We start from the raw sequence: 288358 nt of genomic DNA, 5'->3' as shown, positions 1-288358 counted from the left end.
TAAGATTAGGATCCAAAACCTTGTTTCTTTTTAGGAGGCCTACTTGGGGATTTCATCACCCCTTGGACGACCTTAACTCCAGCGCTCCGGCGGAGTATAAGAATCGGGAGGTGAATCGAAAGACACCTCTCTTGGGATCAAGATTTTGTCATTCGGGCTAAGCCTCAAGGAACTTTATACCCTTGAGAAGTGAAAGAGGAGAAGTGGGTTACCACTCCTCTCGGTTGTGTGACATCCTTTTGGTCTCATCTACGGATTTGGGCCTCACATACCTTGCGTATATCGAGGACTCCCTAGCTAAACCAATTGTCAGCCTTGCAGAAAACCATCTAGGATGTTAATGTGTTTGGAGTGACTGATCGAAACATTTGTAGAACATACACACTCCTTGGCACAAGTATCACATTCTGAGAACCACAAACTTCTATCTGGGTGTTCCTATCTATTTCTTGTTTTTATTTTACTTGTTGAATGAATGTTTGCCAAACTTGGTCAATCTTAGCTTAGGGCACACTTAGCGTAGTCACTGCCTATTTTGGAAGTTGAACAAGTTGAAGCAAAACAACTGAGATTTTTCCCAAAGCCAAGCAAATTCAAGAATTTATGTCGGAACAACCCAAACCCAAACAGAAGTTTCACAAGGTCAAACTCAAGCCATCTCTAGCATACCAAGAACTTTCAGCCAAGAGAAAAGAAATAACACCAAGCTCACGAATTGCCAAACTCCACAAAGCAGAGGACAAAGCTATCGACGAAGCACTTCAAGAGGCCTAGTTAGAGCGCACCATCAAATTTAGCCAACATCCAGGAGTTAATCCTGCTTATGCCTTACCAACTAGGCATGATTTCTATGATTAGACACCCTTGTTTCTCCCCATCTTCTTGGATAAGCTTCACTTTAGAGTCATATTTGTAGAAAATCCAGCCATCTTAGGTTATCCCCTTAAGCATTATTAGCTCATCCATCTCATTTAGAATCATACCATCTAGCTAGTAATCGAAAATCTGCACATCTAAGCTTTCAAAATTGTTGTCACCTTGCTAAAAGTTTGCCATTTCTAAAATCTTCCAAATCCACCAATCTCACCAAGGTTATCCCTTTGACAGAGCTTTGTCTAGGGTAATCTAGCTTTGTCACTTGTTATCCCTCATCACCTTGAGCTAAAGGTTGGGATTCGCAAGTGGTCAATCTCGTGTTCTTCCTAAAGGATCATCAGTCTATCCTTAAGTTGACACAATCACCACCAAGCTTGCACATAGGAAAGCAGACCTTTTGTGATTTGACAACATATCTTTGAAGTTAGAATCCCCAACCCGATCCTCCTTAGGTTTTGTCATATAGCTTTGCCTCAACCTAGGAAATCATTTGCATAGAAAAGCCTTCCCCCTTTTGCATCCATCAACATTATTGCATCTCATCCCTAGGAGCATTTTTCATGCCACCTGTCACTCGCTTAGCCAAGAAGAAAGAAACAATGGAGCCCTATCATTTAGATTGAACAGCCTCACCCCCCTTGAGCATTCAGCCATCCTTCAGCCCAGAGCAAGCTATGCCATCACCTACTGACATTGAAGCTTTCATGAACCAACCAGGAAATGCAGTATTGGTAAACGCCATTATAGACAAAAACAAAGAGACAATCATGGCTAATTTTCGAAGGGATAATGTAGGAACCTTTGACTTTGGAAGACCCCCTCCATTATCAGATCCATCTCACCCATTGTTTGGGCAGCTGCCACCACCCATAGGCTCTTATGATCCAAATTATTCTCAATATATTCCAAAAGAAGAGCCTCCAGCCAATCCATATGACCCAACAGACCCAAACATACCATCATCCACCCAAGTTGAAATCTCCATGTCGCAAGCCAACCCAGCCACCACCACTCCATCCTTGGTTCATACCTCTCCACTCCAAACCCCCTGTACTCAAAACACCTCACTGTTCACCCCCTTCACTATTGTTGCTGCTCCCCAACCCAGCGTTCCAAATCCACCCATCTCCCAAATCAGTGCTAGCATCTTTGGCCAACCTCAGCAATATACAACAGGGCTGCCACCCATGGGGCCAAGTAATCAACCTTTCATCGCCCCTAGCTTGTTCACCACAGCCCAAAGTACAATCCCATCATTTCCATTAAGTCTTGGGAGCTCAATACCACCAGCCACAAATCCACAAGCTACTACCTTCACTCCACAAAGCTATCAAAACCCACAAGCTACTGCCAATCTTCTACCAACCTCCCAAGTGACCCCAGCTCCCACCACCACTCTACCAAGCTTCCAAATCCAGCCACAAAGCTATCAAACCCCATCAGTTCCATTCCCAAGCTTTCAATTCCCACCACCTCCACCACCAACTAATCCATTACCTCCAATTACCAACTACTTTTCAATGCCACTTCTAGGAGGTAATCCACCACCCCAGCCAACCACCAATTATTTGCAGATACCATCCCAAATGGGGGCACAACCCACATATATTGGTCAAACCCCACAAGCCCTCTGATCCTTTCCCCAAGCCTCACAACCATCTTATACCTTACCTCCACAAAGCAATCCATTTATCCCACAGCCAGCTTATGTTCCTCAATCCCAACCTCAAATCCCATATCAACAACAAGCCTCGCAGCACATGCAGCAATATGCACCGCCTCCCCCTCAACAACCCGTCATCCACCATGCAGCTACCCAAACAATGTACAATCCCTATTAGCGAATCCCTCATAGCCATCCATATTCAGTGGCCCCATCCAGCACATACCTACCTCAAGGCACTCCTACATTGGGGGCACCCCAACCATCACCTATCAATTCAGAGTGGGAGCAAATGAAGACAGCTCTGAAAGCCATCCAAGAAGGGAATGATCCAAAGACATTCAAGTTTGAGAATGTGTGTCCTTACCCATTTGACAGAGCCATTACCACGACACCATTTCCCAAACACTTTGAGGTACCTAAATTTGACAAATTTAGAGGAAAAGGAGACCCTGTCACACATATCAAAGAATTTTACATGCATTGCCAAGACGTGGCATATAATGATGTCTTCCTCTTGCGCCTTTTTCCCAAAAGCTTGGCTGGACCAGCTCTTGAATGGTTTTATAGAATCCCCTATGGCACAATTAAAAACTTTGCTGAATTATCTGAGGCATTTGTAGCCCAATATGCTCATCTTGTTGAAACAGAGCTATCAATAGTTGATCTTGTCCACACCAAGCAAAAAGATGGAGAAAGCCTTGCCGAATACCTGCAAAGATGGCAAACCCTTACCACCCGCATATCCTGCACCTTGCCAGAACGCCATGTGGTGAAAATGTTTATTGATAATGCACATCCCAGCTTGGCCCACCACATGACCATGAACTGTTTGCAGACCTATAAGGATATCAAAGAGAAAGGAATGATCCTTGAGCAAGGACTCATCAAAGATGGTGTGGTAAAGATTTACAAAGAGACCAACCAAAATCAATCACATTCCAATGACAAGTCTAGGTATTGGAACAAAAAAAAGCATGTTGCAACAGATGGGGTTACTGACACCAGACATGTGAATATCGTTGGTCCTTCTCAAAACCAGTCTAACTGACCATATCAAACAAACAACCAACAAGCTATCAATTACCAACAACGAAATAACCAAAGCTATCAAAACCACAATACAAGACCCAACTTTCAAGGGTCTAACAATCAAGCTAATGCCATCAATGTAGCTACAGGGCAAAAGCCCAGATTCCAACTTGCACCTAGAAACTATACACCCCTTGGTGAGCCATTGGATGTTATTTTTGAGAAATTGGCTAAGGAAAACCTCATCAAATTTCCACCTACCTAGCAAATTGATCCAAGCCAATCCAAAGCTGCATGGTACAAGGACAATGAGTATTGCAAGTTCCATAGGGTAAACGGTCACACCACCCTCAGATGCATGAAACTAAAAGACTATGTGCAGGACCTCATTGATCGGAAGGAAATCACTGTTGGTGCCCAAACCTCTCCCAATGCAGGCTTACAAATTTATCAAAATGCTTTTCCTCCACACAACAACCAAAATGCTGGAAAAGCACCTATCCAAAACAACGCCAACAACCGCCAGCCAAACCAACAGCATGGGAAGAACAATGACCATACTTCATCCTATATAGACTATGGTATCCTTATAGGTTGTATATCTGAGAAAGAGCCTTCTGTCAATGTTATCAATATCCGAGGACTAGACAATGAGTGTGCAGTCACCACTCGAAGAGCGTGATTTAACATCGCAAGCCCACCAATTTCATCAGCACCATCAGCTCCATCAAAAAGCCGATACAATATCTTGGAACACCTTGGGAACATGCCAGCCCAAATATCCATTTTAGACCTTCTCTGCACTAGTCTTGTGTACAAAGACATCCTTGACAGTGCTCTCATAGAATCCCGTGTCCCTTTTGATATCAATGCTACTAATTTTTGTAATCTTGTTGGACACCTTTCATCCTCATGTGCCCTATCTTTCAAACCCACTGACATACCCGCAGTTGGGTCAAATCACACCCTTCCGCTTCGCATAGCCATCATGGTATCCAATTTTGCCGTGAAAAGAGTAATGATAGATAATGGATCAGCCTTGAACATTTGCACCCTAAAATTCATAAAACAGGCTGGGTATACTGAGGCAGATATGATCAGTGAGGTTATCACCATCAAAGCTTATGACAACTTGGAAAGGACCACAGAAGGGACTATTTTGCTACCAATCAAGGTTGGGCCAGTCATTCAAGAGACAGTTTGCCATGTTGTTGATCTAAACCTACCATTTAACATCCTCCTCGGTCGCCCATGGATTCATGCTATGAAGGCTATTCCATCCACCTACCATCAGTGCATCAAATTTCCGCATCAGGGCACTGAGGTAACCATCCATGCCGATCTAGAACCCTTTGCTTACTGCAATGCGGTTGAAGCTTCATTTACAAACCATTGCCCTAGAATAGACATCAGCACAGCCATCGCCAGCTCATCCCACACTTGTAATGATGCAGAAACCATCCTCGCCTCCACCCTATCTACTGTAAAGATGAACAACAAAGGTTGTGGAGAATATAGTCTATCAGATGCATTTGTTGTCGGAGCAATCCCACTTGATCCACATACCCATGGATGACTGACATATCACAAAGCTAGGGAGATTCCACCTCCTCAATACAAACAGTTTGGCCCAACCACCTTTGTGTCCTCAAAAACCCCTCTTCATGAAGAGCTCACTCCAGATATCAACAATTGGTTACATAAGGATGCACCTCCAAAAAATCAAGCATGCCTTGATCACTTCAGCCAAAAGTATCCCCAGCAACATAAGCTCATCACTGAAAAATGGAACTATCAAGGAGGTGGACTAGGACCAGAAGAAAGGGGCATGCAATGTCCCATTGAAGCACATAATTGGGAAACGAATTCAGGACTTGGCTTTGGCATACCCACAACTGGGGGCACCAACAAGAACGGTCACGCTTTTTTGAACATCCACCGCGACCTTGTCGAAATCGAAGACATTCCTGAGGAAGTTGAAAAGAGAGCCTACGACGATATCCCAGACCAAATCTTCCTAGAAGACTCTGTTGTTTGATAACTATCCATCCATCTCATTGACCTACCACTTGCTCATCCACAACTCATAGATTGGGACCAACCAAGTGTCATACATATTGATGAGTTTGCATCAGAGGAAGCGCTTCTAAGATTCATGGGAGCCGAAACTCCTCATAAGAAGACAAAGCCAGATTCTGCCTACATCTACAAGCTAGATCCCAAGGGGTATTTTGGAGAAAATCCCCAACCTAGTTTCGATACACCCAAAACTGGAACTAAGGTAAATCTGGGACTAGCTAAGGCAGTGAAGAGAACCCCTCAGCAAGAAAATTCAGAGCCACAAGCAGAACATGAGGATTTAGTATTGCCTCCTCAAGATAATCGACCAGAGGTGTCTTCTATTCTAATAGAGGATACTAGAGAAGTCAACATTGGTTCTTCAGAGATCCCTAGAATTGTTCACATTGCTGCATCCCTATCACAAGACCAAGCTGACCTCCTCTTTGAGGTTTTATGAGAGAACATTGGCCGATTTGCATGGTCATATCAGGACATGCCAGGACTTGATCCAAAGCTTGTAGTTCATCATCTTGCAGTCGATCCAAAGATCAAGCCCGTCAGACAAAAGCTTAGAAAAATGCACCCCAAGGTGGCATTACTAGTCAAAGCTGAACTAGAGAGAATGTTAGCTACTAAGGTTATCCGACCTATCAACTACTTAGAATGGATCTCCAACATGGTCCCTATCACTAAGCCTTCCGGTGACATCAGAATCTGCACTGATTTTAGAGATCTTAACAAAGCTTGTCCAAAGGATAATTTTCCCTTGCCCAACATAGATATGATTGTAGATCTTATAGTTGGACATGAAATTCTGTCCCTTATGGATGGATTTTTTGGGTATAATTAGATCAAGATTGCAGAAGAGGACCAGCATAAGACAGCATTCACTACCCCTTGGGGAACCTTTTGCTACACCATGATGCCTTTTGGCCTAAAGAATGCTAGGGCTACCTATCAAAGAGCTATGACAGCCATTTTCCATGATCTTATCCATAGTATTTTGGAGGATTATGTGGACGATATCCTAGTCAAATCTCACACCTTCATGGATCATCTTGCTGACCTGGAGAGAGTCTTTGATAGGTTGGCCCAATATCATCTCATGCTAAATCCCAAGAAGTATGTCTTTGGGGTCACATCTGGCAAGCTTCTAGGCTTCATAGTTTCTAAACGAGGTATAGAGATCGACCCCCAAAAGGTCAAGGCTATCTTAAACATGCCTCCTCCCCAGACACTGCGATAGCTTCGCTCTCTTCAGGGAAAACTTCAATCTGTCTGGCGCTTCATCTCCCAACTTGCAGATAAGTGTACACCGTTTTCACACTTGCTAAAGAAGAATGAGAACTTCAAGTGGGATCTTTTATGTCAGCGCAGTTTCGATCAACTCAAGCAGTATCTCACCAATCCCCCTATCTTGGTTCCACCAATTCCTGGTCGTCCCTTGATCTTGTATATATCAGCAACACCTACTGCTCTAGGGGCACTTCTAGCACAACATGATGATTATAGCAGAGAGATAGCCATCTACTATATTAGTAGAACCCTAGTTGGTTATGAACTCTATTACACTCCTATGGAAAAAGCTTGTTTGGCAGTTGTTTTCTCAACTCAAAAGCTTCGCCACTACATGCTAAGTCATACCATCCAACTAGTCTCCAAGATTGACCCTCTCAAGTATATGCTCTCCAGAACAGCACTTACAGGCCGTTTGGCCAAATGGGTTATGCTACTAAGTGAGTTTGACATCCAGTATGTGGACAGAAAGGCAATCAAAGGGCAAGCTATAGCAGATCACCTAGCTGATGCACCTCTAGTAGATGCATATCCTTTGCTCACAGAATTTCCAGATGAGCATATCTGCCTAATTGAAGAGCAGCCCCCATGGAAGCTTTATTTTGATGGCTCATACACCTCTCATGGATCAGGGGTAGGAATATTATTAGTTACACCTCAAGGAGATTACATTCCAAAAGCCTTCAAGCTACAATTCCCTAGCACCATCAATATAGCAGAATATGAAGCTCTTGTAGCAGGATTAAAGATAGCTGCAGAATGGAATATCACTGAGTTAGAAATCTTTGGCGATTCCCAACTCATCATCAAACAAGTCTTAAATGAATATCAAACCAAAGATGAAAAGCTATTACCCTACAAAGAGCTAGTTGATCAGCTGACCCAGCATTTTACAAAGCTTCAGTTTACACAAGTGCCTCAAATGCAGAACAAGGCAGCAGATGCCATGGCCACTATCGGCTCGCTCTTGGAAATTCCCCAAGAAGCTATGCAGTATGAGTTTTTAGTTGAGTAGCTCCTCACACCTGCCTATGCGAATGAGGATTCAAACCGTGTTTGTATCTTGGTTGGTCCCCAATCCCCTTGGTACCATGAAATTCATGCTTACCTTAACGATGGTATCATATCCCCTCACCTCACACGTACCCAATGCTAGAACCTCATCCGAAAATCATCCCGCTATGTTATCATAGCCAATACCCTATATCATCGGGGTTATCACGATACTCTCTCTCGATGTTTAGATGAAAATGAAGCTGTGATGGCATTAAAAGAAGTACATTCTGGACTTTGCGGTGCCCACACGAGTGGTATTGTCCTAGCACGACAAATCCTTAGAGCAGGCTACTATTGGCCTACCATTGAAGAAGACTCTTGTGACTTTGTCAGAAAGTGTCTCCCATGTCAGCAGCATGCAAATCTTGTGCACGCTCCAGCACAGGATCTACAGCCTATTGCACCACCTTGGCCTTTTGCTTGTTGGGGCCTTGATCTAGTTGGAACTATCACACCTCTCTCATCTGATGGACATAAATGGATAATAACAGCTACAGACTATTTCACTAAGTGGGTGGAAGTAGTCCCCCTAGTCTCAGCTACAGGAGTTCAAGTCTCCAAGTTCATCTTGTACCACATTGTTTGCCACTTCGGCATCCCATCCACCATCTTCACTGACCACGGAGGTAATTTTGAAAATCTCAACATGGAAGAATTATGCACTTCCCTCCGCATCCATCACCACTTTTCTAGCCCATATTTCCCACAAGGTAACGGCCAGGCAGAGGCAACTAATAAAACCCTCCTCAAAATCCTAAAGAAAGTTGTCAATGATTTCGGCCGTGATTGGCACCTTCAAATAAATCCGACTCTATGGGCCTATCGAACTTCCTTCCGTACATCCACAGGCACAACTCCATACTCCCTAGTCTATGGTGCCGAAGTGGTATTACCTATAGAAGTTAAACTTCCCTCACTATGCATATCTTTGCGAGGGCAAATCTCAGATGAATAATACAGAGTAGCTCGACTCACCCAGCTAGATCTCTTAGACGAGAAGAGACAACAAGCCTATGACCATCTCACAGTCTATCAAACTCGTCTCAAAAGGAATTTCAACAAGAAGGTGCTCCCACGACACTTTCAGCCAGGTGACATGGTCCTCAAAGAAAATATGAAAGTCCAAGCAGATTGAGAAAAGAAAGGCAAGTTTGAACCTACATGGCTTGGTCCCTATGTGGTTACGGCCTCCTTTAGCTCTGGAGCCTATCAATTATCTACACCAGAAGGAGAACTCTTGAATGATCCCACTAACATCATTCATCTCAAGAATTTCTATGCTTGAAGATCCTTGGTATACCCAGCTTTTGAAAAATACAAAAAATACAAAAAAAAAAATAGTAAAGAGAAATAAGCATCCAATGGTGAAAACTCGGCAATTCAAGCGCCTTGGATAGGTACCTTGGTGAAAACCTGGTAATTCAGGCACCTTGTGTGCTAAAGACTAATCCATTATCTATCACTATCCTATCCCTCATCCATCCACCCACCATCCCATAAAACACCTGCTTGTTCCCTTGGTGTTCCAATCAAATATCCAAAATCTGATGGAGCTTGTCAATACCTCCTGTACAGCTTGTAAATCTTGTACCAAAGCTTGTATTATACCTTTTAAATCTTGTACCATACCTTGTATATATTTGAATCTTGTCCAAAGCTTGTACCATATTCCAGCTTGTAAATAATCTTGTATCCTAGCCTATATCCTATCACATGCACACACAGAATCCCATTTTCCTTAAGCTTTTCACAAACCATCTACCTATCCACCTATCAACTATTATAGACATCCCATCCTTCACAAACATTTCCATCTCACAAAAAACCAAAACATGAACAAACTTGTACATTTGTAACATATCTTGGTCTATCAGCTTGTACATCCTCTTTAGCTTAGTATCATTGTATCTATCCGGCTTTTGTGTTAGTTCATCCTTGGTAAACATCTTGCACACATCGCACACCTTGGTTAGATATTCCAATGCATCCTTTAGCTAGATCTCCTGTCACCAAAGTGTTATCCTTCTTAGTTCAGCTTGTCAGACGCATCACTCATCCAGATCCATCAGCTTAGGTGCTCTTTGATAGATTTTTGTAGGATATAGCTTTCCTCATGTCTGATCTTGGTCCGTTAGTACCTCGTCCTACCCATCTCGTTGGCAAACAGTTCTCTTTTGGATTTTCACTTTCTTTTGATTTGAGATCTTCCCTTTTGGGTCTTGAAATATCTTTTCCAATCAATCTTCTTGTTCCCTCCTCAAGGTTGCCACGATCTTCCATATCATGGTATGCTGCGAATGGGGCAATTAGAGCATAAGGTCTTGATCAGGTCTTTTGCTTGTTTTCTTTTTCTGCTTGTGGGTTACCTAGTTTCGTTTCCACGCTACTTCCTCTGGGATTCATGTGTGATACTGGGGCAATCCTTATGTGTTTGTTTTGAGTCAGTTCGTCAGTCCTCTGGATGGTTGGTGAAAAGGCCTTGATGTTCTTGGTAACCTTGGCAATTAACCAACAGTCCTATAGCAAATCTAGTGCTCAACTACATGGTGGTACTTCTCTTTGAAGTATCCCCCCGCTCAAAAAGCTTCAATGGATTCCTTTTATAAGCGCTCCACTCCTCCATCTCCCCCCCCCCCCAATCTTGGAAAGTCTTAAGCTTGCTTTACTTTTGTGCCTCTAATTTCCCTTTATCATTCTCCCATAGTGAGAGTTTGAGCTAATTCAGCCCCTTCTCTTTGCCAACCTGTGTCTTAGCTCATCTCAATTTCTTGTACTTTTCAAGAAGTCGTCGAGCCTCATTTCTCTCCCCGTCGCCTTCTTGAGGGGGCATCATCTAAGTCTAGTCTCTCCTCTTCTTATTTGAGACTGGGGCAACCTTTTTGCTAAAATATCTTCCTCGTGTCATCTTCATTCAAACTTCTTTGAAATAGTGTTGTCTCAACACTATGTCAAAGAGGGGCAAAATGTAGACACCTAAATTTGATTACACTATTTTAGTAATCCTATTTAGTTATCTAAAAAGGCATTGTTAATTAAATTCTATTTAATTAATCCTTTGTCATCCCCTAGTTGATTAATTTAATTAATCATCTATAGTCCTAACTGATAAATCAAATAATCTATTATTTATCAATTAAATCCTATTCTTCTATCTAATTCCAAAAATCCCCATTTATTAAATAAATCTATTTGATAAATGAAATCCTCAAATTCAAAAACCCCTAACCTATCTCTAATCCTCCATTTAGCCTAATCCACCCCATCCACCCATACTAACCAAGCTTAGCCACTAACTCACCCACCCTCATTAATGCCATCCACTTGCACATCTCTAACATCCCTAAGCTAATCCTAAAACCAAGCCTAATCCACCCCCTAATGTTGTCACATTCCTTAAACAAGTTTAAGACTTTCCTAATCCAAACCAAAGTCTCCCCTCAAAAAACCCAACCACTAAGTCATGAGTGCTCTTACAAAACATAAAGACTCTTACAAGCCCACTCATGACTCTTACACCCATCTTCCACACTCTTCCCTCTTCCACACTCATTCCTCTTACATCCCTCTTACATACTCAACCCCACTCATCATGCCTTTAACCAACCCTTTACCCTACCCTCTCACACTCATCCTCCTTGTGACAAGTGTCACCTTCCCATTGGTGCTAAACAAGCACAATCCATGTGCTCTCCTTTGAGTGCATCCTAGCCCTCCTTAAGCCTTCATCCATCCTTGCATCTAAGCCCTCCATCCCTCTACCCCTTAGCCTATAAATTGAATCCCATCCCAAGCCATTTCATCAACAATCTTTGAGCTAAAGTTACCATGCTATTTTGAGAACCAAAGCCATCAATATTACCCTTATAATGCCAAATTGAGAGCTCACAAAGCTACCAATTTGCCATTACCCATCTCCATTGAAGCAACTTTTGAGCATCTTGAGCATACATCCACAGCAAAAGGACACATCTACAGAATCAAGAAAGCATGGAGTGCTTTTTCTTGTGAGGTTTGCACTTCTTGTTTTCTTCCTTTGTCTAAGCATATATGTGAATTTAGTTTTTGATTTGTGAATGTTTACTTTATTTGTTAATGTTCTTTGCATACTGATTCTGGTTCTACAATCGGTACTTGATGGTGATCCTATTTAGAGCTCGAGAATCTGTACACATCCTCCACTCTCCATCCTTCTTTTGTGTGAGTACTATAGGTACTGCACATGGACTCAAGCTCTCTCGAATCAAGCCCTTCCTCAACAGCTCTTGAACCTGTCTATTTAGCTCCTCTGTTTCAGTAGGAGTCATCCTGTGAGCAACCTTGTTAGGCAAACTAGCTCCTGGAATCAGATCTATCTGATGAATGATTTGCCTTATTGGTGGCAATCCATTTGGAACATTATCAGAGATAATATCTCTAAACTCCCCTAGTAGATTTGAAACTTCAAGTGGTATTTCACTACTAGCTTCTTTATCTTTCCTAGGAATCAAAGCATAGCACATATGTTGATGTTTCATGCCATCTAAACACTTCCTTTCATCAACAAGACAAATCCTAGCACTGCTACATACCTTTTCACCTTCCTTTTTCATGGGCTTTAATTTGTGGCAAACTCCATCCTTTGTCAAAGAGTATGTATTTGCATGTCCATCATGTATTGCATGTCTATCAAACTGCCATGGTCTACCCAACAATAGATGGCAAACGTCCATCGAAATAACATCACAGAGAACTTCATCATGGTAACTCCCAATTTTGAATTTCACTAAACATTGTTCACTTACCAGGACCTTATGATCATCTTTTACCCAAGAAATTCGATAGGGCTGGGGATGTTTCTCCCTCTTGAGGTTCAGCTTAGAGACCATCTCTTCTAATACCAAGTTATCAGTGCTACAACCATTGATGATCACGTCACAACATTTATCTTCACACTTGCATCTGGTATGGAACAAACTCCTCCGTTGTCCTGGTTCAATCTCACCACTTAGTAGGACTCTTTCATTTACCAAGGTCTCTCCTCTTTTTGCATCCTCTAAATGTGATGATTGTGCATCTTCATCCACATGAGCAACCCTAGCTTGGCCCTCAACTCTCCTATCTGTCCTTCCTTGTCGTTGAGGGCATTCAAAGGCACGATGACCTTCTTCATTGCAATGGAAAAAAATACCACGAAAGCCTCCTCTTCCTTGTCCATGTCCTCTACCTCTTCCTCTTTGATTTCCAAAGTCTTGATCATGGGAGTAGTTGAAACCCTCATTCCTCTGGTTCCTGCTAGTACCCACATCTTCATTTTTCTTTTGGGTTTCATTGCGGCCTCTAGATGATCTACCACTTCCCCTTCCTCCTTGACCGCGCCCTCTTTGTCTTCCTTCAAACCTTTTATTTAGCTTCTCTTCAACTCATAGGGAAAACTGGTATGCCTCTTCAACGCTAGTCATTCTTACCAGACTTAATTCCTCCTGGATGCTAGGACGCAACCCACTGATATAACGAGCAACCTTCTCCTTATTTGCTTCTGCATGTCCCGCTCTAATCAAGAGTCGGTAAAATTCCTCTGTATATTCTTGGACTGATCTTCCTACTTGCTTTAACCCATGCATCTTCTTAAACAAATCAAGCTCATAGTCCACAGGAATGAACTGCTTCTTCAATTTGTCCACCATGCGATCCCATCTTGTGATCTTCTCCTTTCCTCTTTTGTTTCTTTCCAATTGAGCCTCTTGCCACTAGATTTTGGCATGGCCTTTCAGTTTGGCCTTTGCAAACTTAACCCTATCTGGGTCCCTGATATCCTCATACTCAAAGTATTCTTCCAGTTCATTGATCCAATCGATCAACTCATCTGGTTTCAGATTTCCTGAAAATACACCCACTTCAATTGTGGGTCTTTTCCCAAACTTAGTAATGGCCCTAAAAAGCCTTTCCTCTACATGATTCAGAACTTCCTCGTCAAATTCCCCTTCTGGTTCCATAACTTCTTCTTCATTTTCATCCTCACTGTCGTCACCAGCGGCAACATTTTCTCCTCTATGGAGCTCCTCTTGCAATGCTTGTACCTGTCTTTGGAGGGCTCTAACCTCCTCAAGATTAATAGCTCTGGCCCTTCTGCCACGCTCTCTTCGTGGAGGCATCTTCTAACTCAAACCCATAACCACACAGTCCTGGTGCAAACTGCCTCACAGTCGGCACTCTGTCTACACACTCAGGAAAACCAGCTCTGATACCACTTGATGGGGACACAACCCAAGAAAAAAATGGACACAACAGAAAAGGAAAATTGTATTGACTAAGAAAATAAGCTAGTACAAACAGTATAGAGAAAACTAACTTCAAACATGCCCTAAGGGCTTACAATAGCATAAATTTGGAGATAATTTCTCCTTTCAGTACCTCCTCTCAAACTCCACTCGGAACTGCCTTTTACAATGCCAGAAATCTCCTTAAATAGACCTCGAAGGGTTAAGGACTAGGAGTACATTCTAGAAAGTTCTAGTAGGCATCCACCGACCAAATAGAAGGTTCTGAAAGCTGTGTTAGAAGTCGGTGCAAATCTAGAAGAATCTAGAAATGGTAACCAAACTTCCAGGAGGCATAACTTTTGAACCATAGCTCTAATTGACAAACCATTTACATTTCTAGAAAGCTCTCAAAGTGCTCTATAGCCCTATGGACAAGCTTCTCTCACCCCCCATTTTTTGGCCCTTTTTGAGGTCATTTAATGCCCCTAACCTAACTTTGAAGCATTCTTAAGAGGTCTCCAAAACCCAAAAAATTGCAATAACTTTCAAACCGTGGGGCCTTTTGACCTGATTCTTTTTTTGGAATGCTCTAAATCACAATTACATTCATCTGGCCAATTCACACCTTTTAGGTCACCAAAATGATGCCCAAATTGCATGCTCCTATTTTTTCAAGATTTTCTAGCACACTGATAGTTGAACTGTGAGAGTTGGAACCTTTATTTGACCCACATGGGTATCCAAAAATGTAAAGACATGAAATAGAAACTAAGTCTAAGTACATTTTTTTGGGTGACACAAGATTGCCCTTATACCTCTGGATGCTCCTACATCAATCATACTTCTTCAACATAATTTGTTCTCAACAATCTCCCTCTTTGTAATTTTTTGAATCTATTCTCAACAAAATTAAATTTCTAGACATCCTTTAAATTTTTTCAAGGAAAGTTTGGAGAAAAAATAAACTCCCCTAGATAAGATTTAATTTTCTAGAAGTCCTCTATATCTGTTCAAAAAGAGTTGAAGAAAAAGCTCACTCCCTCATTAATATAATAGGATTTAATATTTCTAGATATCCTCTAAATCTCAAAAAGAATTAGAAGAAAAAAAATTCCCTCATTGATAAGATATAAGTTTTTGATTATACACACAAACTCTCTCAATTTGTGAAGATCGAATGCATTGATAATGGTTGAACTAGGCAGTCTACCAAGAGCTCGAACATTATCATAGAGTGGGATTGAAATAGTTCCCCTCCAAACCACACACAACACCCACATTCTAATCATTGATTGGCATGACTTGGGCTCTCTACATATTCAACAAGAGACCATTGCAGCAATATCTAGAGTTGCACAAAACTAGGGATCCTTTCATATCATCAATCATGGAATCCCACACTCTCTAACTTCTCAAATGCAAGAAGTGGGAAAAGATCTTTTCAATATTTCCATGGAGGAAAAGGAATTGTATATAAATGAACAAGTTGGGAGCCCGATTGGCTATGGAAGCAAATTAGGATATACCCAAGATGCTAAATTGGACTGGGGAGATTATTAGAAAGGATTGAAATTGGGTTGATGTTCAAAGTATCCCAAGTGCCCTCACTGTTAACAAAGCTTATATTAATTATTATCATTTGTTAAGTTTGAATAAATTCAAATTTAAGACTTCTTAGATAAGAAGCTCACAACTTTCAACACAACTTATTATTATTGAAAGTGCAGTTTATAAGCAATTCATAAGCTATTGGCTTATGTTGAAGATATTGAATCATACCAATATACAAAGGTTATTTTGGTTGAAAGAATAGGTAATAAGCAATGTGATATATATCAAACCTTATGCAGCTCTATAACCTTCAATGACCATTGTTTTCAATTCACAATAATCTCACCAAGATAAGTTTATCAATATTGATCTGTTGTGACTTTAATGTTGCCGAGATTTTTATTTTTTATTTTTTTAAGGCAAAAGTGGCTAGCCACTATAATATTTATTAATCTGATTCAAAGAGGTCAACTGGGAAAGAATCAGTGAATAAAACCCAACATCATCCCTAATGTTTACATATATTTATATATTATGAGAAAGCAATTACAAAGGGTTATCACCCAACAGTATACCCCCGAAGATAACCAAATCTAAACTTCTACAAAATTTGGATACAATAGCTTTGGCATGAAGTACTTAGACACAAATAAGGTAACATAAAGCTACATCTAACATAGAGACATGTCTCTATGTGAGACATGTCATTTATGAACTTATCATTTGTTACCATTAAAAACTGTTAGATTACCCTTACTCAGTGATATCATTATCACAATCATGATTGATTATATATGCTGCAATACACCATAATATATTGATATTAATTATTGATGCACTTGAGCAATAATATGATTATTATTTATTTCAATGTAATCGTTCATGTATATGTATTTAATAATATGACTGAACTATTAAATACATATGCACAATTGGTGATTATTAATTCACTGATTATTAATCATATATATCATAGAGATTAATTACGATAAGGTAAAGGATAGAGATCAAATGTTCAAGGCCAACATGCAACTTATACATGTGATTACATCTATTAGAGTAATCCAACTAAAGCTGCAAATCTCTTAGAGATTTAATAATCCACCTCCTTCTTTAATACAATACTTCTAACCTTTGTTTTTTAAATCAATTGCATAAAATAAAAGTTCAAGAATCAATTGAACTAAACTTTTATTTTATGCAATTGATCGAAAGTTAGAAGTTCAATAATCTTGGTCAAAAGTTCAAAGTTCAACTAAAAGAAACTCTTTTCCCTTCAAAAAATTCTTGGAAAAAATCATTTTAAGAAATCTCATATAAGAAATTTAGACCTAAATCTTTATAAGTACAAAAATTAGTCATTTATTAATTAGTGGTCATAAATGAGTATTTTTTTTTATGTGAGGAAATTTCTATTATAAGAATTCATTCATATATATATGTTAGGAGAGGAAAATGATTTTCCACAACAAAACCATAAAGTTGAGTATGTGAGAATTTTTGTTTAGTTAACAAAAATGATTTAAAAATTAAATATGTGATTATTAATTGTCAAACATGAAAAGTAATCAAACTAAAGAATTTTAAAAAGAGCTAATATTTTGCAAACCCTAAGATCCAAGCATGATGTGAATATCATAGCCATTTTTTATGACTATAGACTTGAAATCAAAGACTACAATAAGATACAAGATTCATTATTTGTAGGCCCTAAAGCATTCCATCCTTCATGGAAAATAGAATTATTAAGGATACAATAGATTCTAATAGAATTAGTTTCTAGTAGGAACAAGAAAACATAGATGGGGAACACAATATTTGAAGAGTACTTAAAAGAAAATTCTAGCAATGTGATGTAAGTTGATCAGAAATCAAATTTGGTATTTTATCAATTAATAACATTTCCTAAGGAATGATTTTGGATGGTTTCCTTGTAAATTTGTAGCAAGTCTTTTAGTTTAATTAAATATTCACTAATCACACTTTACCTAAGCCTACTTAGGATATGCATTAAATAGTAATTTATCATTAAGACACCTATGAATTTGCACCTTAATTAAGCACATTTGGTATTGGAGAATTCCATTATAGGCACAATGATAGTTGTTATCCAATTCCACTTTATGTATAAGATTCACTTTTAGTCATAGGATAACTACAATGTCCATTTTCTTTACATTTCAAAGCTTGTATTATGGAATGGGCATGTTGTAATGCCAACAGTGGTCTGCTAGATTCACCAATCACCTTTCTCATAAAACTTTCAAATACTTTAATCTATCCATTTCATGTGTGCTTCACCAAGTGACTGTCCAAAGTTTTGATCTTTACAATGTCATCTATATTTCAATATATGCAATGGCATCTCCTTGGGACATTCTGACAAATAACTCAAATCCCTTTGAGTATGCTTCCATCCATTTATTTTTTATTTTTTTACATGGGTGTTTAAGAAAGAAAGGTGCTAATAATGAGCATAAATCTCTATAGTATCCACCTTCATTATGATTAATGGATGTCTCCATTTTCTTTTAACTTTGTCCATCCTAGAGAAGTAGCTCTTTGAAAAAAATCAATTAGATAGGCATGCCTCTTTTGTGAAGGGCTAACATTGACAAAGGTTGAGGACTACATACATCAGACCTCTTCTTGGAGCAAAGACTTAATCAGATCACATAGTTATAGATATAAATTGCATTTAGAATATAGTAGCCATTTGTGTTAGAAGAATAATTGGTGTATGCAATGATTAAGTCCATTAATTAATCTCTTATATGAATTATTGATTTATTTATTTGATTAACTTGACAATCCACCAAGGAGTTATAACTCATAATCACTCATTCGATGCAATACAACAATATTATCAAAAAATGGCCAGGAAACACAATAGGGATGTAGGAATATGGGCCCTATCCATTAGGTAGGCACTAATTGAGTTGGTTGTGTGTGGGTCACCATTGAGTTGGTTGCTTGTTCGACACTATTGGCCTTAATTGTCAATCATAGTCTCCTAACATCCTATGGTGTTTTCCCCTCAAGTTTCTAATATTGTTGAAGCTCTAGTATGTATGTTTACAAATAGAAATATTCATTATATTTTGTTCAATGATTTATTCTTCTCCTAAATTAAATAACTACTGTGTAATTGTGTCATCTCTCTTCACCTGCATCCTCTAGGATCTTAAGTCACCACACACCTTAAAATCTCATTCTCTAACCTTCTATAAGGTTTATTGGCCAACTGATAGGTCTAGCCCTTCCCAATATTCCAAATTCAAAAGTTGCACTAGGAGGCCTAAAAGGGGCTCATTCCTAGTAGCCCTATATTTTCCAAATTTACTCTAAACTTCACAAAATTCCACACAACCACCAAAAATATTTACAAAATCTATTAGTAGGTGTAAAACCATATCTAAATCTCTAATATTGTTTTAATATCACAAGTTTTCAGCTCTTTTCTACCGAGCCCTAGTTCCTAGGCCTTTTAGGCTTAAAAATGTTGTTTGGCCTTATAGGCTCATTCCCACAAAACCCATGAAGAAAATTCTTCCACAAAAATAATTCCTATGGTATTTCCATCCTTTCCACCAAAGCATTTTCCTTCACCAGTCCTGGAACACCTTTTGTGTTGTGATTCTTAGCAATTAACATTTTAAACTTGTAGTGACAGTCATTAAATTTAGTGTTGCATCTCCATTTGATGAAAACTCCTAATATCCTCACCCTAAATATAGTCTCAACCTTCCAATACAAATATCCACTAGGTAGCAATAATTTTGGGTTGCGAGAATGAAAGAAAACAAAAATTTACCTCTAAACCCTCAATCCAAACTTAGGGTAAATAGAAGGTATGAACAAATGTGAAACTTAAAATGGAATGTTTGTTATTTGAACCAACGTCATATTCCCTCTTCACAATATATATATTCAACTTTCTAAAACATGAAAATAATTACTTACTGACACAATACTCCAAGTTTAGGAATAATATTGTTAACTATGCACAGTGTTGCTATAAAAAACATTCCATTTTCCATTCCCAAATCCATACAAGTGTCATTAATGTTTTAAGGTGGGGGATAAAAAAATATTTAAATGATTCCCCTATCTTTTCAACTTTAGCTACCACAAATCTCATCAAATAAAGCTTTGACTATTGAGCTTCCATATTTTGTAAGAAAAGTTGCATGCCAACTTTTTTTGTTATTTTTTTGCAAATTTACATTTTTTTCCAAAAATATAACACAAGAACTTTACCAAGGTCATCTAACTATACCCAAAATATGAAAAAATATTATGCAACATAAAATTGATAATATTTGGTCAACTCTCATGTTTGACCACCCCTTGGTTTTACTAGAAACCTTATAAATCATGCAATCCAGATGTCAAAAATGCACAAAAAAAATATAAACTAACTTGTGTCAACTTGGACTCTTATTGACCTTCACACTCTTCTCCGTGATGTTTAACTACCTTAATCAGGACCTAGGGCTGCTGCACCATACTCCCCTCATCTGAGAAACTCAAGTCCCTTGAGTTTCTATCTACTAAAGGTTTGTGCCATGCTTGATGATGTCTTCTTTAGTCATTCATGTTGCTTCTACTTCAGGAAAACCCTGCCATTTCACCAAATACTCTTTGTATGTCTTGTTCCTAGTCTTTTTGACTATCTTGGTATCTAAAATGCATTCCAAATTTAGTGGTTTTTTCAGTAGAAGATCCTTTATCCAATCTACCTCAGTATCTGCCTTGATGTTATCACAAGAAACTATGCTTATGTTGTCCCCTTTGTATAATTTTGTATCAGCAACAGTGAAAATGAGTGATATGCCAATCCCTTGTGATGGATTATCAGATAAAGAGTAGTAAAGAAAAGTGTGATGTGTTGTCTTTATTTGAATCACATGTTTTCTAAACACACATCACTTTATACAAATAGCTATTTTCTGAGGAACAGAAGGTAAATCGCTCTTCTAGGAATTGTAACAAGGAAAGAACCCATAGGGTAATTAGACCTAACTTCACATTCTGAACCATGCCTTGATAATATATTAAATTTTGAAACATGTAGTGCATTACAAGGAGTTGGGGGTGTTGGAATTAAGTTATTATTTCCATTAGTGACAACACTAATCTATATCAGTATAGCTACCGAGCTCAGCACTCAGTTTCCTACACTCACCAAGCATTCTAGTGTAAACTGAGCTTAGAAGTGTTTAGCAGTTTGCACCAAACTTCACAGTTTACACTGAGCATCTTAGTATCTACTAAGTAGTCAGACTGTGTCATGGGAATCTAGTGTAAACCAAGTGATCAAAGTGTAATGTTTACTGAGTGATGAAAGTGTAATGTTTACTGAGTGATGAAAGTGCAGTGTCTACCAAGTGAAATCAAGGTAAATGAAGGATTCAATTCTTACCAAGTGACAATATATCTACTGAGTCACTAGTGGTTACCGAGTTCAAAACTACATCGAGTGATTAGTATGGATCGATTCTTCACTTCTACCAAGTGCATGATGATGCTGAGTAATGCAGTGGACATCGAGTATCAGAAGATCACCGAGTTAGTTCAATGAACCCGAGTTATTTACTATTGGGCCAACTTAGTAATGTTTTGTTCACTTGTGTTTAACCGACCTTGCAATTATAATTATTGGAATGATATATATGTAATGTATTATATCATTTACAATGTATGCATGAGAGTATCAAGAGAGACATGTAATGTTTTGAGAAATGAAAATGCGAATCAGCAATAAAGAAGAATACTCAGCAAGGTCAACAAGGAATAGTAAAAGATTCATCAATCACAAAAGGTGATTTGTACTTCAAGGATCTAATCAACAATCAAGTTGTAAGTCAAATCTATTGTTTCATCCTAATAGGTGAACCAGTTTCTAAATCCTTTAACAAGGTAGACTTAACAGTCATTTGTAAATCTCTTAACCAAGTGCATACTTCATTGTATGTTTGTAAAATCCTCTACTAAGGTGGACCTAGCAGTCCTTGTGCTCCTAATAGGGTAGACCATCACAAGTGGTCAATGTAAGCCTTAACAGGCCAACTTTATACTGCAGTATTGAAATTTTGTGTGTATCATCTCCACCCTAGTTTTACTTTCTATTTGGAAGGTTTATAGGTTACCAAATCACTGTGTACATGTGTTATGAATGTTTGATCTCTCATAGATGCAATAGATTAGATGAATGAATGGTGAATAGTATATATGGTTAAAGTGCTAAATTGTTTTAAAGTTTTCAAGTTACTGATTCACCCCTCCCCTCTGAGTAACCTATCATATCTTGAATATTTCCAACAATTGGTATTAGAGCTTTATGGTTCTCAGGATAAAGTTTGACAGCTTGAGCAAAGATCAAGGATAATGGAGATATTCAGACTTGACAAAGCTATTGAAAATGAAAAGCTAGATCTAGAAATGGCTATGGCTCAACTCAAAGAAGCAAAGGAGCATCTTTCTCAATCTGTGAAAAGAAGGAAGGAACTTGCAAGAAAAATGAATGACCATCAATATGTTGAAGAAAATATTGAATACCTTTTACCATCAAGAAGTTTAGATGAAGCTAATGAGGCAATCAAGGAACTACTAACAAAGAATGGCTCTCTACAGGAAGAAGTAAGAAAGCTTAAAAGAGAACAAGAAATCCAATCAATCAGGCTATGTGAAGTTTTGGAACAAAGAAACAAGGAAAATGAATACTTGGAGGCAAGAAATAATCAATCCAATCAGCATGAAAATTTTATAGATCAACTATCTAATGCAAATGAAGAAATTATGAATCTAAGATCTGAAAATGAAAGCCTAAGGAATGATTTAATCAATGAAATACAAATCAATGAAAGCTTACAAAGTGACTTAAGATCTGAAAGACAAATCAGTGAAAGTTTGTAAAATGACTTAATCATTGAAAAGCAAATCAATGAAATCTCAAGTAGACATGACTCAATTAATTCAACAAAGTGAGCAGAATCTTCATAGACAAAAAGGTAAAGTTGGTCTTGGTTATAAGGAAGAAGGTGAAACCTCCAAACAAGGTACCCAAAGGAATCAAAGACCTACTTGCAATCACTATGGTAAGTCAGGTCACACATCAAACAAATGTTGGAGCAATGGAAAAGCTAAATTCAATGGTAAATGCTACAATTGCAGTGAGTGTGGTCGTAAAGCTAATGAATGCAAGGAGAAACCAAAATTTAAAGGTAATTGTCACAAATGCAAGAAGCATGGTCACAAGGCATTCCAATGCAGATCCAAATCCTTCAATCTAGCTAAACAACTTGTTAAAGCAATATTTGGATGGGACTACAATACCTAGTGCAAATGTCATTATTGTGGAGACTATGGACATATTGGTATAAACTGTGCAAGACATCACCTAAGGAAGGACACTACTATAAGATGCTATACATGCACATAACTCTATCATATAGCTAAAAATTGCATGAATATAGGAAGAATCGAAGATGAAAAGAAAGCTAAAGTTGATAACATTTACAAGTAGATGAGTCAACAGTGGATTCCTAAATCTACTGAGCAGAATAGTTCAAATGATGGCAATGTCACTCAAGAAGTGGGTGACTCCACCATTTCTAGTTAGACCCATAAACAAGGATATGGAACTGCATCTTCAAGTGATACCTCAAGGAGTTCCAAATGAAAGAAAGCAAAATGATCAAATAAGTATTTCAGATACAAAGGGTCACAAGAAATCGGGTCATACCGAGCATAGTCAATCTCAGACTCAACTGAGCTAGGTCAGAGTAACTAAAAGTTTTGTTCAATCATCGAGTTGCAACCTTATACTAGGCAAGTGAATGAATGATAGCCTACCAAGCACTATGTCATCTCAACCACCTTCATACCCAGCATTTATGGAAAAATTTTCATCAAAAGGGCAGAATTTGATTTCATTCTTCATCATGATTTCAGTGCTAAGAGACTTCTAGGTGTACTCAAAAAAATTCCAAGAAATTCCAAGTGATTTTCTAGCGAATAATTTTTTCAAATTTTTCTTACACCTACCGAGAAGCGATGGCATCCAAGAGTAGCAGTAGCAACAAGGCAAAGAAGGGTTCGAAGATGCTGGTAAAGGATGTAGAATGGAAAGTGCCTAACTTCAAAATTGTTTCGGCCATTGTAGAGTCACTTGACCCTAATGGAGCTCAATCTCAAATTCCACCAAAGGTACTCCTCATAAATGACATTTGTACTCATTTCAAATGTACTAATCAAGAAATAGGAACACTAGAAATGGAGAATGCCGTAGGAGAACTATGTATTGATGGAACCCTAAAACCCAAGCATAAGAACTTAGAAGAAAAAGGCTTGACCCATATCCCTCATATGCCAAGAAACTTCAAAGTTAAGTGGATTAGGTATATTTTGAGCCATGTGCACAATGGTTAGTTATGGTTAGAGCAGCCTATCATGATAACAAAGAAGATGATTCACAAAATCACAAGCCTCCCTATGCTCAACAAAGTTAAGGTTACCAAAACCCTAGGTTGGGATGAGTTACAGAAGAAAATCCTAGCTGAGTGGGATGAAAGAGGATTGAATATTAGCAATGTATCTAACATAGAACTTAGGTTTGATATTCATATCAGTGCACATAAGATATATAGCTCCAGCAGACTAAATAGTGTGTCGTGTGAGGCTATGGACTTAGTATATAAGATAGTTAAGAAGAATTTGGAGTATGACTTGTCTGAGCTATTGTTAAAGCAGCCAAACAAAAACATGAATAGTATCAGATCATCAAAGAATAATCCCTATAAATTTGCCTCCCTGTTAACTTGTTTATTTTTCTATGTTCAAAAATTCTTTCCATTCAAAGGAACTATTGTGTGGAGAAAAGATATTCCTATTCTATATCAGATTAATGAGTTTATTGCTGACATGGGTGAAAACTTTGAAAAGGTTATGGATAATTATTTAAGATTTCAAGGAAAGAATGAATAACAGGTTTCGAATTGCACAAAAATTGGTTGAAGACTACAAAGATGATGTATGCATCATGGTTGACTGTGATAGAGTATACATTCAGGTAGTCAGACCCCGAGTTGCATGAGTAAAATCTCTTCCTTATGAGGTCAATATTGACAAAACTAGAGATATTATTGAAGCACTGGTGAATGAGCCTATAGATCCTAAGCTTCCTGCCTTTGGCACCTATGATGAAGCAAAGGCTAAAATTGAGCTTGAAATCAAGCTACCCCATGCTGTAGGCAAAGGCAAGAGGAAGATAGCAAAACTACAACTGGCCCTCTAATTCTCACTAAAGGTAAAGGAAAGGATGAAGAAGAAGAAGAAGAAGAAGAAGAAAGAGAAGAACATGAATCTGGAAAAGAAGAGGAACCACCTAAGAAGAAAGGAAAGGTGTTTATCACCAAACCTCAAAAGAAGCCAACTGCAGTATTATCAAGGAGAACTAGGAAATGCAAGAAGGAAACTATACTTGTCAAGCCTCCACTCACATTCAAGGAAAGGCTAAAATAGTTAAGGAGTGGAGTAGGTATCAACAATTTTAAAGCTCTCAAATATGAAACTCAGACTCCTGTAGAACAAAAGGAGATTGAAGACTTGGTAATGGAAAACTTAGGAACTTGGAAATTCTCTCCTGATCAATTTGCATCTCAAACTCCAGCAGTACTTCTTGAAAAAATAAAAGTCAGATGGGAGAGCATGGTACAAATTGTCAAAGATGTATTTGAGCAAAAACTGAAGGAATTAGTACCCAGTCTGACATATACAGAAGTAAAAAAGGCATTGAAAGATCATGAAAGAAGAATGAATAAGAGATTCAATACTTGTCTTATATTATTAAAAGACATTGAATCAGTTGTCAAAAATGCTATAGATATTTGCAGTGATGCATATCTTCTTAGGAAGCCATCAGATGATCCTGTTGAAATTAAGGATGATGGTAGTAGTGACAATGATGATTTTGGTAACACTCCACTATCATGGTTACACTAGGAGAGCCACATGCACTAATGGAAGAAAAAGAGGAAGAAGACAAGGAGGAAGAAGCACTTGAGGAAGAAAAAGATGAAGAAGATCTAGTAAAAATTGCAGTAGAAGTTATTGCATCCCTTCCTCACTCTCCACCAAAGACTGGTAAATCTACTATGGAGACAGCTTTGCAAGTGAAATTGTGAGCACAACAATAGTCACTTCAATTGCTCAATCTTCACTAGCCACATCCCAGCTCCAAGTATATGAAACAAAAGTGCCAAGCACTTTATCTACCGAGCTTCCTGTCACTTCTTTAGCTACCGAGTTAGCTACCTTAGCTCCTTCACCATCAGTTAGTCTAACAATAAGTTCTACAATTTTGTCTCCATCTATTCTAGTAAGTTCTACACTTTTTTTTTCATCAGCATTATCTGTATCCACTTCAACTCCAATCAATTCAGATACTACTATGGGTACTCTACCGAGTGTGACACCATTTTTGGGAAGTGTTTTAGTTTTTGATCTAATTAGCACTTCTATTGGCATTTAATCCTTAAGTCCAATCCCATTTTTCATTGCCAGCCCTTCTATCTCCACTATTGTGTATGTTCCAAAGGTCAAACCAGTAATCACAAAAGTCAAAAAAAAGCATCCATTAAAACTTCTAATCACTGGAAAGGAAATTGAAGAAGACATTGACTTAGACATAGAAATAGTGATACCAAAGATTGACTTTGACACTACTACCATTGAAGAGATGAGGTTAGCCAGTAAACTCATAGAGATGAAAGCTACGCAGAAGTAGTTAAGGTCTGAAAGGGATAAGGAGTACAAAATAATTGAGAATTCCAAAGATATAATTACGCAAGCTATAGGTGTTGAAGTAGATTCAACTCAACATATTTTTATTCAATTAGAAGAGGCAATACACTAATTTAATGAAGATCCTTCTGGACAAGAGAAATTAATTGAAAAGGCTAAAAGGAAATTTGATAACAAGGTGCTAGAGCATATTGCTCAACAGATAGCAATCAAATAAGTTGAATTATCCACACTTTTGGGTAATTTTGAAAATTCTTTTAATAATGAAGCATCACTTTTTGCCAAACTTTGTGATGTTTCTGGTTTTATTGAAGAAATAAAAGATAAGCTAAATAAGATTGGCATTAATATGCAATCAAGTGCATCCAAGTTAAAGTTGGACTCCTCCTCCACAATCTCTCATCACACCAAAATTAGATATCTGGAAGATGTATAGGTAGAACTATTGAGAGAGGAAGCAAGGATCCAATCTACACTAATAGAAATCCAAAACATGATCCTTCCTATCATGGATACAATGCAGAAACATACTGCTCATTGCAAAACATTGATCCAAGATCAGAACTTCTCAGAGGTTGATCACATGATTCAATTATCAACAGAAGTTCAAATTTCTCTCTCCACCTGTCAAATTTTGTAGTAGACTTGGGATAGTACTTTTTCCACCATCCTTAAGGTACATCAAGATTTTCTATCTCACTTTGGTCTAGCCATATAAACTATATATGTAGTCCTTTGGCATTATTGTCAAAATGGGGGAGAGATTCAACATAATAAATGGGGAGAGTTATCAGTATAAGTGAAAGGGGGAGTTAGCACTTGTACGTAAGTATATTTGTATATACATTATAAGTCATCAAGAAGATATATAGAAATGTATATGCAGCAATTCTACAAGGATCAATTTTGAAAAACGAAAATTCAGTGAGTCAGTTTATGTACATATGTTTTGGCTGATAAGTGTTTTGTCACTAATGCCAAAGGGGGAGATTGTTGGCATTAAGTTATTATTTCCATTAGTGACAACACTTATCTATATTAGTATAGTTATTGAGCTCAACGCTTAGTTTCCTACACTCACCAAGCATTCTAGTATTGATTGAACTTAGAAGTGTTTAGTAGTTTGCAACGAACTTCATAGTTTGTACCGAGCTTTATAGTTTACATCGAGCATCTTAGTATCTACCAAGAAATCAGACTATGTCATGGGGATCTAGTGTAAACTAAGTGATGAAAGTGTAATGTTTACCGAGTGATGAAAGCGTAATGTTTACCGAGTGATGAAAGTGTAGTGTCTACCAAGTAAAATCAAGGTAGACAAAGGATTCAGTTCTTACCGAGTGACACTATATCTACCAAGTCACCAGTGGTTACCGAGTTTAGAACTGCGTCAAGTGATTAATATGGATCAAGCCTTCACTTCTACCAAGTGCATGACAATGCTGAGTAATGCAGTGGACACCGAGTATCAGAAGGTCACCGAGTCAATTCAATGAACCCGAGTTATTTACTATTGGGCTGACTCAGTAATGTTTTGTTCACTTGTGTTTTAGCCAACCTTACAATTATAATTATTGGAATGATATATATGTAATGTATTATATCATTTACAATGTATGCATCAAAGTATCAAGAGAGACATGTAATATTTTGAGAAGTGAAAATGCAAATAAAAAATAGAACAAAATACTCAGCAAGGTCAACAAAGAATAGTAAAAGATTCATCAATCACAAAAGGTGACCTATACTTCAAGGATCTAATTAGCAATCAAGTTGTAAGTCAAATCTACTATTTCATCCTAACAGGTGAACCAATTTCTAAATCCTTTAACAAGGTATACTTAACAGTCTTTTGTAAATCTTTTAACTGAGTGCATACTTCATTGTATGTTTGTAAAATCCTCTAACAAGGTGGACCTAGTATTCCTTGTGCTCCTACCAGGGTAGATCATTAGAAGTGGTCAATGTAAGCCTTAACAGGCCAACTTTATACTATAGTATTGAAGTTTTTTTGGTATTATCCTGACCCCAATTTTACTTTCTATTTGGAAGGTTTCTAGGTTACCAAATCAATGTGTACATGTGTTATGAATGTTTGATATGTCATATATGTAGTAGATTAGATGAATGAATGGTGAATAGTATATATGGTTAAAGTGTTGAATTGTTTTAAAGTTTTGAAGTTACTAATTCACCTCTCCCCTCTGAGTAACCTATCATATCTTGAATATTTTAAACAATTGGTATTAGAGCTTTGTGGTTCTCAAGATAAAGTTTGACAGCTTGAGCAAATATCAATGACAATGGAGATACTCAAACTTGACAAAGCTATTGAAAATGTAAAGCTAGATTTGGAAATGGCTATGGCTCAACTCAAAGAAGAAAAGCAGCATCTTTCCCAATCCCTAAAAAGAAGGAAGGAACTTGCAAGACAAATGAATGACCATCAATATGTTGAAGAAAAGATTGAGACCTTTTACCATCAAGCAGTTGAGATGAAGCTTATTAGGCAATCAAGGAACTACTAGCAAAGAATGGCTCTCTGTAGGAAGAAGTAAGAAAGCTTAAAAGAGAACAAGAAATCCAATCAATCAAGCTATGTGAAGTTTTGGAACAAAAAAACAAGGCAAATGAAGACTTGGAGGCAAGAAATAATCAATCCAATCAGCATGAAGATTTTATAGATCAACTATCTAATGAAAATGAAGAAATTATGAATCTGAGATCTACAAATGAAAGCATGAGGAATGATTTAATCACTAAAAGACAAATCAATGAAATATTACAAAGTGACTTAAGATCTAAAAGAAAAATCAATGAAAGTTTGGAAAATGACTTAATCACTGAAAAGCAAGTCAATGAAAGGATAATGAAATCTCAAGCAAACATGACTCAATTAATTCAACAAAGTGAGCAGAATCTTCATAGACAAAAAGGTAAAGCTGGTCTTGGTTATAAGGAAGAAGGTGAAACCTCCAAAAAAGGTACCCAAAGGAATCAAATACCTACTTGCAATCACTGTGCTAAGTCAGGTCACACATCAAACAAATGTTGCAACAATGAAAAAGGTAAATTCAATGGTAAATGCTACAATTGTAGTGAGCATGGTCATAAAGCTAATGAATGCAAGGAAAAACCAAAATTTAAAGGTAATTATCACAAATGCAAGAAGCATGGTCACAAGGCATTCCAATGTAGATCCAAATCCTTTAGTCTAGCTGAACAACTTATTAAAGCAATATTTGGATGGGACTACAATACCTTGTGCAGATGTCATTATTGTGGAGAATATGGACATATTGGTATAAACTATGGAAGACATCACCTAAGGAAGAAGCACACTACTGTAAGGTGCTATACATGCACATAACTTAGTCATACAGCTAAAAATTACATGAATATAGGAAGAATTGAAGATGAAAAGAAAGCTACAGTTGATAACATTCGGAAGTAGATGAGGCAATGGTGGATTCCTAAATCTACCAAGGAGAACAGTTCAAATGATGGCAATATCACTCAAGAAGTGGGTGACTCCACCATTTCCAGTTAGACCCATAAACAAGGATATGGAACTGCATTTTCAAGTGAAATCTCAAGCAGTTCCAAATGAAAGAAAGCAAAATGATCAAATAAGTATTTCTGATACAAAGGGTCATAAGAAATCAGGTCATACCAAGCATAGTCAGTCTTAGACTCAACTGAACTAGGTTGGGAGTAACTAAAAGTTTTCTTCAATCACTGAGTTGCAAGCTTCTATCGAGCAAGTGAATAAATGATAGCCTATCAAGTACTATGTCATCTCAGCTACCTTCATATCGAGCATTTATGGAAAAAATTTCATCAAAAGGGCAAAATTTGATTTCATTCTTCATCATGATTTCCGAGCTAAGAGACTTCCAGGTGCACTAAAGAAAATTCCAAGCAATTCCAAGTGATTTTCTAGCGAAGAATTTTTTCAAATTTTTCTTACACCTACCAAGTAGGGATGGCATCAAGGAGTAGTAGCAGCAACAAGGAAAAGAAGGGTTCAGAGATGTTGGTAAAGGATGTAGAATGGAAAGCACCTAACTTCAAAATTGTTTCGGCCATTGCAGAGTCACTTGACCCTAATGGAGCTCAATCTTAAATTCCACCAAAGGTACTCCTCATAAAATACATTCATACTCATTTCAAATGCACTATTCAAGAAATAGGAACACTAGAAATGGAGAATGCCCTAGGAGAACTATGTACTGATGGAACCCTAAAACCTGAGCATAAGCACTTAGAAGAAAAAAGGCTTGATCCATATCCCGCATCTACCAAGAAACTTCCAAATTAAGTGGATTAGGTATATTTTGAGCTGTGTACACAATGGTCAATTATGGTTAGAGCAGCCTATCATGATAAAAAAGAAGATGATTCACAAAATCATGGGTCTCCCTATGCTCAACAAAGTTAAGGTTACCAAAACCCTAGGTCAAGATGAGTTATAGAAGAAAAATTGAGCCGAGTGGGATGGCAGAGGACTGAAGATTAGCAATGTATCTGACATAGAACTTAGGTTTGGTATTCATATCATTGCACATAAGATATATAGATCCAACAGACTAAATAGTGGTCATGTGAGGCTGTGGACTTAGCATATAAGATAGTTAAGAAGAATTTGGAGTATGACTTGTCTGAGCTATTGCTAAGGTAGCTAAACAAAAACATGGACAATATCAGATCATTAAAGAATAATCCCTATAAATTTGGCTCCTTGTTAACTTTTTATTTTTCTATGTTCAAAAATTCTTTGCATCCAAAGGAACTGTCGTGTGGAGAAAAGATATTCCTATTCTATATTAGATTAATTAGTTTATTGCTGACATGGGTGAAAACTTTGAAAAGGTTATGAATAATTATTTTGAAGATTTCAAGGAAAGAATAAATAACAGGTTCTGAATTCCACCAAAATTGGTTGAAGACTAAAAAGATGATGTATGCTTCATAGTTGACTATGATAGAGTATACATTCAGGCAGTCAGACCCTGAGTTGCATGGGTAAAATCTCTTCCTTATGAGGTCCATATTGACAAAACTAGAGATATTATTGAAGTACTGGTGAATGAGCCTGTAGATCCTAAGCTTCCTGCCTTTGGCACTTATGATGAAGCAAAATATTGTCAACTAGGTGACTTTGGTTCTAGAAAGGATAAAATGGTCTACTAAGGTTCCCATGGCCTTGGATATGTTTTTTGAGGTCCTTTAATGCATATTATATTCCCACTTGGCGTTTGGAACAAGTTTGGAAGTCTAACTCTAATTTGGGAAAAGGTTGCTAAAATGTTGTCATGTTGTCATGACAACATTTTCTTGCTGAGAGAAACTTTTTTGCAAGATTTTGAAAATTCATGTTTACAATGCTCTAACTATTTGGAATAGTTATGAAACCAATGGGGAAACCTTTAAAATCATGAGGAAAATCATTTCAATGAGTTGGAAAATTTGGAGAAAGTATTGTATGGACTACGCACGACATTTTGGTTGTCACTCTTGGTTGCTCGATAAACTTCTTGACCTTTGGGGTGTTCAAAAAAATTCTTTGAGAGAATGTTAATTTTTATTAAGTTTTTGAGTTGGAACTTGTCATCATCCTTTTACTTTAGTTACATCATGGTGATTAATTTTGGATTTTGAAGTGTCGATGTTGCTTTTTTCAACTCAAATGGAGTATTTAAATTATGCTTAAATTTTCATCTAAGTTGCCAATTTGGGTTCTAGTTTTGGTACATGGATTCAATAATTTTTTCCCCTTTGGTATAGGTTTGATTCCATTCATACATACACATATTGAAAATATGTAAAGACATGTAGAGGGAAAGGGTTGAATTTTGGGCATAGGCCTGGCCTATTACTTTAATGGTATAAGAGTTGGTTATCATGCTTTCTTATGTTTATTTTGAGTGGAAGAGAGCAGAGATATTTGCAAAAATAGAGAAAGTGGTAGTCCCTAGAAGTTCTAGAAGGGAAAACAATTTCCAAAGTACAAGTTCGTTTACCAGCCATAGAATAGAGAGAAGTGAATATGGGTGACAGACACAGGAGAAGATCCTACAGTGAACATTGTAAATATGATGGTTAGGGGACAACATAAACAAATCAATGCATGCTTGAAACAAATCAATGCATTGCATTGTTGGTGGATATGGTGGCTCATTGGGGTATAATAGAAATAGTAACAATAACACTAATAATGTTGACAATAATGGCCAAGGGGACCAATTCACTAAATAATAACACTACAAATCAGCATGCTAGAATAACTAATAGTAGACCTCTCATGCCTATATTTCTCCTAAAGTCCAACCACAAGCTGAAAATGAACCTACATAAAATGGTTTGCAAGATGACTTCATGCAAGACTAAAACAAAATAGTCAAGTGTAGTTCCAACCTAAGACATCTTTAAGAGATTATAAGGACCTCTAACTAATTTATAGAGTTGAAGATAATATGAAAGTAACTTGCAGAAAAAGGTTGGCAAATTGATCCTCTTCTACTATGATGTGTCTAGCAAGACAATGACAAGAACATGGGTCCTAAAAATATATACCTATTTCTGGTTTGTCCCTATGCTATAAGATGAGGCCATTTAAATATGTTTCTATTCACTTGGTTGTTATTTCTCATGATTGGTGGCACCACAAAATGATCATAATAGGACATGATTAGAGTAGCTCTTATGAAGAGTTTAATAAGAGGCTTATTGACAAATTTAACTCTAAACATCATTTTAAGAAGTTGGCTTAGTTTGAACAATGTTGTTCAGTGGACACCTACATTGCTTATTTTCAGAGTTATCAATATTGGCCACTAATATAACATAGAGGAGGTTGATGGTGTTATTTATGGATGTATAAAAGCTCTTAGTCCAAGAATAAACTTCAGTCCAAAAGATCTATATTACAAACTAAATCATGTAAAGAGAAAGGGTTGAATTTTAATGTGAACACCAATCCATCAAAACATATAATAGAAAGTTTATAATTTTTGGACAAGTATGAATAAACTAGGACTTTCATAGAACAATTCAACTCTTGATGACACCAAAATTTTCTTTCAAAACCATATATATAGATATAAATATTAAGTACAACATGTCCAATTTTTTTGCAGATATACACATTATTTACACCAAATTTTTCTTTTAAAACCATATGTTTTGATATAAATATTAAGTACACCATGTCCAATTTTTTTGCGGATATACACATTAGTTACACCAAATTTTTCTTTCAAAACCATATGTGCAGATATAAACATTAAGTACAACATGTCCAATTTTTTTGCAGATATACACATTAGTTACACCAAGTTTTTTTTTCATAACCATATGTGTAGATATAAACATTAAGTACAAAATGTCTAATTTTTTTGCAGATATACACATTAGTTACACCAAATTTCTCTTTCAAAACCATATGTGCAGATATAAACATTAAGTACAACATGTCCAATATTTTTGTAGACATACACATTAGTTACATCAACTTTTTCTTTCAAAACCATATGTGCAAATATAAACATTAAGTACAACATGTTCAATATTTTTGTAGATATATTTTCCTCTGAAGAATGACCATGCCTAAAAATATAAACCCAAAACAAAATAACATGACAATGGCTATATTGTGGTCTCAGTTCTGAAGAAAAGTTGATAAATGTAATTATCCTTGCAAAAAATGTAAGGGCTTAAAGAATCGAAGGATTCTAATCATAATAGCCCAGAGCCATTGTAGGTAACATGGTCAAGTTGAAGGGGGCCATGATTTTTGTCCATTGCTGAATGTGGATTTCCTACTAAAGGAACATGGAGGTGTGAATATTCAAGTTGAGGATAACACTCCCATGAAAGAAGATGATAATGTACTAGAGGACATGATTGAAGAAGATGGTATTGGCATAGATGATGAAGATTCTCATGATGATGGTACTAGCACAACTAATAATGATGATGAAGATGGTCTTGATATACCTTTACTTGAGAAGGCAAGCCAACCCCTATACGAAGGATCCCAAATAACTCTTCTCTCTACTATAGTGTTGTTGGTGAACTTGAAGGTTGTGAATGGTTTATCTAATGTAGAAATATCAAGTATGCTCAGGTATGCCATTTTTTTCATCTTCAATGTTAGCATACCATTAATATTTATTATATTAATAATGCATATTTATTGTTTTAGGTTGATAGGTGATTTTTTCTTACCACCATCCAAAATTTTGGTTCATTAGTACCGAGAAGTATCTACCATTATGAATTAGATTGGAATGAGGCATCAGACAATACATACATGTCCCAATAATCACATTCTATATCATAAACAACATGAATTTGCAATAGAATGCCCTAATTTTCATATTAGTAGATATCAGTCAGATCAAATAACAAAAAAAAGTGTCTCACAAGGTTCTTCGATACATTCTCATTATTCCACATCTTCAATGATTATTTAGGTACAATAGCTCGGCACAATTTATGGATTACCATGCACACAATAGAATTCAAGATGACATTATGTGAATGCTTGCATATAGTTTTGCATTTAAACTCATAGAAAAAATATGGTCACACTTTAAAGAATAGCCTTGTAATCTCAAGTTTTCATTAGCAGTGAACGGTGTCAATCCATTTGGAGATATGAGATATGTTTACTCAGTGTGGCTTGTTTTTGTTATTAACAATAACATTCCTCCTTGGATGTCTATAAAGAGGGAGCACATAATATTGTCAATGATTGTGCTAGGTATTTTTTCATTTAATAGTTATCTAAATTAATTTATAAATAGTGCATGAAAATGGTCATAATAATGTAATATTTTTGTTCATTCAATTACTGGGTAAGTATCAAGTTAAAAATATGAATGTGTATATTGAGCCCCTAATTGATGAGTTGTTGAAGTTATAGAATGGCATCACTATCTATAACATCTCTAGATCAATAGGACAAAGGCAATTTCAATTTTATGCAATGCTTGTATAGACAATACATAATGCCCATGTGGTAACTCATTTTTGCAATATGTTATATTGTTAAGGTCACATATTTTTAGTTTTTTATAGTGCTTACACATTATTTTTGTATTCTTAAGTTGTGCATGATAATTTTACATGATCTAATTGTACATGATCTTTTAGGTCTTCAAACAAAGGGACAATTCACATGTCTAGTTTGTGGTCTAAAGATGAAATCTCATCATTCAAGAAGTTTAGGAAAGCAAGTGTTCGATGAGTTTAGGCAATTTCTCCACAATAATCATAAGTATCAAATTATTAAAAAACATCTTTTTAATAGGAAAGAAGAGACAACATCAAGGCCATGAAAAATGAAACCTCACTTGTGGAAATTTGAATACAATTGACTAAATCATCGATGTAAAGTCTAGTTTGTGGTCCAAAGTTTGAAATTTATATTTTGATATTGTCTTATATTTAGTAATGATGTAATTGATAGCTTTGAAGATCATCAAGGCATCAATAACCAACTTTCTAGAGTAATGACAAGTTATCCTACTCAATTTAGTACATTACCGTACTACAAAGATCTCTCAATTATGCATTTGTTTGATGTTATGCATATTGGAAAGAATGTAACAGAAACACTATGGAAAATATTGGGTAGAAGGTATGATAGAGAAAAAATTGCCAAAATTTGTACTAACATTCATGAATCCAATTATGCATTGAAAAATTTTATTAAATCAAATAGCAATGGAGATCGCATAAATACAAGTGCCTTTCCTTGGTTATTAACAGAGCAACAAAGTGATGCATTAAAAGAAGTCATAAAAAAAAAAAAAAAAAAAATCCTACAAGATTTGCTACAAATATAAGTACTCTTGTATCAAAGAAAGGTGATTTTGGGCCAAGGTTGAAAATACATGATTGGCATACCTTCGTCAAGATAAGTCATGTTCTCTATTTACAATATATTTGTAAAATTGAATGTACTACCTATTGCATTATTTAATAATATATTGAAATGGTCATTTTTTATTGATTGCAATACATCCTACCTCTATCCCTCCCACACTAGTTTGAGAACAATATTAAACAAGTTATATATGATCTTAGAAAATACATGAAGTTAGCAGTATATTTTTCTTAAATTTGTATAATTTTATCTAAAATATAGTGTATAATTTTATCTGAAATGTTGTTTATATGTACTTGTGTGTTGAATCTCTTTTAGGTGGTTATCATCTAAAGAAATTGAAAAAAAAAAGATATAAAATATTGGAAGAGAAAAATTCCACATCTTATGTGTGAAATGCAAAAGTGTTTACCTTCAACCTTTTTCAATGCTCAAGAACACTACCTCATATATCAAGTTTAGGAGATTGAATTGTGTGGACCTATACAAACTCAATCAATGTGGATAGTTGAGAGGCACTTCAAATTTGTGAAGGGCTTGGTTTGACAAAGAGCATGTCATAAAGATTCTACAATAGAGGGATATATTGTATATCAGATCATGGTGTACATTAGTGAATATCTTCCAAAGTTTGCAGCAAATATCCATGTAGATCGCATTTGGGATTCCAACTCTATTAAAAAATTTGAAGGGGAGTACCTAATGGGGAAAGGTAAATTTTATAATTTTTTCTTTGTATGTAGTTAATTAATTCTTAGCCATCATCAATATAAGTTGTTTCTAACTGGTCTAATTTTTTTCTTTATAGTTTTTCATGAGTGGGATGCACTACATTTGTATATTATAAGAAATCATGATTGAATGATGGTATGGATTAAATAGTCTCAAGAAAATGGTTGCTCATCAACATGGGATAGTGTTGCATCATTAGTTAAAGAAGCTCATCATAATGGAGATCCTAATGTTATGTCAATGGTACTTAATCTAGCATATGACTTAATAGATAAAAAGGTATGCAAAAAATTACTAATCATGAGCCATAAGTTTAATATCAACTCACAGATCTAAGCAAAAATTTTTGACAAGTTTAAATAATTACAAGTCAAACACCACAAAGCTATGTACTACCATGGTAGTAAATTTCACATAAAATAGTTAGTCAAAATGAAGAAAACTTGTGATTTCAGAATAAGTGGAGTCTTTACAATCACTAATATTTTGTCTAGAACTAACATACATCCTCAATAATCTAAAAATTGATACTATGACAGTTTGGATGATATACTTGAGTGTGATTTTAATTCATTCAAATTAGTTCTATTTTTTGTCAAATGGTACATGCTACAGTTGAATCAAAATGATTTCAATAGGAGCGTTATTGAACATGATAATGGATTTACAATTATTAATACAAGGTCATTTGAGTTAGTTAGAGATGAGCCCTATGTTCTTCCAAGTCAATGCAAGCAAGTGTTTTACTTTGGCATTCCACACAAATCAGGTTGGTCATTTTTTGTTAGACATGATCCAAGAGGAAGGACGGTAAAGTATAATGTGATGGAAGAAGAAGATAATGAAGAATCACAAGATGAGGTAAATGATGATTATGAATGACTATCACCCAATGATGAAGAAGAATAAAAAGATGATGATTCTGGTCATGCTAACAATAATGGTGATGATGACGATGACGATCATGATCATGTTGATGAAGATGGTGATGATCATGGCAATGATGGTCATGATAATGGTAATCAAGATGATGATGATGGTGATGAAGATGGTGGTGGTGACAATGATGATCAAAGTGACAAGTTTGATGATGGTGATGATGATGATATGGATGAAGATTATGATCAATCACATGATCAATGAAATTTCTATCGAGGTATGATCAATGTCAACTATGATGGGGTCTTGATTTTTATTTATAGAAATTTGTTTAATTTTGATGAATGCATCATGTAATTTTTGTCTTTTATGTAATTTGTAGTTTGTAGAGCATTGTAAGTGGAAAAAATTTCATTCATTACAATATGGGTGAATTTGATAAGCGAGGTGATAAACTTTTTCTTTCAAAACCATATGTGAAAATATAAACATTAAGTACAACATGTTTGATATTTTTTAGATATACACATTAATTAGACAATTTTTTTGGCTAACTTAAAATAAATGATTTACATATGCAAGCTATTCAATGCCTTTGACCAAGATCTTGCACAATCACATAGATTGACAAGTATATGTCAATAGACCCTATAGATACAATCTTTTATTTGCATATCTTCTCTTTACCATCAACATCAACTTTTTTCCTAGTGTCTCTTTCATTTTATGGATTGCAGGTATCACCAAATATGTATTTGTCTTATCTATCTTCCTCGAGTGAGGAAAATATGGTAATAGAAGACAAAAGTGAGACATCTAGTAGGTCTAAAATAAGGAGATCAACTAGAGGTCAAAAGGCTAGAAAAAAATTAAAAAAATAAATGCAATTTTTTCTTACTGAGGGGAGTCATGTTCTTATGATAATGAGAGAGAAGGCGATAGGGAGATTCCCTTAAGGTACGCACATCTTCAAAAAGAATGGGTACTTAAGGAACTACCTCTAGTTAACAATAATTTTCTTGTTAATGAAAGGATATATCACATAGCTCCATCTTCATTACATGGTTTGGGCCTATTTTCCATGGATGGCATAAAGGTCTGTTACAATAAAGTTGTTGAATTGATCGAGTATATAGGACCTTGTTACAATTACAACAATTGGATGTGGATTGTGCAATATAAAAAAAGTATGTGTAGGTATGCATTATCACCAAATTATATACAATGCAAAGAAAATTATGAAAGTATAATGTTTGCTATGTATATTGATGGAAGCCAAAAAGCAATAGGGAATATTGTAGGATTTATAAATAGTTCTCAACCTATGTCTACTAATAAGTTGGTGAATTGTATATTCAAGGCACAAGAGGGAAATCATGTTTTTGTATGTGTGATAAAATCAATAAGTGCAAGGTAAGAGCTTCTGATAGATTACAATTTGAATCATGTAGATACAAAAAAAATCCCTATCATGGGACTAGTAAGTGTAACATTTAAACTAGTTGCCTCCAATTAATATTCTCCAATATACAATCTACTTTATTATTAGGATAAAAGCACAGATCTATGTCACTGTTTATGATACCAAAACCTGTTTTAGTCAAATCTCATTTCTCTCATACCCTTTTATAGATCTCAGATTTAATATCATCATTATATAAATTTTTGAGTGTTTTGATTAGTTATAATATGTTATAATCTCAAAATATTATAAGTCAATATTTCAATATTTTAGAAGATGCTCCCTCAAAAAAGGAAAAAAATAGTAAATCATATCAAAAAAATTTAAAAATTATATTTATCTCTAGAGGAGAGAATCCTCTTCGTGACTATATTTTATTTTTTTCAAGAAGGTATAGATTTGATAGGGAAGTTTTCATGGGAGGAAAAAATGTTGGATTCTAATAAGGTCAAACTTGACTACTTATAACAAAGAAAATATAAATAAAAAATAATTATTTCTTTTTTTGTTCACTAGCTATACATGTCATCTATAAAATATTTTCAAATCAGAACAAAAAAAGATGATTTACATATACTTGTTTGATGGGAACTACACCCTATATTTTTTACAGTTAAAAAAGAGACTTCAAAATAAAATAAAATGAATAAATTCTTACTCAAAAAATTTATAAAAATTATAGGCATAAAATTCATCCAATTCTACACATTTCATTAGTTTACATCATCTTCATATTTTAAACACAAATACCATTTTTTGTGTCATTAATGTTGAACTGTCACATTTTGATATCCTGTTCCTTAATGAAAGGTGACATAAGTTTGTGCTTTTACCCATTAATATTTTTTTTGGTAAGTCTATTAGTTTCATTTTGCTTCTGATTGCTAAGAATTACTAATCTTTTTCACATGGCAACATGGATAGACCACCACACACAGGTGGTGATGCACCATCATACTCACCTTCTTTAGTGAAGGTAAACCTTGATTATTGTAATCGTTCAAATTATATAGAAATGAATGTCGTATTATTATGTTCTTTTTTTTATGGCTTTGGAGTTATTTTGATGGAATTTTATTGATATTGAATTTTGCAAATATACACAATAGTTACACCAAATTTTTCTTTGAAAACCATATGATCAGATATAAACATTAAGTACAACATGTCAAATACTTTCATTTCACTATTGATTGCTAAGAATTACTAATCTTTTTCGTAGGGTGACATGGGTAGACCACCATGCACAGGTGGAGATGCACCATTTCACACATCTTCTTTAGCAGAGGTAAACCTTAATTATTGTAATTATTCAAATTATATAGAAACAAGTGTCATATCATTATGTTCTTTTCTTTATGGCTTTGGAGTTATTTTGATAGAATTTTACTAATATTGAATTTTACTGATATTGATTTTTGTAGATATACACATTAGTTACACCAAAAAAAATTTGAAAACCATATGTGTAGATATAAACATTAATTACAACATGTCAAATACGTTCATTTTACTACTGATTGCTAAGAATTTCTAATCTTTTTCACAGGGCGACATGGGTAGACCACCATGCACAGGTGGGGATGCACCATCTCACACACCTTCTTCAATGGAGTTAAACCTTAATTATTTTAATTGTTCAAATTATATAGAAACAAAAGTCATATTATTATGTTCTTTTCTTTATGGCTTTGGAGTTATTTTGATAGAATTTTACTGATATTGATGTCACAAATGATAGGAAAAAGATAAAATGACATCAAATCAAATGCAATCTGAAATATAGGCATCATTTCTACATGACATTGCCCTTAGTGCTAACCCTATTTTCATGGCCCAACTACTCAAACAAAGATACAGTGATGAAATTGCTAACATTATCATCGAGGGTGACACAAGCGAGGAGAAGGAGGCACTGAGAAAAGAATTGGGTCGTAGGGTCAATTCTTTGAAGGTAAGCAACAAATAATCTAAAGCAATAATAGAAGTTCAATAGATGTATATATTTTATAGTATCTTATGGATCATGATCTAAAATATTATGTGTTCTTCTGCATAAATATGTGATAGTTGTAACACTGCATGGTGAACATGGTGAGGTTTGTAGCACACAACCTTCATTTAAGTAACACTTTCTTTTTACAATATTACTTATAATTACAGTATTATTACACTATTGATTTTATTTAAGGCAATTACTAAGTGTTAAAATAAGACATCTAATGTTGAAAGTGAAACTAGTGCAACATTGTTTGTTTTCATCAACATTATAACACTTAACTTTTATTTTTGGATGCTTCTAGCTAGTATCCCATTTGATCTTTATCCATTGCAAATGTATTTGCTAACAATATTGTATTCTTCAACTCATGATGAATTGTGAACACCTCCTTTGGTTGGTAGTCCAATATTGTTGAGCATATTGTCAACAACAAGGAGCATGCAAACATCCTCGTCTATGCCCACTACAACTAGTAAAATCTTGTTTTTCTATATTTTGTAATGTGCTAATCATGCATCATTTTATTTTTTGGGTAGATTGTATACTCATGTACCTATTTTGTGCACTAATAGATAGACTTTAGTTGATAGAACAATACAGACCAATACTACTGAAGCTGATCCATTTCTTGGAGTAGTCAGTGTGACTAGTACTAGTTCATTTGCAAGGACATTGTTGCTAAACAAGAAACCTATGTTTTTGATGAAATTACAAAAGCTTCTAGGTGCTTTAAAATTGTTATTATTTAAAGTGTAATTTTATTTTGCTTATACATAACTCTTTTTGGACTGATAATCTCTTTATGTTTTTGAAGGAAATAATATTTTCTTAGATCATCTTTTTGATATGATATTGAGGCTATATGGACCGACCATACGTAAAAGGTACATAGTTTCATATGATTGCTACAATATTTTACTTTTCTTCTTTTTATTGTACTATATTAAAGTTATTGATCTAACAAATTTATTTTTTTAAAGGTGGAATGAATAGGGTTACAAATTTAAAAAATAAGTTGCCTGCATCTTTTGAGGACCTATTTGGAAAAAGCATTTTTGACATCGCCCTAATTCTGAAAAGAGCATCAAGACATGTAAAGACTGTGAGGGATCAATATAGAAGAGGTCTAAAGGAGAACCCAAAGTACAATCATCCTCCTATGATTCTACTGATGGAGTGGAATAAAATAATAGAAGATGAAAAGGAGAAAAGGCTACATGATAATAAAGGAAATGAACTAGCATAGGGAAAAAGAAGGTATGTCATGATAGTATTAAGTAGAAATAATCATGCACTAATTAGGGATCTTTTTAAGTATATAATATAACATGTTTCAAACTGTTCATAGACTATAGGACACATCAGTGACTACAAAAGCAAGATTAGAAAAGGTTGGCCAACACAAACTTGGCTCTGGTGGCTATATGAATCTTTAGTCTTGACTTGTAAGTAGTAGTAATGGAATTTCATATAAAAAAATTTATATAATATTAAAAACAATTTATTTAATCAAACCATACATGCAAAACTGATGATATTAAGAAAAATATATAGGGCACAAAATTCAATTTGGAGCTCACAGATGAAGATAAAAAATTGCCTTGAAGGAAGCCTATAAAGTCATGGCTACATGCCTATGCCATGAATCTAAAAGCCATACCCAAGAATCTGGTGCACCAAATGAGACACAAGTAAATTGGTCTTATGAAAAGTAAATCAAATTGAATAGATGAGAAAAAAAAATTTAGTGTTAGTTTTGAACATTAATTGACTACATAACAATGCACATAACATTTCACTATAGCCTTCATATCCTATCACAGAATCTGCTCGTGATGAAGGCCATGATGTGCATTATAATGGTGGAATTATTAATTTTCTATTGGAAATTAATTACACAATTATGAATACAATTTGACATCTTCAATTTCAATTTGACGTGTAACATTTTTTTGAATATTTTAGAGCATGTTGAACATCATGGTGAAGGAGTGGAGCATTTTTCAAGTGTTCAACATGTTGACGTGGCGGTGGATCAAAATGTTAATGTACATGATGTGGCATTGTATTGTATGAAAAACACATGTTATGATGTACTACTTAATTAAATACTTGTAACAGCTAAAGAAAGAAAAAGAGTATGCCAATTTAACCCATTTACTTGTTATTGCAACATAGCCCTCTTTAGTGTAGCAACCTCCTACTCCTCCAAACAGGAGGAGGCATCATAATTTGACATTACATGTGCCACAATAGGAGGAGAATGAGGAAGATATTGATGCTCCTATTAGCTTTTTTCTTAACAGAGCTAAGAAAAATAAAAAGAAGATATTGATGCTCCATTTGTCTAATATATTCATTCATATGCATCAATAAATTAATTATAAACTACTTAATATTGTCTACTTCTTGCCTCACCTCCTAATTCCATAAAATTTTATTTTTGTTTTCAAGCTTGATGTATAATTGATCATAATTCAAAAAGTTTTCAAGATATTGATTACTTTTCACATCAGATCTTATGTTGGTTAAAGTTTATTATACATTAATCCTTGTCTAACTTTTATGTTATCCTTAGCTTAAGAAGTTTCAAATGACAATTTTTGTTGTTGTGCTTTACATGATCGTCACTTCCCACCTATACACGTCATATTCCCCACTTTCTTGTACATGTCATATGAATGTTATGGACATAGCTTTACATAGATGTTTTTTTTGTCATTTTCTTGTAGTATAGTCAGTCCAACAAAAAAAATTTGTACAAAAAAGTCCCAAATAGAAGTAGCTAGGAAGAGTTGCATACATTCAAGTGAGTGTTGAAGAGGCTTGTGTGATTAATGCAAGATCAAGGCAAGATGTATGCATCCCAACTTTTCACATTAATAATCAAAATGAGAGAAAATAGGGGATTATAGAGAGGCTAAATATTCTACTTGGTTCTATATTTGACATAGAAGAAGTAGCCAATGAGCAGGCTTTGTATAGAGATAGTAAAACATTGTTGATAATTTTAGTTATTATTGTGTCATCTAATTATAGTGCCATCGCATATCTTCCAAGAAATATTGAAAATAGAGACAAGGGCACTCATTAGGATGTACTAACAACAAGTACCTTATCTCTAATGAAAACATTATTTATAATTTCTATCCAAGTGATCATTCCCACTTTCTATTTTAGGAGAGTGAAGATGTTGGTAGCCTTATGTATCATTTTCACTACATATAGCTACATTGGTTTTTCTGTCATGGAGTTGGGTCCAATCTCTCAAGGTACGATTGTTTCCATCATCATCATTGTCATTTATATGTTTTCCCTTGAAATTTTATTTTCTTTCCCTAAATTTAAAGTTAAGACTTTGACATAGATGTAAACTTAAAAGTTGATTGCTTAAGGATTTTTTTTAAAGATTAACTTTTGCCCATGCAAGTGATATGGGCTTTGGATATCTCTTATTTCCTTTACTGATGGACTGATAAACTAGGTGTATTGGTGTTCTTTCATGTGGATGCTCTCATTTTCTTACTGTGATCCCTCCTTTGTGTCCAACTATAATAGTCACTACAACTAATTCTAACTAGTCACCATAACATCAATTTGGTAAATCATTTTCCTTCCATCCTTTGGAACAATCTTAAGGCTTCTTCATAAACACTATTAAGATCACAAAACCTTTACAAAGTACTCCAATAATCAAATCCATATCCTTTTGGAATTACAATAGGAAAGGTAAACTTTTGAGGGGGAGTTGGGGGTGAATTAGCAATTGAAACTTTGACCCATAAAAATTTCACCACGCATCCATCTCATGCATTCAATAAGTAAATTGAAATAACATGTAAAGCATATGCATCTAAAACATGTAAGCAAGTAATCATTCACACATGTATGACACTATATATGATTACCTAGAGACCCTCTAATTGAGAAGGTAAAACTAGGGTGGGGATGACACCCACAAATCTTGGCTACTGCAATAATAAAGTGTATCTAATGAAGATTACAATGTTTTGATCATGAGACATGATCTACTCTATGAAAGGCCTTCCCTATTAAAGTCTCACAAATACTGTTAGGTCTCACCCTATTAAAGGATTTCAACACCCTGTTAGAAGTGTTCCTTCCTAAAGAACTTTAACTCACAATTAAGTAAGCACCCTGTTAAAGGATTTCAATAGAGCATGTTAGGACTACTCTATTAAGAGATTTGACTGATTCACCTGCTATAATTATTCAACAATGATCCTATGGTTTGCACTTGATTGCTTGATAACAGATCACCTCTAAACTGATGTCTTCTCAATCCTTCTTGATCAGATGTCTCTCTGTTGTATGCTCTTCCCTACCTCTATTCTCCTTTAATTGATTCTATAATGCAATTTCAGATCATAACTCCTTAGTCACCATGAATGCTCTATTTATGCATGCAAACTTCTCTGTACTCTCCTTCATTCACCTTCTTCTCACACTAGAGAGTTCAGGGTCTATCCTCCTTAAGAAGACATAGGTGACTTAGGGTTAGGTATGAATCAATAGCTGCGATTCATCCATTTTGCTTCTTAAACCTTCTCTTTTTTTTGATTGGCTACATGCAATTGCATTGGGAATCCAACATAAGATTCATCCTTATCTCCAAAATATTGTAATTCAATCTTTAGATGGCTCAAAAATTGTTTACATAGGTGTTTTTACCATTACAAAGAATTATAACAAAACTGTGTCACTCAACATCTGAAGTCTCTGATGCTTGACATATACTGAATTCTTCACTAAGACTTAGCATCTATATCACTTTACATGCAGTACTTACTCAGCTCTTGAATCACTCAGCATACACTTCCTGCTCAGCACTTGAGTGACTTGGCACATGAGTGGCTCAGCACTCATTGTGGACTCTACATGCTCTATTATACACATATTGTGCTCGCCATTTATTACTTGTTCGGCATGAACTAAGTAAATGACATAAGTGTGTAGACACTCATTAGTCAAAACTAGTCTAAGATCAATAATCTCCCCCTTTGACATGAGTGTCAAAAACACTTGGTCATGCATTAACATCCTTAATCCTATGAGCATAACATACCTTTTATATCTCTTATTTGACATATGTACAAAACTTCAACGTTGCAAAATTGTGTAACAACTTAGATACCTCAAAATTTGATAACTCCCCCTTAGCTTGTTTTGTCTTTTTCTCTATTCCTTTTCTTGCTCTCCTCCATTCTTCTCTATCTCTCCCAAAATCTATATCTCCCCCTTTTATACTCTCTCCCCCTTTTTGACAGTGATGTCAATGGGCTATACACTTATAGTGTGTTTTTCTAGAAAAGATTTATGGACATCTAGTATTATCTTGAGAGATCCATTCCAATTTTCACATGTTACATCCAAAGACTTGATTTGGATGGCCAACTCAGAAGTAAGGTGTACTAGGTCATCTACTTTTGAAAGATTTGGGACTTTCTTCATGAGTGTTTCAGCATAGCCTAACTCCTTGTGCAAAATTTCCATGTGTGGGGTGAGTATTGTATGGATGCTAATCAATTTTTCCCTTATATTGGCTTCATCTGTTGACAATGCAGCTAACTAGCTCTAGGTTTGTAGCAAAGTTCTGAAGTGCTTCTCACTTTGAGCTAGTGTCATAGGTAGTTTTGTACCTAATGCATTGATTTGACTTTCCAAACTCAAAATGTGACTTCTAGTTTCTTGGGCGAAGAGTATTGGATTACACAATTTAGTGTACAATGAGAAAATGTTCTCAAGTACCTTCTTCACATCCTCAACCTTAGTTTCCAATGCAACTTGTGTGAGTGCTATGTCACCTAATATTTTCTCATTTACTTTATGCTGAAATTTCTTTTCTAACCATTCTAACAATTTGCATTTTTGTCAAGGTCTCCATCACTAACCTTCTCCACTATATTTTTTAGTTGATCAATGAGTGGCTTGGTCTCATCTAGAGTTGGAAAACTAAATGCATCTAAAAAGATGTCTTTGATGTCCAACAATGCCTGCTTCTTCATGTGCTCCCTTTTGAGCAGTTCTTGATGCTTTTTTCTTGCTAGGGCTTGTTGCAATATACCCATATGCTCTATGGTCATTGTATCATAATCATATTTAGGTAACACAATTTCTTCATCAAGGCTCACATCTCCATATTGTATTACTTCTTTAGCCTTTTATGAACTTGGACTTGGCACTAAGATCTACAAAGGTGTTGCATCTATGCTTGGCTTCTAAAGAGTATGACTTCAAAGTGTGCCAAATATTGGTAAGGTAACTAGGGCTTTAATTACAACTTGCTCCTTCACCTTTGGTGTCAACTTGGTCTCTTTAGGCTTGTCCTTGTTTTTCACAATGCCTTGACTTGCACCTTGTACTCATGTTGGAGGTGCAGATAAGATTATCTAACTTGTTCTACTTTGTGTTTCTACAGTGGCTTGAGTTTCCACTCTGTCCTTCTCAATTGTATCAACCTTTTCATTTGTATCAACCTTTTCTAATGTAGCTTAAGATACTTTATCCAAAGGTTGTACATGAATGACTTGAGGGAAGATAGTAGGTGGTTCTTGTGGATTCACCTCTTCCCTTGGAGTATCAGTCACTATTTTATGTAGTTCATCTACACTCACCAAAATATGAATATCAAATAGTTTTTCCTGCAATGCAAACTAATCTAGTATCTTCTTGAGAACTTCCTCTATAAGGGGATTAATGTTTTGAGCTATGACATTAGAAACATCCTTAACTGTTACTATTTTAGTGTTCTCAATTGTTACATGTTGAGGACTAACATTTGACAATTGTGTATCTGGTACACCCTATTCTTCTTGTTTCTCTGCTTTAGCTATTTCCTTGTCATCTACTTGTATTTATATCCCTCCCTCAATGGTACCTTCATTTTTATCATCTTCCTCATCATATTTTAACTCAATAGGCTCTTGTTCACCTTCCTTCATTGTAGCAAGCCCATATGTTACTTTCCACATTTTTGTGGACTTCTTAACAACATCTTCAATATTGTTTTGTAAAATGTTGAAGGCTCTATATTTAGGTACAAACATAACTACATACTTCTTCATAACCTTAGCAATTTGTGCCTTACTCAGTTTAGGCATGACTTGGGCAAGTGAAGTCTCCCTTATTTGTCTCTCCAAGTTCAAACAATAGTGCCACTTCTAGTCAACTCTATCATATAAAATTTTGGACATAGAGTTAGCAATTTCTAGTGGGGCTTTCTTAAAATTTTCCATCATGGCATAAATATCTTCCTCTACTTGATTCTTTTCTACTTTGCCAAGATTATCAAAATCAACATGTGAAAATCCTAACAAATTTGCATTAGTCTTAACATTCTCACATAGATTTTCTAAGTTTGATAGAGGATTGTGACTCACCACTTTGAATTTGGTATTGTCATCTAATTCTATTTTCTCCTCGTCAAATATGGCTTGTGCAATGTATTTTCTCCTTGGCTTTTTTTGTATACCACCTTCCTGCTCAATTGGTTTGGCTTTTTACTTTTCTTTTTGAGTAATCATACATGCACTAGCCCTTGTAGAAAGTGGTGTAGGCTTGGTTGGACTTGATTTGATAGTTTTCTTAGCCCTTTTCATAAGTTGTGCCTTGGCCTTCCTCTTCTTTTGATCAGTAGGTGTAGGTGCTTCCTTGACTTCTTCTCCCTCGGCACCTCCAACAAATTTTGTCTCCTCCTCTTCCTAATCTTCTCCCATTCCTTGTGTTGAAGCTAGTGGTGTTTGGGTCTAAGAGTCCTCTTCATCTTCATCCTCTTCTTCCTCTTCCTCTTCCTACTTGGCACCTTCACCAAACTTGGCTTTCAACTTCTTTACCAATTTATCCTTCTTCTTAATAACAGAAGCAGTCTTTAATTAAATGGTAATCTTAGACTTAGCCAACTCATAGTTTCCAAATGCCTTGGAATTTTTGTTTACCTCTTCTACAAGTAATGTAGTAATAGCTACATAGGTTTCATCAACATTTATTTCATATCCTAAGGGTCTCAACCATCTTACCCTTGGAGTAGTAGCTTGAACAAATGTATAGTCAACATCCACTAGAAAACAGATATCATCATAATGCTTTTCTACTAGTGACATTAGAATTATCAATCTTTTCTTCATTAACTACTTAAAGTCTTCAAAATAACTTGTCATCACAAACTCAAAATTCTCACCTAATTTTTCAATGAACTCACTGATTTGCATTACCTGTTTGTTTTCCAACCAACTGTACCAAATGTAGGAAAAGTATTTTGAACATAAAAGTAAATGCATATTAAAATAGAACCAAATTTTCATCATGCACTCTTTATCTTTCTTATTTCTCCTAGGTTCTCAATCAATTGGTGCAATTATAGCTCTACAAGATCATATGTGTAATCCTTTTTAATAATTTTATAACCTGCATCCACTACAATACATGGCACACTGTTTAATCTGCTAGATTGGTAAAAATTGTGTGAAATAAACCTTACTACAAAGTCTATCAAAGGATTAGTAATGGTGTCAATACTCATTCTTCTTTTATTCCACATGGCTCCTATATTCTTTTCAATGACCTCTTTTGAATCACTTCTTAGGGTCTTAGGCTAATCTAGCGTTGGATACCCTGTAACCCTATGAATTATCCTCTTGGTTATTTTAATAGGTTTGTTATCTAGCCATAGTGAACCATCATGTATTCTCCTCAATAATATCCTAATCCATTCTATTTTTAACACATTCGAGAAAATCTAGGGCTCGTGTTAACCCTTTCTTTTCTATGATTTTGAATTCTTCCCTCAATACACCATTATCACATAGTTTGTCATATGCTTGCCTAATCTCCATATCACCAATGCTTCAAATTTTATAGTTATAGTGCATTTCGTAACATCTTGAACCTTTAGAACATTTGGTGGTAGCACGAATAATGCACTAGAGATGTCTTGTTTCTAAGAAATATCAGGTATGGCCTTGAATATATGTTTCTTAACTTCATTACTAACCAATTGAACATTCAAAACCTCCTTACCCTCTACATTTTTAAAACTAGATGCCATTATATGAAACTAGGGTTTACGAAAGTATAAAAAACATAGCTCGACACTTGGTAAATACCTTGTAAGATCTGATGAAACAATTTTGAATCACTACACAAATCTTCTACAATCACTTCTTATGGATTTCTTGATTACCTCTTTCTCTCATTGCTCTTTCTCAATTTTGAAATGATGAAAAATGAGTTGAAATTGATCAAATACCCTTTTGAAACCCTACGATCAATGTTGAGTTCTTACACAGCTGTAAGCTCAACATCAACCAATTTTAGACTCACTCAGATTCCATTAATATTTCATTCTCTTAGCAACCATTACGAGCTCAGCATCAACTAGCCAATTTGTTAGCTCAACATCCTCTAGCATTTTATTTGGCATACATAGGAAAATTTTCATGCTTAGAAACAACATGAAAAACTTAAAGATTTTTCTTGGATTCCTAATAAAATCTTACATATTTATTCATGCTAATGTCATCTTTTTAGTACTAAATCCTTTGTAACTACTGTATGATATAACCTTATGAATATCAGTCCCACATACCTCTTGATGCTTAGTTTGATGAGGAATGATCACCTAACTCATTGGGTGAAGTGATCTCTTCTCCATTTGATGTGTTACAATCATCTTTCTTCTTCCATGTCTTGTTCATTTCATTTCTGACATTTTCAACATTTGCCTTGCCTTTGCCTTTGTTAAATTCACAACTTGGTGCCTTTGACCTTGTTGGAAAATACCTACTAATGTGACCAGTCTTTGAACAGCTAAAACATAAGGTTTGACTCAACCACCTCTTGTAGTCACCTCTAAAGTGTGTCCTAATGCAATTCTTAGGAACATGTCTATATTATTGACAATAATGATAGCTATATCTTGTATTATAATCTAAGTTATAAGAGTTTCCATTGTTCCTTAACTTTGTTTTCTAGTTTGATGACCACATGGATTTGGATCTGCACTCAAAAGCTATATGTCCATGCTTTTGACAGTTATAGCAATATCCTTTAAATCTTTGTTTGTTCATGGTCTTTTTTTTTCATTCATGTGCCTGATGACCTTGTTTGTTGCACTTATGATAGTGAACCATGCTCTTGTGCTTGACATTCTAATTTGTAGTTCTGCACCTGCACACATTAGTAGTATGTCCTTTCTTACCACAATTATGACAAGTAGGTTTGGAGTTTTTACCTTTGTTGGTCCTTTCTTTAGAACTTTTGGATGACTCTCCTTCTTTAGTAGTTGTGTATCCCAGTCTAGATGTGTCATTATTGGATCTAGGGGATCTCAATAATTGCTCAAAGTATTTGATGGTTTCATTAGGTTTATTGAAACTTTTAGAAAATTCCTTTTCCCTTTTTAGGTCACTTTACAATTGCTCATTCTACAACTTCATTGTTATTATCTCAATGTCCTTGACATTCAACTCATAGTTGGCATTCATCATTTCAATCAATGTATCCAATTGCATGTTAGAAATCTTGGTTAGCTCTAATGATTTCTCTTCCAGTCTATTGCTCAAAGCTCTTTTGTCTTCTTCAATCATGGCTCTATCTTCCATAGCTTTGTTCTTTTGTTCAGTCACCTCACATAGTAGTATGGCTTGTGATTCTTTCTCTAACTTGAGATTTATGATTTCCTTTGCTCGGGCTCTATTATTTTCCATTAGATCTGCAACTGCTACATCAAATTCATTTGAGTCTCCATCAGCAAATAGCTTAGTAGTGTGTATCTCTTTGTATTGTGTGTCATTCTCCTCAATAGAAATTTCCTTCCTTCTCTTCAAATATTTCTTTAATTCTTCTCTTGGTTCATTTAGTTGATGTAGAATGAGTTGTATTTCAATTCCTTGATTCTCTATAATCTTTCCCAACTTGTAGACTTCTATTTCAAGATCTTTCCTCAAAGCTACAAAACTTCTTTTTCAGAGAACAAGGCTCTGATACCAATTATTGGAATTACAATAGGAAAAGTAAACTTCTAACAAGGGGGGGGGATGAATTAGTAGTTAAAACTTTGACCCATAAAACTTTCACCACACATCCATCTCTTCAGTTCAAAAAGTAAACTAAAATAACATGTAAAGCATATACATCTAAAACATGTAAGCAAGTAAACATTCACACATGTATGACACCAGATATGATTATCCAAAGACACTTCCATGCGAAGGTAAAATTGGGGTGGGGATGACACCCACAAATCTTCACTACTATAGTAATAAAGTGTATCCAATGAAGGTTAAAATGTTTTAATCATGAGACATGATCTACCCTGTAAAAGGCATGCCTTGTTAAAGGCTTACAAAGACTGTTAAGTCTAACCCTATTAAAGGATTTCAACACCCTATTGGAAGTGTGCCTTACTAAATAACTTTAACTCACAATTAAGTAAGCAACCTATTATAGAATTTCAATACAGCTTGTTAGGACTACTCTATTGAGAGATTTGACTAAATCACCTACTTGAATGATTCAGCAATGATCCTATGTTTAGTACTTGATTTCTTGATAATCGATTACCTCTAAATTGATGTCTTCTTGATCCTTCTTGACCAGATGTCTCTCTAATGTATGCTCTTCCCTTCCTCTATTCTTGTTTAATTAATTTTGTAATGCAATTTTAGATCATAACTCCTTAGTCACCATGAATTTTTTGTTTGTGCATGTAAAATTCTCTATACTCTCCTTCACTCACCTTCTTCTCACACTAGAGATTTTAGGGTTTGTCCTCCTTAAGAAGACATAGGTGACTTAGGGTTTGGTATGAATCAACAACTATGATTTATCCATTTTTCTAATTAAAGCTTTCCTTTTTTAGATTTCCTACATGTAATTACATTGGGAATGCAACATAAGATTCATCCTTATCTCCAAAATATCATAATTCAATCTTTAGATGGATCAAAAATGGTTTACATAGGTGTTTGTGCCATTACAAACAACTATAACAAAACTATGCCACTTGGCATCTGAAGTCTCTAATGCTTGACATATACTAAATTCTTCACTGAGACTCAACATCTGTATCACTTGACATGCAATACTTTCTCAGCTCCTAAATTATTCAGCATACACTATCTACTCAACACTTGAGTGACTTGGCATATGAGTGGCTCAACACTCACTATGGACTCGACATTCTCTATTCTACACATGTTGTGCTTGGTATGTATTACTTTTTTGGCATGAACTAAGTAAATGACTTAAGTATATAGACACTTGCTATTCAAAACCAATCTGGGATCAACACATCCTAACTAGTAAGTCATTATCTATCACAGTTTGAGATGATATTTCTAAACTTTTCAAATCAAATTTTAAGTGTATTTTAATAGAAACCAAAATATTTATTTAATACCTAAGGTAAGGTTACTTTGTATCTTTAATGTGAGTTTTGAATTTGATTGTCCTAATAATGATTTGACACTTTTTGGTGAATGATGAGAGTCCCATGACTAACTATGATAATTACATTTTTTTAAGTGAAAGGTTGAGGATTCATACCTCGGGGAATTTTTTACTAGTGTATACACTAAAATATTAGATATCTTTTATACATGTAGAAATGATTTCATTAAGTGTTTATCCTTTAATTAGACTAGTACAATTTTATGTGTTTTGATTATGTTATCACTTGAATCTTCAAAGTATATATATGGATTTCTTACATCAATGAACAAAGAATTTATATCTGGTTTACATACTTTAGGGCAATGATAGGTAGGTAGGTCTAAATGACTTACCAAGATTTTGATCTTTTCACATTGTTCACTGTCCCTGTATGAATTCTAGCTTCTACTTGTTCTTGTTGGTATCAAGGTTGTCTCATTTTTTCCATCTTCAAGTCTTTTGATATACAAATTAATTATGGGTGTAACTAAAATAGAATTTTTAGTCCTCACTTGGACTCTTCAAGTAGGTCAATGGGTCTGTATGACTCAATAGCTTAGTAGAACTCCATCAAAGAAAAATTAGAAGAGGAATCCATTGATAAATAGTACTAAACTATCTACAACATTAATTTTATTTTCTTACTAGTATAAAGACCGTGCAGGTTTTTACCATCTTCCAAATGACTAGTCATGTCAAAATCAAGCTATTTTTGTTGGAAATAAATAGTATGAAGCATTTTTAAAGGTTAATAGAAAAGCCACACGACTCAGTAAAGTTTGATATAGACTAGCAGCAAGTCATTCAACGTCACTAGGAAAACTATCTTTAGAAATGTGTTAAAGAAATTTGACATAAAGAACAACAAAATTAGATTTCTTAGAATTTAGAGAAGCCAAGATTATCTTACATCTAACTCTACATCTATTAGAAATACATGGATGTACAATGTGGTCATCTTGCATTTATGAAACTAAAATTGTATTATCCAAACTCACAAGGACTTTCTCATATATTAGCCTTTGAAATAGTGTCCATGGCCCTCAGAAGGTAGCACTAGCATTAGGTTAAAAAAATGGCATTCTCTAATGAGAATATATACTCTATTTTGTTGTGAATACTATCTTATATTGATTGTCTTCAAATTATCCACCAAGCATGGAAAACATCTTTGAGTCTAATTATTATTTGAAGTCTTTTGTTCATTGGTAGGAATGGGTAATGATCTTTCAATTATTCTGTGCTAAGGTCCCAAAAGCCAATAATGGTTGGTCACAATTCTTTTTCCTAACTCAATCTAGGTTAGTTACCTAGAGAGTGTTTGATTGAGAATATGATATCCACTTTTATAATACATTTAGATAGCTTTTCTTGCATGAAGGGTTCTATCATAGATTTCTAACCTAAGTGTGTATAATGGGTTAGATTCAAAATCCAATTTAAAAGTATATTGGATAATGTTCCATTTAAAAACCTAGAGCTACTCATATGATGCAAAACAATCCTAGACCTACAAACTATATTACATCAAACAAAATATTGAGTTTTTTTTTGTATGAAATTTTGTAATTTCTAATTGCTTTACAATTATTTTGGCTTGTCATAGTGGAATTTTACTAACACAATCATGGGGTGATCACTCAAACTATAAAACTAATTCATCTATGTAGTAACACATAAGCATAAATTTTCATCAGATTTTGACTAGGTCATCAACAAGCCATTCAAAGCATGTCCATATGTTTTATTTGTATTTCATGTTTCTTCTAGAAGTTTAATTGCCTATTCAACTCAAGGGCTTTATGAGACATGTTCCATAATTTAGAGCCTTATACCAAATGATACTCATTTGTGAAGTGTTACTGGTCCCATGGTAGTTCATGTTTGAAGCTACATTGATTTGGAGTAATATTAGTTATTCATGAAACCAACAAGAACATTCTTTGTCAACTTTAGATTGAAAAATGAGGGAAAATTTATTTGAGGATAGTTTGTGAAATCATTTGATTAAAGTACCTTCTCAACATTATATCCACACTAAAATTCCAAACAAAAAAAACAATTGTTTTTTACTCCTTTTTCTTACATTCAAAATGATAGTATGTAGATGACCTTATGAAAAATATAAATTAAGGCATTCCAAAGGATTAGGTATATCATCAAATCAAAAAAAGGTGCCTATCAATAGACAATTGAGAGTAATCTAGCTATTGGGTACTACTTTATATGTCTGATATAGAATTGATAATATGCACGCCATTATAGCAATAATAATATACTCTAAATATTGTGGTAGGTTGTCTAACATGAAAATATTATTATGTTATTAAATAGTACTAAATTTGTGATGCAAGGAGGAGGTGATGATCTTGTTTCTTATTACCAAACTCTCAAGCTACTAGGCTAGGCTTCTTCCAACCTTACCTAAGCATATCATATGCTATCCCTTAGGATTCTCTAAAATTAGAGACTAGGTGATTGGCCATTTTCCTTATACCACCTCACCTATTCCAAATGCCTCTATCTATACCTTCACCAAAACCCAAACTACTTCCAAAGGCTTAAATTCATCACCAATAATGAGATTTCAAACATGCATAAAGTTTTATACACCTTTGTGTTGGAAATATAAGAGGAGTAACTAAGAGGTGAGGGGTGAATTAGTTACCACTAGAATAAATCCCAAATCTCTTAGATGTTAGTACAAAATAAGCTATTGATAAAACTTAACTCTAATGATGCTTGGTAAACACGCAAAAAATTGTTGTAACTCGGTAAACACTGAAATAGCTCGGTAAATGCATAACATGAAAATATTTAAGATGTTATATGTGATTAATGTTACTTTAACTTAGTTTCAAACATATAAGAAAAATAGCATGAACACACTTGACACTAAGATTTAACGTGGAAAACCAATTTGGGAAAAACGACCAATTGCAACTAGTTACTGATATTCACTCTTCTAAAGTGAGCCTTATTGGGAGCCAACCCTATTAAAGGTTAAAAAACACACTATTGGGTATGACCCTCTTAGAGGATTTAATCACCCTATTAGTAGTGGCCTTGTTAGAGGTCTTAGGAAAATTCAATAGAAATGCCACCTTATTAGAGGATTTACAAATAGATGTTAAGCCAACTCTATTAAGAAACTTAGATCATTTCTACAATGGTTAGAGAGTAAAAATGAGATGACTTGATTGTCGATGCAATTGAATTGCTGATTATAGATCTCAATTTTGGCTTGTATACTAGATCCTTCTTGATTGAATGTATTTTTTCAACTTCACAAGGATATTCTGCTTATCCTTCTGATTCACTTCCTCTTGGCATCATTAAATCTTCAATTATCTTCAATGCATTTATTTTTCTAATTCTCAACTTGTCCTTGTATTTATATCTTTCATATTGTCAAGTTGACTAGAATATATCTTAGAATAATTAATATTCATTTCTTGAGTTGGCTAGAACCAACAAACAATTCAATTGAACTCAATAGGCCAAAACAAGAAAATCCATTGTTAGTGGACCTTGCTTAGTAGACACTAACCTAGAAACAATTTTCTTATGTTAACCAAGTGAAGTTGGTTAACACTGCATATTCACAAATTTCCTTTAGTAACCAAGTGAGCTTGGTTAACACTGGTTCCATCCAACATTTCTTTCATTAACCGAGTGAGCTCAGTTAATACTCAACTTTTGCAAACTTTCCTTTTACACCCGAGTGAACTCTATAGATATTGTCTTCTGAACTAGGTAAACTTTGGAATGCTTGATAGACATAGAAAACTGTCTTCAATGCCTGAGTGAGGTCAGCATACACTAATTGGAAATGATATGACATTTTGTGTAACGTCAAAGATAATACACAATTAATCAATTGTATTCAACAATCTCCCTCTTTGGAATTGATGGCAAGAAAACATGTTATAGTACAATGAAATTTTAAAGTAAGGAACATATCCTTAGTTTCATTAAGATTCTCATCCATGAGAACTCCCTCTATTAGTGTGAACTCTTTGTGCCTTCAATTTATCCCTTTGTCAAAAAAATTCTATTTGCTACAACTTTTCTGATAGAAAAACTCTACCTTGATATCAGACCAAGTTGATTCTCCCTTTTTGACATCTCTTTCTCTTTCTTTTTATAAAATTTCTATTAGATATGACAGAAAACTTCTCCCACTTTGATATCTCATGCCAAAGACAATAATCAGTGAATAACAATGTACCTCAAGTAATAATTCATTTACAATATGCCCTTGTCAATACTGCACCAATTGATTGATCTTCCACATGCTCTAGTTGATGCATCACTAAACTTTGTTTAGTGAGCTTCAGATAGGGTTATGACCCCTAGCTTACCTCTTAGATACATAAATGCATCCTTAGGTAATGGCTTGGTGAATATATCTGCAATTTTTTTTTTTGTATTTACATATTCTAATCTGACTTCTTTATCTTGTACCAATTCTCTCAAGAAATGATATTTTATAGCAATGTATTTTGTTTTGGTATGCATCACTAGATTCTTTGATATATTGATTGCACTAGTGTTATCACAATATATGACTACTAGATTCTTTATCTCTATCTTCATACCTGCCAATAGTTGTTTGAATCAAAAAATATTAGAATGATTGACTACTGCTACCACATATTATGCCTCTGTTGTGGACTAAGAAATACAATTTTGTTTCTTGCTTGTACAAGACAATTGTTTCTTGCTTGTACAAGACACTAGTCTTTTACCAAGAAAGAATGCTCCACCACTGGTTCTTTTTCTGTCATCAATACTTCCTTCCCAATTAGTATCAATGAATACTTTTAAGTCCAAATTGCCTCCTATTTTGTACCATAAACCATAGTCTTCAATACCTTTCAAATATCTCATGATTCTTTTAATTTCCATCATGTAATTTTCTTTGGAATTTGCTAAGAATCTTGCCACCATACTAATTGCTAATGCAATATCAGGCCTTGTATGCACTACATACTACAATTTTTCAATAATTGATCTATATGTGGTCTAATCTACCTCTTTCAAATCATCATTTTTGAAAAGCTTATGTCCAGTAGACATAGGGGTTCCAACTATTCTTGAGTCTTCCATTCCAAATTTCTTTAGTATCTCCTTGATATATTTATATTGAATAATGTAGACACCATCTTTCTTCTACTAGATCTATAATCCAACAAAGAATTTTATCTCTCCAAACATAGACATCTCAAATTCTTTACTCATTTCTTCTAAAAATTCCTTACACAAGTCATCATTTCCTGTGAATAAAGTGTCATCCATGAATATTTCTACCAACACAATCTTATCTGGTCCTTCTTTGATATACAAACTACTATTATCATTTTTTCTTTGAAAACCAATCTGTATCAAGTAGTTATGAAGTCTTTCATACCATGCTCTAAGAGCTTTCTTGAGACCATATAATTCTTTGTGTAATTTGTAGACCATATCTCTTTTTATAGGACCTACAAAACCTTTAGGTTGTTCTATGTAGACTTCCTCATCAAGAAATTCATTCAAGAATGTAGATTTTACATCCATTTGATTAACTTTAAATCCTCTATGTGTTGCATATGCTAGTAAAGTTCTAACACCTTCTAATCTTGCAACAGGAGCTAAAGTTTCTCCATAATCAATACCTTCTTCTTGAGAATAACCTTTACATACTAACTTTGCCTTGTTTCTAGAAACTTTTTCCATCTTCATTTAGGTTGTAACTAAATACCCACTTTGTGCCAATTACATTTTTATCCTTAGATCTAGGAAAAAGAGTCCAAGTTTTGTTCTTCTCTATATGTTCTATTTTTTCATTCATTGCTTCAATCCAACTTTCATTATCCAAAGAATCTTTAACATTTCTAGGTTCAAATTCGGCAAGTAAACATGTACCTTTCAATTTGTTTCTTGTCATTGTTCTATCTAATTTGTCTCCAATGATCTAGTCAGGTGCATGATGCCTTCTACCATATCTTGCTAGCACAAGTTCTTTAGATTTGGAATTTTTTTCACTCATTTCATCATGATTTTTAGCATTAATCTTGGGTCCCACTGATTGTGACTTGGGTTCATCAGACTTAGTTTTCTCTTTTAGTAGCTTAGTAGCTTCTGATTATGACTTGGGTTCTTTAGACTATGACTCAGGTTACATTGTCTACAACTTGGTAGCTATTAGAGATTTTGGGGACTTAGGAGGTAAAGCCTCCTTTCTTCCAGATAGATTTGGTAGGGTATCAAATTTGTAGTAAACAAATCTTCTATAATCCTCAGGCTCTTTGTTGTTTTCTTCTCCACTCCTTTCTGCAAACTCATCAATTCTCACATGTTCACTTTCTATGATTTTATGAGTAGACAAATTCAAACATTTGTCTGCTTTAATTTTGCAACAGTATCCTAAGAATATGTCTTCATCACCTTTGATATCAAATTTACCTTTCCTAGAATCCTTCAAGATATAACATTTTCTACCAAATACTTTTAAGTAACTTACATTAGGTTTGTAGCCATACCATAGTTCATAAGGAGTTTTATTTGAGTATTTCTTTAGTTGTACTATGTTCAAGGTATGTACTGGAATGTTGATTGCTTCCTTCCAATATTTTATTGCAACATTCTTTTATATCATCAATGTTCTTGCACAATCCATGATGGATCTGTTCCTTCTTTTAGCTATTTCATTCTGCTAAGGTGTACCAAGAGCTAATACTTGTCTTTTAATTCCTTTTTCAATGCAAAATTCATTGAATTCATTGGAGATGAACTCACCACCTCTATTTGATCTCAAACATTTCAACTTATTTCCAATTATTTTTTCTACTCTTGTCAAATACCACTTGAATTTTTGAAAAGCTTTAGATTTTTCTTTTATATACATTATAGCTATTATTCTAGCATAGTAATCAACAAAAAGAATGAACTTATCTCCACTATAACTCTCTCTCCCAATAGGTCCACATAAATATGTATGGACAAGTTCTATGAGTTCTTTAGAATGATAGTTCTTTCTTTTGAATCTAGTCTTTCCTATCTTGCCAATTTGACAATGTTTGCATAGACCCATATTAGGTTTCCTCAAGCTAGGAATACCTCTTACTCTTCTATTTTTGCTTATTTTAACTAGATTATCAAAGTTCACATGACATAATCTTATGTGTCATAACTAGCTTTCTTCTACTTGAGCAATAAAACATGAACTTTCACTAAGATCTAGATAGAATAGGCTACATTGTTTGCCAAATCCAACCAGATTTCCTTAAATTCATCCAATAGTTTAGCTTTCCCATTCATAAATTCTACCTTGATTAATCCAATTTTGTTCAACTGTGCGACACTCAGTAGATTATGCTTTAATCCTTCAACCCAATAAGCATCATGACATCTAAATTCATTGCTTAATGAGATACATCCTTTTCCTTTTATGCAATAAGGTTCATTGTTTCCAAATCTCACACTACCACCATCATAATATTCCATGTGCTCAAACTCTGTCTTCTTCCTAGTCATATGATTTGAGTGGCCACTATCAATAATCTATGTCTCATTTTTTCTAACATGAGAGATAAGTTCCATTTTATCTCCTTCATCATCAGATTCATCTTTTACAACAATCTATACCATTTCATCTTCAATGCTATCGAAATCTTTAGCCATAAAACAAGATTTCTTACCTTTGTCCTTGTAGTTTTTGAATTCCTTCTTGCCTTTGTACTTATTGTTTTTCTTTTCACCCTTGTTTTCTCTAATTGGGCACCTTGCAACAATGCGATGAACTTCTTCACAAGAAAAGTAGATTAGAGAAATCTTACCTTTGTACTTTCTTATGCCTTTGGAATATTTTCTTGAAAGTAGGGCTTCAATAACTTCAAGATCACTGTCAAAACTTTCTTCTTCTTCTTCACTTCCTAATTCATTAGCCTTTGATTTCTTACATCTTTTCTTGAGTGAAAGTTTGGCTTCAAATGCATACTCAATACCTTTAGAACTAGGGACATGGTTATTATAGTTATCCAACTCAAAAGCTATCAATCTTCCAACTAGAGCATCCAAAGTTATTTGGCTATTTGGATCACATCTCATCTCTTGAATAGTAGAAAATCTACTTGCATAGATAGGAAGAGTCATCAATGTCTCCTCTAGATGCTTTGATTGCGCTCACACTTGCTTTGATTCTCTCAACATATTTTGCAATATTTTCATCGTCTTTCATCTTCATTTGATCAAATTTCCCTCTGAGACTTTCAACTTTAGCTCTTCTTACATTAACATCTCCTCCATAGATATCTTTTAGTTTGATCCACATATCATAAATTGTAGTACAACTTTTGATTTCATCAAATTCAGCATAATTAAGAGCAGAAGCAATGTCAATCATCATGATGTTATGATTTTTCTTCTCAGCAATATCTTCAACTGATAATGTTCAAATAGGAGTCTTGTATTTATTATAAAGATACTTACACCCAAAATCACTAATAGTTGCCAGATGTAACCTCATAAGTCCTTGCCATGCTATAAAATTGTCTCGGTTCAACCTAGGAATCTCTCTTTTGTAAGACATCCTAATCTTTAGCTTAGGTCCTTGAAACCTTCTTTGCAAGAACCAAAAACTCTAATACCAATTGTTGGAAATATAAGAGGAGTAACTGAGAGGGGAGGCATGAATTAGTTACCACTAGAATAAATCCTAGATCCCTTGGATGGCAGTATAAAATAAGCTCTTGATAAAACTTAACTCCGTTGATGCTTAGTAAACAGACAAAAAAATGTTGTAACTCTGTAAACACTAAAATAGCTTGGTAAATGCATAACATAAAAAATTTTAAGATGTTATCTTTGATTAATGTTACTTTAACTTAGTTGCAAACATATAAGAAAAATAGCATGAACACACTTGACACCAAGATTTAACGTGGAAACCCAATTTGGGAAAAACCACCAATTGCAACTAGTTACTAATTTTCACTCTTCTAAAGTGAGCCATGTTAGGAGAAAACCCTATTAAAGGTTACAAAACACACTATTAGGTGTGACCCTGTTAGAAGATTTAATCACCCTGCTAGGAGTGGTCTTGTTAGAGGTCTTAGAACAATTCAATAGAAATGCCACTTTGTTAAAGGATTTACAAATATATGTTAAACTAACTCTGTTAAGAGATTTAGATCATTACTACAATGGTTAGAGAGTAACAATGAGATGACCTAATTATAGATCTCAATTTTGGCATGTATACTAGATCCTTCTTGATTGAATGTATCTTTTTAGCTCCACAAGGATATTATGTTTATCCTTTTGATTCGCTTTCTCTTGGCATCATTAAATCTTCAATTATCTTCCATGCATTCACTTTTCTAATTCTCAACTTGACCTTGTATTTATATCTTTCATATTGTCATGTTGGCTAGAATATATCTTAAAATAATTAATATTCATCTCCTCAATTGGCTAGAACCAACAGACAATTCAATTGAACTCAATATGCCAAAACAAGAAAATCCTTTGTTAGTCGACTCTATTCGGTAGACACTAACTCAAAAAAAAATTATTGTGTTAACCAAGTGAACTTAGTTAACACTACATATTCGTAAAGTTCCTTTGGTAACTGAGTGATCTCAGTTAATACTAGTTCCATCCAACATTTCTTTATTAACCAAGTGAGCTTGGTTAACACTCAACTTTTACAAACTTTCCTTTGACACCCGAGTGAACTCTGTAAATACTATCTTCTTAACTAGGAAGACTCTGGACTGCTTGGTAGATAGAAAACTTTCTTCAATGCCTAAGTGAGTTCAACATACATTGATTGGCAATGATATGACATTGTGTGTAACATCAAAGATAATACATAATTGATGAATTGTATTCAACACTTAGTGGGCTTCAAAACATCAATTCTCACAAACTCTTCCTATGTGGACTCTCGCTTACAAATCTACCTTGGGATTAGGGTAATAAATCTAACTCTACCAAAACTAAAGGTAGATTGAGATACTCATTACTGAAATTGAATTAATTTCAAAATTATAGATAACCCAAAGGCCCTATTATAGTTAATAGGCCTAAAAATCATACTCATGTTACAAAATCTTAAAACTCTCAAATAACACCCTCAATGTACTTGAATTCATCATTACATTATTAAGAATCTTCAAACTGTTGATTCTCGGGCTCCTTGTCTTTGAGTAGATGATTAAACTTTCAAACTCGTCCTTAGTGAGAGTTTCATTGTTGAGTGTAATTGTTGAATCCAAAATTCAATATCTAAGATATTTCATACTTAACAAAATGTTTCTTAACACCCCATGGATGCCTACCAACCTTCCAATACTATGCAGCTCTCATAAAACTTTTGTCATGGCTTCTTTAGAATGTTGATTCACTGTTTTTATTTACAACAACATTTAGTTGTTGATTTCGGGTTCATAACTTTATCGGGGATTGAGGTATGCTGTAGACTCCTGCTAGTACCATCTTAAAACACAAAAGCCTTTCACCATCTTCTCTACTTCCATGAAACAAACAAAAAAATGCACTCACTGTAACACCATATTCTGAAAATATACAGAATTTATTGTCCAAACAACAAGTAATGCATACTTGGTAATAATATAATGATAATAGACAAATTTTCAATCAACCACAGAAGTAATATGCTCTTCACCATGAATAGGAAGCTTTAAATCATCACAACCATGAATTCCAGAAGAAGATAAAAGGATTATAAATTAAATGCTAGTATAATAGCAATATTACACCAAAATGTTGATTTCTATTTTACAAACATATACAAAACACTTTGTTCTTCTTCTCCAAACATTCTCCCCCTATCTTCTAAATTAAGATGTAATGTTTTATAACCAAAAAAAGACCTTTCACCTCCTCTAATAGGTCATTCAAGTGGATGGTTGTTCACCTTCTAACACTTGCCATTTTGCACAAATTGTTGATTGCAATTTTTGTTGACAATTTTACATTTTTTTGCATATTTTGCATTTTATAATTTGTCATGCTTCTTAGACACCCTAAATAAGTTTAAAATATTATTAATACCTTTTAATACTAACCCTATTCATGCCCTTGCATTGAATTTTCCTACTTTTGACTCACTATGACCCATAATGCTTAAAACAAGAAATTGGTCAACATGACCTTAATTTGAACATGATATGAAATAACTAAATCCCTAAACTAACATGACATAAGAACCTACTAATCATGACCCAAAATTTCATGGAGATGGTCAGGGTTTCCTGCACCAAGTTTTCTCTGATATGAAAATATTTATATGCTTCAATGGTGATGCCCTCTTTGGTTGATCCTTATATGCTTGCACCAATGGTTTCCAAAGGCAATATGCTCTAATTTTGAGGACCACTATAATAAGGGGAGGTGTGCATGTTTCCCTAATACAGTGTTTGTTTGTTATTATTTATAGTGGTGGTGGTGGAAGTGACACTTACATTACTATCTTGTAGGCAGCACACTACCTTTTTTGGACCAGTTTTGGTCCAACAGTTGAAGTGGGTGTTCAATTTTAGGGATAGAGAACTTATGGATGTGGTGATGGAATTTATTGGAGGGGATTTTGTTGATGCCAAACATAGGTATAGGTCAAATATGGATTTAATTTCCATGGTTTTGGCATGGGTTCTAGAATTGGTCGAAAGTGTGGAGGTGATCAAGTGGGCTATGCAGTCAATTGTGGAGGTAGATATGATGGGGTAGATACAATTAGCATTCTGTCATAAATATTACAAGAGCTTCATATCCCAATAGGATATTAATTATTATTAGGACTCTCACACATCCTTGAACCATTGGTTTGGCTCATTCAATCACCCTCTGCAAGTTTTTCTTCTTTGTTATATGACTACTCCTAGTCAGGTTACCATTCAACTCGCCTAGAGCATAGTCTTAAAATTCACTGCTTAAACCAAATCACAATACATTGACTCCTCTACAAAACCTCTGAAGGCCATTATGAACCAAAAATGGAGATATCTAGTCATATTACCATTTCCAACATCTAACATATTACCATTTCCAACCTGTAACATATATGGATCTGATGGGTATAGTATATAATTTGGTGGTAAGAGAAATGAAATAGATAGCTAATAACTTTTACTCATTCTTTCAGCTAAATGAATTTTGACCCATTATAAATTTTGCAAGTACATGATCAAATGATAGTATTGATGACAAAGAACATTGATGCATATGGTAAAAAGAATTACAAATAGGAAACATAAACAACAACTTAAGGAGAATAATACCATGGTAAATAGAAACTTAAATTCCTACCTAAATGAAATTCTTGACATCTATAGAAAATTATAGAAAATTTCATGGCACAGGATGATAGTTGTTTGTTCGAATCATTGGGGTGGCTATTTTAGTAGCCATGTTTTCTGCTCCCTTGTCTATAATGGTGAGTAAATGATGATTCATTCTTTCATTATTTTTTAATGATTCCTTCATTTTCATATTTTCTCCTTGATATGGAAATATGTTCCATGCATGTGATTAAATGAGTGTATCATGTTGTATGTATGGTTGAATGATGCCATTACTATCCTAATGAACTGAAACATAGATATGGTGGTGTAATTTTCTATGTTGGCTTACTATTATATGTCTAATGTGGTTTTGGGAATACAATGTGAGATTGACACATGGGTTTTGTTCTACTCAGATTTCTCTATTTGTGTATTGCAATTAGTGTTTCCCTGAGCACATGCACCTATAGATTGTTCATGCACTTTTTTTGTGGGCTTATTTTAGATGGCTTATACTCTTCTATTGCTTGGCCTAATTGTAGAAATTTATCCCCCAGATATTGAACATTATTTAGCAAAGATATTTAGTATTTATCATATTCCTTATAGCATACATGGTTCACTTTAAATTTGATCATGAGGATTATATTATGGAAAACATAAATTTCCACTTGAGTACCCATATAAGCCTCTAGGCATCAAGTATCTTTCTTATTTTCTATGAAATGTGACATCCTTGTACATGAAAATTAGTTTTTGACGAATGCAATTTAATAATAGTTGATTTCTTTTTTCAAGTTTTTTGTATTCACAATCATTCACAATAAATTGATGCATTAATTACAATGTTTCTATTCACCTCCCTTGCAACATGATTACACCAAGTGGGCACCTTTGCAACTCAAAAGAGGATATGCATGTTTATGAGTGATTGTAAGTTTTTATAATGGTTTTCTACATGATCTGATTTTTTACAAACTTTTCTTACTTTTATGCTTTCTGGAATGTTACTAATTTATTTGGAAATTTTATTATTGTCTTTACTTGTGTATTTTACAATTCATCTAGAAAGTTGGAATCCCATGTGGTCTGTCTCAAGGTATATAGTAATTTTGATTCAATGTTATTAAATGATTGTGTTCACATGAATTTTGCATGTGTCTAATTTGTGGAATCAAGTATAGTTCATTTCTATGCCAATATTGTGATTAAATTATTAATCTTTATTGAGAACACATGGGTGCATCATTCTAACAAGACTTCTATTGATCAAATAAATAAGATTGACAAATGAGTGTCAACACACTTAATCTTCTTCACTATATATGTCAAGTACACAGTGGAAGCCAAGCGAGAATTTCTCTATGTGTCGAGCACAACTTATTATAGTAGGTGCTAAGCAAAGCAAGAATTCAACAGGTGCCGAGTAACGCAGAAACTATAGTAGTGCCAAGTAATCCAAAATAGATGGTGTCGAGCATCAGTATTAATTCATGTGTCGAGAAATGCAACATCAACATAAAAGTTTGTGCAATCGCAATCAAAGATGAAAAATGGTTATGCATGACTCATAGCAGGATAAGGAGATAAGATCAAATCCTCACATTCACCTATGCAATCCTCATGCAGCCAATCAAAAAATTAGAGATTGCATGTAGCCAATGGGTGAATTTCAAGGGTTTGAGCGAGAACATTTGAATCAAGGATGCATGATAGACCACTAATCTTTATAAGGGAGTCTTGACGCCATTGGAAAAAATAGAGAAAAAAAAAAGGAATCATAAGAAGAAGGAAAAGCAGAGCCTATTAAGGTCATTACAGAATATTGGTGTCAAAGATTTAGAGGAAAGGACAACATTTACACATCCAGTTGATCATAATAGAACAAGGAACATAATCAGCAGATCAAATCTAGTAGAGATAAGTTAATAGTAAGAGTAGAACAAGTACCTGAGATCAACATCAAAGATTGCATTAGATCAGGTGTATTATTCTAATACTCTCTCACAATTGTATTAGGAACTTAGAAATCCCATGGACTTGGGTAGGTTTAACAGCCTTATGTAAATCCTTTAACAGGGTGGCATTCTAAGTTGAATGTTCTTAAAGTCCTCTAACAAGGCACACTCCTAACAAGGTGTAGAAATCCTTTAACAGGGTCACATTTAAAAGTGTGTTGTAGCCTTTAATAGGGCAAACCATCAGAAGTGGTTGAAATCAATTGCTGCAATAATTTTGTGGGTATCATGCCCACTCCAATTTTACCTTATTATTCCTGGAGGGTTTCTAGGTCACCAAAATCTCAAGTGCTATGTGGTGATGCATGTTTGTTTCTCATGATTGTTTAATATTTATATGTATGCATGTTAATTTTAGTTATATGTTATCAAGGGTTTAAAAGTGGTTAAGGGACTAGTACTTCTGATTCACCTCCCTGCCCTCTTAGAATCATTCTTCACATTAAGACATTCCAACAACTTATTTCCTTCATAGTAAGTTTAAACTTGGTTTTTTAATTTGCATGGTATTTATGCTCCTACTTTGGAGTTCGTAGATATGTTCTTAAATGTTGTGAATCCATAATATTGTCCTGGGTGTATTGAGAAAATATAATCTTCTGAAAATTGATGTAAAATGTTGTTTATTATCCTGTGGTTGTATCTTGATGTAAAGCTCAAGGATTTTTTGCTTTTGATGTTTGAACTGAAATATTGATCAAGATTATTCTATCCTGATTGAAATATCATTTTACTTCCTCATAATAGGGAAAGTCTAGAAGTGATCTGCATATTGATTTCGAGGACAATAAATCCCCATGTGATGGGGAAGTATTGTGGGTTCTCTTTAGCCTATAGACTAGCAAGATCACACACTTAAACCACTGAAAGATCCCTTGCCAAATTCAGCCTCAAAATTAGAGACTCAAGGAACTTCGTTAAATGCACGGAAAATAATCTTTGTACATGTTTTTTCAATGTTTCAGTCTATTGATGATTGCTTGAAATGATTTATAGGTATGCAAAGTCTAGAGATATGAAGATGGCTTTAAAAATAGTTAAACAAATGAGGGGATGTGGTTGCATTCGTACTATACAAACATGTAATGTTCTCCTATATGGTTTAGTTCAAAAGAAGCAAGTTCCCAATAACCTTTTATTATTTGGGACACATTGGTGTTAGAGTGTAATATAGTCAACCCTCAATTCAAGGTTATATCAAACAAGTACTAGATATTTACATCATTGAGTATTGATATCTTCTCCTATAATGCAAGAGACAAATAATTCATGTTATATTTAGGATTGACACAACTTTCCTCTTTTGTTTCAAATAGGCAAGTAATTAAATTGCCTTTGATAGATCATTGAAATTCTATTTCAAAGCAAATGGATAATTCTCTCAAGATTATTGATGACATGTCATTGGCTAGGGTATCTCCAAATGAGTGTACATACACCACTATGATGCAAGGTTATGCATCTGTTGGTAAGATTGGTAGAGCTTTTGAGTATTTTACAAAGATGAAGAGTGAGGATTTGAAGCTTGATGAAATATCATGTGGAACCTTTCTTAAGGCATGCTACAAGGAAGGAAGGATGTAGAGTGTTCTAGTAGTCACAAAGGAAATGAATGTGGTTAGAATAAAGAAAAATGCCTATATTTACAACATTCTAATTGATGGGTACTTAATCTTTATTCCTTGTACTCCTTATTATTCTAAATTTTATTGTGTTAGGTTACTAGAAAGACAATGATATTTAGTTCACATTGTTCTAGATAGTACTTTATAAACTTCTTAGAATATGATTAGATTTTGTTATATATAATTTTGTGAGGAAGGTATTTTAATGTTAGCTGGGACTCATTCTTTTGAAGATTTTTTTCTTTGTGAAAAGCATTTAGACTATGGTAGTATGGAAAAATAAAAATTGTTGATAGTATCATTATTTTTTAAATATATTTTTTGGATTTCATTGGTAGCATTCACCTGCTATTAGTTGGGCATATCTGGTTTAGGAAAGTTTCATTTAGTCTTGTTCCAAGTTTTGTTGATGTGATTCCATATCAGTTGTTTTCATGCTTTTCCAGTAGGAAAGAGTTAAGGTTCTTTTAAGGCCATTCGCAGTGCCTTAGGAAAATAATTAGGAAGCATCTATGAATAGGAAGAAAATAATTTATTGTAAATCCTTTTAATGAACTTCTTAAATCTTAGCATGATAAATTATTACTATTGTAATGCACCTTTGTCAACAAGATGAGCTCTTATTGCAATAAAGTGAAAGCCTACAACCTATGAGCACAATAGTCTCACGAAGACACATGTCTTCCAAATACGTTAGCACAATGAAGACACCTAACCTATGGATGCAGTGATCCAATGAGAGTTTGAATTTTTGCAATTTTCACAACAATGATTCCATTTATGTTGAAACCTTGTTGTCATGGAAGATCTTTATGTGCATCCTTGTGGTGGTTGATTCTTTGAAGGGCCCCCCTAAGAATATCAAAGTTGATGCCCCTAATGGTTCATGGATTCAGACTCTACTCTTAATGATTTGTCTGTGGTTGCTGATGGTGCCAATAGCTCTACTATGTCTAACTAGGCTTGCATAATAGAAGCTCCACTACTTGCTTGCACAAACATCCCAAGTGTTAGATGCAAGCTTCGCTCTTAGCATCACTTTCCAGATCACCACAATGACACACTGGAAAAACAACCATTATCGAACTAAACTCCCAAATTTGTGCCAATGGAGTGAGAAAGAAAAGGATCTTTAGGGAGTCGTGCATAGCAAACAGGGTGTTGCTTCATTATGCTCTTATAGATCCAATGTCATTAATTTCATTTGGAATCTGGTATTGCATTCATCCTTTGCTCACACAAGAAATGGCTCTGTTCGATGGCCATGGGGAGATTTTGATAATAAAATCTCCCACATCACTCGTGATAAGTAGCCCAACTGCTAGATGATGGTTTTCCCTTTGGATCACTTTCCAAGCAACCACAATGACACATTGGAATGACAAGTATTGCCAAACCATTCTACAAATTGTGCCAATGAAGTTTCATAGAGATGACTTTGGGGAGCCCTCGCATAGCAATCAAAATGCTTCACGACCCTCAATTAGAAAGGATGCTAATGCCAATATTCAAAATCTAGAAATGTGTCTTTCTTGAGCACCACCACTAATTCTATCAGAGGGTCGCTGGGAGCTTTCATTATCAAATCTCCCATTAGCCATGATAGGTTCATAAAAAATTGCTAGAGCACCAAGCAACCACCTAATTCTAGATGAGGGCTCACCATTAGATCAACTTCAAAATCATTGAACAGATGCACTATAGAATGACAACCACTACCAAGCCTCTTCTAAAATTGTGTTGGTCAAGTGATCAAAGAAGATGATCAAAGAGAGAGTCAATGGTAGGCATTCGTTGGGGGATTCGTGCACATAGAAAAATTTTATAGTAGCTACATAGCATATTGATGGTAATCAATATCACTACAACCTGTTATATATATTTTTTTAAATAAATTAGTTTGTCAAAATTTTGACCAACTATTCAAGATTTTCCACCAATAATTGGTCAAAATTTTGACCAACCCTTTGGTCATGACCATGGCATCTTGGTTGTGGGATGGGCCAAAATTGGTCAATTTTGACCAATTCTTGAAAGTTTTCCACCAAGATTTGGTCAAAATTTTGACCAACCCTTTGGTCATGACCATGGCATCCTGGTCGTGGGATGGACCTGAATTGGTCAAAATTTTGACCAATTATTGGAAATTTTCCACAAAGATTTGGTCAAAATTTTGACAAACCCTTTGGTCATGACCATGGCATTGTGGTTATTAGATGGACTAGAATTGGTCAAAATTTCAACCAATTCTTGAAAATTTTCCACCAAGATTTGGTCAAAATTTTGACCAATAATGACAAATTAGGCTCAGAAGAAATATTAATTTTTTGGCCAAAGCGTTGATTAAAATTTTGACCAACTTAAGGTTTGGTTGAAATTTCAACAAGAAAAATTGCAACATACTTCTTAGTTGAACTTTCAACCAAGATGGGTCAAAATTTTGACCAAAATTTGTCAAAAATTGGGTCAAAATTTACTAGTGTGAGGAGTTAAGATAGGAAACTCAAGAAGCCATAGTGTAGATGATGAAGAATTTCAAACCCTTGGCCCTCAGAGAAAGAATCTTGAACCCTTGGCCCTCAGAGCACAATATAACCTCCAACAACATTAATTCCATGGCGAACTATAGGAATAGATACAATACAAATAGATAACACTAATATCACAATTGGTAAAACAGAGGATCCCTTTAAGGATTATGGAGAAAATGTTGACAATTTGGTAAGCTATGTGAGCTCGAAAGATAGGAAAGAAGGAGGAGAGAAGAAAGAATAAAAAGAAATGGAAAATAAAGAAGAAAGAATAAGGAAAAGAGGAAGAAGTCAGAATAAGAAAATAAACAACAAGTTAGAGGAAGAAAGAAACACAAATGAAGAGGCATCAAATACAATAGAAGAAGAGGAAAATAGGTTGGAAGAAGAGAAGAGGAAATTGGAAGAGGAGAAAAAGAGGAAGGAAGAAGAAGAAAATAAGAGGAAGGAAGAAGAGGAAACAAAGAAGATAAGGACAAGTGAACCTAGTTCCTCTAGGTCACCACTTGAGTCTACATTAGCAGTTTTATCAGGAAACAAATTAGATGATGATGATCAATTTGAATTGATCTCATCATTCAATAAATTGTTTGAGAAGAACAAAAAGGTAAAGAGTTTACAGAGGTCTTTGATAGAAATAATAGAGAAGTTATAGAGCGTAATACCTAAGAAGGTTACAAGATTGAACCCTAGGACAGAGCTAAAGCAGTGATCAAAGCTTTTGACACTGAATTCATGCATTTATCAGAAGTGGAAACGATTAAATATCAAACCTTAGATGATACAGAAATGTTCAAGAAAGCTCATGAAAAAATTAAGGGAGATTTGAATACTCTTAATGAAAAGATCAAGGAGTTGAGACAATATTTGACAGAAGGAAAGACTATGTATGGGAAGTGTTTCATAGCACACAGATTTGTCAGAGACATTTTAGATGAGCTGAGTATTAAGCTGAAAGAGTTAGAGGCACTTGTGATTGAAGTACAAAATCCCTTAGTTCATATTTTAGATTTGGAAAGAAGAATAAGCTAAATTATGAAAAAATAAAGCTTTTTGAGCTACAGAAGGAGATAATAGTTGAAGAGATTTTCATTGTTAAGGCGACACCTTAGCTTGAAAATTGATCTTGTAGAGAGATAATTAGAAGAATATCTATTAGTTAAGGCATCTTATGAGAAGCTTGCATATACACATCTAGAAGCAATAGAGATTGCTTCATATGATTTGTGCATAGTTCTCAACATTTCAGATGTAGTGAAGATAAATGGGATATGGAGTATGTTATTTTGAAGACAAACTTTGCTGATTGTATCTTGTGGATATCTACTTAGCATCTAGGAAGGAAATAAATTTTTGATATGTATATAGTTCTTTTTGACACCTTTATCATTGATGTCAAGGGAGGAGAGATAAGGAAAATTGTATGTATATATATAAGTAAGGGAGAGAAGTATAGAAATTGTAATAAGAATTAGAAGTATAAGAAAAGCGGGAGTTATAATGTAACTAGGAGATATAAGGAATAGATGGTATATGTAATGATCTAAGTTTTCAAGTTTTGACATTTTGTAAAGGCCACAAATTTTGTAAATTTTGACGTTTTGAGAAGTCTTTTTTTGGGACTTAGCTAGTTTTTCCATATGTTGCCATCAATGCCAAAGGGGGAGATTGTTGAAAATTTGGCTAGGTTAGACCTTTTGTCATTTATGGAAACATATCAGTCATATGAAGTGAATAAGGAATGAAGATGAAGTTATTGTAGCTAGACTTAGAAAATTTATTAAGTGTTATATAGTTTATCTGGGAGAACACATAGTATTTTGATTGGTGAACTTCATAAGAATATTATGGACATCCACAGAGTTAGGTATAGCTACTGGAGACAGTGATGATGATGTGTACAAGTTTGTAGGATAATATGGCTAGTACAAACTAAGTTATGATGAATCTACCAATTACAATAGTGTTTTGGCATAACAAAGCATAATAAGGAAATGTGAATTTTAGGTTAAGGAATTATTTTATTTATGAAATAATTAATTAGCTAATTAGGTACGATATCCTAGCTATTAACCTTAAGTGGGAGATAGTAAATTTTGTATTTTGATAAATTATATAAAGGCATGAAGGCCGACTAGGTACATATTTGTTGATTAGCAAGGTATAAAGGAAGATTGCTAAATGTAAAGTTATGTGTGTGGTGTAATGTGATATTGATGCAATGATTTGTGATGTTAATTTTGATATATGATCATAGGAATGAAAATTTTGTTAAATTTTTGTAGAGAAATAAAAGCCATATCATATATTAAAGATATCAGCAGCAGTATAGAGGTTTTTGTATCTATCTCTTTGTATTGAAGAACTTTATTGTATATTGCATGTTTGGGTAGTGGGCTCATCTTGCATACATTTTTAATTTGTAGTAACAAATCCCAATAGAGTTGAGGCTTCTAACAAGGACCGAGACACTATATGGATGGAATAGACTCCTAGTAGGGTCAATATCTTTAACTAGATGCTTTTGATTAGTGGATCATTTTGCGGGTACCATCCCCACCAAGGCTTTTCATTGGCTAGGGTTTCCCTAATTTACAATATATGATCTTATGAGTTACTTTATTTCATGGTTATGTTTACCTTCAACATAGTTATTTTACTTTCTATTGATCTCATATTGGTTTTGACAAGTGAGCATCAACACACTTAAGTCATTTACTTAGTTCATGCCGAACTAGTAATACATGTAGAGCAAAAAATGTAAATATTAGACCATGTCAACTTGCAATGAGTGTCGAGTCACTTAGGTGCTGAATAGATTAACCATGCCAAGTGATTCAAGAGCCAAGTAAATAATGGATGCCAAGTAATATAGGTTCCAAATCACAATATACAAAATAGTGCATGCCGAGCATCAGAGACTTAATATGCTGAGTGACACGATTTTGACAAATTTGTTTGTAATGGCACAAACAACTATGTAAACCATTTTTGAGCTAACTTAAGATTATATTTCAATTTGTTTGTAATGGCACAAAAAACTATGTAAACCATTTTTGAGCTGACTTAAGATCATATTTCAATTTTTTTGTAATGGCACAAACAACTATGTAAACTATTTTTGAGCTGACTTAAGATAAGGATGAATCTCTATTTGGATTCCCTATTCAATTACATGCAATCAATCAGAAAAAGGGAAGGTTTAAGCGACAAAATGGATGAATCTCAGTCATAGATTCATACCTAACGCTAAGCCACCAAAGTCTTCTTAAGGAGGAAAAAGCCCTAAACACTTTATGTTGATAGAAGAGAGTGAATGTAGAAGGAATTGAAGGAGCAAACAAGATAGTTTGTAGAGAATTCAAGGTGACTTAGAAGTGACAATGAATTGTAAAATTAGTTAGAGAAGAACAAAGGATAGAGAAGGATACAACATTGAGACATTTGATCGTGAAGGATCAATAAGATATTGTGTAGAGGTGAAATGTTATTAGGCAAGCAAGTGTCAATCGCAAGATCTATGCTAAGACATTTTAACATGTGATTTCAATTAAATCTCTTAATAGAGTATTCCTAACATGTTGTATGAAATCTTTTAACTAGATGCTTACTTAATTTTAAGTTGAAGTCCTCTAACAAGGCACACTTCTGACAGGGTGTTGAAATCCTCTAACAAGGTAAAATCTAACATTTTTAATAGGGAAAACCTTTCACAAGGTAGATCATGTTTCGTGGTCAAATTATTGTAACCTTCATTGGATACACTTTATTACTATAGTAGTGAAGATTTGTGGGTTTCATCCCCACCCCAGTTTTACCTTCTCACTTGGAGGGTTTTTGGGTAATCATATCTGGTGTTATGTGTGTGAATGCTTACATGGTTATGTGATGTAGATGCATATGCTTTACATGTTATTTTAGTTTTCTTATGCATGTAATGAATGAATGGTGAAAGTTTTAGGGGTCCAAGGTTAAAATACTAATTCACACTCCCCCACCCCCCTCAAAAGTTTACTCTTTCCCCTTGTAATTCCAACAATTGATATCAGAGCCAAGGTCTCTGAAAGAGAAGCTTTGCATCTTTGAGGGAAGATCTTGAAATGGAAGTCTACGAGTTGGGAAAAATTATTGAAAACCAAGAGATTGAAATACATGTCATACTATATCAATTGAATGAAGCAAGAGAGTAAAGAGATTGCTATTGCAGAGAATGGCGCGCTATACAAAGAGATAGACACTACCAAACTATTTGCAGATAGTGACTCCAATGAATTTGATGCAGTAGTTGCAAATCTAATGGAAAAGAATAGAATCCAAGCTAAGGAAATACAAAATCTCAAGATAGAGCAAGAATCACAAGCTATATTGCTATGTGAGGTGACTGAACAAAAGAAGAAAGCCATGGAAGACAAAGCCATGAAATAAGAAGACAAAATAATTCTAGCAAATAGATTGGAAGAGAAGTCAACAAAGCTAACTAAGATTTCCAACATGCAATTGGATACTCTAAGTCAAATGATGAATGCCAACTATGAATTGAATGTCAAGGACATTGAGATAATGATATTGAAGTTGCATAATGAACAATTGTAGAATGACCTAAAGAGAGAAAAGGAATTTGTTGAAAGTTTCAGCAAGCCAAATGAAGTCGTCAAATACTTTGAGCAATTATTGAGATCCCCTAGACCTAATAATGATACACTAGGATTGGGCTACACAAGTACTAAAGAAGGAGAATCATCCAAAGTTGTAGAAGAAAGGAACATCAAAGGTAAGAACTCCAAATCTACTTGTTATAATTGTGGTAAGAAAGGACATACTGCTAATGTATGCAAGAGAAAAAGTACAAATTAGAATGTCAAGCCTAAGAACATGACTCATTGTCATAAGTGCAACAATCAAGGTCATTAGGCACATGAATGCAGAACTCGGACCATGCATATACAAAGATTTGAAGGTTATTGCTACAACTATCAGAAGTATGGACATTGAGCTTTTGAATGTAGATCCAAATCCATGTGGTCATTAAAAAAGCCAAAAAAGGTAAAAAAACAATAGGAACTCCTACAATTAGGAGTATAATACAAGATTTAGTTGTCATTATTGCCAAGAATATAGACATCTTTTTGAGAATAGTATTAGGACACACTTTAGTGGCAATTACAAAAGATGGTTGAGTCAAACTACATATTTTAGCTATTTGAAGACTAGTCACATTAGTAAATACTGTCCAACTAGGTCAAAGGCACCAAGTTGTGAATTTGATAAAGGTAAAGGCAAGGCAGATGTTGAACACATCGGAGATGAGATGAACAAGACATGGAAAAAGAAAGGTGTTTGCAGTACATCAAATGGAGAAGGGATCAATTCGCCCAATGGGTCAAATGATCACACCTCATCAAATTAGGAACACAAGAGGTATATGGGACTGATATTTAAAGGTTATATCATACATCACTTCCAAAAGGATATAGTACAAAAAAGACAAAATTAGCATGAATAAAGATGCATGATGTTGTTAAAAATTCAAGACAAATCTTTAAGTTTTTCATGTTGTTACCGAGTATGAAACATTTCCTATGTATGCCAAGTGGAATGTTAGTTGATGCGAAGTTGCCAAATTATCTAGTTGATGTTGAGCTTGTAGTAGCTACTGAGTACTGGAAACATCAATGGATGCCGAATGAACTTGAAAATGGTTATTCCAAAGCTTACAATTGTGTAAGCACTTAGCATTAATTGCAAGGTTTTCAAAAGGCATATGATCAATTTGAACTCATTTTTCATCATTTTGAAATTGAGAAAAAGTGAGAAGAACTAGTAGCAACCTCAAATTTTTTAGAAGTGATTACAAAAGATTTGTTTAGTGATTCATCATCAGTTTGACATATTTTCAAAGGTATTTATTAGAAATCGAGCTACACAATTTCAATTTTCAAAACTCCTAGTTTGACAAGATGACATCTAGTTCAAAAAACATTGAAAGGAAAGAATTTTTAAATGTTTAGCTAGTCAGTAATGAAGTTAAGCAGCCTATATTTAAAGTCATTCCTGACATAGCCTATGAACAAGACCCTTCTAGTGCATTCTCAATGATCCCGCCAAATATGATAATGGTGCAAAATGTGAGGAAATGCTACAATTGCAAGATAGGAAGCATAGAACATGTGGAGATAAGAGGTGCATATAATAGATTGTGTGAAAATAGTGTCTTGAAAGAGGAATACAAAATTGTTGAGAAAGGGGTTTGACATGAGCCCTAGATTTTTTGAATGTATTTAACACTAAGTGGATAAGAATTGTGCTAAGACAAATTCATGATGGTTCGTTATGGTTAGAAGGAGGACCAGTCAAGATTACCAAGAGAATAATTCATAGGGTTACTGGCTACCCAACCCTAGATTGGTCAAAGATACTCAGGAGTAATTCCAAGGAAGTGATTGAAAAGAATACTGGAACAATCTAGAATAAGAGAGGTATGACTATAGATACCATCATTGATCCATTGCTTAACTTTGTTGTAGGGGTAATCTCACATAAATTCTATCAATCTAGTAGATTGAATAGTGTACCATGCATAGCTATAGATGTTGGTTACAAAATTGTCAAGAAAGATCATACATATGATCTAGTAGAACTTTAGCTACAACAACTTATGGAGAACCTTGGAACTATAAGAAAAACCAAGAGTGTGCAGTACAAGTTTGGTTCCATGCTGGTTTGTATATTCTTTTATATAAATAATACATTCCCCTCATTTGGTATAGTAGAATGGAAGACAAATAGATTAATTGTAGTGCATATTAATGAGTACATTGAGCAATTAGGAGAAAACTTTGAAACTATAATGACTAGTTACTTTGAAGATTTTAAGAATTCAATGAAGCAGAGACTCGGGATTCCAGTTTCCTTAGTGGAGAAACATTAAAATGACATATGTTTTCTTGTTGATGCAGACTACACATTTGTGCAAGCTGCCACACCAAGGGTAAGATGGTTGAGACCCTTAGGTTATGAGGTACATGTAGATGAAGCCTCAGCATCCATAACAACCCTACTTGTAGAGGAAGTAGATAAGACTGCTAAAGTCTTTAGAAACTATGAGATGGTAAAATCAAAAATTGCCATGGAACTAAAAACTGCCTCCATAATCAAGAAGAAGAATAAGCTAGTTAAGAAGCTAAAAGAAAAGCTTGGAGAAGGTGCAGAAGAGGAAGAACAAGCACAAGCACAAGAACCTCTAGCTTTGACTCAAGGCATGGGAGAAGATAAAGAAGAAGAGGAGACTATAGGTGCCAAGGGAGCACCTACCACAACTGAGTCAAAGAAGAGAAAGGCAAAGGCACAACTAGTGACAAAGGCAAAGAAAGTTGTAAAACCTAGCCAAGCCAAGCCTACTGCAGCTACCACCAAAGCTAGCACACATGCAACTACCCAAAAGGCCAAAGAAAAGACCAAGCAGACTAAGGAAGGATGCCAAGAGTAGAAAAGATAGAGAAGGAAGTATGTGGCATAGCCAAATTCTGATGAAGAAAAGACAGAATCATATGACAATAGTCAATTCAAGGTGGTAAGTCACAATCCTCTCTCTGATCTTGAGAACTTATGTGAAAATGTCAAGAGCAATGTAGATTTATCTAGTTTTAGACATATTGACTTTGATAAACTAGGATAAAAACCAAGTGGAAGAGGCATTGTATACCATGATGTCAAAGTTTAAGAACACTCGACTAGAATTTGCCAACTCAATACCAAAAGGTTTATCTAATATTGTTGTGCAAAAATGGCATTATTGTCTAAATTTGGAAAGACAAACCAGGGAAACAACATTAGCCCAAGTAATGTCAGAGTTGACAAAGAGGAAAATTGATAAGGCTATTAAGGGATATGCAATTAGGTTCACACCTAAATATAGAGCCTTTAGCATTCTCCAAAATAACATTGAGGATGTTGTGAAAAAATCAACACAAATCTAGAAACTCATTTATGGGTTGACCATTGTGAAGCAAGGAGAATCTGGCCCTTCAGAGGGTAAAGATGATGAAAAACATGATCATAAGGATGATGATAATGATGATGACAAGAAAAATGATGATAAGAAATATGATAAAGATAATATAGTTTGAGAAGAAATAGAAAAGAAAATTGATGACAAGGCAACAATTGAGTAGTAGCAAGATGAACAGAGTGTGCAAGACACATAAGTGTCGAGTGTTAGTCCTCCCCATGACACAACCAAGACCTCTAAAACCATAATTTTAAGGACATTTTTAATGCATCAGCTCAAAACATCAATCCACTTACTATAGAAGATCTAAAGAAGATATTGGATCAATCCACACTTCAAGCCAAATTATGTGTCAATCCAGTTTTGGTTAGTGTAGAAGAATTGCAGAAGGCAGTGACTGAAGTCACAAGGGAGAAGGTGAATCCACTAGAACCACCTTCAATCATCCTTTCAGTTACCAATGTACAACCTTTAATTCAAACAAAAGTAGACACATCCACCAAGGTTGATACAAGTGTTAAAATTGATACAATTGAGAAGAAGGCAAAAGAGGAAGACACTACTACAGGTCAAAAGTAGGAAACAAGACAGATAGATTCATCTGTACCTACATCACAGGAACAAGGTGCTAGCCAACTCATAGTGATAGACCAAGTCAAGCCTGAAGAGAGTGATCAAACACCAAAGGTGAAGGAACAAGTGGTCATCCAAGCACTAGTAGCCCTACCAACATCTATCACTCCTTCTACACAAACTCTTCAAAGGCGGAGCATAGAATCCATTCCATGGAAAACTTTAGTGCCAAGCCCCAACTCATCAAAGGTAGAAAAGGTAATCCATTATGGAGACATAAGCCTTGATGAAGAAATTGTTATTCCAAAGTATGACTATGATACTATGAGATTGGAGAAAATAGGCATTTTGCAACAAGCATTAGAAAGGAAAAAACATCAAGAAATGCTTAGGAGAGAACACAGGCAAAAGCAAGCACTTCACAATATCTAGGACATATTTTTTAGATGCATTCAATCTGCCAACTCCTAACGAGACCAAGCCACTCATAGAACATCTGACTGATATAGTGGAAAAGGTCACTAATGAAGACCTTGATACAAATGAAAAACTCTTAGAATGGTCTAAGAAGAAGTTTCAAGGCAAGGTAAATGAGAAAATATCTAGTGAGATAGCACTACAAAAAGTTGCATTGGCAACAAAGGTTGAGGATGCGAAGAAGGTACTTGAGAATATATTCTCACTGTACAAAAAACTATGCAATCCTACACTCTTCACTCAAGAGACCAGAAGTCACATTCTAAGTTTGGAAAGCAAAATATCTTAATCAAGTCCAAGCCTACCATCAAATCTAGCTCAGAGTGAGAAGCATTCCATAACATTGCTTCAGACACAGAGTCAGTTTGTTGTCTTAATAGTAGATGAGGCTAATATTAGAGCCAAACTGACAAGTATTTAGGCTACCCTCACCCCACATATGGAAATAATACACAAGGATCTAGGCTATGCCAAGACTCTATTGAAGAGAGACCCCAATCTTTCTACTTTAGATGGTCTTGTACACCTTGATGTCAAGCTTGCAATCCAAATTAAGTCATTGGATGTTGCATGTAATAACTAGGATGCAGTTGTAAGGATAATAATGGATGTCCACAAATATTTTTTGGACAAACACACCATAGGTGTATGACCCATTTGACATAAGTATCAAAAAGGGGGAGATATAATAAAGGGGGAGATAAAGACAAAGGGGGAGATAGATAATATGGAGATGATAGAAAATATAAGGGAGATAAAGAACAGAGGAGATGTATAAACAAAAGAGAAATAAATAAGAAAGGGGGAGCATAGTAGAAGAGTTACATCATTGAGGTGACATGCATTTTTGGAGAGAAAACAACAAACAGTAAGTAGCAAACAGGGATAGATATCAGCTAAGAAAGAGCATATCAGATGAAAGAGTATCAGATGCAATGCATTTAATTCAAAGGAAGCATAGATTTTGGATACAAATCAAACATATTAACTCAGAGGGAGTTATAAAATTTTGAGGTATACAAGTTGGTGCAAAATTTTGAAATTTTGAAGTTTTGTATATATGTCGAGTCATGGATATGTTATACTCGAGGGACTAAGGTTGATCATGAATATTCAAGTGTTTGTGACACTCATGTCAAAGGGGGAAATTGTTGGTCTCAGATTGGTTTTGACAAGTGAGTGTCAACACACTTAAGCCATTTACTTAGTTCATGTCAAACTAGTAATACATGTTGAGAACAACATGTAAGTATTAGACCATGTCGAGTTGCAATGAGTGTTGAGTCACTTAGGTGCCAAGTAGATAGACCATGCCGAGTGATTCAGGAGCTAAGTAAATAGTGGATGCTAAGTAATGTAGGTGCCAAGTTGCCGAGCATCAGAGACTTCATATGTCGAGTGATACAATTTTGACATATTTGTTTGTAATGGCACAAACAACTATGTAAACCATTGTTTAGCTGACTTAAGATTATATTTTGATATTATGGAGATAAGGATGAATCTCTATTTGGATTCCCTATGCAATTACATGCAACCAATTAGAAAAATGGAAGGTTTAAGCTGAAAAATGGATGGATCTCAACCATAGATTCATACCTAACCCTAAGACACCAAAGTCTTCTTAAGGAGGATGAAGCCCTAAACTCTTTATGTTGATAGAAAAGAGTGAATTTGGAAGGAATTGAAGGACCAAACAAGATAGTTTGCAAAGCATTCAAGGTGACTTAGAAGTGAGAGTGAATTTGTAGAATCAATTGGAGAAGAACAAGGGATAGAGAAGGATACAAAATTAAGACATCTGATCATGAAGGATCAATAAGATATTATGTAGAGGTGATCTGTTATTAGGCAAGCAAGTGTCAATCGCAGGATCTATGCTAAGACATTTTCATAGGTATTTTAGTTAAATCTATTAACAGAGTAGTTCTAATAGGTTGTATGAAATCCTTTAACAAGGTGCTTATTTAATTGTAAGTTGAACTCCTCTAACAAAGCACACTTCTAACAGGGTGTTGAAATCCTCTAACAAGGTGAGACCTAACAGTCTTTGCAAGCCTTTAACAGGGAAAACCTTTCATAGGGTAGATCATGTTTCATGGTCAAATCATTGTAACATTCATTGGATACACTTTATTATTGTAGTAGTGAAGATTTGTGGGTGTCATACCCACTCCAATTTTATCTTCTCACTTGGAGGGTTTCTGGGTAATCATATCTAGTGTTATGTGTGTGAATGCTTACATGGTTATGTGATGTAGATGCATATGCTTTACATATTATTTCAGTTTTCTTATGCATGTAATGAATGAATGGTAAAAGTTTTTTGGGTCCAAGGTTAAACTACTAATTCACCCCCCAACACACACACCCCCCCCTCCTCAAAAGTTTACTCTTTCTCCTTGTAATTCCAACACTTTCTTATGCAAGTTATAATGTTATTCAAGATATCCAATTTGGGCAAAAGCTTGTCAAATACTCATTCACCTCCCCCCTCACGCCCTCCCCCCTCTCAATATTTCCTATTTCTAACAAATATTTCTTTCTTGTATAACTAAAATTAAATGAGGTGAACATAGCCACAATATAAATAACTTCTAAAATACAACCTAGGACCCAAGTAAACTTTAAATGTGAATATATCCCCACAAATGACTAGTTAGGTACATTACCTTACTCATACTAACATAATAAATATGTACAAGTTCCTAACTAGACAAGTGAAATGGACATATAAAATATGATGAGAAGTTTAAATTGTGATCCATATGAAAAAATTTAGTTGTTGCGAGCAATTGGAAAAAGATTAAGATATAAAGGTAAGAAATAAATGAATTAAAGAATATTGACATTGAGAAAACATCTATATCTTTGTAGATTTACTATCGGTCTACCAATCATTGTCATCGATCTTTCTCTAATAGAACTCTACGATTATGAATCATAATGCTTTTTCATGTGATATTTGAGTTTAATAATTATTGTAGCATTGTCAATGCACTAAGGATTTCTATGAATGTGTTCATGCACTTTTCTAGGATCAACCCATTTTTAAAAAAAAATACTTGACAACATGTCTAATTACTTGGAGATATTGACACCTCAAGGGATTTTATGTGTTTGGAGGGATTCATTTGGAACATTGAGCTTGTTTGGGAGTTTATATATTCATTTGATGACCTATAGCTTTATAATTTCAAAAAAATAAGTATCATAGTTTGTAATTTTTTTCTACTTCATCATATTCTTGTCTTTAAGAAAAAACTTTAAACAACCGAAAGATGTCATCATAAAACATCTTAAATGGATTTATTTATTAGCACATATGTATAATCTTGTACCCCTACTTAGGACATATATAAAGATTTTTTTTGGAAATGGTCAAAGGGAGCATGTCTCACCTAATTTATTGTTATTCTCATAGATAATGATGTACTTAAGTACATTATTGATTTTGAGAATCCTTGTGCTCTTTGGACTACATTTTTGAAGTTGTATGGAGATTCCATACATGCCTTTTTAAATATTTAGAAAGGATACCCTATGAATGTGAGACAATTCAAAGGTTAAATTCTTGGAGTATTTGAAACTTTAAGGGATGAGGATCAAGTTGATACAAAGATAATTCATTCCTCAAATATAGTTGATATGCATTCACTGTCAATCATTCCTCATACAAAGTGAGTGATCAAAATGTCAAACTTGTGTTACCATTTGGGATATCTTGGAGGGTTACGACCAAAATGGTTATGACCAAAAGTGTTAGGGTCGAACCCATGTGGTACCAAGGGGTGTCGATGTGACACGAAGGTGGCAAAATGGTTATGACTGGAACTCTTTTAGCTAAAATAGTTAGTTGAAACTTAATGAAGAAAAGTGGTTCTCTTATATGAAGAAAATTGTCTATGTGGCATCCTATGTGGAAGCCACACAACCAAAAAATAGAGTTTTAAAAAAAAATCTCACTTCTAAGGCTAGTTTCTCCATTAAAAGTGAAGTTTATTCAAAAACTAAAAATACCCTTTTGTACATCATGAAGTTAAGATTATGGTCATATAAGTTTTATAGTGTTTTGAGTAGTTATAATATGTTGTACTTTTAAAATATTACAAGTAGGTATTTTAAGATTCAAAAAGATGTTGCTTCAAAAAAGGAAAAAGAAATAGTAAATCATGTTCAAAACATTAAAACTTTTTATGTACCTCTAGAGGAGAGAGTCTTCTTCAAGAATATATAACTTATTTTTAAAAGTATGTAGATTTGATAGGAAAAGATTGGTGGAAAAAAAAACCTATCAATTTCTCATAAGTTCAACTTTGAACACTTATAACCTAAAAAAAAAAAAAAATCAAAAATTAAAAAATCTTTGATTTTCCACTAGATATACGTGTCAACTATAACATATTAAAATATCAAAGAAAAATATGATTATTTGCATATATTTATTTGGCATGAACAAAACTATATTTTTAGCATTAAAAAAAAAATTTTAAATGGACTTCTAAAATTAATAAAATGCAAAAAATATTTCTCAATTTTTTTTTAAAAAAATTATAAACTAAAACTTTATCCAATTTTACACATTTTATTATTTTACATTATCTTCAAATTCTAAACACAAATGTCATTTTAATGTCATTAAAGTTGAACAATTTAAATTCTGATATCCTTTTCCTTTATAAAATGTGACACAAGTTTGTGCTTTTACCCTTGTATTCTCATGAGCATCATGGTCTTTTTAGACATGGAGTACGTATTTGAGGAGTTAACTCTCTTAATTAGTGACAAATATTGTACTCATGTTGTCAAATTATATCATTCTTTGGATATTTTAAATATTATTTTCGTCAAAGTTGTAATTTGTTAACTTCTTTTATTGGGCATGAAATTAATTGAATTTTACATGAGCCATCTTTCATGGATTATGATATTCATGAGAAATTTTCATAGGCACCATCATCCTACTTCATGCTCCCATATTTCAATTTGTATCTTAAATAGGAAGCATTATTCTATGTGCATTTACTTTTATTTCTTGATCATGTGAAACAAGTTGTTTACAAACATTGAATCATGTTTTGCCTTCAAACACTTAGCATTTTTGTAGGATATTATTCATTATAAGGGAATCTTTATACTTCCCACTAGCAGAGGATATCAATTAAAACCTTTTAATGCATGGAGTTTGTGGGGGTATTGATGAGAACTCCATAGATTATTTAGTATATCACTTGTACATGATTTTCATTAGAATTCTCTCTTTTAGGTCCAAGGATTTGTTAAGTGGACTATCTCCTCTTTTTTTGGTTTAAGAGAGATTTTTTGTACATGGGTACCTAACACAACCTATTTAGTAGGACCCATATTGCATATTTGCATAATAAATTCACCCCCCCTTTGTTGCACATAGTGAGGTGTGTTGATTTAAATAATATTATGTATCTAATTAGCATCTATTCACATGCTTACTTAGGTCCTAGGTGGCATTATCTAAATATATTATAATAGGGCCATAGTAGAATTCATGACATTATTATTTTAAAATCTTAGAATGCATTTTTTATACATATTTCTTAGTGTTGCATAATTTACCATATTATCATTATTGAACTTACACGCTCCTCCTCTTTATCACATTTTACATGTAAACATTTTAAAAGCATGTGTAGGCTAATGTTTAGTTTTTTAATTATGGAATTAGGTGCATGATTGACCTAAGAGAATTCCTCCTTGTGACTCATGTGGTAGTTGCATAAATTTATTTATAATTTCACTAATATTTACAAGCATGATAAAGTAGTATGTAAATCACAAGAAAAAAATAGTCACAATTCATCATGCCATACTGTCTCCTTGTGACACAGTGGTAATCATATCGTGTTATATATAATTTCACCAATCTATAGAAGCTTAATAGAGTATGTAAATTACAAAAAAAATCTTCACTCATTGTTCATCCCTTTAGAATATCTCCTCGTCACACACTCATAATCGTACAAAGCTATTTATAATTCTACCAATATATCCAAGCATGACAAAGCAATATATAAATCAAAAAGATTTTATACTCACAATTTCATCCATGACACAACGATTGAAATAATCCAAAATCAATACTAAAATTTTATCCCAGTGCAAGTACTAGCCTTTCATCAACTACCTAATTTTGTGATTCATAAATTTAAATGTGTATCCATCTTTAAGAATTTTCAAACTATGTAAATTTTGTTTAAATGTTTTTACATCCTAAATATATTGTTTATTCAAATATCTACTCTTAATTAATTGGTCTAAAGTATTAATAATAAATATAATATTTTTTTTAGATTAATTTGAAAAAAAAATTAATTCTTCTTTTATCAATACATTTTTTAATGACAGAAATTAAGTCAGGTTTTGAACATAACATTTCTCATACTCAAGATATCAATAAGAAAATTATCTTAATAAAATATTCCATGATATACAATAGTGCCAAGAGCATTAAATACTTGGTAAATAAATGCAAGAAAAAGCACCAAGGCATTACTAAGAAGGTTTCCTACACTCCTACATGGGGAAATTTAAACAACACTACAAAAGAGGCCAAGAGTTAGGTGCAAAATGTTTAAAATATGTATCAAAATCTTGAAATTTTCTCAAGGAAGAGGTAGAAGAATCTCTGCAAAACCTCCAATAGTTCTTGTTGGTTGTGTTGTTTGTTGTTGTATTTGCTAGTGTTTTGTCTGTTAATTTGTGCCTTGACTAATATTATGTTATTAGTAAGTCAATTTTAACCTAATGACAATATTTTGTAAGTGACAATTTAAGTCGCTTCAAAATCTATTTTACTCTCAATAAAAAACATAAAGCTACCCAAGCAAATGACAAACTTTCTTAACTATGAGTTTAGGTCACTTCAAAATCTATTTTACTCTCAATATAAAACATAAAGATGCCCATATAAATGACATAAACTTCCTTAACTATGTTTTGATTAATGGAAAATCTTTTGACCAAAACTAAATTAACTAACAATAAGGACCAAGAAAAACCAAGCCCAACAAATATAATATTTGAAAAATGTGCTTTTACCAAAAAAGGAACTCTAGATAAGATTTTGATCAAAATGATCAATCTTAAGTTCCTTGAAAGAGCCAATCTCAATTGGAAGGTTTGGCAAAATTCATAACTCTCATCATATCCATCATCTCTCTACACTTTGAGTGACATTACACACCATAGCAGAAAGGTCCAAACCCTAATCTAAATTTAGAAAATTAAATCGAATGACATATCATGAGTGTCCACTAGGGAACAATCTTAAGATTTTCTAGTGAATATCATACTCCCAAAGCCCAAATCATTTCTTCTGACATAAGATTTATTTCCCAAAAGAAAGATCTTTTTGGGATGAATATAGGTCTCATCTTCAAAATCATGAAAAGAGAGAGAAAGTTCAAACTTTATGACAGTGAAAAGGTCAACAAGGTAGAGTCAAAAAATAATCTCTCAAACATTGAACACAATTTAGAGGAATTTTCAAATTTAACATAAATACAAAATCTAGCATAAACCATCACTTTTATATCATTAAGGATCCTATATAATCAATTTTCTTAACCATGTTATTCTTTAATTTCAATTTCTTTATTGTCACTCAAGTTTATTTTTTATAATTATATGAATTATGGTATATATTCCTTAGTTGAATTGCTTGCTCTCTTTTTTATTGTTTAAAATATACCAATTGTAGGTATTTTCTCATTATATATGATCAAAAGCCCTTTCACTATTGAGAACTAGATAATTCTATCACTATCCACTAATTGTTTATATATTAGAGCCAAATCAAGAGGCACTTATCTCTTATCCACTATATTCCAACCCTAGCATTTGATTAGAGGCCCATTTGGCTAAATAAATATAATATTATTCCACTCCCTTGGTATATGTATGAAAGAAACCAGGGAGTTACACAGAGAAATGATTTATATAATAAATGAATTTAAATTACAACTAGTATATCCATGGTGTTGTTTGGTTAATAAGTCCACCTAACTTGAAAATAAGACTCACAACTAATCCTTTGCAAGCCAAGAGAAAAGAAATAATAAATAACATATACAACACATGAATGGTGAAGAGAAAATCCAAGGAAATACTCCAAACCAAGATGCTAGAATAAAAATGTAGAAACCCACCACAATAGAGAAAGGAAATGATATAATTCTATCAATTTCGTGCAGATCCAATAATATTTTGATTATAATTTGTCACGCATAAGGCCTACCTGATTGCAACCTTCAATTACAATAGCAAATCAACATGCAACCTTAGAATCTCAAGAGCTAAATTTCCAAATATTACCTTCTAAGAGTTCTACCTCTAAACATCAACTACATTATAATATATAGTCATTAGAACACGTAGGTCAGCTGAGAGATTGCCAAATAGGAAATGTACTAAAAAGATAGGTTCCCTCCCCCCCCAAAGGGAAAATTAGTGACCACTTACTTATGCATAAGAAGAGTCACAAGTTTAGGAATAGGTCCACATGTGATCTAAGAAATCACATGCAAAGCCATGGAAGATTGCAAGATAGCAAAAAGTTTGTTGAATCAAATTTCCACACATTATGTGAGGTAACAATGAAGAACAATACCTTGAGAAAGAATAAAAGAGAACATGTCAGCAATAAAACATTAAGATCCCCAATCAAAGGCATAAAAACCATGATAGGTCCACATTATGGAATTGTGTTCGTAGATGAAGATAACAAGAATAAGACTGTTCACACGAGCAAAAACTAGAAACACAAAACAAAGACATATTTTTGGATGATGTAAGATTTTCAAAAAGCATAAGATGCTCGTGTATTAGATGCATAGGGTAAATAGAGAGTTATTGTCCACATCAAGAAACTTACACACACTAACTAAAAATGTAATGATCTAACTCATACTGAGAAATCTATGTATTATCTTCAACTAGTTTATTCTACCACTAATCTAAATACTCCATATAATCCTTTCCTTTGGTGCTCTTGTTAAATCTAGAATCCAAGATCCTCTCAATTCTATCTACTTTCTTTTTAGGATAACCAGGCTTGTCAAAAGATTCATCATCAAACTCATAATACTCATAAATATTAGATATAGGTGAAATATGTGTGTCATTAGATGATTCCACTTCAAACGTATCACTACTGTCAAATTTCTCCAAGATCTTACAAGGCCCAAACTTTCTCATCTTTAGCTTTAAATACATTCTAATAAGAAATTTGTTCTTTAAATGAACCATTATTTCATCTCCAACTTTAAAATTCTTATGTATCTTCCTTTTATCTATTATATTTTACCTCATCATGCAAAGTCCCCATTAAATCATTATATCCTTCAGCTTCAACAGTTCTTCTTTCTTCATGATCAATATTTATCAATTATGTTACTCCTCTAGGGTGCATGCCAATAACAATCTTAAAATGTGTCTTCTTAGCTTTTGTTCACTGGATTATTGTATCCAAATTGTGATTACACTAAACTAAATCCCAATTTTCATACTTATCCCCAATTAAGTATATGAACAAGTTACCCAATCTTTTGTTCACAACTTTAGTTTATCCACCAGTCTATAGATGAAATGTAGAACTAAATATCAGCTGACTATTCAACCTCTTCCAAAGTGTTTTCTAGAAAATAACTAGTAAATTTAGTATCTCTATGAGAAACAATACTTTTAGGCAATTAATGCAATCTCACAATCTCTCTGAAGAATATATATACTATTTGTACTGCATCTAATGTCTTTCTACATGGTATGAAATGATTCATTTTAGAAAATTTGTCAACCAAAATAAATATAGAATCATTACCTCTCTGAGCTCTAGATAATCCAATAACAAAATCCATACTAATGTTTTCCCAAGGTTTACAAGGAATAGGAAAGGGTTTATACAGTCTAATATTTTGACTTGTTCCTTTTGCCACTTTGGAAATTCTACAACTTCTCAAAAATTTATGAACATCCTTATATATTTGTGGCCAAAGTATCTTTGAGAGATCAAACTTACTGTCTTATCAAGTCCAAAATTTCCTACAAGTCCTCCACTATGCTTGTCCTTTGTGATATTATCCCTCATTGATTCTCTATATACACAACTAAATTCCTTTGAACACCATATCTTCCTGAATGAAGTAATCAACCCACTTACCCTGATAATCTTCTATAGATGTCGTACAAGATTTCCAAGCTTTTGCAAAATCAAGATCAGTTTCATACAAGTTCTTCAAATCATTAAATCCAAGTACCTGAACCTTCATCTCTTTTATCAAGTTCCTTGTTTCACTCAATGAATCTACTACTCTATTTGATTGTCCACTCTTACATTTTAATAAAAATGTGAAATTCTACAAGTACTCAACCCATTTCATGTCTCTGATTCAACTTGTTCTGACTACCCAAGTACTACAAAGCTTTATGATTAGTATATAAAATATATTTTGTATGCATCAAACAATGTCTCCATTTCTTCTAGGCTTGAACAATAGCATAGAATTATTTGGCATAAACTGAATATTTCTTCTTAGCATTGTTCAACTTCTCATTATTAAAAGAAACAAGTTTGACTTCTCGAGTAAAATAATCTCCAATTGCATTCCTATTAGCATAACAATCAACTTGAAAAAGGATAGTAGAATCAAGAAAAGATAACACAAATAACTTTGTAACCTTTTGCATTAGTGTTTCAATACTCTGATATGCTCCACATGTCCATTTGAATTCTTTTTTATCACTTATCATTCTCTTTGTCATTGCATTACAAACTAAATTGGAATTTCTAATAAACATCCTATAGAAACTAGCCAAACCATGAAAAGATCTAAATTCACTAACATTCTAATTTGTAGGCCAATCCAAAATAACTTTTACTTTCTTAGGATCCATCTTCAAACCATCAACATAAATGAAAAAACCAAGATATACAATCTCTTTTTTCTTTAAAAGAACATTTCTTCAAGTTAATCAACAACTTTTCTTCCTTAAGCCTCTATAACACTTGTCTTATATTCTTCAAATGATATTCTTTAATCTTACTAAATATTAAAATATCATCAAGGTAAACAATCACAAACTTAACCAAGAACTTATTAAAAACCTCATTCATTAACCTCATGAAAATGTTAGGTGCATTGGTTAAACCTAAAGGCATAACCAACCACTCATTCAAACCTTCATTTGTCTTAAAAGTAGTGTTCCACTCATCGCCTTCCTAACAATCCATAATGTCACCCATCGTAGGGAATTGGAATCTGTGCTTTACCATAATTCTATTTATAACTCTAAAATCAATGCACATTCTCCACTCTCTTTTCTTTTTAGGTGCCAATACTACAGGTACTGCACAAGGAGTCAAGTTTTCTCTTATCAAACCTTTCTGCAATAATTCTTGGATGTGTCTATTCATTTCTTTATTCTCAGCAGGTGTCAGTGTATGTGGTGCTTTATTCACCAAACTAGCAATAGGAATAAGATCCATGCAACAACTGATACTCCTAATTGGTGGCAATCCATCAGGTACATTATCTGAAATAATATCTTGAAATTCTAACAATAATGACTCAATCTCAAGTGCATGCTCATTTTCATGTTTCTTTTATGTCTTTCTAGGAATCAAGGCAACACACACATTCTCTTTCTTCAAATCTCTGATGATAAACTGGGTTTCCTTCAACTAAAGATTCTCTAACATTAGTACAATAACCATTCTCAAGTTTCTTAATCAAAGGCAACATGATTTGTCTCTTTCCATTAGCCCAAATAGTGCATTGATTCAATCTATCATCATGTAAAGCTTGTCTATCATACTACCAAGGTCTACCCAACAAGATACGACAACAATCCATAGACATGATATCCAACAAGACTTTATCATGATAGTTTCCAATGTTGAGTTTCAAAAGGCATTTTTCACATACCAATACCTTATGCTTATCATTGATCTAAGCAATGTGATAGGGTTTAGGGTGCTTCAACCTATGTAACTGCAATTTCATAACCAATTGTTCTGATGTCAAATCATTTGAACTCACTATCAATAATCAACTTGAAATATTTGCATGTGATATTACATCTAGTCTTGAAAAGAGTTTTGCTCAAAACAAGACCTCATTGATTTCATCATTCTACAAAGTTATTCTAACCATCAAAGTCTCTCCTTTCTCACATATATTAGATGAATTAGATGTGTCTCCCTATATTAAAGAATTTTGACTATTGCTACATGTCTTCTTGTTTAACTTCAAACATTCACAGGCTTTGTGAGATCTACATCTAAAGTAACCTTAAAACAAGATCTATCTTCTCTTTTACCAATATTATTGTTCCTAGAGTAACTAGTGTAATTACCTCTAAAAAGGTTATCTCTACCTCTACATGAACTTTCATCCTTTTATTTGGATTTTTCTCTTTCATGATTTGCATTGGTTGATCAAGATTTGCTACTTTTACTAAAGGATCTACCTTTTCTTCTCAAAAATCTACCTCATTTTCTCGTCTTTTTTCTAAATTTTTCTTAGATTTTAACAAAAAATGACATGCTTCTTCCATACCATCCATCTTTACCAAACTAATATCATCTTATATAGAAATCATCAAACCATTCAGGTACCTTGCAATATTTTCTACTTCATCATCAACATACCCAGATCTAGTATCTAACTTGTAGAACTTTTCAATGTATTCCTTTACAATCATGCCCTTTTGCTTTAAATTTGCATTTTCTTCAACAAATTAAATCGATAATCACAAGGAAGAAATTTACCTTTCTATTTACCAACAATCTTATCCCAAGTCTTAATATTTTTGTTTCTTCTTCTTTGTCTATCAATTTGCAAATATTACCACCAAAGATATTCATGCCCTCTCAACTTTGTAGCTACTATCTTCACCTTCTTATCAATAGATGTACTCTCCTATTCAAAATAATTTTCCATTTCAAAGATCCAATCCAAAAACTTATTAGTATCAAGATTACCATGATACTCATAGGGATTGAATTGTGGTGTAGCATTGACTCTTGTCAAAGCTCTCAAGAAACTTTTATCACCTTGTTCCAAATCATGGACTTGTTCTGCTACATCTTTTTCTTCATCTTCACTAATATCTTCTATAACTCTTCATTGGGCTATCTCAACAACTGCAAGACTAGCAACAATATGCCTCAACATATCTATAATAGAAAGATCTACATTTCTTCTTCCACAAACCATTTTGATAATAGTTCTCAAAAGAATCATAACCCTTTGCAAGTTACAAATCATACACCAAGTCTACCACCCTACAACCAATCAAATCAAGATTCCACATAATTCCAATACTCAAAGAAGGAAAATTTTCTCTGATACCACCTAACACATGGATGATGAGGAGAAAATCCAGGGAATGCTCCAAACCAAGCCGCGAGAGTAAAAACATTAAAGCAAAATATAACATGGACAAGAAATGATGGAATTCAATCAATTTCATGCAAATCCAATGGTATCTGATTAATTTTTATTAGGCATAAGTCCTACCCAATTGTAACCTTCAATTACAATAGTAAGTCAACCTACAAGCTTAGAAGATCAAGAGCTAAACCTCCAAATCTTCTTCTAAGAGTTCTATCTTTAAACATCAACTACATTGCAATATATAACTATCAATACACACAAGCTCACTGAGAGATTATAAAATAGAAAACAGATTACAAAAGATAAGTCCTACCCCAAAGGGAAAATCAACGATTTCATATGATAATGCATAAGAGCCACAAGATTAGGAATAGGTCCACACAATATCCAAGAAACCGCATGCAAAGCCACAAAAGATTGCAAGAAATAATGAACTTTCCCAAAGAAAATTTCCACGTGCTACACAAGGTGCCAAAAAAGAACATGCCTTGAGAAAGAATGAGAGTTAAACATGTCAGTGAGAAAACATTAAGACCCGCAATCAAAAGAATAAAAACCATAATAGGTCCACATTATTGATCTATGTTCGCAGATGAAGCAAACAAGAACAAGATTGTTCACATTGTCAATAACTGGAAATAAAAAACAAAGAAATATTTTTGAATAATGCAAGATTACTAACAAGCCCAATATGCTTCTACATAAGAAAATGACAAGAGCCTCCATTAAATTTATTAGTATGAAGGCCCTTATAAATAGAGATCATAAACTGTACATAGACTAAGGTTTCCTACCCAACACCACCAATGTCAATATACAAAATGAAAAGAGCCTCTATTAAAATTATTAGTATGAAGCCCCTTGTAAATAAAGAGCATAAACTGCATATCATCAAAAAGTGTCACACCCAACACCACTGAAGCCAACATTCCTAGGATTCCCTTGAGATAATCCATTATTATTAATTTTTAAACCTCCAAGAGGGAAGGGTGTTCAATAACCCTCCTGATTGACCTATTATAAAATGCATTTGCATCTACAACCATAACCCCCAAAAACCAAAGCATCTACTTGACGAAGAAAATTAAGATGAGTACAAATGGATACACCATCAAGATCCACACCTCCAATCAAATTACAAAACACCAACCATCTCATGCATAGTGCATTATATTCCATCACAAGCATTTGGCATCATCCTAATATCCTAAATATCCTTTAATTTTCTTCAACAAAATATCCAAACGATAAAAGGACCAAGGGCCCAAGCAATCTGAAGAATTTAAGTTTTGGCATGAGGCTTGCCCCATTGAGCCTAAAACTAAGATAAAGAAGGGACAAGAAAATAAGTCTGACCACAAACACCCTACCAACAATATCATACTTCCCTAAAAAAGAGGCACTACAATAATAGATGAAAAATAAACTCCTCACCTTTTAGTACAACACATATCGAGGGGCACTAAAAGCCCCACTTACAAAGATTATCCTAGGCAAGACAACAGTTCTCAACCACAAGCCATTAGTAAAAAAATGCATTTCAACGAGAAAAAATAATTCAAAACTTGCTTCCACCAAAGAACTTCAATAAATCCAAATAAATCCTTGTTAAATAATGAATTTCAACCAAAGAACTTCAATACCCAACGCCCCCAAAGAGTTGCAAGCCCTAGAGGCCAAATTTTGACTCAACTTATTTTTTTGGGTCTTTACACACCATGGTGGCCAATCAAAAGAATCCTTCTATTAGTAGCCAACAACCAAACCAAAGTTTTGAACCTCAATATTACATAACCTTGTCCCACCTAGCAGCAAGAAAAAAATCACAAAGGGCTTTTGATGTAGGAGCATCCGAGATCAAGGCTGTTGACTCAAATGTGGGTTTTGGTCGAGATTTACTTCTGAGGGTCATAACTTTTGACTTCAATGTGAGTTTTGGCTAAAATATTACATGCAATTGCTTGAAGAGCTATTTGGATTGCCAATTGAGCTTAGCTAGATTGGTGGCCGTTTCGACATTTTTTCACTAGCCTAAAATATCCTCTTAATCTCCAAAATTGGATTTTTGTGTTCTTTTTTTTTTTCTAGTTTTTTAAAGAGTTCTTTTTGTAATAAATCTAAAATCATATTTTTTATTTCGTAGATTAGTTGGCAATTCATCATGCCTTAGTTGGGGGATTTTTTTAGGAAAAATCAAAATTCTTAGGATGGATTTTGAAAATTACCAAAAATGAAAAAATCTATTTTTTCCTAAAAATCTGCCAAATATAGTAATTTTCAAAATTATAGTAAGTAGTTGTTTTACTTTCATTGTGGAGGAGAGTAGAGTTGGAAATATTTAACGAAGAATCGAGCATTCTAAAACTTCTATGTTGTGTAATTTTTTGAGTTATTGTTTTGAAGGGTTTGAGCTACATCAGCTTTTCAATACGAATACATGGAAAGAAGGTGGATTACCATCCCAAGAATTTATTCAAAAAGAGAGCCTCAAAGCATTTATTGCAAATCTAGAAAATACTCATCTTTAATAGTAGAGTATTAGCCTTGAAAGTGCTCCAAACCATAGAGCCCCTATTCTTGAAAGGATAGTTAGAAACATCCAAATAATCAACTCTTGATCCATGCATATGCATGAGAAGATAGGCCCACAAAATTTTGATTGAGATGCCAACGCTAATACAACTTAGTTTCAAGAGCTTGCCCAATCATGAAAGCATAATATATACTAGGACCCCCTTTCCTCTTAGCCTGACAAAAGCTCCCATAAAATCAAGCTCCATTTGGAAATCTACAAATAACCACTAGTTAAAAACTTGCACGAGATTCCTTAGGAAAATGTACTAGTGTCTTGAACTAAGTTTATGTAGATGGGCAAGGCTTGACTAACAAATTAAAGAAGGCTCGCCCAAGCGACAATAGAAAGCCACTAATGAGTCCAATTATTCTAAACATTCTAACACAACTTGTCCAAAATGCCCCACCAAAATCGTTTGTTGACTAACAACAACAATAGGAGTCCCTAGATAAACCAAGTGAAGAGATCTAGTTTAAAATTACAAGATTTTGACAATCCTCATCTACATAGGCTCTGGAGTATTAAAAAAATAGATTGAGAATATATTGTCATTGACTTTATGACATGATACAACCAAATAAATATGACGTATGCCTAAAGGTTCAACTTCAGTCAACCTAGCAAGCTCCCTAATAGTATCATCATCTATAAACTAAACACGAGAAAGCTTGGACAACCCATTCACTGAACTTGAAACATGAATCTAGTCCCAGAAAAATAGAAACTTAATAAATATGTCAAAGCCCTTGGCTATAATAATAAATAAATAGGGAGAGAATATAGATGTTGTAAAAGATAAGAATAATTAAAAATAAAATATATATTCTAATAGTCTAAAATTCAAGTAGTTCTTAGTATAAATAAATAATATGAAATAAATTTGAAATTGATTTTACAAATTATGCATAACAACATCATCAGAATGTAGAAATCATATCTATCATAACAAGATTTTTTATGAATTTGCATTCCAATATATAAGATGTCTGACTAAATGATAATAAAAATAAATATTATAAATGTATCATCTTATGAAAAAAGAAAATCTCAACTTTCGAAAATAACAAAAAAAGTTGCCATTATAATTATTTACAAGTTCTTAGAAGGAACTGGCGACTTCGTGCCCTCATTCCAATCATTGCTTGAGAGTGCACAAAAACATCACAAGGACTTCAAAGAAAACCCAAAACAATTATCACCGTGGTCTTGAATGTTCAGCTAGAAATTAGAGAGGAGCTGACCATGAAGAAAGATATATACAGCATCAAAAGAAAACCTAGCAATGAGTTTCTTTTATGTGTATCTGATAAATACACATTTTTTTAGTTCAAGAGAACAGGAATTGAATCTCAGTGACCAAGAATAAAGTTTACAATTCAATTCCTTGGAATATTAACTAGCAGCAAAAAACAAACATCAAATAGACAACCTGAAAATGAACAAACAGATCGTTAATATAATCCTCAATGTACAATGCCAGATCAATATGAAAAATGAATGGCTGGCTTACCCCAGTTGCAAGGATGTGTCTGAAGCCTCATTGTTTATAATGCTGTTTCCTTTGTGAAGATTATTATCCTCCAATGTATTATAAGTCCTATTGTAAGGATTAGTTATAGAAGAGTTATATGGTTGAGGATGATGATGAGTTTTCAGTAGCTCAATGAACAAGTGTTCCTGTGCAATATCATCCTCCACATGACAGGTCTCCATTTCTTCCAACTGGTGAAAATGAAAGTACGTTAAATTAACGGTTTAAATGAAGTGGAGTTTGATAAAGAAAACTGAAATGCACATTGAAAAATAGTGCTACTTACCTGTCGCTGGAGTCTGATATTTTCTTCCAAATATTGGATTCCCTGCTTACAACGTGTTGGAGAAATATATTAGCAGAACTATTCAGTATTAGATTTCATAAACGATTAGTTGACGGTTCATTTAATTTTAAGGTAGCTCCATAAAGAGTTTCGGAATGTAATGTTCTATTTATTTGTAATATATATTGTAAACCTGTCGAACATTAATATTGTATTTTTTTTGTTGGGGGGAAGACACCCACTATATTTTAATCACCGTCAGAACCATAAAGTTTTAATAAAAAGATCCCCACCATATTTTGATCACTGTCAGATCGTTTAATTTTAGAAAAGACACCCACCATATATCGATAAAAATTATGTGTACTGGAGGACATAAAACATTGAAGAATCCACTCACAGTGAAGTATGGGAGTTAAAAATATTTATTTGTCGTATTTTTTTTTTTTTTCCTCTGCCATTGGATTCCTAGAATATTTCATAGAGATGAGATACTAAAGGTGTTGATGGTAAAAGGATATTCCATCTTTTAAAGAAAGGAGGTCATCTAACTCAGTACTACTCCAGCTCGAGTTCACTTAACTACGGAGTTTCTTCCATGGTTAAACCCACTCTACTTGCAACCCCATTTGCAAAACCATTCATTGGAAAACCCCTTAAGCTCATCAAGTGATAAGTAGGAGATATTTCCACAGTAAGTCAAATTGTGATATTGCTATCAGGATTTAACTGTGTAGTTTTTGAGTCAAACTTATTTACTCATGTTTCATGAGCAGTGATTCACACATGAATCCATCTCTCATGAAAATAAATGGAACACTTAGCACTCATTGGATTTAGGTGATGCTCACAGACGTTAAGTGATTTTATTTTATTTTTCTTAGATTGATATTTGAAATAAAAGAGGAGTTAAAATTTATTTAAATAGAAGAGAGATAATGTAGGATATCAAACGTTCTTATCAAGATCAACAACTGATCAAATTCTTGAGAATGATGTAGAAGTAACTGATTCCTATCCACAATATTGCAATTTTGTATGTAATTAGTAACCTATTTGGCTAGACAATCTGCTACACTATTTGGCTCCCTAGGGATATGAGTGAAAAAAATGAAATCCAAAGAAACACACAAATTAAGAATCTAGTTAACAACCAAGACTAAACTGTCAACTAACATCCTCAAAATGGTGTGAAGTCAACAAATGCACCACCACTTGTGATTTGGAATCACAAATGAGCCTACTCCATCCAAGAGCACAAGCATGCTCCAGAACATACAATGTAGCAATAGCCTCTGTCAGATTGTTAGTATAGTGACCTTTATAGACAGAAAATATAAGCTGAAAAATCCCCATGCCATCACTCCACCAGTGCCAGAAGGTCCTGAGTTTTGTTGATGTATAGCATCAGTCGAAGTAATATTAAGTACTTGAATTCATGATTTATATGAACTCTGTTTTACTGATGAAAATATACATAAATATGATTATATATAATATATACAAATATATGATTTTATATATATAATGGTTCATAAAATGACTTCATCAATATCGGGCTCTTGTCCTTGAAAAGGCTATTGGTATCGGGCCTTGTATTTATCTGTTATGCCGCCAATTACAATGTAGACAAATTACATTTGTTAGAGTTGAAACTAATGATAAGTTATGCCCATGTAGGGGCATGACCCTGCATGGCGTTTGGCCACGTAGAGTCATGTCTCTACAGGGAAATGGCTCTCTATTCTCATATAAATGATACCGAGCAGTCGTTGGAAAAATATATCAATAACAAGGCATATACAGTCCCAGCGATTGCTCTCCCTGCAGGTAAAATAACGGCAAGTTTTTCCATTGGCATTCAAGGTTGAAGATTATACTACACAGACTGCTATTTAAAGTTGAGATCTGCACAATTCAACAACACAATCAATCTGAGATACAATTAAGTTAATCTGAATTTGTTCAGTCTGCTATAATAGTTTATCTCTATCAGAGATCCTTATATTTACATGGTATCAAAGCTTTCGTGATAGAAATCCTATTATTCAGCATTAAAACTAAAATCTCAGATTTATCAATATTAGAATTTTATCTTCAAATTCAAAATGGTCAATCACGTAAGATTAAAGGATATAGACTTGAAGGAGCATCAAACTTTTCATCATGGAAAATTTGACTCATGATAATACTAAAAGAAATGGAATTAGAAAAGTACATAGAATCAAACAAACCTATTCCTGAAAATGATCCAAATAAAATGACATGGAAAAGACACAACAACGAGTTCATGAAAATTATTATAGACTCTATGAAGGATCATATTCTCCCTTCTATATCCAATGTTAAAACTGCATTTGAGATATTCTCTGCTATTAAGAACACTTTTGAAATCAATAATACTAGTAGATTGCTAACTTTAAAGCAAGATCTTCTATACATAAAAATGAATAATGAGGAGTCAATTACGTCCTATTTCCTAAGAATCTCTAAGTTAAAAGATCAATTTGCAACAATTGGAAGTCAAGTTGATGACAAAGAACTTAGCATAATAGCTTTAAGAGGACTTCCACTATCTTGGGAAACCTTCATTCGAGGTCTAAGCTCCCGACCTGAGCTTCCTAAATTTGAATTACTAAAAAATGAATGCACCCAAGAAGAATCAAGATTAGTTTCAAAAGGATTAAACATAAATCAAGAGGAAGACATTCAAGCTCTTTATGCAAATTCAAACAAAAAAGGAAAATTCAAACGTAATAAAAAGGAAATTAACAAACCATATAAGAAATGAGATTGGTCAAAAGTAAAATGATTCAAATGTGACAAAATTGATCACTCTCACAACTTCTGCCATGAATGAAAAAAAATTCAAGCAGCACTAACAAAAGTCAAAGAAAAGAAAGAGGAAAAAGAAGAAAACCTTGCATTTTATCTATCTCTCTCAAGTGAATTGAATTGAAACAAAAATACTTGGATTATAGACAGTGGAGCATCTTGGCATATAACAGGTTTTAGTGACAAATTTGAAAGCTTCTCAAAATACTCCTCAGAAGAAGTAACGATTGAAGATAACTCTACTCATCCAATTAAAGGTATTGGGTCTTTCTCAATTCATCTAAAATCAGGTATTACTCTCCAACTTAAAAATGTTTTATACTTACCTAGTATTAAAAAAATTGGTCTCTCTCTTGTCTTTCTGATCAAGGATTCAGAATCACCTTTCAAGAGGATAGAGTTTTGTCTTGGCCAAAGAACTCCAACATTAAGAAAACTATATCTATTGGATTTAGAGACGGAAGTTTATATAAACGTAATCAATAAAATTTAGCCCCAAGTCATGAAACTTCAAATTCTACCAAAATTTGGCATTGGAGACTAGGCCACCTTCATTTCCATGCATTGTCATCAATAGGGAAAATTGTAAAAGGATTACCTAGTCTCAAAACTGATCACTTAGAGATTTGCAAAGGATGTGCCCTAAGCAAACACACTAAGCAATCCTTTCCTAAATGCATTCAAAAATCAAAATTTGTACTTGAACTTATTCACACTGACCTATGTGCTCCTATGTCTGTAACTTCCCTAAATGGGTGCCTTTATTATGTAATTTTTATTGTTGACTATTCTAAAAGAATTTGGATCTACTTCCTCAAACAAAAGGAATCAATTGAAGTATTATCAAAATTTAAAGAATTCAAAGCTCTAGTTGAAAACCAATCAGGATAGAAAATAAAAATTCTAAGATCAAACAATGGAGATGAATACATCTCTAAAATTTTAAAAGATTTTTGCATTATTGTTGGGATTAAGAGGGAGTTTTCTGTACCATATAATCCTCAATAGAATGGACTTGCAGAGCGTAAAAATAGATCAATTATTGAATAAGCCAGAGCACTGATGCACGACCAAAATCTTCATACTTCTTTTTTGGGCGAAGCATCTAACACTACAGTTTACATTCAAAATAGATGTCCTCACTCAGTATTAGAAAATACCACTCCTGAAGAAGTATTTACGAGTATCAAACCAAATCTACGTCACCTAAGAATATTTGGGTGCCCTGTTTATATTCATATTCCTAAAGGGAAAATAACAAAACTAGAACCATCTGGAAAGAAGGGAATACTCAATGGATATAGTGAAATAACTAAAGCCTACAGGATCTATGTTCGAGGTCAAAGAACAATTGAGATCAGTAGAGATGTTAAATTTGAAGAAGATATTGCCTTGAATCTTTCTAAGAACAGTGATGAATCATATACAGAACCTGTCACTAAAATAGATGAAGATCATCCAATAGAAAATGAGAGGGAGAACGATACTGAACCTCCTTCACCTACTATTTAAAATCCTGAGAATATTGAAAATGCTAACACTAAAAAGAAGCCACTTTGGGCTAGGAAAATGATAGAAGAAAATCATGTTGAACCCTTGAAGTAATCAGAGAAAGTAAGAGAACAAGAAATCAATCATGTTATGTGGTACTCTTAACTGAACTTATCAAAATAGAACCTTCAAATGTTGAAGAAGCCTTATCAAGCAAGCCTTAATAAAATATAATGTATGGAATGTTGTACCCAGACCTAAAAACAAATCAATTGTTTCTTCTTAGTGGCTTTACAAAATCAAGCATGCACCTAACGAAAGCACTAAAAAATACAAAGCCAGATTTGAAGCACATGGTTTCTTGATGCAGGAGCATAGAGCTTGGATTTTGGTGGATTTATGCTTTTCATGGTTTGGGATGTGTTGGAGACACATTGGAGTACCTTTCCTTATGATTGCATAGAGATTGGATGGATTCAATTGAAGTTTTAACTTTTTTTACCTTGCTGCTGGAACTATGTTTTCTCTGATTTCTGAGTGCCTATTGTAGGCCATATAACTAATTTTGCACAATGAATGAGAGGCTATGCATTTCAGGGATTTAAGAGATCTTAGAGTACTATCTATGGTCTAAGCTGCAAGTTCTAATTCCTCATAAGTTGGGAGATATGGCAATTCTCTTAGAGTATCGATTTTTGGTAGTTTTGCACGACAGTTTTCTGTACTTGACTTTCAAGATGGATGTGCACTTATCCTTGTTGAATTAGCCTTTCCGCCTTTAAGGGGTTGTAGTGGACCTAAAGTTCTACCTTTGGTTAGAAGCACGAGTTCTAATTCAATTGAAGCTAAGAGATATTGTGATTTTTCTTGGATATTAATTTTTGGACATTTAATTGTTGTTGCACGCCGACTTGTGGCTCTTCAAGTATTTAATGTTAAATTTTATTTAATTTGTAATTGCTAGGCCGACTTGTGGCTTAGATTGGTATAAATAGGGGCCTTGTGGAGTCTTTTAGTCATTCAGTTGAGATGGAATGAAGGATAGATGCAAATTTGAAGAGCTAGAGCTGCAGCTTAGGAACTAGAGGATCTCTTGGTGGACTTGAGGGTATAGGTGGATTCTTCTTGGTGTTCTAATCCAGTTGTATATCTGGACTAGCTAAGATTGGTTTTGTAAGTTGGATCTTATTGGATCTTGTAGAACTAATTTTGTAATTGCCGTTTGTATTTGGCCCTAACTTGGAAGGCCTTACAACCGGGCATATTGCATATAATCAATTATATTTTATGAACAAATTATTATAATTTGGTATCAAATATTATATTGTTGCATCTTGTTGTTGTGTTTCCGCTATGTGGTCATTAGCTGGGGGCTAGGACATCTCCTTTCGAGATTCTCCTACCTTGTGTTGCATCAGATGGTATCAGATCAAAAATTGTTCCCAAGCGTGTAAACAGATCGCCAAAGTTGAGGTAGTTTGCACCAAGACTTGGGTTGGAGAAATAGATCTTAGTTGATCTTGATATGGTGGTGGATTTTCTTTCTCGAGTCCTAAATCTCTTGGTTGCGAGGTGGCAGATTGTGGTTCTGACTTGCAATTGCAGAGGTCTTGCAGATGGATCGATGGATGCAAAGATGGAAGACCGATTTTGTTGAGGCATGATTGTAGAGAGTTGTGGATTACAAATTCATGGTCCTAGACTTGTTATGTGGTTCTTGATTGTTCATGCAAGGTGGCAGGTTGCAATTTGACTTGCAAACAATTCAATTTTGTCACAAGGAGCATAGGAAGTATTTGTTGCAAAGGGTTTACGAAGATCTTGGAAGATGGCTCCAAGAGGAATGGACTCTGGGAATCTTTGTGATATAGTGGAGAGGAGGATTAATGAGACAATAGCTTGGGTGGATGCTATTGTGGATACTTCTTTTTCTAAAAGAGTTGAAGTACCAAAGAAAGAAGTTATATGCTATTGGAGCTGGAGTGTATTGATCCAGAAGAGATTTATCTTGCCAGTTAAGAGACTTTTTCATGAGAGAAGATGGAATAGCAAGGTCGAGGTGGAAGAGATTGGTTTTGCTGATCAATTTGTGTAGTTTGATGCAGAACCTACAAAGCAACTTGAGCTTGTTGCCGAGCATATTCCTAACCTTGTTGATGTTGGGACAAACTTTGATTTTCATGATTAGTTGGCTAAGTGTGACATGGAGATTGTAGAGCACTTGGTCATGGATGATCCGGTTGCTATTGGTGATGAGTTTTGTGTTGCAAAGCATCTTGTTGTGAGCAATGAGATTGTTGGGGTTGTGAGTTTGGCATGTGTTGATGGAGATCTACATGTTGCTACTGATGCAAAGTTTTTTGCTGCTGCTGTGGATTCACTAGTTGCTGATGTGGATGAGGGTTTGCTAATGAAGCATTATGTTTAGTTTGTTCTTGGGTGTGAGCATGCTGATTGGGTTTGCTGATATGTATCTGATTCTGATGTTTCACTGGATGAAGCATAGATGGTTGATTTTCAGTTTTTTTCTATTGACTTTGATGAAGTGGAAGCCTTTGGTAAAGATGAAGTTGGTTGCAAATCTTTCTTTGGGCATCGAAGTATGGGACATACTTTTCTATTTACATGAGGAGTTTGATGTAGGAGCATAGAGCTTGGATTTTGGTGGAGTTATGCTTTTCATAGTTGGAGATGTGTTGGAGACACATTGGAGTACCTTTCCTCATGATTGCATAGAGATTGGATGGATTGAGTTGAAGTTTAAACTGTTTTTACCTTGTTGCTCAAACTGTGTTTTCTCTAATTTTGGAGTGCCTATTGCAAGCCCTATAACTAATTTTGCACAATGAATGAGAGGCTGCACATTCAATGATTGAAGAGGACCTAGAGTACTATCTATGGTCCAAGGCGCAAGTTCTAATTCCTCATAAGTTGGGAGATATGGCAATTCTCCTGAAGTATCGATTTCTGGCAATTTTGCCCAATAGTTTTTTGTGCTTGACTTTCGGGATGGATGCACACTTATCCTTGCTGAATCAGCCTTTGCACCGGGTTTTAGTGGACCTAAAGTTCTACCTTTGGTTTGAAGTATGAGTTACAATTTAATCCAAGCTAGGAGATATCGTGATTTTTCTCAGATATCAATTTTTGGACATTTAATTGTTGTTGCAGGCCGACTTGTTGCTCTTCAAGTATTTAATGTTAAGTTTTATTTAATTTGTAATTGCTAAGCTGACTTGTGGCTTAGATTGGTGTAAGTAGGGGGTCTCGTGGAGTCTATTAGTCATTCAGTTGGTATGGAATGAAGGATAGATGTGAATTTGAAGCGCTAGAGTTGTGGCTTAGGAACTAGAGGATCTCTTGGTGGACCTGAAAGTACAAGTGTGGATTCTTCTTGGTATTCTTATCCAATTGTGTATCTGGACTAGCTGAGATTGATTTTGTCAGTTGGATTTTGTTGGATCTTGCAAAACTAATTTTGTAATTGTTGTTTGTATTTGGCCCTAACCTAGAAAGCCTTACAACTGGGCATATTGCATATAATCAGTTATATTTTATGAACAAATTATTGTAATTTGGTATCAGATCTTTCATTGTTGCTTCTTGTTGTTGTGTTTCTACTATGTAGTTATTAGCTAGGGGCTAGGACATCTCCTTTTGAGATTCTCCTACCTTGCACTGCATCATTTCTCATAGAAAGAAGGTATTGATTATGAAGAAACATTTGCCCCAATTGCTAGATACACATCTGTTAGGACTATCTTGGCAATTGCAGTATCCAAAGGATAGAAAGTTCATCAAATGGATCTTAAAACAACATTCTTAAATGGTGAAATTGAAAAAGTTTATATTGAGCAACCAAAAGGGTTTATCACTCATGATAGAAATTCTCATGTGTGTAAGTTAAAGAAAGCACTATATGGTCTTAAAAAAGTTCCCAGAGTATGGTATGAAAGAATAGACAGCTATCTAACAAAGTTAGGGTATTCTAAGAATGAAGGTGATCCTAACTTGAACTTCAAAATAGATGGTGATGACATGATTATTCTTGTGTTATATGTTGATTTGTTGATAACAGGTGAAGAACATCTTATAAGCAATTGAAAACAAAAATTAACAGAAATGTTTGATATGAGAGATCTAGATCTTCTCCACTAGTCCCAAGGACTAGAAGTCTGGCAAAATGGGAACTACGTTTTCCTGAATCACGGAAAATATACTATTGATATTTTGACAAAATTTGGAATGATGGATTGTAAACCAACTACTTCTCCTATGGAAGTCAACCTACGTAAGCTGAAAGATGATATGATTAAATATGAACCTACATATCCTACTCACTATAGGCAGATCATTGGATCCTTAATGTATTTGGTGAATACTTGTCCTGATATATGTTATGCTACTTACACCTTAAGTCAATTCATGTGTGTACCAAAGAAGATACATCTAATGGCAGCCAAATATATCCTAAGATATATAAGAGGAACTATTGGCATGGGAATCAGATATGATCAAGTCAAAATCGATCTTCATGGATATTCAGATTCTGATTGGGCAGGCAGATCTACTAAATGTAAAAGTACTTCTGGATGTTGCTTCAATCTTGGATCTGGGATGATTTCTTGATTCAACAGAAAGCAATCTTCAGTTGCATTACGCTCTAATAAAGCAGAATATATAACCTCTTCCTTGGGAGCTAAAGAAGTTGTATGGTTATGAAAGTTACTAGTTGATTTGTTTACGAAGCCTTCAAAGCCCACTGTCATTCATTGCGATAATCAGAGTTGTATCAAGCTTTCAACTAATCCAATTTTTCACAATCGGTCCAAGCATATTGAAATTTCTTATCATTACATTAGAGATGGTAGATTGAGGTGTTATCAAGTTGGAGTACATCAGTACTAATGAGCAAACAATAGATGTTTTTATCAAGCCTCTTGCTAAAGTGAAGTTGAAATACTTCAGAGGAAAACTTGGTATAATTAAATTGTAATGTTGAATATTGAATTTAAATTTAAATTTATATGTGTCTATGCTTCGATGGTTGTTTAGTTGCAACAGATATGTAATGAAAGGTGACGATCTTTCATGGACATATATATTTAGAAGGTAAGCTTTGTAAGGTGACAATCTTGCAAATGATAGGCATGTTACTATGATAGTTTTGTTCTAGATATGTCGGAAGTCAATGATAATGAATGCATTATGATTACTTTAGATATTGTTTTGGACAATTAGAGATCATAATATATGTTATGATAGTGTTCATAACATGGTGATTAAAATTATTTGACAAGTCACAATTTCAGAGTGTTAAAGTCAGATAATGTGTTATGTACTGATATTCTATATTATGATATCTCTAAAAGAGTTTATTACTTCTCCCTTGCTAAGAGGGAGTGTTGATGTATAGCATCAGTGGAAGAAATATTAAGTACTTGAATTCGTCATTTATATGACCTCTATTTTATTGATGAACATATACATATATACCTATATATACACACACACACACACACATATATATATATATATATTTATTTATTTATTTATTTATTTATTGGTTTATAAAATGACTTCATCAATATAGGGCTCTTGTCCTTGAAAAGACTATTGTTTTAGATTACGGTAAAAGCAGATTTTGAAGGGACTCCAAAACCCTTTAACAACTAGAGAAAAGATATAGCAATAAAACCACCAAGAAAGAAGTCCTAAAACCAACAACAAAATCAAGTTTTATAGGGACCTGAAACCACTAACATAGTCCGAAAAAAGAGAACCCAGGTTTTACAGGGACCTGAAACCACTAAAATAGTTTAGACCAAAAACCAATTAACAGGACCAAAAACCAGTACCAAGTACCCCATCCAGAAAATAGGACCAGAACAGGACAAAACCAAAGAACAAAAACCCAAGACAACTATTGCAGCTCCATAATCATCTTGACAACCTCTTTACCAATCACAACAATATCCTGGATGGAATCAGTGGCCGAAGCAGCAGCATCTTTCGAGGCTTTCTTCCTCGAGCTCTGCCTTGTTCTTTTGCTCAGACCCTCAGGAGATATAATTTCTTCATTGACTCTTTTGCCAAGGCTCGCAGCAGCATTATCGAGGCCTTGTATTTATCTATTATGCCGTCAATTACAATGTAGACAAAGTACATTTGTTAAGAGTTGAAACTAATGCTTAGTTATGCCCACGTAGGGGCATGACCCTATATGGCCTTTGGTCGTGTAGAGTCATGTCTCTATGGGGACATGACTCTCTATTCTCATATAGATGATAATGAGCAGTCGTTGGGAAAATATATCAATAACAAGGCATATACAGTCCCAACGATTTCTCTCCCTGCAAGTAAAATAAAAACAAGTTCATCAATCCTCCATTGGCATTCAAGGTTGAAGATTATACTAAACAAACTGCTATTTAAAGTTGAAGATATGCACAATTCAACAGCACAATCAGTCAGAGATGCAAGTTAATCTGAATTTGTTCAGTCTACTATAATAGTTTATCTCTATCAGAGATCCTTATATTTACAGGTTTCCCTCAGACCACATGTTCGTATTGAATGCCTTACAGAAGCAAACTCCATTTCTCCACCCTATTAATTTTTTGAAGAGGGTGCCTACATCTATCCCTCACAAGAGAGCCTTGAGGAGGAGGAGGAATATGGAGAGAGTTATAGAAAATAACATCACCAAGATCCACAACCTCAGACAAATCACATTTAGCTACAACAATTTCTCTCAAGAATGGAGAATTTTTCACTGCATGTGGTGAGTCTCCAACAACACATCTTGAAAGATCTAATGAGTCCTCTCCAACCAAATATGATAGATACTAAAAGAAGGGATAAGAATCTAAATAATGTGAAGAAAGCAAGTCTTAATAGGAGCCATACCCAACCAAACAAAGAACTCAGCCAAAGAAGAAACATGCCAACAAGCTTGATTTCAAACATCCTACCAAAAGTGTCAAATGTGTCTAGTGAAGGACAACTAAAAAAAGAGATATGAGATAATTCCTTCACTTCTACAACACAATACACAAATCTAAGGGCCTTCAAAGCCTCGCTTACACAAATTATCCCAAGTAAGACATTGATTGATGACCACCAAGCACATTAAATAATTTATTTTGGGCCATGAAAATTGTTGAGCTATTGTTTTGCATGATGCTTAACAACAGGAATTCTTTTGAACTCCTCTCTTGAAAAGTTGATATGTGATCAACTCTAAGGTTCCGAGCGATCTTGCGACCTACTAGAATCTGCTCAATTGAAGATAAATGTGAATGTTCACAAGGTCTTTGCTGGCTTTGAACAATTTGGTTAAGATGTGGAATTTACTTGCTATCTCAAAAGAATGACTGCATGAAAAAGAAATATATTTTTGTATTTTTCTGCTATTTAATGAATGCAATCTTAACAATGCAACTATATGAATTCCTAAATTAACCAAGTGTTTGTAAAAGCAAATAATGAAGATAAGGTAACAAGCAGTTAAAGCAAATGACTTGAAAAGTAAATCCCTAATAGACATAAGCCACAAAAACAACACTTCTACGAGTTAAGCCTTTGAAATGATCGGTAGGTAACCAATGAAAATAGAAGCAACACTTCCTTAATTCCACTAATGCAATCGTCGATGGGAACTCAATAATCGTAATATGTTTCACTTTTCATTAGATCGCAAAGCCACGAAAAGTGCGCTCATGCGAGACAAAAAGCTATGTAGGAACAATAGGGTGATCTCTTCTCAAACTAAGTACGTCAGCGGAATTTGTAGACACATGGCAAACACCAAAATTAGAAGATCACTCAATCAAAATAATGCAATAAAACTATTGGCTCCATTACATTCCATGAACATACATTCACAAAATATAACACACTCGAGCAAGAATAACTACACTCCAAATGAGAGCACCAATAGCATATATTATTACATCAAAATAATGGCCCGGAATACATATTACATTCCTGAATTTATAGGAAATCATCTCCCCAATTTGTGTTGAGTGAGAGATCCTTTTATACAAACATATGCTTCTAAATCAATAAAACAAATCTATTTATGTACAAACTGACTCTCTAATTGGTGCTAAGTAGGACTCCATCCTTATTTATATCATTTAATGGATGCATGAGCCTTTACATATCTTAAAACAAAGAAAGCATGAGAAAATAAGAAGAAGAAAGACATTAGATGATGTAGGAGTCTCTAGAGGTGCCAAAAATAAAAGCTCAACCTTCATTGGATGATTGTAGGAGCTAAATTGTCGTTAGAATGCATTTCTGGTGCATGGAAAGCTCTAAATTTGGCACTGGCAGTTAACTATCGACACATCTCTGACTTCTTCAAAAAAATTCGGCGCACCTCGGAAGAAGCGCATCTTGAAAGCAATGCATCCTAGAAGCAGTGTACCTAGCGCACCTAGCGCACCTCAAAAGCTAGGTCCAAAAAATGAAAAATTTTACCGAGTGTCAAAATTGAAATTCTAGCTTCCGGGTTTTGTTCCCCTTCATACCAGAGCTATGTCTAGGTATTTGCTCTTGAATTTTTCTATAATCTCAATGACTCGGGTTGCATCTAGAAAATCTAAAGCTTCATATTTTTCCTTTACTTTTTGCCTATAGTTGCCCACCTCTAAGCGAATCTCTACAAAATCTCCCAATTTCACATCTAATTCTAGCAATGCCTCTTCAGTCTTAAATGCTTGTTTGATATCCTCATCACTAAAAGCTTCTTCAAAACTCTTTCGAAACTATTCAACAACTACTTCTACAGCTATTAGTTTATCCCTTGAATCATCTTCAAAAATATACAAGCAAGCATTACTATAATGTCTCTTTGCCTCCAAAAATTTTTGTTGGGTTTGATCCTTGCACTTATGAATATCTGCATGTAATGTTTCCATTGCTTTATTGCCATCTGCAATCTTCTCTATCCAATCATCTATTTTATCTAACTTTTTTGCTGTATATACATCCATCAACATCCAATACCTCTGACCCTTCATAGCTTGTAACGCTTGCAAGTCTTTACCCCAAGTATGTACCTCATCCATTAACCTAAAATCCTGGTTCAATATAGCAACTAGCTCATTTGTATTATTTTGCATATGGTGTAACAGTTTAAGATTTCCTTGTATGATTTGCACACCTTCCTCTTCAAAACTTTCTTGCCATTGCTGACAAGCCTTAAAAAATGAATCTAATTGTACAGTCTCTTTATCCCTTTTCTCAAGTGCCGCATTTAAAGTCTCCTTAAGATTTTCAAGATCCAATGGACCAACTACTTCATTCAAATATCCCCTTAGGATTTCATTCTACTTCTGAAGGTTTAATAATTCAGTCTCATCCTATTCTAAGTGCCTAAACACTTCTTTGATTCCCGTAGTGATCATCAATATGGCAGTGTCCACAGTGGGTTTTCCAAGCACAACCTCCCTGATTTGATAATCTTTTGGAGTCAAATCCTCAATATCTACATGTGGAGGAGTGATAACAACATGGGCGAACAAGTCTTGATTTTGATCACTCATGACAAAGGCCAATGTGCGTGCATCACCTGCAGGTGACTCGAGCTTTTTGAGAGCTCTAATTAATTCTGCCATTCCCTCTTCCTCAGAAAAATATTGTTGCCTTTTGTGTCTAACCATCACCTCTTTCCTCAACCATGTTGGAGCATGTTCCATTGGAGATTTATCCTTAAATGAAGATGGAGCTTGTACTGCTATACTTTTTCCCTCATCACTCCTCTCCAGAGTCTTCTCCTTTTGTGAGAGATTCACCTCAGGCATTTCTATGTCAATCGAGTCCACAGTCCTCACTGTATCTTGGAAAGTCTGTTGAGTTTCCTCATATATTTGCCCTTCTGTTGACACTTCATCGGCGGGTATTTGTTTGGCTCTTCTTCCTGTTTAACTTGCACCTATTCTTCATTACCCAGAGGGAGAGGAGTAGCTGAAACTTTATCCATGCAAAATGAATCTGGATTTGGTGATGGTGGAGAAATTAAAGGTCTTGGTGATTGAGGTGGCAATTGACTCCAATCATCTTGAGGAGGTTGATTTGTTGGGGTATCCCTTATCTTATCACCTACCAACTTAGTGCCTATCGGCATGAAATCAAAATTTGACATCTTAAAAACAGTAGCCCCTTTATCCTCTTGCTCATCAATCCATTCTTGTAGTTCATCCTCGGAAGTTGTAGCCTAAATAGGCTATGTAGGAACGGATGGTGGAGTAATAGTAGAGCTTCTTCTATGTTCTATCTCTATAGCCCTAGCAAGATGAGTTCTCTGACTTAAGGGAAAGGTTATCTTCATCTTCATCGTCCCCTTCTTCCTCTTCTAGAATAGCTTCTGCGACTGATGAAAAAGGAATAACCTTTCTTATCACCTTTTGTCTCCTCTTAATTGGAATTTTTATCTTTCTTTTCTTAGGAGCTGATGGGGATGCTGCTACTTCTCGCGCAGGCTGAGACACTTCTTGTAATTTAGTTTCAGTTTCTTTTCCTTGTTCTGGCGATGACACTTGAGGATTATTCTGAGTCTGGATAACTTCTATGTTTTTTGTTCTTTGCACATTCTTCGCACCTTGTTGCTCCGATGCCTGAGTTGCCTCTTCTCTAGGCTTGGCTTGCTAAGGGGAAGTTCTTTTCCTTTTGTCTTTACCCTTCTGCACCCTGAAGTATCCAACTTCTCTATTAAGTTGATGTACTGTTTTTGGTCTTACTGGAAACTAAGCTATGAGTGTGGGCACTATCACCTTTCCTCCTCTACCTTTCACTAGGCAGGTTGTAGCTTGGAAAACTACAATTTGCGGAATTGGACCCAACTTGAATGGTCTTTTAATCCAATCCTTGGTTAAATTGGATTACATGCCTTGCCCTATGATTAACATTTGTGTTCTCACTCTTTATCGATTTTTGTATTCATAATAGGTCAATTAGATATCTTATCCCTATTGTAAAATGGATCTAGGACCTCTTCAATGTCTTGTTGTACTATCTTTAAAGGGCCCTTTATTTTCAAGGCACTGCCTACCAAATAGTCATCCTACAATAATCCCTTATCTAGATTTCGTAGTCATCCACTGCGTTCATCCAATGGTCCTCTATGGCATCTTCATGTTGGAATTGTTTCCCTGCCAAGTACTACACTCTGCTGATGTTACCAAAACAAGGACGAGGAGAGTTATATTCCTCCAAGGGATATTGATCCTACTCAAACTCAAAAGTCGCAATATCCTGTTTTCGGACAACACTAAACGGACCTATAGTAATGGGCCATACCCAAGTTTTCTTGTGTTGCTTCCTTACTCTCTCACTTGCAGACGAGTTGTCGTGCAATCTCCAGTAATATGAGTCTATCACACAGATACCTAGGGAGCTTCTTTGGATTGACAGTCATACCAGCTACCCTTAAATGAGAGAATGTTTTAAATTGGATGTAATAGGTGTGAATTTCTATAATCTTTTCCGCTGCCACATCTGACATCCTTTTTGCATAATCTCCCTCAATAAACCTGATGATTGCAAAAATAAAGGCATCATTCATTATTTTGTATTCCTTACTATTCTCTGAAAGCTTTTTCTTTACCAACTGTGGGTATACCACATAAGGCCATGCCTTTGCATCTTGCATCTTGCCCCTTTTGAACAATCCTGGATAATTTGTTCCTCTTGCAACTAACAAGTACACCAAATAAGATGTCATATAGAACTTTTGATTGTTCTTGACCACCACCATTTGCTCATCCAAATTATCACTAAGAATTAAAGCCCAATCAATTGGCATCTTTGTTGTTTTGATGGTCTCAATGAAGTGTACTATCCATATGTTCAGGTGTCCAGTTGCTGGTAATCCCATGACTCTACTCAAGAGTACTGTAGAATATCTGATATCACCTTTCATGTAACCCCTTGTCATGTCTACTTTGCCTGCTTTGCATCCAAGAGGAGTCTTATCGATGAGATACGAGGATTGGATGATTTATGATACTTTCTCTCCATGCTCTCTGTATCACCTTTCTGCCTGATGATATGTCAATCTGATATACTGATCTTCTCTTGAAAGAGTGAATACCTTCTCTATATTCTTAGGTCTCAAATCTAGGATGATCTCTCCAGTTATACTTTTCACAACCCTTTCCTCTGAAACATAGTTCTTCGCCAATGTCATGATCAATTCTTAAGACTATAGTGATACTAGGTGTGACACTGCATTAACTAGCCCTAATCTGATAAGAGAAAATATGATTGGAGACCTCTTGGTTTGTTGCATAAAACTAGGAAGGTGTTCCAATCGATATGGCCAAGCTCAATGTCCCAGATCTCTAAATATTCATCCTAGAAGCTTGATTTGTCCGGAACACCTTAAAATTTGAAGACCAGTGGTTTTGGAGCCATTTTTATAGTGAGGGAGGATGAGGAAGCCATTGAATCTGCATAAAACCAATATCCATTAGTCCAGAAGTGAAGACAAATCAACTTACATAAACCCTAATTAGTAAAATATAACCCAGAAACTCTAATCCTACACATACAGTTAAAAATGCCTAAAAACCTATTAAACACCTCAGTTGAACAAAAATTGGCGCGCCTTGCACACCTAGGTGTGCCTTTCTCTTAGCAAAACTTTCAACACTAAGGGTGTGCACCTGCGCACCTCCTTACACACCCTTATGACACCAAGGTAAGACAAAATGTAAAAAGAAAAGGGTGCGCACTTAGCACACCTTACCAGTGTACCCTTTACCATATTTGAGGTATGCTTTAGCTTTAGTAAAGGTGCACATGTGCGCACCTTGGATAGGTGTGGACCTATGCACCTTTATCTTAGGTTAAGGTTTGTGTCTAGGTTCTTTTAAAAAAAAATTGTTTAGTTAATGAAAAAAGTGTTTCTGGGTTCTTTTAAATGTTTTTTTGTTTAGTTAATAAAAAAAGTGTGCACCTTTACCTTAGATGTTGTTTAACGTTTGGTGGTGTTGTGTGCAAGTGAGGGAGAAGGGATCAAGCACTGTGGTCCACCTTAGGAGCTGCGGAGGTACGATAGCCGGTTGCTCAGAGGAGAAAGTGTTGTGAGGAGAGGGGCAGAGTCCCAAGCTTTATAGGCCCAAGGTTCAATGTACCTCTTGGAGGTGCACAACTACGCATTTCCAAGGGGTGTGCACTTTTCTTTAATGACTAGTGCACTAGTGCACCTAATGAGGTGCGCTAGGTGTGCTAGTGCACCCCTTTACCTTAGAAATTTGCTTTTCTCCCTAAGAAACATGGTTTCCGAAAACTGGGTTTTCAGGCAAAGACCCAGATTAGGTAAAAACACTAGGAAAAACCCTAAAAAAGACTCAAACCCCGGACAAGGGATCTAAAAAGCTAAAAAATTAAAGTAGGGGGTCCCCAATTCTAAGCAAAATGGTGCGTGCGTTGTGAAACCACAACAAAACCTTGAACCAAAACATGTTTTCACCAAGGAACTTGAATGTCCCAAAAAGAACTCAAAAAAAAACTTGCAAGAACAACAAAACTTTTCAAACAAATCACTACTAGCCAAGCCAAACCATCATTTCAAGCGAAGGTAGCACACTCCCTAGACTCAAGAATCTAAGCTAGTTGCTGCCTATCATCCTCAAATCTTCCTGTAGGTCATTCAGAAGGATGTTTCCAATGGAATCAAAATACCAACCCACAATTATAGGAAAACTTATAATGGTCAACAATATCCTAGTCATGTGTAGTAAAGGTGTCACAAAGGACAGGAAGGTCCAGTATCAGAAGAAAGGATAGAAGGATGAAAAATCCAAAAGAGTGCATTCCTAACGAGCCCCAAGCTTCAAAACATTTTAGATCATTCCCATTAAAGGAGAGTGGGGGTCATCAAATACATTAACCCCTAGAAGATACTTAGAGGTCAGAATACGGGACCAAAGTTGATGTTGGCTAGTGCACCAATGCTAATATATCTTAGGATCAAGAACTTGCCCGTTTACAATAGTAATCTTGCATCAACCAAAATATTTCCTTTCTAATACTTTTCCTGTTAGCTAGTTTTGATGTTTTGTGTTGTGATCGGCCTCCCTGACTCATTATTCCATGTGATCCTTATGGTGTGTTCTAAACATGGTAAATCTAGATGTCTAGCTCTGCATTGTGATTGGTTTGTCCTTGATGAAGTTATCTTAAGATTGGTCCCGTCCTATTTGTATAGGACGTAGAGAATTTTAATTTGAATTTGATTTGTGTTGTGATTGGCCCACTTGACTTGTTATTCCATGTGATCCTTATGGTGTGTTCTAAACAACATGTTAAATCTATGTCTAGCTTTGCATCGTGATTAGTTTGTTCTTGATGAAATTATCATAAAATTGGCCCCGTCCTATTGTTTCTTCCCATTTTTGTGAAGAATTGGTGGTGTTTGATGGTGTGATCCCAAGTCCCACTCACGAGTGTCAATTTTCACATATCTCTATGTTCTTGGATCGCGTGTGGACGTATATCTTGAATCATAGAGGTCCTACAGTTTAAGTTATTAGATCTATATGATTTGGACTCTAACCTATATGTTGTAATACATTTCCTCCTTTATTAGTGAATGCAATTGGTTTGATCAACTTGTGGCTTGCAATATTTTATACAAAAGGGGTGGTAGTTACCTAGTGGGGGCACTTTGAAGTTTAGGACTTAGAGAATTTGAATTGATAGCTTCCCTTTCTAATCAGGTGTATGTCAAAAGACTGTAAACTGCATGTTACATGCATATTTGATGTAAATCCTTGGTTCTATCATAATGAGAATATCAGTTTACCTTCTTCATTGTGTTTCTTTACTTCTATGATTGTTAATTCCATTGTGTTGAATCTAGCTGCATGGTTTGGACCATCTCCATTGGGGAAACTCCTTCCCTGACAACACCAAGTGGTATCAAAGCAAGTTTCATGATCCTTTGTTAACCAATCAAAGCTCCTGGCCTTGTGGAGCCCTAGATCTATTTATTGTGAAATGACAAAGTAAGGATCCAACTCACAATTGCAGAGGACTTGCACAAGAGGACATCAGTAGGATTGTTGGCTTGTTGTAGAGCTCAAAGATTTTTCTAGTCTTAAAGAGGTGAATAGATCTCTAAATTAGAGATTGATTGTTTGTTATTCATTAGATTGCCGAGTAGGAGGGAAATTGAACTTGAAAATAAGATTGTCAAAGTCAAGGCAATTGCACCGAAGGGTTAGAAGGATTAGGAGGATGAACCCGAGACAGATGAAGAAGATGAAATTAAGGAATTCAAGAATAAGATGAAAGTTGATATTCGTTAATATTTGACTAGAATTAGGAGGAATCTTGGTACTTAAGATGGTTATGGAGACGCTATTGAAGATCTTGAGATTGTAGAAGTTGAGATTCCTATAGAAGAAGAAGATTGTTGAGAGCTATGAAACAAAAAGGTAACATTCATAGAATTAATGTTTCTAACTTTTCTAGTTCTTTGCATCTTGAGGATTTGATAGATTTGATTCATGAGCTTAAAATTTTAAGGATCCACGAAGGGTTAGGTTAACACAGAGTAAGTTGAAGAGTCAAGTTTCCTTCTGGTGGAAAAAAAGTAAAAGGATAGAAAAAATAATGATAAATTTAAGATCACTAGATGAAGGGTAATGATTTCTAGACTTAAGGTGAGGTTTATACCGGAATATTGTGAATTAGAATAATTTAAGAAGTAGTAGAACCTAAAGAAAAAGGATTTGTGTGTATAAGAGTATACATAAGAATTCTACAAGATGAAAATTATATATGGACACCAAGAGTCATCTACGGAGAGGGTGGCTTGGTACACTAATGCCTTGAGACTTAATATTCAAGATGAAATAAACATTTTAAGGATCAATGCAGTTGAGGGTGCTTATTAGCATTACCTGAAGAAAGAAGATAAGTTGAAGAGGAGACATAGTAAACTTAAAAGGGGCAATAAATTTGGTGAAAATAGCAGAAAAAAGAAAGTGATTGAAGAAGCCAATCAAACGATTCATGGGAGAGGAATTGATAGTAGAGATTTCAATGGTACTTATTTGAAATGTGGGAATGTTGGACTTAAATCTTTCTATTGTTCAGAGGGCTCCGGTAAAGGCATGGGTAAACACAACCTTATGGTAATCGAGGAGCAAGCTATTGATGAACTTGGTGAAGGTATGCTTGCACCTGAGATGGGAGAATTTGTATTGTTTAGAAGAATCTTGTTTACTACAAAGGAGATTGAACTTAATAAGAGGATTTTGTTTAATATTATATGCATGTCAAGAGGTAAATGTTGTAACGTTATTATGGATAGTGGTAGTACTAATAACCTTGTATTAGGGGACAGGGTACAAAAGGTTGGATTAAGGAGATTTAAATAGCCCTATTCTTATGGGATAAGTTAGTTTCAAGACGATTATATGATGGAAGTTAGAGAGTATTGTTTGGTTGAGTTCAATATTGGTCCTTACATGGATGAGGTATTATGTAATGTAATTAACGTGAGTTCTTGTCATATTTTTTTTGGGTAGATTATGGAAATATGATAGAAGTGTTATTCATGGTTGCTAAAGGAATGTAGTTTGTATTGTGAAGGACAGAAGAAAGTTCACTTTGATTCTTTTGAACAAAGAAGGAAGAAGGGAAAAGAACTTAAGTACGATGAAGGCATATACCATGGAGAAATAGACTAATGTAGATAGGATGGTAACTGATGTGCAGCAAGTCATTTATGATGTATTTGAGGTAGTACAAATGAAGAAGGGTTCAGTGAATGGATCTTAACTTTAGAAATTATTAAGGACTGGTGACAACAAGATGGTGTTGCAGCAGTAGAAACATACAATGCGGAATTATCAAGAGAGAACCAAAGACAAATGCATGTTGCATTGGCTTGGTGATCAAAGCAAGGATAGCATAAATAGTAGCAAGGTGTAAGGATTGAGAGATTTGGATATAGCCATAGGAGTGGTCATTTTCATATTGTGTCTATTGCGCATAAGGAGGATATTCGGATTAAGAATGAAGATGGGATTTATGTCATCAATCTTGTGACATGTTCATAAGTCCATCTTATAGAACATCTTCTATCCACGTAGAGTATCTAGTGAAAGAGAAATCTAATCCTGCATCAGCCAAAAACATCTCCTTTTTGTTTCTCTTCTTGTTAGCTAGTTTCTATGTTTTTTTATTGCAATAATCCCAATCAGCTCATTAATCCTTATGATCCTTATGGTGTGTTCTAGACATCATGAAAAATATGTCTAGCTTCACATCCTAACTAGTTCATTCTTGATAAAGTTATTTCAAGAGTGATCCAATCCTATTTGTTCTTCCTAACCCTGCAAATAGTTGGTGTCTTACGATCACACGATTCTATGTCGCATTTGGGAGTGTCAGTTTGCACGTATTTCTATGTTCTTGCGTCGCGTGTGGACTTATTTTTTGAATCACAAAGGCTACATGATTTATTTTATGAGATCTCTATGATTTAGGTCCTGACCTATATGTTCTAATACATTTCCTCCTTCATTGGTGAATGTGATTGGTCTAGCCAACTTGTGGCTTGCAATATTTTATATAATCAGGGAACTTGCTCCTTAGTAGGTAGCAATCTTAAGGATAGGACTTGTAGAAGCTTAGTTTATCTTTCCTTTACAATTACGCATGTATGCCAAAGAATATAAGTCATATGTTGTAGGCATATTTGATGTGTGCCCTTGGTTATATGATAGTGGTAATATTAATTTATCTTATTCATTGTGTTTCTTTTCTTTTGTGACTGTTAATTCTTCTATATTGACTTTGGCTACATGGTTTGGACCATCTCCATTGCGGAAACTCTTGCCATGACTATGTCATAAATATCATAGTGTAAGCCAAGACTACCTTCATTCTTAGGTATGTACACAGTTTCCCACTTGACAAGGCTCATCTTCGAAGTCAATAAGCTCCTATTCCAAAGAAATTAATGAGATAAGGCATCAAATTCCAAAATAAAATACATGGGAGATGCCTATTCAAAACATTTGTGTATAGTTAGAGGTTGAATAACAAATTTTAGAAGAGTAAAGTGAGCAACAATAGATAGCCACTAGTGAGTCTAATGGTTCATCTTCTGATGCGGCTTGTCAAGAAAAATCTGCCAAGACGACATGGGATGTCTACAACCAATTAGAGGAATGACCAAATAAATAAAGGTATGTCATTGTAATAAGTAAGCACCCTTGTTATGTGCTCATGTTTAGCCCCATTTTAGCATTTATGAGTTCCCAGATCGATTTCACTTCTTTCTAACCCTTTTGCATCCTAAAAAATAGCATTACATGCTCAAAACTCTATGTTGGTTCTAATTTGAATGCATGATTTCCTATTTATCCAAACATTTATCTAATCCATCTACGTTGGCTTCATTTTAGTCTTTACACTTGGTTTTACAACTTATATGTTTATTATTCACCAAAACATAAAATGTTCCTCGGTCCCACATAGCTTACCTCATAATCCCCCTTGTCAATTATAGGTCATCTGGGAGTGACCTATACCTCCAAAAATCATTTATGATGTGCTTTCAATCCTAATACCAAGTATTCTTTTCCCACCTCATAATGTCAGTCTTTCAAAAATTTGACCCAAAAGTCACTATAAAAGGAGATCTCTTCCTTTCATTTTCACATCCATTATTCATGAGTATTATTAAAAGAAAGTTATTGTACAGACAAGAAGTTCAACAAAACAAGAAAACATTCATCCATAATGTAGCGATCCTCCATACATTTCCTTCCATAAATCTAGTTTTTTTTCTCTATAGGAGACAAAGAAGTTTTCTATCAAGGAAGATCTAAATTTATCCATTAAGTCTTTTTCATTTCTTCCCTCTTCAATCTAACATTGTGAAAAACCACAAGATTCATCATTTGAATGTTTTTTTTCCATAATTTTCTGTTGATTTTTTATAGAGTTTAATATATTTCATCAACACTTGTGATCATCTCCAAGGCGACACTTGTGATCATCTCCAAGGCGACATGACATCATTGAGGTAAAAGGTAGTTTATGTTTCAAATCTAGATTATATTTCTTCATGAAATTTCAATTACGGATGAAGGTTGATTCATAAACAGGTCAAAGCCCCTCCCCACAATGGTTTCCCCTTCTCTCGTGTGCACATGCAAATTTGTAGAGCTTTGGACTCAAAATTGCAAAGCAGAAGATATATTATTTATAAAAATCCTAAGACCTTCGGATAAGGCCCTCTTAGGTATAAGTTACCCCAAGTCAACCCATACCTGGTGTCAAACTCCTTATCCAACCTCCTCCTTTGAGTTCTACTACCTTCATACACTACTTGTACATTGTCATATCAATCCACTATTCCTCACAAATTGCTTTACAAGCTTCTCCTTTGCACCTAATACACTATATACAGAGGCTATTGCTTGGTCTCCAAGAGCCATGGTGATTAGACCAAGGACACTCAAGCCATAGCCCATTTCATAACTGTAGCACAAAACTAGACAGTAGGTTCACAAGAAACAAATAATTTTCTAAATCCTATCAAAAATGTACTTGAAAATAAAACAACTACACAAAGATTCAAAACATGAATTCAAGATGCTATTCCCTCAAAAATAGTTCTTCATTCAATCCAAAAACTTCAACCAAATTCCAAAACTATGCTTCAAACTTTACAAATTGTACTACTTTGGGTAGTATATGTACATCCAGTTGTTCCAACCCTTCAAACTGATTTGGAAAAGTCTTAGATAGACTTCATGTTTCATCCTAGACTATAGTTCCAACTATAACTACCCAATTTGTTGATTTAGCAAAAATTGCCTAAAAGTTGTCAAGCAATTTTGCAAAAATTACAAAGTTGTCAATGCAACTTTTGACAACTTTTGCAATTTTGCTCCTAGAGTCCTCAAATTTGCATAGGATGTTACCAACCCTTCTAGGATGACCCTAGAACTTCTAAGAACCATGTTTACATAATGCTTGCCTCCTTTTAAGGCATTTTACCTCATTTTGCCTCTTAGAGCAACTAATGTAATTTTCCCTTTATTAGGACCTAATTGACAAAATCAAACTCTTAATCAAAAACCTATCAAACAAAACCACCTAAACACATCTCAAGACTTTATTAGTAGTCCTTATTACCCCAATGGTTGGTTAGACCATTTACAAACCAAAATTGGATTTAGGGTTTTACCTTTCCCTAGGTGCTCCTGCACCATTCTCTCCCTATCTAAAGAAACCTAAGGTACTGCTAGAGATAGGAGCTCCTTGCTGATGCCTAATTTCTTAAAGTCACCTTCATCAATTCAAGTTGCATCAGCCTCAGGGAAATCCATCCATTTTACCAAATGTTCCTTGTAGACCTTGTTTCTTGTGCTCTTCTTCACTCTAGAATCCAAGATCTTCTCAACCTATGGTTGCTTCTCTTCAGGTATCTTCATGTCTATTGCATCCTTGTTCAACTCTTCCTAATACCCATATCATCCATCTAAGGTCCTTTGCAAGGTACTACATCTTTCACATTGATGATTGGAGAAAGAGACATGTCCTTTGGTAAATTTACCTTGTAGGCATTGGGTCCATACTTCTCAAAGATCTTGCATGGCCCAATCTTCCTCATCTGCAATTTGCTAGGGAGTCCCTTTTGTAATCTGGCATTGTTGAGATACATTGTAACCAAGTCTCTCACTTGAAACTGCAACTCTCTCCTCCCTTCATCCTTCTTCTCCTTCAACTTTTGATTGGCTTCCATCAAGGTTTGTTTTGCCTAGCCATGTACCTCCTTCATGGATTGTACAAAGTCATCAGCAGTCCCATTGATCTTGTCATGTGAAGGTAGGTCCCTCAAGTCCATTATACCTCTTGGGTGAGTACCATACACCACTTGGAAAGGACTTAGAGCTGTTGTTCGGTTCTTTCTATCATTGTATGCAAACTCAGCCTAGGGAATAACTTTCTCCCAACTTTGTCCATACTCCTTGGTAAGACACCTTAGTAGGTTGCCCAATACCCTGTTTATTACCTTTGTCTGACCATCAGTTTGAGGATGATAGGAAGAGCTATGTGCTAAATTTGTTCCAAGTCTTTTCCATAAGGTCTTCCAAAAGTGCCCCATAAACTTGACATCCCTGTCAGCTACTATGCTTCTTGGCAAGCCATGTATCCTAACCACCTCCCTAAAGAATAGATTCACAACATTACTTGCATCATGTGTTGTCTTGCATGGTATGAAGTGGCTCATCTTGCTGAACCCATCTACAACCAAAAAGACACTATCCATCCTTGTCCTAGTTCTTGGTAATCCCACTATGAAGTCCATACTAATGCATTCCAAAGGCCTATTAGGGATAGGGAGAGGTTGGTAAAGCCCTGCATTAGATGAAATCCCCTTTGCCTTCTGACATATATTGCATTTCTCCACATACCTCCGAACATCTCTTTGCATTTTAGGCTAGTAATAGAACCCTTCCACAAGGTCCAAGGTCCTGTTCACACCAAAGTGCCCACTCATGCTCCCATTGTGTTTTTCTTGTATAAGATTCTCCCTCATGGAACCCCTTTAGATGCACAACTGTTGTCCTTTGAACAATAATCCATTCTGCAATGTGTATTCAAAAAAATCACTATGGAAATGGTTACCAAAATCAATGCATACCTTATAAGCCTCTAAGAAGTCAAGGTCCTCATATAGATCTTTGAAACCATCCAATCCAATGCTCTGTAATTTTACCTCTTGCACTGTCAACAACATCCTGCTCAAAGCAATTGCCACCTTATTGTTTGTCCCCTTATGCTTTATAGTGAAGGTATAGGACTGTAAGAACTCCGTCCATTTGATGTGTCCAGACTTCGCTTCTCATGTCAGTTAATAAAACTCAAGGCCTCGTTCTCTATGAAGACAACAAACTCCTTAGGTAAGAGGTAATGCCTCCACTTCTTGAGGGCTTGGACAAGTGCATAAAGCTCTAGGTCATATGCTAAATATCTTGTCTTGGCTTCATTAAACCTCACTGAAAAATGCCACTGGTCTGCCCTCCTAACTCAATACTGCCCCAATTACTATGTTACTAGCATCACATTCCACCACAAATGGTTTCTCAAAACTAGGTAGAATCAAGATAGGTTGGGTTGCTATCTCCTTCTTCAATCTCTTAAAACTTTGATCTACAAGTTTGGTCCACACAAACTTAATCTTCATGCCCTCTTTGATTGTATCCATCATAGGTGCACATATTTCACTAAACCTTCTTACAAACTTCCTATAGAACTGTGCTAAGCCATGAAAACTCTTGAACTCAGTAGTAGATCTAGGTGTAGGCCAACTCAAAATAGCCTCTACCTTATCTTTGTCCATCATAAGACTTCCTTGGGATACTACAAACCCCAAATACACCAGTTCCTCTTCCATGAACTCACTTTTCTCAAAGTTTAATATCAACTTTTCTTCTTGGAGCTTCCTTAATACCAACTCTAGGTGTTTCATATGTTTCTCCTTGGTCTTACTAAAGATGAGAATGTCATCTGGGTATACCACAACAAATGCCCCAATGTAATCCTTCAAAACCTCATTCATGACTCTCTTGAAGGTACTTGGTGCATTGGTAAGGCCAAATGCAATTACCAACCACTCTTAGAGACCCTCAGTAATCTTGAATGCAAACTTCCATTCATCCCCCTCTTTCATCATAATCTGATAGTATCCACTTTTGAGATCAATTATGGAAAAATACCTAGCTCTACCTAGACAATCCATCAAGTCTTATATTCTAGGAATGGGAAATCTGTACCTAATTGTGATTCTATTAATTGCCCTAGAATTAGAACACATTCTCCACTTACCTCCCTTTTTAGGTGCTAAGACCACTTGGTACGACACATGCACTGATGCTCTTCCTAATCAGCCGTTGATTAAGCAACTCCTGAACTTGCCTTGCAATCTCCTTTTTGTGCTTTGGAGTCATCTTCTATGCAGCCTTGTTAGGTAGTGATGCCTCTGGTATGAAGTCAATCTGATAACTTATGGCCCTCTTAGGTTGTAGGGTAGGTGGTGCTCCATCACAAATGATGTCTTTAATCTGGTCCAATAGCCCTTGCACTTCTGCAAGTATAGGTGTGGATGGTTTTGTCTCCTCCTACTTAGGCTTTAACATAACAACATAACCTATTGCTTCACTCTCCTTCAAGTCCTTAAGAAATTCCTTTCCACTCATGAGCAAGGCTTTAGCAGTAGTTTTCTCCACCTTATTTTCTTCCACTATGGATTCGATTCTATAAGTGACACCATCTTTCTTAAAGGAATACTTGTTCTCCTTCCCGTGATGCACTGCCTCCCTATCATACTGCCAAGGTCTTCCCAACAGTAGGTGACAAGCATCCATGGGAAGTACATCACACAAGATCCTATCCTGATACTTGCCAATGGTGATGTCGACCCACACTTGTTCATGCACTAGGATATTTTGCCCCTTATTTAAACATGTCACCTTGTAAGGGCACGAATGTGGAATCTTTCTCAAACCAAGCTTTTGTACTGCCTCCTTTGACAAGACATTGTCGGTAGACCCTAAATCTATGATTACCTTGCATACTTTGTCCAATATTTTGCAAGTTGTGCTAAACAATGCTCTCCTCCATTTAGGCTCACATGAGGTTTTATCCTTTCTCCACATCAAGGTCTACTTCTCATGCCTTTTGATTGTCCTCTTCTTGGCCTTAGTTAATCTTCTTTTCCCCATAAGAAGATGATGCCTTCTTTGGACATCTATACGTAGGGTGTCCCAACTTACCATAGTTGTAGCACTTCATGTTGCTAAAGTGTGATCCTTTGCTACTATTACCAAATCTGCCTTTGCCACCATTGTTGGATCCTCTGCCCCTGCTATAGCCTCCTCTCTGACTACTCTCACTGGACTACTCACTCCACTTAGAGTCTCCATAGTTTCTTTGCTCAATATTTCTGCCACTAGAGCCTCCCCTTGAACCACCTCTGAAATCCTTGCCTCTACCTCTGTTCTTAGAACTAGAGTCCCCTTTCTTTCTTAGTTTTTCCTCCACCTTCCTAGCCATTTGAAACAACTCTGAAGGGTGGTGAAGTTATACAAACTCAACTCATCCTGCACGGACTATTTAAGACAATTCAAGTACCTTGCAGCCTTGATACTCTTGGCTTCTTGCACTCGTGATCTTAGTGCCAAATTTTGAAATTCCTCAGTATAGGTAGCCACATCAAGTTCCTTTTGTCTAAGATTCTGCCTCTGCTTATGGATCTGAATCTCATAATCCTCTGGTAGGAATGTTTCTTCAATCTTTGCCACCATTGCCTTCCAATTAGCTATAGGCTTCTTCCCCTCACTCTCTCTTTCTTCCTACACAAACGTCCACCATGTCAAGGCTTAGCCTTTCAATCTAGACTTTGCAAACCTCACCTTTTGCGCCTCTATTGTCCCTTCACACTCAAAGTAGTTCTCAATTCTTTCTAACCATTCTAAGACTACCTCTGCATCCATCTTGCCATGAAATAAAGATACATTCTCTAGACTCTTCCCTCCAAATGCTTTGGGCTTTTAGCAATGGTTTCTACTCACCAAGTGGAGGATCATGTTTTGGGATCTCATCCTCCAAACTCACCTTCTCTTTCCCCCTATTGAAGTCTTCATCTTCCTTAGCTTGGGTTGCCTCCTCTATCTCTTTCAACTTGCCTTTTACCTCCTCTAGGGCCTCATCTAGAACCCTAGTCTTTTCTTCTAAGGGTTTTTTCTGCTCATCCACTTCCTTTTCCAATTCTACATTGGTCACCATTTTGGAAGATCCACTTGAATCAGTGGAATACAACATGCCACCACAAGCCAAATCTTATGGCTCTAATACCACTTTGATGAGGGAGCTTCTAACTCTTTCAAGGCTACTCCTAGCCCACTATAGGGCCTTCTCTCCTAGTCCTGACTTAAAGGATCCCTCTTCAAGCCCCTTTACCCAAAAAACTCTCCATGAATTCACAACTCCAATGTCATTCTCCCAATTCTTCCCAAATGCCTTCTTTGGCTTAGAAATTCCAAAAACTTCCCAAGAGCACCAAGACTCTCAAAAACAAGGTGAAACACTCCTAATGAGGTTTTAAAGGCATTCCTCATCATTTTGCACCATTCTTTTAAGGTTCTTGCACCGAAATCACAAAATTGGTTAGTTATACCTTGTAGCCCTAAGAGCTCCTTTTAGCCCTCCTAGAAACAAGGAAAGTACTATAACTCACAAAATCCCTTAACAAGGCACCTTGGTATATACTAAACTTTTGTTTCACATAACCCACTCTTGAAGATTTTGTAGTTCTTGACCCCTAGTAATGTCCATATAGTATGGATTTAGGAAACCCTACTTTTAAGGGTTTTAAAAGCAATGGTAGTGTTTCTTCCTCCATAGGTGTCAAACTCCTTATCCAACCTTCTCCTTTGAGTTCTACTACCTTCATACACTACTCCTACATTGCCATATCAATCCACTGTTCCTCACAAATTGCTTTACAAGCTTCTCCTTTGCACCTTGCCAAGCTTGTCTGCTTGTCTAGGGCTTGCTTGTAAACATAGCAACAGGCCTTCTACAAACTCCATCAGCCATATTTACACTATATACAGAGGCTATTTCTTGGTCTCCAAGATCCATGGTGATTAGACCAAGGATACTCAAGCCATAGCCCATTTCATAACTGCAGCACAAAATTGGACAGCAGGTTCATAGGAAACAAATAATTTTCTATATCCTATCAAAAACATACTTGAAAGAAAAACAACTACACACAGATTCAGAACATGAATTCAAGATGCTATTCCCTCAAAAATAGTTCTTCATTCAATCCAAAAACTTCAACCAAATCCCAAAACTATGCTTCAGACTTTACAAACTGTCCTGCTTCGGGTGGTATTCGTAGATCCAATTGTTCCAACCCTTCAAACTGATTTGGAAAAGTCTTAAATAGACTTCATGTTTCATCCTAGCCTGCAGTTCCAACACTAATTGCCCAATTTGTTTTTTTAGCGAAAACTGCCTAAAAGTTAAGCAATTTTGCAAAAATTCAAGTTGTCAATGTAACTTTTGACAACTTTTGCAATTTTGCTCCTAGACTCCTCAAATTTGCATAGTATGTTACCAACCCTTTTAGGATGACCTTAGAACTTCTAAGGACCACCTTTACATACTCCTTGCCTCCATGTAAGGCTATTTACCTATTTTGCCTCTTAGAGCAACTTTTGCAATTTTCCCTTTGTCAGGACATGATTGACAAAATCAAACTTTCAATCAAAAACCTATCAAACCAAACCACTTATTAGTAGTCCTTATTACCCCAATAGTTGGTTAGATCATTTATAAACCAAAATTGGATTTAGGGTTTTACATTTCCCTAGGTGCTCCTACACCAATTTTGTTTGAAAAGAATGGAGTAAATGAAGGTTACATTAAAATAGGGGGTCAAGGGAAATTAGATGCATTGGAAAGAAATCAATACATAGAGCGCAATAATCAGAAGAAGGTTTTGCAGAAAAGAAAAGTTTGAAATTAGGAGAATCCTCTTGAAAAGGGACAATATAAGGAGTGCACAAGACATAAAAGATTGCAATAGAGGCATGCTGGTTTAAAGGGACGAATAAGGTTGAAAAAAAAACTTGGAGCAATAAAAGAAGAGGAGTAAGGAATGAAAGATATATAAGAAAAGTTTGATGGGGAAAAAGTGTAGTAATACGGAGACAAGGAAATACACAAGTAACATTTTTTTTCTGAATTGAATGTTGGATTACATAATTTTGATGAAGTTTTGGGAAAAGTTGCAGAAATTTATAAAATGACCATTTGAAGATCTTTAATTTCACAAAAAAAAATTGATGATGAGGAAAACAGTCTATAGTTGAAAGTTAAGATACAGAGACAAAATATTATTTGAAGGTGAGATGATAAACGACAAAAGGAAAGAAGTTGCAACCAAAATATGTCTTTTCAAGGAGTACATGGGGAGGGCAGAATTAAAACAACAAAAGAGAACAAACAGATTACAAAATTCTTATTTTATTTTTCTCAAATTTACTAAGAGAATATTCATTCCAATTTCTATAAAGTAGGTGTAGTTGAGGAGGTGATGAATATATTTAATAATTGTAATTTTCATAGATTTATAGGAGTGTTGGTAAGTAAGAAATGGTAAGAAGGTTTACCTTGGAGGAATGGGAGATGGTGAATTATTTCTCACAAAGTGGAAGATGTGAGAGAAACTTGCTGGACGAGGACCATTTATGGTGGGTTGAGATCTAATATGAAAAATAAGAAAGATGAAAATATTTTTGTGGTCGTTAACATACAGTGAGAAAAGGTTTACAATGAAGAAAGAAGAGGAACAAATGGGACAAATGAAGACAAGCAGAGTTGCAAGTTGTCTTTATATTTTCCAAAAAAATTGTTCTACTATTTAACTCCATTTGTAAACTATGTTCTGAATTTTCTTCCCTTGTGTATTTAATGGAAGAGCTTTTGAAACTATTCTAAGCTTTTGGTCTCTTATAATAGGCTTGGGCATCTCACATCATCAAGAAATTACTAATAGATATAGAACTACAAAATTTGAAAAGAGGGTCAAACGACCTAGTGTTGAAAAAAGTATTTTTCGGGGATTTCGTTTTCATTTTTAGTATGTTTCTTCTTTTAGGGTACTTCTGCTCAACATTATTACTGAAAATGAAGGTTTCCTTATGTTTAAGGTTTTGCAGAAATCATTAGATGTTTACACATTCAAATTTAATAGTGAAAAAATAATCAGTTAACAATTTTACATACTTTTATAAAACTTTGAGATGTAATTTTCACTCTCTACCACTTTTAATATTTTTTTGGGGGGAAATTGAAGCAATCAATAATCAAAGAAGACTTTTGCTCCAAACATTCAAATGTAGAAGGAAAGTGGAATTTCCAAGCCTAACCCTTAAGATAACTCAATTTTGATTAGAAAAGTCCAAATAGGATGAAGGGATGCCAATACAAAACCCAAATTAGACTATGGAGATACGCAAGCCTCTTTCACACGATGTAAATTTACCTTGGGTTTTTTAAGTGAAAGTACATTGACTAATTAATTTGAGAGCTAGAGTGATTTACTTACTTAGGGTTAATTGATTTGATTATAAGAAGACGTACATCCCTAATTATGCAAGAAATCAGATCTGAAATGTAAATGGACTAGAATGAATGCAACTTACCTTGTGAATGAAAAGGGAAAGGAAATTTGATGGGCTGAAAATGGTATTTTGGTAACTGTTGTGCCCAAACTAGCAGATTAGGTTTCCTATGGAATGATGATCCAATTATTGGAAATCCTAATAGCAATTTGCCAATTTGCTAAGGCTAGTAGGCCTATACCTCACACCCTAGAGGCTTATACCTCAACCAGCATGAAGACTCAAAACAATAATCAGTAGACTAGTACCTTAAGCGATGGAATCTTTATCATTATTTTATCAATCAATCACAGTGTTTAAAGTAACCCTCAAAGACAAACAATAAATCCCTTTGAGATAAATTTTTATCACTTTAATGATGTATGAACTATTGAATGCTCAAGTAAATTTTAGTACTGAGTCTTACTGAATTTAACTCCCCTGAAGAGCCCAATAAGACAGCAATGAAGATTGATTTATCAATACAATATTACTATCTAACAAACACTGAAATAACTTGATGCATTCAATCAATCAGATAGTCAATTAAAGAAAAATTGAAAATTTGATTAGAGGAAACAAAATATATGAGACAAAAATGATATCACCAACAGATCAATCAAGCACATGAATCCTTGTATTGAATTTTAATTGCTTTCACCACAAATACATTTGTCGCTGGTGCATACAAATAACACAGTCTGAAGTAAAACAAAAGGATTGATTTTCTATAAAATGTATAAATGAAATATATGATAATGATTATGATCTTGATTTCCAAATTTGGTCCTTATAATTATAGACATCAAATTGGTTACAAAATAAAAGGGTATGACCCTTTCTTTACAAAATTTAAACAAATCGACTAAATAGTAACAATTGTCGATTAAGCAAAACAAATTTATAAAGACAAAGATTCATTGTGTCGAATCTGATCATGATTCCTCACTAAAGTCGTTGCATTGTTTTATATGTTATCTGTATTTGTCATCTTCAAGTAGGCTAGCATGGGCAATCACCTCACAAACTTTGGTCTCCAACTCGATCATCTTCTCGATCTGTTCGTGTGTTCCTATCATCTCGAGGTCATCATTCTTTGTCGCTTCCAGGGCTTGATCTTGCATTACATGCGACACCCCCATCCATGTCTCCTAGTGATTGTTCCTCCATCTGCATCACGCCAAGAGAAGACTCTAAGCTCTGATACCAATTCTTCAAACAACAAAAATTGGTCTTAAATTCCTGAGTGTATATGCCATGATCATGGATCAACTTATTTGCCTCCTGGAGGATGTCTTCATCCTCTGTCAATTCATTCTTTTTCTCGACCAGTTTTCTGTACACCTCATTATGTTGGAGGGCCAAAGGTTTGTATACATTATACAAATCCCAACCTGCCCTAATTTGGTCAAGAGCATCTTGAAATGATTTCTCAGTATGGAGCCAGATATCTCCCTTCGAATCAAAGAAACAACCTTCAGCCTTATGTTTTCTTCTTGTAGCTTCTTCAATTCAGTTCTCAAGGCATCATCTGATGATTGAATTATGGGCTGCACTTGTGGCTTTCCCGCTTTAAGCAAGCTCTCATACACTGCTCTCCAATTGTCTCTTTCAAATGGTACTTATTTTATTTGAGCTTGGTTAAATAGAGCCATGTCAACTTGCATAGTAGTTAACTTATTAGGGTCTGTCAACACTACTTTTAATGTCATTAAATATCCAAAAGCCTTATCAACGTCAATGATCTATGGCCTTTTGTGTGGAGGGTGTAGAGCCCATAATAGCATAGATTTTTCATCTTCAACAAACCTAGAACCAATAATTACATCTTTATCACCCTGCACATCTCACTTCATAGCTTTCTTCCCAAATTTGATCAGGCTATCAAAGATGTAAGATGTACTTAAATCCCATCCTGGTAGAACCATCATTCCTGCTTGATTGAGTAAATGTCTCCCTCTTGCTGGAGTCATGTTTTCTACTTTCTTTTTAATATCTTCCTTTCAATTGGCCATCAACTCCTATTCATTCTCTCGAGTGACGTTTTTGACACTCTGCCTCAATTTCTTGCCTCTGAAATTGAACAAAATAAAAATAAATTTCTTTGTCTTAACAAAGTCATCATCACTTATGAATTTTCTAGATTCAAGGATTATTTCATCCTTTTCTGCATTTACTCAATCAAGTATTTCAACATCATATTCCAGTACTTGAAGTGCTGGCCTATTCAAGGTCCTAGTTACTGGAACAAGGGAGTCTGGTATATTCTAAATGTTATCTTTAAATTGTTCGAGTGCTTGTTGTCTCTACTCTTTCAGCTCTCTATTTTGTTCTTGCAACTTCCGTTGTACTTCTAGCCATTCCATATTTTTGAATCTTTCTTCATATTCAATGCCTTGATGGATATAGTCACCTAGTTTCTGTGACTTTCTATAGGCATGGATGTATCCTTCAAGATCATAATGACTCCATCAATCCATAGTATACATGTGATACTCATTCTCCAATTTTTCCCCAATCTTATCATAAGACTTGGTGGCACAGATTGTAAAGTCTCCAAAAGATAGAGTGGCAGGGAGAAATGTTTGTTTTCTTTGCTTCCCTCTAAAATGTTGTTTGTTGGACTCTAAAATTTTCCTTACAATCTCCAAGTAAGCAATTCTTCCAACTACTGAGGCTTGCAGCCCGTCTCACAATCCGTATGATTTACAGGGGTTGGACAAAGTGATCCTCAAAAGTAAGGTAGCAAGATGCACTGTATATGTAGTCCCATAGTGATGTCTACATTTGAATAGGCCTTTCCTCTTCATTAGTTTCCCGCACATTTAATTTCAAATTTTCATGCCAAAAACTTCTTAATTGACCAGAATACAAAATTACATGCATAAGCAAAGAGTAATGCCTAAAAGTAGGATATTCAACATCATTGAAACTGACAAAAGAAGTACGAATGTTATCAATAACATACTCTGCGTAATCGTAAGGCCTGGGTTCCAACATTTGAATGTTTGATGCTAAAACCATAGGTCCAATCTCCATTAAATCAAGAACTCCCATTCCTCCCACTTGCCCGCAAGACTTGTATGTCATATCAAGGTAAGTCTTGGACATGTTAACATTGAATGGAGGTCCATCTACTACATTCAATGGCTTGATGAGAGCCATTTATGATCTATTTGAAAACATCTTTTAATCATTTTATATACATTTATATTCACTTCCATATCATGTTTCTATTCCATTTCATCCTATTTTACCATCTTATGTTGCATATGTTTAAATATGAATAAGTAATATTTAATATAATTTTAAGATAAATTAATGCAATTTATTATTGATTGCTTTTACTAATTAATATTACTATTTTATGCCTTGTATTATTATTTTAGTTTATCATCAAATGTTCCAAGCCAAAAAAAATTGCCTGACAAAAATATGAAGTCAATTTTACGTCCTCATTTTCAAGCAAATGAAGATAAATTTGGAAAATCTGAGACATGGGTATCGTCCAGAGTATGTCCAATTATGATTCTACAAAAAGAAATATTCATACAGTGAATCGTTAAAGAATTGTTAATGATTTTCTAAACATAATAATTTCAGATCTATTATTACGAGCAGCCAACTCTCAGCATTTTTCTGCAATAAGTGATGATTTTAATCATGCGGAAACTGATTTATGGAGGATATAATTTACTATACAATCTATGGTTAATTTGTTAGATTTTTGGTGGAGCAAAACCAACTGAAGTACGGAGGAGAATCTTTGGTTTACATGTCTGCATAGTTGGAGATATAGATAGTATTTGCAGTCTTAATTTGTGTTTATTGTTTCGACTGATTTGTTTATGATTCGTTGTTGGTTTTAAATGATTTACGTGAGCCTCCTGCTCACTCATCTATTGTAACAAACTACATAATTTTCCTTTCATTATTATGCAGTCTTTACTTGTATATATGCATATTATGCAAGCTACAAAACATAGCAGATTTATATAGCCGAAAAACACATCTGCACATAGATCTTTCTGTAGAAAAATTCTGTGTAAATTCTTTGTTAAATATGGATGAATAAAATATCATTCTTTTGATTAAAGAAGCGTAGAGTATCATTTATTTCCATCACTAGGCATACCGAGAAGGCAAGATCCACTTCTAAGAATGACTGGTGATTTTTTTAAGATTAGAGTGTGTTTTATTTTATCTATATTTTGATTTGCTTTCTTATATAAAATTCTTATATTAGCTTACTTGTTTTAATTCATGTTATTGTAATTAATTATTGATTCATGTATTGTTTAAGATATAAGTGTGAATTTATATTTCTGTGGTTTCTTATTTATATTATGCAATGTTAAATTCTAGATTAAATTTTACATTTTATAATGCTTCCTAATTTTTAGAATAGTTTTCTTTTAGATTTAAATGTTCAATTCTTGTCGCAAAAAGCGACAATTCCTATCGCCAGTTTTGTTTTGGTTTGTTGTAGGTTTCTTTCCACATGTTCTAGTTTCATCCATCCCCACTTGGCATTCTACCTTCATCCCTTGAGCATCTAGCCACAATACCTTTCACGAGTTTACGATCCAAATTGATATTTAAATGTGAGATGAACTAGCTCTTAATCTTATCAACTATCCTTAATATTTGTATCACAGTTTCACCCTACATGGCTCTATGATAGTCTTGTGTAACATTAATTTCCACTCATATAGGAAATATCCGTCATCTCATATCATTCTTCAACTTAGTGAATTGTAACTTCTTAGTGAGACCATCTATTAATTTGAAAACTTCATTCAAAGAATCAATTGATATCTCCATAAACTTCTCCCTAGCATTATCATAAATACATCTATCATCAACATTATTTTTATTGATGATGACCTTAAGCAATTCCACATTCACAAATACATTAGACACTGTCAATTTTCCTAAATTTATTTCCCATTGATGACAGATAGGTGCTTTATGGTTCCATCTGACATAGTGGAATAGAAAAAGCTCATATCCCCTTGTCCTCATCCATATATCTCCTACCTAACTATATCTATCTTCTAATTTATCAGGAGAGGCAAACTTGCTTCTGCTTCTTCTCTCTCTTACTCTTTTTCACTTTCTCAACTTTCATGTTCTATAGTGGACTAAAAACTTCATAGTTCTCTGAAAAATTCTCTCTGAATATTATCACTGCAGACTAACAGAAAACCTTACAGCTTCTTTTGAAATTCTTTGTGTTTAGAACAACGAATGACTACTTCTTTAATAACAAACGCCTTGTGCTCGTGCATTTATTTTCCCACATGAAACAAAGTCATAAAGTTTTTGATCATTATAATACATCACAAGCTGTCAGCGGTCACTTCCTGCCATTACTTCGTATTTTTTCAAATATTCATCTCTGCAACTCTTGGGAAAAAATGCATGCATACCTCTGATCACTATGTCTTAATCCTTACAATAGAAATCTATTTCATTTTTATTTTATCACTATAGAAAATGGCGATGACTCCATCGCTTATCACTATGTGGAAAATCCTTTATCTACGACCTCCGATGGATGTTCTCGCTATAGGGTATAGCAATCAAGAACTTAAGTCTTCGAAGTGGGTTTTTATCCTTTCGCTATAAATCTTAGCAATATGCAAAAGCTCATCACTTATTGCTATGTCTTTATTACTCTAAGTGAGATCAATCATTTTTGATCTATCACTATAGAAAATAGCAATCCCTTTGAAAATCTTATTACTTTATCACTATAGAACATGGTGATCACCTCCTTCATCGTTGCTCGCTATAACACAAAATGCCTTCCTTCGGTCACCAAAAACATCAATAACTATATGATATAGCGATATCGTCCATTTCATCGCTAATCACCAAAACCCAAATCTTATTTCTTCGACATCCCACGATCGCTAAAGGTCATAGCGATATGCTTCTTTCTATCGCTCATTGCTATGTCTCTATTATGTCTTCCCTGCATAACGATGATCTTTGAAGCTAACCCTGTTGTTATCGCTATAGCATATAGCGATACTTGATGCTTCATCGTTGTAGCTATAGCGATACATGCAAAGAATAACTATCTCACAAAATTTCAAGAAAATCAGAACCAGGATCGATTGATACGGATTACGATTTGATGAGTAAGCCCTAGGAATGCAATTTGAAATAGGAGCCTTCGACTTTAGATGATAAATTGTAGTTTTTTGCAACACAAAGAAATGCAATAAGTGATTCGTTTATTTGATCACAACCATACAATCAACCTAAGCTATGTAAATGATAAGTAATTTGCAGCACTAATAGTAAATCAAAAAGATGCATAATAATCAGAGCAAATAAATGGTGGAAAATATTTATAAAATATTAAGCTCCACCAGTAACAACGGTGACAAAATAGAAACCAAATTTGGAAGTATTAAGCCAAGAGGAAAAAAACCCACAATGCAATTTATCCCGGGAAAATGTCAATTTAAGTTACCCTATACGTCACAATTATAGGTATGGGTCATTTTTTAGAAGTGTCACTTTTGATCAATATATACCTATTATTGAAACTTCTGTGGATCCCAAAAATTCTACAAAAAAAGGGTACTTAGGTCTATTTCCAAAGCTCTAATCCTCAACCTACATATAAGAGAGATACGCTTTTGTTGGTTGGGAGTGAGCTTTCCTTGGTCAAGTCCTAGGTGATAAATTAGCCTTGAAATGAAATGAGATTTAAAGCATGTAAGGAAGAAAGATAAATTGTAAATTATTCACCTTTCTTGATGAAACTCTTGTTAGGAGGGATTTTGTAATGCTTGATGTTGATGTTGAATCTTTGATGTTGAATCTTCAATGTGAATGTACGATATCTCCAAAAATACAATGGACCTTGTCACTAAGAAGTCATGGAGCCATGGATGTAGACGTTCTTTAAGGAAGAAGGAGAAATGATGAATGCAATACATGGAATGTAGATCTCCTCCCTTGATGGTAAACAATGGGTGGTAGAGCATGAGGAGGAAATGCTTCTCAATGAATCCTTGAATGCCTTGAATGCTTCAAGATGTCATCGTACTTGTTCATAGAAGTGCACAAAAGTCTTATGTGTTTGAATGAGATACTTGGTGTCTTATGAGTGAAAATGAAATTCCCAAGCTCCCTTATATACTAGTTTCGAGATTGAAAGAAAGCAAGTCAACCGAGGCATTAGAGAAACAAATTGGGGAACTCAAGAGGACACAAGACCCAAAATTCTTTTGGTCCTACCCAAGGAAGTCAGAGTCCATGTGTGTGGCGTCTCGAGGGTCGTGCAAAAAGAATTAAAAAATAAATACAATTGGAAAAAGAAAAAGAGCCACAAATAGAGTCATTCAAGCACAAATAAATCCATGAACAATATGTTCACTAAAGCAAGGGAGTTGGAGTCTTAAATGACAAATGCTTCCATTTTAAGACAGAACAATATCAAATTGCAAATTCATTACTTATCATGATATGAATCTAAAGGTTCTACAGATTGAAATATTAAATAATAATTTGAAGTGATTAAAAAATCAATGAAGTGTAGTTAAAAATTAATTCTCGTCACCTATGCTAATGAAAACTAAAGAGTCAAGCTTCTTGGAATCAAATAAAAGAAAATTGAGTAATGAAATGAGGAGCCAGATACCTTTCTATAAATGAGATAAGTCGTGTGAACATAAGTTGAAGAGTTTCCAACTGTCCACATCAAAAAAGATGTACATGTGAAGCCATGAAATACTATAGATATGAACATACTTTTACATAATAAATTGGAGTTTGATGTCTAAAATCTTTATCTCAACTAAATCTTAGTTTATCGTTTGGATGCATGTTATTTCATGGACTGTATTTGTTTAAAATGAAACTGAGTTGAATTGGTTGTTTCTCGCAGACTTATCCTTGGTCATCCTCAGACTTGTGTGCATTAATTTATGGGTAAATTGTGAGTAGATGCAATATTTAATAAGTATGTTCACCATATTTCTTTTCTTATAAATAGATTTGATTTTATTGAAAGAAAAAGAGACATTACATAAAGTAAATAAGTGATTTGAAACCAGCTTCAAGCTTACTATGACGGAATCATTATGATGATCAATCCATCCAAAAACCCTAGCAGCTAAGCTACCTTACAGACATGTTTCAAGAGTTTGTCACTATCATTAAACAGATTTACAGTTTGTGAGGCCTCATCCTGGCCCAACTTCCCACCTTACCTTCAATGAGTTGTAGTTTGAAACAAATAAGGAAACTTAGGTGGAGTTAAAGTGATCGTTCTCTTTTATGATGAAGAAAATGTAGGAGTTTAGTTTCTTATTAGAGGGGAATTTGAAAATAAATTTGTTGTTCACCCACTCTCTAGTTTTTACAGATTTTTTGGTTTAGAGATTGAATCAAGGAAGGATAGAGGGCTCTTCTCAAATCGTTCATTTGCCATAGCTTGTTGAAAGGTTGGAGCTTTTACCATGTTTTAGGGATTATGTATTGTATTATTTTCTTGTATAAAAGTTGTGTAAATCTTGTTACACATGCATATGTGTATTGTTTATTGTCCATGTTGTGTTGCTGGGTGTGGATGATTTTCTGTTGCCTTTTATTTTATTTTATTTTGACAATATGATGTTTATAGGTGTGGAAGGACATCACTCACCCTTGGGAAGGAAGCAGTGTCTTTCCCCTGAGTGCAGAGTCTCTTACCTAGAAGGAAGAGGGACAAGCATAAAAGTATGGGCTTTATGTGCCAATACAATATTTTGCATTTTGGAGGAGACAAGGGGAGAATTTTTGTGAGATATGGTATTTTTTATATGCCTTGTGAAGGGAAATTTGGTTTCTATATTAGGCTTCTCCTCACAATTTAGGCACACCTTCACCCCTTCTATTGATTCCTATGGTAACCTATTGTGTAAGCTCAAAATGGGAGTTAAATGTTGTACCCTATAATTGTTGTATTATGTGTTTGTGGTTGATTGTTACCCGGTTGGTATTGGTTATCCAAGCTTGGTGGGTGGTCTCATAGAGAACTAGGTTGGGAGGTGAGCTCTCCATGGTGACTGATGAGGGGAGTTCATATAGTCCTGTAGATTGCACAAGGAGGCTGAAATGGGGAAGAAAGGTTAAAGAATGCCATTATCTTCTTTATCTAGTGCTTAATCATCTAGTCCTATGTCATTCACTAATTGTACTAGTCCTATTGGGACAAGAAAAGAGGAAGATGAGTTGCAGAGACACGAGAACAATTTCTAAATATGTTTATTGTATTAACACGAGAGGTTGTGGAATTCATATATTGCAAAGTTATAATTTTATCCACTATGGCTCCCTCATTTAGACCCCCTGGTGATCATAATTTATGAACTACCCTCTTAGACAAAGAGTACTCCAAGTTTAATGTGTTGTTCGAAGATACAAGACATGCATGAGTAAAGACATGCTACTCTATTGTGCTAGATGTGTTGACTAATTTTAGACATTAGCCACTCATCAATCCCATTGTCACATCCCTTGCTAATTCTTATTTTGTGAAAGTCATACATTGTTCAACATGATTATAAGGATAGAAATTTCCAATTCATTCCATGGAATGCATGTGCATTCAGGCTTACAACCTTGAGCACTTTGCTCATATACAAAAGAGGGGTATAACCAAAATTGTTTCAGCCAAAATGGCTACAACCCAAAAATATGGACTAAGAAATAACATTTGCTATCCTAGAATAGTTCCATGTAAGTACAGTATATTAAATTTCTGAGGATCACTATAAATGTACTAAGTGTTGCCATAATATTTGTTATGTGTTTTCCAAATGGCAGTGACCTCTGATTTAAATTGAGAACAGGTCATGAAGAGACATGTCCCATTCATAGGACATGTCTATTCATTAGTTAGATAATTAATATGATAAAAGTTTAATCATTGTTATATATATATATATATATATATATATATATATATATATATATATATATATATATATATATATATATATATATATATATATATATATATTTCTCACATAAAAATAACCTTGTATATAAATTTTATCTCACATATAATTTATATATAGGTTTATTCAAAAAAAGCTACCAAACATCAACACTCCCTCTTAGCTCGGGAGGATAACACATGTATCACCTTAAGCTAATATCAAGTTAGCAAGATTAAGGATGTCTTTGATCAGAAGATATCTATCATTTTGATATCACGAGCACTGGCCTTTAGAATATATGATATTCATGAAAATTCTGAGTAATGGTCTCTAGAGTATCAACACTTGATACTCACCATGTACTCAATAAGGTAATGGTCTGCATAATATCAACATATGATATTCACCATTTTAGTATCACATTTGAGTGTTGGTCTACAAAATATCAATATATGATATTCACCAAATGCTCTTTGAATAATGGTCTCCAAAATGTTGGCATGCAATATATTCACCAAGTACTATGAGTAATGGTCTTCCAGAATATCAAGTTGCATAACACTCACCATGTACTCAAAAAATATTTATAAGGTATGTGCGCACACATTCTCATAATGCTTACCATATAAACATTCACCATACAAAGTATAATCTATCATGATATGCATAGACATTGTAAGATATCCATCATAATAGAAAATTAAGTTACTGTAAGATCGCCACCTTTCAATAACTTCTGCAAATACAAGTGACAGCATTTGGAAATCATCACTTCCTCACAATGTACACAGAGGGTAGGCCCATTAAAATCACATAGTCATGAGGTATATTCATGAAGCACAGTTCTCTTGACTGCTACAATTGATCACTGGAGAATCCATCTCAACACGGTTCACTCCCTCTAAACCAATATGACTGAGATCATCGAAAGTTGACTTGAATCATCTTCTCTATCTACTCCTTTAGACGAATGTGTCAAACTCCCTCTGATTCTGAAATCAATCTCCCTTTTCCTGCAATAACATCCTCTGAGGAATAGATCAAGAAAAAAAGCTCTTACAGTACATATTAAAATACAAGTAATGAGTAAATAAATGTAATACACAATAATATCATAAACTACCACCACATGCGTCAATATTTAATCTTGCTTACCATTTGATTCATAATATCAAGTTATTAAATAACGTTCTTTGAAGAATATTATTATCATGAATATATATATATATATATATATATATATATATATATATATATTTGTAAATGAATGGAATTTTTTTGGCAAGGTCTCTGCTCTGCGAAAATGAGGAATTGTGCGAAAAAATCAGTTCTCTCAAGAAAACCAGAATTTAATAAAAACTATTATCACCACTCACGGGCGAACAATATCGGGCACTATAACTACCCTACGCTGGCATCGAAACCTCAACTAGAAAAAAAGTAGCGATATCCAATGCTCTCAAAATGAATATAGCATTGATGCACTAGCAACAGAGCCAGAATAAAGATGATGCACCAAACCAGCAACAAAGACAAATATATTCAAAACCCTAGTTTGGCTTCATGAAATTCATAACTCAGCCATCACCATTAACCAACCAAATACCAAAGATCGAAACAAAGGCAAATGGCAAAGGGTAACAAATCATAGGATCAAGAGACAAGGCTCTTCCCTACTCACTTTGAACCCAAGCATTAACAAAGAAGCAATAGAAGTGCATCTGAAGATTCAAGAATCTTTTCTTAGCCAGACCAAGTACACTAAAACGGGAGAAAACTAGGCAAAAAATGCCCTGACAGGAGGCACCCGCAAATCTTGTTTGACCCCTTGTATGGCTCCACAACTTGCGAAGGTTTTGGAGGCAAATAATGCTCCAACAGGAAGTCTGAAGCCTAATCCCACTTAGCCTGAAGATCTAACTAAAAGGTTGAATAAATTACCAACTAGCTTTGCCAAGCCCTTAGTTTACATCCCTCTGCATAAGAAAAAACAAATAATCTTAAGCAAGCAAGTTGAATCTAGAAACTATCATCTAAAAGAAATAAACCCTAATGACACTATCATTATTAGCAATGAAATTAGTGAGACAAAATGGCAGGAGTTCTCTAATCTAGGAGCATACACGATCTAGAATGGATCGGAAAAATATAAAGCTAAACTAGTAAGGAATCTAGCAAAGATCTACGGCGCCAGGTAAGTATCATCGCCTCTTTTGATAATTCATTCCTTGTATATTCAATGTCAAAATCATAGATGCAGGAATGAATTGATAGGAATATCTAATTGTTTTTATAAAGGATACCCAGTTAAATTCATAGCATAGGTGCCAAATTTTAATGATAGCAGCAATAAGAAAACATTAGTAGCGCAATGGTTAGAATGCATAAATTTTCCTCTAGAATTAAATGATATTGACATCATTAAAATGATAGGGCATTCTCTAGGAAATCTTATAGGTATTGAAAGAAACTTCAAAAACTCTAGTAAGATAAGATTCTTAATTAATACAGAGTTAGATCAAACTGAATTGAAATCGAAAAAAATCATAACTAACAAATCAATTTACAATTTAACATTCACACATTACAAAGGAGAAATAAATGGAGTAATTGGAGAAAACTTCAGAATGGATAACACCAAGAACAATCTGAAAGAATTCCTAAAGAACATTAGTAAAGCAAGAAGAAAGGAAACCAAATTAACAAAGAATGTCCAAATATTCAAGCAAAGGGGGTCAAAGAAATAGAGCAAGAAGAACAAAGGATAAATACAAGGAAAACAAAGGATCCAGAAAGTGAACTCAAGAAAATTATAGACAACCTACTTGCATTAGCAAAATTCAAAAAATGTGAAGACTACAGAAAAGAAGAGGAAAATCTAGAAAAATGGAACTCAATATGAAAAAATTGAATATGCTGACTCATGAGCTCTTGCTCCTTCACAATGATTTAGAAGATCAAATTATACTAGCAGAATGTAATCACACAAAGCACAAAGGAAAGACTAATAAGAACCTAGATACAAAAAAGATCACAAAAGAAGTAAGAGAAATAGAAATTAAAGAGACAGAAGGAGAGATAAATAAGGAACAGAGTATACCAGAAAGCAACTTGGATCTAGAAGTAGAAAAGAGCAATAGTGGGGAATCAAATAGACACATGACAAAGGGAAGGAGTCTAACAGACACAAAAAAGGAAAATATAGAGAACCAAAATAGATCTCAAACATTCTGACAGCAGATTCAAGTCAATGGAGCAATGTGACCGTCAAGATAAAAGCAAAGAAAAAGAGCTACAAATTCTAACAAACAACAGCTAATGAAAAGAATATATTTGATCTGAACGAGGAAAAGGATAATAGTAAGGAAAAAGAACTAACTAAGGAACCCTGGATACCATTGGAGATAGAAACTATCATTAGAGAAGCAGAATTAATAGATAGCCAATTATGTATTCAAAAAGATCAGGATAATCAGCGAGGGAGCAACCAAATTTGAGAAGAATTTGGAATTATGGAAGAAAGGATCCATATGCATGAAGAAGAAGAAAACTTAGGCAATGGTGATGAAGGTAAGAACATAGAGGAAGAAGAAACTTCATTAAAAAATCAGATGATTAGAGAGTTACTAAGAAAAGAACAAAGAATAGAGGAATCAGATGTCCCAGTTAAAACCATAGAGCAGACAAAGTTGGAAAATCTAGGAATATCTATCAATCAGGAAGGTCTAAAAACACCAAATTGTGGAAAACAAAAACCTAAAAGAGGAAGGAAATCACTAAAAGAACTAAGGAAGGCAACAAGACAAGTAAAGGGGCAAACAAAGATAAGTGAAATCCTACAAGCAGGAAAGGGGAAGATTCTTCCCAAGGACCGATGAGAATAACAACCTAGAATGCTAGGGGTCTAAATGCCCCTACCAACAAACTCTTGCTAAAGGGTAATCTCACATTATTTGAATCAAAAGTCATATTAATTCACGAAATAAAACTAAAAAAGAAGGAAACAAGTTGGGACTGAAGTTAGATCCATGGAACTCAGAACTTAAAGAGTAAAATGGAGCTTGAGGAGGATTGGGAATAATTTGGAATCCTCGAAAGATAGATTTAAAGATAATATCTACAAATACTAATTGGATGGGATGCAAAGCTTCAAGCTTAAGAAATAACCTTCAGAGTATATTGATAAATGGATATGGGCCTAACCAAACAGCAAATAAAATGGCAGTATGGAATGAGATCAACACCTTTATAGTAAATCAACAGAATGAAAATTTTATCAGTGGAGGAGATTTCAATGCAACAATAAAAAGAGGAGAAAAATAAGGGGGTCTTCAAACAACCTCACAAGCGACAATAGACTTCAGAGAATGGGTAGAAAAAAATTCATTAATAGATATTCCAACCAAGAATGAAATCTTCACTTGGAATAATAGAAGGGAGGACTTCAGCTACATAGCAGAGAGGTTGGACATATTCTTCTTTAAAGGAGATCTAACTAGCATAGACATGAAAATCAAGGCAGAGATTCTACCACTAGCAGGTTCGGATCACTTTCCTGTAAAACTAGATATCATTAAACCATCCAAACCTATGAGAAACCCGTTTAAAAGCAAAAAAAATATGGTTCCTAGATAAAAATTTCATGAAAATTATTAAAAATTGGTGGCAAGAAGGACAAGTCCAAGGATTAAAAATATATTGCTTTGTGTCTAAATTAAAAATGGTCAAAGAAAAAAATTTAAAATGGAACAAATTATAATTTTAAAAAATATATTTAAAGAAAAACTTGATATAGAAGAAAAACTGGATAAACTAAATCAAGAAGTCATAAAATACAGAATGAACAATGAGAAATATATACGAGAAAAAGAATTACTATCTAAACAAGAAGATATTCTTGCAAAAGAAGAAGTGTTCTGGAAACAAAAATCTAGGGAGAAATGTTTGGCAGAAAGAGACCGAAATACAAATTATTTCAATTCCAGCATCATTCAACACAGAGCAATAAATAAAATTTCGAATATTAAAAATAAAAAGGGAAATATGGAAGATAATCCAGCGAAAATTGCAGAAATTTTTATAGATTATTTTTAAAATATCCTAAATAACTATGAATCCTCAAATCGAGTAGCTCAAGAGGAGATGCTGAAAGCAATCCGCAAAATTATTGCAGAAGAAGATAATAAATCTCTCAACAAAACCTTCTCACTCAATGAAATCAAAACAACTCTTTTTAATATTAATTTTGACAAATCACCAAGACCGGATGAATTCTAGGCATTCTCTTTTTTTAAATGCTAGGAAATTATAGGGGAAGACTTATGGACAGCAATCGAAGCAACTAGAAATAGAGGATCATTACTAACAGAAATTAATCACAAATTCCTAACTTTAATTCCAAAAAAAAGCAATGCTGAGGAACGAGGAGATTTCAGACCAATAGCTTTCTGCAATACAATCTATAAAATATTATCTAGAGCTTTAGCAAACCACTTAAAAGGTTTTCTCCCCAAACATATATCGGAAGAGAAAATAGGGTTTGTCCCCAGAAGATCCACTCTAGATGGCATTTCAATTATCCAAGAAACTATTCATTCAACATCAAAGAATAAGGAGGCATGCATTTTGATGAAACTAGAGATACAAAAAGCATACGATACAGTAGATTGGAGATTCCTATGCAAAGCACTGAAAGCATTCGGATTTTCACATCAATAGATTAACATCATATATCAATGTATCTCAACTCCAAAAATATCATTGTTAATCAATGGTATACCAAAAGGTTTCTTCAGTATTTCAAGGGGGATTCAACAAGGTGACACTATTTCACCTTTCTTCTTCATTATTATGGCAAAAACATTGGGAGAACTATCAAAATAGCTCAAACAGAGGAAAATATTAAAGGAATTAAGGTCATAGAGAATATTGCTAATACCACTCATCAACAGTTTGGAGATGACACTTGGTAAAAGTACAAAGCTATGGCTATGTCACCTTTTAGGCTAACTTATCAGAACAACTGAATTTGAGTATTTCTTTCTAAAATTCAATTTTGTTCAAACAGATGATCTAAATAAATTAATTCTAGCTAAGTTATATATGGTCTCACACTTTTCCAATTGAAAATGTTTATTAAATACATTTTTTATACTAGTTTGTATCCAATTACTAAAGAAATAACATAATTTCAAAAAAGTGACGTTTCAATAACTCTTACAATTTTTTATGATATTTTTTTAATAACATATAAACACCATTTTATAGAGCTCGAAGTCAAGAATATTCTCACATAGATTTTATAGTATTTTAATTACATATATTATATTATTATTAAAAAATACTGCAAGCATGTATTTTGACATTCAAAAATATGTCAGTTTTGAGAAACAAAAAATAATAAATCATATCATAAAAATTTAAAAATTATATGGCATTCTAGAGGAGAGAGTTCTCTTCTAGAATGTATAATTTTTCTCCTAGTTAGAGTAGATTTGTTTTGAAAAATATGGTGGGAGATGAAAACTATCGATTTTAGGTGAGTTGAAATTTGAATCATTATAAAAGAGAAAATATAGGTCTAAAGCCAATTTTTATTTTTGATTGTTCTAAGCTATATATGTTACCTATAACATAGTCTAAGATCAAAGGGAAATAAGCTTAATTCCATATAGTTTTGTGGTGGGAACAAGACCCCTAATTTTTAGCATTTTTCAATACCTAAAAAATTATATATAAAAATTACAAAAATATATCAATTCTTATTCTAAATAATTATTAAAAATTATAATCCTAAACTTCATCCATTTCTACACATTTCAATAGTTTACTTCATTTTGAAATTCAAAATAATAGTACTACTTTTATGTCTTTGAAGGTGAACTGTTATACTTTTGTTAGCCTTTTCCTTTACAAAAAGGTGACACATGTTTGTGCTTTTACCACATCAACTACCCTAGCTGGAATAAGCTCTAAAAAGAAGTAGAAAACTTTAAAAAAATCATTAAAAATTACACAAAAGCCTCAAGACAAAAATTTAATGCAAAAAAATCAGAAATCTTCTTCCTCAATACACCACTAGAAAGGGAAGATTATATCTGTAATGAATTAGGGTATAAGAAAGGAACCTTTCCATGCAAGTACTTATGAATATATCTAGAAAAAGGAGCTAAAAAGACTCAAGGCGGAGAGAAAATCCTAGAAAGAATAGATAGTCATATAGAAGCATGGAAAGGAAAATGGTTAACCAAAGTTGGGAGAACTACTAAATTCAAAGTGGTTCTTTCAACATTATCCACTTACCATTTATCATGTCTTAAATTGCTACGAATAGCAATAAAAAATAGAAACAAAAACGAGAAACTTATTCTAGAAAGGTACAGAGGATAAAACGAAGGCAGCTCTAATTCGAAAAAACAAGATTTGTAGGCCTAAAGAAACAGGGAGATTAGGAGTAAAAAACGTAGAGTGGCAGGAATGAAATGTTACGAGCCAAACAAGTCTAGAGGATGTATCAAGAAAGAGACAACAAATGGGCCACAATAATGTATAGCAAATATCTGAATGCAGTAGACTACACATCTCTTATGAGAAATAGGAACCCTCCTAAAAGATCAGTAGCTTGGAATTTCATGCTAAAGTGTCACCCATTGATTTCAAATTTTATAACTTGGGATATAGGTAGAGGTGATAAAGCCCTTTTCTAGGGAGACTCTTGGAATGGTCACCCCCTCAGATCAATCAGATATCTCTATTAATTCTATAAATCTACAACTTCAGAATGGGGAACTAATGTAGCAGATTATATCCAAAATGATCCTTCTAATGAAGAAGCTCCATGGAGATGGAAATCCCTAGAGAATGTGAGTCTATTACTGAAAGAGATTTCAGATAGGTGTCCCCTTGATTAAGCCTTTCAACTCCAAGGTTCCTCAAAGTGGTGACGTTTGTCACCATTCTGAAAATTTTTACTCCATCATACCCTTGGTAGTCAAGGAGCTCTGGAATGGTAACATGTGTCACTGTTCCAAGAGCTCGTCTTTTAGTAGGCTCCAGGTCCTTAACGTGTCTCGAGATGGTGACATGAGTCACCACTTCAGGCACTTATCTCTAATGCTTCCTTGCGGGTTTTAGGTGCCCCGAAATGGTGACACGTATCACTGTTCCACGTGCTTTCGAGTGTCATATAGCTTCCCATTTAGTCTCAGACTTGTAGGTTCAATATTTTTTTCAACAATACTCATGAGACATCAGTAAAAATGTGAACTGGATTTATTAAATTTGGATTAAAATTAAAGGGTTATATTTCTAACACTAACGCTAATATTTCAGTTTAGCTTTGTGATGAATGAATTACAGGGAAACAAAGATAGCAGGACAATTGGCAGGAATAAATATTTGGTAGAAATTAAAAAGAAAAATTCAATTTTTGTCCTCAAGTTCAAGCTTAAGATGGTATGCCATCGATATAATTTGTAAAAAGAGGAATGCCTCCTTAAAGTCCCTTTTAGGGCATCTATAATATATGCAAGACTTTGGTCTTGGGCTAAAATGGAGGTTTTTTTAGCCCCATTCTTTTCTCCAATGCCTACAGTTGAACAAGGAAAAACTTTTGTAAATTATTTTTGATAATATAATATACAGACATTTGCCTTTTACCGATATATATATATATCAACCATTTATTTTATAATAAACTTTAATAGTCTATTGTAAAACTTAAATAATATATTTCATCATAATGTAAAAGAAAAAATTCATCTCCTTCGCTCTTCTTATACCTATGACCTAATTAATTTCCAAATCCTTTGCTTGGCAAGAGAAAGGGATCAAAATCCTACAGCAATGGACTGCTTAACTCAAGATTGGACATCTCAAGTGGTTCTTATCCAACTCATTTGGACTCATTTAATTCATCAACCAGGGACGTAAACTTGAAATGGTGTTCGCAAAGTATATGCTTCAAACTTATCTCAACTTAAGAACTACTCTACGAAGATTCAAGTGCTTAAACTACAAGAAATTTATGCTAAAGATGAGAACCAAATCTATTTTAATAAAGCATGAAAACACAGCTGAGAATTACTTCAACTGCCTATGCTTAAGGAACAGTCCACTAAATCTGTTAGCAATGGCTGCAAGAACAACAGAGTCTACTTGGGTTCTACGAACTGAATATAAATCCTATGCTAACTAATTAGTTCACTCCTTGTGTGGGCTCCCACAGAGAAGTGAAGTATAATAACTCAAGGATGAAAACCTGAAATGATCTTTTTATTCATAACAGTAAAACGTACATACTGATGAACAGCAGGACTATATTTAGTACTAAAAAACTCAGCAACTTCTTCTTTCTATTGAAAAATGACTGACTAAAACCTAGCACTTCTAGAACGTAGACTTCCAGCTATTTAAAACACAAACTAGGAATAGAATTCCTAAATTCAAGTCCCATCAACTACCGAAACAAATGAGGGCATTGATTATTACAATATGCACATTAATTCTGGCACCAAATAGAACAGTAATTTGGGAGCTTATGACACCTTAATTTCCTCCGCTCAAGGCTGGTCTATTAACGCATGCAACCGCTTTGACTCCCGCTTGGTTGACTTGGCTTTGCTTTTATATCTGCAAAATATTAACACCTCCAAAATAATAACAAACATCAAGACTTATTCAAAACATGTTATCTAAATTAGTTTACCCTATGTCACATTGCATTTGTCTGAAATCATCATAAACATCATGTTCCTGAACATCAAAGTCTTTAGAAAGTTTGAAAATTAAACTGAAAATGAAATGACAAAATAGACCATATTCTGGTCTCATCATTCCCCCCAACTAAAACTTTGACTTGTCCTCAAGAAAACATGAAATTTTTCACCCTCGCAGCCATCCTGAAATCTGAGGCAACACTTTATCCTTTACCCCCTATAGCAATGTTCCAATAAAAACCTTTACTCTCCCTATACCTTTCCCATCTGCAGAGCTCTTCTGACATATCAAATTTCTCTAAATCTTGTTGATTAGCAAGCAATGGGGACAACAACAGTGGAGGCTGAAAAGTTTACAGAATCCAATCATTTTTCCTTTCTTCCCCCAACTTGATATACTAGGGTGCTCGCCGAGTGGCCATGATAAAATTCAGCGGAGAATGAGGTTCCCTCTTCTGCAAGTCTTCACTCAACCCTATCAAACACCACTGATTTTCCTGCTTTGCTACAAGAAGATCTATTTCTACCATAGCTTTATAGTCTTGATAGATTGTTTCCCTTAAAGGAGGAATAATCCGAATTTTGGGTTTTGAGTAAGCAATTTTCAACCATTCATAGTACAGCGTTTTGGCATCCTTGGCCTCAGGCCTAAGAAAAAGTGGCATCTCATACTCTAATTCCCTATATTGATGGGCTTGGTTTTCCTTGCTAATTTCATTTTGAATCCAAGACATCAATGCCCTGAGTTGAATATCACCCACATAAGGCATAGGGTTCCAATCTTTGTTATCAATGACTACTAAATTATGTAAAAAGAGTTCACAAAGAAAATTTCTAATGGCTACAAGTGCAGCATGAAAAGCTTGGAAGAATTCATGAGGGGTATTCAATGTTAAACTTTTACCCTGCATTACACAGGTCATCTGGTAATTGACAAATTGTTCCTTCAAAAAGAGAGCATGAACAAGAGAAGGAGAGCGACAAGACATTAATTCAAGAATCATGGCAGTGACTTTTGTCAGTTTACCACTTAATTTTTCAATCTCCTCATCCTCAGTCAATTTTTGAGTTTGATTGAAGATGGTTTTTTCTAGGCTCTCTCTCTATTTTCCATTCTTCCCTCTCCTGAATTAATTGGCTAGATAACTGTGAAATCATGCTTAACAATGAAACAATAGAACCAGGACGAAAAGTAACATGTGTCTCAGGTGAAGGATCAATAGGATTAGTTTGTTGGGTTTTGGATGCTAGAGCATCAAGTCCTTTAGAAAGAATCTATTCAGCAACAATATGAACTACATCAAAATTTATTCCAACATCTTCATGAAATTTTTCTCTTTGAGGTGGAGGAGAATCTGAAACTCCAACAAATACACTGTCGTCATTGTCTAAATCTATGGAAATGATAGGTGGCTGGACAGAGGATGTTCCTGCTGCTACAGGTACACGTTTTGTACTTTCACCCTCTTCAATGATGATCTTATCTTTGTCAGAAGAAAAGGATTGCTCTTTTTCACTAACTACATTTTCGGAAACAAGGGATTGAAAAGACACACCCTCATCGGGTTTTACAGTCGATTGGCTCCTTCGAGTTTTACGCCTAAAGGATACTTATGTTGCCTTTGATGATGTAGGAGGTTTTGGAGATGTTTCTTGTACATTCCCCCTTTTCTTCTTATAAACCCTAGGAACTGTAGGAGAGCCAGTATTTAGGGAAATTTTAACTTTCCTTTTACCCTTATCAGATGTTGGTACCGACCCAGAGGTAGAAGCTACGGGGAAATTGAGGTTCTTTGTGACCTCTTGGGTCTGGTTGAGGAAGAACTAGGGTTTATAGGGTTTCCTTAAGGTTCTCTTTCCTATTCAACTTGCTTTGCAGGTTGCCTAATAGGGTTTTGCACTTTGTTTCCAACAAAATCATCCCAAGATATCCCAAGTTGTTCCCTAAGGGCTTTTTCTATGATGAGCTTAATAAAACAATGATGTGAAACATCCTTTGGGGTTCCTTTTTGTACTGCAGCGACTCTTTTTAACAAAATATGATACATAAAATGAGGAACATTCAAACTGAAGTCATCATGTCTTAGGCAGCTCAAAAATTTGAAATGTGTGGCATGCATATATGAATGTCTCCCCTCACAAGTAAAATATCTCACAATAAAAGTAGCACAGATGTGTGGATTGTACCTCGTTTCCAGTCTATTTGAAGTCGTGGGTCCATATGCATTGTAAATTGGGCTTTGGCCGAAACTGCGTCTAATGCATCCGAAAATTGTTCTCCTTCCAACGGCAATTCCATTATATCTTCTGCAATTTCAGGTAAAAACGAAACCCTTACTCCTCTAACTGTAGAAAAACCATCCCTCAATGTTCCCAAGAATTGTAAGGCAAGCTCCTCATTCCATGCAAACAGTTTGAACATGAAATTCATCCACCCCCTGGCTTGAAATATAGGTAGGCAAACTGGGTCTCCCAACAATGTTGTATGGTCAGCTGGTTCTCTTCTTAACAAACCACCCCCCATTGTTCCTCCGGAGTGGTTACAAGAGAAATTTCAAAAATGGAATAACTTGCAACAAACGAGAAGACAAGTGATAGTACTTGTCTTAAGCAACTGACTTTTTAGCATCTAAGATCACTTAATTGCGCATTAAGTACCTTAGTTGGAAATCGTACTTACCAACTTGCGAAAGGTGTGCGACATAAAAGGTGACTGTCACATCACATTACTCTCTTATCATGATTTATGGAAAGGACACAATATGTGGCGGCACATAAAGAATAGCATAGACATTTAATTGACATTTAATTATAACAAAAAAATGAAATATAATACCCCTCCCCCCAACTAAATTAGGCAATAGCTCCTACAATTGCTAGTGACAGGTAACTAAAAATAAAACACATTAAGAAAAAGTTTAATCTTGAGTATGCGTACGGACCTATGAAGTCATGTTGTCATTTGATACCATCATGCAAGTTGATGAAGGGTGAGGTGAGGTGAAAGACAAGAAAAAGTGGAGTGAGGTGGAATTATTATGGAGAAAATACTTTCACAAAGAAGTTTATTATGACGAGTGAAATGCTTTTAGAGAGGACGGCAAATGAGCAGGAAACTCATCTGCAGTTCCTACAAGAATTGTAGGATCAGTAGATGACTACAATTGCTACAGGAACTCTTCCCGAATAGGCGACTTATGGTAGAGTTTTAAAAAGTGTCCATTAACAAGAAGTTTGAAGAGAACAAGATCAACAGTAGAGAGCTACACTGCACTATTCTCAAACACAGAAATGATTTTGTACGGTCCAAGCCAATGGGTTTGGAATTTGCCTGGATTTTTGTTGATAACGGGAATCATACAGGAGGGCCCAATCTCCAACAAAAAACTTCTTGTCACGAATGAACTTATCATGCCATTTCTTCCGCTATTGTTGGATTATCCCTGTATTGTGCAGCGTAGAAATACGATATTCATCAAGGGCATTCAGCTGCAGTAACCTGTCTTCTTGAGCCTTTGAAAGATCAACATCTAGCTCTAAAGCAATTTTTAGAGTCTTGTGTTCAAATCCTATAAGCATGGAAGCAAATTTACCATAAAGTAATTCAAATGGAGTAAATCCAGTGGTGCTCTTCCATGTAGTCCTACAAGCCCAAATTGCTTCAGGAAGCCTGGTAACCCAGTCCCATTTGTGTATAGCAACTGTTTTAGTGAGGATTGCTTCGATTTCTCTATTTGTGATTTCTGCCTGACCATTAGCTTGAGGATGGTATGGGGAAGATGTACCATGATGGATCATGTACTTCTTCATGAGTTCTACAATCAAGTTTGATGTGAATTGAGCTCCTTGATCCGTGACAATTTCCCTAGTTACTCCAAATCTGGTGAATATGCATTCATATAGAAAATCGGCTACTTTGTGATCTCGTGCATGTGTCATAGCTTGTGCTTCAACCCACTTAGTTGCATAATCAGTACAATCTAAGATGTATGATTTTCCATGAGAAGAGGGCTCTATTGGACCAACAAAATCGATACCTTATTTGTCAAAAGGTGTGACTACTACCTGTGGCTATAGGGGAATTTCATCAGTTTTAGTGGGTCTTCCCATGCGTTGGCATTGATCACATCGCCTTGTATACTTTGCTGCATCTTTGTGGAGAGTAGGCCAGTAGTATCTAATTGTTAAAATCTTATAAGCTATTCTTTTTGCTACAAAATGACCTCGACATGGTTCATCATGGCATGCCCTTAGGATGTCATAAGTTTCATCTTCCCTTACACACTGGCGAGTTACTTGATCTCGTCCAGTGTAGAACATCAATCCAACTATCCATGAGAAATTGAAACTCTTTTCCACCAAGAGACGGCACTACTTGGGTGAAAAGTGTGGTGGTGTTTTTCATGTAGCAAGGTAATTTGCAATATTTGCGAACCATGGGTTATAACTTTCTATTGAAAATAGATGCTCATCAAGAAAGTTGTCATCTATGGCTATAGGATCATTAGGTACTTTAAGTCGTGATAGAAAATATGCTACTACATTGGCTCGGCCTAGTTTATCTATTATTTTTATATTAAACTCCTGCATGAGTAGCCAACGTGCTAATCTACCAGAGATGGTAAGTTTATTCATCAAGTATTTTATAGAAGAGTGGTCAATGTATACAAAAACCTCACAGCTTGTGATGTAATGCCAAAATTTATTAAGTGCATACGCAACACCAAGCAGTGCTTTTTCAGTGACAGTATAATTCATCTCAGTACCCTGCAAATTCTTACTAATATAATAAATGGCATGCTCAACAATACCTTCTTTTTCTCCGAGAACTGCCCCTAAAGCAGTGTCGGATGCATCAGTATGAATGTGGAATGGTAGCTTCCAATCAGGTCCTTTAAGAATAGGTGTTGTTGTCAAAATATCCTTCAATTGCTGGAATGTTGTTTCACAGTCTTTTGTCCACTCAAATTCAGCTTGCTTTTTAAGTAGGTTATACAAAGGAGCAGCAAGCTTACTGAAATCTTTGATAAATCTCCTGTAGTATCCAACATGTTCAAGAAAGCTTCTAACATCTGTTTGATCGGTTGGTGTTGGTAAATTAGTAATGACAACAATCTTTGTAGGATCCACTTGAATTCCAAAAGAGGAAAGGTAGTGCCCAAGAACAACTCCTTCTTTCAACATGAAATAACACTTCTCACTATTAAGAGAAAGATTGCATTCTTGACACCTTTTTAACACCTTCTCCAAGTTGGCATGAGCTTGTTCAAATGTGTCACCATAAGTGGTGAAATCATCCATTTATATCTCAACACAATCAGCAGCTATGTCAGAAAATATGCTAAGTACCGCTTGCTGAAAAGTTGCAAGTGCATTACATAATTCAAATGGTAAGACAGAGTAAGCAAATGTTCCCCATGGACAGGTGAACGTTGTCTTCTCCTGATCTTCTGGAGAGATTTAGATTTGATTATAGCCACTAAAACCATCTAGAAATGAGAAATATCTTTTTCCCGCTAAGTTACCCAGTCCTTGATCAATGAATGGCAAAGGGAAGTGATCCTTTTTAGTGGCTTTATTAAGCTCCTTGTAATCTACACATACTCTCCATTTTCCCCCCTTTTTGGAACAATAACAAAAGGTGAAAACCACTGGCTATCAAAAATAGGATAAATAAATCCAACATTAAGAAGTTTTTGTAGCTCTACTTTGACTATATCTTTCAATTTCGGGTTTATCCTCCTCTGGGGTTGTCTCACTAGCTTACATTCTGAATTGATAAATATCCTATGCGTACAAAGACCAGGATCTAAACCCTTCGTGTCAGTATAGTCCCATGCAAAGGCTTGTTGACTATCTTCCAATAGTTTAATGGTACTTGTCATCTAAGATACAGTAAGTTCATTATTGATATTCAGCTCTTTTCCTGCAGCAATCTTTCCTTTCTTAACCTTGTCCATCATTAAAATCTCTGTTATTGATGGAGATTTAATTTCATGGGGTAATAATGTATGAAGGTAATCAATTGCTACAGGATTTGGTTTAGATGGAGCTGCAAGAACTAACCTTTGTGGAAATGGAGGAGGTGCTTGTACAGATGAGGGAATTGGAACATCAACTGGTTGGCTTGCTGGAACATTTTCAGTATCAGTGACCTCAGTTATTATATGTCCTTTAGGTGCAGGCAACTTGGTTCCGGAGCTAAGATGAATATCATTGATCTGCAAAGAATAAGCCTGCTACTTATTGTTGGGATTTGGTGCTGGCTGAGCAGGAAATTGTGGTTGCTTCTGTGGGCTAGCATTGGCTGCAGGAGGCAGAGGCATCAGGGATTGCTGCTGAGGTGATTGGTTAGGCCCCCACTGAGGTGGTTGCTTCCAATTCCCTTGATACAAAGGTTGTTGATTAAGGCCCCACTAAGGATACTAGTTATTTTGTTGAGGCCATTGAGTATTATGTTGGGGATACTGAAGTGGTTTATGGTAGGCTTGATTATACTGAGATTGCTAGTTGGGCCAATTATTGTTCCAATTATGTCCTTGAGGGATAGAATTTGGGAGAATATTGCCTTGCCACTGATTACTATTATAACCAAAATTATTCAGAGGGTCTTGAGGCATACCTTGTCTCTGAGCCCATGGCCATCTTTGAGCAACATAAATCACTTCTCTTGTATCCTCATCAATTGCTTTGAACTCAGCGGGCATTGGTTCTACATTCACTGCTGCAATGGTCTTGTATGTGTAATTATTCTTCCTTTATCTGCAACGAGAGCAAAATTCAGTCAACATAGCATTAGCTTCATCCTTTTTCCTTCGGGCTTGCATGGTATCCAATTGAGTAGTGACATCATTAATGATATCTTGCTTGAAGTTGGACAGCAAATTAGATAGCTCCATTTTTTATACTCCAGACCGACCATCGGTCTTATGTGGTAGGCTCCTTAGTCCTCTACCTTTCTTCACAGTAGCCCTTGAATAGGGCTGACATATCTCTTTGATGTCATTCCAAGTTTTTTGTGTAACATCTCCTCCAGCCATTACGTCTAGGGCTTCCATACTTTCTTCTTGCACCCCTCTCAGAAAAAGATGCTTTTTAGATTCTTCATTTAGGTTATGTTGTGTATTTCGTTGCACATTAAACAAGAATCTGGAAACATAGTCTTCTAAGGTTTCACCCTCCTGTGATATTTTAAAAATGTCATCCCCCTTCATATCTTGACCTCTGCAATATTCTTTATATTTTTGAAGAAACAAATTACTCATTTCAGTCCAATTTGGTACCGCATTTGTACCCAACCCCATGAACCATCAAAGAGCAGCCTCCTTCAGAGTAGAGGGAAACAATTTCAACTTATGGGCATCAGTTGTGTAGTCATAGCTCCTACAGAGAATGTCAAATTCGAAGAGAAAGGTTTTAGGGTCTTCTATAATAAGGCCATAGAATTTTGGAAGTGCAGCAGCAGGTATGTTCTTCAAATTTTGGTTCCCTTGCTGAGGTGGGATAGGAAAAGGAACTGTAGGCATAGCCATTCTTGGAGGAAGAGGTGGTGTTTGATAGAAAACAATGGCTAGTGGATTATCTTGATATTCAGGCTCATCAAAAAGTTCATTCAGATGGAGTGATTCTTCTGATTCAGCGTCAATGCCAGCAAATAGATTTTCAAAGGGTTTGTCTTTGTCATTCTCTCCTTGGGGTTCATCTAGTTCAGGTTGAACATCATTGAATGGTTCTTCCTGATTATCACGAGGAAAGAATCTCCCTAAGTGGTCTCTTCTTCTATGCATAACATGCTTCTTTACTACTAAACTTTATTCTGCAAGGAATAGAAATACAACTAAAAAGACTAGTTTGAATTAACACCATCCCTGGCAACAGCACCAAAAATGCTTGGCCAAAGAAAGGCATCAAAATCCTACAGCAATGGACTGCTTAACCCAAGATTGGACATCTCAAGTGGTTCTTATCCAACTCATTTGGACTCATTTAATTTATCAACCAAAGATGTAAACTTAAAATGGTGTTCGCAAAATATATGCTTCAAACTTATCTCAACTTAACTACTCTAAGGAAATTCAAGTGCTTAAACTATAAGAAATTTATGCTAAAGTTGAAAACCAAATCTATTTCAATAAAGCATGAAAATACAGCTAAGAATTACTTCAACTGCCTATGCTGCAGGAACAGTCCACTAATTATGTTATTAGTGGCTGCAGGAATAGCAGAGTTTGGTAGGTGGACACGGGACAACCAAAAATCATTAAATATTCCAACACATATTTCTGACTCATCCAAATATGATTGCTGCTTTGATTTCTCAATAAGAGAAATTAAAATCTTCCTTTTGTTTACAATCGAACCAATTTCTGGTTACTCCTTTTACAGACAGGTTGGAAAATATTAATTTTCCCGCTTCCTGGAACAAGCCTAGACTCTTGATCTTACATCTGACCTTCGATTAATATACACATCAAGGGGTACCTTCATTGACAACTTTGATGCAGTCGCTATTTCATACATGGATGATGTAGACTGTCATAAAGAGATTGAGATCATTGTCTTACATCTTCATCTCTACCTTTATTTGATCGAAGTTTTCGTGTCTTGGAATTAATTCAATATTATTATTTATCATTTTTGAAGGTAGAAAAACTTGTTTCAATACCATGTTTAATTTTTTCTATCGTTGCAAATGTACTAAGCGCTGTTATAATATTTGATATGTATTTTCCAAATGACAACGACCTATTAAGAAATATTCAATATTTCACTTTTCTCATCATCAAAAACAAAACCCAACAAGTTACCTTGAACAATAAATTTAACAACGTGTAGAACATCAACCATTTCCTAATTAAATCTTCATTCTAATCCTAACCAAAACAATATGTAACACAACAATAATGTCGGCTCTATGAAGAATAACTATCAAACTGATCGAATCATCAATCAACTACAAGTATCGTTGATCGATCCAAAATGTAACTCCGCTATTGCTCTACATGCTTCACTAACAACCCAATGCTCAGATCTTCATAACTCGATCAAAATTTGACATAAATAAATGGTGCAATATAGTCTGTAGAAACATTCCATATCCGCACAATACAAAATACTTCAGTACCTTCCTATATGTCCTCCTTGTTCTTTCATACTTAACCAATTTTCCATGATGGCCTTCAATACATTAAAGAACTGTTAAATTGCCAAGACAATAAAGTGTAGATTTCATCAATGACAACATACAGATCATCCATTGCAATGTCTCTTAGCAACACCGGCATCGATGAGGGGATAAGAAGTCTCCTGGTGGAAGAATCTATGAAATAAGTGGTTCAAATAGATGCATCGCCTAGTATATATGCACAAGAGCGGCTTTCAAGGACCACCAGCTTGTCTCCTTTATGGTAACGGAAAGGAACACTCTTCTTATCTAACTTTTTAGTGATTATTGTCTAGAGCCATTTGACACTCTAGGTGGAGAGATTGGAGGTGTATTTTCATTCTTCTTCTCTAGTATATTTTATATTTTGAAGAAGCTCGGTAAGGTTTCCAACTAAGGATTTCTTTCTATCGATGACTTGGTATATCAGCGCTTCTCATATCATTTATCAAGTATGGTTGGAAAGGAATTATAGAAATTTTCAAGACAATTCTTGGTTTAGCATCTTTCAAAAAGGATTATGGGAATGATTCAAGAGACTATTATCGTCGAATGTAAGGTATATATCCCCTCGAAAACTGGTGCTGTTGAGGTAATGCAAGGCATAGGCTTATTTCCGAAAGGGTTGACATCTCCTCTCCCAAGAGGAAGACAACTCTCTGAAGAGAAAACTTGATGGACTTCACCTGTTGGTGGTGTACTTAAAATTAATATAGATGGCTCCTCCTAGGGAAATCTTGAGGCTTGAGCCGGTTGGGTTACTATCCTTCCTTTCAATCCATTAGAGTTAGTAGACTAATAATCTCATGGGAGATATTATCCTTTATTGTTATTTTGTATAGAGCTTGTGCTCTAGGACAATATAAGCTTATTCGGTTATTGTGAATTAGACACAATTTTTGATAAACTTGTTGACCAAGTAGAATCCTAACAGAGTGTATTGAAAGATGTCTTAAGTTGCTTTTCAAATTCTTAAGTTAAAGAAACTCACAAGAATGTCTCTTTTTTCCATCTCTTGAAAGAGTGGAATATTGTAGCTGATTATTTTTGGCTAAATGGTATTATGAGTGTATGAATGGTTGTAATGTCCATTTGTGGGAGCATCATTCAATGGGTTGCTCCCAAGCATTAGTTAACTTGATTCTTAAAAGCTTTTCGTAAGTACTTGGTTCTTCTAGCTAAGTTTCTTGTTGTTTAGGATTCCTACTTGATGTAGTTGGCCAAGTTGTTCTACTGATTTACCTTGATTAAATAAAAATGTACACCTTTTAAAAAAATTTTAAAATTCCTAATTTAAATTCATTTATCAATTTTATAAATATATTTTACAAAATATGTATAAAAAAAATTTACTCCTTAATAAACACAATAAACAAAGAAAAAACGAAAATAACTTAAACCTTCATCTTACCTGTTTTTCAAGCTCATATATCTCTCTAGAAATATATTCATCCTAAACCAAAAGAATAAAAATTACATCAATTTTAACTCATTTTATAAATTAACAATTACACATATATATTAAATATTCAAATATACAAGTATATTAAACATACATAATACCTTTTTAGAACAAACTTGACGCAATCCAATTTCCAACTTGTTTTCTAATTGTTGCAACTCTATCATGGTTAGCCCTTCAAGATCCTGTCCATGGAGACGTCTACTAACAATAACTAGATCTTTATAAAAACTAATACATAAACACATATTCAATCTATCAAACAACTAGAATTTTCACTTTACCTCAACTTACGGTTAAGATCTTCAATCTGTTGTCTGATCCTTATCACTTCTTCATTCTTAGACTTGATTTCCTTAGAAAAACATTTTTTACACATCGTTAATGCCTTAGAAACATGAAAATCAAATGTTAAAATATCGACATTAAATATACAATTATAAATTATCCAAATAAAAATTAGACTGAAGTTGACTACTCATTGCAATAGAAAAAAAAAAAAAAAAAATCATCTATTTAGTAGAAAAATCAAGTTAAAAACAAAGTTAACCAAGATTTGATCAAACTGAACTTTGATGGTTCTCTCAAAGTTGACCTTTAACAATTAATTATCTTTTAAAACTTCCATGTTACAATGAATACTAATGGTATTCCTTTGGAGCAGTATCCTAAGCATTGGAGAAATTGTTAGCATGATTGACACATTGCATTCTTGACTATGTTTGTCATTGATGTCAACATAGTATTATTTCCGTGAAAACTGGCAAAGTAGCAGATAGAGAATGAGGTCGAATGAATTTTGTGTTGAGGAACAGGTTAAGTGTAATTGAGGATATGTTCTACATTGTGTCCTAATGAAGTGGACAAGTGCACATGTAGAGAGTTAAAGACATGTGAGAGTTATTCAAGAATTACAGAGGATAGTGTGTAGACATGGTAATTGAGAAGTGGTTTGTGTTGTTTGGATTGTATTTCTTAACAGGGATAGAATCGTGATGAACGAAGTTAGACAGTGACACTAGAAAACCTTATGTTGACGTTAGTGTGAGCGCTAGGTCAGAGGTCACACGTGTGAGAAGTTGTGTCTATTATGAGCCAACAGTGTTTTGTAATTGTAAAAATAAGTAATGAATTGTAATATATTAGTGAGGTCTTATTATAATTAATTTGGAAAGCCTCAAGGCTAACTCAAGGAATTATTTTGATGATGTGGTATAAAGGAAAGTTATTTTCTTTTTGTTGAAGTGCGTATGGATGAAGTGCAAATTTAATTGTATGTGAGCAAGTGATATGCGAAGTTGGTAAATGCGTGTAAGAGATCCAAAGGATTATTGGATGTGAGGTTGGTCATCTAGTATTGAGATTAAAAGAGGTTTGGTCTGACCAAGAGGACAGAGAAAGAGTTTGAATTATTTCACTCAATTATTTTGCAAGGAATAATTTACAAAGATCAGTTGGATAGTGTGTTCATTGGTCTTTCCCTAAAGTTGTATGGACAGTGGGTCCTTTTGCCTTCTACAACTCCTAAAAGGGTTGGAATCTCCTAATAGGGCTTCAAAGTCTCCTAACAAGGACTGATATGTACTAAATGTATTTCAATAGGCTCCTAACAAAGTCCAATATCCTCTTACAAGGAAACTTTCTATCAGTACATCACTTTGTGGGTACTAAGGTTAATGGTTTAAGGAAAAATGACATTATTATCAGTGATGTAATATGGTTGAGGATCCAGGTTGTAGTAACTTCATCAAGTTTTTTTTGGAACCTAATTCTGCTCCTCATACCCCAAAATAATTTTGAGAAATTTGATAGGGGCTTCCTTGTGAGGGTAGAAGGTTCTCTGGAGGTGGTAGTTTGGGACAGCTCTACCACAAGAAGAATCTATGCGCAAATGGTATTGTTGCATTTGAAACCTTGCAACCCTCAAACAAATATAATAAAACAAAGACAAGATGCAGTGCAGGGAATTTAAAAGAAAAAGAAGGTGTTGGTTAAATGTGGCTATCCACATGTTTGACTACATGGCCACATGAAATCCACAATGATAAAAGAAGACACAAGGAAAACATTTGTGGACATGGTGTACATGCCAAAGCCCTATGCCTCTAAATAATCAAAATTGAATATCATCCAACTTTTATCAGGTTTGGAAATTGAGAAAACATTAAACCTTTTTTTGTTGAGAAAAGAGATGTCTCACATTTGTTTGGGATATCACTGATTTTATAGAATTAATGAATGCCACCATTCGCTACTTGATTTACAACATGATTGCATTCTCTATATTGATGCCCAAGTGAATTATCTTAGTAACATGTCCAAGTAAAATTTATGTATAAGTGGAAGCATTCTCCAAGCTTTGATATAGCATGCATAGTGCTTCTAGAATATTCTGTAGTCTCCAACCATTGATGGAGTTATTGCCAAACCTTGAATAACTATTATACAAGTCGGGTAGTATTGGGATGGGTGACCTCCTAGGAAGTCTCGGTGCTTTACCTTTGTGAGCATCACCTGTTGGAAATACAATAGGGAAAGTAAACTCTAGGTGGGGGGATGAGTAAATCCTTCAAAACTTTATCCACTAAAACATTCACCACACATCCATCTCACAAATTTTCATATAAACTGAAATACCAAACTAAGCATATTCATCCATGGCATGAAAACAAGTAAACATTGATCACATATGACACAAGTTATCTGATTACTCAGAAACCCTCCAATGAAAAGGTAAAACTGGGGTAGGGATGACACCCACAAATCTTCACTACTACAGTTTTAAGTGTATTCAATGAAGGTTACAATGTTTGATCATAAACTATGATCTACACTGTGAAAGTCTTTCGTGTCAAAGGCTTACAAAGATTGTTAGATCTTACCCTGTTAAAGGATTTCAACACCCTATTAGAAGTGTTCCTGGTTAAAGGACTTCAACTTACAATGAAGTAAGCACTCGGTTAAGAGATTTACACAAAAGTCTGCTAGAACTTGAAACCTGTTAAAGTTACTCTGTTAAGAGATTTTACTAATTCACCTGTTAGAATATCTCAGCCTTGATCCTTTGGTTAGCACTACTTTGTTAGATAACAGATCACCTCTTTCCTGATGTGTACTTGATCCTCTTTCATTAGATACACCACTTATGTCCTCTCTGCTTTCCTCTATTCTCTCTAACTGATTTTGCAATGCATATCTTGTTGAGATAATGGGTGTTGCACACATTGCATAATATTGTTATATTTTATTATTTTATTTTATTATGTAATGTTGTGCCTAGATGGACGTGCAACATGTAAAGATTTCCATGGAATATTCTTGATGAGTTGTATTGTAACCTTGTGATAATATTTCATGTAATTATTTAATATTGGGGAAAAGAATTAAATGCCCAATATTAAATGTGGGGTCAATGGGTTAGGTAGCACATGGTTTATGTAATACCACTTGGTGGTTTTGTGGGACTTGCTACTATATAAGCAACCACAAGGGTAGTTGTTGTAGAGTAAGAGTTAAAAAGGCAAGAGTCGAGTGGGACAAGGCTTGACAGGTTAGCAAACGGAGCATTTGTGAAGGTTGGAAGCATGGCATGGATGTGTGGATTCATATTTGTTCACATAATTTGCTCGGTTGTGGCTATGGCCATGAAGGCTTCCATGGTTGTATTGCAATGATATTTTTTGCTGAATAATACATGGTGATGGAAGCTTTTGGAGGCTGGGTTTTTTCCCTCAATGAGGGTTTCCCAAGGTATATCTTGTGTCACAATTTTGTGAGTATGTTGTCTATTCTCTTGCATATGGATTTTAATTCCGTGTTTATTTCAGATCTATTATGGGTTATGTGGAAACAGTTATATTATTTCTTGCCAAGTTTCCTTACAAGTGGTATCAGAGCTATGGTTTTATTATTATAACCCTAGATTGAATCCATGGGAATGCATGAGAGGATAAAAGAAAAGGGCAAGATATATGAATGATTTATTGCAGATCTAAGGGTTTTGAGTTTGCTGTTATGATGGAATATTAAAATATTTGGGCATGTGAAATTGTTGGACAAAAGGAATTTTTGAATGTTTCATTTAAATGAGAGTTTTGGGAGGTAGCATGCAGAAATGACCTCCTGGATAAAAATAGACCTCACCATTGGATTCGGGTTGACGTTTCCATAAGTTTTGATATATAATATGCCCTAGTTTGGCCATGTTCAAAGGAAATGAAAGAGTTTTTTGATTTCAGCCCATGATGGCCATCAAATTTAATCCTGTCGGAGTTTTCATCACCAAAAAAAAAAAAAAAAATGAAAAATCGCAGTGAGAATAGTAAAAAGATTGTCTTAGTAAAACAGCCATAACTTTCTCTCAAAATATCAGATTTCAAAGTTCTTATAGCCGTTGGAAAGCTAATTCAGAGCACTACAACTTGGTATAGGTTTGGTTCTATGATTTTGATATTTTGTCAAATTTTACGAGCCCTAAAGGCAGATGTTATTTATTTTGAACACGGATTAGGGCATAACTTGAGCATGTCGAGTTGGATTTTGGACTTCGAGTAGTCAATGCAAAGCTCTTGGAGAGCTCTAAACATTGGTTCAAATTTGGTGCAAGTTTGGTATGATTTATTTGGTGATATATTGATCTGAACAGTTTATAGATATATTTTGACTACGGTAACATTGTGAGTTTATGGAATTAGAGATTTAAGATTTGATGTCATTGTATACTCAGTTCATATTTCGGATTGGTCTCATGATGATATGGTTATCAATGTTTGGTTTGGATATATATGATGACTTGTTGGATCTACAAATTGTGCAGTGTTGTAAGCAGTCTATACTTACAGGTTGTATTTATAACTTGATTATGGGTTGTTTTTGCCCATTGATCTTTCATTATTGATGCATATTCAGATTGGTAGCTTGGATTTGGGTTGTCTATGCCCTAAGTCACATGATTTGCTAATTGCTTTTCATGTAGAAGGGATGAGATGTTGTTACCAAGTATAGTCATGGTGAAAAATTATGGTTGACTATTTTATGCTGACAGGTTGGACACATTAAATGTTAGTTGCTCGGTTCATGGATGTGATCATGGTGCAATGGATTTTGGCATGACATGATTAGATATACAAGTACATCCTTGATGTTCATTAGCTTGGATTTCTGATTCAGTTATGGTGGTATATCTTCTTGGTTGAGGATCATGGTTATTTGGTTTCTTTTGAGGAGCTCATGATGTGCACTTTGAGTTCTTTGATGGTTTGATGTCTTGGTTGATTTTCATAATTAGAGGATGGATTTTTTTTTTTCATCATGATGTCATGGATAGCTTGGATATACGGTTTAGTGGGAGCTTGTGACAGTGATGGGGTGACAGTGCAAGATTAGTTCTTGGTTTGGTTTGGATCTTCATATAGAAGATGGATTTTATGATGCCATGGGAGACTTGGTACCACGGTTGAGTGGGAGTTGTTGGCATTGATATATTTATTGAGTGTTTGCAGATGTTGGAGGTTTGTCTTAGATCCTGTTGCTGTAGAAGCATCTTTGACATTTGCATGGTGCACTTGTTATCTTCATGGTGTGTGAAGATGGTTAGATCTTGAGGACTCATGGAGTTCTTGGTTCTCTTCATGGTGTGTGGAGATGGTTCTTCCTGATATGTGGAGATGGTTGCATCTTGAGGACTCACAGGGTTCTTGGCAAAGGTGTGGTTTATGCTTTTATTTGGCATGTTATCCTTGGTATAAGGATGGTTTCATTATTATGTCATGGTATACTCTTGATACGCGTTTAGATTTGTGACATGTTATAGTATGTTCATGTGGAGCATGTTATCTCTTTGGTTGAGATGGTTAGATCATATTGTCATGTTTATGTTCCTGAGGCCATGGTTGGAACTTTGACATTGATCTTGATTTAGTTTCTTGGTATTAAGTACAATGATCATAAGCTGGATACTTCATGATATTGCTATGTTGCATTTGGAGTTGGCATGGATTGATTGGTTACAAGTGCTCATGGATACTTAGAGACAGTGGTGATGTTGATTTCTCTTGGATTAGAGAAGTATTTGTTGGGACGCTTGATGGTTTCAGCAAGAAGTCCGAGGGGCAATCACCTAATATGGACTTAAGAGGAAATTGTTCTTAGATGAGTCTTGGTTGGAGACTTGGGTATCTTGATGAGCATTCTCATTCTCCACTCTTGCTCTACTCGGCAGTTTGCTACTTGAGAGGTATAGCCCATTGTTTCTCTCAGTTGCATTATATTTATGCTTGTCTTTCATGGATATAGATCTTGAGCTATGGTACATGAGTTAGTTCTAGAGGGTTCATTTGAGAGATGGTTTAGCATTGGTTATCTCCATTTGCATATGTTATTATGCTGGTTGAGTTTGGGAGATGGTTTTATATTGGGCATATTCCTTGGTTTAGGAATGGTTTATTGAGTTTGATCTTCTTGTGAGAGGCTTACATCCATGATTAGTTATATGGTATGGTTTGGCTGTTGTTGTGGCTTCTTGTTGGGGTTTTATAGAGGAAATCATACTTGCATAATTAACATCTAGAAGTGTGTGTATTGTTGAGATAATGGGTGTTGCACACATTGCATAATATTGTTATATTTTATTATTTTATTTTATTATGTAATGTTGTGCCTAGATGGACGTGCAACATGTAAAAATTTTCATGAAATATTCTTGATGAGTTGTATTGTGACATTGTGCTAATATTTCATGTAATTATTTAATATTGAAAAAAAGAATTAAATGCCCAATATTAAATGTGGAGTCGGTTAGGTAGCACATGGTTTATGTAATACCACTTGGTGGTTTTGTGGGACTTGCTATATAAGCAGCCACAAGGGTAGTTGTTGTAGAGTAAGAGTTAGAAAGGCAAGAGTAGAGTGGGACAAGGCTTCACAGGTTAGCCAAGGAAGGATTTGTGAAGGTTGGAAGCATGGCATGAGATGTGTGGATTCATGCTTGTTCACATAGTTTGCTCGGTTATGACTATGGCCATGAAGGCTTCCATGGTTGTATTGCAATGGCATTTTTTGCTGAATAATACATGGTGATGGATGTTTTTGGAGGCTGGATTTTTTCTCTCAATGAGGGTTTCCCAGGGTATATCTTGTGTCACAATTTTGTGGGTATGTTGTCTATTCCCTTGCATGTGGATTTTAATTCCATATTTATTTCAGATCTATTATGGGTTATGTGGAAACGGTTATATTCTTTCTTGTCAAGTTTCCTTACATATCTCAATTCGCAACTCCTTAGCCACCATGAATGCTCTATCTGCGCATGCAAACTTCTCTCTTTGCTCCTTAGCATCTTTAGGGTTTGCCTCCCTTAAGAAGCCCTAGGTAACTTAGGGTTAGGTAAGAGAATGATTGTGATCCAACCATATTTCTGCTAAGAACATCCCTCAATCTGATTGGTTGCATGTATTGCATAGGGATTCTCAATATAGATTCGTTCTTATTATCTAGAATTGCAAAACAATCCTTAATTCTACCCAAAAATAGTTTACATAGAAGTTTGTGTCATTACAAACAACTATGTCCAAAATTGTTTACTCAGCACTTGAAGCCTCTGATGCTCGGCATCCAATGTATCTTCAATATTGTAACTCGTCTCTTGAATGACTTGGCATCCACTGTTCATTCAACATCTAAATCACTCGACATAAACTAACTTGCTCGTAACTACAGTGACTCGGCACTAACTGTCTGCTCGGCATATACTGGTGCTCCGCACATACTAAATAATCTGCTTGGCTTGCATTATCTAACAACTTATGCTTGGCATACACTACTTACTCAGCATGCACTTTAAGAATATGACTAATTGTGTAGTCACTCATATGTCAAAACCAATCTTAGATTAACAATCTCCCCCTTTGACGTGAGTGGCAAAAACACTTTTTATGCATGTATATACTTAACTTAAGCATAACTTAGATAATCTATGATCTTTACTCTAGTCACATACAAAATTTAAAAACTTCAAAATTAAAACTGATGACTTATCAGTCATACCTCAAAACTTCATAACTCCCCCTGAGCTAATTGTTTTGTGTTGTATCTGAATCTGATACTCCTGTTGACTAAATTTGCTTCAACTATTGGTTTACTTTGTTTCTGCATATACTCCACATTGGATATGTTCATCAATTCCCCCTTTTCTCAATTCCCTCTTTTTTCACACTTATTTCATGGGTGATACATGAATAGTCTATTTGTCTAAAAATGTTTGATGGACCTCTAGTAAAATCGTTATGCTACATCCCAATTTTTGCACACCACCTCTAGAGATTGAATTTGTACATCTAGCTCGGCAGCAAGATCCACTAATCCTTCATGAGTAGAAAGATAAGCATATTTCTTCATCATTGTTTCTACAAAGGCTAGTTCCTTGTGGAACACCTCCATGTGTGGGGTCAACGTGGCTTGAATATTAATCAAGGTAGCCCTGGTATTTGCATCTTGTGCATGTAGTGCATCTAGCTGACCTTGAGTAGATAATAACCTCTAAAAATGAGTCTAACTATGACCAGGAGACAACTTAAGAATATTACATGTTGTCTTTAAGTCTCCCTACAGCCGATCAATTGCCCTTTGTGCTTCTTGTGTGAAAAAGTTCACATCACAAAGCTTTGTGTGTAGAGAAAATATGTTCTCTAACATATTTTTCACATCTTCCATCTTGGTTGCTAAGTCAACCTGTCTAAGTGCAATGGCACTAGAAATCTTTTCATCAACCTTTGTTAAAAATCTCTTCTCTACCATTCCAAAAGTTTGGTGTTTGTGTCTAGGTCTGCATCACTGATCTTGTCCACCATATTCACCAGTTTCTCAAGAGTAGATTTCTCTGGATTAGGCTCTAGGAGGCTGAATGCATCAAGAAATATGTCTTTGATGTCATAAAGCACTTGTCTTTGCTTGTGCTCCCTCCTAAGTAGCTCTTGATTTTTCTTCCTTGTGAGAACTTCTTGCAATATGCTCATTTGTTCTATGGTGATTGTTGCTAAATCAAACTTTAAAAGTTCAATCACCTCATCTAAGTTGACATCTCCATAAGATGTACCTTCTCCATCCTTACATGTATCAGGACTAGGGCTTGATGACTGCAATGTTGTAGCATCTATACTTGGCCTTTGAAAAGTTTGACTAGGAATAGTTGATGCAGAGCTTGGTAGGGTAAACAATGTCTGGATGGCAATTTGTTCCTCCAGTTTCTTAGTCAAAACTGTCTCTTCAGTCCTATCTTTCTCCTTCTCCGTGGTTTCTTCACCTTGAATCTGTGATTAGGTGTAAGACTGCCTTCCTAGCCTATTTAGACTTGTGTCCCAATCTTCTCAACTATAAAAAGTGCTTGTACTGAAGCATTTGACACCAATGGCCTGACATTTGATGTCACTAGGTCCTTCCTTTGGTATACCACAATGGGCATTGGAACACGAGTGTCAGAGGTGACACTCAGTTGTGCTTCTAGACCTCGTCTCTATAAGTGCAAGGGGCACACTAGATGTAATAGTGTTCAATTTATCCCCTACTGATGCTTTGTTAATTTCATCTATACTAATTAATATAGGATTAGTGCAAAGTTTAGCAACTAAATTTGAATCCTATAGAATCCTCTTCAAATCATCCTCTCTCAAAGGATTGATGTTTTGCATAGTGTTATCAGAAACATGCTTGATCTTTATTATTTCTTGTTGACTAACTTCTTCCAAATGAGGGGGAATAGCACTCAGCATATGTACCTTAGGTTCATTGTGATCTTGTTGTTGCTCTTCTTATGTCATTGCCTCTTCCTCTATTTCTCATTCATGACCACTTGAAATTGACTGTTGTCATCTAACTTGGTCCTCTCCTCATCTGATTCCTCTCTGGCAATATACTTTCTCCTCTTTGGTTATTCTTGTTGACTCTGCTCTGCAGTAGCAGTTGATCTTTTGCCTTTGGGTTTGTCAGCTTTGCAAAAGCCCTTGTGCTAGCCCTAGTGATAGGTACTATTGGCTTTTGTTGTGTTGGCTTCACAACCTTCTTTGGTTTCTTTGTTGCTGGCTCCTTGGCTTTTCTCTTCTTCTTCTCTGCAAGATTAGGTGCTTCATTGGCTTCTTCTCCCTCAACACCTTCATCATGTTCTACTTCCTCTTCTTCTTGGTCCTATCCTTGACCTTGTGTTAGTGCAAGAGGGCTTGAGCAGGTTGCTCATCTTCTTCATCCTCATCATCATCTTCTTCTTCTTCCTCTTCTCCCCCTCCACCAAACCTTTCTTTAAGCTTCTTCACAATTTTGTTCTTCTTTCTCACCATAGAAGCTGTCTTCAAATCTATTATGATTCTAGATTTGGCTTACTCATAGTTCCAAATGAGGTTGCATCCTTGTCTACTTCTTCTGCAAGTAAAGTTGTGATGGTTGTTAATGCCTCATCCACATTGATTTCATAGGGCAATGGCCTAATCCATCTAACCCTAGGAATAGTTGCTTGAACATATGTAAAATCAGCATCTACTAGAAAACAAACATCATCATAATATTTCTCTACTAGTGACAGTGGTATCCTCAATCTTTGTTCCATAGACTTCCTAAAGTCTTCAAAGTAACTTGTCATGACTGACTCAAAATTGTCTCCAAGTTGCTCTATGAACTCTCCAATTTGAACTGCAACTGACCTTTTGGTCTTCCAAGCAACTTTACCAAATGAAGGAAATGTGTTTTGCACATAGAAAACTATACAAACCAGTAATGAACCGAATTTGCATTGTGCACTCTTAGTCTTTCTTGTTGCTCCCAAGTTATCTGATAACTGCTGGAGTTGTAAACTCAGCAATGTCATAATAGTGATCCTTCTTGACTATCTTGTAGCCCAAATCCACAACTATACAAGATACATTGTTCAATTTACTAGATTGAAAGAAGTTGTGAGCAATAATTCTCAGCTGCAAATGCAATTAGGGAATCTAAAATTGTGTCAATTATCATCCCTCTTTTGTTCCATACAGCCCCTGTATTTTTCTGAATTACTTCCTTTGCATGGTCTTGGGCCTATCTAAGGTAGGGTAAGTTGTTACACGTTGAATAGTCCTTTTAGTGATCTTGGTAGGGCCATTTTCCAACCATACTGAGTGATCATGTATTCTGCTCTACACTATCTTACTCCATTCAGTCTTGAATACGTTTGGAAAATCTAGAGCACGAGTTAACCCTTTTCTCTCAACAATCTTGTTTTCCTCCTTCGGCACTCCATCAACACATAGTTTTCCATATAAATCTCTGATTTCATGTCTCCAATACTTCCAACCTTAAAAGTGTAACAAGTCTTACATCTTGTATCATCAAAACATGTGGTGGTATCATCGATAACATGGATCTCCCTTGTATGCAATCTTGGGAATAGCTCAAAAGGGTGGTTGTTTAATCTCATTGCTTATCAAATAAACATTTTAAACTTTTTTTCCTTCCTTCCTAATAGAAGTAGAAGAACTAGATGCCATATCAAATAACTAGAGTTTGCAATAATTCAAACAGCATAACTCGGTAAACGATAAATATCTTATGAATCTAATGATTGGTGATGAGTAGCAGCTAAATCTAGTATAAAAATGCTTGAATCCTTCTCTCCAATTTGCCTTATGCTCTTCGTGCTCTCTTCAATCTCGAATGAATGCAAATGAGTCAAAAATCAACCATGAAGCCCTTCAAAACTCAACAATAGATGCTCAATGCTTACACAGCTGTAAGGTCAGCTACCATAGCAATTTCAACTCACTCGGTTTACACCTGATTTCTTTTATGCTCGACAACCACAACGAGCTCAGCCAATACTATCACTTTAATAGCTTGGCACCAACTAAGATTTTTCATGCTCGGCAACAACATGAAAACTAACATAACTCATAGATTTCTTTCAGGTTCTAACCAATACATTGCATCTTAATTCATGCATATATAATCATTTTAGAACTTAGATTCGAATAATTGACGTAAAATATATCAATGCAATATGAGTCCCACATACCTTTTGATTGCCTAGTTGGGGGTGATGTGATCACCTGATCTATTAGATGAAGTGACCTCATCAAAACTTGATGTGTTGCAAATTTCTTTTTTCTTCCATGTCTTGTTCATCTGCACTTTGACATTCTCAACATCAATCTTCCCTTTGCCTTTCTTGAATTCACTGCTAGGTGTTTTTTACCTTGTTGGACAATTCCTGCTAATGTGACCAGTCTTCAAATAGCTAAAATATGTAGTTTGACTCAACCATCTACTGTAGTCACTCTGAAATGTGTTCTAATGCAATTCTCAGCAACATGTCCATATTCTTGACAATAGTGACAACTACACCTTGTATTGTAATCCCAATTGTAGGGTTTTCCGTTGTGTTGTCCCTTTGTCAACTTGTTTGATGTCCACTTTGTATTAGATCTACATTCATATGCTTTATGTCCATACTTCTAACAATTATGGCAATGTCCTTCAAAGCTTTGTGTGCTTGTAGTCTTAGTCCTCCATTCATGTGCTTGATGTTCGTGCTTGTTGCACTTATGACAGTAACCCATGAATTTTTGTTTAGGGTTCTGATTTGCATTGTTATTTCTACAAATATTAGTTGTATGACGTATCTTTCTACAACTATGACAAGTGGGTTTGTAGTTCTTACCCTTGTTGCTTCTTTGTTCACCACTTTTAGATGATTCGCCTTCCTCAGTACTGTGTAACCCAATCTAGTAGTATCACTGTTAGATCTAGGAGATCTCATCAATTTCTCAAAGTACTTGATAGCTTCATTACGTCTGTTGAAACTTTCAGCAAATTCTTTTTCTCCTTTTAGATCATTTCTTAGTTGTTCATTCTGTAACTTCAGGGTTGTGATCTCAATGTCATTTACTTCACGATTGGCAATCAACACTTGATTCATTGTTTCCAACTGCATGCTAGCAATCCTATGTACCTCTGATGTCTTCTCTTCCAGTCTGTTTGTCAGTGTCCTTTTGTCATCTTCAACCATGACTTTGTCTTCCTCATCTTTCTTTTTCTACTCAGTCACCTCACATAACAATATTGATTGGACTTATTGTTCTATCTTAAGATTTATGACCTCTTCAGCTAGGGAACCATTTCTTTCCATCAGATCTGCAACTGCTACATCAAACTCACTTGTATTTCCATCTACAAACAATTCAGTAGTGTCTTCCTCTTGGTAATGTGTGTTGTTCTCCTCAATAGCTATATCTTTCCTTCTCTTTAATGATCGCTTCAAATCAACTCTTGCTTCATTCAACTAATGCAGGGCAAGTTGGATTTCAATATTCTAGTTCTTAATGACTTTTCCCAAATTGTGGACTTGCATCTTCAAGATCTTTCCTCAAAGCTGCAAAGCTTTCCCTTTTAGAGAACAAGGCTCTAATACCAATTGTTGGAAATGCAATAGGGAAAGTAAACTCTAAGAGGCGAGGGGTGAATTAGTCCTTTAATACTTTATCCACTAAAACATTCACCACACATCCATCTTACAATTTTGCATATAAACTGAAATACCAAACTAAGCATGTTCATCCGTAGCATGAAAACAAGTAAATATTCAGCACATATGACACAAAATATTTGGTTATCCAAAAACCCTCCAATGAGAAGGTAAAATTGGGGTGGGGATGACACTCACAAATCTTCACTACTGCAGTTGTAAAGTGTATCCAATGAAGGTTACAATTTTTTTATCATAAACTATGATCTACCCTGTGAAAGGTCTCCCCTGTTAAAGGTTTTCCATGTTAAAGTCCTACAAAGATTGTTAGATCTTATCCTGTTAAAGGATTTCAAAACCCTATTAGAAGTGTGTCTGGTTAAAGGAATTCAACTTACAATGAAGTAAGCACTCGTTTAGAGATTTACACAAAACTTTGCTAGAACTTGAATCCTGTTAAGACTACTCTGTTAAGAGATTTTACTGATTCACCTATTAGAATGTCTCAGCCTAGATCCTTCGATTAGCACTCCTTTGGTAGAGAACAAATCACCTTGTTCCTGATGTGTACTTGATCCTCTCTCATTAGATGTACCACTTCTATCTTCACTGCTTTCCTCTGTTCTCCCTAACTGATTCTGTAATGTATCTCAATTCACAACTCCTTAGTCACCATGCAAGCTCTGTCTGCGCATGCAAACTTCTCTCTTCACTCCTAAACATCTTTAGGGTTTTCCTTCCTTAAAAAGACCTAGGTGACTTAGGGTTAGGTAAGAATTAATGATTGTGATTCACCCATTTTGCCACCTAGAACATCCCTCAATCTGATTGGTTGCATGTACTACATAGGGATTCTCAATATAGATTCGTTCTTATCATCTAAAATCGCAAAACAATCCTTAAGTCGGCCCAAAAACAGTTTACATAGAAGTTTGTGCCATTACAAACAACTATGTCCAAAACTATTTACTTGGCACTTGAAGCCTCTGATGCTCGGATTCCACTATATCTTCAATGTTGTAACTCATCTCCTGAATGACTCAACATCCATTGTTCACTTGGCATCTGAATCACTCGGCATAAACTAACTTGCTCATCACTGGAGTGACTCGGCACTAATTGTCTGCTTGGCACATACAACATATTGGTACTCGTCACATACTACATAATCTGCTCGGCTTGCATTATCTGACAACTTATGCTCGACATACACTACTTACTTGGCATGCACTTTAGGAATATGACAAAGTGTCTAGTCACTCATATGTCAAAACCAATTTGAGATTAACATCACCTAGATCCAATGAGTGCTAAGTGTTCTATTTATTCTCATGAAAGATGGATTCATGTTGAATAACTACTCATGAAATATGGGTCAATGAGTTTGACTCAGAAACTACACAGTTAAATCTTGATAGAAATATCTCAAATATTTGCATGTTTAAAATCTTTCTGCTTGTAATGTGTCTTTGATTATTTCTTTTAAAATAGAAATCATATTTAGATTTATTTTCAAATGAACAATAACAAAACTAGTTTCATTTCTCTTTTAAGCAGAATAAATATATTTATTTAGTGGTATTTCAAACCTTATTAATCAGCTATGGAAAACCTATATATGTGAGCTCGAGCAACTGATTGTCAATCCTAGAATATTCTTTTAATGTGCACACATCTCCTCCAAATGAGTTTACAATTATCTAAATTTAAAAGCCTCTTGCTTGATATAGGCCAGACTACATAAAATGATTCAAATGCCTTGAAATTATTTATAGGCTAGGTGTTGGAGCTTGGAATGAATAGGAAAACTAGCATGCTAAAATAGGTTAAATTCCTTTTCTAGACCGAACTATTGGCACTCAAACCCCATGTCTTTTCTTTCAATATAGCCACCTCATATTGAAGTCAACTTGCCATATGCTACTCACCCGAATATAATATCACACCATTCAGATCCACACCAAGAATGAAGCAATTGACCAGTGAAAAAATGTTCAAATGCCTCCAAATGTCCAAAAAGCTCAAATGACTAGCTCCTTAAGCTCCATGGCAACACAAGAATGAAAGTTTATGGAACATTGTCAAACATTTATCAAAAAAGCCATGAACTTGTACTTCTACATTAACAAATGAAGCGCCCAGCTGCAAGGACTAAATTCTCCTCCTTTTGATATTCATTCTATCCTAACATTTATTTTTTGTTGATAGGAATTATAGTGTAGACCTTGAATTTTAATTAGACAAAATTTCCTTTAAAGAGTGATAATGGTTATCACATCAATGCATATTATGGCTTATTCCTTTGATGCAAGGTGTGCAATCCTCCCCATGTTGATTGCATGACAAAAAGGGTGAAATAAAGTTTGTCCAAGTGAGCACAAAAAAGGAATAAGGATTGGATTATTTAAGTTTTGCAGGATTGGATTCATTATAATATTCTAGTAAAAATGTGTATTTAATCAATGGTATGCTTGAGTTATTTAAGTTTTGATATGTATTAAAATGACCACTAGTTTGAAGGCTAGAGTTTTAAACATAAGTGTGTACCCATTCCTTCTTTAATATGTTTATCTAAAGTCCAACACTTGAAAAATCCTTATTTCTTTCATGGTTCATAAGTGGTGATTGATTATGTCTAGAGTTTAATATACATTGAGAGGCCCTACACATTATGTCTTCCAGTCCTTTGGACTTATTTATAGGTAATAGGAACTGTGAATTTTTAGTAGTAAGAAACAAGCCTCCCCCATATCGTGGATGACATAATGGATAGGATTAAAGATTTTTTTTTTCCCCTTTGAGTAGCTCTTCTACTAGTAAGCCTGTGCTTGTATTGGTATGACTTCTTTTTGTCTATGATGCCTACTATTGTCTTCTCGGCATGGCTTCTCATATTGCATTGCAAGTTTAAGTCTATAATTGCTATTCTTGGTGTTCAATGCTAGGGTTTCCTATAACCTTACCAAAATTTGGCATTCTTGTTGGTGCAATCATTTTGGTGTGAGAACTAGAACCTAGGAAGCAAAATCGACATTATAAATGAAGATTTTAGTGTCTACGTGTAGTTGGTGGGTCGTAGATCTTTAATGGTTGCATACTATTTGAAGACTTTACTGGTGGCATTAGGTTATGTAGATTACAATACTCTAATAAGCAAAAAATTTAAAGAAGAATCTTCTTGAGCCTATTCAAGGAAAGTGGTATGAGCACCAAAATTTTAATTTCTATACAATGGGCCCGAGGATTGAGGATATCCTATTCTTTGCTACTGGAAGATAACTTCTTATAAATTCTAAAACATTGTGTTAGTTGAGCATGTGTCCTCCATCTTTGTACATTGCTGCTACAAATATTTCAAGATATAATCCATTAGTTACAATAACCATCTAGGCATGGATCACTATCAGCATACTATTGAGATCAGAAACTAACGATAATCACTGCCTTGAAACAACACTTACTAAAAATGAAATTGTCATGAATTGGCTTGTATGGTGGTCATGGGGCATGTCTCTACATGAGACATTCCTCTTTGGCATATATATATTTAGATCTACCAAGCACTTGAAACACAAAGAACTGTAATAACCCCAACAGGTTATAACTTCTTCAAACACCAAAATCTTCTCTAGTTCAGTTGTTCGACATTTTGTCAAACACTTTTCAAGCAAGTTCTGATACCAATGTAATAACCCCAACAAGTTATAACTTTTTCAAACACCAAAATCTTCTCTAGTTCAGTTGTTCGACATTTTGTCAAACACTTTTCAAGCAAGTTTTGATACCAATGTAATAACCCCAACAAGTTATAACTTCTTCAAACACCAAAATCTTTTATACTTCAATTGTTTGACATTTTGTCAAACACTTTGCAAGAAAGCTCTGATACCAATGTAATATCCTCTTACAAGGAACTAATATGTAAGTGCAATTCTTTTGGTATTTTCAATGCAAATACATGGAAACTAGATATGAAATGAAAAAAAATTGACATACAATAATGACTACAGTAATGCCAAAATTTGATTTTGAATTATCACAAAAAAATCATATGCTTATGAAGTACAATGATAATTACTAATAGTTACAAGAGGAACCTGATAATAGTGATGCCCAAGAAATGGAAATGAATCAAACATAGATACTGCAGCGCAGCATTGTGCTACAATCTATTCTCCAATTTAAGCACAAATAGAACTCCTAAATTGAAGCTCTCCTGAATACCAAATTCAATGGATATTTCACCACCTCAAATGGTTGCAACATTGAAGAGTTAACATTCTCCAATGGCTGACTGAAATCGGAAACCTTAGCTTCTTCTCCCAACTTAATGTCAAATGCAATTCACAATAATTGGATGATAAACAATGAAGCTCTCACCTCTATTTATACTTTTCCTTCATCCTTCTAGAAGGAAATAAAATATTTAATAATTGCATTCTCTAGAAGTTTCTCCCTTTCCAATTATTTATGTGCTTTTAAGAAATTAAATTACTAGAAGTTTCTTCGTTCCAATAATTAATGCACTCCCTAGAAGCTTCTCTCTTGTAATACAATAATTAATAAAATATTTAATAATTGCAATTACTAGAAGTTTCCCCCTTTCAATAATTAATGCACTCTCAATTAATTAAATTAATTAAATATAAAGTAACCTTTTTATTTTAATTTATTTAATGACTTTATAAGAAATTAATTTAATCAATTCTCCTTATTTCTCCAGTTAGCCTTTGGAGAATGTCAAGGCTAAAAACTCGACTGAGATGCTAAAAGGATGGGGGCATTACAAGAACTATCATAGTGTTACCACAAGTTCTAGCAGTCTCCAACTTATACATTTGCAGTCTATATTCAATGAAAGCGCACACACACATAGTTTGACAGCTTAGATCTCTTGTATAAATCTATGAGGAGAATTCACATCAGTAAGGAGATTCAAGAAGAGATTCCAGCCATCATATTAAAGCAAATAAAAATAAATCTCTATCAATAATCTGATCCATATTCTTTAACAGTTTTTAAAGTCATAATTAACAGATTAATATTGTTGAAACCAATATTGTTGAAACCAATAGTGAATGGATCATTGTTAGCACACTATTGAGATCAAAAAGTAACAAAACTTATGACTAGTCCCGAATCACTATCCATGTGTGGGGGGTTTTGGGACACCCTGAAGAAATAGGGGATGCTCTGGAGGCCCCCCCTTAGGGGAAATTCTTCCCCATGTGCAGGGGACCGTGGATCCCTGGGATGTCCCCAAACTCTACAATAGGTAGGGAATGGGGAACCAATTTTCCATCCATCCCCACACCTTAGAACGTCTTAGGTGCCCAAAATAATGGTAAAGCCCCAAGGAACCCTAGAGAAAACAAGCTCAATAACTTTTGAATAGATAAAATATGTTTTTTTGTGCAATGTAATGACATGGTGGCATAAGCAGAGAATGTTGATCTCATAGAAATTATGAATTTTCATACTATTTTGCAATAGATATGTTCTGATGTCTATGGTTGTGAAATTTAAAATCTTTTTCATTATAAGTTACTAAGATGACAACATGGTAAAATAATGCAAGTACACTAACATCCAGTGGATATTGATTTAGTATGTTGTGGTGAATATAGCTTGGATCTTCAAGAAGATTCTAATGCATTCTTGGCAATGCTTTTATTTTAATGTACATAAAAGATCCAAACTCACATTTATGTATGGTGTACAAAGTTGAAGTTATAACGCTCACCCAATTTTATGTACAGTTTTAATTGTTCCTTGTCAAAATTCTTTTTCTTTAGATTCTAAGACATGTTTGTAGTTTTTGGATGTGTAACTTAATTGACTGTGACATTTCTTATATTTTGGATATCATGATGGATTTAGAGATGTCTCAATAAGAATTATTAAGGACATTCAGAAATATCAAGGTGGTCTTCAGGTATGGCAAATTTTCATCTCCTTTTAGATAAGTACTTAACTTCTTTTGCTAGTAAAGTTGTGAGCTTGCTGACTGGTTTTCTCTGATGCCATCAGGTGGCACCTAGAAGTGAATCCAACATTTTTTGCTTTATTTTGAATTTTATCTTTCCTATGATATATGACCATGAATAATTTTGTGTTGTGCTAAATTGCTCTTCTCCTTTTAATTTATTAGAGGAATTTCAGCAGTATTGATTTAAAATAGTTGCTTTGCTTGAAATCATTTTTGCATAAGTAGATTTTGGAATACATAGTACAAAGACTACAAGAAGATGGTGATCTTGTCATTTATTTAGAGGAAAGGTAAGAGAGTTCTTGTCAATAGTATAATGTGTTTTACGTTTTTCTCCATTTACACAGTGAAGAATACATATTCCATTTCTCAACTGTGAATACTTACCATAATAGACTTCAGTATCATTGAAGAATACATATTCCATTTCTCAACTGTGAATACTTACCATAATAGACTTCGGTATCATTAATTGAATACTCAGATTAGAATACGCCTCCTCTCTCTCTCTCTATACATGTATAGGGAAACCATCATCAGAATACAATTCTATCAAAATATAATTTTGTATAAAATTAAGAGAATTAACCTTAGAGTTGCAAGTGCTTAGAGGAAGAAGCCTCTTACAAAATAAGGAATTCTATCTCAAATTTGATAAGAACGGAGCGGGGACACTACAGTCTACCAGGTGCTGCAATCAGCTCACTAATATATTTAGCCAAGGGAATAATTATCTTAGGGTAATGGATAAGGAAGCTAATGATTTTATGAACATTCAGCCTCGAGAATCCAATAATATTGTGGAAGAACTCATGCTTCAGGACAAGCCAATTGGAATTCCACTAAAATATTTGCATATCAAAGCTTAGGGCTTGAGTAATCAGCAATTGAAAAAGCTTGCACAAAAGATTATGGTAACTTTGGCAACTACAATGTTTAATGAAATAGCTATGGAAGAAGATGTATGTATAGCTTCAGAAGCATGCCCTTATCATGCATGCATAGAAACGCAAAATGTTAATCCCACTTTTCAGGTAGAGGAACGTTCGGACGATGTTTTAGAAGGGCTGAAAGAAGAGATGAAACATAATCATACGAATGTCATGTCAGGAGATCAGAATTGTAATCTATTTATTGCATAGAATGAGCATATGTGCTTGAACCAAATCAGTAATGGTGATCTTGAAGGGGTGGAAGCAAGTCAACCTGTTCTTATTAAAGGAAATCCTCAGTACAAGACTGCTATGATGTGCCACGGCCAGTAGTTCAGGGTTGTCGGCCTTTCGAAGTGGGTGAGTCAATAAAGAAAATGAAAGGATTCAAATCAGTAATAATGCTATTACATATCAAACTTTTAAGGTAAATTGCATGCAGAGCAGTGAGAAATTCGATATGGGTTTTAAGCGGGAAAATTGGGGTAAAGAGAAGCAGGGGAGTTTAGGGATCGAAGAACATGGTTTAAAGAGAAAGGCAGAAAGATGTGCAATGGACAAGCTCAAAAGGGAGCCAAACAAAATAATCAATCCAAAACAATAAAGGTGCCTATTGTTATTTGTTAACAATAATTTCCAGGTTTTTACCAATTTTAAATTAATTATGTGGACGCTGGGAACATCACAACTTTTGGTGAAACTGTCAGTCTTTTGAAACATTAACCAAATTGGTGATGAAGGCTAAAATAGAAAGCTTTTCAAAATTAATGATCATTGTTCTCACATGGTGACAGAATTAATGTAAATGGATAAAGTTTATCAGGGATTGAATTTTAGCAAAGTTTTCGAGTGTTATATATCTTGAATTCATGCGAACACCTTCCTTGGAGGTTCCATAGCTTGGTGAGAAACATTGTCATGAGGAGAACATCTTCTTAAGCTAATTATTGGTCGTATTGTATAGGAAATAGATTATATAATGTGATCTGTTGCTGTTGTGATTGACCAGGTTCTACGAATATCATTATTATGTTTGTTTTGGATGCTTCCTTCAAATTAAGCCTTGTTATTGGCATGTGAGATGATATTAGGAAAGGGGATGCAATAAATTTAAATGTTTTTTGGACAGTTGTTTGAATCAAAGCATCATGTGCAAATTTAGACAGTTTTATTAATACTAATTTTGGCATTTTAGGTGCATTTGGAAGGTGATTACACTTCTGAATAAATTGTTCTTTACTTCCAGGGGATACAACGGTTCATTCTTTATTTATTAACTAACAATATGTTGCCCAATCAATCCTGCCCAAATAACTTTAGAACTGTCACTGTTATTTCATAGCATTTTTATAGATATATTCTCAATAGCCAATAACTTCCATTCTAGAAATTATTATTGAAATCGCTCGGTGAATGTAAGGGAAAATTGGATATCAAAAACATACTCAAAGAGCAGAAAATCCAACGGTTAGTTTTCAAGATACGAACCTCGTACCAACACCATATTTAACGGTCAAAAAAATAAACTCACAAAAATCTCATTATTTCTCCAACAAGGGCATCAACATCTCTCACTTGCCAAAACCAAATTGTATAAAACCAAATACATCTTAAAGATTCATGAGTCTATTATCAAAACTTATAATTTCATATTTTTTGAACAGTCCAAAACAAAATTATCAGTAAAACATTGCATACAGGTTTATTACAAAGGGTTTGCAAGAGCTTTTACAAAATACTATGGTTCTTTCCCTGTAATCAGCGACAATTGCTTCAATTTATTTAAAATAAAAAAGTTCTTTGGCAGTGACAAAGCTATTTCAGCTAACATGCGGTGAGAAGCAGTTATGTGCCTGCCCTGCTATCGCTATCTGCCAGTAGGGAGTAAAATTGTTGGATGAGGGTCGAACAGCTCGGAAATATTTTTCTCAGACAATTTTGTTGGGCTCAGCCCTCATGAAAAGTCCTTATGGCTAATTAAAGACTTGTAATGTCCCTTGTTCAGCAATCAGGTATGAACAAATCCTTGTCTTCGTTGTTCTGTAATATCTTCCCTATGACGATGATTATCTTCTTTTCATGTGTTGTTGGTTCTCATTGTAATTTGTACGTCAATTTTACTCAAATTAAGATCTTAATAAAACATATAATAATGTAAGGTTAAAAAAATTAGCTAAAACATATAATAATGTAAGGTTAAAATAATTAGCTTTTTGTGGTTGAGGTGAATTTATTCAATAATTTATCATTAAAAAATTATTACAGATTTCCTTTTGTTTTCTTTATTTGTTCTATTTTTCTGTATTTATTAGGTTAAAGTGTATGTAAAGACTGTATGTATTTCTTACATTTTGAACATTTTCAAGTCTCGACCATCCTTAAACACCACACACTAATAGAAATATTAAGTTTGGAAATATAAGTCAACTTTGACTATTTAACACTTTCTCTCCCTCATCCTTGATGTTTTAATGGATACACTTTCCCTTCGTTAGGTTGGTCCATTAGGTTGATCTTCCACACAAATCATTATATCTTCACATTAGAGAAATACTTATCCATGTCATACACTCTACATTGTAGATATATGTAGCATTTAATATTGTAAAGTGTTGGGTCAACTAATTTGAATAATATACAACGTATTTATATAGTATGTGGATGATTTAAATTAATGCAATATGATTTTATAAAATCACTCATATTTATTGTATAGTAATTAACTATATATCTATTTATATGTAGAAAATTAATTCTTGATATAATAATTCCTAACATAAAATTGAAATACTAAAATGTTAAGTTATATTTATTATTTAATTTATATATAATATCAAAATTTGTTATATTCAAACATTCTCCTTTGTTATCTTCAAAGAAAAAATGGATAAGTTCATAAAGATTTGAGATTTTGAGGGGGGGAAGAGTTATAGTACGTTGTAGTGCCTCTCCCATTTGATTTTTGTAAGTCATCCTAATGGATGCAACCTTGATGATCTTGCTTGGTGAATAATCATGATTGGGACCACAAGTGGTCTACACCCTTGAGATGATTGGATTTATGTTATTGTATCAGTTACTTTGATTATGCTTATGGCTGATTTTGGGATTATGATGTGTTAGATGGTTTCACTGAGGTTTGTGTCAGTGGTTACTACGATCAATGTGGTATCATGATGTTGTTCTTTGATTACCCTGAGATGTGTGCAAAGATTACATTGTGTATTATTATCTTGCTACACTGGACTAGGTTCCTGTAGTAGTGGTTAGTCATGTATATGACTATGTTCACTTATGTGTTTTAAGTGCCTTTTCATGATGTTTAAACAACCATTATTAAATGCTTAAATATTTAAAAATGGATTGTCGATGTTGGATTCATTGGTTATGTGTTGCAAATATTTACCTTGTTATATTTTGATCCGACAAATACTTGTTACTCATGTTATGTTTTACATTTGAGATGACCTGAGCGTTGGATGTTATACTTGATATCAATATCATAGATGTCAAACTATTATAATGTTCAATTGATCATATTTACATGATGATGTCATTTTGAGATGATAGTAGGTTTTATGATGATATCTGGTTCTCCAATATTTGGACATATCTCTGATTATGTTATGTGATGGATTTAATGCTATGTTTATTTACTTCATTCTTGCTTTATTATGCTATATGTAAACGTGAGTGATGTAAATAGATTATTTTAGTATAATTGAATAAATGGTTAAATTAAGTGATTTAATGCATTTATTGCTTTGGCTAAGTTATTATATGCAATTGCACTTGATCATGTGTTTTAGTGTGCAGGATTTATATCCCTGGCAATGGTACATGGAGTTAGTGATTCAGTTGTTCATATTTTACCAATGTCGCCCCTGTATGGTCGACATATCTTATTTAATTGTTTTATTAAACCTCCCGGTGATTTGGTAAATCTGGACTCATTTGCATTATGTGGCTAGACCTATGAACGTGTCTATGCATTTAGAGGTTCGCATTGTCGCGAAATTGTTAAGAAAAATTCTATGATTTTGAAGTTTTCGGGCTTTATTTTATTTTAGTTTAATTTCTCATTGCTTTGACATAGACGAATTCCAATTATTTAGAATAGCCTATTTTCGTTTGGGTCGATTCGGGATTTAACTAGGTTGGCTAGTTATTTGCCCTAATCGATTATTCACTCGAAAAATGAATAAGTATTGATAAAAGAATTTAATTCCTCACTTCTCACTTTTGAATTAGAAAGTTTAAGAGAAACCCAAAACCCTCTTCATGAGGAATTACTATTTTATTCAGTGTGGAAGCTATGCGCGTGGGATTGTCGCGAGATCGATCTCGTTGGATTCAACTCGAAATCTTGGAGTGTCGCGATTTTTGGCTACTTCTGCGGGATTTTTATTTTATGGTTCAAATTCTCGTTTTGCACTTTTGGGTGCGAGGTAAGGCTCTCCCGTTTTATTGTTTCGGCTCTGTTTATGCTTCTATTTTTGGTAATCGTTTGTTAGGAGGCTGAGAACTAGTGTTCCCCTCTATTTTTGTATGCTAGCTCTACCCAATTGGGCGAGTACAAGCATTTCCCTATTTTTAGGGATGAGGCTTTGGGCTTTTGCATTGTTATGCTGGCCATTTTTGCATACAGACTCCAAATCCAAATTTATTCGATATTTGTGGCTTTTGTGCCCTAAAACCAAATGGGTTTTATTTTCAAAGTTTTCAAGTTTTGAGGTTTTTACCTCATTTGTGCGTTGCCCTATTTTCTCAGGTTTTCTTGGCATGATGTTGATCATGGACCTGAATCATCAGTTGTAATGCCAGTTAGATCATTGTTGCACATTTATGTTGCATTGGGATGTGTGTCGCATCTGTACTGCTGACTTTGTATTTGGTTGAGTGATTGTTTACTTGGTGTTATTGTTTCTTTTGGAGCCTTGTTATTTCGTGGACACTAGGATTCGTCTAGATTCCATACTCCCAAATTGAGGCCAGTTGAGTGAGTTCATGATGTTTGGTTTTGTTGCATCATTGAGACTCGTGTAGAATCCATAGTCCCTGATTGAGGTTGGTTGAGTAAATTCAAGATGTATGGTTTTATTGTTCTTGGGATTCATGTAGAATCTGTCCTTCCGAGTTATTTTCGGTTGAGTGATATTTTGTTGGTGTTCTCATCCAATCCTTGTGTTATGATCTTCATGATGGTGGTGCGCCACACACAAGCACGTAGGCATGCATTTGTCGGGTGACTTGCAAGGTCAGATCTTCTGTGGACTTGCTGAAAGTTATGATCATTTGGGGTTGCGTTGGGAATATGCATGCCTACAGGCACTCGTCGTTGGATGAGCATTGGTAGTGTAGGGTAGCATATGAAGGGGGCTTCTATTTCTGCGGCCTGGTGTCCATGTTCAGAGCGTTGCATGTGAAGTTTTAAGTAAGTGATAACTATATAAAATGTGTGAGTGGTAATAAAACTTAAGATAATTAAAATTGGATTGTGCGCCTTCCTTTGGGGAGAGCAACTGCCAATACTGGCTTGGGCTTGTCGATGCCAAGCGACTCTCCATGATGTCAGCCCCTACATAGTAGCCCACAGAGTGTCTGACCAAGACCTGTTGTACTTGTATTGTCTCATGATCTTGGTTTCAATTATCATTACTATCTAACATGAGTGTTATCCATGAACGTTGTGCTTTATGTGTGTTTCTAGTTGGATCATTATCTCCATCAGCACGGAAGGAGTGGACCTACAAGTTTCAAGTGGTTGGGAGGCGTAGCTACCTATACCGCTGTTGGGGACTGATGTACAGAGACGGTCTATTGTCTTAGTGCGACCATTTCTGGATGTTTTCACTTGATACTTTGGGTTTCGGAGTATGCTTTCTTGTGATTTATGCTTTCATTGGAATGCTTGGATATCATGTTAGATAATGTTAGTTTATTTTATGCATTCCCATATTATGATGTTTATCATATGGTTAGATAATGTTATTTGCTTAGTTGGAGTATTTATTGCTTATTGAATTAGCATGTTAGATTTCATTCTCTAATACTGTTATTATGCTTTAGTAGTGATGTCCTTATAAGACAACTCTAACTATCGGCAGTTTGGGATGTTACATGCAAGGTATCGCTAAGACTTTCGAGGTCTCATGATGCTATTATGGTTGAAGGAATCGCACACAAGTTTTAGTTGTGTGATGCTTTATTGTTTATGTTTTCCTTCATATGATGTTTGGTTTATGAACCATGTATGTTCATTACGATGTTGTTTTTCGCATGTTCCTTCATATTTTGTTATGGATTAGATGGATAGTTGTATTCTACTTCCTGTTGCATAGTGTTTTGTATTTCATGCACTTGAGTGTCCAAGCCTCGATTATAGTGGATCTAGTACTCCCAGGTGTGGAACTTCTTGCTCTTTGTCCCTTCTGATTGTTCGTCGGGTTGTTTCTTCTCAATCCTGGGCAATAGCAGTTCAGCATTGGACGATACTAGAAGAGTATCGCATACTTTAAGGAGAAATCTCGTACGATACTAGAAAGTATCGCACCATAGTAGTGTGAAATATCGTACAATACTGGTGTAGTATCACATGGCCATACTGAGAACTATCGCCTGGCTATACTGAGAAGTATCTCCTGGCTATAGTGAAAAGTATCTCCTTGGCAAAAAGTATCACCTAGCTATGTTAAAGTGTCGCCTGGTTTTCTTGCAAAAACCTGCTCAGGAAAATAACAAATATATTTGGACTTTTTTATTGAGAGTTGATTGGTGTCTTGAGTACCCTTTCGGGTTGCACTCCTTCCTAGTTCAGCAGATGTTTCTATGGGGTTTAAAATATATCGTTTAAGTATAAGTTGACGTATTCAGATATATTTTAATATATGCGACGATTCATTTCAGATAGGTTCCAGACCTGTCCGAGATAAGGTGTAGATTCTAGGAAATTTTAGGGCTTAAAAAATTCAAACTCAACCAATTTTCAAGGCTTCAGGATTTCAAACTTGGTGAAATGTCAAGAATCAACATTTATCTTTCAGCATGGTGTTTAGTGGATGAGTGGTGGTAACTTTTGACCATTGTTGGTCTCTACTTGCGAATCGTGATTATGATTTGATTTGTGGATATGGACTTGAATGTCTAAGCAAGCTAAAAGCTTTTACCTTGGGATTGAATGAGAATATCCTCTTGGTATATTCTCATGATTCATGTGGTTTTTGGTTTGTGTGTTGTAGTTTTGAGCTTGGACATCTTTGGAAGTAGTTGTAAGACTTCTGCTGGTTTACGTGAACATGTGAGTCTTTCCATGTTCCCTATTCACATCACCTTGTCTTGGTGTTTCACTATTACACTTGGTTACTTTATGTTGTTGTTAAGTAACTTATCTTAAGAAAAAAATTATCTATTACATGTTTTATCCTTGTGTTCCAAGGATCTCCGTGCGGGGCATTACATATGCCATGCACTATTGTTTTTGGTCTATGTATGGGTAGATGAATTGATAGAGGTGATTGTTGTTGCAAGGAGCATGCACAAAATACTTAGAGTCAAACTAGCTAGTTTTGGCCATCGCAACCTTATTTAAATCCAAGTTCTCGTATCTCTTCTTCCTCTTTAATAACCATGTCATCAAAATCTCTAGAGAAACCATATCATGTACATTATTAATAACCATTAAGAAAGGACAAAAAACATGTACTAGACAAATTTACTGCAAAGTACAAGTTAAGAGCTTTAGCAACAAATAATTAATGGAAGGAGTGAGAATTGTTAATGTTTAACTTATAATTTTTTAAATGGGCATGAATCTTGCATAATTTGGATTGTAAATACTTTGATTGATTTCTCCACTAGTGTTTAGATAGAATTATGATATTTTAATTTATTATTTTATAGGCATTTTTTGATTAATTGAATTATTATCTCATATTTACTTTGACAATTTTTTTCTTTTATTCTTTAAAGGATACTAGCTCAATAGAAGAGCACCTATTTTACAAGTAGGAGGATGGTGTTTCAATTCCATCGTGCCCTAATATGATTAAATAACTACCAAATCAACTACCATATAAACTACCAAATCAACTACCAAATCGACTACTCAATAAACTACCAAATCAATTGCCAAATATACTACCAAATATGCTATTAAATCAACTAGCAAATAAACTATTATTCAATAATAATAAACTACCAAATAAATTAGTAAATAAACCACCAAATAAACTATTATTTAATAACAATCAACAATTAAATCAGTGACCAAATTAATGATTAAAATAGTTTTGTCATAAATTTGGTTGTTATATAAGTGATCGACAATAAACTACCAATGGTCATGTGTTCAAAATTGGTCATATATCTATAATTTTAAGTACTTTATTTAATAATATACTATTGTTTTTGTAGTAGTGCCTTTACAAATGATTATGGGGATACTAAAGAGATACCCCTAAAAGACATAGAGAAATGTCGTAAAGATAAAAACTTCGAGAAAATGATGGAAATCTTGCTCAATTATGAGAGAAATATTTCTTCAAACTCGCTCAAGGAACAGAACTACCTCAATATTTCAATGTTGAAACAATTGCCACACAAGAAGAGGAATCTAAAACCTCCAAGTTACAGAAACAACTCCAAGCCATGCAAGAGAAATTGGCCCAAACATTGAGAGACAAAGATAAAGCGGCTAAACAATACACATTAGATACTATTCATCCATTTCATTTTAACAAGGATTTGTACATGCCTCCTTTTCCTAGAGGAGTTGAACTACCCAAATACAAAAAGTACTTAGAAACATTTGATCCCCAAGGTCACTTGAGGGAATTCAGTGCTTTGTCCATGGAATTCATGCACAATCAAACATATCTTATGCATTTATTCCCACAGAGTCTAGGTGGTCAGGCGATGGAGTAGTTTTCATGGTTACCTATTGGAATTAAGACATTTTATGAGATCGCTAATATGTTTATCCAATAGTACTCACACAACATCCAACATCTAGTAAACATTAAAGATCATTGCAACCTTAAATAAAGAGTTGGAGAACCTTTCCTAATGTTTCTCCAAAGATGGAGACAATTGTACACCAAATACTCACATAAGATTCCTGAACCTAAAAAACTTGATATCTTTATGGATAATATTTTACCTAATTTTAGGTATAAAATACAACTTCAAGGTCCACATACCTTTGAACACATGATTACACAAGATATCCGAATAGAGGAGTACATGGTAAAGAAAGGAAAATTAACCCTTCAGAAAGACATCAAACAAGGGTCTACCTCTAGCAAAGACAAATCCAAGTATGTTAATAAAAACTAAGAGGTGGTACATGACGGAGAGGTGGATAATATCACTCCCAAACCTTCTAAAGTGGCTTTTAATCTCACGGATAACATGCATACATCTAGAACCACTGAACAATCTACTCTGAATAACAAGACATCTGGAAGCAAAGCTAAAAACTCATCTTGGGTTTCTCAACCCAAACGTGGATACACACCTTTGGGTGAGCCTCTCAAAATGGTCTATAAGGATACTTCAAAATAAGATTATTACTCCACTTGATAATTCTTGTCCTTATGATCCACAACAATGACCCACGTGGTGGAATGAGAACGTGTATTGTGAATAACATCAGAACAAGGCTCACAAAACAAACAACTGTATTAACCTGCAACACAAAGTTCAAGATCTCATTGACAATGGTAAAATAGTTGTGGGTGGACATAACAAGAATTCAGACCACAAAGATTTTAAGGAACTATTTCCTACTTATGACAAGGGAAAAAGTTCTAAACAGAAAAATAATAACAAGGTCAACTATACATATAACAATGATAACCTTTGGAATTTGAACATTGAGATGTTATCACAATTAAAGGAAAAAATAACAATACGAAACCTAAGACTCCATTTGTTTTACGAGATACCACATCTCTTACATAAGATCACAAACAGTCACAATTTTGTGCCAATGTTGTTACATGTTCTTGTGCCAAGATAGTACTCAAAGGCCTTGCGCCTTTTGCTCCTGAAGTAGATCAATATAAAGACAAACCTATTGCTCATCCATCCAGAAAAAAATTAAAAAATTAAAACATCCTCCACAACAGCAAACTATAGTATCCTTGAACTATTGCAATAAACGAATGCTCAAATAAAAATCTTTCAACTACTTAAAAGCTCACCTGCTCATAGGCAAATTCTTCACAAAGCCCTCACTAAGGCAAGCGTACCTCAAGATCTTGATCTTGTCATGTTTCAATCTATGGTAGGTCACTTGACCTCACCTCATTATTTTTCCTTTTCAGAAGAGGGCAATAATTCTTTGATTCATCATCATAATCAACTATTGCATATTGAAGTCATGATACACCAGAAACGTGTTCGTCACCTACTTATAGATAATGGAGCTAGTCTTAACATCAGTGCTTCTACTTTGCTCAAATAATTGACTTATCATGAAGAGTTTATTGATCATCGCCGCAAAATAACTATCAAAGCATATGATGAAGTAGAATGCAAATCCCTAGGTCTTGTTGTGTTGCATCTTCAAGTTGGCCCTATAGAAAGAGATGTTATCTATTAGGTCCTTGATATTCCTTTAGCATACAACATAGTGTTAGGAAGACTATGGATTCATAAAATGCAAGCAGTACCTTCAATATACTATCAATGAATCAAGTTTTCATTCCAAGGATCAAAAGTTACTATACCTGCTAATACCAGTTACACATGTAACATGCTCAAGTCTACTGGCAATTTTGTTCCTACTAATAGAGAGTCTATAGACAATTATGTCAACAAGCTCAAAGAAATGGAGAAGACTCTCAAGTTAATAGAATCTGGAATGGGCAAATATCACATTGTACCAATTTAATCTTTGACATCTCTTCTTAAATCTCCCCATCATTATGGGAGACCATCTGAAACGAAGAGACCTTTTGTGGTAACACCTACGACTGTATTCAATGGTGCCTTTGTAAAGGATACAATACCTCTAGAAGACGAAGATGAAAACAAACTCATCATTGTGTGGTTATACAATGAAGAAGTCCCAGCTGATCTCACAGACCAGTCTCGTGAGATAACTCCTAAAAAGTATGGACTAGGTCTTAAACTGATAAAACGCCTTGGCTACAAAGGAAATGGTTCTATAGGATGTAATAACAACAGAGTGATTAATCCAATCAAAGTAACATCTAGAAGGCCTCGTGACACAATAGGCCTAGGCTTCAAGAAAGTTCCCTTAAATCATCTAGGGATCAATAAATTTATACCAGAATCTAATAATTTATCTAAACATGAGTCACAAACTAAGTCTAACAATCAAGCGGAAGGCTCTGATGATGAGGATACCATTCCTTATCTTAATTTGATAGATCCTGCTACATTCTTTGCTTAACCAGATGACTTTGTCCCATGTGTCAATACTATTAAAGCTAGCAGTGATTCCTCTATGAATACTATTGATACTCCCCAAATTCAATAGGAACAAGGTGAGTCTAGTCACACTATCATTGTTGAATGACTTTGTAAAAATCAAGATGATAACGAAAGTGGAGAATGGGTACCCATAATTGTTGGGGAATTCTACAATCTGACAACATGTATCACCAATCGTCGAGAATATGAATTTGATTCTCTCTCAGAGGCAACTTCAAATAAGGATGTCAATCAAGTGCATACATATGAAAATCAATCGAAATAGGAGTGTAATCTAGGGTTTGGTTGGATGAGTGTCATCCTACCAATGTTGATGGGTCTTCAATTGTAGAACTCAAAGGAATCCGAACATACCTTTGAACAAACATGCTTTAGGTCTCAAATTACTTGTCCACACATTTGATGACTATACTGTGAACACAATCAAAACCGCCACTTCTCTTTCACTCATTTATCCCAAGAAAAAGATTGGAACTCCAATACTACATCTAGTGAAGTCCCCATGTTCTAGAATGACTATGCTCTCACTTGTTATCTACATGTTGTTGAACTGATAATGTCTTCCACCAATGAGCATAGTGTCAATATGACTGAATTTGATATCAAATATCTCAATCATGCAACTAAAAGAAAAAGAATAGACATTTTGATGGTGAAAACAACATCGTCACAATATTAGAACCAAAAATAGTAAAAATAAAAGACATATCTAAAGGTGAAAACCTGTCTAATCCACCTAAGGATGAGATATTTGATGCACTTCCGAGTCACTTTCAGGAGAGATCATCAGTATTGATAGAGCCAACACAACCAATCATTTTGAGAACTAAGGAACACCCTCATATTATACATCTTGCACAATCTTTATTTGCAGAGGAAAAAGAAGAATTTGTTGCTTTCTTCTGAGAAAAGAAGATCAACTTTGCATGGACCTACTCAGATATGCCAAGCTTAGATTCTGATCTTATAATGCATCATTTGTCTATTGCAGTAGGCATGAAACCTATCAAACAAAAACTTAGGAAGATGCATCCTCATGTGGTACTACTTGTTAAAGCTGAACTAGAAACTCCTGAAAGATGGTTTCATTCGTGCCATTAACTATGTTGAATGGATCTCAAACATAGTTCCAATCTCAAAACATGACAAGTCTATCAAAGTTTGTACGAATTTTCAAGATCTAAAAAAAGCATGTCCCAAGGATGACTTTCCACTACCCAACATTGATATAATAGTGGACATGACAGCGGGATATGAAATGTACTCACTAATGAACAATTTTTCTAGTTATAATCAAATCAAATCTACACCAGAAGACCAGGAGAAAATTGCTTTCCCTTGTGCATGGGGTAATTTTTGTTCGAATATAATGTCATTTGCTCTAGAGAATGTTGATGCCACATATCAATGAGCAGCTACAATAATATTCCATGACATGATGCATATAACGATGGAAGACTGTTGATGATACCTTGGTCAAGAGTATACAACAAAACACTCATCTTCAAGATCTAGGACCTATCCTAGATCGCATGGAAAAATTCAGTCTCAGATTAAATCTTAAGAAATGTGCCTTTGGTGTCACATCAAGGAAGCTACTTGGTTGCATTTTGCCTACAAATGGAATTGAGGTGGACCCATAAAAGGTTCAAGCTATAAGGGAAATGCCTCCACCTCACAACATTAGTCAAATGAGAGGACTACAAAGAAGACTTCAATCTATTCACAGATTCATATCATAGTTAGCGGATAAATCACAACCTTTCAATAAGAGTTTGCATAAAGGTGTGAAACATGACTGGAACAAGGATTGTGATCAAAGCTTAACACAGAGTAAGCAGTATCTTGTTAATCCACCGATACTGATGCCTCCTATTTATGGGAAGCCTCTCATTTTGTACATCTCTGCACCAAATTCGTCTCTAGGAATCTTGCTAGCTCAAGAAGACAACAACAAAAAGGAACAAGCTATTTAGTATCTTAGTAATACATCGATCTCCTATAAGATGAACTACAACATTATTGCGAAATTTGGCTTAGCAATTGTTTTCACTTCCAAAAAATTGAGACACTACATGCTCGCTCATACTACGCGATTGATTGCAAAGATTGATCCATTAAAGTATTTTCCTAGCAAGGCTACTATGACAGGAATGCAGGCTAAATGGGTTATGACCTTGAGTGAGTTTGACTTTTAATATGTCAAAAGGAAAGCTATCAAAGGACATGCAATCACCGATCAACTAGCAGAGGCACAAATACAAAGTCATGTGCCATTGAATATTGAATTCCATAATGAATCTATTTTATTGCTAACACACCAAACATGGGTGATGTTCTTCGACGACTCCTTCACACAACAAGGATCTGGTGCTGGACTTTTATTTATAACACCAAAGAAATATTCTCTACCTAACGTGCGTACAAGATTCTATTTCCTTGTACAAACAATATTGCAAAATATGAAGCCTTAATCAATTGCATGAAAATTGCAGTTGAATGGAGAGTAGATGAGCAAAATATCTTTGGTGACTCACAGTTAGTAATCAATTAGGTCAATGATGTTTATCAAACAAAGGATGAGAAGTTGACACCTTACAAAAGAATGGTTGATGATCTACAAAAGTACGATGCACATGTCACTTTCTAGCAAATTCGTCCGGTAAATAACAAGGTAGCCGATGCAATGGTCACTCTAGCTTCCATGCTACAGATGCCAGAAAATGAATTTCGACATGAGTTCTCGGTGGAGATGTCATCCTACCATGCTTATAATTCAATTGAATCCCGAATGATCTATTCATTCATATAACATATTTCATCTTGCTACCATCATATCTACTCTTACCTGCATGACCAGATTATTCTAGAAAATCTAACCCACAATGAAAAAAGTCACCTTATCCGAAATTTTTCACGATATGTCATCATTGCCAGTGACTTGTTTAGGCGCAGTCTTGACGGTACACTCCTTAGGTACACGATGAGTTGAAACACACATTAATAGAGGTACACGAAGGCATTTGTGGATCACACTCAAATATCTTGACACTGGCTCACAAACTTATTAGAGCTGGTTACTATTGATCAAAAATGGAGCAAAAGACAATTAAATATGCCAAGTCCTACAAACAGTGCCAACTCTGTGAAAATTTGATTCATGTTTCTGCTAGGGAACTAATTCCTTTCATCACGCTTTGGTCATTTCAACAATGGGCCTTTGATCTGGTGGGTCACACTCATCCATCTTCTTCGAATGGACACAAGTTCATCATCACAGCTACAAACTACTTCACAAATGGGTAGAAGCAGTCCCTCTTTCTGAGGCTAATGGAAAAATTGTATCTTTGTTCATTCTCAACTACATCATCTATAGGTATAGTGTACTATCCTCCATTACTGACAATGGGGGACAGTTCAAAAACAAGGATCTCAAGGAGTTATGTTCAAAGTTTAAAATCATGCAACATTGGTCTTCCATCTACTACCCCTAGGGTAATGGAAAAGTGGGAGCATCCAATAAAGCTATTCTCAAGATCCTACATTGCACAATCAACAAAGTTGGAAGGGACTAGCACCTTCAAATTGATCCAACTCTATGGGCTTACAAAAAAATATCAAAACTCCTATGGGAACAATGCCCTTTGCTTTGGTATATGGAATGAATGTTGTGCTTCCTATTGAGGTTGAGATTCCTACTTTGTGAATCTCTCTGAAAGGCCTCATTACTCATGATGACTATAGAGTATCTCGGCTACAAGAGCTCGAACTACTAGATGAACGTCCACAAGTGGCATTTGATCATCTACGAGCTTATCAAAACGGAATGTCCAAAAGATACAATAAAAAAGTCACACCACATGACTTCCAAGTGGGTGACCTCGTCCTCAGGGAAAACCCTAAGAATCAACAACAAAAACAAAAAGGGAAGTTTGAACCTAACTGGCCTTGTCCATACATAATCACTGCAGTGTTTGGATCCAGTGCTTATCAACTCTCAGCAACTAAAGGAGACTCACTCAAACAGTTGATCAACACCCTTCATTTGAAACGGTTCTATAGCTGATATGCTTTTAAAGCTCGTTGTACATATCTAAATATCTTGAAAAACAAAATCTATTATCCTAGTGACAACCTAGCAATCGACACCTTGGTAATGACAAAACAAAATTCAAAAATTCAAAACTCCAAAAAAAATCAAAAATTGAAAAATACAAAAAAATTGAAAAACAGAAGTGTCATTTATGAAAACTTGGAAAACAAGCGTCGTGGCGGCAAAAATAAGAATCTCTACCAAGAAGGTGAAAAACTGTTACATAGGCACCTCTTGTTTCAAATACTACATCCTGTAGCGCATCTTCTGGTTCCTGTACAGTTGCTTTCCTACTTTAGTTTGCTGCTTTCGCTCATGCATATGCTCTCGAATACATTTAAAACTTTGCCCAATATCCACGTTGATTGAGTCTAGTCATAAGTCTAGGGGGCAACACCGTATGGTTTCTTAGAGAATCTCTTAAGCCTCAGTCACCAATTGTCCTGACTATGTCTGTCTATTGTTGCTTACTTTACTATTGAGATTCCTCTCGAAGAAGATCTCTTTCGCGTCAATTACCAATTGCTATAGCTCTGTCTGTCTACTGTCACTTAGTCTCTTGTTGAGATTCTTCTCAATGAAGCTTTTTCTCTGATGTTAGACACCAGTTGTCCTAACTAAGTCTGTCTATTGTCATCCTACTACTAAAGAGATTTCTTACACACATGTCATGAACATCAACATTTCATATCAATTCACTAAAACTAAAATTGAATTGAAAACATTGAAATTGTTTGATCTATGCTAAGCTTTTATGTGTTTTTTTCTCTCTTTGTCATTCCCCTTTGAGCAACTTGAGGATGTCTATTTTGACTAGAGAAGTGAGGATTGGAGGTATGATCTTTTCTTTGTTTTCCGCTTGATGGTTTAGTCCCAATGATCTGAAAGGTAAATATAAAAGGGGTATCCACTATATAATAGTCTCCATCTCATGTTGGATGGCTATGTGTACCTCAACTCATTTGATATGAACACTATAGTGAGGTCGGTTCTTCTCCTTAACTATTTGAGTGAATTCTCTATGCTACAATATAATACCGATACTCGTCTTGTTAAGTGAATGTATGGGCCACGGTGAGTACACTTAGCACACTTTTGTCTCAAGTTACGAATGCACAGGTTGTTGTGGGCAGAATGCTTACTAATTACTTAGCATGAGAAGGATCTCTCGCATGTTTGGTGTACTTTCACGAAAGAAACATTCTGGTCATTCTAGCGTTTATGCTCTAATGCTTATGTTCACTTGTAACATTATAAGGTTCAAATGTTTTGGTCATTGTCTTATTGTGCCTTAATGCTTACATCTAATCCCGAAAAAACTAAGACACCTGTCATTCATATTCTAATGATTGCAGCATCAGTGCAAATTGTATGACATTTGAGGATCTAAATAAAAAGCTTTATGATGATAACTATCGTACAGGTTCAGTAACCAATCCTAGGGATTGCATCTAGCATAAGATTGCATTTCATACTCAAAATTGAAATAGGGCATAACCCTGGTTACTTCTTTACTTGTATCTTTTGACTTGAGTGCTCGCTGATTTCTTCAATGTATCATGTTTTATCTTCATTGCACAAGCGTTTGATTCCTTGGTTGATCTTTCTGAATTTAACAAAGCACCTATCATGAGCAACAAATGTGAATCTTGCCTGAGATGTTAGCACATATACATATTGCATTACCATATCATCCATCTACATATCATCATGTCACATCATAAGCATACAACATATCTCATTAATCACTAAGTGGATTATCGATTACTCACTAGAGGTTCATAGTCTGTCGGCTGGTTTTGTTGCCTAGATCACTCGAATCAGTTAAGATGCACAAGGACCACCATTTTCGCCTCAGACCTCCTCCACAAAAGACAAATGATCAAATGATTTGAAAATGACCCTTTGGGCCCTTATATAGGTTGACCTAATTTTTAAAACTACTCCAATGAACATGAAAATCAACCTCATTTTTAAGATCAAAATCAAACTCTGACACTCTTAAATAGCTCAAAATTACATTTTTTAAATTTTTGGGACCGACGTGATTGAACACTTGTGCAATCTATCTTTTTGATACTTTATAAATCTTGGAACATCATCAATTCAATATTTCTCCAAAAAAAATCAAAATTTTAAAAAAAAAAAGTCAACTTTGGTCAAACTTGGTCAACCAAACCTCGAAATTACTCTAAATCAACTCCAAATTTTCTTCGCAATCTTCTGATCTATTCTACATTCTTCTAAATCTTTTCTCACATTTATGGCTTCTCACTACTACTCTATTGTGTCATCTTTCGACTTCGCTTCCAAGGGGTCAAGATGATTACATCATTGAATCTTTCAAAACTGGTTTCAACCTAATCTAAATATAATGTCCTAATCACTAGGAGCATCTCACAACTTGAGGCATCCTTGTTCGATAGGTATCAGGGCATTCTAACCCTGACTCCTGAGGATTAAGCCTTGTTCAGGGTAAAATCCTATGAATCGTGATTAATCTTGCCATCTTTTAATGGACAAGTATCGAGGCATTCTAACCCTCACTCCTAAGGTTTGAGTCTCGTTCTGGGAACAATCCTATGAATTTTCACAATCTTTATTCTATTAGACCAGTATCTAGGTGTTCTATCTAGACTCCGAAGGATTAAGCTTTTGTTCTGGAGATAACCCTAAAAATCTCATCAATTGATTTATGTGTCATCAAATCTCAAAAATCAATCTCAGTTTTTGTTCTATACTTCAGAATTTGATTTATTTGAATCGATGTACTACTCGTACATTTATTCAAAGAGGACCAAATGTAATACCCCTAAATTGGCACATTGGCATTCTGAACCAATTTTGGTGCATCAATCTCACAACATCTAGTTTTAATCAATTTAAGTTCTATTGTACTAGGCATTTCTAATTCTAATCATCTTTACTTAACCTAAGTGTTGAATATAGAAAATCGCTACTCTGTATTAATCAAATACTTTATTTAATCCCTAAATATTGATTGAAATTGGCTAAATTAACCTCAATTTAATTAATTTAATTATAATTCCTAAGCACTTTTATTTTATTTAATCCACCCTCTTTAGCTAATACACATAAAAAAGCAATTAAAATACATTGATATAATTAAATATACATTGATCATAAGTCTTGAAACTAATTATTTTATTAATTAGAATATTAAATTATGATGTCAAGTTTAAATGGATCAATATTCTTTCCTAATTCATCTCATATGAAAAAGGAATTAAATATATTGATTTAATCAAATATGCTCATCATAATTACATTGAAACTAATATTTAATTAATTAGAATAATAATTATGAGCACGTATTTGAATGGATCAATGTTATCCCCTATTTCATCTCATTCAACTCCATCAAAAATGGACTCAATCTCACATTCAATCTAAATCACACACTCGGTTTAATCTTGACCGTTGATTGGATCCAAGATTATATAAAAAGAGACCCCTGACCTCTCATTTGGAAGGATGCAAGTGAAGAGTATCGGATGACTGGTGGATTGATTACTCAACCATCTTGCATTTGAAAATTTCCTATTGCTTTTACATGCTCATCATCTAGATTACAATGCACTCATTTAGCTTTAATTTATTTTTCATTGTTCTTAGATTAATTTGAAAATCATCTAGATTAATTGCATACAAAACTATCAAAAAGTAGATTAATATTGCATTTTGCATTCATTCAAATCCTTTATACTAGTTTGATCTCATTTGAACTCTCAATTTTGAGAGTATACAGTAAAACGTGTTTAGTTAGAAGGTAACAAAGCGCCTTGTGTAGACATGTCAGATGAATAATGTCATCATCATTCTAAGATGTTACTGACAAACAATGATCATGTTTAAGTATGTGATTGAATTAGAGGCCCATATTTAACACTCACAGTAACAAATTATCCAATTTTTAAAATAAAAATAATAATGGAACAAAACCATAAATAACAATGAAATAGGTGTTGGTTTATCTTTTACTCAAGTGGGTTTGGGTATTTATCCTTTTGAAAAGAAAAACACCTTTTAGCAATAGGATATGTAAGTAAATTTTCTTGGATGAAATATGAATCAGCAATTAAGCATTATATTACAACAACTTCTTTTCACAACACAACTTGAAAACCTTATTCAAAGCCAAAAACTAGGACAACAACTAGGCAAAATTGTGCTGGAACAACACTTAGGGAAAACCAAAACACTAACTAAATGTGCAACAACTCTTATTGAAACCAAGAAATCTAATCTAAACTTATTTCCTAAGATGGATCGAATCTCAAAGCAAGGCTTGAGGTATATCCCGTTGACCAATATAGGCGGTACTTCACCTTACATTGTTGTCAATTAAAAGGCATTATGCTCCTTGCACTCTGAAATCATGAATGGCTTGCTCAAACTTAGAATGCTTAGCAGACCTGGTTTAAGCTCATCCCATTTGAGACCATGTCTCCAACTTAGAAATTCCTTAACCTTGTCTATACGTAATTTAAGGTCATTTTGGTTTGCAGTTGTTGGTACTCCATAGTCTTCATAGCACTGCCTCTAGTCTCTTCTTAACTCCATGAGTTGAACATGTATAACTTATAAACAATCTCCTTCTTAAAACAAAACCAACTGGCTAGAAAAGTCCAAAGCTAACAAATCTACTTATATTGACAAGTGTGCTTCTTTTCCATACACTAATACATAAAGTGAAGTCCCAATCACCATCTTAGGAGTCATTCTATCTGTCCATAAAGAACCTTTCAGCTTGGAATGCCAATCCCTCTAGTTGCTTGTAGTATCCTTTTGATGATTTTAATCACATTCTTTCTTGTAGTAGTTGCCCAATCAGCCACTATCAATCTCCCAAAAGCCAAAACATTATCTGATATGGTAGACTCGAAAATGCCAAATCAGCAAATCAGGTCTTCATAAAAGTCCAAAATAGAGGGCTCATTAGCTTCTTTTAATGTTGTTGCTTGTGTCTAATGGGTGAAATAATGTGACACTAATTATCTGTGTATGACCTACATTAGAATGTGACTAGAAGGTGGATTAATCACTCCAATAAAATCAACACCCCATCTCATAAAGGGTTGTTCTACTTGAATTGGTTGTAATGGTAATGCAACCAACTTTTCTTTGCTTGAAAACATTGCACACTTAATACATTTTATGACATATACATGTGTATACTTAAAAAGGTTAGGCCAGTAATGACCAGATCGCATTGTCTTAAATGTTGTTGTCCTTGCAGCAAAGTGACCTTGTGAAGGTCCATCAATAAACTCATTTAACACTCGGCTCATCTGATCAGCATCAAGGCACCTGAATAGTACACCACTATGATCCTTCTTAAACAAGATATTGTCAATCAAAACAAAAGGAACAAATTGGATTTTGTAGTATCTTCTCTTTTCTCATTCGGGACCAAGCGAGCACATACCAAGTCTTAGGAAATGTGTCATTTCTTGCAACTAGACTGCTGGTTGGTCACTTGTAGCTATCCTGTTATTGACTAAAATTGTTTTTGTCACTTTCTCCTCAGCTGAGATTGGTCATAGCCAAATTATCACAAAGACCAGCCAAATTATCACAAAGAACCTTTCCTCTAACCTGTTTAGCCACCTGGATATCCACATCATGAATACTCTATCATCCTAGTGATCCACCCAACCCTCTTCTCATTCAAGTCTTTACTTAACAAAAAACCCCTTTACACTTTGGTGTGCTACCATCAAATGAACTTTATTTTGAGATAGCAAAAACCTAAAATTTTCACAATGAGAACATGTTTTCCACAAAATTGTACCTTTTTCATATTCTTCTAGTCTTTTGTTGAAGAAAGCAATAGGATATTCAAAGACCTCATAATTTTGTTACACTAAGAGTTCTGAAATACTTTCATAATTACCATAGGCATACTGAAAAAAGTTCTTGGTTGAAATCATGGTCTATTAGTGTTGGTGTTGATGCTAAAGCTTCTTTAGTAGATTTTAAAATGGTCTTTTCCTCTTTAGTCGAACTAAAAATCATATTTTTCTTTAGCATGGTTGTCAAAGGCTTTAGGAGATTAACAATATCAAGCGGAAAATGCCTCACAAAATTAATTCTTCTAATGAAGTTGTGTAGGCCGTTCTCATTTTGTGGCAAATGATAGCTCCAAAATAGTTGCAACTCTCTCTAAATCAACTACAATACCTTCTTTTGACACCACATACCCTCACCATTTTCCCTTATGGTCTACAAAAACACATGTTTTTGGATTTAGTGAGACACCAAATTCTCTGCACCTTTCAAAAAGGTGCCTAAGATGATCATGGTGCTCTGTTGCCCTCTTAGAGTTGATTGTAATACCATCAAGGTATACCAATACAAATTTGTACATGAGATTACTGAAAGTTGTATCCATAGCTTTCTGGAAGGTTTCCCCTATACTGGATAGTCCAAAAGGCATCTTCCTGTATGTCGTAGTACCTCATTTTATGGTGAAAGTAATTTGATATTGATCCTCCTCTATTACCAATATCTAATTGTAACTTAGTAGCCATCTAAGAGCGAGAAAGACTTAGAACCAGAAACATACTGAAGTATCTACTCCATATAGACGGAAGAGGATATTCATCTTTCATGGAAGCCCTTTTCAAATCTCTAAAATCAACATGGAATCTCTAGTCTCTATTATTCTTCCCAAAATGGACAAAGTTTGACACAAACCTGTGTGCTTGATAGGAAATATTTTTATTTTTGGGCAAAGTGGACTAGCCACTATATATATTATAATTTGATTCGAGGACTCAAACGAGAAAGAACCAGAGAAGAAAACCTGGTATCCGTCCAGTACATAGTACAAACCTAATAACCTTTCGAAACCCAATCCAACATCAAATTACTTAGATGTAGTTTATATACATCTAAAGCGACTCAATGCAAAATGATTTTTCTCTCACAAACTGGGATTGGGGAATTGCTCATTTCTATCACTCAATTGACAACCAACGATCCCATAATATGGTGCGCCCTAATTCCCATATGCCTACTGTCTATAATCCAAAGACTGAGAAAATATCCTTTGTACCAATGCTATCATGTCTTAATTGGCTCACCATTAATAATTTCCGCCAATCTTGGATGAACATCAAGAATAGTAGCCACTTCATGCTCATGTGTTGAAATGTCATCACAGCCTAAGTTTGATAGGTAATTTGCAACTTGGTTTCCTTCCCAAAATAGGTGCAAGAAAACACATTCTCGAAAAGAGTCAACCAACCTCCAAACTTGTTTAAAAATATAAGTTAATTTTTGGTTATGCACTACTCTGCTAAAGAAAGCATGGATTGTAATGAGGGAGTCACCTTCAACATGAACCCGGGTGAGATTGAAAGAAGCAGCAAGAACTAAACCTTGCAGTAAAGCATAGACTTCTGCTTGATTGTTAGTACCTTTAGGGATTGGTAAAGATTTTAGTGCTAAAGGTATTCCATAATGATTTCTCAAACAAATTCCAATGCCAGATTTACCTCGGTTGCCCCGAGAGGCACCATCAAAGTTTGATCTTGATAACCCCATGCTCAGGAGGCAGACAATGAACATTAGATCTATCCACTTTCCCAACTCCATTATAATTTATAAAGACTAGGAGAGAGATATGTTTCCATTCTTTCAAAGTAGCGTCATCCCAAGTGGAAAAAAGAATATTCGATGAATTGTTTCTAATGTTAGCTAAGACTACTTCTGAGATTGACTTCTCAATAATCTGTACAATGTTATCCAATGAAGAAGTGGATTGTCTAAAAATTCTTTTGTTCCTCTCCCACCATAAGGCCCAAACAACTAGAGAAGGTGCACATTTCAAATGGATGCGAGGAGAGAGTTATGATAAGGCACTAGCCAAGACTCAAATAGGTACCATAATGAATTAGGAAGTGGCATCATATATTTCAACTTCCCAAGTACAAATTTCCAGCAATTCTAAGCAAACTCACATTGTAAGAAAATATGATCAGCATCTTTTAAAGCTTGATGGCAGAGGAGACAAGTGAACCTCTGGGTAATATTAAATTTCTCAAGTCTGTCACTTGTTAATGGGCGCTTTCTAAGTGCTAGCCAAGAGAAACAACCCACTTTAGGTAGTGTACATTTATTCCAACAGAAAGAGAAATCTCTATGTTTATTTAGATCATCCTCCTTCCTAGAAAGAGCCTTATAACCTACCTTAATCAAGTAGCACTTGTTGATGTGTGTTTTATGACTCACCAAACAGTAGAACAAAATACTGAAATATCTTATCCTCTCTTGAATAAAGTCTTGTGTATGCTAAGATTGCTAGAAGATCATACAATGACTTCAAAGTTCCTTTAATGTCAGGTCTTGACTGTGGATAAGATCGGTGGTTGATGTGATTTGCTGATGATCACAAGGGGCCTTACGTGTTTATTTAGATTCATTTCAAGCCATACTGGATGTGGGAGCTATCTTAAGGTTTTGCAATGAAGTACTTTTTGGAATTTTCACAAAATATGCAAAAATTAAATAAGATGGGGTTCAGGAATTCTATTCTAATCCTAAGGGCAGTGACAACAACAAATAGTATTCTAGTGGACAAATTCCTCAATTTACCGAATTCCGCTTCGCCAAGTTATACTACAACTATGTGTGAATAGGTGCAATCTTCAAAGGTTGTGCCAGAGATTTTCATATCACCATATACACCATCATAAAGAACAATGTATACGAATGATAGAAGTTGAGCATATGCATGAAAGGGGTTCAAGCTAACTTTACACAACGAATTAGAATCACTAAAACGTCAAAGTATGAACCAAAGGAACTCATCAATACACCATCATATTCTTCATTGTAATCACCACACATTGACTATGCTAAACTTAATCTAATTGAAGAAATTTAGGAGAACAAGCAAGCACTAAGACACATCAAGTATTCACCAAACTCCAATGAAAACTTTATTATCTCAGCAGCTCATAGCAACAATCTCATAAAAATCTCCCTTTTACAAATGAGAAATGAGGCCTTTATATAGGTCCCCAATTACAATAGGTGGCCCAGATGATCACAATAACCGATGGCCAAGATTGTGCCACATCAGCCCTAATTAGGGTTAGGGCAAAGGAAAGGAATCTACATTAATGCAACAAGGAATCCATTACTGTAGTGGGTAATAAATGCCCACTATGCATGCTTGTTTAGGAAGGAGTGGGGTGCAATAAATATCCACCATGCATGTCCATTACTCAATAAATGCTTAGTCTTCCTTGAATAAATTATTCTTGATTTCATTCTCTGAATGCATAGAAGTTTGACTTGGAGACCTCAGTTCTTCATCAAAGATAATTGGATGCCATGAAATGATGATGGAGGCCATGTAAGCTCGAGTCTTTTCCAACTGCATCATTTTAACTAAGATCCAACTTTGACTGACTTTTCTGAAAATCTCTCTTCGAACATTCTCGTCTTCCATGTACTTGCTTGAAAATTTATCTCCCTAAAATAGATTGGAATCCCTTGCTGATGATTATGTTACTCTAGAATTTATTCATATTGAACTTCCTTCCCCATGTTCTTGGATTTTTGGATTTGAACTTTGATCTTTGAAGCTTGAATGTCTGGGACCAGATCACTTAGTACTTTGATCTTGGTACTAGAATTTTGGATTTGAGCGTCTTTCCTGAATTTCTAGAACTAGAGCTTTCTCCTCCTTTTTCTTCAAATGCTTTCAATTCACTGTTATGCCTTTTCTTACATTTTGAAGAATTCCCCCTTTTTTAATCGTCATCAATCATTTTTCCAATCTTGGGTACACACTTGAAGAGGGTGAAATTCAAGATCTGGAGGAGAAATTTCCAGCACTTAATCATTTTTCATTTTTCCATGAAGGAGAAAGTTTCCAACACTTAGCCATTTATTCTTCCATGAAGGAGGAATTGCCAACACTTAGCCAATTTTTCTTCCATGAAGGAGAAACTTCCAACACTAGCATTTTTTCTTCCATGAAGGAGGAATTTCTAACACTTTGCCATTTTCGCTTCTATGAAGGACAAATCTCCAACACTTAGCCATTTTTGCTTCCATGAAGGAGAAATTTCCAACACTTAGCCATTTTTGCTTCCATGATTTCTAATTCTCTTGCTCATGGAAATTTTGAGTGGTCATGGATTTTGTCCATGATGGAAGAATTCCGCAGCAACCATTTTTCTCCAAGGCTAGATTTTTTTGAGAGATCGTGGATTTTGTCCATAATGGCAGAATTCCGCAACAACCATTTTTCTCCAAGGCTAGATTTTTTGAGAGATCGTGGATTTTGTCCATGATGGAAGAATTTCGCAACAACCATTTTTCTCTAAGGCGGAGCTTTTTGAGAGATCTTGGATTTTTGTCCATGATGGAAAAATTCCGCAACAACCATTTTTCTCCAAGGCTAGATTTTTTCAAAGATCGTGGATTTTGTCCATGATGGAAGAATTCCACAACAACCATTTTTCTCCAAAGCTGGATTTTTTGAGAGATTGTGGATTTTGTCCATGATGGAAGAATTCCGCAACAACTATTTTTCTCCAAGGCTGGATTTTTTGAGAGATCGTGGATTTTGTCCATGATGAAAGAATTCCGCAACAACCATTTTTCTCCAAGGTTGGATTTTTTGAGTGATCATGGATTTTGTCCATGATGGAAGAATTCCGCAGCAACCTTTTTTGTCCAAGGCTGGATTTTTTGAGTGATCTTGGATTTTGTCCACGATGGAAGAATTTCGCGACAATCATTTTTCCTATTATTTTCATGCCTTTCTACTTTTGGATATTTCATGGGTGATTCCAAACTTAACCATTTTTTTCTTGATTGACTGTCGTACTTGCTCATTCTTTTGGATATAGACACATGTACCCTTTTGGCTCTTTATCAACCATAGCTCACTTGTTGCAAAAATAGACCTGCCAAAAATAGACATTCTAAAAATAGTAAGTTGTCCCAAAGTCAAAATAAAGCCAATCTGAGAGGCAGTGAAATTTACTAAAAATAGACTTACTAAAAATAGACTTTCTAAAAATAGTAAGTTGTCCCAAAGTCAAAATAAGGCCAATCTGAGAGGCAATGAAATTTACTAAAAATAGACTTTCTAAAAATAGTAAGTCAAGACATTCAATTTTCAAACAAGCAAATAATTTTCATTCTCAGAGCCACATGGACAACACTTTCCACATCTAGCCAATTTTACCAATTCTCATTTGAAAGAGGGAACTTTAGAAGATTGAGCCCAATACTACCAAGAACTAAAGCCAAAAGGACAAGACCAAGAGACAAAAGGGGGCCCCCCATTTGCAATGGGATGATGGTGTGAAAAGCCCACAACAACACCCATCTTGTGCTAGCGCCCAAATAATCACATCTTCATGAGCATGCAAGAAAACCTATCTTGTGCTAAGAATTTTTTTGAAAATCATAATAGAAAGCTGAGGAATTGGAAGGTTTGAAGGCTCTTTCCAAATAACTTGGCACGATATAGATTCCACTTCAACATAATCACACACCTTGTCACCCCAGCTGGCTTTAAAAATCTGCACATAATTTGCAATCTCCTAAACATTGATAAGAGGGGGGAGACGATTCCATGAATCTTCCCAAAATCGAGCCTTGTGATAATATGAATAGGATCCATAGAATCAAGATACTTTGATTGCATAATCATACATCACATGCTAAGGGACTTATTTAACATTTGCCAAACTAATTTTCCTTCATAAGCCTTATTTCTTAAAGCCAAATCATGAATTCTCACTCCTCCCCTTTCTTTGTCATTCATCATATCATTTAGTGATACAAGAGGTATTTTCTTTTGCCCTGACATATTTCCATTCCAAAGGAAAGTGGAAATAATCTACCTAATCTTTCTTAACACTGAAGGTGGAGCTTGAAGAATAGAGATAAAGTAATTAGGTATAGCAGAAAGCACTGATCGAATAAGGAGAATCTTGCCTGATAGAGATAGCCATCTGGTTTTCCAAGCTGCCACTTTGCCATTAATTCTGTCTATGATAGATTTCCAATATGTTGGCTTATTAATTCCCACAAAGAAGAGAATTCCCAAGTAGACTGATGTAAGTAGCTCTTGCCTAAAACCAAGAATCTTTACAATCTTTGAAGAAACTGTGGCATTGGTAAAAAAGATATAAACTTTAGACTTAGGAACACTTATTTGCCGTCCTGAAACTGCAGAATATGAATCTAAGATATGCTTAATTACTCTAGCTTCTTGCACAGCAGCATACCCAAATAACAATGTATCATCCACAAATAAGGAGTGTATAATAACAATTGATGTTCTTGGAATCTGAACACCCCTCCAAAGACTCTGATTATGTTTGAAAGTGATCATTCGGCTGAAAGCTTCAGCCATCAGGATAAATAATGACAGGGATATTGGGTCCCCCTATCTAACTCCTTATGTGGGAGAAAAGAAACCCGATGAGACTCCGTTAATGATCACTAAGAACGAAGTACCAGAAAGCAAAGCTTAAATCCATTTACACCAATTGGGAGAAAAGCCAAATTTTAAAAGTAAATTTATGAGGAAGTTCCAATTGACCTTGTCGTACGCTTTCATTGTGTCCAATTTAACTACAAATGAAGGCAATTGGTGAGTATTAATTGAGTGGAGGACATCATGAGCCACTAAAGCACCATCTATCGTTTCTTTTCCAGGTACAAACCCTCCCTGTGGTGAAATAATACTCGGAAGTAGCTTCTACAATCTTAAATAAATTGCTTTTGTGAAGATCTTATAAACTGTATTGCACAATGAGATCAGTCTAAAATCTGCAAAGGACCGTGGGGTTAAAGATTTTGGAATCAAAATAATGTTTGTAACATTGAAACAATTTAGTATGTAATTGTGCTTTCTTGATTCCTCCATTGCCATCAGCAAATCAAAAGCAATAAAATCCCAACATTTTTGGAAAAAACCTGAGGTAAATCCATCTGGGCCTAGAGCTTTGTCAAGGGACATAGAGAAAACTACTTCCTTTAACTCTTGAGGAGTGAACGGTTTGAGAAGATCATCATTATCTTGGGAGTTCACCAAGGAAGGGATAAATGATATCAACTCTTCTTCCAAATCTGGGTTAGATTGGAGGTCTTGAGGTGGTGCGAGTAAGTTTTTAAAAAAAATTAACTCCCTCATTCTGAATACTTGTGGCATCTGTCAGAAGGTTTCTTGTATCTAATTCTTCAATTTGGAAAATGGTATTGACTGCCCTCCTCTATTTAACCGAAGAGTGGAAAAATTTTGTATTCTTGTCACCCTCCTTGAGCCAACATTCTCGTGATTTTTGTCTCCAAAACTCCTCCCCAACAAAGCTCTTCCCATTGCGTTTGAAGGATCCTTTGTTTGACAAAACCATCTGGGGTGAGACCGTGAATGATAATATGTGAATGTATTTCCTCCAATTCCTTTGTCACCTTGGCTTTCTGTGTAAAAACATTTTTGAAAACATTTTTATTCCAGAGTTTAATCTTCTTTTTAAGGAATTGAAGTTTTTTGTATAACTGAAACATCCTTGAACCCTTCTCAAACAGGGTACTAGTCCACCATTGCTTAAGGAGAGGAAGAAAATGAGGATGTGTAAACCACATGTTCTGAAAGGTGAATGAAGGTTTAGGTCTACCCACTAGAGGGTTGACAAAAATATCTAGCATTACTGGATAGTGATCATAACCTATGAGTGATAACACTTCTGTAGAAGCTGAAAACTGTAATAATTTCCAAAACTGAGATAACAAAAACCTGTCTAGTCTCTCAGCAATCTATAGAAAGCCTTGTCTTTTATTTGTCCAGGTAAAACTACCATTCCTCGGAATAATATCAATCAGATTATTATCCATAATGAAATTCTGAAAGTCCTCCGTAACTTTGATAGGTGGGAGGATCCCTCCTTGTTTTTCCTAATGAGACACAATAGCATTAAAATCCCAGCCAATATAACGTTATCTTCTGCATAGTCATGAAGAAGTTGTGAGAGAGAAGCCCATAGATTTCGTTTTTCCAGAGTTGAAGTAGGACCATAGGTACTAAGAATCATGAAAGAGAGTTCAAAATGTTTAAAATGGATCAGCTGCCAATTGATTTCTTGCTTAATAAGATGGCCTACAACTGACTTGGGATTCCATAGAACCGTAAGACCACCAGAAGCTCCCAATCCTTGCGAGTGAACAGATTTGCAAAGGGGCCACTTGTTTAATGTCTTACTAAATGACTCTTTTGATGGTTTCGTTTCTTGTAAAACAAATATGTCTACAGAGAAAGAGTCCAATTGCTGCTCGACACTTTGCCTCTTGTCAATGCCTCTGACATTCCAGGTAATGATCTTCATTGAACCCGAGGAGAACATGTCGTTCTCCTCGTGACTCTTTTGACTGAAGCAAATTTCTCATCCAATGTTGACTGCGTACCAGCATCAATTTCATCTTTAGTTTTAGAACTTTTTGGCTTTCTCCCTCTCTTTTTAGGAGTTTTAACTAGATCGAACTCTGTCATTGGTGTCTGAAAAATAGAAAGTTTTGTAGAGTAGTCAAACCCTGACTTCACTGATTTTTGATCATCTGACTGTGGATTCAATTCAATCAAGACCTCATATTCACCCAAATCCTCGTCATTTATGTTTTTCCTGGAATTAGTTTCTTCGAAAAACCCCTTCTCTGTATTAAAAACTGAACCACTGTGTTCTTCCAAAGTTGAGCATTTTTCCCAGCGAATAGCTAAAGCACTAATGGGCTCTGATGCAAGCAATAAATTATCTAGGAGAACTGGATCTGCCACAGTACACAAGTCCAATTTTTGAACTTCTTCTGGGATAGATATTGGATGAGGGGAAGTAACTAGATTATTAATAAAAGGTTCTGAAAAAACAATCTCAAACCCCTGTTTTGGTCTACCCTGTTGCTGTCTGTTATTTTTCTGACAGATGGAGAACACATCATTTGAATTGTTATTACATATGGTTCCATCGATATAGCCTTCCTCAATAGCAATATCTTCAAAACATCGATCTGCTATTTCCAATGAAATTTGATTGACCACAAATGTTAACTCTGCATCTGAGGATTTTGTATGTTTAGCCTTCTTCTGCAATTCGCACAACATGTCTTCCCAATTTGTTAACTTGGACAGCTCATGAGAAGGTGGAGCGGGAGAAAATAAACGAGATGGAAAATTCTCGGTCACCTTAGCTGACTGTTCCGTGGAAAGTAAACATAACTGAGTCGGTTTAATATAGCATGATTGGAATTGTAGCCAATTAGACAGTGACCGGAAAAGGGAATGTAAAAAAATCTCAATCTGTTGATCCATCGGAGTAGGTAGCTCTCCCAGCGCTTCTGGAACAAGGGCAGATTCGTTAGGGATGGTAACAAGCCGAGAAGAGCACTTATTTGCATGAGAAATGTGGTCCCGACAAACTTCCAGAGACATAACTGGATCACATTGTTGAGATCCGCATTGTGTTGCAAAATGCCCTAACATGTTTTGAAACCTATCAACTACACCATCTTCTTGAACTATAATCTTCTACATCCACCAACCCCATTTTGATTTGAGCAGAATCTCTGTGGGTAAAGTTTTGGATTGTGACACCAGAATACAAACTCTGACTTCCAGATGGGGAAGTTCGTATGAAATCAAATCATGCTTGATAAAAATACCTAACTAGTTAGCAATGATTTCCACTAATTTTGGGTCCCTATATTCAAGTGGCTAAGAGGGCAGAGCAACCCATAGTGGAAAAAATTGGCATATAGTTGCATCTGGCTTGAAATTGGGGCACCAGTTAACAGTTAAAAGACCAGACCCCTTGCAGAACCACCCTTTCTCCTTGTGAACATTATCTCTATATGCTTTAGAATCAAATATGGCAGTAAAAAAGTTTGCATTTGAGTCCATAAGAAAAATTTCGCTCAACCCCGACCAGTTTTGCTTAGCCCACAGAAGAATATCATTAAATGCAAGGTTCGAATTTGCAAACTTACCAGTCAGGGCACATTGGCCAAGGTCATGAACATGTTTGCTAATCAGATGCTCTGCGAAGAAGATTTCAAGGCCCTTATTCTTTGTCGCATGTACATTTTGAGCTTGGGAGTTCGATAGCTGGACGATTGGCTTCTGAATCTGCCTCCATTGAAGATTATACCATGCTGGGTTTACCCTAACATTTAGTTTTGGATTGAGGGGAGCTCCTCCCGTCGATTTCCCCTGTTTAAACTGATTTTCCTGGGACTTCTGTGGGAAGGCGCGGAGAACTTCTCCATTGTTGTGTTTTAGAGTTGCAGGCGAAGTTCCATAACATATATCAAAACGCTGTCGTTTTTTAGAACCCTTCTAACGCTGCGGATTTGGATTGAAACCCTTCAGATCGCCATTCAAAATTTCTTCCCGCCTAAACTGCTGATTTAATTTTTTATTACGCAAACCCTTCCTTGCACCTTGTGCCGAAGACTCACCCTTTTCAAAAGCAAGTAGCACGCGTGATTTATAATGTTCAGAGGCATTGCATTAAGTATATTCATATGATCGCTTAGTTCGATCTGTCAGTGTTGATTGTAAACAAAATTGTGGGAAATATTATTCTACTCTCTATCACTTTTAAAACTTCTTTCTATATTAAGGGTTCTAAGCTGGTGTTAACCAACCTCAGTTTCTACCTTACGAGTATAGCATTGGGCTCTAACTCAATGGTATGTTGCACTCGTTGTTGGTTAAACCACTTAAGATCGCCATACTCCCATGCAAACACATCGCTGAATTCTTGAAATACCTTAACATAAGACTATTTTTTCTGAAATAGAACTCACCTTTCCAAATCTTCAAGTTCTTGCCTAGTGCAATCTCCAGATCTTCGTAGCGATCACGTTGAACCAACAAGCTGATTTTATTCCTTTCACTTGATGATCTAAATTAAATACAGATTCTAAGGAGACTAATCCTTTGGACAGTTTATTTGATTTCAACTGGATTTTCTAGTCATAATACTGGTTCTTAATCTTTTCTTGATTGGGAGCTGCAAAAACATCGTCTTCCGACAAAGTTTACAGTATTTGTTCATTACTCTCAAATACCTACCAGTTAAGGTTATTATCAAGAATTGAGGGCCTAATTATAACTTTAACATGTTGTTGGTCACAACCTTTCTTAATGTTGTTAAGAATATTAAATCAAGCACCTATTGCAGCCAACCTATCAAATGTTGGTTTTTATCTCTTGGTCTTACAATCAAATTGAAAGCATCAAACTCTTCAATCATGTCCCACGCTCTTTGTTTGTATGCATTGAAAGCATCTTTTTTTACCATGTTCAGTCCCCTTACTTGGTTGACAATTAACTCACAGTACCATATACCTTCAGAAACTTATTCCTCTTTTCCTAGCCTAATCCAATCCTTGAATCAACCCTTTGTACAAAGGAATATTGTTAGTGCATGAAAAACCAACACAAAAGGTTGCATAGTACCTCTCACCTTTCAAGGACACATACATTGCACCTCCACCAACACCATGTCTACTTCTATAATCATCGAAAAATATATCCCAGACCTCTTGTTGCTGTTCAAAATCATTTTTTGTAATTTTTTACCACATTTGGCATCCTCTTGAAATGTATAGTTTCCCAAACCAGCATCTAAAACTAGGTTGTTTTCATTATTTAAAGTATTCTTTTCTGCTCACTCATCTCGAAGAACATCAAGGATACCACTGATTTGGGTGTCGGACTCTACAATAATAGTCTTCACTTGCATCAATCACAACACAATTTGAATTGATTGCAATGGGTGTATAAGGTTCAATTTGATCCTTTTCTAAGACTCGATATTGATGGTAACCTAGGTTTCATAATGAATCTTAAACAAAATATGAGACCAATCTAAAGAAAGATAACCCCCTAAAGAAAGATAATCCCCTATCTTGGCTATGAACTCTCTTGACAAATAAAGGGCAAAATATGGGGAAAGATCCATCACATAAATAGCCTAAGGTTTGGAGAAGTTAGGGCAGGCATGGAGAGTCATATTAGCATCCTTAATGGGTCAAACAACATTGATTTTGGAACCATCCGATTGAACTTTCCCCTTTTCTAATGGCTCATATGCTAAACTCAGCTAATCAACTATCCTTTTTGGTATCCAAAAGCTGGTAGCATCACTATCTACCATATAATTGTATACTAATTTATTACCAATGATTAATGAGACTTAAAATGGGGAAGGTTTCACACTCTTACCTTGGACTTTATCATTGCCTTGCTGGTCTTTATTTGTTAAGACAACCTTGTAATCTTCACTCGCGCCTTGCTTAGGAATAGCCTCTTCAAACAAAACTTTCTTCAGCAAATACATTTGTCCCAGAATAACCAATGAATCTCACATGGTCATGGTCACATTCATCTTCTTCACACTTCACCGCTCTAAGCATCACCTAGTTGCATGATTGTTACATATCTAATTCATTCTCATGTGGGACGGGTTCTTGTGAACCAATACTCATAACATGAGTCAATTAGTTTGACTCAAAAAAACTACACAATTGAATCCTAATCGAAATGTCAAAAGAATCATGTTATTCAATAAGACATTTACACAAGAAATGATATTTTTTTCATCTAGATCTTTCAATTATTAGTTTTGGTTTAATTAATTCAAATTGTAACTCTTAAAATAAACACCAAGATGACTAATTGGGTCTAGTCTTAGTTGTTACCAAATTAACCCACACTTTTATTTATATCGGAAGCTAAGACATTTCAAGTTAAAAGAACTACTCATTTATTTAATCAGAATAAGTTGTTCGTATGCTCATTAACTCTCATATGCAATTTATTTAATCCAAATAAATTATTTGTATGCTCATTTAACTCTCATATCCAGCCTTAGACACTTTAAATATATTTATTATAAACATATGAATTTATATAATTCTGAATCTATTATTATTTCTATATTTGTAAGATCATTTATGGATCCCTCACTCATAACAGAAATTAGTTATAATATTTAGCCATAATAATATTTAGCAATCAGAATTACTCAATGATTGCTTACCATCCATTGCACTTAATATTCTTAAAGGCCAACCCATATTGTTGATATGTATTCTTTCTATATTATTTTCTAAATATCGGAAAAAAATATATATTAAATACCATGATAATTTAATATTTGATGAGAATACATTCTTATATCTATATTCTCTAATGAGGAGTTGCAACGAAAGAGGTGTGTCTTATGCCTCTTACTAAGTATCCCTTTGGTTAGATAATCACATCCTTAAGAGCGTGACCATTCAAATCTTCTTTATCACACCCCTTCTTTTTGTTAGTTTTGTTAGCTTTGGACAGCTGTTTGTCCATATGCTATTATTTAGTATCTAATTGTTTTTGCTAACAAATTGGTTAGAGCAAGGACAATTATTTATTAAATAATTGAATTCTCTTAGAAGCAACTAGAAACCAATTTTGTTAGGGTTGGTAAGTTGTTTTATATCTCCACCGTCGATTGTAAATCAATCTCGGCCGTTGGTTTACCAAAAAGAGTAGTATAAAAGGGGGTCTAGGGGGCATTTGGAAAAAAAAAAAAGTCTGGAGAAACGTTTGCAGTGTTAGCAAACAGTCTTGCAGTGTTAGCAAGGGCGCAGTGTTAGCGCGGGAACAGCAGTGGGGAATATTAGCGGGATAAATTAGGAGGTTGTCGAAGTTCTGCCAGTAAGAGGCAAGGAATTTTGTATCTCTTGATTTGCTGAAGTTTAATATAATTTCTCATCTGTAGAACTAGTTTTCCCTTAAGGGTTTTTCCAGGGACAATTTGTCCGAAAATAGTGTTCATTGTGTTGCGCATTTCTTTCCGTATTTTATAAGTGAAGTTGCAGTTGTGTTATTTTTCGATATTAGCTGGGAATTTATTTTCAGCAGTTTAATAATCGTTTATGATAGGAGATTAATAATCAGTGACTGCAATAGTTAAATTTTTCACATGGTATCAGAGCATTGTTAAGGGTAGAAGAGTTTTGCCCTAGAAAAGAAATTTTGATCTCTTTAGATTTATTATTGCTTTAAACTCTTGAGATGGCTTCAGCTGATTTGAGAGATCAGTATAGATTGGATGGTGCCTCAAATTTTGGTGTCTAGAAGGCCAGAATTTCTTTATTGTTGGAAGAGAATGGTATCAAGGATTATGCTACCAGTGTTGTACCTGTACCAACGGATGCAACACAACTTGCAGCATATAGGAAGGACAATGCCAAGGCGAGGAGGATAATCCTTGATGGTGTCAAGGATCATATTGTTCCATATATCGCAGAGCTAGATACAGCGAAGATGTGGGACACCATTCTGAATCTATACCAGAATGCTACCACCAACAGGAAGTTGATTCTCAGAGAGAAGCTAAAGAATACCCAAATGAATCAGGGAGAAGACGTCACAAGTTACTTCACCAGGCTCAGACTTGTCAAAGATGAGTTAGCAGCTGTTGGAGATAGCCCTAGTGATGACGAGCTAGTGAGAATAGCCCTAAATGGGTTTACTAAACAATGGAGTGTCTTTGTTCAAGTTGTCAGTGGACGAGATACTTTACCGAGTTGGGATCGACTATGGACTGATTTCACTCAGGAGGAGTTTAGACTAAGTCTTGTCAATGGGATCAACAAGAGTCAAAAAAATGAGGTGGAACAAGAGAACGTTGCCCTAGCGAGTAAAGGGAAAGCAAAGAAGGGATCTAACAAAGGATCAAATTCCCAAAGTTAGAAGAAGAAGAAGGACCTTTCTAAGGTCAAGTGTTTTGGATGTCACGAGTTTGGCCACTATGTCAGTGATTGCCCAGAGAGGAAGAAGGGCAAGAAATAGGTGGCAGCTTCAGCAAGTGCGGAAGAACTCTCCAGTAGAATGGAAGATGAGTTTGCACTCATAGCTTGTATGGTTTGCTCAACCTCACAGTGTGTTTGGTATATAGATAGTGGGGCGTCATTTCATATGACAGGAGTTAGAGAGTACTTCTCCAGTTACAAGGAGGAGGACACCAACATCCAAATTTCTATGGGAAACTTGTCCAAACTCAACCCTGTTGGGAAAGGGACTATTCAGTTTTAGAGGGAGAATGGAAAGATAATTCCACTTCATGATGTGTTATATGTGCCAAGCTTAGGTATGAATTTGATTTCTGTATCTGTTCTTCAGAATAGGGGGTATAATGTACTCTTTAGAGGGACAAATGTGTTGATTAAGCACAAGGATTGGAAATCACCCATAATTATTGGAGTTAGGAGTGGTCGCCTTTATAGATTACAATTTGATACTCCTAAGGCACTTATGAGCAACAATAATCCTAGAGATCTTGGAGAGCTATGGCATAGGAGGATGGGCCATATTCATCATGGAGCACTTAGATTGCTTCGTGAGACGGTGACAGGTGTTCCAGAGGTGAGCACAGAGCATGACGATGTATGTAAGGGATGCGTGTTGGGGAAGTTTGCGAAAACATCTTTTCCAAGGAGTGACACTAGATCTAAGGGTGTTCTTGATCTAGTACATTCAGATGTTTGTGGACCTATGTCGACGAAATCTCTCAAAGGATATCAGTATTATGTTACTTTTATTGATGATTTCTCTAAAAAGACCTGGATATACTTCTTGAAGACTAAGGATGAGGTTTTCAGTTGATTCCAAGAGTTCAAGGCTCTTGTGGAGAACTCAACAGGAAAGAAGATAAAGGTTCTTCGGTTAGACAATGGAGGCAAGTACAAAGGAAATGTCTTCCAGGAGTTCTGCACCAAAGAAGGAATCAAGAGAGAATGGACTGTTCCTTACAATCCACAGCAGAATGGAATTGCTGAGAGGAAGAACCATTCTATATCGAAGGCAGCAAGAGCTATGCTACATGACCAGGACATGCCCCGTTACTTATGGGCAGAGACGTGTAATACAGCAGTCTACATTCAGAATAGAGTTCCACACAAGGTGCTAGGGAAGATGACACCAGAGGAGGCTTTCACAGGGAAGAAGCTAGATGTTAGTCACTTCAGGATATTCAGGAGTTTGGCATATTGCCATATTCCTGGAGATACACGTACAAAGTTAGATCAGACTGCAGAGAGGGGGTACTTTGTTGGGTACAGTGAGACCTCAAAGGCATACAGGATTTTCATTTCGGGGACTAAAAGAATTATTGTCAGACGGGATGTCAAGTTCATGGAGGACAAGGCATTCAGGAGATCTAGAGATTTGCCAGCAGATGATCAGAGTGAGCAGCCAACAGAAACTCCAAGACCAAGTCAAGAGCAACAAAGCTCAAGTACGGTTACCAGTACGAGTGTAGACTCAGTTAGTGAAGATTCACAAAGTATGGAGCAACAGGTGCAACAGGAAATGCATCTAGAAGACTTAGAGGTTGACATTTCATCCTCTATAGTTGGCAGTGGGAACCATGTGGTTCCAGATACACAAAGGGATACTCAGGAGTTTGTGGGAGCTCCTAGGAAGAGTACTAGACAGCGAAGACAACCAGCCAAGTTCAATGACTATGTGGCATTAGTTAGTCAGTTGGTAGATAGTGAGCCTTCTAGCTATCAGGAAGCTGCAAAACATCAAGTATGGCGAGATGCTATGGTTGAGGAATATTCTTCAATAATGCAGAATGATGTGTGGGAGGTAGTACCTAGACCAACAGATAGGGCTGTAGTTGGATCACGCTAGATCTACAAGATAAAGCACGGTACAGATGGTAGCATCGAGAAATACAAGGCGAGGTTCATGGCAAAGGGGTTCTCTCAGAAGGAGGGAATAGACTATGAGGAGACATTTGCTCCTGTTGCCAGGTATACTTCTATACGAGTTGTAATCTACTTGCAACACAGATGGGATGGCAAATCCATCAAATGGATGTCAAGACAACATTCCTTAATGGTGAGTTGAAGGACGAGGTATACATAGAACAACCAGAAGGCTTTGTAGCACACAGCAAAGAGACCCACGTGTGCAGATTGAAGAAAGCATTGTACGGACTCAAGCAGGCTCCTAGAGCGTGGTATGAGCGCATTGATACATACTTGCAGAAAATGGGCTTTGTGAAGAGTGAAGTAGATGCTAACCTCTACTACTTGATGGTTGGGGATGAGATTCTCATTCTTGTTCTTTATGTGGACGACCTATTTCTTACAGGTTCACTAGGGCTCATAGTGGATTGCAAGAGGAACCTTGCAGAAGAGTTCGAGATGAAGGATTTAGGACTTATGCACTACTTTCTAGGCATGGAAGTGTGGCAGACAGATGGGGAGATTTTCCTTGGTCAAAGGAAATATTGCATTGAAATCTTGAAGAAATTCGGGATGGCGGATTGCAAAGCCATGTCTACACCCATGATCACGAATTGAAGGAAGGTAGATACATCGAAGGAGAAAGATGTAGATCCCACATTATATAGACAGTTGATTGGTTCGCTTATGTATTTGGTCAACACTAGGCCAGATATAGCATTTGCAGTAAACTTTCTTAGTCAGTTCATGGTTGAACCAAAGAGAATGCATTGGATAGTGGCTAAGCATGTGCTACGTTACTTGCGTGGTACAGTCGAGTATGGGATCAGATATGTTCGAGGTGAAGGTATCAGGTTGATAGGCTATACTGATGCAGATTGGGTAGGAAGTACAACAAACAAAAGGAGCACTTCAGGGTGTTGTTTCAGCTCGGGATCAGGAGTTGTATCTTGGTTCAGCAGGAAGCAAAAGTCTGTGGCTCTAAGTTCAGCAGAAGCAGAATACATAGCAGCTAGCATGGCAACATGTGAAGCTATATGGCTTCGGAAGTTGTTATTAGCCTTGTTTGGTCAGAAGGTGGAGACTACTGTGATACATTGTGACAATCAGAGTTGCATCAAGTTGTTTGAGAATCCAGTGTTTCATGATAGGTCTAAACATATAGATATCAGATATCACTTCATCAGAGATTGTGTACAAAGGGGAGTTGTTCAGCTACAATACATACCTACAGAGGAGCAGGTAGCAGACATTCTGACTAAGGCATTGGGGAAGGCAAAATTTATCTTCTTCAGAGATAAGTTAGGTGTCCTGCAGAACAACTTCCTCGCTAAGAGGGAGTGTTAGTTTTGTTAGCTTTGGACAACTGTTTGTCCATATGCTATTATTTAGTATCTAATTGTTTTTGCTAACAAATTGGTTAGAGCAAGGACAATTATTTATTAAATAATTGACTTCTTTTAGAAGCAACTAGAAACCAATTTTGTTAGGGTTGGTAAGTTGTTTTATATCTCCACCGTCGATTGTAAATCAATCTCGGTCGTTGGTTTACCAACGAGAGTAGTATAAAAGGGGGTCTAGGGGGCATTTGGAAAAAAAAAAGTTTGGAGAAACATTTGCAGTGTTAGCAAGGGCGCAGTGTTAACGCAGGAATAGCAGTGGGGAATATCAGCGGGATAAATCAGGAGGTTGTCGAAGTTCTGCTAGTAAGAGGCAAGGAATTTTGTATCTCTTGATTTGCTGAAGTTTAATATAATTTCTCATCTGTAGAACTGGTTTTCCCTTAGGGGTTTTTCGAGGGACAATTTGTCCGAAAATATTGTGTTCATTGTGTTGCGCATTTCTTTCCGTATTTTATAAGTGAAGTTGCAGTTGTGTTATTTTTCGATATTAGATGGGAATTTATTTTCAGCAGTTTAATAATCGTTTATGATAGGAGATTAATAATCAGTGACTGCAATAGTTAAATTTTTCACACTTCTATAACGTAAACTGTATTTATATCCCATCACATAATAATTCTTACATGCCAGCCTATAGTCACTGCTTTGTTGACGTCTCCTTATAGTTTAAAATTAGTCAATATTACATTGAATCAATCACCTGTTTGTTGCCGGTACCTTGGGGTAGTAATAACATTATTAATTCCCTTCGGCTCCTCCCAACAACTGCATATTTGTACTATTCTTTCCTCTTAGCATAGGAAGTCAACTTTTGAAGTAATTGCATTATCAAACACAAGTTAGAATCATGCAGCAACACCTTGGCTAGATATTGATAAGGGTAAGTATTCCTTGCTTTCAATATAATCACTAATATATATATATAAAATTAATGTTTCATGTTGATATATTTATTTAATCAACAGTGTAATAATACTAGTTAGTTTATATATATTATATATACATAAAATAAGTCAAGAGATATCCTTCTCGAGGCGTCTATTTTCATAATCCCATAATTTTCATCATCGCATATTTATGTGAGTCTAAGAGGTGTGAGGAAATGATTCGAAACTCTTGATCTGCTTCATTTTTACTTCCATTTCCTCTCTGTAATTTTTACAATTTTAATTATAATTAAATTTTGTTTATTTCTATTTTGTTTTCCTGACATGTAAATGAACGTCAATTTTTTTTCAAAATAAAAAATGTTTACATTGAAGATTGCTGCCACTATAGAAAGCCTTTTGACTTAATAATTTATATGTCTATTATTTATTGAATAATAATATAAATAATGTACATAAATTATTTATAACATTATTATTAATATTATTAGCTAATAGAACATCTATGGTATATATAATTGATATTTAGTATTTACTAATCTTGAACATTAATCATTTACTTATTTCTATTTCAATTCTATTTTGATTTAAATGATTTAATAGAGGGGAGCTATTACAATTATATGCTCCCATCATTTCCTAGAGGGATTATCTATTGTCAATGTTGCCTAGTAGATTTTCCCAAAACTAAGTTCTCAAATAATCTATCTCTAACTTTTTCTATTATTCCACTTTGAATCATACATTAGATGCACTCTTGAAAATACAAACTAAATATATGAGGACACAAAGCATATATTGATGCATGAAGACGCAAAACAAACACATTAATGCATGAAAACACAAAGCATATACCTAGCATTCGCATGATACACATTGTCAAATTTATTTTCATTAGATAGTGTTATTCCTTCCTTTATCCCTTCACCCTGCATGATGGTAGAATCAAAGCTCTCCTACCATAATTTGTAATGTTTCGTAATTGGGTTTAGTCTCATTTATGACCAAATTAACACATTTAATATTTATATCACAAGCTAAGATATTTTAAGTTAAAAGAGCTACTCATTTATTCAATCCAATTATTTGTATATTCGTCAACTCTCATATCCAACCTTATTAGTATTCCTCTCAAAGACAAAAGAAGTAGTTGTTATCAAGTCGCCTCGATATCAACTGCAATGTGATCCCTCAAAGTTTACAAATCCAAGCCCTTAGCCTATCCTCTGTCTATGCCTTCTCTTCTGACATTAAATTACTAATAGAACCTGAATATATAATTTTGATTATCAATAATAATGCATATATTATTTTCATTGTTATTATCATATATATATACGCACACACACACACACACACATGCACACATTAATATAATTTACTTTAATTATATTTATTTCAAAGATATAAATATATAATCCTAATTTATTGTTATTTTTATATAACTAAGATCATATATAGGTCCCTCACTCATAATAGAATTTAATTGTAAAATTCAGCAATCAAGAATACTCATTAATTACTTACCAACCATGTACCTAATTTATCAAAAGGCCAAGTTCACTAATGATATCCATTCCTTTCATATTAGTTTTTACATGTCAAACATAAATAATAAACTTCCTTTCCTAAAATAAGGTTATGAGATATATTAAATATCATGATAATTTAATATTTGATGAAAATGCACTCTTATATCCATATTCTCTAATGACAAGTTGCGCTGAATGAGAAATGTCTTCTTGAAACTTACCCCTCTTGATAATGATTACTGCCCTTTTGGTTAGTCTCCTACGATATTTACATCCTTTAAAAAAACATGAACATTTGTCAAATATTCTTTACTGCCCCTTCCTTTATGACTAGTTACATCCCCTTACATAACAATTCTTACATTTTATACTATAGTCATTGCTCTTGTTCAACGTTTCCTTTTAATCTAAAATTAATCAATATTACATTGACTTAGGCATAGGTCATGTTTGATACCCTAGGTAGTAATTATAATTCATAACCTTTTTAATTGCTTTCAATTCCTTCCTCTTGATGCATATTTGAATTGAAGGAAGATTACTTTTCTGTCATTTTCTTTTTTCTTTTTTAGGCAATCCAGCGAAGGCACAAGACCTGCAGCTACCAACCAGCAAACATTAATTATTTATTTTTATTTTTTTCATTTATTATACTTTAAATTCATTAATAAAGAGGGATATTATAGAATGTCTCTGGACTGATGTGTTAATCATCATCCTTCTCTTATGCTAATATTGCTTGAAGATACTTGAATACTTTAGCATAATTTATCTAAATACCTTAATTGATCTATATTCAATATAACCTTCTATTCGAAGAGGTACAACATTGGTACGCTCCCTAATGCTATTAGATGAGCCCTGATTTGATATGGGGAGTGACTTGAAGGGAACCTTCCCACATCATTTCTAATGCATGTGTATACATAGATATACATCTTTTTATTCTTGTTCATTCCTAATTTGTAATTGGCAAGCATTGATAGATCATTTGTATTTAAATTAAGATCAAATATATTATTTTAAAAATATCAATAAAAAAAGATTGTACAAGGCATAAAAGAATATTACATCATAGTTATAATCATACCTAAGCAATTAGCACTAACAACCAGCATATAGTATCAATGTATACAATAAATAGTTGTAACCCACAACACGTAACATGAAAATAAAAACAGCTACAACAACCAGCTGCAACAATACGATAGATTGAATACATACAAAAACAATTGTAACAATGGCCTAAAACAACCCAGCAAGCTGAATAAAACTCGGACATAAAAATCTGATAATACTTGCACATTTGGTTAAAAAGGAATTAGAATTCTGATATGCTTATTTTAGCCCAAAATGGGCAGGCCACTCTTCCCTCTTAATAGGTGGAATAGGAAATGAATTCTAATTTTTTTATAAACTCAATTGGATCCACCATCGGGTCCGCACATTTTAGTAAACCCCAATCTATATATTGTCGGGTCTGCTCATTACTGTTTGCAGAGGACAGAGGCCATTATTTTCATTCACCGTTGTAAGTTTCTTGAACAACCCCTTATAAGCTATTAGAAACATTCTGCCTCAAACAATAATGACCATGAATTCGTTATGCCTCAAGCAATAACAAGCATGAAATATACTTCTAAAGTTTTTGTGAAATATTGCAAACATAATGACAGTCTTAAGCAATATGCAGCTGCCCATAGTTCTGAACAAAATGGTGTAGCTGAAAGAAAAAAACAGAACAATTGCTGAATATGCTAGGAATATGTTGAAAGAAAAGAATCTTCCTAATAATGTGTGGGTTGTAGCAGTTAAAATAGTTGTCTATTTGTGAAATAGAAGACCTACTAAGTATCTTGCAAACTGTTAGTGAACAGACTTGTCTTCCAAGAAAACACTTGCAAAATGACCTCTAAAATGCTCAAATAAGAAGACTCGGTCTACACCAACAGTTGGGTCGCTTCACTATTAGAATGCACAAGCGCCCTCTAAATTATTCAAGTACAACTCCCCGTTCAAGATTTACAATGAGTTTATATAACAACAGACGTAAATGCTTTTAACTAGAAAGCACAAAAGGCACACAGACATCCACTCGTAAACATGACATAGATGCCAAGAAACTAAATAACTGAAAGGAAATAATAAGTAAATGATACAAAGCTCATTTACCTCAATCGTTACATTACAGAAGAAATTTAGAAAGAAAGACGAATTGTCTTTTCCAAATACACAAATAACTAAGGCCCAAGTCTAAATGATAATCATGGCAATAATTATATGCACCAAAACTACATTCAGAAATAACCAAAATAAATCAGAATGCTAGCATGCAATCTCAAAGTTTTGATATACTAAAACTTTTCTCCTTTAAACACAACAAAACAAAATGCATTTGTTTCGTGACACACAAATTACTATATGGAAAAGTATCTCCCCTCCCGTGCATTACAATTACAAGAAGAAAGATAATCTTCCTCCTGTAGCGCAAAGTCTAACTTGTCTCTACCTCATTTCTAGTTCTCTCCCCCAGCACAAAATCTGTCGAAGAAACTAAGATACTGGAACCCCATACTGTTGTTTTGTCATCTATTTAGTAATCGATCATCCCCGTAACCATTCGGTTACCAGAATAACTGTATCTTGGAGTCACAATCTTTAACTACCTCCCGATGAAATTTCATTTCATCTCCCCCTTTTTTTAATCTTGTTCCTTTTTAATGGCACAATTCTTCAATTCTTCTAATGCTCCATGAAGAGTAGTGGCTATAACCATTTCCATCTTAGGTGACAGATGTCATTGTTAATAACTGACATCGTAATGTATGGTTATCTCAATCTGTCAAGGAGACACATCAAACATATCACTATCATTCTGTCAAACTTTTCTATGTCGTTCTCCATACCAACGATTTGTGTGTTGCATTCTTCATCCTATGCGAAAACCGTACATAGCTATGAGAATGTTTTAGCGGAGTTTGAGGATGGAATTAGTTACTCTCCTTTCACAAATCCGCATATCATGCCACTATGAATTTTTTATCAATTCATTGGTTTGATTCTATCTGATGAAGTTTCACTCCTTGCATCTGATTACAAAGCATTACAGAGGCTTTAATTCACCGTCCTCGCATCAAGAAATAAGGATATCACGCACAGGTTCCTTGATCATTTACAGTTTCCTTGATCAATTGTGCTTTGTCAAACAAGAGATGTTTATCTTGAAAGCATAAGAAATATGTTTTCCCCCATGTGATGAATCAGAAGCCAACAATTTTAACTCTTGACTAGAGTCGACTAAAGAACTCAATCTTCCCATTTGATAGTGGTACCATCATTTTGGCATTAGAGATCTTCCTCAAGCTTTCGATTGACGTGCTTCAGCGGTTCTTCGAATCCATTAACTGAGAGTGAGGCAAGGTTTTTACCTCTTAGTAGAAAAGCGAGTGCATTCTGATCATTTTTGCACTCTTTAATGTGTCTCAATGCACAGCAATGACAACTTCCAATTATTCTCAAAACCAGTTAGCGAGCATTTCATATGGGAAATGGAACCATGACAACATTGGTATTCTACAGGACCATTTATGATCACCCTTAAACTGCACCCACTAACAATTCGATATTCATCATGCATGAATTAGAATTCTAGCAAATAGTCTGTCTCTCTTTGCTCTAAAGTTCAAGCACGGGTTTTGGGAGTAGTCTCTTGTTGTAGCTAAACCTGATTATTGCTGTTGAGTTCAGGAATTTTTTGACTAGTTTATGGGCATTCATTCCCTCATGTCCGCACTTGAGTCTTCTATCGGTGTGGAAGAAGTATTTGAAAGCTTCCACAACATTTTCTTCACCAAACCCACCCACATTCAAGGTGTCATGCCTGGGCTTGAGCTTCTACTTCGTTGTGCATATCGTGCGAATAGTGTCACCTTCTAACACTACTATGCATCTGCATCTTTGTTCTTTCTGAGCCTCGCATTCTGTCAAACAGTTGGCAACAACCTATAATTTCCACGTTCGAACTCCATTCTTTTGTGTTGGAATTGGGGAACGATGATTCTTAAAAAAACATGGATTGAGGCCCCCGCCAAATATTATATATATATCCTATATAATGGGGTCATCATTATTAACTTTGACTCAAGAAGCCTTTGTGCCAAGTATCGAATGTGCATTCTACCAGGTCTTATCTACTGTCACAACTCTTAACATTGTCTTTCTCTAGCTCGAAGACTTCATCTTCGAAGGTTGTAACCGGTGACATTTTGAGATTGCCCATTTCAACTGAAACTTTGCACACTGCCTTAGTGGAGAAATATAGGAAGTTGATATAACGCTAACGATAATCATTGCATGAATCGACAATTTGATAAATAATTTCCACAATTGAGCCTTTAACTTTTCTTGTGTCATAATACTCAAACCGCAACAAACATCATTGGGACTTAGGAATCAAATATTTCATATCTGATATTATATAAATATAAATCATTAAAAACTTTTCAAACCGTTATGTTGCGGTGGTCAGGCTTGTTATGATCTTTACATCACCCACTATTACGAACTGGACTTTAGTAGGGATATTGTCAAATGATTCGTAATCAGTCCCCATTTATGATATCTTCATCATAGTCGGCATGTGTGAATATTCGAGAGTCTACTGGAGTCCTTTCTTTAATCTATTAGTGTTGTGCGTCTTTCAGATTCCTTATTTATAACATCAATCAAACCTATGAATTTGAAGCTTCATCTCTGAACCTTTGAACTTATGAAATAAATCTAAATCTGTGAATCATATATCGATTAGGTGAACTGCATCATGCGCACTGAATCACTAAACTTGATCTTCGAACCCTGGCTCTGGATCTCTAAACCTCTGCATTGGATCAGTGAACTTTAAATTCGAATTATGTACTTTGAACCTTTGAACCATCGAACTCATTTGAATCTACTTGAGCAAATTGAACTACTTTGAACCACTTTGAACCACCTCAAACTTAGTTCAAAAAGGTTCAAGAGCGTAAACTGAAAATTTTTTTACTGGGTCTATATAGGTACCATCACAAACAAAACTCCTTATGAAGCTCTTCATGGAATTAAGTCAATTCTTAGTCATTTGAGAATTTTTTGGAAGTAAGGCATATTGTCATATTCCAAAAGAAAATATAAGGAAACTTGATGCAAAGTCATTCAGATGTATATTTGTTGGTTATTGTATTGACCATAATGTGTGGGTTGAAGCAATTAATACAGTTGTCTATTTGTTAAATAGAAGACCTACTAAGTATCTTGCAAACAAAACGTCTTATGAGGCTCTTCTTGGAATTAAGTCACTTGTTAGGCATTTAAGAATTTTTGGCAGTGAGGCATATTGTCATATTCCAAAAGAAATCATATATGAACTAGGTGAACTACATCATGCCCACTGAATCACTAACTTGATCTTCAAACCTAGGCTCTAGATCTCTGAACCTCTGCATTGGCCCAATGAACTTTAATATCAAACTATGTACTTTGATTAACCTTTGAACAATCAAACTCATTTGAACCTGCTTGAGCAAATTGAACTACTTTGAATCACCTCGAACTTAGTTCAAAGAGGTTCAAGAGCCTAAACTAAAAATTTTATTACTAGTGTCTATATGGGTACCAACACAAACGAAACTCCTTATGAAGCTCTTCATGGAATTAAGTCAATCATTAGTCATTTGAGAATTTTTGGAAGGTATATTGTCATATTCCAAAAGAAAATAGAAGGAAACTTGATGCAAAGTCATTAAGATGTCTATTTGTTGGTTATTGTATTGACCATAATGTGTGGGCTGAAGCAATTAATGCAGTTGTCCATCTGTTAAATAGAAGACCTACTAAGTATCTTGCAGACAAAACTTCTTATGAAGCTCTTCTTGGAATTAAATCAATTAATATTCATTTAAGAATTTTTGGAAATAAGGCATATTGTCATATTCCAAAAGAAAATAGAAAGAAACTTGATGCAAAGTCATTCAATTGTATATTTGTTCGTTATTGTATAGATCACAAGGCCTACATGATGTTTAATCCCACAACTCATAAGGTATTTGCTAGTAGAGATGTTATATTTCATGAATTTGCAGATGATGTTCAAGATGAAAAAAAAGTGCACAAAACCATTTTATTGAAACTACTTGAAGAAGAAAATGAATGTTTAGATATTGTAGATCAACAAACTCATGATCAAAGTGGGCATGAGACAAGTCATGCTAAGGTCACTCCATCCAATAATGAAGCAGTAAGAAGATCTACAAGGCAAATCAAGGAACCAGTCACGTATAATGATTAAGGTTTAATGACCCAAGTAATGAGTGTAGATGAACCTCAAAATTTTGAAGCTAAGAATCCTGAATAATGGATGACTGCAATGCATGAAGAATATATTTCAATGATGAACAATAACACTTGGCAACTAATTGAACTACCAACAAGTAAAATTTCTATTGGTTGTAAATGGTTGTTCAAAACAAAGTTTAATGGTGATGGCACTATTGATAAATTCAAAGCTAGAATTGTTGGTAAAGCGTACTCACAAAAGTAAGGAAATGATTATCAAGAGACTTTTGCACCAGTTGCTAAAATGAATACTATTAGACTAATGATTGCACTTGCTACTAAATTTGATTGGTCTCTTTATCAAATGGGTGTTAAATCTACATTTTTAAATGGTGATTTAAAGGAAGAAATTTACCTTGTTCAACCTTAAGGTTTTGTAAAATAAGGAAAAGAGCATTTGGTATGCAAGTTTTAAAGAGGCATTATATGGTCTCAAACAAGCACGAAAGTCATAGTATGAAAAAATTGATAAATTATTCTTTCAACAAGGATATATGGGTGAATGCACAAAATTGGGTCGCAATTTTGTAGAAGTCAAATCCGTGGAATGAGACCTCTTAGAAACAAGTACCCAATTTTAAAAAATAGGCACCCATTTTCGGCTTGGGTACCTGACCCTAAATTTAAAAAACAGGCACTCATTTTTTTTAAAATCGGGCACCCATTTTTTTAAAAATCAGGTACCCATTTTTTATTTTCAAAAAATGAGTACCCGTTTTTTAAAAAACAAAAAAATTGAATTTTTTAGAAACAAGTACCCCGTTTTTAAAAAATCAAGTACCCATTTTTTAAAAGTAAAAACGGTTACCCGTTTCTAAAAAATTCAATTTTTTTAATTTTTGGGGGGATTTTAAATGTCGCTTTTAATTTTTCAAAATGGATATTTGTTTTTTGAATTTCAAATAACAAGTGCCAGTTTCTTATAACATGAAGCAGGATTTTTTTTGCTTGTCTCGGGTTTTGGTTCAGGATTGGCTTGGTGAGACCAAGCCTATGCCTTGGCCTCTCAAGATTTGGCTAACGCATTGCACTAATAAATTCATGTTTTGCCATAATTTTTAAAGGCTCTTCCCGATCAAATTTTTTTACAAAATAAAAACCCATTAGAGCTCTCACTATCCTGATTTCAAAAATATAAATTTTATAGTGTTATGATTTTATTTATTATTTCTGTATTATTTTTTAATCAAATGTGGTACCTAAATGTAAAATAGCGATGTTTACTTAAACTTTAATAATTTTTTTATTTTATGTTTTTTCTTATATTAATTTATGTCATCAATCTACATTCAATTCTTTTGAAGTTTTAAAAAAAATTGAAAAAAGTGAAAATTTGATCAAACTATGGTGTCCGTATACAAGAGGTTTTAAAATTTACCTCTATAGCCAATTAAAAATTAATAATAAAAAAATTATTCAATAAAAAATTAAGAAAAAATATTATCATCAATCTTTGGTGTGTTTGGTAACTTCATTTAAAAAGATTTACAAAAAATTATTTATTTATGTCAAATTATGGGTCTCCATACATGAGTGTAGTATGGTCCTAAAACAAGCATTTTGAAAAGTGGTTTTTAAAGATACATACCCAAAAAAAATTATCATATGGGTACACAAATAAATTACATATTCAAAAAGTAGATTTTGAGCACTACAATTTTATTTCTGAATTTTTTTTATATTCAATCTCTAAATGCATCAAATTTTGACATCAATTGACAAGAAATTTCAAAAATAAGAAAAACACTTCCACTATTTGCCCAAAAAGTGAGACCCAACTTCTTGCACTTACCCATATCAAGAGTAAAAATTATCCAAATTTGTACATAAAGAATGATGAACATGGGAATGTTGTTTTTATTTCTTTGTATGTTGATAACTTAATCATCATAGGAAGTTCTATAGAGTTGATTGATACAATCAAGGAAACTCTATCACAAGCATTTGAAATGAAGGATCTTGGCAAAATGCAATATTGCTTAGGAATTGAAGTGTGAAAACAAAATAGTAGGACTTTGATTAATCAAAGTAAGAATGGAAATAAGTTAATCCAAAAGTTTAAATTTGGAAGAGTGTAAAGCAACATGTACTCCATTGGAACAAAATTTCAAGTCCTCTTGTGATAGTGACACTTCAAAAATTAATGGGACACTGTATAGGAAGATGGTGGGATGTCTAAACTATTTGACCCCCACAAGACCTAATATTTCATATTTTGTCAGCATACTTAGCCAATTCATGGCTAATCCTCTCGAGGTCCATTGGAATGCAACAAAAACAGTTCTTCGATACATACAAGGCACCATCATTTTTGGCATTGAATATACTAACCATTTGAATGTTGAGTTGATAGGTTAATTTGACTCTAATAGCGCAGGAGATCTAGACGATCATAAATCAAAAACTAGTTATGCATTAAACATAGGATCAAGTGTTGTTTCTTGGAGCAACAAGAAGCAACCAACTATTTCTCTTTCATCTACTAATGTTGAGTACAAAGCATTATGTAGTGCTAACTGTGAAGTAATTTGGCTAAGGAGAATTCTTTAAGATATGTGACAAAAGCAAGGAAGGCCTACTTCAATCAAGTGTGACAATAAAAGTACAATCAAGCTTGCAAAGAATCCTATTTTTCATGCAAGATCAAAACATATAGAAACTCAACATCATTTTGTAAGAGAGAAAATTCAGTCTCGAGATAGAATTGAACTATCGTAATACCAATGACAATATAGCTGATGTATTCACCAGTCATTGGGAAAAATTAAGTTTGTAATATTTAGAGAGATGTTAAGGGTCAAACAAAATCTGATTATTCATTAAGCGGGAGTGTTAGAATAATGAATAAACAATGTTGCACATGTGGCAACTCGAGTTGTTGACAGCAAGAGTTTGGTTTGATTGTAGTGGTTTCATAGAATTCTAGTTAAATAAATGACTAACTCTAGATCTGGCTCTTAGATCTAGTTAGCTGTCAAGAGTAGTACACTTGTCCATTTTCATGAATGTGTCAGTCATGAAGCAGTTTTTTGTCAATCCAGTCATTTAGGAATGTTGGTGGGTCAATCTATTGTATAAATAGGCTTTCTTCTATTCAATAAAATTGAGCTACAAGTTTCTTCCTTCTCAGTTTTCTTTTAAATAAATTTTCAGTTGTATAATATCTCTATTCTTATAGTAGTCACATTAATTAGTTTGTAATTATATGACTAACTCCATTGCTCTTACCTATGTTTATCAAATACTTCATGGTGGACCAGAGTATGACGAAATACTCAGCACCATAAAGACATCTCAATAATAAAACCCATCAGATCATGAATTTTGAGAATCAATGTAATATAAGAATTGTCGATTTTCTTAAGGATTTTATCTTGGATGAAGTTTTGAATTGTCATAGTGATCGTATCTAACATAGTTTTAGAATTCTCTAAAGAAGGCTATGGAAAACCTTCAGGCCCTAGGACTTTATAAGCACCCATGAAAGAGGTGACATGCTTGACGTTTACATTAGTGTTTGGGACAAGGAGCTACATTATCCTCTAGAGACAATGCTATAGGTAAACAATTTAACAATTGTTCTTCCATGATGTGGGTTGTTCCAAATAGGACTTGTAAAAGTAATTACAAGCAACATATATAATTAAGTAATTTAACAATTGCTCTTCCATGATGTGGGTTGTTCTAAATAGGCCTTGCACAAGTAATTACAAGCCAACATATCATCCCTAAGATATTGACCATTCTCATCTTAAAGAGACGAGGAGATATTTATTTTTGTGTGTTGAAGAGCATATGTGTGATGTTGAAGAATTAAGGATCTCTACAAATGTAATAGTACTATATGTTTTTATGTGTTTTTTAAGTGCATATCCGAATACATATATATAGAAGTAGAAGAGACATGTCTCTATATTAATCAATATTGGTTATTATAAGTTAATTTCCATTAGACATTATTAACAACAAAATATATGGGTGTGTGTATGTGTGTGTCTAATTGATGATTAATTAATTGCAATAATGTTTAACAAATAATCATAGATGATTAACTCTAGATCAATTCAATCCTACTGAAGCTACAAAATTAACACTCTCTTAGCTAGGGAGGATTGTTATAGAACACATTATGCTCTCAAGCATATAAACAGATATCATATTAATATGGTATTCTTGGAAATGACGTATTTAAATCATACCCACCAAATTTCGATATCATCAAGGGTATGATTCGGTATGGAATATCAACCATATGATATTCATATTTTTCTTGGTATGTGCACTGGCATCAAGTCTATGATACCTACCAAGAGAAGATATGCATATAGTGTAAACATCATGTCATATCCCAGTGGAATATGTGTTATTTGATCTCCAAGACAACAATTGAATGTAGTCCATTAGAATAATATGTAGGTTATCATGATCTCTAGGACAACTTAATATAGTCCATCATAATAACAACCAAGCTATCATGATCTCTACGACAACAACTTAGTGTAGTCCATCATGATAGGCTATCCTGATCTCTAGGACAATAATTTAATATAGTCCATCATGACAGCAGGTCACACCATTGTCAAGATTGTCACCTTACAATAGCGACCATAAAAAAACATCAATGAAAGATCACCTTTCGTGATGATTTCTATCAGAATCATGTAGTAACTTGCATGATATCCACCATGAACCATGTAAGGAGTGGATCCACCATAGCTTCTCTTGGAGGTTGGAATAAGGGATTTCACCTCAAACTTCTCCCTCTCAATTTGTTGATTTTTTTCATCCAAGGTTGCTTCTATTGACATTTTTCGTCCAAGGTTGCTTCTAATGGAATGAATGTCATACTTCCTTTGAATTTGACATCAACCTTCTGACCTCCTCATGTACAAGGTTGCATCTGATGAAGTGTACTCATAATCTTAATCATCAAAGATATTCGCTTCAAGAGCATCACTTTGTCCAACCTGGTCATCGAATGACTAATGAATTCTACATCACATCTTTTTTGGAGCTGCTGTCATAAGATTGAGTCTGCACAATATTTGGTAGCTTGTGTAAAGTACTAATGTTGTTTTCCTGCAAGAACATCCTCAAACATAAAGGAAAAGATCAAGACAAATAACTCTTATAGTATGTATAGTTACAAATAAAAGAGCAAGTACAATGATTAGATACTTGTAATACTCAAGGATAAGATTACTTATCTGCACATGAGGGTTCATAGACATTTGAGAATGAAACATCTCTTCTTCACAAGACTATTTCTCAGTTTGTTGCTCTTAGTGACATTATTATTCTCGGGGATTTTAATGCGAGAACCAAGGAACTCCGGACTCCACTTTTTGATCGTAGCTCGGACCCCATTTGCTCCACAGAGATTGATCCAACTTCCCTTGGGCTTCAACGACACTCTAAGGATGCTCTTGCGCCATTATGTATGTATGGTAGACATCCGGTGCGGCTTTGTGAGTCTTCGGGTCTGGTGATCTTGAACAGCCTTTATTGCTTTCCTGGTTTAGAGTTCTTCACTTGTTTGTCTCATGGTGGGGGTGCTAGTGTTGTTGATTATGTCCTCGCCTATCCCTCTTTCATTTTTTGCATTCACAGTGTCAACATTTTGCACCTTCCTCTTGCGGACCATGCTCTCCTCAGTATTCACCTTCGCCTCTCCCCTTGTCTCTCGCCCACTCTCTCGACCTCTCATCTTTCCTCTGTCACTGCTCGCTCACCTATTCGCTTCTATTTTCTTGAAGGTGATTGTAAGCTCTTTTCCGCTCATCTTTCGAGGCTCCTCAACCCTTCATGGTTTTCTAACTCATGCAATACCACTTCCACATTTGACCTACTTGCGACGACTATTCAAAAATCTACCATTCTTTCCATTCCTCGTTGCCCTCCTTTGCCCCTTCATAACAAACACCATAATACTTTCCCTATGAACTAGTGGTTCGATACAAACTGCAAATCTTTCCATCGTTATATGCATTCTGCTTTTGAGGCTCGCTCCACTGACTTTGTCCACATTCGCTCTTCTCATCTTCGCTTTCTTTGCGGTAATAAGCGTTCCTTTGCCGCTTCCAAGTGTAAATCCCTCTACTCCACGCTGATCCACAATCCCCAACTTTTCTGGCACACTCTTTTCCCTTACAGTTCTTCTCCACCCTCCGCCCTTGACTTTCGATCCCTTACCTTGCACACCACAGCTCTTTATGACATTTTGGGGCAGCCTTCTATCCATCTCATTTCGTCTCCTTCCGACCGCTTGTTCACCCCTTCCCACATTTTGGAGGCCATCAGATCCATTAAGTGTAGTAGAACTACTGATGAGGAAGGCTTTCAAACTGAACTTTTTAAGTTTGGTGCCTTAGTTCTGGGCCCCTATCTCTGTGTTCTCTTTAATAGAGCGATTCACACTGGTTTTCCGACTTCTTGGTCTAGGCATCTAATTTATCCCATTCATAAGACCGAGGCGATCTCTAATCCGAGGAACTACAGAACCATCATGATTGGGCACACGTTTTCCAAACTGTATGTGACAACCCTTAATACTATGTTATCGAGTGAGCTAACCAAGATAGGTTACAGGGCTAGAGGACAGGTTGGTTTCTGAGCAGATTATCAGACTATGGATCACATCTTCACTCTTCGGGTTATTATTGAGGAGGCTAAACATAGATCGGAGAAGGTGTATTGTTACTTTGTCAATTTTCACAAAGCTTTTGAATATGTTACAAGGGTGGACTCTGTTTGAGAGGCTTAGGGAGATTGGCATCTTTGAGATGCTATGTACCGCTATTATGAGACTATATGAGACTGTGGTTGGCAGATTCAAGACTCTCAAGGGTTTCTCGGATCTAATCCATAGCACCACTAGGGTTAAGTAGGGTTGTCCTCTCTCTCCTACGTTGTTCGGGTTATATATCAACAAGCTCGAGGACTTCCTACGGAGGTCCTCACTTCTTGGAGATGGTTGTCATCTTCACCAAGTTTTGATCTCCATCCTTCTTTTTGTCGATGATGTGGTTCTCCTTGCTTCCACTCCTGATAGTTTAGAAAGGCTTCTCGATGGCTTGGCTTCCTTTTGTGATCAACAACAACTTGTGGTTAACGTGAGTAAGACTCAAGTCATGATCTTCAATTGTTTAAAGACTTCCCATCTCCACTTCTTCTTTCAAGGTTAGGAGATCGAGATCACTACATCCTATACTTATCTAGGGGTTAAGTTTTCCGAACCACAATTCAATATGAGGCCAGCTATTCAACCCAAAGTTAATAAGGGTATGGGTTCTCTTGTTTTGCTTGAGAAACAGTATTTCAAGCACCATTTTCAGGATACCTCGTCCAAGTTATCTCTCTTGGATTCTCTTGTGAGGCCTACTATTCTCTATGGGTCTGTGGTTTGGGGCCCATCTCTTCTTGGTTCTGATTGGGCCTCAATCAAGTGGGTTCAAACTTTATTTTTGAGGCGCATTATTAGATGTCACAGGTTGACTCCTCATAGTGTCATTCTTGAGGAGTTCGGTGCTCATTCTTTCATTCTTGCGGCCATTTTTTATTTGGTTTGGTTCCTCCATCGTCTTCGTGGTTTTGCAGATCATGCTAGAGATTGTGATCGGTACTCCTATTTAACTTTTTGTTTGTCTGTGTCTATTGCGAGGGCTGAGTCTAGTTCTCGCACACATTGTTGGTGTGCACAGGCCTCTCCTCTACTCGGTTCGATTGGGATTGATATTGACCGCCTCCCCCCCTTTCAGTTCTCGTTGGATGCCCCGATTCATCTTCTCCCCTCTCAACAGGAGTTGAATGAGCATGTCAGACTTGACATCTATAGACAGTACATTGCCACTACCTGGGTTAACCCTCTTGGTGGGTAATGCCCATGGATATCCTTTTACGCGAAGCACTTTTTGGAGATGTTTGATGGTATTATTGTTCGTCCTAGCTACCTTTCCCAAAGGTGGTCTCATGCCGTACGTATCTCTTTGGGATCTTTTAGAGTTGGTTCTCACCATCTTCAAGTCCAAACTGACTATCATATTGACAGTGGAGAGCGGATCTATAGGCTTTGTACTTTGGGTGAGGTGGAGACTGAGACACACTTCATTTTCCACTACCCCATCTATTATGAGATCAGAGGGAGATTTTTCTGTCTATTTTGGGATTGCTTCTCTCTCTATGATTTTTTTCAGCTACTATGATCAGCACTATCTTGCACTTTATCTTTGAGAGATCACTATGCTTTGTGATAGCACAATTCAGTCATTGTGTCCGCATCAGCACTCATCTACTGAGCTTATTGCTGCTTTTTTCACACCATTATCTCCTTTGTGTGGGGTTAAAAGGCCTTATAGCTCCACTAGATCTACCAGGCATTCCAGATGCATCAGGTCCCGGACCAGCTATTTGCACCAGCGACACTCCTCTATGAGTGGGCCATAGATAGAGCAAGGCCTTTACTCATCGGCATACATATCATTCAGTGACTGACTTCTTTTCACCTAGAAAGGACTCCTAATCTCTCTCTTGGCCTCCTTTCTAGTTCTTTGTTTGCTTTCTCTTGTTGTTGTTTATATTTATTTTCGAACACCTTTGTGTGCTTCTACTACTGTCAACCTCATTGTTGTAATCCTCCAGTCCCATAGATTTTTTGTTGGTCTTTTGTTGGACATTAATATCATTATCTTATCTCTAAATATGGTTCAAGTGAGAATGGAACATTGTTTATTATTTCCTCCCACAATCTAAAATTCCTATTTTTATATTGTTCGAACAATTTATGCATCACATAAAATATGACAAACTTCTAACATTCATTCTCATAAGAGCTCACAAATGTGAGGTGCACCCACAATGATCAACACTTTAGAATCAATAATCAGCCATGATTACTGAGTTCTTTTGCTTCAACTGTCAAATTATAGCTCATAATTTAAACATGACATTTTCATGCATATAGTTGTGTCCCACAATTTTGTTTACTACCACAATTTTGTTTACTACCAAGTGTTTCAAATGGCTTCATCGTATAGGATATGATCCATGGAAGCTTATGTTTATTTTGAATTCTTGCTTGGTTTTAATGCTAAGCCTCGATCATGAACCTAAATAAGACTCCGTTCAGAGGGATCTTTATAACATTTGCCTGTTGTCAAATTTTCATCATACTTATTATTGCAACTGCATAGTCGTTACATCCGACTCTAATTGGTTTATGACGTCCCGGATATCTAATAAGTAGCTAGATCACAAAATTGTTGTTTAATCGAAATCCAAATCCAATTCATTCCAATATGAAACTGCTGTAGGTACAATGATAAATGCTTCCTTTAGTTTCTATCTCTGATATTACTCTCTTTCGACTAGAATATTGTCTGGTGTTTCACATTCCATCTGATAATACAGGATCTTTAATTTTGCACCCCTTAGCCCAGAGGCATCACACAATCTCTAATTTACTGTATGTCGAGCCTTCTAGTGTGAAACAAGATGTTGTGCCAACGTTCATGATATTAACCGCAAACCAATATAATAGCTTTTGTCAACAAAGATAATTTTCACAATGGCCATAATAAGTTTGACTTGAGAAAACAGAATTATTATCAGTCACGGCTTGTATCGAGACTCAATATTCGTGGCACCTGCCCTGAACTTCACTTGGTACCTGTAATCTATTTCAGTTGACATCTGTGATTTAGTTCCTCTGTATCGAGGTACTAAAAACAGTCTGTATGAACCATATATGCCTTCATGCTATGAATCACAGTTCGTGGAGTTCAACTTCAGAAACACTGATTGCAATCACTTGAAGGTCCTCGAATCTCTCTAAACAATTTTATTTTCTTGCAATTTTATTTCATAAGCCTCCGTCAATATTTATATTTAGATTGAATTAATTACAAGTCCATTGTTGATACACAAGGGTGATTCACAGACATTATAACATGTTGTAAAAGAAGCGGCACCGGTATTATTTCATAGCTTAATATTTCTTGGTCATGTCTTTAATCTCTAGATTGTTTCCAGCAGGGAAGCACTCCCCAGTCTAATGTCAGTTAGGTGGCCTAATCAGTAGTCGTTTAAAAATAATATCTCATGATTTTATAATAGCAATGATTGTTCATTCTTTTTACATATGTTCAGTATTATGTTTGCCCAGAGAGCATTCTCCATACGATGTCATCCTGAAGAGTGGACAAGAGGATAAGAGAATTCTCTACAATTTGTAGTTCTGTTCACCTACAATGTAAATAGAGTCCACATACACGGTAAATACTTTCACTGTGATACCAATATTCTACAGCATGCTCTTAAATCTATTATACTAATCAAGTTCTTCTATGTAACTGAATTCAGCTGTTACAACTCAAAACCCACGCAAAATACAATATACCAAAGAACGATATAATCCTCACTTATTCCTCCCTTAGAGATAATGACAAAGCAATTTCTTCTACCTCCGTCCATTCCTTGTTCCCAGTATCTGTTCTAAGAAATAGTTTCACGCCAATAATGCCCCCGAGATAATACTCCTTAGTCTCGGAAGAATAGGCTGGTCTGTGGCCGAAAATGAAGGATTGGAAATTGGCTTTCCAACTCCCACATTTTTTGCCGTTTACAGGTATTAAAATGTCGTTGATGACTTTAGAAAAGATTCTAAACTTGATTTGAGTTAACACCTCAATTACTATTTTTGCCATTAATAATTGATTCAATATTATCAATCTGCCTTCAACGGTTTCGGCTAGATATATATCGGCTATTTTTAGCCTTGTAAACGTTAAATTTTTATCTATCTATCTATCTATATTCACGAAAAGCATCGCTAACATTCATTCATAACTTCTGTTTGTGAAAAATTTAACTGTTGGATTATTAATCTCCTATCATAAACGATTATTAAACTGCTGAAAATAAATTCCCAGCTAATATCGAAAAATAACACAACTGCAACTTCACTTATAAAATACGGAAAGAAATGCATAACGCAATGAACACAATATTTTCGGACAAATTGTCCTTGGAAAAACCCCTAAGGAAAACCAGTTCTACAGATGAGAAATTATATTAAACTTCAGCAAATCAAGAGATACAAAATTCCTTGCCTCTTACTGGCAGAATTTTGACAACCTCCTGATTTATCCCGCTGATATTCCCCACTGCTATTCCCACGCTAACACTGCGCCCTTGCTAACACTGCAAGACTGTTTGCTAACACTGCAAACGTTTCTCCAAACTTCATTTCTCCAAATGCCCCCCTAACCTCCTTTTATACTACTCCTGTTGGTAAAGCAACGGCCGAGATTGATTTACAATCGACGGTAGAAATTAAAACAACTTAACAACCCTAACCAAGTCGGTTTCTAGTTGTTTCCAAAAGTAGTCAATTAATTAACAAATATTTGTTTCTAATCTAACCAATTAGTTAGCAAAACAATTACTTGCTAAATAATAGCAAATGGACAAACAGTTGTCCAAAGCTAACAAAACTAACACTATTCATTCCTAAACTCTAACATTTGAAGCTCTTCACCCTCCCAAAACTCTTCAGGAATTTTCGATAATACTTGGAAGCACCAACCTTAGTCAACTCCCTAAAACATTATTGACTTCCAATGTTTGACTTTAGGGGGGAGTTGATAATATATCAATCAAATTGCCCATCTCCAAACAAACTTAGAAAATATCAAATACCCAAAATCGGACAATATCAAATACCCAAAGACAATCAAACTGCGATGATCTCTTCTCAAGGACTGCGATTTATCATTAGGCACCACTAGTACGGCAAGTATAACATTGTGCTCCAGATTCAAAATATAATATGCCAATGTAGGCTTCCAAAACCTAATCAGGCAAACATGCTGCACTTCTCATAAAAAACTGAAAACAGGAAAACTTGGCTCTAACTTGGCTCAACTGCCAGACGGTGACCATCTTGGCTTCCTGTTTGCTGATTGTTTAACATTTGCAAACATTTGCAGTCTGGCTCTGGCTCTGGCTCTGATATCATGTTGAAGAATTAAAAATTTCTACAAATGTAATGGCACTATATGCTTTTATGAATTTTCCTAGTGCAGATTCAAATACATATATATAGGAGTAGAAGAGGCATCAAGTTTCTATGCTCTGATTAATTAAAGTGGAAAGGGCTTGAAACTATAAGAAAAAAGTAATGTCAAGTCTTAAACAGACAAACTATAGGATCACAACCAGTGACCCTACCAAAAAATGATCATAACCAGCAGCTTCAACAAAACATAACCTAAAACTTTAAACCAAACCATGTTGGGTCAAAACAAAAACCCCAGCCATCAAAAAAGAGTTTTCATACGGGCTAAGCCGCCACCAGCATAAAGCATGAAAAACAAGAACTTTCTAACCAGTAAGACCATGGTAGACCAAACCAGCAACTGCATACAACCACTACACCGCACCAACCAGCAAACCACCCAGCAGCAAAACCCATAGCATCAAGAACCAGCCCCAAAAATCAAATGGACCCAAAACCATCACTAGGCACCAAAGCACGAACCAACCACTACTTTTGCAGCTCCTTGAGATGGTCCAACAAGGAGAAGTTAGGGCGAGAAAGCTTGAACTCACTAAACCCTTAGGAGGTCTCCTACTAACCTTCCTTTATAAATACCAATTCTGAGCAACGGGCATTTCACATTTGCAAAGAGTTGAAGTGGGATTAGTGTTGTCCATCGTATCAATGGTCGTCGCCGCACTGATGGAGATGAAGGGAAAAAATGTTGCAAGAGAATATGGTTTGATCGATTCTTTGAAGGTTTTTCCGGCTAGTTTTCTGTGGGAGTTTATCCAAAAAGGAAAATAGAATAAATCATGCCTATAAAAATGATTCAACATAGGGAAAATGTGGGAGTGAAACCTTTTGTACCTTCCTTCGCAGGTGACAAATTGGAAGAGAACCTTCATCAAGGTCTTCCAAACCCCATCCATCACCTCTCTCTTAAACCCACGATGCAATTTAGGGATTTTTTTCTTCCAGCTCCCTTAACTTCTCCAAAGTATCTTTTAAAGACATTTTGGCATTTCTAAACCCATCCATGCTCAACCCAGTGATGGCAGAGATGAACTCCCGAATGATGACAAACAAAACACAGTCCACCGTAACCTTACCACCATCCCACAACTCCACAATTTTCTGGGCAAGCTCTGGATCATAGACCTTCATGCCTATGATTTAATATGTTAAATTGCCCTTCTCAAGGATTTCCCAAAGCTCCTTGTCATTCTGGTACTCTCCTCATTCATCGGGCTCAATCTAATAAGGATCTCCTCCCATTCTTCTATTCTTATGAACAAAGTAAACACACAACTTCAAAAACTAACAAACCCACAAACACCAAGAAAATCAAACTCAAGCTTTTCTTCGTAGTCACGTTAAATTGTAAAACTGAAATGACATTCCAACTCATGAAAATGCTTTGGTAATCAAACCACATAAAGAATAATGATGACAAGTTCATTAATGCGAGATTTCAGCGCGATCATGACAAATCACTTCGTACGCCTCCACTGGGATGAACAAAGGGTCATCCCAAATTTCAAACCCGTTTGTAAATTTCCCCACACTCTCCAACCTATCCACAACATGATTACCCTCTCTATAGGTGTGTCAAAATAACACCTCCTCCAAGTTGTTTGACAAGTTTTTTATTTTAACAATTACATCCCTGCCATTCCAACATGTCATCGTCGCGTCTTTTAAAATATTGATGATGTTTAAAGCATCGCCTTCAACAATTACCTTTCTCACATTTTGCCTAGTCAACACTAAGACCCCATGGTAAAGGACTAGGAGTTCAGCCACATAAGCAATCTGAACCCCCAAGTTGACTAAGTAAGCTGGCAACAAATCTCCTTTTGAGCTTCTCAAAAGGCCATCCCCACCCAACCCACCCAAGTCAACACTGAGACCCCATGGTAAAGGGTTAGGAGTTCGGCCACATAAGCAATCTGAACCCCCAAGTTGACCGAGTAAGCTGGCAACAAATCTCCTTTTGAGCTTCTCGAAAGGCCACCCCCACCCGACCACCCAAGTTTCCCATAGAGGAACCATAAAAGTTCATCTTGATCCAATATAATCAAAATTGCTTGATATCCATTAGACACTATTAATAACAATATATGTGTGTGTGTGTGTGTTCTGTCTATGTGTGTAATGATTAATCAAATGCAATAATGTTTAACCAATAAGCATAAGGGATTAACTCTAGATCAAATCAATCAAAAATTCTAGCTACAACATTAACATATAAAAGAAGGGAATAATGCCCACCCTACCCTCGAGTCATTATATCTTTTTTTTTTTAAATATTCTAATTTTAAAGTATATTTCTAATCCTTTCTCAAGAAATTCTTCAGTAATATGGATCTCTTTAAAAAGGTCCCCATTGGCTATTTGAATTTGAATGGTGGTAAGCTTAGTAGTAACTCCTCCTTAACCTAACCATTGGCTATTCGAATTTGAATAATGGTAAGCTTAGTAGTAACTCCTCCTTAACACAAATATTACCAAAAGCAATTTATTTCTATCCCTTCACATTTTCTTCAATCAATTCAATTTTTGAGAAACGTTAACATCATTGTCACTAGGATGGGAGTGTTCCCCTAATTAAGGATGCGAACCCTTAATGTAAGGTGAGTAGACAACATGCTTTGATACCTTGGAGGGATCAAATATAACATGATGCTTACGAGGATTAAATACTGCTATTTGTTTATAATTAGTAATCTAGGATTATCCTTGATTACAAATTCCTAGATATTCAATTTAAAGTGTCTTGGTATTGAAGATGTGGATAATGATTAATTTTTTATTTTAAAAAAATTAGCTTGGGAAAGAAAGAATTGTACCTCTAAGTGTTGGCTTTTTATAAACAGTATGTTGGTGCCAAAAAATTAAAAATATATCAATTTAAACCTCTCATTTAATAAAGAAAATTGGATGATAAGATCCTAATTAGAAACAAATTACATATAAAACATAACAATTAGATTTTTAAGTTAATATATTTTTTCTACTAACAAAATCAGGTGTAAACTAAGTATTAAAAACAAAGTAGATAATGTAGTTGGAAGAGAGAACTAAGAAACATGCTAAAATATGTGCTATGAAAGTAAAGTTCCTCAAGCTAGGAGTTGAAGTAGTAAACATGTCTTACTCAACGAGAGCATTCAAGAGCATCACGAAAGATTTTAGGGAGAAGTTACACTCATTGGAAGACATTACCAACATAGAAAAATAACATTCAATTTTTTTTAATGAAATTACTTGATTTTGAGATATTATCCAATTAATTTATTAAAAGAATTAATAAATTGATCGATTCGTTATTTTTTAAAATACATAATATAGATAAAATCTATCAAGTATTTTGAAATCGAATGAAGGGAAATGTGTATATGACAGCACATTGTTGAGACATATAGAAAGTCAATATTTAAAAGAAAAGATGGTAAATATAATTGTAAGGAGATTATTGATACAACTACTAGAGAGTATTGGTAATTTGATACTACATCAACTAAAATAATTTCATATTTGAAATGTCAAATCATACTACCAGCTTTTTAAATAATTGAATAAAGTTAAAATAAAAAATAAGTAAAATTAAAATATTTAATTACATCAATCTATATTTATATATTTTATAATATCAAAAACAGAAATTAACAATTTATATCAGAATGTCATAGTTGAAAATTAAGCTAAATCAATTAAACTTATTCTACAACTAAAAAATATGATCAGATTTACAACTTAAAATAACTTTTGATAGAATATATGAAAAAATAAAAATACAATCAAAGACATTTGAGAGCGGAACTTGTACCTTAATAGTAAATTGTTCATTATTCATATCAGTATTTGAACATTTGTGATACTTCTCCAAAATCAGCTTCATACTTCAAATCAGAAAATATTCAATATTACACAAATATTTTTTTTAAATAATAATATCAAAAAAAAATACTTTAAAAAATTTAAAAATAAAAATAAAAAATCTTGATTGCTTTTTAATCAAAATACACTTAACAATTTAAAAACCCGCCATGTTTTAAAAATTACATGTTAAATTACTATTTCAAAGAAGTTAATATAATTTAACCGAAACATATTAGTAATAATAAATATCAAATGTTAAAAGTATTTTTATTCTTTATTTCATTGAAAAAATTATGATACTAATAAAAAATTGACCGCATAAAATTTTACCAACTCTTCTGCATCACACTCGCAATCCATTTCTTATCGGCAGGATGAAGAGAGGGATTATCTGAAAGCCGTATTATTTTGGAAATTCGTGTGATCTTCTCTTCTTTGCGCAAGATTTATTTGAAAACAGTTTACTTATCTAAAATGTTCATCATCTCCTCTTTCGAGGATTTCGTTCAAAGCACATTAGATGAACTGATATTTGAATATTTGTGGGATTATTTATTTATTAATTTATAAGACCATTGGTTTGTTGAATGTAATATAAAAAAAAAGTTTAAGCAGTTTATTCAAACTGCTTTTTAAAAATTTGTATCTTTATACTTACAAGATTTTTTTTATTCGTTTCTATCGTGAGGCAACATTTCTTTATAGTGATTAAACTAGTTATTTTCTAGTTATCTTCACCAATCACTTTTCATAATTTTTATGCATAATATTTAATTTTTTCACTTAATAAAATTATTTATTTATAATTTGATTGTTGAAACAAATAAACGATAATACCAAATTAAATGACAACCTTAATAAAGTTTATTACATTTTTTATAATTTGATCTGTAATTTCTTTCATATCATAACTATCTTATTACAAAACTTTATAAGGTATTTTATTGTACTTGCCATAGGCTAGTACTATTGCATTCATTTCTTGCATTGCTTTGCATTGTTATCATTTAGATTAACTTACATACTCATTTGCATGCATATTTTGATCTTTGAATCTCTCATTTTATGGTGTACTTGCATGGGCACAAACTAGGTCAAATTGAGGGCCTCCATTACAAACCCTTGCACTCCATGAATATAGAGCTATGAGTTGCCATTTGAGACCTCATTCTTGAGTAATATTGGATTTAATGAATCATATAAATCTATCCACCAATCACATGTAATAATTTTTGAATAATTAAAATATTTCTAAAGTTTTTTTATTCATTTATAAATTTTATATTTCATACAAATTATATGATTGGCTGAACTCATTTTGTGTTATAGGAGCCCCCTTTTCGGAGGTTCTTTTCGGCAAGAATCAAGGTAAAAAATAAGAGATAGTATAAGTTTTAGTTTCTCTTTGCATATGTTTTGGCTAATGCAAATTTACACAAAATCAATACATAATATAATGAAATCTTAATAAATTTAATAGCATGACCAATTTTAATTTACCTTGTAAAGATTATTTTTTATTTTTAAAAAAATGTGAAATAGGACAGGTGAAATTGTAGTAACACAAGGTATTTTTTATATATGAGAATGTTCTCACAAGATGTATGAAAGTAAAATGTATTCACAACTACCAATGAGATAATGAGAGTATAATAATTTTTAAACTATTCTATTTATTCTTTTATATTTAAACTTGACAACTTATTAATTATAATTCTTTTTTCATTTTTCTTAATAATTTTTTTCAGTTTTCTAATATTTAGATTAGATTTGATTATATTTATTAGAAATTTATTTTAAAAACTACCACTTCTACTTACAATTATAATTAATAACAATAAGGCAAGTATATGCCACACTTGTTAATAAATATAAAATTATATTATATTTTTAATTAAATTTATCATAAATATAAATAAAGATATAATTTTTAAGACAACCTATCATTTTATATTAATATTTTTAAATCAAATCACAAGAATATAATGTTAAAGTTTTTAAATTAGATATATCTTATTTTTGTATCTTTATTAAAAATATAAATATTTTATAATATAAAATATTAATATAATATTAAAATAAAAATAATCAAATAATTTGATACAATTATTTTTAACTCTTTTTATAAGTATAATGTTAAGATACTTCTAACGTCTATAAAATTTAGCTTTTTGAATACTGTAAATTTTCTTGGAGGATGCAAATGCACTAACACTATTTGTAATTTTTGTGTTTTCCAAATTACATTCTCAAGACATATGTATATGATATTTAAGAGGCATGTCTCTGTAGAGACATGTCTTTTCAACTTTCATTAGTTATCAATAACATATGTTCACTTTGATTAAGAATGTGATAATAACTTATATATATGTGTGTGTGTGTTATCCGAAAGAAGCTACAAAACATTAACACTCCCTCATAGCTACAGAGGATAAACACACATATAATATAAAGATGTCTTTCATAAGAAGATATTCAACATTTTGATATCACATTTATATATCAAGAGTATTAGTATTCTAGAATATCAACATATGATATTCACCAAGTACTAAATAAAGTTTGATATCACATATGATATTGTGAGTATTGGTCTCCCAGAATCTTGACATTTGATATTCACCAAGTACTCAAAATAAATGTTTGATATCACATCTGATATCAAGAGTATTGGCCTCCATGAATATCAATGATATTCACCAAATACTTTAAATAAGATTTTATATCACATCTGATATCAATAATATCAACCTCTCGAAATATCAATGATATTCACCAAGCACTCAAAATAAAATTTGATATCACATATGATATCAAGAGTATTGGCCTCCCAGAATATCAATGATATTCACCAAATACTCTTTGAGCAATGGCCTCCCATAAAGTTGAGATGCAAGGCATTCACCATATAATCACTTTGTTTGATCTCATAATACAAATTATTGTAAGAATGTCACCTTACAATAACTCTTGCAAATATAAGTGACATCATTTGGAAGTCATCACTTCCTCACAATGTACACCCCAACAAAATCACAGTCATGAGGAATATTCATAAATCACAATGCTTTTGACTGCTATAAAATATTAATCTCTGATAAATCTATCTCAACATAGTTTGCTCCCTCTGAATCAATATGACTAAGACCACTGAAGGTTGACTAAACCATATCCTCTATTTGCTCCTTCAAACGGAATAAATTTACCTCTGAAAAAATGTCGATCTCCCTCTTCCTAGAAGAACATTATCGGAGGAAAAGATCAAGACAAATAGCTCTTATACAAAAAAGATACGAGCAAGACTAATACAAGTGCCACGTAATGACTTGTGTTTGCCATAGATTATAATAGTTTTAATTAATTAGAATAATAAAGTAAAAAATTGATAATATTAAATATAATTTTATTACTAACTGATTAATATTTGATATATATTTTAGATAAAACTTTAATATAAAAAATCTAAATTCCACATAAATGCAATGATACTATTATAACTACTAGTATAACTACTTAATTGTATTTTATTACTAATTGATTAATATTTGATATATATTTTACATAAAACTTTAATATAAAAAATCTAAATTTCACATAAATGCAATGATATACTTAATTGTATTTTAGTATATTGGTATATTAATACATTAATATTATTTTTTACTATAGATAACTAAACATTTATAAAATAAATAGTGTTAAGATGTAAGATTCTAAGCCTGGATAATCATAAAATAATTGTACTAGATTTTAGTCTAATAACAAAGTATTGTAAAAAAGATATAATTATTTATATTATATTTTTAGTTTTCATTTATTACTATACCAGTTTTCATTTATTACTATACCGTTTTTCACAAATACTATATTTTAATATATACATTAGTTAATTGTCATCTTCCACAAATTAAATTATTTAAAATTTAATATAATCAAATACTAGAGTGGCTGGTGATAAAATTAATATTTACAAACCCAAAACTATTTATTTCCATACAATGTTTTTTTTTAAATGAATAATAAAATTTTGAAGAAAATTCGCCAATCAAGTTTAAGTAAAATATTTTAAAAAAAATTAGATGTTAAAAAACTCATATATAAACAATCCAAAAATCAAAACTTAAAATTAGAAGGAAAAATAATTAGATCTAATTGGTTGTAATTGGTTGAGATGTAAAAAAGACATGTATTACAATAGTATGAGCCTATGGCGAATACAATAATACTCAGAATAATAAATAATTCTACATAATAATAATTCCAATAAAGATAAAATAAATATCTAATTTCTATTTAATCATTTTATCAAATTTAAGTATCTATTAAATATTATTCTTTTATATTTATAAATATTTCAAAATTATATATATATAAAATAAAATTCTATTAAAATTTGAATAGAATAATCCTTAAAATAACCATATCTTATACTTACTCTTAATGAGTGCCGGAGGCCCTTAACCCCGTTATAGCTGTATTACTTCTTTCCTCATCATACGGTTTCATTCTTTATCAGTCAATACACTTCCACGTACAGCATTGATAATCTCTTGTTCGATTCCTAAGTTTTTTATTCCGGTGATGCGGGTGCCCATTTTATAAAATGCTCTCAGTCTTTAAGGCTTGCCAATTTCGTTATTGGTTTAAACAGGAATGGAGTAATTAGTATCCTAGAAGTCCGTCGGATTGTCTTAGAGGAATTAATGCAGCCAGATAATTTCTCTGCTTTTGAAGATGCGATGCAGCGAAATTGGGAAATCAAGATTTTGGTTAGCACTCGTTACCAGCTAATTAAATACAGTTTTGATTGATTTCTTGCAGAGTATATATACGGGGTCTTCATATGAACATGTGTATATTTTTGTATGAAGATCAATTATCAAAACTCATACAATTAGTGACGAAGAGGCTTCAGATATTTTGGGATCACCCGCGTTTTGGTCTCAGGAATCAAACGACATTGAAATCAATTGTGCAATCTGTCTTGATTCATTTGAAAGAGGCGACGGGGTTAAAACTTTGCCTTGCAATCATGTATACCATCATGGATGTATCCTGCAATCAACCAAAATAAAAAGGGAGGGCCCCATATGTCGTGCCAGCTACAATTGCAGGGAAGGCTAGTGAAAATAGAGTTTCTCCCAGGATAGTTTTCTTTCTGCTACCCATTAACAATATTGATCGACAGTACGCTTTTCCTCCTCTGCGCAAGTTTTACAGAAGTGCATCAATTTGAAATCATTTTCAGATAGACAACCGTTGCACAAACACATGATACAATCTAGTTTTGTTTCATTTCTAGTTGATTATATCCTCCTCCCAGGCTTTGTTGTCATATCAAATAGATTTTTTTGGAGAATGCAAATGTACTAACACTATTTGTAATTTCTGTATTTTCCAAATTACATTCTTAAAGCATATGTATATGATATTTAAGAGACATATCTCTCTTCAGACATGTTTCTTCAACTCTCATTAACTCTCATTAATTATCAATAACATATGTTCACTTTGATTAAGAATGTGATAATAACTCTCATATATATATATACACACACACAATAAGTTTTATCCAAAAGAAATTACAAAACATTAACAAATACAAGTTTAACTCTTTTCACATAAATATTTCTAAAGTTTATACATTAGTTGGAAATTTGTAGTCTCCAATTTCTAATTTATAAGATGTTTATACATTAGTTGGAAATTTGTAGTCTCCAATTTTTAATTTATTTATTTTTAAACACCTGATTTATAAGGTTTATTTGAAAACAACTTATTATTTACGAACAATTTATTTTAATTGATCTATAACATTTTGGGTGAATCTTTTTCCATTTTCACGACTTGTCTGAAAGCTGTTTGTAAAAACTGATATTAGAAAATTTGTGTGATGTTTTTTATATAAGATTTTTTTTTACATAAATTGATATACAAAAATAGGTATGATCCTCCTTTTTATTAACAAGATCTCTTTGAAAACATTTTCTTCTATAAAAATTAATATATAAAAATTTGTGTAATCGTCTTTTCTACTTCCAAAATTTCATTTAAATAAAAAAAAAAAATTGTGCCATCATCTTTTCTACTTCCAAAATTTCATTTAAATAAACTAATACTTTATTTTCAAGATTTCTGTGAAAGCAGTTTATATAGAGTACAGTCAGTTAAAATGTAAACTGATCCTCTATTTGCAAGATTTCTTTGAAAGCAGTTTATATAGACACAAGACAGGCAGTTGAAAATTTGTGTATTTCTTTTCCATTTGTATGGCTTCTTAGAAAGCACTTGAGATTAGTGAAAATTTGTGTCCTACTTTAATTGCCGAGAGAACAGTTTATTTTGAACAGGTCTTGTCTGATACAAAATTTCTTAGAAATAAACAGATATTTGAAAATATATTTGATTCTCACTTCTACTTACGAGATCTCCTAACAGTTTCTTTCAAATAAATTGATTCATCTCCTCCAATCCAAAACGATTTCATTATAAAATACAAGATATTTGCAAATTTATGGGATTCTCTATTTTACAGTCTTTACATGCAGGATTTTCTTGTAATTAGTGAAAAATTGTGTTCTACCTTTTTTTTTAACATCAAATTCGTAGACAGTAAAAATATGGTTACATCTACCAGACATAACCCTTATTTGTTAACACTGTTTATTTTGAATTCTTTCAAATCAATTTACATAAAAAAAATTATGTGGTCGTGAAAAAAAACTTATTTTCTGCTAGGTATAGGAATGGAAAATAGGAATGCAATATTGGGAAGAGGAATGGCTATTCCAATAACAGCTAATTTTTTGGAACAGGTATAAGCTCGTTTTAGAGGCAAAATTTCCATATTCCAATTAAGAAACGAAATATAGAAAACTTATTCCGAATATTCTATTCCTATTCTAACAACCAAACCGACTAAATGAAACAAATATTTTTCAAAATTTATGTGATTCTCTACTTTACTTGCAGAGTTTAATTGAAATTGATAAAAATTTGTATTCATAATATTACAACAATAACAATTTATTTTGACCACGTCTTCTCTTATATAAAATTTCTTAGAAATAAGCTGATGTTTGAAGAGATATGTGATTTTCTCGTTCATTTACAATATGTCCTTGAAAGCACTTTCTTTCACATAAATCGATAAAAAAAAAGTTGTGTGATCGTCTCTAACAGATATTTGAAAATTTATGCAAATCTCTAAATTACTTGCACAATTTACTTGAAATTAGTGTAAATTTGTGTTGTACTTTCGTATTTGTAATATTGCTGAGAAAACAGTTTACTTTTAACAGGTCTTGTCTGATACAACTGATATTTGAAAACAGATGCGACTCTCTCCTCTATTTACAATATCTACTCAGAAAACGGTTTCTTTCAAATAAATCAAAAAACAAGAAAATTTATGTGATAATCTCCTCCAATTCAAAACCATTTCTTTGGAACAAAACAGACTTTTGAAAATTTTATGCGATTCTCTACTTTACTTCAGGATTTATTTCTTTCGTTTGAATATTTGTCTCATCCTCTTCCATTTGAGAGATTTCTTTGAAAGCATTTAAAAATTGGTGAAAATTTATGCTCTGCTCTCTTCAATTTGTAAGATTTCTACGAAAACAGTTTATTTAAACAGCCCTTCCGAAATCACTATCATCCTCTCCGATTTCAGACCTTTTTCCTATTCTACGTTAAATAATCAGTGTAAACTATGCTTAAATTTCGTCATTTCACACTTTGAAAAAAAAAAAAGGCTAGGAAGAAATAACATACCTGGAGCTGCAGTAATGGAAAAGCTTCTCGTTTGAGGAAAAAATGATAAGGGCCACATCTGCATCGCAAAGAACAGAGAGCTCCTGCGCTTTCTTCATCAAACCCCGCCGTCGCTTAGAGAAGGTCACATGCCTGGCAGCCTTATTCTCTATTCTCTTTATCGCTGTTTTCTCCCGCGCCATTTCAGATCAAGATCCTTGTAAATAAAGAACCACCCGGAACTCTCAGAAAATATATTTTATCCGTCCTTTTCCTGCGCGGCAATCTGATACGAAAAAGTTCCGCTCGCGTGAATTTATATCATGAAATGAGATGAGCTGTCCGATTCTCCAATGCATTAAATTAATGGATTCCGTACATGTACAAGAGCCACCTGTTAAGGTGAAAGATAATGGCGAGAATGGGGACCATTTGAGCATACGGAGTCTTTATTCTTTATAAGGCAAAGGAGCCTAGAAGAAAGGAAAAAGAATATTATAAGGATGAAATGATGATGAAAGGGATCCCATGTTGTTTTTGTTAATAAGTTGAAGCACGGCCAACTTAGGGTTATCCGAAGTGGGAAATAGGCTTCATTTGGACTTCTCTTAACTAGGAAATAATTAACAAATATTCTTTTCGGGGTGGTCTTGATTTTGAGGGACAGAGCTTGAAGAAAGCGGTTGCTTACCCAGCAGAATATATGCGCTAGATCTGATTTTTTTTAAAATTTTGGTTGCTTTATATGTTGAAATGATAGGTACTAGGCCCACAGATGGGATGTGTGGAGTCTATATGAATCTTAAATTGCTAACATCAATTATTTGGTAGGTCTGCTCTTTATCATCTTTATTGGCTTCAAGTAGACTCATGGTACATATTCAAGTTTGGAATGATTCTATATGTGAAGAATTGTCTTGGTGGTATTTTACATAATTTTTAAAAAAGTTTTAAAAAATATTTTAGAGTTGTGGACATTAGTTATTCTTTGTGTACTCTAGAAGGTGATGTGTTTTTTTAATAACATTTTTTTGGTTTTTGAATTTAATATAATGGAATCAAGTGATTGTCATGTGTTCAATGTTCATGAAATTTGACTATTATGCATAAAACTTAAGAAATAAGATATTGTACTCAATGTTAGATTGTCAACATCAATAATTCTTGCTAGTGTTCGTATCGTTTTTAATGGTTTGAAGGAGACTTGTTCCACCCTTAAAAGATTATCCATGGTGAATCATTGTTTTTGGTGTTTTCACTGGGTTATATTCTAATGTTCAGATTATTTTCTAAAAATTATTTTAAAAACTTTTGGTTTTGAATTGTTGATCTCAATTAGAAGATGATAAGATTTTGCAACATACTATTTGAAAACATGTGTTGTTCTAAGAAGGTTTCTTTTTGCAACATAATGGATTGAAGTGGTAGACAAGTGTTAAATACTCATGAATGCCTATGTCTATCAAAACTCAACAAATTAAGATATTATAAATAATGTTTGATTATCAACATCAATTATTCTTGCTATTGTTATATTTTATCAACTTTGTTGGTTGTTTAGACTTCTTGAAGGACACTTGTGGTATATGTTCATGTTTGAAATGATTCCACATGGTGAATAACTAGTTTTTTTTTGTTTCCAGTGGGGTTTGTTTTAATGTTTGGATAATGTTTTAAAAAATATTTCGACAAAAAAAAGGTTATTGAGCATAAAAAATTAGTGTAATGTTTGGAGACGGTAAAATTTTGTTGTTAATAATTTATTTTTTGAAATGATAAGATTTTCTTATTTTTCAGCATAGTGAGATTATGTGGTAGATACATGTTAAAAGTTGATGAACATTAATGGTCTAGAATCATTTTAGTCAACACAAACAATGGGAAAAAAACTAAGTTAGGGTGGTTGACATTTGTGTTTATTTTGTCACGAACAATTTAGTCTTTTCATTAAATCTCATATTTATTTAACGTCATGGTAGAAGGGAGAAAGATTTGACCATTGGAGCTCAAATGAACAAAGTAAGTCACTTAGTGTTTAATAATACCTCTCACTCTTCACAATTGCAAGCATGTGTAGCACTATCTTAAACTTCTTGTTGATGTAGCCATATTATTTTTGAATATTTAACGTTATGACCAATTAAGGAAAAACACACAAGCTTTGTTTTTTCTTTTAAAAAGACTATAGTGGGCACATTATATTGAATTAACTAATAATGTTGTTGATGTATGTGAAAGTCATATTAGTTTTTGCATTGTCATTGATGGCAAGCCTTAATTAGTAAGACATTATGCTAATTCAATACCGTTCCATATCATTTGATTGATGAAGAGGATTTGAAGAAAGTATAATGATGATGTAAGTGTTGATAAGCGTATGATATTCAATGGGTAGTTCAATGAGTTAGACCCTGATAGAATGTTGGTTTGATTGTTTTACATGATTTATTTTAAGTGTTGAGGTCATGTATAAGAAAGGCAATTTTGTTGGTGAATGGAGAATCTTAGTATTAACCAAGCTACTATAGTTGTCATTTAGCACCTAATGATGAAGTAAAGGATGTGTAATTTTAATTAACTGAGCAAGACCAATGTTAACCAAGTGTAGTATTGAAGGAGCAAAGTGTAGTGTTAACAAAGCAAGAAAAGGAAGAGCAATTTGGAAAAGAATTAATCTAAAGTCAACTTTGATGAAAATAAAGATTATTTGAGAAGTTTTAAAGATAACCTGATGGAATTAGTTATGAGATCAACACTTAAAGGAATTCAAAGAAGATATGATGAAGGAAATTTAATTATTTGAATTGAAGCACAAAGTTCAAGGTGAAGGCATGATACCCCAGTATCTAGATTCAATAAATCTAAGTTGGATGAAGATTGAACGATTGTTATTAAGTAACAAAATGTGGAAGAATCTGATGAAGTGAAAAAAAATATTTTTAAGGGATGAACACATTGTTAATTGTTGATGATCAAGTCGAAGAAGAAGATCGATAGCTAGAGGATAATCAAGCAGAACCACATTGTGAAGATCAAGAAAGAGAAGTACTAAGTTGAAGTGTAAGTGAGTGGATCAGCCTGAAAAGAACAAAAGGAAGAAAGAGGATGAACATAGGAAAGAGATAGAGTGAAATAAAGACCTAAACAATAAAAGGTGGTGCTATTATAAACATATCATTTCATTATTACTCTCTAACCTCTGTAGTAGAAAATCTCTTAACCAAGTTGACCTAACAAGTATTATTTGTAAATCCATTGTGTTAGTAAACATGTTTGTCCTTAAAAAAGAAATACAATGAATAACTCAAAATGCTCGAATAGAAGAGCAAAGGCCACTAATAGTGGGACAAGTTACCATTAGATTGATAACCCTCCTCTGAATTGAGAGGTACGTATCTATCTTAAGATTTATAATGAATTAAATTATTATTATGTATTTAACCAAAAGAGACAAAGGCATTAACATTCACCCATCAACATGGTATGAATGTGAATACAAGCTTAAATAACTTTAAAAGAGAGAAAAAGACAAATAAACAACCTCAAGACCGCTTATTTGGGCCTTCATATCATAGAGAAGGTAAAAGGAAATAATATTTCATTCTACAAACTATGAATGATAATATAGTACTGCATTTAAAACATGAAAGAAGCAACTACATAATTGGCTTTGATCCAAGAAATCCATATCCAAACTTCAAAATTTGGTATATGGGAATTCTCTTTTATTTCAGACACATAGCAAAACAACAATAGTAGTATTTTATCCCTACCATTATAATCGAAGTGCATATAATAAAAGTAAATCCCCTTATTACAATTATTACCCAAAGAAGATGCAATCTCCCCCTTCATGTAGCCACAAGACCCCAATAACGAGAAGAACTCCCACTCCTTTTGTTATTTCATGTTTATCTTCTCGTCCCCCTACATCTGGATAAATTTTCGGTTATATAACTGATTCTTGAAAATGATTGTAATTAATATTTTATTTTATCTTTTAATTCCAAGCCAATAACCAACTTTCCCAACTTCTTATCCTCATAATCATTAGAATAGAAAGGTTTATAAATATAGTATATAGTAATGAGTATAATTAAACTTGGACAAGTGGTATTTGAATAATTGAGTTCCATAACACTATGTATTAATAGTTGAGAATAACACCATACAACCATGCATAGATTCCACATTTACAACACTGAGGACAATTGGGAATGATAAGTGTGTAAATTATGCTACAAGTACTTCCTCATTACTACCTTTCTACTTTGGCATTTTTACTTATCTTTGCTCGAAAATTTGGATCTGTTGGTTGTTGGCCTTCCAATATACCTCTACATAGGCATTCATATTTTTTGAACACTAATAGATTTCACCAATCACTCCAATGAGAATTTGGAAATCTAGCCTCATAACAACATATCCAAAACTAAGCAAAATCCACTGGTGTGGTAAAACACAATGGCCCTTACATCAAGGCTAGTTTTTCTAATTGCAAAAAATCCATGATTACATTTCATTAGAAAAATTGGTTTTTGTTTCTCCATTTTTATAAACTCTCCCAACTTTGTACTAGATGGTTTATTAGTTTATTTTGACAACATCAACTTGTCCCTTTTTTGTTTCATGAATTTTTGATGGAAAACTTGTGATTGAGTCACTTCTACTGCATTTTTTACCACACTTCATTTCTCCTTTCCTACCTATATTTGACAACTCTTTTTCCATTACCAAAGATTACAGCCTTCTTTATAGGGAATCAATAAAGTGCAATGTCATCTAAAAAACTTCTGAGAATTCTCTGAGAAATGACTTTAGAATGAAATCATGCATCTAGGTATGGGTTGTTGTCCTTATGTAAAATTAACTCATTTGACTAATTATAGCAATCACACGTATATGTTACTCATACACAAACTTTGTGTTTAGAGCTTACAAATGCACAAAAATTAGCTTTCCACTTCCATAAATAAATAGATGGTGAACACCTTATCAGAGCATGATTAACTAAGCCATATTCATGAGACTTGGAACCATTAAAGTTTGAAAGCCTAAGGAATCAATTCTAAAATACAAAACCAGTTAAGCTTTTGAACTGATGAGTTTGTAATTTTTAACTTGAACTTTGAATTATATAGTTTAGGTTCAAGTTCAACAATTCCTCATAACACTGCCCCTTTGAATATAAATTTGGACTTTCTACACTAATGAATTTCTTTTTGAGATTTGAACTTGAATTGAGTGGTTCAAGTTCTAGTTCAAATTTCACATATGTGAATAGGTAGACCAACAACTTGGAGACTAACTAACCCAACATTTCTCACTAGTGACAAAACTTGAACCAACATGGTTTCAAGGTACAAATTTAACTTCCATAGAATTACTAACCAAGCCTAGACAATTAACCATGAAAGAGAAGAAAAATAATACAAGTACATAACAACTAGCTCTAACTAGGGATATGGGTCGTGAGGAACATGAAGAATCTAGAAAGCCTTTGGTTTTACAAACTAATGCTTTGCCATTGGGGAATAAAGTCATGGTAGAACTTGGAAAACATGGAAAGTAAGAGATGCTTGCAAATAAGGGGAAAATAAGAAGCTTTCCAAAATAACTAAACTAAGGAACACCAAAAAAACCTATAGAATTAAAAATTATTTACAAATATATACAGGTGAAGAGATCTCACCATAAGAGATGGAGTTTAGGAAATACTTAGAAAAATATTTTTACCGGTTATGAGAATAACGAGCCTTTCCAAAATAATGAGTTAGTTTTGGCTTAACACAACCTCCATTTGAAAAAATCTCCATCTTGATAGCCCAAACTAATCATGTGTAGGGACCATATCAACCAATTACTATGCCCCAAAGAGCCACATCTCATCATAGATTTTTTAATTTTATTGAGCTTTTAGCATAAAATTATCAAGGCCATTTCAATCCATGCGTGAAACAAATAATGCTCATATTTTTCCAAAGGAAAGGTTAGATCATTTTCCTAATCAACATTCATGGGGTCCCACTCTTTGAAAGAATTTTTAACAATCAAAACACCTTCAAAACAATAATAGACTTCATCTAGCATAGACTCAAAATTGACTAGAATAGCTTCATCATGCTTTGTTGCAATTAAATATGAAAACTCCCTATCCAAGACAATTACAATAGATAGATTAATAATTAATTTTTTTACCTTCGAGATATTCTTGTTTGATTCCTAATAAGAACTTTTCAATTTGATATCCACCTCATTTAAATAATCACCACTCAAGCAGGAAAATGATGATTGGGGTTGCAATATCTCAATAATCTTGTCATCATTAATCTCTACATCTATCTCAAATTTATCTTTTCATTTTAGATTTGCAGAATCTAAAGAGATTTCAACCAAACACAAGTTAGTTTTACTTTCAACACAAGAGATTCATGCAAGGGAATAGACTCTATAACATTCTGATTTGAAGAATCACATTCATGCTTATAACAAGTAAATGGAAGACCTCATATTCTAATTGTACAAGAGGATGGATGTAACCATTTTTAAAGTTGCAAGAAGAAGAGTAGCTTTTAGCACTTCCAAACTTAGGAAAAAGAGTAAGATTAGAAAACAAATCTTCAACCATTCTTTCTTGTCAATGCTTGATCCTTATAGAGCTGGACCATTTCTTGCTCTCGATATGTAATAGAATCTACCTTTTTGAGTGAATTTTCAAAGGGCTACTTACTAGGGTATGATTCTACTCAACTTTCAATACAAGTTTTGCTAGAAGGGCATTTAATAACTTTATCTTGCAGAGGAGAAAATTCCAAAATATGATTACTACTTTCTTCAAGACAAAAAGAACTTTCAAGTTTGGGCATACAATCAAAAACTTCATATTTTGGTTGCATACAAATCTAAATATTATTATCCCCCGTTCTTGTTGCAGTAGATTGGTGTTCCAAACTCTCAAAAATAAAATGATTCTTCTATGGAATGACTACAAGTTTTTTAAAATAAAGAGTCATCATTGTCCATTCTTTCAACAAATTTAAAAGCTTTATATTCAGGTCGTATGTCAATCTAAAAGCTTTCATTTTTAAGATGACTTTTACTGCCGTCAAAAATGGAACTTCCCACTTCCAACTGAAGAAAGGGATGCTCAAAAATTCCCCCAAAAAAGATTACATTTATCTCATAATCATCACTTTTGAGATCACCATTTTAAGTGAATTTTCAACATTCAAAATATTCACAACGTAAAGATAAACCCCATCATTCTTTGTTGAAACTAAATTTGAAAATTCTTTATTCAAAATAAAGATATGAGATGGATTAATACCCAAATTTCTTTGTGAAAGGGAGATACCTTGTTTAATAGTTGATAAGAATTCATATGCAATGTATTCCTCACAAAGAACACCATTTTCCCAACCAACTAGCAACTCAATGGTCATATACAGTTGTATTACAAAAAACACCCAACTTCACATATAAGTTTTGACCTTTGTACCAAGCAATTCTTCTTTGTCGGCCTTCATGTCTTCACACATTTCTCAAAATGAAAAATTACTTTTTTGCTAAGTGAGGGTTAACATCTAGGATGTCATCCCTACCTTGTTAAGCTATTGTTTTGGAAAACCAAAATAATTCCTTAGCCAAAATGCCTTTACTTTCTTATATGTTTTGTTCTGCCTGTATAACATGCACATGTAAAACTTGTCATAATTGTGTTTATACATGGAATATTCTTTAGAACTCTTAGACATGTTCTTATTATATTATTGTATCAAGTAGACACTTACAATAATTCCAAACACTATATTAATTGATTTAATATTTCCCTTGACATTATAATTATTTATTTATTAATTAAATATATTTTTCATATTCTTTTACTTATTTAATTAAATTTATTTAATTGAATAGGTTCACTTCCCTAATGTATTTAAATTTAATTTAAATGCTCCCCTCTAACGTGTTAAATTTATTTAATGCATAGTGCTCCATAAATCCCCTTTTAAATAAATTTCAATTTATTTAATTCCCTCCACTTTATTAAATTCTATAATCCTATGATTAAATTAAATCTTATTTGATTTAATTTAATCCTAATCTCACATAAAAACCTAGTCTACCACCCATCACTCTCATCCTTCTAAGCCTATCCACCAGTTAATCCCACTTAATTATCCTAAACACCCTTTAGCTCCTAAGTGTTTGCTCACACATGTGTGAGCAACTCAAGATCCAAGAAAGCCTCCCTTTTATTAATTTATCCAAAAAGCCTCTTACACTCTTACACATTTTTCCTCCTTTCCTTTCTCCAAGGTTTCTCACATGTGTGAGCAAACCTTGAGCCATCTCTATCACCAAAAAGGCTTGTGTTAACCTTTGCATGGCTTGTTCCCTTATCCCATGTGTCTCCCTTATTACACCTATGTGGATGCCACATAGATGCCACCCCCCCAAGGCCTATCTCAAGCTTATAAATAGAGCCCTTGTCTCAAGCATTCTTCATCTCCTCCATTGTATTGTTATCATGCTAATTTAGTTTTAGAGCTTTTAGAGATTTTTATGCTTAAAGCTAACCTTTGGCAATTTTTCGCATTCTAGTCTTAGATATTGCATTCTCATTCTATATTTTCATTGTTACTTTGATTATTTGAATCCATCTTCACATCCTTTGAATGCTTTTAAGAATGGTTGCTTGCATAGCCATTGCTTGAAGTCTTCTCCATTCATCTTAGCATAGTTTCGTATCATTGATCAGTCATCAAATCATGGGATTCATCCATAGTTGTGTTTAAGGAGAGCACATCCACATCCCTCATCTTGAGCACACCAACAAGGCCTCTTGTGGGCATCCTTGTTGATCTACTTTGAGGTTGCGTGAGGACTTTTCTTTTCGGTTGCACTAAGTTTTAAAACTCAATTAGAGTTAGTTGTATTTCAATCTTATTTGAATCTTTGATATACATGTGCAACTACATTTTATGTTTATGCATGCTCCTGACGGGTTAGGTTTTCTTGTATGCAATTACCTTTCTTCCATTTACTTCACATAACCTCATACTCTTCTAGACAACCATGCTAAACAAAAATACATAACTATAATTTACTAATTTCTTGCATTGTACTTAGACAATTTTCTAAGTTCAATCATTTAAAAAGTAGTCTTGTATTTTTCCTTCTTCATAGAAGATATAAGTTTCCACAATGAAAACCCTTCATCATCCTTTCATACCCTCCTAACCAAATTTCCAACAATCTCCCCCTTTGGAATTGATGACAACATATGGGAAAATTGGCTAAGTCTTCAAAGTTCTTTAAAATTATAAAACTTGTGAAGTTCTTCACATGGCCAAACAAATTACAAAATGTGGATCATTTCTATTTATATTCCATCTTCTATACTATACCCATTCTTAGTTTATGGATCATTTCTATTTATATTCCATAGTTTACACTATACTCCCCCTTAGTCCATACTCTACCTTATATCTCCTTATGCAATTTTCATTCACTGCTCTCCCCATTTAACATCAATGAAAAAGGTGAGACAAAACTATATATACATGCCAAAATTGTGTTACCTTCATTGCTTGTCAGGATTTCTTACTAATGAGTGTCATGCACTCTCCAAAGTTTCACTTCAAGATGTTAAATTTGTTAAACTCTTTGTCCCAATTGTCCTTGACAGGATTTGATATGTTGATTAACGCACATAGGCCATAAGATACCAACTCTACTATATTTAGATAAGAATCTATAAATTTGGTGAAAGAGTCCTTTGTGTCTATGCAATCCTTTAGCTATCTCTGTGCATGGTCAATCTTCAAGGTAAGGTGTTCCCTTAAAAAAGAAAATCTATTAATAGTTCTCTCCTTCCTTAGATCAAGTAATCTAAGCTCATCATGAATGCTACTAATCTTTCCCTCCAAATATGTTATTTGTGCATTCGGATATTGTAATTTTCATCCACAATGCTCTTCAATTCAACTTATTTCTCTCTAATTTCTTTCTTACTATCCTTTGTGAGCTCAAATGATGAATTAAATTTCCCATTTATTTAATTACCTCCTTATAAACATTTCCTCAATACCCTGATATGAGTTATAAGAAGTGATAGATCATTTGTGATATTATTGCAGACAATGATCAATAAAATTCGATCATGTGTGGCCTAAGCTTTTTTTGTTGCAATTTCAACCAACGATGAAATTTTCTTGTCAAAATAATTTAATGTATCCTCTTCTCTCTTCTCCACATTAGGTTCATCAACTTATATTGAGAAATGTCTTGCATTTTCTTTATCATTTTATCTAATGTGCCCAAGGCACTCTTCCTCATCTTTCTTGATTCTTCTACAATCTTATTTAGTGAGAATATTAGTTGTAGATATTTTTGTATGTCCATGTTACCATAAAAAATATTGGTAACATCTTATGGAAATCTAGTGGTTAGTGCTTCGAGAGGGGATCTTGAAGTACTAGTTTTTCGTGCTTTATTTGCACAATCGATTCTTGTATTTCCTTGACTGAAACTGTAGGTTCTTCAATAGGTGGTTGGGATGTCTGAGTCTCCATAGATGATCACTTTATTTTCTTTATCTTTTTATCTCCTCTCATCTTCTTTTACTGTCTTTTTTTATGTAATAGTAGTGGTTGCCACCTTATCTACTATATTTGACCAATTTGCAAATAGTCAAACTCTGTGCTTGTAGGGATAAGTGCAAAAGATAGTTATATAGGTGCTAGTTGATTGCATAGAATATTAGAATCTTTTTTCCTTTTGTGTCCCTCTTAATCCTCTAAACTAACATAGTCTTTGACATACATTGTTTCTAAATTTCTAATATTATCTTTCTTTTGTTCAGTAGAGGGAACAATTTGAACATTAGAAAATGGGTCATCACTAGTATCAATAGAAATAGTAGCTCCCCCTATGACCATTATATCATATTTTTCACTTGGTGCATCACCAGTGTTCATGAATGTGTCCTAATGCTCTTCCTTTGTTGTTTCTCTTGGAAATATAAGAGGAGTAACTAAGAGGGGAGGGGTGAATCAGTTACTACAAAAATAAATCCAAGATCCCTTAAATGTCAATACAAATCAAAATTCTAATTAAATTTTATTCTACTATAACTTGACAAACACACATGTACTTGATTTACACTAGCAAATGTTGTAACTTGGCAAACACTGTAATAACTCAACAACTTCTTAATGTGAAAATCTTAAGATATTATTTGTGATCAGCCTTATTTAAATTAGTTGCAAACACATTAAAGAAATATCATGAACATAATTGACACCAAGATTTAATGTGCAAACCCAATTTGGGAAAAACCACCAATTGTAACTAGTTACTGATTTTCACTCTTCTGAAGTGAGCCCTATTAAGAGCCAGCCCTGTTAAAGATTACAAATCACATTGTTAGGTGTAACCCTATTAGAGGATTTGATCAACCTGTTAGGAGTGGCCTTGTTAGAGATCTTTAGATAATTCAATCTAGAAATGCCACCTAGTTAGAGGATTCACAAATAACTATTAAACCAACTCTGTTAAGAGATTTAGATCACTACTACAATGGTTAGAATGCAACAATGAGATGAGCTAATATTTGATGCAACTGAATTGCTGGTTACAGATCTCAATTTTGTCTTATATACTTAATCCTTCTTGATCCGATGTATCTTTACAACTCAACAAGGATATTCTGCTTATCCTTCTAATTTTCTTCCTCTAAGCATCTTCAAATCTTCTATTATATTCCACACATTCAATCCTCAACTTGACCTTATATTTATATCTTACACAATGTCAAGTTAGCTTGAATACAACTTAGAATAATTAATATTCATCTCCTTAATCAGCTAGAACTAGCAAACAAATCAATTGAACTCAATATGCCAAAACAAGAAAATCCTTCGTTAGCTAACCCTGCTTGGTAGACACTAGCTCAAAAATGATTTTCCTATGTTAACCAAATGAAATTGGTTAACCTTGCATATTCACAAATTTTCTTTGGTAATCGAGTGAGCTCAATTAACACTGGTTTCATCCAACATTTCCTTCATTAATCGAGTGAGCTCGGTTAACACTCAACTTTTGCGAACTTCTCTTTGTCACCCTAGTGAACTTGGTAGACACTGTCTTCTGAACTTGGCAAACTTTGGAATGCTTGGCAGACACAAGAAACTGTCTTCAATTCCTGCATGAACTTGACATACACTGATTAGCAATGATATGACATTTTGTGTAACATCAAAGACAATATACAATTAATCAATTATTTTCAACAGTTTCTATTGTTTTTGATCTAGTTGGTGTAAATTTTATCATTACCTTTACTATTACATCCTTGGTCTCTTTGATTACTACTTCATATTCTCCTCCCATTATTATTATGGATATTTTCTTATTCCTTAACAAACATTTAATCTTATCCATTATAATTTTCATTTGATCTTCACTCTGAAAGTCACAGAGTTTCCTTATCATTCGCTCTCTTCTCTTCTTGTCCTCTTCCTTGACTCTTGACTTCTTTTCAATTAGTCTGTTGTGCAAATCTTCAAGAATATCCCCATGAATATGAATAAACAATTTCTTAAAATTTATCATATATCTTATAACTGCATTCTCTAGTTTCATCTTCTCCAAGGGATCATAAAGATCATAGTAACTTTTTAGTTGTCATATATTTCCATCCTTAATTATCATTTTATTCATTCAACCAGTTTCAAGTTTCTAAATCTTTCTTTATCTCTTAGTTCTCTCTATTACTTGTGATTGTGGCTATGGTGGGGTTATTTGACCTCTCATATTTCTTGATGTACTTTCTTTCTCTTTTGTAGCCTTCTTTCCCTCATAGTTCATCAATACTCTAGGTTTCTTGATGGGTCCAGGTCCATTAGCCATTTCCTTTAATTTCTTTGATCTTTTACCGGTAAATTCCTCTTGATTCTTTTCTTCTTTATCTTCGTTGACTATTGCATGAGTCAATGATGTTGTATATGGTGAGGATCTTCTTGACATTGCTAGTGAATTCATCTCATTGATCACACTATTACATTGTCCTCTTTTTCTAATGGGTGTTCCACTTCTATTTGTACTTCATCTTCTATGGGAATAACACTAATAGGTGTTTCTGATGGTGGACTAGTTGGTGCAATTGGCAAAGGTTGTACTAGTAATATAATACAAGTTTTGACTTGCTTCCCTAATCTCTAGTACAATCTTCTTTTCCTCTACATACTCCTCATGAGCCATACCAGTTTCCTTGAGTACTTTCTTTACAACTCTCTCAACTGACTTCTTTGCTACCTTGGATGACAATAGCTCTTGTACTTTGTCCATTGTTTCTTTAGTTGTGCTTCATTTCACACTCTAATCATCAACTTTATTTTTTAACAACTCAATTGCATAATCAACAATTCATATCTCTTTCACTTAATATCAACAAACAAAACTTTAGGTACAACTACCTCCATGCATGTCTTATTAGTCTCAACCATGAAACATGTTTGCTTCCTAATTCCAGTCTTTATTTTAGTTTGGAATGACCTTATAAAGTTATTTATTTCCATGACTATATAATCCATAGTTAAATTTCTATAAAAGTAACTTATTGAATCCATTGAAAACTTATCAGATTTCCACTCAAATTCTATCATTTTTGGGAAACTTTTCATAACATGGAAGAATAGGTATGTGATTAAGGATCCAAATTTGAAAGTTTCATATATTTTTTTCTTACTCCTCTCCAAATTATCAAATAGTTTCTACTTCAAAATCTCACTTGGATTTACTTCAGTTTTGTCAATGCACATCTTGTATACTACATTAATGAAGCATTTAGGTACTTCATCCTCGCTAGAGCTAGAATTCATTTCGTATGCTGATATCTTTCTCACAAAATTTTCATCATCTTGTTCAATCAAACTTAATGTTATACATCTCCCATTCCATTTTCTGTTGGTTTACAATTTTCTTTAAATTTTTCTCATTTTTTGGAATTATACCTTTGTTACTATGTCTTGTTACTTCATGGAATAGGTCACTTTTGATGTCAAAAATTTAGTTTCCCAACCAAAACTCATTGCCATATATCTTATTCCTCATTGTCAAATTCATGGAGTAAAATAAACTGTCTAATTTTTCATTGACCTAATTGGCCAAAGTCATCTTTGAAACTCATGTCTTGTAAATTAACTCAAATTCGTTTCCAATGACACTGTCACCTAGGGTTTCAAATATACAGTGAAAGTAATATTGTACATCCTCTATAATTACTACTCCATCTAGTATTTGCCAGAATTCCCTATGGGGTTCTTCTCCCAATTGTGTAATTGAACCTCTTTTAAAGCTATATCTAGGCTTCTCCATAATACCATGAAATAGAGATTGATACATTCTTTACAAATTTTAAATGACTTCATAGTTGTTATAGATGAATACCTTTAAATTATTAGTTTAGGGATTTTAGCATGAACATGTAAATTGCATTCTCAAATACTTCAATTCACTCTCAACTTGTTCTTTAGTCTCATCCACAAACTTTTCTTGGCTCAAAATACTCAAATAATTTCTCCTTACACTGATTTAAGTCCTTTGATTCATTAAAAGTTTGTTCAATATCAAATACAATAGTACAAAAACTCAAAAAGATGATACAATAACTAGTAGATTGGATTTTGTTTTCAAGCTCTTAGATGACCTCAAATATTAATACACTCTTAAATGTAGAATTAAGACACTATTTTCATGCTTCTCTAAGTGTGAAAAACTTTATCTCATCAATTAAGGGTCTAATAATTTACTAGTGTGATATCTCTTGTTTCTTCTAATGATAAGGGTGAATTTCCAACTATTACTTACTTTAGCTCATTTTTAGGTGTTTCACTTGACTTCTTTTCTACCCAAATTTGTGAATTTATTGGTGTCTTTTTCTTGACAAATGTTTCATTGAAGTTTTCTACATGCTATTTCACATTTTCTTTTTGTCTTTCATTACTATTCTCTTTCTTCTAACACTTTTTGCATTCATTCTATAGTTAGGAGATCTCATGTTATTTGGTATTCTCATATTGTTCATCATACAAAATCTTTCTCTATGATCCATATTGTTACATATATGACATGCTATCACATTGTTCCCATATCTAGGTCCTGATTGATTGATTTGTAATCTACAATATCTAGAAATATTTCCAAAGTTGTTGGACTTATAACACATGATTGCATTCCTTATAACATTGGTTCCTCCAATAGGTCTACTAGTTGCAGGGTTAGTACCTTAATACATATTATTATTAAATGTAGATCTTCTGCATTCACTATCTCTAAGTCCATAAGCATAAAAATTATGACAATAACCAAAAATATGGTTAGAATACTTACCTGTATAATCCTTCTTCGTGTGATCAAATCCATTGCATGCATAACATTTTCTAGTAAATTTCCTCCTTACTCCTTTAGGTGGTTTAGGTTGTTTAGTTACATCTTCAGATTGATTGGAATCAACCTTGTTAATATATTATTGTTGTTATCCAAGTTGTTGGATAACAAGATCTGGTTCCTTAGTAACCTTACATCTCTTTAATGACTCTCCTTCATGATAACCAATACTAGTCTTATCATAGGAAGGTCTTTGTGCCATGATGTCTTCCTTAAGCTTTTCACTACTTGAATAAAGATTCTCAAGATGTTGCTTTGACTACACAAGATCTCCTTTCACAATGGTATTATACTTCTCAAGTTCTGAATATTGTAATTTTTAATATTTAATTTTAGATATCACCTTGGTAAGTTTAGATTTTAGATCTACATTCTCTTATCTTAAATCTAATTCATTTTTCTTGTCACCATCCTCTAAACTCAATTTTAGTTTTTTAATCTCCAACTCATGCTTTAGGATTTCATTCTCTTTTTTAAGCCTTGAGTCTTAATCACTTTTCTTGGTCTCATCTTTAGATTTTCTTTTGGATTTAATAGATTCAATATTGTCTTTCAACTTTTGAATGATATCTTTTAAATATTTATAATTATCCTTCAGACCATCTCTTTCTTCTATGATCATATCAAGTTCCTTAAGAGCTTCCTTCATATTCTTTTGCAACTAATCTATATCCATAGTGGCCTTACACAATCTCCTAGGCCTTCTCTGAGTAATTGAGATATGATACCAATTGATAGAAATAGGAAATAGTTGGTGGGGGGGGGGGATCAATATTTCACAACTCCCAACTATGTATATATTTTATAATCTTAAAATATGGACATGTGAATAAATTGAAAAATAGACATAATAAGAACACACAACAACTCATAACACCATTATTTGTTAACTAGGGAAATCCCCAGCGGCAATGGTACCCACAAAATGATCCACTAATCAAAAGTATCTTGTGAAAGATATTGACCATGTTAGGAGTTTATTACATTTGTATAGTATCTCTATCCTTTTTAGAGGACTCGAATTTGTTAGAAGCCTCAACCCTATGAGGATTTGTTATTACAATTACAAAATGTATGCAAGATGATTCCACTACCCAAACAAGCAAATTATAATAATATTTAGTATACAAAAGGTATAGATACAAAAACCTCTTGTTAATGTTGATATCTTCAATATTTGATTTGACCCTTGTAGCTCACTATACAATATTCGCATATATTGCCTCTTACTTCTCTTAGCATCAAATTCACATCATAAAACATTAGCATTTCAATGCCATAGACATCACAAAAAAACATTACCAAACTTCGCATATAAAGTTATGTACTTTATACCAAGTAATTCTATTGTGTTGAGCTTCATGTCTTCACACATTTCTCAAAATGCAAAATCACTTTTTCCTAAGTGAGGTTTAACATCTAGGATGTCAACCCTACCTCGTTAGGTCATTTTTTTGGCAAACCAAAACAAGCCCTTAACCAAAATGCCTTTACTTTCTTATCTTCTATCTTATACCTATATAGCCTGTACCTGTAAAACTTTCCATAACTTTCTTTGTACATAGAATATTTTTTAGCGCTCTTAGAGAGGTTCTTATTATGTTATTACATTGCTTCTCTTTACTACACATAACCTCATATGCTTCCAATAAATCATGCTAAATATAAATACATAACTATTGACTTATTTCTTGCATTGTAGTTAGACAATTTTCTAAGTTCAATCATCCAAAACTTAGTCTTACATCTTTCCTTCTTCATAGCATATATATGTTTCCATAAATGATAATTCTTCATCATCCTTTCATACCCTCCTAGCTAAATTTCCAATAGTTTCAAGGGTTGTGAGAGGGATTTATTATTGTGAAATAGATTCCTCTTCTTCCTTGGAGATTTGTGAAAGTGGAGAGAGTTTGAATGATGCATATCAAGTTGGATTTATTTTCCTCTCTTTGTCTCCATACTCCTACTTCTATTTAATCTTTATAGGACTTGAGGTATGAATTAAATTTGTTGACTGCAGTATTTATGTCATAAAATAAAAACCTATTTATAGTTTCTCATGATGTATTATATATATAATTTAATTATTAAAGTTATTTAAAAGTTTGAGTTTCTTTTTGTGAAAATGTCTATGTATTTTTCTAGGCTAATTGGCTACTAATTTTTGGAGATAAGTTTCTTTTTGTTAGAGGGTTGTGGGTAACTAGAATCAAGATATATTGTATTGTTGTAGTATATATTTCACATGTTTTTCTCCACATTTTTTGTACATGCTACATGTTTTCATTGTATGTTTTGGAATTATATATGTTTAATTTTAGGAAGTTTTAACCAATTTGACCTCCTACTTAGGTTTTCATGTTAACAATTATTGATTTAAGACACTAGAGGCATGTCAAATTGTAATGTGATATATAATGTGTGTATTCGACATCCATGTTCTTGTGAAGACATATGCTTATGATTCTTTTTCTTTATGATTTCTTGAGTGTTTTGTGCATTGTGATGCTCACATGCTAAGTTAGGGTTTGAGGGTTAAACTAGGGGTATGAGACCTTGGATATTCTCCCTAAAACTATATATTTACTTGTGATTTTCTAAGTAGGGTTAGATACCCATGGGTGGGTGAGTTACCTTTGATGATGGGATGCAAAAGTGTTCACTAGAGGATCTTATGTGTTAGAGACAAAGGCCCTATATAGGTTGGCTCTACATGTATGTTTGATAATCAAGTGGAAACACTAATAAATTAAATGGGGTTTGGGGTTTTTAAAACATTAATCAAGAAAGGTATATTTGAACCATACTTGTCATGTTGGACTATTGGGACTATATGTCATTGTGTATAAGTCTTAGATGTGGCAGGGTGATAATGGTTAAAGAAGTTGATCCCAACATTAAGGAAAGTGTGATAAAGTTGCATGTCCCTTGTTGGAGTACAAGGATCATAGATCATTTTGTATAAGGTTTGGATGCAGTAGAGTGATCAAAGTTTAGGGGGTTGGTCCCAAAATTTAAAGGGTATACGATCACATTCACCTAGTCGTAGGCTAAGTCCTTACTCTTACTTTTCCTCTAGTTGCATTTATGTTATATTCTTCATAATGTATTCTCATCTTTGTTTAGATGTGTACTTATATTTCCTATGTAATTTTCTCATTTTTATTATGCTTCTTTATGCTTATTGTGATGTTTGGGAAGGGTGAGCCCTATCCTTAAATTTCCTTACAAATATGTGGATCATGGTCGTATCTCTTAGCTTGGGGGAGTAGTCCATTTATGGTACCATGTGGTTGGGTGGTAAAATATTTTTGAGGAACTATTCATGTCTTATTGATGGCTCTATGTGGACCCTTGATGAGTAATTACTGGGGATTATTTATTAAGTCTTAGAGTCTTTATGTTTCATTCCTTTGTTAGTAACCTTTATAATGTGAACTCCTAAAAAGAGGTTCAAAGGCCTTATGTATATGTGTCATTATTTAAAAATATATGTAAAATAGATAAGGGTATCTCTAAGAGAATATAAGATAAATCTAGACATGTTGTATTGATTCAAAAATCTTAATGAAGTAATGATGATGTTATGACTTGTGTACTTCTTTATGTCTATGTAATGGTAATGATAATATGTTATGACAAGTAAAAGAAACTTGTGGTTTTCTAAAACTTATTAAAATGGTATCAAATGAGTGGTGGATAGAATTAACTAAGTATCTTAAAGATCTTTTGACAAGATTTGGATTGGAGAACTATAAGCAAGTTGGAACACCTATGGTTATAGGATGTAAATTATCAAGTAAGGATGAATCTCCTGGTGTAATGCAAAAAAGGTACAAATCAATGATATAAGGATTGCAATATCTAACTCATACAAGGCCAATCATAGGTAGCCCCAATTGATAATTCTCATAATATTTGTAGAAGAGTCATATCAGTTATTATGTTTTTATTGATGTTAAACATGGTTGGTATGACATTATGCTAATTTAATAGAGTTCCATATCATTTGGTTGATGAAGATGATTTGATTGATGAAGAGGATTTGAAGAAACTATAATGACGAAGAAAGTAATTATAAGTGAATGGATTTCAATGGGAACTTAATGAGTTATACTTTGACAGTATAATGTTAATTTGATTATTTCACATGATTTAACTGAGTGCTAAGATCATGTATAAGAAAGTTATGGAGTCAAGAAGTGAGAAAACAAAGAGATAGCAAGTTGCACCAAGCTAGTAAGATTGGTCAGTGAATGAAGAACTTAGTGGTCACCAAGATATTACAGTTGTTACCAAGCACATGTAAAGTGAATGAAGGATGTGTAGTATTAATTGAGCAAAAATAATATTAACCGAGCTTAGTATTGACCAAGAAAGGGAAATATGAATAGTTTGGAGAAGAATTAATTTGAGGTTAATAATTGATGGAAATAACTTGATTGTTCAAGAAGTTTGAAGGATAAGGATGAAGTTTGTTATGAGATCTATGTCTGAAGAATTTTAAATAATATCTAATCAAGGAGATTTGATGATCTGAAATGAAGCACATAGTTCAATGTGGAGGCATGATGACCAAGTGTCTAGATTCAATGAATTTGAGCTAGATGAAGATAAGATGATTATTATTAAGTGAAAAGACATATAAGAATTTTGTGAAGTGGAAATAAGTTATGTATTTAAGGAATGAATGAGATGTTCTTTTTTGTTGATCAAGTTGATGTTAAAGAAGGGATAACCGAGTAGAGAAACATTGTGAAATCTAGCAAGTCAAGTTTGAAGTTGATGTGTTTGTGAGTAAATCAGTTAGAAGGAACAATGAGGATGAATAGAGGAAAATGAATGAGTGAAATTGAGGTTTGATCATGAAAAGGTAGTTTCTATTTCAAATAGAACATTTTGTGCTATTACTCTCTAACCATTGTAGCATAAATCTCTTCACCATGTGGACTTATCAATCTTATTTGTAAATCCATTTGTATGAGAACATTCCTCTGAATGTTTATAAGTTATTTGGAGTAGGTCAATCATGTTGAGGAGTGGTAAGGTCTAGATGATCTTCGATGCAAATCCTTTAACAAGGTCATATTAACAATGGGTATGTAACCTTAACAACGTTGACTCCTAACAAAGCTCACTTCAAAAGAGTGAAATTTTTGGGTTGTCAAACCCAAGTGGTTTTTTCCTGTACAGGGTTTCCAAGTTAAGTGCATGTGTCAAATTTTGTGGATATTGATTATGTTGCATGTTGTTTTATGTTCATTATTTTATGTTTCTCTTAGTATACATATGAATTTTACTCTAATACTCGATATATAAAGTTAACTATTTATTGGAGAGATTAAGTTGAATTTTATTATTGAGTTAGATCTATTTACCCATTTAGTGATCTGAAAGTTTAAAGTTTTTGAGGAGCTATAAGAAAAATATAAATATAATAGATTCACCCCCCTCTCATTTATCTAACAATTGGTATCAAATATGGTTGCTTGAAGGATGCAGTTTGAAGGAACTTTAGCTAAAGATCTAAAGATGTATGAGAGAGATGTTCCTAAGAGGAATAAAGATAAAATTTCATCATGGAAAACTATGCATTTTACTATCTAGGAAACCAATACACACCATCGATGACAGTTGACTAGACAAGGGAAAAGAAAGAATACAATAATATGATGATAGAGATTACTTCTTCAAATTATGTTCAATTTGATTATATCATTGATCGTGTTACTGCTAAAGAGATGTGGGATAAGATGGTACTTGTTCATGGAGGAGATTAGAATGTGTTGAGAGGAAAAGTTAAAGAGCCTAAGAGGAAAGTTTGATAGTATAGTGATGAAAGATGGAGAAAATATTACATAGTATAGTAACCAAATCAAGGAAGTTGTTAGTGCCATTAAAGATGCTAGAGGAATCATAAGTGATGAAGATGTTGCAAGTAATGTATTGAGAAACTTGTGGGTGATTTATACTATTAGAGTATCAACTATTCATGAATTCACAGGCATTCTTGGTAAAGTGCTTACTCTTGATGATTTGGTTAGTATATTGTTTATATTTGAGTTGAGAAACTTTGATAATAGTTTACCTAAAGCTGAAAATTATTTCAAGACATAAATAGCTATTAGAAGTTCAAGGAAGGATACATGTAGTAGAGATGAAAGTGATTTAGATTTTGACAACAATGAGAAAGATAAACTTAAAATGCTACTTGCTAGGAGACTAGCGAGAGGCAAAATAAATCTCAAAGGTAAATTACCCCTGATATGTTTTAAATACAATAAATTTGGTTATATGGTATCTAGATATCCTAACAAGAGCATAAATGACTAGAATGGTGAGAGAGAGAATAAATACCAAAGAAACACATATTATAAAGACATAAGAAATAAGTAATGTTACATTGATGAGGAGGAATGCAATGAGTCAAGGTCAAATGATGAAAATGAGGTTAGGAATTAGTTAGATATGTTTATGTAAAAGAAGATCCAAAGGAGGGAATATATGAAGAAGAAAAATCCCTTATATCTCACGTTAGTAAAAATGATGCTTGGATTATTGATAGTTGTTGTTCACAACACAAGACTAGTGATATTGATAAGTTTGAAAAGTTAGAAGACTATGATGATGGATTTGTTAAGCTTGGAAATAATGTTAGATGTCCTATGAAAGGTAGAGGTTCAGTGATGTTGAATGAAATGATTCTTATTAGGTTGAGGGTCTGAAATATAACATGTTGAGTGTTATACAATTGAATAAAACATGCCACTGATTAGTGTTCCTAAATAGAAATATGAAAATGTTTATTGCTAATGGAGAATTGATTAGAATTGGTGAAAAAACAAGAGGTAATCTATTTTACTTAGATCCTACTATAAATACATGCATTCTTAACAAATTTGAAGATGTAAGGTTATGACATAAGAGACTCTGTTAGGCAAAATTTGATAATATGATTAAATTTAGTAGGAAGAAGAAAGTGAGAGGCTTACCAAACTTGCATAAACCAAATAATGCTATGTGTAAAGAATGTCAACTTGGTAAGATGACTAAGTCAAGTTTCTCAAGTAGGTAACACTCATCTAATGATATATTGGAATGGGTTGATATTGATCTTTGCAATCCAATTAAAGTTTAAAGTTAGTATGGTGATATATGCTTTATTCTATTTATTGATTATTATTCAAGGATGATGAATACTGTGTTTCTTAAGTTAAATTTGACACATTTCAAATGTTCAAGTGGTACAAGGAAAGGGTTGAGAAGGGAACTAGTAACGAGTTAAGATATTAAAGATGTGATAGAGGTTGTGAGTTCATGTGTAATGAATTTACTAAATTTAATATTGAGCATGTAATTAGAAGGCAAGTATCTGCATATAGAACTTCACAAAAGAATGGTATTGTAGAGAGAAGGAACATATGCATTGTAGATCACCACTGATTGAGAAAGGAGTTTCATAAATGTTCTAGAGAGAATCTATTAGCACTTTTTCATGCACCCTCAACCAATTATATTTGAAGAAAGACACAAACAAGACACCATATGAACTCTAGTATGAACACACACCAAATGTAAGTTATTTTGAAATCTTTGGAAGTAGGTGTTATATTCATAAGAATAATAGAAATGGAAAGTTTGATTCAAAAGGAGATGAAGGGATATTTCTAGGTTACTCTACTAGGAGTAAAGTATATAAATGTTTGAATAAAGTGACTAGCACTATTGTTGAAATCACAAATGTAAGAATTGTTGAGTTTGTAGATAAGAATGATGAGGAGCAAGAAAGAACTAAAGCTTACAATAGATTTTTCTATGTACAAGATGAAGCACTTTATATGGTTGTCTAGAATATAAAATATAAGGGTGGGAGGTAGAAAAGATGGCTAGCTTCCTTTGCATGCATCGATAGAAGTAGGCAGTCGAAGAAGGTGGCCCTATTATAAAAAATGGAACCCTTGGCTCTATTATCAAAGGCACTTTAGGATCTTGAAATAGCTTATTATTTAGGTAGGAATCTCACCCACCCCTAACTCTACTAAGATTTTGTTTAGGTAGAATATCCCCCACCCAATGACTCTAGTGAGAGCTTGTTTAGGTATAGGAATATTCCTTATCTAAGCTCTAAAGTATCTGCCTTTACCCAAGAACCAATCCAAGTGACTATAGTCATAAACCAATAAATAACAAAGAGAAACTGACCAATATCTTGCAATGCCTAAGTCACAAATAGATCACCCTAAGAAAAAGTTTGAGCCCTAATTGAGTGTTGATAAAGATGAAGAATGAAGAATGAAGAGTTGAGCTTGTTTTAGTGAAGTATGTTAGAAGGCACCATTCAAAGAATTAGATAATTGGAAATAAAACTTTTGGAGTCATGAAAAGAAGTAGATTAAGAGAATATATTTTTTATTTGTGAGTTTGAGCCTAGAACTGTAAAAATATTTTCTTGAGAATGAGGATTAGATCAATGCAATGAATGAAGAGATAGATCATATTAAGAAAAACAATACATAGACACTGGTATTGAGACCTGGAGACAAGAATGGGATTGGAATAAAGTGGATTTTTATGAACAAGTTGAATGAGAAAGGAGAAGTTGTAAGAAAAATGGCCAGACTTGCATGTAAAGTTTATGCACAAGAAGAAGGAATTGACTAAGGAGAAACCTTTGCATCTATTTCAATATTGGAAGGTGTCATAACACTATTGGCATATGTTGCATACAAAAGATTCAAGGTCTACCAAATAGATGTAGAGTTTGTATTTCTAAATGTAATTCTAGAGGAGGAGGTCGATGTTGATCAACTTGAAGGATTTGTATCACTAGATTAGAAGTACATGGTATGTAAACCAAACAAAGATTTTATGGATTGAAGCAAGCACTAGCAGCATGGTATGAAAAATTACATTCTTATTTGATTAGAATTGGATTTATTAGAACTAGTGACAATAGTGACCTGTACATGAAGAGTCAAGCTAAAAATAAGGCATTAATAACATAAATATTTGTTGATGACATAATATTTGGAGGAAATGATTTTATGTGCAAGTCATCTTCTAATTAGATGAGTAAAGAATTTGACATGTCTATGTTTGGTGAGATAAAGTTCTTCATTGGTTTACAAGTTCATCAAGAAAAAGAAGGAATATATGTTACTCAGTCCAAACACATCAAGGAGATACTGATTTTTTTGGACATGGATGAGTCAAGGCCAATTGACACCCCTATGGTCATTGGATATAAATTGTCTAAGGAAGAACTTGACAGAAGTGAATGAGACTCTATATAGATCTATACTTGGAAAGTTGTAGTATGCAGTTCACAAAAGACCTAATATTGCATATGCAATTAGAATATTAGCAAGCTTTTTAGCCAATCCTAAGGAGACACGTATGACTGCAACAAAAATAATATTCAAATATTTGATGGGGGCTGAAAAATATAGATTATGGTAAAAGAAAGAAGGATATTTTGAGCTAAGATTCTACACTAATATTTTAAAGTATTAGATAGAAGCCAAAAGGACAAGGGGCTGACCCTAGTGTACAAAAAGGATGAGAGATCAGCTAGAAGTTACCTCATAATCATCTAACTGATACCAGTTTTATACTTCAAATAAAAAATATGATCTAGAATAGAACTAACAACATCAGTCCTACTGCTAAAAAGAAGATAAAAAGGAAAACCATTCTAGTAGTAAGGAAACATACTACTACTATTAGTCCAATGATTAAACTTATACATATAAAATAAAGCCCCATGGGGCATCAAGTTCAGAGTAATTGATATCATAGTTCAACAAAAAGAAAAAATAATAGCAAGGCTAACTACCCTCCTTCTTTTCAAGTTCCTCATCATTCTTCGCCTCAAGCTCATCCCTTTTCACATCCACCACCTCCTCTTTGATAGGTTTATCCAGGAAAGTCTTCAGCTATTCCTTCACCAAGAAGCCATATAAAGAGTGTGTAGTCTCACTCTCCTTGCCTAGGTCTTTCACATCCTTATTCACTTGTAGGAAGCAAAGCGTAGTGGCCACAAAATGCATAACTTTAGTGGAGAAATCTGCCAGAGTTTCAAATTTTTAGCAGATGCCAATGTGATTTTTTGCCAACTCCTTCATCGACTGCTCCATCCTATCCATTCAAGCATTTCTACAGCTCTAGCCATGACTATGCTTCCCCTTTTTTCCCCCATCTTTAGGAGTTCCTTTCATGGGGGATATGATGTCTTCCCCCCCCCCCCCCCCACTTCTAGTCGGGAAAGAGTTAGCTTCAAGGGCATTTGAAATGTAGGAGGGATTGAGTGGGCTAGAGATAGGCTTCTTGCTAATGTCTTGGTGATGTTTCTTCCTCTTGGTGGGTTTAATGTCACCTTTGGTAGACTCTAAGCTAAAAGATTGTTTTGGGGGGGACTTAAATTTTCTCTAATAGAGGCATTTGCTGGCTCTCTGAGCATTATGTTTTCTCTTCCTTGTATCCCTATCATAATCAATGAGGCTAATTCTACATTACTATTGATTGAGAAAGAAATATTATTATAGGAAGAGTACAAGTGGTGGAGCTTTCTCTTTAAGAGAAAGTTTGGTAGCATGGATAAGTAAGAACAAGAGTTGTATTTCACAATCTAGTAATGAAGCTAAGTATGTAGTTGCTATAATTAATTTCTCAAACATTGTTTGGATCAAACAACCATTGGAAGGTATGTAAGAAGAAGTCACATAGCCTATTACTATCCATTATGGCAATACTAGTACTATTAATTTATCAAAGAATCTAGTGATGCATGCAAAGACAAAGCACATATCTATCAAGTATCACTACTTTAGAGAGAAAGTTCAATAGAAATAAGTCTTGGAGTATGTGAAGTTCAAGAAGCAAATACCAGACATATTCACAAAGCTATTGCCTAAGGATGCTTTTGACTACAGAGGTAAATTAGGGTTCCTTCCCATATCATATATTCACTAAGTAAAAGATGCATGTTGCATCAATTCATGAATGATCACAATATCTTTATGGAGTTGATGCAAGAGTTCACTCTTTAGGGACTGTCCTAGAGTTGTGGAAATGAAAGTAATGCAGAAGATGTAATCAATACATGTAAGGTACAAGGTATAACTACAAGGTTTCATAAGTTTCTCATTGAAGCTTATAGTTTTCATTGACATTGCATTAAAAGGGGGAGTGATTGGTGATGTGCATACAAAACAAGAGAGAGTGAGTAGAGTATGAGTTAAGGGGGAGTAATGTATTGTATGAGAATCATGATGTATACAAAATAAGGGAGACGATGACTATGTTGACAATTGGTTAATGAAGATATGTAATTGTTGTCATTTATGACAACACATGATATACATGCTTATAGGAAACCTCAAAAATAAAGATACTTAGCTTTTGGTGCTCATAAAATTGTCTAAGTATGAATTTGGTATACAACAATGCATTATTTTGTGTGTAACTTGTTACTGACGCCATATTATGACTAGAAAAATTAGATGGAGATTGTATACATGTTGATGATGACATGTATAACCTCAAAAGTTAGTATAGACTATACGGAAAAAGATATTCATGTTTTACCAGTGAAACAAGACAATGGAATTGAACGAAACAAATTATTTTGTTTACAAAATAATCACTTGACTAATTAGAGCCAACATCCTAGATTTTACTATAAGTTGGAAAAGTATATTATGGTCTTAGCTAACCTAGCAACAATTTGTGTAAAGGCATGATATTTATGCAAAGTACATCTTTTGAATTCAAGTGTAAGTTGTGCAAGTATTGTGATATGCGAACTTATTGTGAAAGCAATATATGAAAAGTTTTGTAAGAGCTATTTGTGATCCAAGATCGAGCTAAAGATCAATGATCATCCAAGAAAAAAGTTATAGTACCTATATTCCATAAGTATAATTACTTGTTTGGACAATGATCTCTTCTTGTAATTGGAAGTGCATATTTAGGTAGTGGACTCATCTTGCATCTACTGTACTACAACTCCTAAAAGGGTTGGAATCTTCTAACAAGGATTAAAAGTCTCCTAACAAGGAATCTCTATACTAAATTTTCTCATTGACTCCTAACAGGGTCCATCCTCTAACAAGGAACTTATATATCAGTATATTATCTAGTGAGTATCATCCCCACCAGGATTTTCCCTTGGCAAGGGTTTCTCTAGTTAACAAAAAATGGTATTATGAGTTATCTTTGTGCATGGTTACTATTACTTTTCAACATTAATTTATTACTTTGTTATGTATGGTTTAAAGTAACAAATAATATGTAGTTGGCAACTAAAGTTTGTAGATTACTGATTCACCCACCTCCCCCCCCCACCCCAAGTAATTCATATTTCTAATAATTGGTATTAGAGCACAGTTACTTAGAAGAGGCTTAACAACTTGAATAAGATCCCTATAGATATGGAACAGTTGATGAAGAACCTTGAAGAGACACTTAAAAAAATTGATCTCCTTACTGAATAAAGAGATAAGCTGAAGGATAGATATGAAGACTCAAAAGTATACATTGGACAGTTGAAGGAGAAGATTGAACATCTAAAATCAAAGCCTAAATCTACTAAATCTAAAACTAGTGATGATGAATATTCAAAGCTAAAGACATAGTAAAAGATCTTGAAGTATGAATTGAAGATTATGAATCTGAAGTTGACTTTGAGGAGTGATCCTAGAAAAGTTGAATTTAATTTGAAAACTAAGAATATAGATCTTAGAGCAAGTCTAGCGAAGAAGACATCTGAATTTGAAATGTTGAAAGAAGATCATGAATAACTTCATAAGTACAACACTATTGTGAAAGGTCAATTAACTCAGTTCAAGAAATAACTTGAGAAACTTTATTCTAGTAGAGAAAATCTTGATGATTCTCTATCAATATAGAGACCTACTTATGATAAAACTGGTCTTGGTCATCTGTTTAACATGTCTGCAAAGAAACCTGAGATTAGATTAGATCTAAACTCTGATGATAAGATTGAATCCAGTCAATCTTCTGATAAACCTAAAGAAGTTGGACAAGACAAGGAGGTTGAGCTATTGGATGAATCAAAGCAAGTGGAATCTCCCAAGGAAACTAGGTATGAATTTAGAGGTAAGTGTTTTTCATGTAATGAAATAGATCATATGAAAAGAGATTGTACAAATAAGTCATTTAATAATGTTAAGGACTTTTATTGTCATAATTTTCATGGTATGGGTCATAAAGAAATTGATTGTAGGAAACATAAGTATGAAAATGATAGAAGGAATAGTAGAATGTGTAGAAATACTAACCCTATAGATAGAAGAAGATCTACTGAAAGGACATTGAGAGAAGGAAGACTTTATGAAGAAAGAAGATAAATCATGTGTTATAAGCGTAACAACTTTGGACACATTGCTTAGAATTGTTATGAGCTTGATGATCAATAGAATCCTAGAAGAAAAACTCTAGCATGTTAGTTATGCAACAACTTCAAACATACAACATAGTATTGCAAAATGGATAGAAACTTTAGAGATAGAAGGAACAATGGAAGAAACTTTGGAAACTAAAGGAATGATGGAAGAAACATAAAAAATGACAAAAGAAACCATGAGAAGAACTCTGGAACTAACAAAGACAATGAGAAAAAAAAAATGTAGTCAGTAAACTTAAAGAAGAACTCAATGAGGCCTTTGTAAAAGGATTAGATATCTCAAAGGAAAATCTAGAAGATGAGGAGACAAGAAGATCAAAGTCAATTATCGAGTTTGATTCAATTAAGTTGAATTAATATTATTCACATCACCATAATTTGCAAACTTCATCTAGAGATCGAACTAGAGGTAGCGAAGTTGGGAAAAGGTATATCAAGATACGTTTAGACTGTATCTAAGATTGCTTGTAATTTGGAGCTTATCTAAACGAATTACAAAAGAACTAAGAGTTACAATTATTACAGAGAAAGTTAATTTTGTAGAAGAAGATGAAAACTATGTTTTTACAGAGAATTTCATGAAGCAAAGTTTTGTGGAGCATTGTCATGATGGAAGGAAGCTATGGTAAACTTCGAGTAGCATCTGAAGATCGAATAGAAGATATTGAGTAGATATTTGATTTCAAATGTAATTGATAGCTTTTTCGTGTTTACAAAGTACACAATTAATGAAATTTTGAGTTAAAGGAATAAAATGGAGTACAAAGTTGATTGTGATTATGTCAGAAGCATAGAGCACTCAAATTTGACTTGACAAGGTGATTTCAAAGCAATCCCTATTTTTAGAAAGAGGTATTTTAACGTTTATCCACAAAATTTATTTGATAAAAGGTTATATTTGATAGAAGCATGGATATGTTAGTAGTTCATAATGTTGAGAATGAAGAGAGACCAAAATTGAAGGTTGTTTCCATGAAACCCATAGAAGGAAACCCTAATTCAATATGACCCAAACAATGTAGTTTATCTGAAAGATGTAGGAAGTTATCTTAATAGCAAGTTTGAATCTATTGGGAGTGAGTATATGAACAAGGATATGGAATTAGTCTTTAATCACAATATGACTGTGAAACTCAGATTTGAACATTTGAAGGAACTAGACCTGTTCAAATATCATTTCTACCAAGAATTGGACACCGATGAGTGGGCATAGATTATACTAAGTAGAAAACATGATGGAAAACTATGGATGGCAGATAGTGCAGTTGATATTTTAGAAGACCTTAATTTGTGATGTAACTGGTCTTAGCAAACAAGGCGGTGTACCTATAGGTGAGAAATTGGTTAAGAAGAAAGTTGAAAGCTACACCAAAGTAGTTTATAATGGAAAGGCCATGGTGATCAACACCATTAAACAAGATTCCTTAGTAGAATCATTACCTACTCTATATGTGCAAGTTTTAAGATTGATGAATTTTTAGCTAGATTCATCTATGCAACCTATAAGATATGTGTTGAAAATGAACAAGTTAACCTTAGTGAAATTCTAAGAATGCAACTTGTTAAGAATCTAGAGAAAGTCAAAAGGACAAAGAATGGTGTGTTTAGATTTTAGTCACTAATCAATCATTTATTCTTTCATGTACTTAAGAGATTTCCATATTTGTCAGTCGCAAAGACTATGAGTAGTGAGAGGTGTACAATGGAGAAGATCAAAGAAGTGTGTAGAAGACATCCAGCGGATAAAATATTGGATAGTGGGAAAGTGATAATGAATTTTTTTTAGAATGGGATGAGATAAAGATTCAAAATTGCACCTATAATTGTAGATAGATTTAAAGAAGATATTTGTGTTATGGTTGATACAGATTTTACTAATATTCAAGAAGTAGAACCTTGAGAAACATTTCTTGATCCCTTAGTTTATGAATTAAGTGATGATATAGGAATTGGATACATTGATTTATTGTTGAAATCTGAAAAGGACCAAGCCGAGTATACATTTGAAACTTATGATGAGATTACCCAATCAGCTCATTAGGCATCCTTGGAAAAATCATCTCACAAGAAGATAGAAACAATAATGAAGAAAGCTTTATTAGAGGCTGGTATGACTGAGAGTGAGTCATAGATAGTCAAGTAGACTATGCAACAAGGTATATTGAGTGTGCAACCTTTGTTGCTGTCTATTGCAGAGACATCTTTGGAATAGAGCATTCCTTATGTAGTAGTATTAGATGTACAACCAAGTGAACCGAAGAGGAAATAAGAGAGATTAGTGGAAGCTATGACCACCAAGACAAAAAGGGTCAAGCAACAAGCCACTGGACCAGGAAAGAGACAAAAGACATTGTTGACAATTGTTGAGTCTAGTGAAGAAGAAGAAGAAGAACAAGAAACTAAACAAACAGAGAAGGTAATTACTTCTAAACGGTCAGCATTAAAAGCTCAACAACCCTGGAAGCTGAAGAAAGAGAAGATAAATTCAACCATTGCTAATGAAGGCAATGTTTTGCAGATGAACAAATTTTATGACTTGTATAATAATTTTGAGAAAGATCAGATTGATATCTCTAATGTGAGATACATAATAGCCAAAAATTTGAAACTCAAGGATATTGAAGGCACAGTAAACCAGAAAGTCTATGACAAACTCATTGAAAAGAAGGCACCAGGTCAAGAAGAGGACATAGAACTTCAGAAGTCTATGATAAGAACAATATGCAAGACTGATGATGAAGAAGAAGTCAAGAGATTGTTGAACAATCTAGCACCTTACTTGAGAAACAAGGTAAGACCATTCCTGCTTATGGTGGGTGAGAAAGATAAAATAAGAAGTGAAACTACGAAAGCCATAAGTTAGATGCTGACAGAATCCAAGGCAACATCTTCACTAGCACCCAAAACCTCAGAAGTGTTAGTAAGTGGTGACACATGCAGATAGATTAGACCTGTTAGAGTAAATTATTAATTATTAATTATTTATTCTATTTACTTAAGCTTACTTAGGTAAATGCATTTCATTTATTAGTTTTAGTCTAGGAGTTTGTTATAAGTTGTTGACAATATTGGAGTTTTTTCTCTCCTAAGTCATACTTATCCTCTCACCTTGTTCGAGGACTTTCCACCTCATGTGGATGTATGCTTAGTTGTCACACTTATCTCCTAGCGTTTTCTAGCTTGTTCTAGGAGATTCCATGAGGCCTTTATAAGCGGTCTCTCCCTCATTGTATTTCACAACTCATCATCACTTTTCATCATATTGTAAATGCATATTTTCTTGTGTTTGCATATTTTCTCTCTCATGTTTGTTTAAGGTTTTTCCCTTGCTCCACGCTCTTCCTTCCTTGGCTTCCCTTTGATAGGTTATTGCATGCAGGTGATCTTGGGCATCTTCGGAGTTGGAGAGCCTTCCTGCTACTGCTTGATTGAAGGATTTTTGAAGCTGTGATTTGAACTCACAAATCCTAGTTTGTTTGTGCATTTTTCTTCAAATTAGGGGAACAACAAATTTTTGGAGCACATTGGGCCCAAACAGACGCTACCATTGGATCTAGAAGGTCATTTTCAGTCAAGATTCATATAAAACTTTTCAATTTTGGATACAAAGCTCCGGGAGCCAAAAAAAATTTAGTTGCAGGCACTCTGTATGGTTGTACGAATGATTTGGCATTTAAAAAATAATAATAATAATGTTGGGTCGCGCCACTGTCCTATGGCCGCTGTGGGGCCACCCATGCACAACCTACACCCTGCCTCAACCGATTGCGCCCCCCTCCATCCACTGTTGAGCAACCACCACCGACGGGCCACCCACTAGCCTACACGGCTGGGTAGAGCCCCTGCCTTTCACCACCTGCACTGGCATTTTCAGCCTAGTTGTCACCCCTGCTCCTCCAATTTGTGTGAGATTCCTACATCCAATCAGATTGTGACAACTCAACAACCTTTGCATAGTTGGATCCAATCAACACTCTCTGAGTAGCCACGTTGGTACCTTCTACACAGTTGGTGTGCCCAGTCAACTTTGCCCTATCAACTTATCCGCATGGAGACTCTTGCCATCTCGGCAGTTCTGAGCCCAATTTGGGTGTGACATGTGGCAATTTTCCACATGGCGCTTGCCATGTCACTTGCGAACATGTCAATCGTACGCCACATGGCATTACCACGTGGTAGCCACCTGGCCTCTTTTTTTGTTGCGACGACTGTTGGGCCATCAAATTTAGGCCCATGATTTTTTGACATCAGCATGATGTCATCCTACATCACCACTTGCACTCTCCAAAGTCCTTTTTGACCTACTCTCAGTTTTTTGGCCATATCTTGAGCATATGGAGATATTTTTCCAATCCGAAAGAAGCGTCGAAAAGTTGGTTTTAAGATGGAGACATTGGTGCAGGTATTTTTAGGTTTTGATGCATTTTTGTTGTCAATATTTTTAGTTGAATTCTAAAGTTATGTTTTTGACTCTAACATGTATATCTTTTACGTCCCATGTTAGTTTTTTGAAAACGTTATATTTTTGGAAAGCTGATTTTGTCATCTTTTCAAAAATATCATCATTTTCCTTAGATTTTGGCCCATGCTCTTTCTATCATATTTTTGGCATTTTTGCTCTATAGTGGATATCTTGGGTGTTTTAGGTCTAAGGATCATTTTCCTGG

General features: G+C 34.4%; 1 protein-coding gene across 2 annotated transcripts; it reads right to left on the bottom strand.

Moving 5' to 3' along the window:
- Positions 1–98521: 98521 nt before the first annotated feature.
- On the bottom strand, positions 98522–255235 carry LOC149533995 (MADS-box transcription factor 23-like). 2 transcript variants are annotated; one of them, XM_089805451.1, is made up of 8 exons: positions 254834–255235; positions 247002–247074; positions 162472–162542; positions 162289–162388; positions 162137–162178; positions 99348–99389; positions 99041–99252; positions 98522–98959 (listed from the first exon to the last, which is right to left on the bottom strand). In XM_089805451.1, the coding sequence occupies exons 1-8, from the start codon at positions 255013–255015 to the stop codon at positions 98947–98949; spliced, it is 735 nt and encodes a 244-aa protein (XP_089661577.1). In that variant the 5' UTR covers positions 255016–255235; the 3' UTR covers positions 98522–98946. The 2 variants fall into 2 exon arrangements, with proteins under 2 accessions (XP_089661577.1, XP_089661578.1); XM_089805452.1 differs by lacking the exon at positions 98522–98959 and adding an exon at positions 139563–139612 and having other exon boundaries at positions 99047–99252; positions 254834–255223.
- Between the last annotated feature and the right edge of the window lie 33123 nt (positions 255236–288358).

The sequence above is a fragment of the Cupressus sempervirens genome, chromosome 10, assembly GCF_028749045.1.
Source record: "Cupressus sempervirens isolate cs-2001-9-10 chromosome 10, ASM2874904v1, whole genome shotgun sequence".
NCBI lineage: Eukaryota > Viridiplantae > Streptophyta > Pinopsida > Cupressales > Cupressaceae > Cupressus > Cupressus sempervirens.
The sequence above is the reverse complement of the archived record's forward strand: the minus strand, read 5'-3'. Positions and strand labels throughout refer to the sequence as shown.

Bases quoted from the DNA above. Each gene is read 5' to 3' on its own strand.
- LOC149533995 (XM_089805451.1), bottom strand. From the start codon at position 255,015: ATGGCGCGGGAGAAAACAGCGATAAAGAGAATAGAGAATAAGGCTGCC. The intron at 247,075-254,833 runs GTATGTTATTTC...TCTGATTTGAAG, and splicing joins TTCCATTACTGCAGCTCCAG to TATGAAGCTGATTTTGGAGA. The intron at 162,543-247,001 runs GTACAAGTTCCG...TGTTTTTCTAAG, and splicing joins ATGAACAATTTACTATTAAG to GAAATCAAGTCTAAGAATGA.